This window comes from Lytechinus variegatus, chromosome 2 (genome assembly GCF_018143015.1).
Source record: "Lytechinus variegatus isolate NC3 chromosome 2, Lvar_3.0, whole genome shotgun sequence".
Taxonomy (NCBI): domain Eukaryota; kingdom Metazoa; phylum Echinodermata; class Echinoidea; order Temnopleuroida; family Toxopneustidae; genus Lytechinus; species Lytechinus variegatus.
In genome coordinates, this window is record NC_054741.1 from 50,892,897 (window position 1) to 51,141,699 (window position 248,803).

The 248,803-nt window shown below is 36.5% G+C and overlaps 2 protein-coding genes across 5 annotated transcripts; one reads left to right on the forward strand and one right to left on the reverse strand.

Moving 5' to 3' along the window:
* The first annotated feature begins 972 nt into the window (after window positions 1-972).
* On the forward strand, window positions 973-103,200 carry LOC121408299 (puratrophin-1-like). The gene is made up of 24 exons (XM_041599713.1): window positions 973-2,820; window positions 18,034-18,246; window positions 46,570-47,026; window positions 51,495-51,650; window positions 52,275-52,398; window positions 58,559-58,658; window positions 61,300-61,416; window positions 66,358-66,474; window positions 67,032-67,279; window positions 83,186-83,324; window positions 85,686-85,811; window positions 86,643-86,852; window positions 90,953-91,861; window positions 94,082-94,270; window positions 95,590-95,763; window positions 96,438-96,524; window positions 96,876-97,019; window positions 97,359-97,436; window positions 98,960-98,995; window positions 99,426-99,560; window positions 100,328-100,508; window positions 101,112-101,216; window positions 101,536-102,083; window positions 102,527-103,200. Exons 1-24 carry the CDS (start codon window positions 2,659-2,661, stop codon window positions 102,530-102,532), a joined length of 4,761 nt encoding a protein of 1,586 aa, XP_041455647.1. The 5' UTR covers window positions 973-2,658; the 3' UTR covers window positions 102,533-103,200.
* Window positions 103,201-109,094: 5,894 nt separating this feature from the next.
* LOC121408301 (zinc finger homeobox protein 3-like) lies at window positions 109,095-224,933 on the reverse strand. 4 transcript variants are annotated; one of them, XM_041599714.1, is made up of 8 exons: window positions 224,834-224,933; window positions 219,770-219,887; window positions 199,855-199,933; window positions 179,750-179,834; window positions 164,068-164,177; window positions 150,774-150,832; window positions 113,588-123,299; window positions 109,095-112,538 (listed from the first exon to the last, which is right to left on the reverse strand). In XM_041599714.1, the coding sequence occupies exons 7-8, from the start codon at window positions 123,224-123,226 to the stop codon at window positions 111,960-111,962; spliced, it is 10,218 nt and encodes a 3,405-aa protein (XP_041455648.1). In that variant the 5' UTR covers window positions 123,227-123,299; window positions 150,774-150,832; window positions 164,068-164,177; window positions 179,750-179,834; window positions 199,855-199,933; window positions 219,770-219,887; window positions 224,834-224,933; the 3' UTR covers window positions 109,095-111,959. The 4 variants fall into 4 exon arrangements, with proteins under 4 accessions (XP_041455648.1, XP_041455649.1, XP_041455650.1 ...); XM_041599717.1 differs by lacking the exon at window positions 224,834-224,933 and having other exon boundaries at window positions 112,423-112,510; window positions 219,770-219,999; XM_041599715.1 differs by lacking the exons at window positions 199,855-199,933; window positions 219,770-219,887; window positions 224,834-224,933 and adding an exon at window positions 190,760-191,774.
* Window positions 224,934-248,803: the final 23,870 nt, after the last annotated feature.

A 248,803-nucleotide genomic window follows, 5' to 3' on the forward strand; every position in this document is an offset into this window, starting at 1 on the left:
GTGATATTTTTTGACAAATTAGTGTTTAAATAACTTTTGATGTAATGTAAATCAATTGATGTTTTAATAGGGATCAGTAATTCTAATCGAAAGCCCCCCTCCCCCCAGTGTTCATTCTTTTATAAACCACTTTGCTATAGGAATTGGGTCATCATGTGTTCAGTGTTCAATTTGCCAATAATGATCATACAGAAAAATCTGTATATTTTTAGGGGTAATGGCATAGAACTCTATATGGAAATGGTAACAACATATCAGATGCTGTTCCATGAAAGCTTTTGTTTATAACCTGTTTGATGATTGCGTTACCAGAGTTACTAGTGAATATGAGAACATGAAGAATGTATCATTGTGGCTGCTGCTGTCTGGCGGTGAAAGCATCTGTTGTAACTCTCACCACACAGTTCCTCAACTCATAATACGCCCAACAAACCAGGACCCTATCCTTCCCATCCATAGTCTACTTTCTAAACCAATTGGCATGTCGATATTTGGAAAAAAAAACAAAACCGTGAAGCATATCATGGAGGTAATATTCAGTGTGCAAAGGGATCTTGCTTGCTCAGAGTACGTCGCACCCTTTTTCTTAGAGCTTGTAAACGAATGTCCCTTAACCCTTCCAAACTATCGGTGCTTTTGACATGTTAGTATGGAATTTGGCTGCCTCTGCTAACCTGCCACGCCCCCTTCATGTTAGTTAGTTGTTCCATTGGTTAGGTCCAGGGAATTGTTCTATCCTTGTTGATGTCATTCTTTACTGCCCATTGGGACAAACAAATTGTTGTATTCAGGTTTAGATTACTTTAATCAACAAGGCCACATCTGTAGTTGGAGTATGAGAGATTTGAAAACAATATCTCTGTGATGCTGCAAGAGAGCAATCCTTCTGTGTATTGTTGCTGAAAGGGATGTCTGATGGCTGAATAAGAGGTTATAACGGTCAAATATTGTCACAAAACAGTGGTCAGTTTGTTAGGTTAAAGATCAGTGACATCATTCAACCATGGAAGTGGATTCTGTTTCAATATGATTCGACCGGGCACCAAGCAGTTGGAGATTTCAGATCATGTGTAGATGAGTGTAGTGCAGTACTCAAGTCTGGAATTTGAGACTAACTTACTAGGGGTTGACAGCACATGTTGTTTATTGCACTGATGCCATTTCACTTCAGATGATCAGCTGGGCTGTTCACTGCACAAGCTAGCTGCTTCCCTCAGCATTCATCAACCAAGCACATGGATCATATTTGTTCAGTTTCATCATGAAGATTAGATAATTTGAGACCTTGTTCCGATGCTGCATCTCTAATCACCTCACTTCTCATCAATTACTTGTTCAGTATGGACCAATAACCAACCCGCAAGGATTTATCAGCATAATTTGATTCTTCAAGATGTTCATCAAGAGAGACAGTGTATTTGCATGGTCCCATACTAGTGATGATGGGTAGATGGAATACTGAATAATTGTGTAAATTATGAACTGGAGTATGACATGAGTTTGAAAATGGAATGAGGATGAGTACTTGTCTGGATGTAATGTTTTATGAGGATAATTTCTTTACAGGAGACTATACTTCTCCTTTTATTTTTTGAGAGCTGAACCAATTCTTTCTGGAGAATGCAGAAGCTGCATCCATCGATTCTTCCATGCTGCATCTTTGTTTAGAGTCTTCCTACCAAGAAGTTCACCACCCACATCCAGGTCTATTTACTCCTTGAATCTGCCAATGCCCACTTATAGATCACATCACTGTCACTCATTAGCTGTTTACACTTTGTTTTATTTATTCAGAGGCTGAAATTATCAACACTTGTTTTCCCTCATCTGAAAGGAAAGTAAAGTCTTCACACTTTGCCTCCAAATCTCACAGTTAGTTGCACACTGTTTACTAAACAGTATTTCCTGAAGTGTTTAGGGCAGGGTATAATAATTTGAAAGAAGAGAGGAATACCATTGAATGGGTCATTGACTCGCTACAATTATTAACTGTTGATCTAGAGCACCTGGCGACTCTCCCTGTCTCATCTTTTCTTCTTTTTTTTTTTTTTTAGAGAAAAGTGTCCATAAAAATTCCTGGTTACATAAGACCATGTAGACCTGTGCATCGATATACTTGCGCTTTTGCAAGATTTTTTTATATTGTGTCTATTTACAATTGAAGAAGTTTCATCAGTAAAAGTCTTGCGTCAAAACTCTGAATTCTCTCAAGGCAGCGCAGTGAGGTGGGACAGTCGACGACCCCATCGAAGGACTGGGAGGAGGAAGGATGCCTCATGTGTGTGTTCTGTGAAGGGTTATCTCATTTGTAGTTATCGTGGAAGCGGCGTGTTAATGAATGATAACCTGTCTGTAATGAAAACAAAGGGAGATTTCCCGTTGTCGCTGTCGACCGCATGGAATGAATCCGAGCTCTGGAATTACTTCACCATCTCTCTTACGAGTCGAATATTAGTATAGCAGGCCAGGAATAGATTCTCCAATTCGATCTTTCTGCCCTTCCTCTGAAACACGAGCATGCATTCAATAAGACATCTCCTGCATGCATGCATAGTGAGGGACCAGTAGCAGCAGTAGAACATGAACATGAAATTGAATTCAGTCGGTAGACGGATGAAACGATGGATTTAAGTTGGTAGTAGCAGGTGGATCGTTACTATGGATGGGTTTCAGGGATGGGTGGGGTTGCTGGTGTACCTATGCAGAGATGTAGCTTCGACCTTACTGGTAATATCCTGCCTTGGTGCGGTAATCCTCAAGATTGCGGATCCTTTGCTGTACCATCTTGAGGTCCTCTGGGATCTATTACAGCAGTTCCAGGTAAGGATCAAAGGTGTTATAACTTGGTTTCCATTAACCCATCCTTTGCAAGAACCAATAAAGGACAAGTCCACCCCAACAAAAGTTGATTTGAATAAATATAGAAAAATCCAACAATTATGACGCTGAAAATTTCATCTAAATTGGATGAAAAATAGGAAATTTATGAAAATTTAACATTTGCTTAATTTCACAGATCTAACACAGTTATATTCACATCCTGGTCGGTATGCTAATGAGGGGACTGATGGCATCACTCACTATTTCTTTTGTATTTTATTATATGAAATGTGAAATATTCTTATTTTCTACTTGTCCTATAAAATAAAAGTTTTATTACTCCTAAACATGTGGTTTAACCATTTGTTTAATATTTTATGGTTCAGTCAAGTTGGTACTTATTGTCAAATCTGTCAAAATTGAAATATTGTAGAATTCAAAAAAAAAAAAAAAGAAATAGTGAGTGAGTGACGTCATCGACTCTCATTTGCATGTCATTGAGTTGTGTATAAACTGTTTTGTGAAAAAAAAGCAAAACTTTAGTTTGTCATAACTTTCTTATTTTGCATCCAATTTTGATGAAATTTTCAGCATTCAGTCAATGGCTTGATAGAAATGGAACATGTCAACTTTATTGGTTAACTCCCATCCTTGAAGTTGAATAAATATGACAGATTTTATATGAAACGTGAGAATTTTTATTCAGAATTTGTGTGCAGATTTCAACATCTTGCAAATTCACATAACACTATACCATAAAACAAGTAAGATCTTTGTGTAAGTATGAATATTAACCTCCAGCATCTACACGAGACAGATTCATCAAATTAAATTTTGGTAATTGCACATTTATTGTAAAAAATAACAATAATATTCTCATCTTTGTCACTTTATATAGGCAATCACAATATGTCCAGAAAACGATATTGTTGAATAATTCTGTAATATGTGAAAACCCACTTCATTTTTTCAAATGATGCATATAGATGAAACATTTTATATTGAATGATGGATTATCTAAATGTGTTTGGCCAAATGATAATGATCATGTTTTTTTTAAATCATAGATCCTATAGACACATCCATAACCGTGGTATTTTCAGATTAGTTCCTGTCATTATTGAAATTTTTATGAGCAATTAGATGTGTGATGTTGTGAAAAAAAATGGTGAGAAAATGTAATGATTTTGCCACAAAATTCACAAGGTGTGTCCCTTTGTCCATTGTAAATAAGAGCCATTGACAATGGTTGTGTTGATGAGATGGTGGAAGTTTAAGAGCAAAACAACATAATTAATCCATTTGTATTGTACAAACAAATAAAAATAAGCATTTCCTGCAATGATCATTGATACATTTGATATGAGAGTCAATTTGTTTGTTAAACGGAACTATTTCCTTGCCCGTAAACATGGAACAATGATTCCATTTAAAAGGTTAATTTAATGACTTACAGATTATTCTAATGATATAAAGATATCTCTTATCATCGTTCGATATCTTATCAGTCCGATCAGAATGGAATTCTGCTAGTCTTGCATGTGAAGCGGAACACAGACAGGTTTTTTGTGCACTTGGAATGGAGCTATTTCTGGTATTTTGAAGCAGCGTGCTCCTGATAAGATATTAATTGAGTGGATTGCGGTATATGGGTGTAATGAAGAGAGATTGGTGAAATCCCTCATCCTCCCTGGTAGATTAAAAAATCATGTTGATTAATTTAGCAGGCTTAGTAAACGTGGAGGGTTGAAGCTAGCTAGCATGCAGGCTCTCCTCATGTCTTGAACTTGGTGTGCCATTCTAGTTTATTAGCTTTTTGAATTTCTGATATTTCTTTGTGAGAATCATTTTCCTTTGGTATATAAAGAATTTAGATTTTTTTTTCATTTTAAAAAAATCATATCGTAGTAGACCAGTATTTCATTCATTGATGTTGTATTCACTGAACATCAAATGAATGGAATTGTGTTTTGGCCAGCATGATTTTATCAAATCCATGCAAATTTTTGATGAGTATAAGTGCAATCAGCATGATTTGTAATTTGTGGGGGGAGAGAGAGAGAAAGAAAGAGAGAGAGCGTGCAAAAGGGGGTTTTCAAACTATTGCAGGTTTATGTAAAAGGAGGAGATGGACATGAACATATAGGCCTACTGTTACTGAACAAGTAAGAGAATTGTCATGTTCTCATCTGATAGGGCTAATGATTTGAAAGTGGTTGCAAATTCTTTTGAAATGGTTTCTATTAATCAATAATTGATGATTTATAGATGACAGTTGTTTAACATTAGTCATTTCATTACAAAGACCTATTCAATTAGTCTCCGTAATAGTCTGTCTTTCAAACCCTTAAAGGACAAGTCCACCCCAACAAAAACTTGATTTGAATAAAAAGAGAAAAATTAAACAAGCATAACACTGAAAATTTCATCAAAATCGGATGTAAAATAAGAAAGTTATGACATTTTAAAGTTTCACTTCAATCCACAAAATAGTTATATGCACATCTCGGTCGGTATGCAAATGAGGGAACTGATGACATCACTCACTATTTCTTTTGTATTTTATTACATGAAATATGAAACATTTTGATTTTCTTGTCTTTGTCATATGGAATGAAGTTTCAGTCCTCCCTGAACAAGTGGAATTCCATTATTTTAACATTTTGTGTTTCAGGCAAGTAGGTCCTAATCATCAAATTCGTAAAATTTGAAATATTCTATTATTCAAATAATAAAAAACAAAAGAAATAGTGAGTGAGTGACATCATCGACTCTCCCATTTGGATGTAGCTGGCTCGTTCATATAACTATTGTGTTAGAAATAAGCGAAACTTTGAAATGGCATAACTTTCTTATTTTACATCCGATTTGGATAAAATTTTCAGCATTATGCTTGTCTGATTTTTCTCTATTGATTCAAATCAACATTTTTCTGACGTGGACTTGACCTTTAAGACCGATGTCATATTATTTCATGTGACATTTGGCACATCACCTGCATGTGTCATAATGACGAGTCAGACACTCTTTTTGAACGCTCAAACTCTCATATTCTTCAACGACTTATCATGATTTCCTGAATATGAGTGTCATGTAATAAGCCAATTATCTGGACCAGTATGACCTCCCAAAAATCATTGATTAGATCATGTTTCATTCTTTTTCGAGTGAACATTTTCATGAGGGAGAGATTATCTTCTACTTCTGTCAGTTGGGTGTGAGACTGTGAGGATATTGTAATCGCTTATTAGTCTCTTAACTTTGCTATTTAAAGCAAGAAATGTTTCTGCTCATCTATAGAATGTGAAGGAAATGAAATTTTGGGTGTAACGCCAATCTGGCATTAGACATACTAATGTTTAATCCCTAATTCCTTATGATAGTATGTTGCTCGGGAAGCCAAGAACATTCATGATAATCATGTATGAGTTCATGTGTCAAATCAAGATTTGGTTCTGAAATTGATAGGCCTACAGGTCAAGATTTTTGACGGACCATAGATGTAGATAGATGAAAAATAATTGATGGAAATACATTGCAGTTGAGATGGCCGATGGAGAGCAAGGAAAAGACAAGGAATATTTCAACTCCATTAGTAACTAACTTGAAAAGGACTATCAGGGACCATGAAAACAGGAGGCCTACATGAAGGTTAATTATCGGTTACATTACAAGGGTGATTAGTTAGAATTCTATACTGAAATGTGAATTCAGCATTTTATTTGAAGTTTACTGCATTAACTATTTCAAAGACAAATTACAATTATGAAACTTGTGATATTTTGTTTGGTATCAAACCACAAATGATTATGACTTACATTTCATCATTTATGTTATGTAATGAAACTTTTTCCTTCATAAGGAACATCCTCCAACAGAAAACAGGAGAGTCATACCCTTTTCATAAACCTATCCTCCAATTAGCTGCCTAAGAGTAATGCGGATAATTCAATAAAAATTGTGTTCATAAACTCCGAAAATAAGCCGCATTATTTTTACGAGCGCCCGTCCTGAAAAAGGTGGATAATCGCCATGACAACTGGACACGCCCCCTCCGATGCGGTTGTGTTGGAAAAGGGTGACCTTGTGACCGCACCATGGCAATTATCCGCATTATTTGAAAATGCGTTCATAAACTCAAAATCTTATCCCGATGCCGCTATTATGCGGATAATAGCAGCATCAGAGTAATGCGGATAACTCTTGTCCTCCTCCAATTTTACGACCAAATTATGCTGCTATTAGCCGCCTAATTCATAGTAAATGGGTTTATGAAAGGGGTATTAGTTTGAAGCAAGAAGGATGTAAAACCCAAAATAACGATTTTACTGCCTTCTGAACATGAAGACAATAAACCCCAATCCAGGGTTCAGGAAAATGAATCATAAGAGATTATAGAATGGTGGCTGTTGATTATCTTTAAACTCATTCCGGAAGTAAGTCGATAAAACAAATAGGTTAATTAACCAAGACATTGTCCAGTGAGAGGCTATCTTCATTCCCAGAATTAGAGACTTATTTTGATTACCACAGTGTCCCATTCATAGGAAATGATGTTAGGTACAGTGTCGTCCAGGTATATGCCTTGACATGCACACATATCCTCCTGATAATCATGTTATTTCAGGCTATGGGAGAAGGGATGTAAGATAACCCCAATATCTGATCACATTGCTGAAAGGCAGGCAACGCAGAACCCTGGCAATAAAGTGCTTTCAGACCCAGTCAGGCACAGTAAATTCTTGGTAATGTGCTAGTGTGAAAGCAAATTTAAGTTCACCCTGACAAAAAAGTTTATTGTAAAAACAGGAGAGAAAATTATAGCGATTATTGGTTTGAGGAACATCCATCAAAGACTTGTGCTAGTGTGAAAGCAAATTTAAGTTCACCCTGACAAAAAAGTTTAAATAGGAGGGAAAATTATAACAATTATTGGTGAAGGTTTGAGGAAAATCCAGCAAAGATTAAAGGAGTCATTATGATTTTAATATTTTGATTAGTGGTGTCATATGCAAGCAGCTTTCTCAAGTATCCTAAGATAAAAAAAAGTATTTCTAGGCAGGAACAAGTCCCCTAAATCTATCGGTATTTAGTGATTAGGGGGGTATGAAAGCACATTCTATGAAGTACCCATAGATGCTCTGACAGGCAGGTCAGAAGAAATGTAATGTTTTACTTTATGAAATTACCTATCTCAGCATCTGCCATGAAAATTTTTATTTTTTATTTTTTATGTTTTATTTTTATTTTTATGATTATTCTAAAAGTGAAAGCTTTGAAGGTTTTGAAATGTGTGTGCAACTATACAGCTCCATTCTACTCTGCTGCTTTTCTACACTTAAATCTCTTTTGTTGTATGTAATATTTGTCATGGAATTAGTAGAAAGTAACTCAATTTGTTTTTATTTCTGTTGATCTTGAGGAGAAAGCAGCGGATATTTGTTTTTTACTTTCCTTTTAGATGTGTAAGTAGTCAATATAGGCAAGAGGGATATAGGGGCAATTTGAATTTCAAGTTTCAGTTTTGGCTCGATAATTGGTTTGAAGTTGGAGGAGTTTCTGTCAATTAAGAGGATTATTGAATTGAATTTAGGATTACCCCATGGAGAGTTTGTGATAGTTTTCTTTAGACCACCTTTTTCTCTCAAGTACACAATAGAGAGTCTTTCTTGATAGTCTTGATTTCGAAAAAAAGGCAACAGCTTTGGTTTATATCACCCTTTTATTCTGTTAAATCTACTGGTCAGGTATCTGCAATTATGATAAACAGATGGAGAGTTAACATTCAAACTTTCTTGGTCAAAAATAGCATCAGATATAGAGATAGCAGAATATGGCATGAGGTTATTAATGTCATTACAAAAAAATTTTCACACACATACACAAAGGCGGTACATGCAGTGTATCAGGGAAGATGTAATCTTAATTCTTCAACATCTATGGTAGATGAACATTTTTGTAACAATATTGCAATCTCTCTACTATCTTAAGGTAGTAAATCATTTAAAATATGGCTTCCTTGTCAACCATTTTAATCCTAGCATAAACAAAATAATAAAATCTTCACTCACAGTCACAACACTAAAGCCGGAATGGCATGGGGTACATGATAAATCTATCTGCTGTTCTTGTTAATGTGCTGTCATGACATTCAAGAGGCAGGAGTGAATAACATACAGTCTCAAGCAAAGAATGTAGCTTGCTGTTGTCAAATTTCCAACCATTTAAGGACCTTCACTCGGACATGCAATTATAAGCATGAAATGGGGATTCCATCCTTTCATGGGTTGGCCTGATTTTAGAAAGGAACCTTGTGCTGACAAGTTCTGCTTTATTAAGTGAAGTTGTCTTTAATTGAATAAGGCAGTTAGAATTTGTACAACTTAGCCTATGATATGTATACATACATTTTAACACTTAATAATATACTTCCATTTTAACATGCCCAAAGTACTTGACAATATAAGTAACAATATCATTTTACTCTCTCTAATATAAGAATGATATTATATTTTACCAATAGATCAGAGAGAAAATCAAAAGCAACTTATGAATATCATCTAATTTGAATATTTTCTTTTTCATATACATGTAGACCTGTGTGTAAAAAAAACAATTTCACAGACCCCACAAAATAATTCTAAGAGTGTTTGCACATCCAAGGGGGGGGGGCAATGCCTGCTCTATCCATGACTCTCTCCAACTCAATTAGTAGTTATTTTATGCTTGACAAAATATGTTGTAATAGGAAAAATGCTCTCTGTGAATGTTAGTGATACACCATTTTTGCTTGTCATTTTTTCATAAAGTGCCCCCCCCCCCCGATAAATCCTAAATCTATCCAGTGTATGGTATACTTGAAGTATCGATTAAGGCTACGCTTAGACTGCTTAATATCTTTCAGTCAATTTTAGATATTGATATGGATTCAAGATATTAATTGCATAGCCAGGGCACTGTATTTGCCAATTTGAGGAGCGTATGAGAACCTGATGTAGACATAACGAACGCTAATTACCTGTGTCACCCTATACAACACGCAGGGGTTCCGCTGGTACAACATCACTTAGAGTCATTTTCAATTACATACAAAGTTCACAACCTTTATTTCTAACCAGTCTAATAAAGGTAACCTTTAAAATCAGGATTATTAGTAAATTGTATTTTTAACTATTACAGTTTTTAAAAATATGTCTTTATCTACATGATACATGACTCTGTGCTTGTCTTGCTATTTTACCTACAAATTTTAAGAACCAGTTGCGGAAATCTTATCAAAATTGGATGTAAAATAAGAAAGGTTAAAATGACATTTTAGAGTTTTTCTATAAATTAAAACAATATACATGTACTGCAGTAACAGATCAATATGTAAATGATTGTCTCACACTCATTATCTAAAATTATAAATCAGATAGAATTTATGATGGGGGAAATCTAAAAAATTTTGCATGATATTGGAGGAAAATAGGTGATATATTTAAATTGTTTATTTATATTTATATTTCATGTAATAAATACAAAAGACCTAGGGAGAGTGCAATTTAGTAAGAGCCCTTTGCTGTATAGCACCCATGAAAATGGGATAATACCCTCATTTTACATTTAATTTTGCTGAAACTTTCTGTGACGTGTTTTAAAACATTTTTCTTCATTTATTTACAGTTGTTGGGATGAACTTTACCTTTAACCATCTTCTGGTTTTGAACTTACTATTACTTCATGTATATTCTGTAATGAGTAGGGACATCTATTGTGTTTGGAGATCAGACTAGCCTATTAATACATTGATTGATAGACAGAACCATACCTTGCATACCTTACTGCATGCCTGACATAGGTGTGTAGAGGATCGATGATTGATGGGGGAAGGATGCATCCAATGTAGGATCAATTAGAAATCTTTTTTTGTGTGTGTTTGTATTGGACAAGGAGGGTGAATAAACAAACCTAACAGACATGAATGATTGCAAGAATATTAAAGTTTCTTGTTTGTTTATATCAGGTTTATTTTAGGAGAGGTAATGAAGATTCATATAGATATGATGTAAGAAACAGACACCGTTCTCATTGCAATTTCTAAAACTGGTTTACTGGAAACTTGTCCAGGAAACCAGTTTGGAAGATAACTTTGCTAGCGTTCCCACTTGATCACACGAAAGTGGTTTTCAAAATCACTTCACATAAAGTGATCTTGTTGCTATGGCAACACTTTCACTGGGGTGACACATTTCGCGCTAAATTCGAAACCGCGGCATAGGCATTCTACACCTGTCTTGTCGCGCTCAAAGTGTGCGAAGATCGCTTCCTGAATAATGGTTGTGTCCTCACTCACTTATGCTAAAAGTTTGAAGAGGCAAAGTGATCTTGAAAACTACATAGCGAGTTGGTTTTCTGAACTGGTTTGGAAGATCGCTTCCAAGATCGTTTCGACCGTTCTCACTACTTTCCAATAATCTAGTTTTAGGAAGGTAGTGATAACGGTGTCTATAAGGCACAAAAGGCTCTGTATCACTGTTTCCAAATTACACCAGACTGTTTGATTTAGAAATTGTAATTTTGGTTCTTCAGTTCAGATGTGTGGGTACCCATTTTATAACTTCATCTGCCTTTTTGTGCCAGTAATTCAAGGGGGGAGGGAGGGAACTCATCCATATTGTTATACACACTCGTGACCAGATAAACGCCTAAAAAGTAGGTTTTCCGGTTAAGATGTGATATGCATAAAAACTAGGTTAAGAAACATGAAATAATACTACACAGATTTTGTGATGATGATTCACAAAACTAGCATTGAAAAATATGATTATATTATTTACACATGTTTGTTTGGAAACCTTGTGTGAGGAAATAAAATACTGCCTCAATTCAAGCTGTAGATAGATTGCGGCACAAATAAATATATATTCCCTACCGGTCTGACTTTGTTTATATGCTTTGTATGGAGTCAGTACAAGGTATATTGATATAAGAGCGAGGTCCATATCTGTGAATTATGTTTCGAGGCATGGCTTGCATTGATGCCATCTTACTCTTATTGTTGATAGATTTGGTTAGGGAGTTTCTTGTAAACAGAGCTCAATATAGAACTCCTCGTCTCAGAAGAGATGCGGGTTGGATCGATGGAGGATGTGTTCTCCAGGAAGAAGTTAAAGGGGAATGAAACCTTTGGAACAAATAGGCTTGTGTAGAAACAGAAAAATAAAAAAATAAGAATAAAGAAAGTTTGAGAAAAATCGGACAAATAATGAGAAAGTCATGAGCATTTGAATATTGCAATCAGTAATGCTATGGAGATCCTCCCATTGGCAATGCGACAAGGATGTGTGATGTCACTGATGATTAACTTTCCCTTTGGTGGACTATAAAATACCCACAAAATGTCTCTTATTGCTTTTTCTTATGATGATACAAACCCTTTATCCATGATGTATTCTGAAAAAAAAAAGATTACATGCCCTCATGTAGAAAGAACACATGATCTATGGATAGATGTGATAAAAGAGGCAATTCCAGTGAAATATATACTAAAGTAATGGGGAGAGTTGTTCACAAGTGACATCACACATCTTTGTTGCATTGCCAATTTGCTATCTCCATAGCATTAGTGATTGCAATATTCAGATGCTCATAACTTTCTCATTATTTGTCCGATTTTTCTCAAACTTTTGTTGATCTGTTTCTTTGATTTTTCTGTTTTCACACAAGCTATCTTGTTCCAATCCGTCTGGTTTATTCTCCTGAAAGAAGTTAATACAATGTTCTTTCATTTAGGGTCTGGGTGATATAGCCCTTTGAGCTGCTGAATTCTTACAAGCCAAGATAGAGATAATAGAAAATGGGGAAAAATACACAGGGCTCCAGGCGATTTCAGCCCCCCCGCCATGTTCAAAAGAGCCCCTTTCACAAACCCATCCTCCAATTATCCGCCTAAGAGTAATAAATGCGGATAATTCAATAAATATTGCATTCAGAAACTCCGAAAATAATCCGCACTATTTTTTACGAGCGCCCAACCAGAAAAAGACGGATAATTGTCATGGCAACTGCACACACCCCCTCCGATGGGGTTGTTGTTGGAAAAGGGTGACCTTGTGACAGCACCAATGCAATTATCCGCATTACTTTGGAAATGCGTTCATAAAGTTAATATCTGGTCTTGATGCTTCTATTATGCGGATAATTGCAGCATCGAAAATCGAAATAATGCGGATAACTCTGGTCCCGCTCCGATTTTACGACAAAATTGATATGCGCATAATTTGGTTTATGATAGAGGTATGAAATCCTCAGTCACTGCAATGTTATAGTTCATCCAATGTTGCAGATTCAGGCAACCAGTTGTGAAAAGTAGCACCTAAAAAGAAAATATAGGCCTATGTTTTTCCCCCGCTCCAATAAAATTGGTTTATTGATGGTTAACCTTTCAGATGTCAAAGGTCAAGATGCCCCCCCTACAAATAATTGATTTGAATGAATAGAGAATATCAACTAGCATGGCTCTGAAATTTCATTGATCAATATTAATGAATGAGAAAGTTTTGACATTTTCAAGTCTTGTTTATTTGCGTAAAGCAGGGGTGTGGACGTCAATGGTGATACTTTTTCCAATTGTCCACGGTGTGCAATCGATCATAAAAATCAATTGTACGATTAATCAATAAGCTTTGTGTTACAGGACCCTTGTAAAGCAACCACCTATACAGTATTACTCAAAATTTATTGAACTCCACCAGAAAATGAACATATTTGAAATTTTCAATTTCTGCCATGTTTTAGATATTTGATTATGAAGTCAGGTGATAAAATTTTATTTCAAATAAAGTTTGTTTATCTGGGCTCGCCAAGCATTGTAGTGTTGTTGTTGTCTATACATTCAAAACTCAGCCCAAAGAAATGCATCTTATGAAGGGGTTCACAACTTTACATACATGCAGTTTGACAATATATTTTATTTTGGCTTTTTACTAAAATTGGAATATTGATTCGATATTACTAAGAGTGTTTGTAATCATGGAGCAGTTGGAATATGTATGAATGGAACGGATGGTTTGCTTGTCTTTGACCTTAGACTTCTGGTTATCCTATTTAAAATAGTATGATGGAATATACATATGAATCATGTACAAGTATTTAATAACCAGTCAAACTTATTCAATGTGTGGTGATCTCTCAATTTCTTGCCTTTTTAATTTCTAACTTTTCCAATTTCCACCAACCCATTTTCAAGCAATTTATTCTGTTACATGTAAGTCTGCAATGTATTTAAAATGTATTCATGTGTACCTTTGGCATTGTGGCAAATGATCCTCATATAAATATCTCTGCCATGGCTCATTAGTTTTGTATAATGTGAGGCAATGGTAATGATATTTGCTTCAGGCCTCTATGGTGTTATAATGTGTGTATTATTTATTATTATCCCTCTACACCACATCACTATTGCATTTAAAGGGAATTTCTAGCCTGGCATCAATATGATAGAGCAACAAATAATGAAATTTTGATGATTTACAAAAAAAAGATAAGAAATCAATACCATTGCTGGGATTGGAACCTCAACCCTTTACTTTTAGGGTAACAGGAAAAGTCAGAACCAGGAAAGAAAAATTATGTGAGAGCTTGGGTTATTTTGTCCCTGAAATGCTCGAAAGAGCCCTAGGCCCCATCTTACATAGAGTTACGATTGATTGCATCAAACCTAACTCTATGGAAATCCATCAGTGTAATAATTTTTTATATAGGAGAATGGCACAATGTCCTTGTAAACAAAGAGAAGCACAGTGAATTTTCAAGAAAACAATGAATGCATGAATACATCATAGTTGGAATTAAAAAAGAAAATATTTTGAACAAACATGCATGATACATGTTGACGTTGCTGGCCATCCATAGTTGCGATTGATCGGATCAAATATAACTGTTTGTAAGACGGAGCCCAGGAAGCTAAAATAAATGGCACTACAATAGTCAATATCCTAATTCATTGCCATGTTAAAGTTTATCAAATGTTGCCGAATCAGGCAGTATGCTGTGAAAAGTAGCTCCAGAGTGTTTTTTTTTCTCGCCTTGTCTTAACCACAACGCCATCTTTGTTTCTGATGTATAAGACAATGTTGTTTTCCCATTGAAGAAATAAAAGACATATGTATCGTGAGTCTTGTCTGCATGTACTATATGTAGGCCCTATTACCTATAGGCCTCCTCCTAACATATTGATATATTCCGACTGAGATGAGATGGTCTTTGGAGAAATGAGATTAATGTTTAAGAAGCTATCCTTGGAAAATACAGGGAATTGATGAAGCTTGATTTCATAGAACATCCCAAGTGTGCAAATAGTGTGGTACAGAAATGCAAGCATATATCTTCAAGCATGGCTAGATGAGGGTTGGAGCTATTAAAATGGGTCATTTGCCTGGCCATCTCCCAAAGTTCACTACCAGGTCATCAAGGGTTCAGCATTTCTCTCTCCAATCAGTCCTTCAATATTTCCTCTCTTTGCCTTTGTGTCCATGTATCTATTGATAGCTGAAGACAATGTTGTATTGGAGTAAAATGCCAATTAACCTAGATGCAGCAGGATATTTACAGTGCAGGACATAGATGATTAGGAGTGGTTTGATAGTCCTAGATTTAAATTTGGCAGTTTTAGTTGTAGAATAAATAGGAGTAGTCTACTTATAGGCCTACTTTTACGACTGCTGTTGCTGCTGCTGCTGCTGCTACTACTACTACTACAACTGTTGTATGGTAAAAGATGGGTAGAGGAGATTGTGGGTGTGTGTGTGTGAGGGAGAGAAAGAATGAGAGAGAGAGAATGGAAGAGAGACAGAGAAATATAGACATCAGAAAAAGAGGAGGATATTATTCTATTAAAGCTGTGGATTCTGGATAAAGCCAGATAAAGGTGTAGATGTCATTTGTCAAACAGGCTTTGAATTTAACATGTAGGTCTCTTGAAGGTGATTTGAAACAGGTGCAAATAATAGATATCAACATCATAAAAAATTACCAAGATATACATCATTTTATGATGAAAACTGTAATGACTGTCACTGGTTATAGTGACAAACCAAGCAATTTTATGCCTCCATCTGCTGACCAGACAAGTAATTTTGACGCCTACTTCATGTCAACCTTGACACAGACAGATCAAATCTAAATCTTTAGGTCAAGAGATATTTCATGCTTCTTTTGGTAGGGATCCTTTGGAATGTTGACCTTGTTCTCACAATGGGTCAAAGTTAAGCCGACCACTGAGGAAAAACTGAATTAAGTTTCAGAAGGGATCTTGGTAGATTCCTATTCTAACTCTTTATTCCTACTGAGCATGCATCTTTAAAGAAGAGGATCGAAATATATATTTTTTCTGTGTTTGAAAGATAATCTATAATCATTTTCTATAGAGGTATATCAATTTCTATCACCTGATGATGTCTAAGAATGAAATTTTATGAAATAGTTGCAGTGATTTTTTTTCTGGAAGTAATGAGAAAGTGTCTCTTAGACTCCTACCATGGACCTGTATGTCCTTGCTCCTACTTGGCATCTATATCAAAGTCACACAAATTAAAAGTCATTGTCTCATGAAATTTTTTTTTCAAAAGGTATTGGTAAACAGGATTTGTCTGACTCTTATTCATATAAATAAATACCATAGAAACAGGTGTGCAAGCAAATAGGTTTATTTGTTTGTATGCTAAATGTAATCAATAAAATGTTCCTAATTGATGTTTGATGAAGCATTCGGGATACACAAGATCAAACAGCTACTATAAATTTTCTACAAGCTGAATATATGAAACTTCATTTCAAGCAGATAGCACTAGTACAGTGCCTTGGATGTTTAGTTAAACAGATGATTCAATTCATATTATAATGTAGTGCATACATGTAGGTTGCTATCTACTCTAGATAACATTCATGAACTGTAGGCATTCCTATGCCCCGTATCACAAAGTGTTGTGATTGATCCAATCAATTATAACTATGGAAAGCCAGCCACACCAACATCTAGAATGCGTGTTATTGCAATAGGAAGGCATCATTATCTTGCCAAATTTTGTTATCAGAGGGATGTTGTGTTCATTTTCTATATAGAAAATTATTACATTGATGGATTATCGTAGATGAGATTAATGGGATCAATCAATTCTCTTTGTGAGATAGGGGCCCTGCGCATCCTAGCTACGATGGTTTATTCAAAGAGATTTATCTAATGTTTACCAGGGTCTCAGAATCAGGAATGTTATCACATAGCAGAGAGACATGGAACTATTTAGATGGGTTTAGAGCAATAAGGGTGGAGTACAGTTTAAGATATAATTCTTGCTTTCACCAGAGTTTGTAGGCCTACAACCAATGGGTGATTTCAATTTCAAGTCTGATGTTGGCCTTGGTGTTGGTGTTGAAATTTGGATTGCTTCCCCTTGCTCCAAAACTTATTCAGAGTCTGTAAAACAGAACCAGATCACATTATTGACATCTCAACAACTTGCGCGTGACTTTTCGGGACCATATTCATTTCATGTTTGGTGTTATAATCGTGTAAAAATTGACCCAACATCAACACCAAAAGGTCAACACTGAACTTGAAATCACCCAATGTGGACCAACTACTCTTTGACTTTGACCTCTTTATCTCTTGTGCCATCTTTACTGGTGTACCACTGCTTTGAGTTGCATAGTGGTGTATGACTGGTCAGGTACAAATGAATGTGAAGAAACTTATTCAAAATGGTCAGTAGTGTACTGACTGTTCATGATCATTTTTGTCACCATTACCTTGTTTGACATTGTCTTTTCCATCTGAAGCTTGTGAAGAGTATAAAGATTTGTAAGTCAAAACTCCACTATTGAAAAGGCCTGGGATACTAATCTCGAAAAATCCTTCATTGTTCATTTCAAATAAAAGTTTATCTCATAAGTTTCCATTTATTAATTAATGAAGATCAGAAGTCAGGACTAGTGACAAGGTCTGAACAGACAAATCTGAGTTTTGAGAGGTAAGGCAGAAAGTCCTCCCGAGAATCGTCAACAAACTCAAATTCTTGAATCAAGGCCTTACAGATTTGAGATTGTTCTCAACTGACAATCCCATCTCTGGTTGACTTGAAATGGATGCAACTAATTGCATGCAACAAGTAGATACACTTCTTGAATTTGTTATCACTAATTTAAGAATCATTGCCTTCCCTCTGTTTTCTCCAGGAGTCCCCACCATCCTACGATGAGAGGAATATGCCATCCATTGAAGATGTCCTCACGGAGTTGTACTACCCGTTTGAAGACATAGCACCTTACATGACAGCGCAGATCTGTGACATCATCAATCGAAGGTTCAAAGGTGACGGGTCAAGGTTCATGCTGGACTTCCTGTTACCATGCAGAGAACTCTTGTTGCATCTCAAAGAAGAAAGTTGGGTAAGATTGCTGATTAATCTTGAACAAGATTTAATATCCCATGGTTTAAAGATAATAATGCTGGAAGCTACTCAATCAATAGAGTGGATTTGCATTTTTATTCATCATTTTTGTCTGACAAGTTGTCAGATCTGACATCTCTCAGATTTTGATTGGCTGAGAAGCACTGTTATTGTGGTAATTGTCTGATGAAACAAGACTTGTAAAATGTCCGATTAGTCCTTTCATGAATCACTCCCGTTGATTTGTTGTCTTAAATGTTTAGGCCAATAATTTGTAGACTATAGGTGGTTTCAAACCGCCTCGATCACAAGAATCCCTGTTAAACTACGAGAACTTTTTTAGGCTTAAAATACCCATTAATTATTAGTGCATTCACACCGCCCCGAAACATACTCTTCGGTAAAATTCCTGAAGTTACGGGCATGGGCAGTATGGTCTGATTAGCAGGCAAGGCGCGAGATTCAAAATCACTAGCCCAGCAGCCACCCACAGCGCCCGCGCCCAACGACGCTCAACGACACGCTGGGCCAGAAGTTCCCGTAAATTGCTTTCACATTGCCAAAATACCTGTGACCTTGGAAAAATCCCCGCGAAAGTTCTCGTAATTTCGCCAAGTACCTACTATTTAGCTGGTATTTTCTTTCGGGGAAATTATGCGTAGTTTGCTTGCACATAACCAAAATACCTAGTATTTTCTGATCGGGGTAAATTTCCCGATCGGAGAATACCTGGAACTGACAAACTTCGAGGCGGTCTAAACCACCTACTATTGCTATAGAAGACCTAGATGTTGTCACCAATTAATTTCCAAGTATAACTTCCTATAAGAGCATGTTTCATGTAAGGACCTTCTGAATGTTGGCAAAGCTTGATATAATCCTTGGATAATGGATTAACTAAAGTAAGGTTTAATGATGACATTCTACTTTGTTTGCAATGCAAGTTTTACGAACAAGGCAGCGCTTGACACTGGCCCTGGTCCAACGGTCCCAGACCAGTAAAAATTACTGTTGGGCCAGTAGCTTTTCAGAAATAGCCAGATTTACTGGTCTGACATAACAAGTAAAAAACATATCATACTAATATGATATTTTCTCTAATAGTATTTAAAAAAATGGCTTTCCAAAATTGAGGAATGGTTCTCATGAATTGTGTTTTATGTGTATCGGTGTACTGTTTGTTAGTAGTGTTTTTTCGGGGGGGGGGGGGTAGGCAATAAAAGCAATAGAAGACAGTGAAATAAACAGGTCTTTTTCATGTTTTTCTTTATTTTGGGGGACCAGTAAATTTTAGGTTCGGACTAGTAAAAAATTGAAAAAAAAACCTGGTTATCTATTGGTCTGACTTGAACAGGTTTGACCAGTAGAAAAAAAAGGGTTAGTGCGGAGCCCTGAACCAGGCCTCCAGAAATAGACAAATTTTCTGGTACCAACAAACCCCACCCAATGGTGGGCTGTGAAATTGCTTACTTTTCACTTGCGTCATCATTGCAGTAGGTATAAGAACTTAAAATCTCACAGATTGGTGACCTGTTAAATTGCACTTATTCGGTGTTTCCATGGAGAGTGATGGGTGAATGTATAAAGGATTTCTTTAAAAGTGCAGAAAATAATTACACCTTAGCTACTGTGACACATAACGAGGCGCTGGTTTACGCCTTTTTAAAAGAAGTTTCATTCTTAAATATTTAGAATATCTTTTTAGACGTCTCTCTCCTGATTAGTCTTGGTTCAATGCTTCAGATGGACCGTAATCAATAGATATACCCCATCTAATTATTAGGTTCTTGGGAATCGGCGAGTGACGTCCATTGAGTGTTCTCTATGGATTCTAGGATGGGCGATCTAAGGATACTTAAAATCAGCCATCCTTGACTTTAAAAGCTGACCGCTGGCCTTTTTTTTGTGGTTTTCATTTGAAAAGCAAAACAGACATCAGACCTATATTCTTTTCCAATTTAGTTCGAAAAAAGTATTTTCATTACGTGAGAAACTTAATGGTTGCACTTAAAACAAGTTTATATTATTAGGGACAGTGATTTTCCTTTTCAAAAAATGGCCTTTTCCGTTTCAGAAAATCTCAAATTCCGTTTCACCGTGTCAGAAAACGGAAATTCTGTTTCCCCATAGACTTTGTACACACGGAAAAGTGACAATTCCGTTTACACATTAAATAGCAAAATCACAGCGCGTACACTCGCATTGGCCAAAATTTGTATCTGCTTCTGTACCAACAACACAATAGAATCCGTTCTAATCGGATCTATGCGGGTGCATTTAATTATTTTTCAAAGGCATCTAGCATGCATACATCCTCACCTTTCACATTATTAGCATTATTTTACGGTGAAATCAAATTTCATCGATGATTTGGGGGTTTTTTGGACATCGTTATCATCAGTCAACGACTTTCGCCAATCCGCCATCTTGGATTTTAAGAACCCGATATCATGCTGTTACATCTTCAAACGTAGAGGGCAGCAACACACGACCGTGCAGTTGAGCGATATGAAGCTAAGTGAAGCTCAACCCGGCCGGCCGGGGTACTATCGAGAGTGTGCTGGTGTCGAGAGCAGTCACGATGTGTGAATTGTCATGATTTGTAGCGAAGTGAGATTGTGTTTTCTGGGGTTTTGTGGCCATTTAATATTCTCATTTTGTTGTTATTTTGGAGTAATTTCTGTTGCTATTCTGTGTATTTTGAGGGAAAATACGTTTTCCGTGATTTTCCGTTTGAAATGCCACTTTCCGTTTCAAAAGGCCTTTTCCGTGAATTCCGTCCGTTTTCCGCGATCACGGAAAACCACTGTCCCTATATTATAGCCCGGGAATTGGCATGGAATTGAGCGATATTTAGCTGAAAAATATTGCATTAATGAAGTTTTATTATTATTTTCAACCCTTTTAATGCATGAGAAGTGGTTTTATATGAAAGAGAAAAAACAAAACAAATGGATATTCTAATTTTAATTTACCACCTGTGTGACTCAAATGAAGTGTATTCACATAATTTGTTCAAAATCATAAGACACACTTCATTTCATATCCTCAATATTATATCTCTCCATGGACCTACTTCTCTAGGTCCATGTTCTCTCTGAGGGCATACACATTCATATAATCTTTTAATTAATTAAAATAGTGGCAGGCACTTCTGGGAGATTTACCAAAACTTAAAGTAGGGTTCAAAGTATGGAGTGCACCCCCAATTCTCTTTTAAAGGACAAGTCCACCCCAACAAAAACTTCATTTGAATAAAAAGAGAAAAATTCAACAAGCATAACACTGAAAATTTCATCAAAATCGGATGTAAAATAAGAAAGTTATGACATTTTAAAATTTCGCTTCATTTCACAAAACAGTTCTATGCACATCTCGGTCGGTATGCAAATGAGGGACCTGATGACATCACTCACTATTTTGTATTTTATTATATGATATATGAAATTTTTTTATTTTCTCCTCATTGTCATGTGAAATTAAGTTTCATTCCTCCCTGAACACGTGGAATTCCATTATTTTAACATTTTTGTGCTTCAGGCAAGGAGGTCCTAATCATCAAATTTTTAAAAATTGAAATATTGTATAATTCAAACAATAAAAAACAAACGAAATAGTGAGTGAGTGACATCATCGACTCTCTTATTTGGATGTAATTGGCTCGTTCATATAACTATTTTGTTAAAAATAAGCGAAATTCTGAAATGTCATAACTTTCTTATTCTACATCCGATTTTGATGAAATTTTCAGCATTGCGCTTGTCTGATTTTTCTCTATTGATTCAAATTAACATTTTTCTGAGGTGGACTTGACCTTTAATGATGGATACAGGAAATTTTTCTCAATTTCAAGGTCCAGTTGATCTTGTGATTAAAGATCATAAATAAATTTTCTCACTGATGATGATCATAAATTGTTATGCTTCTAAGCATCTACTTATTTTTTCAATCCTAAGTGACTTTATTTTGGAGCTCTATAAGAACTTGACAAGTCAGTCATCCTTCTCAATTGTTTGATGAGAACTGTCAATCTGACTTAAACGCAATCGTGCATTTAGTGGTTTTATTTCAACATTTTTAATAATAATTATTTTTCTAGGATGTATAGTATCCGGTCATTACCCCTTTTCCCTCCCTCTACAATCAAGCCCTCAACTCATTTCAGGATTTCTCATGTGTTTCCCAGGGTAGTTGTTATCCCGAGAAGTTCATGCATTGGTCAAGTGGAACAGCAGAGTCAAATGCTAGGAATATGAGTTTGTCAGAGAATAATTATTGTAAGAACAGTTTTCAGTACTTTATTGGTTTTTGGCAATATAGTCCTAAGGAATAGGCCCAGTATTTAATAATAATGATAATCTGTTTTTTTTAAATAGTGCTTAATACATCGGAATGACGAGATATATTATCACCTACTGCATCTTATTGAGGGTGATTTTAAAGAAATTTGGTTTTCTAAACAAGTGCTCTCTTTTATAGTGCATATCACTGTACATTATGTGCTCTTTGAAGGAACAGTAAAAGTTAAGAAAAAAAGGCATCAGAGTCTTTTTAATGTTTTGGAGTTACAGGGATAACAATCACTGGAGTATATATTGAGTGTCCAAATTTGGTTATATCTAGGTGTAGTAACTCTTTGATCCTATGATGTGCAGAAAGATAGTCCAAGAGGAGATATGGGGAGAAAAGAGTGCATTGTGGTATACTGCGCCATCGGCAAGGACGAGAGAAAATAGAATTCAAATGGCTTCTCTTGAACAATTGCAATTTATTCTCAGTTTTCTTTTGCCTTACAGATAAATTCAGTTTCTAGGTGGAATAAACCTTTTAAATGTTCACTGATTCTTACTTTTGAATAAGTTTTGTTTGATCTTGTTTTAGAAGGAGGGATGATAATGGGATGTATAAATACAGGTTTCTTTTTAACTTTACAATCAGTCAAGGATTGTGGAGTTTGTATACCATGTCCCCTTGGCAGTGTTGATCCATACTACTGATTGAAATCTAAAGGGTGTTAACTCCTGTAAAGTGCTATTATCAAACACCTTCCTGGTTCTTTACAAATGTCCCCTTACTATGTTTATTCTTATCACCTACTGCTTCCTATTAAGGGTGTTAACCTAGTGTTAGTTAAGTGTTCATTTGATAACATTTTGGCATGTTGTTGCCTTTATTGTTGGTTCTATATTTTATATTTTACCAGACTGAAATTAAATAATCCTGAGGCCCGTTGCAGAAAGAGTTGCAATCGATCGCAACTCTAAAAATCATGCGCAACTTGATTTTCAACCAATCAACAGCGCGTATTTGGGACTTGCGTTTGATTTTTTGACTTGCGTTTAAACGCAACTCTTTCTGCAACAGGCCCCTGATCAGACTAGCAGCAACTGGCACAAAGGACACAATTTCATATTTTTTTCTCCATAATCTATAATGTCAATGATTAAAATGTTCAGAAAGCTAGCCACAATTCTTTTAAAGGATACCATTTAGACTCTCATTGGGGTTGAAATAGAATATTAGCCAGCTCAGTGATGTAAATCCATCCTGCATGAATTATTAGGTGGTGCTTGCCAATCAATATCCAAAATATATGAAGAATTGAACTGATAAAGTGTTCTTTGGAGATGTTTTCTAACGATTCTCTCGATTTCTTTGTAATTTTGTGTTGAATGATTGTGTTATATTCTTAATAAATACTTGATTATAAAAAAAGTATTAAAGAAAGGTGAATAGTGCATCCCAATTTATTTGATGACCCAGTCTAAAGAAAGTTCACTCTGTCATGCTACAATCCCTAATATAAGAAGTTAATTCAGTGATAAACCATTTAGTTCCATACTGCAAATGGTGCATTACTAATGCTAAGTACTTAAGTCAACATCTAATTCAACTTATTCAAGTTCTTTCCCTCATTGATACCTTCCCCTTTTCCAGTTTGTAAAACAGATTGAATTGGAAGTTGGTATAAAAGAAGAATTTCCATTGCAGAGAGGCTATTAATGGTGAATTTTTTTTTACTGGTATCTAGCTGTCATTGCCAGATGCCCCTCCCCCACACCCACCCCTAATTTTTCCCTCTTAAAAATCTTGGATCAGATTGGCCCGGAAATCATGGGGCCCCACTCCGTCCCAGGTTAAAAACAAAATTACCCAGAATAATCTGACGTGACACAGCGAACGGCCAGATCTGACCCGGAATTGGTTACATCGGACGTCATTTCTGGCCATTTTTTATTAGAGAAAAAAAATGGAATGAGGCTGGAGCGGATATATTTTTGAACGAAGTACTGATGATTGTGAAACAAGACTGTTTTTATTTCAAATATCCAGTAAGAGTATATTACAGAAGGCCTCTCCATATAACTTAAATTAGAATAAATGTAATTCTGTCTTCTTAGTTTCATAGAAAATCAAATAATTAAGCAATGATATGGTCTTTCCCTGTTGAGTGTTTGAAGTGAAATAAACTATATTCGAAATACGATGGGCTTGCATTTGAATAGCACACATCGCCTTTATCTCTGATTATCCAGTTGAAACAGGGAAAACATCACGTCATTTCCATGGTCCTAATAGACATTTTCTTAGATTAATATGATCTAGCTTTACAATACAGCTGAAATGATAATTAATGACTAGAGCACAATCCATACAATATGCAGAATTAATGAAATCTACTATTGGGTTCCATTTTTGTGCTATATTTAGGAAAGTGAATTATTAAATGACTTTCAGGTCAGTGAATGTACTTTATTCCTTAGTTCATCTTTCATGCAAGAAAAATCTCTAGGTTCGTATAATTTCATCAGTGAGTGTATGTCATTAGAAGATGTATTGGGCATGGAATCTAATTAGTGCTGTCTATCTAATATTTCAAATTGATTTCTTTCCACATCGTGGTTCTTGTATATATTGGTCAAGGTCATGTAAACATCTGTTAAAAAGTCATGAAAAATGTGGAGATGAGGAAATTAGAAAGAATGGAGGAGGGGTTTATGGCCACAGAGTTGATTTTAAAACAAAGGAACATATACGATTCAGGAAGCTTTTTGAAAAATACAAGAATGAAAATATACACCTCATTAAAAAAACATGATGTTGCAGAAAAAAAAAAGATTTTGCAGAAAGCAATAACAGAATCATTCTGTTTATTCATGAAACAGGAATTTTTCTACAATTTAACAGAACAGGTCTGTTTAAAAAGGGGAAAATTGTGTTTTATTTAAGGAAATTTGTATGGTTTCGTACCGATTTCCCGTAATTTTACATGATAATAACGTAAGATTACAGGTGTTTGTGAGACTCTGCTGCAGGAACTTTTTTTTATTTTAAGGATAAATTTTCCAACAGTGTATATATTGTGTTTTTGTATAGAGTATTGATAAATTTCTTTTATATATGTGATATTGTCTGAATATTCATAAATAAATGTAAATTGTTATTTCAAGGAAACACAGTCTATCTACAGTGAGTCATCATGCTCATGGCCTTGTTAAGGGGATTGGAATCACATATCTCATCTTTTTTAAATTAATCCAGATCAGGCAATAAATTCTTACCTAAAGAAAGAACAAAATGAATTTTAAAAATTAGATATAAAATAGACAATAGTACATAAATAGATGATCTCCCATTCAAATGATGGAAGTGTACCTAAAACTGTGCAATTCATTGATAAATGATAAGGATATGTAAATGCACTTTTAGCCCTCAAATTAGCAGTAGACCTACCATGTATATAAAAAGAAACACTGTTCAACTATTATCAAAAGATGAATATTTAATAAAGAAGTTTAATATGCATGAATGATGAAACCACCACAGGCTATCTTGACATCATATGGTCAGTTGGTCATCGTTTTTGTTGATTTCGGTTACAAAGATGACCATGACAGAAATACCTTTGATTATCTGGCCTGCAGCCCTTATTGAAGTGGGATCAAAGAAATATTTATCGACATATAATTTCCCATCCCTGATGATAAACAAACTCATCTGATTCCTTTTATCTTTTTGATATCTGTGTACCAGTATCTGTTGCTCCTTAACTTTGTTTGTGTCCTCTTTAGCTGTTGTTTCGATCTCTGATTTAAAGTATCCCAATAATTATTGTGGTTTTACAATGTAATTTGTCATCAAATTTACTTTAGCAAAGCCAATGATAATTAACTTTACAATTTCAAAGACAGTGTGCACTTTCAGACCCACTCAATCACCAAAATAGCAGTAAATTTACAAGATCTTGTTTAGGAATCAGAATACCTGATAATTATTTTCTCTGTGAAAGTTCTTGTAATTTAATTAAGTATTTACCCATATACATAGATTAGAGTGTATTTTGAATTTATTTTTCTGAGGGGGGGGATGGTAACAAAGTGATTTGCTTCCACTCTGGTAGAAATACTTGATGTTTTCTGATTCGGGTAGATTGAATAGATCTATTTCTTTGATCAGAAAATAAGAGTTTTTTATTTATTCATTTTTTCTTGGGGGGGGGGGGGTTGGACTGAAAGCATGAACAGTGTCAAATCTGTCGGGTCTGAATCCTCATCGATGGTCATACCATTTTATGTTACCTTTTGGATACAACACCATGATTTTTTTTTTCAATACATGCATATTTCAATTGTTTTATTTTGAGCCTCTTTCGACGGCATTCCTTAACTTTATGAAGATGTCCTCTGACTCTGAAGATTTCATTCGCTGAATTGTCAATTAGCTTCAAGGAAGTGTCCACTATTTGAGGTCATCATTTACTTCATTTTAAAGCTACGTAGCATGAGATCAATGGCCCCCAGTTTGATACATGATTCATACTTTTCCTGCCAATTAACTTCTGCTGATTTATTTCAACATTGAAGTATTAAAAGAATACCGTTATTGTATATCCACTGGATGTATCGAATAGCCTTGCCTCTCTGCCATATATTATGATAGTGTGAACTTGTCAGTGTTTGTTTATGATATTGGCTTGTATTCCCAAGGCTCGAGACTAAAATAGATTAATGCTAAAGAACCAGGAAGGATGATCCAGAGCAAAAAACATAGTTTGCTGTTTACTCTCCAAATTGCTCGATGCTAATTTATTTGTGAGAGCCTACCTATCTTTTGTGAATGGAAAATAAATAATTGTGATTAGAACTTGACTTAAGTTTTGCTATTGGATCGTACCTGGTATTGTCTGCTGACATCAAAGTAAGTACTTTTTTCATATGATTTTTTTTGTGTAGTTTAACTGATATCGAACAAATGTTGCTATACTATTTGCATTTTGCAAGTGTGATAATTTTGTTATAATTTTACTATTCATGTGGTAGATTGATTGTAGTTTCATATAAAACCAAAAAGTTATTTCTCGTGCTTTGAATTCACCAAAAACCAAGACAGGCATTAACAAATCTTGTGGGGTGTTGAGTGGTTGGTGCCTCACTAGATACTTGAAAGTTTGGGGTTCAATACACAGCCACAGTAAGGCATGTATTGCCATGAGCAAGGCATTTAAACAGTGCTCTTTTGCCTTACAGTCAAATAAGAGGAAACGATTTCTGTAATTTAAACTGTTCGTGCACTTGGGAGTTTTTTTATTAAAAAGAAATAATTTACAGAATTGAAATATGAATTTCATCTCTTTGTATTTGGGAGTTGTGACATTTACAGTTTTCCATGTCAAAGACTTTTTAAAGCTCTTTGTCAGTTGGAGTTGGGTTAGTGATAAAAAAAGAGAAGAAAAAATAATCAATTTTTTATCTGTATTATAGGTCAAGTCCACCTCAGAAAAATGTAGATTTGAATCAATAAAGAAAAATCAGACAAGCACAATGCTGAAGATTTCATCAAAATCGGATGTAAAATAAGAAAGTTATGACATTTCAAAGTTTCGCTTTTTTTTAACAAAATAGTTATATGAACGAGCCAGTTACATCCAAATGAGAGAGTTGATGATGTCACTCACTCACTATTTCTTTTGTTTTTTATTGTTTGAATTATACAATATTTCAGTTTTTACGAATTTGACGATTAGGACCTCCTTGCCTGAAGCACAAAATGTTAAAATAATGGAATTCCACGTGTTCAGGGAGGAATGAAACTTCATTTCACATGACAATGACGAGAAAATCAAAATATTTCATATTTCAAACAATAAAAAACAAAAGAAATGGTGAGTGAATGACATCATCGACTCTCTCATTTGGATGTAGCTGGCTCGTTCATATAACTGTTTTTGTGAGATGAAGCGAAACTTTGAAATGTCATAACTTTCTTATTTTACATCCGATTTTGATGAAATTTTCAGTGTTATGCTTGTTGAATTTTTCTCTTTTTATTCAAATCAAGTTTTTGTTGGGGTGGACTTGTCCTTTAAGTTTGAAAATTGGAATTATGAATCATGATATGTGTTGATATTGAATAGTGCAGTGTACTCATTCAGAGTGACTAATTGCTGTTGTGCTGACTGTGTTTGAGCTGTCACTGGCGATCTGTTATAATGTAAGGTGATTTGAGCCTGGGTGAAAGAACGGTCTGCCAAACCAAAGATTTGTCATTCTTAAACTTTTGAATAAACCTTCGAATCATTAAAAAAAAGCAATTTCATTCGATTTAGAGGAAAAATGCAGAGTACCTTTAATCAGCATCATTTTCATAACACATTGAAAGAGATATTAATTGGACTATTGTTATAATAAAATGGGTTTTAGCTCGATTCAATTGCCTAGATGATTTATCTGAAGTAAAATTATTTTCAACATTATCATGAAAGCCAAAATCTTCTGGGTAAGTGCTTATGTCGGGTACTAGTCTGTTCTCATCCATCAAAATAAGAAAAGGCTTCAGGCACTGGGTGGAAACGGCTCCTCGGCCTGAGAGTTTTCAATAATAGAAATTATGTTCTACAATGTGATTTGATTCAAATTGTCTAGATTTACAACATCCATCACATTCATTTTAGCATGATGGGTGCTGTTATTACAAGACCAGTTTGTTTAATTAGATCACTTGTTAAAGTATGAAATAGATGCACTACTGGAAATAGGTGGTCTCTGTGTGTTGACTGTTGACCAACAGAAGTCTTGTTAGGAAAGAAATAAGAAGGATAAAAGTAGGAACTTTAAAACTGACTTGGTCACCAAAAATACTTGTAAGTTAATGAGAACTTGTTTAGGCGTCAAATTACCTGATGATTTTTTTTCAGCATTCATAGTTTCCTATCTGAACCAGACTCTTTTGGAGTATGTTCTCAAACATGTAAACTTGCGCAATATGAACTGAGAAGCAGATGGGATGTGTGATTAAAAATCCCAAGCTCCTGCAAAAAAGCTCAAGTTACGACTCCTCCGATCTTGCTCCTAGCGTACACGCTGGACACGCGTCACAACCTTGAAAAATCCAATTGAAAGTGCTTGTAATTTTGACAAATACCCACGATATAGCAGGAATTTTCTCTTGTGAAGATCACTAGTAATTTGCATTCACACTGGCAAAAAATACCTAGTATATTAGGATCACGGTAGATCCGAGTAAATTTTCCAATCAGAGAACATGTGCATTCTCAGTTCTTTAGTTAGTGTGGCGGCACCAAGTGTATACAATTTCTGTGGGTGGTTTTACCTTTTATCAGAGCGTTTGGACTCCCAACTCCCTGGTTATATTTTAGTGAGGCCTGGATTGAAGACTAGTAAGATTAAACATTGAGATGGAGAATAGGATGAGGAAGGTGAGATGAAGAAGGAATAATTGATGATGAGCATACACTCCTAGAGTCGCTCTCATGAATGCTAAATGAGAAAACACCTTACCTTAAAGCCATGTCACCTATAGATGATACCGAAGCTATCTCAAGGATCACACTTTCAGGTTATCTCAGTCATCAAGAAAGTGCATCTGAGTTCAAGAAGGGGATGATTATTCATTCTCAGTAAATACAATAAATGCATTTGGTAATTATCATATTTATGAAGATTTGATGAGTAACGATGACCTTGAAATTGATTAATGTTTGTCTTGCTTGCTCAGAACATCTGTAGTTTAAGTAACAATATTACCCTACTTCTCGGCCTATATTATGTGGTAGATACTAGTAATGCCGTACACTATTAAAGTGAATTTCACACCCGTCCAACTATGAAAAATACCTGGTATTTTCTGATTAGTAATTCTACCCAGATCAAAAAATACCAGGTATCTTGCAATGATAAAAACAAAGTGCTGGTAATATCCCTGAAAGTAAATACCTACACATTTGTAGAAAATTACCTAAATTTTCTTTGAGATTTTCCGAGGTGACAGGATCTTACAGACTGAAAACAAAGTAGGATTATTTTATGATGTGATCCAAGGAGAAATGCACATCCTTACAATATGACTTTGCATTGCTGGCTAAGAACTGCTAGAACTTTTGCTGCTCAGACAGGTGTGAATGCACACAATAAATCATTGGGTATGTTGAGGTCTGAACAGGTTCTCATAATTCATGGCTTTTTTATGACTGGATGGGGTGTGAAGGCTCAAATTGGTAAATGATGAAAAGAAAAGAAAACGAAAAACAGTGAAAAGGTGGATATTTTTATCAGCCAGGTAACTTTGGTTATTACCTGGTCAGCTGTAGTTGAGTCATGTCTGTGTTCATGCCAGTCATGTATGAGCGCTCAGTTGTTACCCTTAGCACACCATACATCCAATCCATAGCGCTGAACGTTCAGTCTGAGCATGGACCTACTAGAGAGCATGACTTTACAAAATACCCTATCGCTACTGTACATGCCTCATTGATTCACATGATATCGATCTCTCTTATAATGCATTCTCATTTTACCATGATGCATAAGATTCTTGACTCTGAAAACATGAATGTCTCCTTGTGGTAACAAGCTTCTTGAAAAAAATGGAATGGCTTACATGTTTTAATTCAATTCAATTTAATTAAATCACTCATCTTAATTCAGATCAGTATGCAGATCACACATAAAAAATATGTAAGGTTTATATGATAAGGAAGCTCCTAAAAGTAGATATGCCTACTTGATAATGATCCACCCAATTTATATGGCCTAATACATGTACATGAATTATATAGAATTAATAGCTTAGTCCTATATTTCTAGCATATAACAATAACAGGAGGCGTGATAGAGCTGGGGATTTGTATTCCGGTGATCCGGGTTCGGTTCCCACTTGGTGCGCTAGTCCCCTTTTGTAAGACATCAATCCTCAGTACCAGGTCCTTCGGAGAGGACCTTAACCCGTCAGTCTTCTGGTGGCTTGCTTACAAGCATTCATTCTTTCTTAGCAATCAGGTAAAAAATCACCACCAATCAATCAATAAAAAGAACAAAATTAGCTAAGTACATTTTCTAAGAACTTCAAGCTTTTTAGACTGTTGGATCATGTGAATGATTAAAAAAAATGTGATGATATAAGTTCAGCAACTTCACCCATCCATCTCAATTTCCTTGTTATCTTTACTCTTCATAATAATGTCTTAGGGGAAAAACCCTGGGGGGGGGCATCCGTAGGACGTCCCCCCCTGGGTCACTCGTCCCTTCCGTTACCTCCCAGCACCCATATCACTCCGCTGTCTATTCCATGACTCAACGTAAAATATCACTATGACGGACAGCGCCATCGGTTGGTGGCCGATGAAGTCACCACCTGTCACTAAAGGGCTGTCTTTGCCAAAATATCAACTGAAGAGTAATTTTGTTAATGATGGGGGTTTTGCTGGGGCGGGGGTAACCATTACAACCCCTTCACAGCTTTCACTTTCCAATGAGATTTTCATGCTATATTGACATTTGCAATCAGTAGATTTGAAGTAAATTATGAATTTAGGAACAACTACATGATCCAGATTATTTGTCTCAATATAAGTGAGGTATAATTAATCTCCAAAACATTTTTATTTTTCATAGATCATTAATACATCAGACTAATAACAATATCTTAAAATTGAAATCAATAATCAGGAAGCTTAATTGTGGATTTTAAGTTTCTCAGCAGATGAGCTTTGATGCCTCTTAGCTGTCAAAAGATGATACTTTGTTCCCTAACATGCAATACTGAAAGAATGGGGTATGTATATTTATTTTCATTCGGTTTCTTTTTCATTATAATATTGGATTCATAACACAATACAAGGATAAGAGATAATGATAACCTTAAATAGGTACATTGACCATGTGACCAATAAAATATGATTTATATTTATAAGGAAATATTTACAATAAAAAGTTAAAAATGTTCTTACAGCTGTTACTGTCAGTTGCAAATGAACGATGATATTCTTGGCATTAAATTACTTTTGTTAGATTATTATATAGGTGTCATATTAATAGGCCTTTATCAGCACCCAATAAAGTAGTGGTTGGGAGGGGGGTAGAAGAAACCTGAAGGGCTGAAAGAGTACAGTTGAGAATATTGTGTGTATTTTTCTTAAAGAGGAAGTTCACCCTGACAAAAAGTTTATTGTAAAAATAGCAGAAAAATGAAAAAATATTGACGAAGGTTTGAGAAAAATTCATCAAATAATTAAAAAGTTATTAGAATGTCAATTATTTGATTTGTGACGTCATATGCGAGCAGCATTCCTACATAGCGAATGGTAAAAAATCAATGAAATGTCATTTTCTCAGAAAATTGAAAATGGTTTTCACTGTACCTTTTTTATATCAATAGACAAATCATTTCACACCCGATCATGAATAGAAAACATAATTAAGACATCAGGAACCATAAAAAATTTGAAATTCATGCATTTTATATTACATAACACATGGGGCAGCTGCTCGTTTATGACGTCACAAATCCAAAACTTTGAACTCTAATAACTTTCTTATTCTTTAACGGATTTTCCTCAAACCTTCACCAATAATTTTTACTATTTTTTCTGCTATTTTTACAACAAAGTTTTCTTCAGGGTGAACTTCCCCTTTAAGAGAATGATGAGAAGCTCTCTGTTTAGAAGACAAGTATGATCTTTCAACGAGTAGGCCCCCCTTTATTGAGAAGAGACTACCCCTTCTCATTACTGGGTCGATATATTACCTGTCGAAGTTCTGCCAAAGCCACCAAGGTAGGCTTGAGACAATAGCGCCATCGACTTCAAACAATCATGGAAGTTATGATGAAACCTTTGATCAGTAGAACAAATCTTCATCAAAGTCAAGGTCGTCCATCTAACAGCTGCAGGATGTGAACGCTTAGAATCCTATCTGTACTCCTATCAGGAGAGCATTTCATGAAACACATAGTCAGTGATTTTCACTAATGATTGTTAAAAGCTACTGAAATCCTAGCATCTGATTGGCTCAGAGCGAATTTGTCATTGAAAATTCCCAACAAGACGTTTCATGAAAGACTTCCTTGATCAGTCTTCAGAACATGTATACAAACAATCGTTTCTAATTGAGAGTTCAATGTTAACTCAAGAGACAAATCATGACAACTGGCAAATGACAATCTGGTAAATCAGAATCAGATATGGTGATTAGTAACTGATTACCATGGTAACCAAAGTGTAATTTTCTTAGAAATGGGGTGAAACATTGACTTTTCTTTGAACAATTACAAATTAGAAGCATTTCATTTGATGAAATTTGTCATTTGTTTAGAAGGGGTGGCCTGTATAATGAGTAACGATGTCTGCTGCAGGGAAGGAGTGCCTGTACTCTCGAGTACTATCATGAACTCTTAATACAGTGACTAAGGGATACCAAATACTATTCATCATTTTTGCTGACAACATATGTGCGGCTATGGATTTCAGAATTTGTTGAGGTGTTGCTATGCAGCATTGGACCTTGGGAATGGCCGAGTGTTCGGTCTCTAACTTTCGGATATGCTGCCATTCTGGATATCATTACTTGGAATACCTGTTGCTTTTCAAAAATTCTATATGTTAGGCAAGCCTTATATTGTGTCTGAATGCTGGCTGAAAATAATTTTGTTGTGACAGAGGTTTGTTTTGAAACTGTGATTTTAGAAACTTTATTTGTTTGAAGTCATTGATTACTCTGCGTTTGAAGGACCCTTGTGAGAGACTGAAGACAAGATGACAACAATATACCCTGTATTTACTTTCAAGAAGCTTTCCACAAGGAAACGTTTATTCTCATGAGTGCTTGGAACAATTACAGGTTCGCAGGACAATGAATGGTTAGTATGACAATCGGCTTGACTCGACTACTGGTCAAGATGGATGCCTATTAGTAACAGTGAAAACATTCTGAAATAAGGTTTCCATTGTTTGTGAGTTTTCTTCTTATTTCACACATCAATGTAGGAGGATAATGGAAGCTTCTTTAAGGAGTATGTAGCATGCTGACGAAAGTTTACAATTGAATAATGTTTCAAAGCACTTGAGATGCTTTATTTACACAGCGGTTGAATGACAAAGTTAGTTTGTAGGTTACGTTTTCAAATTAAAAATATTGACACAAATCGTTTGTGTATGCTGGAAAAAAACATGGATGAAAAAACATTGTACAAGTGCATGTATTGAACAATGGTCAATTTCACCATTGTCCCCCCCCCCTTCACAGTGGACCTTGCACTTTTAAAGGACAAGTCCACCCCAACAAAAACTTGATTTGAATAAAAAGAGAAAAATTCAACAAGCATAACACTGAAAATTTCATCAAAATCGGATGTAAAATAAGAAAGTTATGACATTTTAAAGTTTCGCTTCATTTCATAAAACAGTTATATGCACATCTCGGTCGGTATGCAAATGAGGGAACTGATGACATCACTCACTCACTATTTCTTTTGTATTTTATTATATGAAATATTTTGATTTTCTCGTCATTGTCATGTGAAATGAAGTTTCATTCCTCCCTGAACACGTGGAATTCCATTATTTTAACATTTTGTGCTTCAGGCAAGGAGGTCCTAATCATCAAATTTGTAAAAATTGAAATATTGTATAATTCAAACAATAAAAAACAAAAGAAATAGTTAGTGAGTGACATCATCGACTCTCTCATTTGGATGTAACTGGCTCGTTCATATAACTATTTTGTTAAAAATAAGCGAAACTTTGACATGTCATAACTTTCTTATTTTACATCCGATTTTGATGAAATTTTCAGCATTGTGCTTGTCTGATTTTTCTCTATTGATTCAAATCAACATTTTTCTGAGGTGGACTTAACCGTTAACAAAATCAAAAATTAAAGGGCAACATATGAATGAAAAAAACATTGTACAAGTGTATGTATTGAACAATGGTCATTTTCACCATTGTTCCAACCCCCGTTCACGGTGGACCATGCACTTTTAATAAAAACGAAAATTAAAGGGCAAGATGTAAACAAACATGCTCATATTATGCTCATAAATCTCATGTTATAGTTCAGTCTGGAATCTGTCAAGCGATATATCAAGAGGCAATGCAAATAGGAAGTCCTTTTCAAAACAAGCCCAATTCCATTTATTCATGTCAATGCAGTTATCCAACTCGATTGTACATGGATTCGGTTCATCCATCTTGATTTAGAGATTGCCCGTAGCCATATTCACTCCCGACTTAGCTCGTCAATTCAACTCAAATCTCAAAATATTTTTCCAACCTCCTGACGTGGTAAGATGGATGCTAATTTGCACCTAACAGGAAAGTACAACTGGTTCGAAAGGTTATCGGCAAAGACAGATAGTCTTACATCCCCACTTTAACATTCACACTCAAAATGTTTATCAAATGTGGGTTAATTTGAATTTGGAATTGGACCCCACCTAGAAGGTAATCATTCATATTCAAAGACCTGAAAAAAATCTAAAATTGATTATTTGCAATGCTGTATCAAAATCCCTATGTTCATTGTGCTATATGCAGAATTACCCCTATTTTTTACTTGATGTTAAGGAGGTTTAACAGTGACAGTTTTATACATAAATGCTGTTTATAAACCAATGATAAAACTATCATGCAGACTCACCTCGTAATATCACTTTCTATTTCTTTATCATGCAAGAGCTTGTAACCTCGACCAGGGCACCTCAGACTTCGTCGATGACTTAGCCACCCTTTGGGTACTTTTCAGATTTTTTTTCAGAATGGAATATCGTGCCTGTTTTATACAGGTATCGGGTCCTCTGGAATCTGAATGCAGTGTCTACAATAGTAAGATTTTTAGGGAAAAACTGCCACGGTTTGAAGTGTAAGGCCTAGGAAAATGAAATTTCCCTGATGGCTCTATAAAATTTAGACATGTATTGGAATGGGTGAACTGAAGTCCATATTAAAGGGATGGTCCAGGCTGAAAATATTTATTTCTTAATACATAGAGTAGAATTCACTGAGCAAAATGCTGAAAGTTTCATCAAAATCGGATAACAAATAATAAAGTTATTGAAGTTTGAAATTTAGCAATATATTGTGAAAACAGTCGTCATGAACATTTATTTGGTGGGCTGATGATGTCACATCTCTACTTTCCATTTTCTTATGTTATTACATAAAAACATTTTTTTTTCATTATTTCATACTTGTGTGAATAATACCCCTTTCATAAACCCAATTATATGGCTGATAGCAGCATAATTTGGTCGTAAAATCGGAGGAGGACCAGAGTTATCCGCATTATTTCGATGCTGCAATTATCCGCATGATAGCAGTATCGGGACCAGATTTTGACTTTATGAACGAAAGTAATGCGGATAATTGCCATGGAGCGGTCACAAGGTCACCCTTTTCCAACGCAACTGCATAGGAGGGGGTGTGTGCGGTTGCCATGACGATTATCCTCCTTTTTCAGGACGGGCGCTCGTAAAAATAGTGCGGATTGTTTTCGGAGTTTATGATGGCAATTTTATTGAATTATCCGCATTACTATTAGGCGGCTAATTGGAGGATAGGTTTATGAAAGGGGTATAATATGTCTCCCTTATAATGAAATAAGTTGCAGCCATAAATATCTAATGCACTAAATCAGTTGTCAATTCAACTTTTCTAGTTCTTGAAGGAAAAAATTTGAATAAACTTATACCCTTTTTAGACAGGCTAAAATTTCCTTAACCCCGTACTATTGGTGGGGCTAAATGGCAATTTAGCCCCACCTATAGTACGGGGTTAAGCTTAGCCCACTTTCGTTTCACACAGCGTTTTTGCAAAGTGGGCTAACCCCACCTATAGTACGGGATTATTTGGCCCTGCAAAAAAGCAGGGTTATCCCACCAATTGCGGTGCTAAGAGCAATAGTACGGGGTTAAGATCGCATGTGTAAAGCAAAAGTGGGCTAAGCTTAAATAGTACGGGGTTAAGGAAATTGCGAGTGAAGCACTTGTACTACGAATGATCGACAAAAACCACTAGTCCGGGGTTAGCGAGTTTCGTGTGTAAAAAGCAAGCATTCCTTATCCGGGGTTAGCAATAACAATTTGGCATGTGTGAAAAGGAAAAAAAATAGTACGGGGTTAAGGATAGTACGGGGTTAGCGATAGTCCGGGGTTAAGAAAATCCTGTGTAAAAAGGGCACTACTTTCATATAATAAAATACAAAAGAACAAGTGGAGATGTGACATCATCAGCCCACCTAATGAATATTCATGACGACTGTTTTCACAAAATGTTGCTCAACTTTAAAATTCAATACATTTGTTATTTGTTATCCGATTTCGATCAAATTTTCAGCATTTTGCTCTGTGAATTTTACTCTATTTATTGAGATATAAATATTTTCAGCCTGGACTATCCCTTTAAGAATAAAAACAAAATAAGTTCTGTATTCTGTTTAAAGAGAGGTCCACTCAGAAAATTCCCAATACTGCCCTGTAATTATTATTTTTTTACATTTAGTTTTATTACCCGAGGGCTGAAGGAATTATTCAACCTTATTCTGTTACCTTAATCTTTCTGATATTTTGATATAATCCATTATCCTAATATTACAGAGGATTATAAATTTGGTTTTGTGTCTGACTCAGGATCCTAACCTTCCATGCAGACCAAGGATTAGGTTGTTAATCTATCCTCACTTCTTGGTCAAGTGCATTGTCAGAGGTGATTGGCCGTACACCCTATTGTCCACCAATCACCTCTCACCGCCTCGTCGTCGTCATGGTGAATGCGTGACAATGACGGAGTAGGCGCCATCTTAAATCAACCCAATTTTGTCCCAAAAGTCTCAAATTTTCCGCCATTCCTTCAGGCATGTTGGTTTTAATAATGCAGTTTTAGTTTGATTGAGCTAGTTTATAATCCAGACTCATTTGTTGATGTTATATGGTAAGCATTTCAACCAAAATATCATAATAATAACAATTTGCATTATACTTTTTTGAATTTGCAATATACTAACAGTAAGTAATTTATCTTTACCAAGTTATGTGAATACATCTATATATCCTGCTTTTGAGTAATGAAGGCTCTATTGTCTATTGTAGTGTGATATGCATGGTAAAGACTAATTTGTTTGCCTTAGGTTAGGTTTGTTCATGTCGGGTAATTATGTTTTCATGTTCTCCTTGTAGTCCTCTATGTGACATTCTGCCATGTTCACACTGAGGAAAACTAAAAATGTTTACCAATATGGGATAGTGTGTTGATATTAACAGGAGGCAGGGGTACTATCATGTTTCATTTACTTGATGATTTATATTCATGTGTCAAAAGTTATATCATATATTTTGAAATATAATATGCTGTTGATGAAAAGGCAAGAAAAATATTGAATAGTAAATCTTTGATTTAAAATCCCATGCAAGGATGTTATGGAAGAAGTAGACCAAAGTACCAAGAATCATAAAACAAAGTTAGTTTACTTTTATGTAAAAAAATATCAATAGTTTTATCATTGGGAAATTGATGGAAGGTTTCTTTTACTTTTACTTGGGGGGGGGGTGATTATGCTGAGGCAGTCCATGGTTCTGTTTTTACCCTTGGTCTTCTCTGAGATGGTGGATTAAGACATGCTATCATTTTACAATGCAGTCATGTCTCAAGAATGTTTGATTTCGACAGGGAATGTTCTTATTCCAAGTGAATGTTATCATGGAGTGAAGTTCTCCATCAGGGACCTAGTCTGCTTTCACAGAACCATTTCAAAATTCACGACATTTACCTATTCATAAAAGACATAGTTTGTTTTTAATTGATTTCAATTATGATCTATTATGATTTAGATTTGTATTGTCATCATAAGGTTTAAGAGATCAACTCAAATTAAGTTATTGTCATTGGAAAGTGGGAGGAAGATTCGGGTTATTTTTCAGTATTTCATGATCATTTTCTAAAAGCAAAGGAAATGAATTGAAATATATTTTTGTTGTTATATAAAAAAAAAAACATATTCCTTAAATGCTGATAATTTTCAGCCTGTTCATAATTTGTAGATAATTACTTACAGAGTATTGCCTTACAGTGACTGAAAAAATAGAAGAATTTTGATGCAGCCTTTCTCTCTTCCATGTTACTCCATTCAAATTGAGCACAATTTTGTTAATTGGTCATGTCTGGTTTCAATGTTCCATCTGTTAGCCACTCCCATTTACATAGTCACCATACATTATTACAACATGTTCAGATTGATGTGTGATGGTGTCATCTTTTTTCTTGCCTACTCCTTTCTTCACCCCTCAACCAAATGTAATCTTGAATAGTTGTTAAAATGATCTGATTCTGCATATAATGTTTAGACTCCTAGCATGAGTAGCATCACATCTCACCAACCCCCCCCCCTCCCCCCGGCCCCACATCACACCAGTGGAGGGTGTACAAATATTACCCCTCATAGCATTGCTCCCTCCATCCTTGATGACTGTGTATCCACAAACAGAGAAACTGTTTTCATTTCTCGTGCAAATTTACCTTGCACTTTCACTTGAAGCCACAATGTTGCCACAAATATAGTGTCAGGAATTAATGTACATTTTGATCCAAATTCATATTTTTATTCAGATTTTGATTACTTATGCCTATTTTTCGTAGGTGTGGGGAGCAATAGGCCTTTGCCCTGACCTGCAGTTTTTATCCACATACACAGTAAAAACGCTGTTTAAAATTTTTATACAACGCTGTTTACTATATGAACCTTACATTAATTGTTTAAACAGTTTAAACAAGTGTTTAAATCTTAAACAACAAAGTTTAATTTTCAATATCTAATCTTCAGTAAATTAAACATGATTGTTTAAACTGTTAAACAACTACAGTAAGGTTCATATAGTAAACAGCGTTGTATAAAATCTTAAACAGCGTTTTTACTGTGTAGGCCCTATAGCCCTATATTGAAAGATTTGACAGATGTCTTGCTTGATTCCTGAGAGAAACTTGACAGCATGGAGTGATGAAGCTCTTAACCTTTATCATGGAATACTTGTTTTCATTACATTGAAACCTATTAAGGGCAAGTTTTGATGAAATCATCATATCACACAAACTCATAGTAGATAAAGATATATAAACCACCTGCTCTATGATTGGATAGGCATTGAGTGCCTCTGTTCTCTCAACAGCTACTGATATACTGCCCTCTATTGGGGTAAGATTTATATTGTACCAAGGAATTGTTAGAGAGAGATACTTCCAAAGTTTGATTTGTGTACAAATATATCCTAGTGCATAGCTGATTGATGTGACTGTGCATTGGTGAAGTCTTTCCTTTAAAATGTTGTATGTTGTTTCTTGTAGCCATTCATTCAGAACATTGTATATTGATTGCATTTCAATTTCACAGAATGTTGAAATACGTGCTAACTGGTATATGGTGGAGGCCTTAAAGGACAAGTCCACCCCAACAAAAACTTGATTTAAATAAAAAGAGAAAAATATAGCGAGCATAACACTGAAAATTTCATCAAAATCGGATGTAAAATAAGAAAGTTACGGAGTTTTAAAGGTTCGCTTCATTTCACAAAACAGTTATATACACATCTCGGTCGGTATGCAAATGAGGAACTGATGTCATCACTCACTATTTCTTTTGTATTTTATTATATGAAATATGAAATATTTTGATTTTCTCGTCATTGTCATGTGAAATGAAGTTTCATTCCTCCCTGAACACGTGGAATTCCATTATTTTAACATTTTGTGCTTCAGGCAAGCAGGTCCTAATCGTCAAATTCGTAAAAATTGAAATATTGTCTAATCAAACAATAAAAAGCAAAAGAAATAGGAGTGAGTGACATCATGAACTCTCTCATTTGTATGTAACTGGCTCTTTCATATAACTATTTTGTTAAAAATAAGCGAAACTTTGCAATGTCATAACTTTCTTATTTTACATCCGATTTTGATGAAATTCACAGCATTGTGCTTGTCTGATTTTTCTATATATTGATTCAAATCAACATTTTTCTGAGGTGGACTTGACCTTTAAGTTAGTCTGCATTTTTCAGAATTCTGAGAACTTTTGCTGAGACTTTTTGATGTCACAGGAAGATTTACATGTTGAAAGCAATTAAACTTTTGCGGTGAGCCAAAAAAGAAAAGAAAAAGGCGTCACATCTATTTTTTTCTGTGCGATTGAGAAAGCTCTGTTGCAGGCTCATAATGAGTTCGGTTTTGATAGGTGTAAATGCGTGAATTGAATTGTTGGGTAGAAATGAGCACGTTGAGGTCTGAACAGGTATTATGATTTGGGGTATTTACTTTTTGTTCAGGTATATTTGAATACATCTATATTGAAGTAAAAGTAGTCGAAGGGTCATTGCATTCAAGAACACAGCTGTTATGATGCTAGAGAAACGTGAAAGAGAATCGTGAAAGGGAAACGTGGAAGAAATCCAGTATAAACAACGCAACTATCCAGGGAGGTATGTAATGCCCATCTGTGTGTATTTATTTGGTCTACATCTTTGGTATTAGGAAGTCCATTAGACAAGATCTCAGCCATTCAGGAAGATTACATCCAGTGACACTAGAACAATTCTCACTGAGGTGTGTAGCTATTGCCATTGCTACACGAGTCTCCCCCATACCTCTTATTATTTTTGAGAGCATCAACCAAAATTATCATTCTTCATATTTTTCTGTTATTTTATCTAATTACATTTTCAATTATTTCTACTTCAGCTACTTTTATTTCTATTTCTATTTTTTCCACTTCTAATTCCTCTTCTACTTCTTCCTTTAAGTTTACTTCTAACTTTACTTAGATAATTCTATCTTTACTTCAATGCCTGTTTTACTTTCCAGTATACTTCTTTTACTTCTTCTTTATTTTCCTCTTCTATTACTTCTACTGATTTTTCAACTAATTCTTCTTATTTTACTTCTACGCCTACTTCTAATATAGTTTCTCCTTCATTATCTACTATTAGTTTCCTGTACACTGTCTTATTCTACTTCCACTTCTATATACTTCTTTTACTTCTTCAATTCATATCCCACTCACACTGCCACTGTCACTCCCATTTCTACTCCCAATTTTAGTTCCACTCCGGATCCCGCTCCACACACACTCACACACCCACTTCCACTCTCACACCCACTCCCATACTCACATCCATTCCAATTCAACTCTCATTTTTGCTCCCATTCTCACCCTCTCTCCCATTTCTGCTCTAAAATTCAGTTTCACTCCTCCCACTCCCACTCACACTGTCACTCTCCCATTTCTACTGCCTCTTCTCTCATTTCTGGGATCCCACACCCAATCCCATTCTCACTTTCACTTTCACTCTCACTTCAAGTCTCATTCCTGCTCACAATCCCACTCCCATTCTCACTCTCTCTCTCTCCCATTCCTACTCTCAAATTCAGTTTCACTTCTCCCACACCCACTCAAACACCCACTCCCACTCTCACTTCTACTCTTTTTCCCTTTTACATTTTCTACAATCAATAAATCATACATTCTTCATATTCTTTTATTTCTTTACTCCCCTTTTTCTCTCCATGTACAGTATGTTTGACCACTTTTGAAAAAAAAATTATGTTCATATTTCTTTTTTTTTAATTTGTCAACTTTAATTTATTTCCTGATATTTTGCCTCTACTATTACTTTTATAACTTTTACTTCTGAATTTAGTGCTACTTTACTTGTTTCAGCTCAACTTACTACCCTTTATTTTATTTTAGGCCTTTAATACATCTATTCCTCCTTTCCCTTCTACCTCTATTTCTAAACCTTCAAATTTAACTACTCCTTCTTTTACTACCAATTCTTTCAAACATTCCCACTTGTACTGCATTCTTTACTCACATACTACTTCTATGTATGCCTCTTACTCCTCTATTTCTCCTCTCAAACAACTTATCTTTGTCTTATTTTCCAAGTTGTAATTTGTATCTGCTTTACTCATCCCTATACTGCTGCATTTGATCGTTACGTTTCATGAATGCTCATAAGTATGGCGTCTATTGTGCCCTTCATTGTGAATGACAATCCTGCCTGCTGATGTTTCTCTTCCTAATATTTGTTTTTGCTATTGAGCCATTCAATTTGTACTGTGAATAAAAGGCAGTCACTTTTAGTGTTTATCTTTAAAACATTCTTATGATTCTCTGATTGGGTTGAATGTATTTTGATTTATTTAGAATCACATACTGAGAGTCTAACTAGGCATGTTATTCGTCTCAGGTCTCAAGGACCTCTGGAGAATAGGTTTTTATTTCGGGGAGAATGGAATTGAATAGGAGATTTCTCAGGCGTGGAAATATAGGCTAAAGCTCAAACCAGAAGAATGGCACCATTACGCCATAATTTCCCACCATGTTTTGTTAAGGTTGTCAAACTGGGAAAGATAGTGCATATGCACGCCTGACTGTATCCCACTATCTCATAAATGTGCATACGCCACATTATATTTATATGTGGCTTTCAAAGTGTATGAAAACAGTTGTCAAAATATTGATGTTTCAATGTGAAAGGTGCCTTTTCCCCTGGATCTAATGTTTCATTTAGATACCTTATTTGCAGACAAAATATATGGACAGAAATACATTGATTGTCCAGTGACAGGTCCAAGGCATCGATGGGGGGGGGGGGGCTATTGCTCCTTTCCATATTCATTTATGAATCATCATCAAGGGCCCCCACCCCATGGTTTGCGACCAGTTAATTCTTTAAAATATATGAATTTTCAGAATAGCTGATTACAGGAGATTAAGTGATGATATACCAGCCATTGGCCTCACAGATACCATATGTTTCAGTATGGCAGAGGATGAAAGAAAGGCATTAATGTGGAAGAATTCACAGAAGAATGGAATGGTATAATTGTGCCCCCTTTCCAATCTTGCGACTCTGCCTCATTTATCTTACAGCTGGAGAGAGGCAAAATTCAAGCAGCTGCATGAAAGAATATATTTTTGTCTCACCTGCATTGCTTGCTTTTTGTTCAGGAATAGGACTCAGGAACATTGCCGATAATGGCAATTATTCAACCAAGTGTCAGGAGAAACAGGTCAAAAGAACTTTTTGTCCCATATCCTTCACTTGATGGGTAAAATAAAGACACCCCACAAGGTTTTGTTTTGATGAATATTGGCACTCTGGCTTTCTTCCAATGTCTCTGTAGGCAGCAGCATGACATGACAATAGTTACCCCATTCAAGAATAAACTATCTATTCCAATATTGTTTATAAATGCAGTATGAGCCAGAAGGATATTGTAATGATTCATTTAATAATATGATAACAATTCCAATATTATTGTTCAGTAACATGAGCCAAAAGGATAGATTTGACGTGGTTACACAAATTGAATGAGGTCATAATGTTTTAGAGGAATAAGACTTTATGTTGACTCTAATATGGGTGCTTATTTGTTTTGGGAGTGATGTATCATACATGTGATACAAGTGCTATGTCCTTTACCCTTGATCTTTTTTGTTACCTATATATTTTTTTCTCAAATTGAAGAAAAAATAGAAATTAGAAAATAAATAAGTGGTTTCTAAGATAAGCCTCCAAATTTAGTTTCAATGGAAAAAAATAGATCCTACCAGGGACTGCTCTTAGTCATGACAGTCTATACCTTCTCCCCATGATCATCACATGAAATTGTGTCATTTTCAAACACCTCTTCCCCTCCAAGGGGAACATTTTCCAAGGTCATGCATGCACTAGTCATCAAACTTTTAATTTAAGAGGGGCACTTTGAAAGAGCCCCTGTTTAGATGTGTTGCACCATACTACCCCCCCCCCTCCTTTGTTACTTTCTTGACCATGTTACTTACAGAGCTCACTTCCTTCTTGCAAAAAAAAGCATTTCTTTGGTGTCTATAACATTAATGACACTCTATCAGAAGTATTATGTTTTCAATTAAAACTCCCAAAGTAGAAATTGACTGCTAATTTAAGGATATGTGTTCCATGTTTCAATTTACAAAGTGCTTAATGAAATAATGTAGTAGTCCCTTGGAAATTTCAAAAGCTTAATGGAAGTGACATGCAAGGATGTATGTTCAGGTTTACATCTTATTTTTTTTCACTGTTACAGTTTAGCCTGTTCTTTTGGAAGTTGATTGTCATTTTAAGACTTCCCTCCATCATAGCAGCTGATACTACCAAGTGTGAAATTCTGAACAGGTTACGACAAAAGGGAGGACAAAGAATAGACACGTGAAACTAGTGATTCACCATGAATTAATGTTAAAGAAATGCATATTAATGTGTTCCTGCCTCCATACGATTAGAAAGTTGTTGAATCACATTAGAATGTGACGAAAGTGTTGTCTTGATCTTATTCTTCCAGGACCTAATTGAGGGATTCAGTCGCTTCCTGTCATCTTTATGTTAAGACTAGAGATTCCCTGGATCATGTATAGCCTCGTGGGTAATCTTCAGTATGTGCGATGCATCTCTGATTGGAGATGAAACTTCTTTCTTTTCTTCATCAAACCTAAGACTCTGAATGACCCTCAGTATAGATGCTAGATTTCTTTCAAAGGAAATCATTCTAGGATTTAGGAAGGAACTGAAGATTGTTGTTCAACGATTAGGAGTCATTCTCTCGCAATTCTGTGGAATCAATGTTTTCAATATTTTGCTGAAGATGTTGTGCATTGGAGTTTATGATCGCCATGTGAACTCATGAGCATACTTGTTTGTTTTGGGGATAGATTCATGTTTACTTTCTACTTTGGAAGTAAGTTTTCATTGGTTTCTTTGAATGGATTCATTGTATTGTAATAAATGATTTTTAATACAAGAGATCAAATTGAGCAACTTACTGCTTTTTTTGTTCAATAATTATTTTTGCACTTATGTATATGTATATTATACTTATCTTGTTTTTTTAATTGTACTTGGTCAAGAAAGCAAAGGATGCATTGCAATATTCCAAATTAAAAAGAATCTGCATGCTTTCATATGCATAAAAATGTATTTTCTCTAAAGCTGAAGTTTTTTTTTCTTTCTATTCATTATTTTCCAGCTGCAGCTGAAGCACAAACCAAGGGAACCAAGCTGGCCTATTACCCATTCTAATCAGATCCTAGTCCATCTATCACAGCTGAACTGGGACCAGTTCCACGTTGGGGACTTCTACATATATGTGCGCTACCATGGTCCTAAAAAAGTAACTCTAGTCCTAGTAGCATGCCCTGAGAAAGAAGGGACGCTGACCGAGGTTCCGATCCCAGCGGAGATGTTCAGGGAATTCTTCTCCTACCACGCTCCACAGAGGTTGCTTCTAGGAGAACTTAAGACCAAAGACACAGAGGATGCTACGGGATTAAAGACTATTGTTGTTGCCACGGATACAGGTATCATGAGGCATCTTTGGCCGGATGTTTTGAAGCCACAGTTTGAGCTGAAAAGACGGTCATCATGGAGGAAGAAGAAAAGGAAAGGAGAGGGCGGTGTGACATCAGGGGCAATAACAGCTACAGGTAAATGTTGCCATGGTTACAGATGATTTATGTATCTCAGTCAAGAAGGGATTACTATGTTAAGATGAGTAATGTTTGGATCACAGAAGCAAACGATTCAGGTCATGTCTTGAGACCTTAGGAAAGAGATTTTAGACACGTATTATGTATTTCATGAAATTTTGTCTTTTATTCATTTTGAAGTGTGGATTTGTGTAGGGCTCGTAATGCTGAGAGCCTTTGCTTTTGAGGTCAGTTTCTATATTACTTTTGACTGAATACGAAACATATTAGTGTGAAAAATCTCTTTTAGTGTGTGTTTGTTGACATACATTGTAGAAAAGTATTCTTCAGATATGATAAAATGCCAGGTGTAATTGAATAAAGTTCAAAATGAAATACTTCGAAGAATGTGCTTTCTCGGTTTCATGTGCTATTATTACATAATGAGAGTCTATATTATTCATTTACAAAAGAGAGCTCCCTGTAATTCCAACCAAAGGTATTTTGAGAATTGAGACCTTTATTTTTTTGTGAATACATTTACTTTTGATATTACCATGTATCTTGCATTTATCACGTAGTTTGTAACACCAAAGCTCTGTATTATAAATTATGCAAATGATATGATACTTGTAAGCAATTAGAATAATAACTCTATGGTTAGCCATGCATGCTTAGCCATGCTTGGGTGGTTGTAAAAATCATGTCTTATGTGAAGTCACATGACTATAATGTACATCTTTGTATATGTGACATAAAAAAATGGTAAATTCCATAACTGAAAAATGGGATATGAGTAAATATGATTAATTCCGTTTCCCCCTAAGAACAGTGGGACATGATGGTTAATCTAATTAGGAACATTGTAGATGACCAAATCTACATTTAGGAAATCATCCAGATTTGTTAATATTGACCTTTTCAGACCTATGTTAATCTTGAGTTCGCTGCTTGCAATCAATGTAAATGAAGAAGCTCATAGATTATGGGTCAATCTTATTCTCTTCACACCCAAACCTCAAACACGCATCCTGGACACGAGATGGAAACTTCAGAAGCGAGAAAGGAAAGAAGAAATCCTCCTGGCTTTAGATCGAGTCCGAATCCGTTCTCGTATTTCATTCGGGATTCACCAAGATGTCCCCCTTTGATCAGAACCCAGCGTGATACTTTCCTCGGTCAAGTTGACTTCTTGACTCCGATGGCTGCTCTTAGCCATGGGTAACCGACCAGGACGGCCGCTCGGTATAACCTTGTTGCTTTCTTTTTCAATTTCTCTCCCGATGTCTGCTTGGAGCCATCCTAATGAATAAAGACTACCTCCTAGTAAGAACAAATTTTGTGGAAGGAGGAGGGGAAAGAGTGAGGGTTTTCTGGTTCCCAGGGATCGAAGGTGACTTACGTGGCATTAAATCTCGTTGTATATACCCTCAGGCTCAGGGTTGCAATGACTCGGGTAAACTGGTATCGTATTCAACGCATTGTGGTGGATATTATGGATTTTAAACGAGGACGCAGGCATCGGAGCTGGGATGGCAGTAAGTTTAATCTAGCAGTGATGCTGTTATTGAATACATACATAAGTGGCTTGATCTGTAATGAATTTAAGATTTAATCATGTCATCGTGGTGTTTTGATTTTATTTCAAGAATGACTGTTGTATTGATCAAATTGTGGAGTAACTAAATTTTCAGATGTGAAATTCGAAAGTTGATTTAATACAGTAGCCATCATTACAGAGGTCATGCGTATTAGAGTGTAATAGTTTTATGCTGCACCTGAGGTTGAAGTGTCATAAAATAGGTCGGTAGGAATATTGAAAATGATACTAGTGAAATGAAAATTGTTGACAGCTTGCCGCATCATTTATAAGTGCCATTTATTTCATGCGGACTAGACCCACTATAGCAAGCACTCAGTCAACAGTAGGTGGTTTCAGACCGCCTCGAAGTTCGCCAGTTCCAGGTATTCTCTGATCAGGAAATTTACCCCGATCAGAAAATACCAGGTATTTTGGTAATGTGAAAGCAAACTACGCGTAATTTCCCCGAAAGAAAATACCCGCTAAATAGTGGGTACTTGGCGAAATTACGAGAACTTTTGTGGGGATTTTTCCAAGGTCGCAGGTATTTTGGCGATGTGAAAGCAAATTAAGGGAACTTTTAGCCCAGCGTGTCGTTGGGCGCGGCGGCGTGGGTGGCTGCTGGGCTAGTGATTTTGAATCTCGCGCCTTTCCTGCTTATCAGACCATACTGCGCATGCTCGTAACTTCGGGAACTTATCCCGAAGGATGTGTTTCGGGGCGGTGTGAATGCAGGAATAATTAACGGGTATTTTTTAGCCTTAAAAAGTTCTCGTAATTTAACGGGGATTCTTGTGATCGAGGCGGTTTGAAACCGCCTAGTGAGGTTCTTTTGTTTGATTCATGGGTGTGTGATTAAGAAAAATAAAAGACGTTATTCGTCTTGATCCAATGTCTTCACCATATAGGCCTCGACCTATGTGGATCAGGCAATCCGGGAGGCAGTCATTGACATGAATGTTAATCAAGTTTTTGGTTATAGAGATTATAAATAATCATTGTCTTGATATATGCTTTAACTATATTTTAATTGTGTCAATGTAAAAAATCATTTAATTGGAAATATTCTTCGATTTACAATTAAATGATTTTGCACTATTAGTGGAGAGAATAATGAAATGATTTCACATTTAAAATGATTGGCCACAAGCAGTGCATCCCCTAACCCGAAGTACAAGTACATATATCATCAAGCACCAACAACAATCTCTATGGTTACTACAGTAAACAACATCAATTTGCCTGTCATAGCTAATAGAAGGTTGGATGTAGGAACAAACCTATGAGTTTATGGTCTTGTTTTGCATCATTCTACTATTGTATAGAATTCACGTGAAACAAGATTTATTATTCCACCTCAGCATGTGGGCAGGAGTCATGAAAGTGACCCTGACTCACTCAACAAACTCTATTTCTACAAATGTATTCTGAAAGTTACCTAACCACGTGGATAAAGGTGATAAAATATTCATGATGAAAATAAGCCTACTGTAAAAATATAATGACCCCTGCAAGAAATTGTTGTAATGATATGCAGGATCACAAGCGTTGTTTTGGGGGAAGTTCTTTGTAGATTTTGAGCTACTTCCCATTCATAAACCAACAGTGTGACATAATGTTTGGACAATTTGAGATAAGATGAGATTCTTCAGTAAAGGGACTTAAAAGTTGCATTTGTTACTGTTATGTTGTAACAAAATAATGAGCTACATGTATGAAACATGATGTACTGATAGTTATTTTTTCTAAATTATTAAAATGAATGTGATTAAGAGGTCAATATTTTAAATATTCTATTTTCTTAATCTATGACAATTAGTATTAAGTAGCCTGTAATAAACATTTATCTATAAACATAAACATTTATTTTTAAATATTTTGGAAAATTATGCTTCTTGTACTGTCGAAATTACATGAAACTAATATATTTCATCAGGATAACTTATGTCGTGAGGGAGGTATTCTGAGGCTAAGTTGGCTAACACCATTTGACCTGTTTAGAGTGGCCATGTTATTCTACCTCCTTGGAGGATTAGTACCAACAAACCTAGTTACCATGGCGATATAGGGTCAAGACAGGTGCGAGAGAGGGAGCGTACGTGTGGGGCTTCACAGCATTCTAGTTTGAATAACATGACATGAGGTTAAAATGACGTCACCTTGGTATCCAGAAACTCCACATTCCTTGCCTAATATCCGATGGTGAATTATTTGGTAAAGATATAGTTAGAAAATAAGAGGATCATTCTGTGACATTGAACTTTTAAAGATGCCTCAAAGCTGTTTGTACTCTACTCCACCCAAGGCATACCCTCCAGGGGGGCAAATATAAATTGTGAACAATTTCATCCCTGTAGTCCTCCTGTGATGGGATTGGTGTTTCAGTGGTTGTAATATTTTTCTGATGGAGCAAATATCAGAGTGAAACTGTTTTGTTTTGGAAATCATTGATGAGAATTGCAAAGAGAACGTCGATCTTGGTCATCGTGATGGTTTAAAGGAATTGTGAATTACCTACAGGTACAAGTAAAACGTGAATATTGTTCACATTTTGTGTAGACCATCTTTACTCATTGGCAGAAACTTGGTGTGTTTTCTGCCAATTGGATTGAATTTCTTATTTTGTTTGAAACTGTTTAGATGTTGAGGGATTGGATGTTGCATAGCATAAAGGAATCAAGATGGCTTTCAGAATGGCATGCTACTCAAGAACCATCAGTGAATCTAAGAAGAACCCTCTCCATTCTTTATCTCCTCCTCCTTCCCCTTCTCCTATCCTCTTATCCTCATCCTCTCCTCCTTTTTCCTTCTCCTCTCTTCCTCCTCCTCTTCCATATTCCATGCTCATGAGAATATTTTGGTAGATTCATTAGAAATTCTACAATTCTTTTTTATCTTCATCAGGTACAGATCAAGAGACCAAGATGCCTACCAGGATGGCATCTTTCTCAAGAACCAGCAGTGAATCCAAGAAGAAACCTCCTCCACCATTCCGTGCCCCTCAGAGTACCTTAGAAGTCAATTTTGAAGTCCTCCATTCCGAAGCTATCATCCTCACAGGTAAGATGTACTTCAATCACCTTACTCTTGTTTGCTAACAATGTACATTGAATCTTGGAAAGCTTATCTGCCAGCTTGAACATCATAATGAAAATACGAGATTGGGAGACATTTCCTGGTGCTGTACAGTATAAGAAAATTATACCCAGTTGTTGTGCGTCCGGACAGTCAATTTTAGAAAGTCATTTGAAAAAATTTACAAGCGAGGTTTCATCAATTTTTAATACAAATTGTAAGGAAATATTATAGAGAACAAAATAGAAGATGATTTCAACTGCTGAATTCATATTTTTAGTGTAATCCAGGTGTCCGGACACCCGACCCCTCCCCACCATCCTTCAAGAAATGTTAGTCAGTATATAGAGAGAAATTGGAAATTGTAGGCCTACTTTCAAATTACTCACTTGCTTGATCGAAATTTGTTCTTTGAGTCATCTGGATCTAGATTTTTTGTAAATGTTTAAAATACAATGCATGTTTGAGTGCTCACGCTTCACTTGTAGATGAAATATGGAATCTTCAATTATTAAAATCTTGAAAAAGATTAGTCGGCATTAGAATGTTGGGAACACCTAGTGACTTTCTTGATAATATTTAATTGATAACCGTGATGTTTGTATATAGGTTCAAGAGACCAAGGTGGTAGGGCAGTCCTGGAGATGAAAGCCAACAATCATGTTTGGTGTAATCCTGATGTCACTCTAGATGATATTGTCAAACTCCTCGCCTATGTCTACTCAATACCAAGGTAAGTACCATGGTCTAACCAGAGACTCCCTGGTCTAACTCCATACCCCAGTTTAATTCAAGTCTAACTCTGGTCTAACTAACATATTCTGGTGTAAATCAGATCTAATTTCAATATTTGTCTGGATGATGATATTCCCTTAATCTGGTCAAGCCGGCTATTTATAAGGACTGCTAGTCATTATGTCCATGATTCTTAATACTGTAATATTTCATTGGAGTGGATTTTATCTAATAAAAGATGATCTTACTGATTATTGAAGGCAATGAAGTAGAGTCTTCAAGGTCTTGTTAGACCTTAATGAAGATTGGTGCATCTTGTGTTGTTTCAGAATCTCTGTGAGAATGTACTTCAAAATTACCATGAAGGTGTATTGATGATCGGTCTCTACCATATTGTCCTTTGATGTTGATAGTAGACCTTATGTCAAATCTTAGTTCATTCTATCCACTTGTTGACAGTGGTCCAAATTGTCCACACCACTGGTGCTGTTCTTGGATGATGAAGACTGCTTCGTTCGGTGTGATGTCTCCTCCTGTAATGTCCTTATTGATTGTTCTCCGGCCCTCACAGAAATTTTCAAATTCGCGGCATGCTAGTAACTAGCATGCGGCTAGCTTAATAAGCGTGTAATGTGCATGCAGAGTAATAGTGAAGCGATCTTTCTGTTAGAAGTGGTCTCCTTCCCTTCCTTTTTCTTAATTTCTTGGGTTTCGAAGTGAGGGGGGTCAATAGTTCCTAGAATTAGCAGTAGGCCTATTTATTTGTTGAAATTCTGATGGCATCATACTTGGATTTCTTCTATAAAATCCTGGTCAGAATTTTAGACAATCTCATTGTATGATTTTATTTTATTAATATGTTGCCAGCTTTGTAAAATGCATATGAAATTGATTTTTTTGTTATGTCCAACAAATTATTTGAAAAAACTTCAGATATATTGTATCCAAATTATTTGTACAGTCTTGACAAGAGAACAGAGGAGAAAAGAAAAGAAATATTTGTAAAAGATTATTTAAGAATAGAATAACAATATGAAGATTAAATCCCCTAAATTGAATTACAAAGTTTGGAGTACTTCCAGGTCAAAGGCTTCTTGTTCATGAATAAAAAAATTTAAATGACCAGCAGAAAACTGTTTTGAATTACTTTGGCATATTGTTTGTTGAATGGTCAAGATCTAGGCTGTAGCCGGACAATGGTTTTTGTCAAAATTGATACTACATGTACACGTATCCTGTCAATTATTAGGTTAATCATCATGATTAAGACAAGGGGGTCATGATGCAGTACTGCGAAACACAATAAACAACTGTGTATTGGTGTGTGTGGTTTAACTGACTAAGGATTCTTTGTAGCTCCCAATAGATAAGTGTAACGGATTATGAATGAAATGTGTTAGAATTGAAGTTTTAAGATGAATGAATAGAATTCCCCCTCCCACTCTAAAGAATAAACAGAATAGATTGTCATATCTCTACTGAGCCTGTGTAAAAGTAAATTAAAAGCTTTTGAAATAAAATTAAGATTTCAGACATGGTATGGACTTTTATTTCCATTGTGACATACTATCCTCTTTACCAATTCTATGTGATATAGCATTATTGGATCAGGGAGTATGTTTGTTGAGCATGAGCTCCCAATTCTTTTGGCCCCCTCTAAACCCCTAGAAAATGAGGACAAAATCAGAATAATCTAGAGCAAGATTGAGATGATCCTTCCTGTTTATTACATCCTTTCCCCTTAGATCGCCATCTTATGTCTCTCAGCTCTTGATCATCATTTACTGGGTGCTAGCCAAAACCTCTCTACAACCACAATCATATCTATTATGGTAATTTCCTTTACAATTTGGTAACGTTGATCCCCGAAATATGGGTAAAAATAATGGATTGTATTATAATGTGAATTCATCCATAACTTTCTTTAGATTGCAATTGCTAGTTTTAATTGTTGGTGATGACATAAAAACTTGTGTTACCTAAGAAGTAAAACGGGCATTTGCTTCATAGTGTAATTAGATTAAGTGTTATGCAATTTCACGTTTTCAACCATCTATGGGTTCTAATTAAGGATTCCTTATACAAGTATATTCATTCCATTCAGTCCAATATTTCTGTTTGATGAGTAATGAGAGCAGGAATACATAATACAAATTTCTTGAAGTTATTTTTTTTTCTATTTTGTGCGAAAGTATGCGGTTGTGCAAGATGATAGTTGCATTTCAATTTAAAAACAACTAGTATCATATAAAACATAAAATCTTAATCCATGTAATTCCAAATATTTTCATATTCATTCTGATGAATAGTAGGGGTGCTGCTATAGCAGGTCTGTGACCCTTTCTCATTATGATTATTAAATGATACACTATCTGATGTCACAGTGTGATTTATTAGATATGAGATCATATTTAAGATGTTGGTTTACATATGACCCCTAGAGACAGCAGGTGCAAAACTTGAGCTCTCTCCATTACAATGGAAATGAACGTCTGTACTGAGAAAAGTTTTGGTTTCTACTGGCCCTCTTGCTCCTATCTAGAAGGATGTTTTATCTGAAGATACCTAAGTTTAATCATGGTGTAGGTATAGTCACTAAACTGATTTCAGTTCGATCTATGGTATGTCATTAGGAATAAATTAATAGCTCAGATCAGTCAGTTGGTTTCATTTTAGGACTCCACAGCTTAAGAGTTAACAGAGTGGATCCTTCATTCCTTCGAAGCAAGAAGGATATAACTTAAATGAACAATGGCCACTAAGACATCATGGGCCATTATTCTGAGACATACTTTACCCTGGAGATTATAAGGTTATAGTTTATCTGTGTTACTTCACAGAAAAGAATTGCTGATCCTTTGAGGTTACTTTGAGAAATTCCTTTCCTTTTCATCAACGTTTCTGCTTCAACACTTTTTAAACATATTTATAAAGATTTGATTATGTTGGACGACTTTCTCCAAAATATAATTGATTTGATTCACCATTTCTCAGTATTTCATGCTTCAGTACCTCAGTAAGAGAAGATAAGTGCCCATGATCATTTTTATGTGGGTTTTAAAGGACCAGTCCACCCCAACTTAAAGTTGGTTTGAACAAAAAGAGAAAAATCCAACAAGCATAACACTGAAAATTTCATCAAAATCGGATGTGAAATAAGAAGAAAGTTATGGCATTTTAAAGTTATATTCACATCGTGCTCGGTATGCACTGATGACGTCATCTACTCTCTATTTCTTTTGTATTTTATTATATGAAATATTCTAATTTTCTCCTCATTGTCAAGTGAAACTGTTATTTCCTCCATGAACATGTGGAATTAGCATTGTTTAATACTATGTGGTTCAATCAAGTTGGTCCTTATTGTCAAATCTGTAAAAAAATGAAATATCATATAATTTAAACGATAGAAAACAAGAGAAATAGTGAGTGAGGGACATCATCAACCATCTCATTTACATGTCACCGAGTTGTGCATATCACTGTTTGTGAAAATATGCGATACTTTGAAATATCATAACTTTCTTATCTTACATCCGATTTTTATGAAATTTTCAGCGTTATGCTAGTTTGAGTTTTCTCTATTTATTCAAATGAACATTTTACTGGGGTGGACTTGACCTTTAAAGACATACTTTCATTTCCTGTCATGGACATTGATCTTTGTAACTATTTGAAGGCTTTGAAAACATTTGGCACATTTACTTTATGCTCTCATAGAAGTAGATGATGGAGAAAAAACGATGAGTTTGAAAAGCAAAAGGACAAGGGTTAATATTGTTCCAAGTCATGGTGATGCACTCATCTGCTCCTTCAAAGCGAATAAACAGACAATTAGATTATAGCTGTCCATTTTTCATATCCCGTACGGCATGGGGCCTCCCCTCCGCATTGAAACAAAGCATGACTGCATGATTACAAACTGTGTGTTGAACTAATCGGCTAATTGACCAGTGATTATTGCCAATTTGGTGGGCAAGGCGGTCTTCTGTCATACGATGTCGGCAACCTGTTAAAACTGATGAAGTAATCCTAGGGGGTTGGGACCGATTTAGGTTTGGATTAACACACCGAGGGGGTCTAACTTGGACGGTAGAACTACTTATAGGACCAAAAACCTTCTTGCTTGACTAGACTCCCATCACACCTTCACAGTTTAAAACTCACTAGACAGTTGATAATGGAATACAATTTGATATTGTTCATAGCCATTACTTTTCAGATCTCCCCCCCCCCTCTTTTTATGAATTTTATATTTCTCATTGTTTTCTCAACCCCCGATTATGTCTTGGACTGTTTTGTTGTTGTTGTTGCTGTTGTTTTGCACCCACTCTTCTAATTTCTTAGCATTTCCTTCCCATATTATCCCACCATTGCTAACCACTGACTCCATATCACCGCCTGTCGGTATTCCATCAAATAAGTGCGCCCTCACACTCTAGTTTCCCTGAAGTGCGAGTCATGTGACTTCTCCATCATTTAGAAATCTGTGCTAATTTGGGAGATAGCGGCGGTCTTTCTAGCTACGAGTCGAATTCAGACTGTCGGTGTGTCAGCAGGGAGCACTGAGGGTTCAATGTGAGGATGGTTGAAGTCATGGAAGAGAGGACGTTTGGTGACATCTCCATGAATTTGTATATTTACAAGATAACCATTTCTTTCTCATCAGACATCATAATTGAGTTACTTCATTCCAAAAATGAAGAGAACATCATTTTCTGCATAGGATCATAATTTGGATGTCCAGCCTGCTGAAATTGACCACCTGTTTTGAAAGACCTTCTTTGTTTCTGTCTATTTTCAACCTATGCTGTTGTATTTGACGCCTCGTCTGTAAGATTTCCACTCCGGGTTTCTTTGCCGAATTTTGTGGCAGACCGAATGTTGATAGGCCAGTCTCATCTGTGACTTCACGTAGGAGCTGTTCAGCGATTTCATCTTGGCTTTGTTTGGCTTGCAGAGGAAATGGTTAATTGAAGACTTACTCGTGATTAAGATAGGATTATACCATGTTGTCTTGTATTCCATATGTTCCAAGTTTTGTGGAGGTATTAGGATGGGAGAAGTATCTTCATCTAATTGGTGTCAGAATAGACAGAAACAGGTGAATGAGATTGCCATTTTATCTAAAGTTTTGCTCTGTTTACATTTTTTCCTTGTCAAGGATACTTGCAAAAAAAAATACAACCCCAAAAGATATTGTTTGTTTTTCAGGCATCATTTGTTGTTTCTTTAATGCATATGTTGATATGACAAAGCAATGAACATGATAGACCAGTGTTGTATTATGTTTTCTTTCTCGCATAATTTGGAAGCAAAGTATACTAATGACAACGTAAAAGCTTTTTGAGAGTTTTTTTTCATTTGAAGAATACCAACAAATAATTTTCCAAAGTATAGATGGTTATTCACTTATTATTACCTTTCCTTCAGCAGATCTGTCTCCTAATTTCATTTGCAAAGTCAAATGTGTTTTACAGTAATCAATAATGTTTCATCCATAATTAGTTTGTTTAGGGTTATATCTTTGCATGGTGATTTAATAAACATTACCTGGGTGTGTGTATGACTTGTCAAGAATCCACACAAATATAATCTTGGTATCCTCTGGAATGTCATCATCATAATTATATAACTGTTTATAGTTGGACAATACAATTCTTAAATTTGCATATATCCGGCAATATACCTCAAGAGCATCATTGTTGCATCTGATTTTCATTTAAGAGAAATACAAATCAAATTTAAAAAAGAAAAATACAATTACAAATGCCAGGCCAAGGATAGTAAATTCACAACCGGTACTGAATTGAATTTTCAAGTTGATCTTACATCAATGTGTTTACATTGAAGGAAAATTAGGAAATATTTTAGAAACTAATTTTCATATTCATAAATAAAATTAATCCATCTGCACTAAATAAACTTATTTGTTTGTGGTGAAGATACAAAGTTATAATTGATCCCATTCAACTTGAAACATGACGAGGAATCCTTGGTATCATTTCTTGTAGGAATTTCTCACAAAATAACATTGACTTACCTGGATTCCCCGAGGGACAATCAAACTGTTAACACATTTCCCATAGCTACTCCTCCCTTAGTCCCACCCCTAACATCCTGTGTTGTTTCTTCTCTCCTCTCTTGCCATACCCTAGGGAGGAAGTGCGTTGGAGAGGTTTGAGTATTGCAGTGGATGCCAGAACAGCTCCCAAATCCGACGTAGAGAGAGTCACAGAAGCGCTTCAGCTCCTTCATGTAAGTCTACCTGCCTTTCAATCACTTTTTCTGACTTTAATGAGTGATCTCATTTAATATTTTGCCAAAAATGTAATTTGCACAGGTGATTTAATCATAAGCTTGAGGATATGTGCAGTTTGTGTACTACTGTAAGATTATCATCATATTTTAATGTAATTTCTTAACTTTATAATTGATTATGTAATATATGTTTGCCCGGTAGAATAGGATATGATTCATACAATTATATTATCAGAGTAGTCGTTAGGGAAGCTATGAAAGAAGGAAACCCACATAACAAAGATTTTTTTTTCAGAAGCTCATTACTATTCCTCTCCTGTCCATATTCGGGTGCATTGCACCTCAGAAGCTTTTTTTGCTACTTGATTATATGTATTTGTATGTATGTGTAGGTTTACATACTATAAATAGCAGTCTCATTCACTTTCTGATGATTTCTTATGTTTAATAGAATGCAGCTATATCCACGATGATCATATGCAGATTAACATTAGTCTTCAAGAGTCCGTCAACACTAGGTCCTAAAGATGTGTCATACCGTCATGGTATACCCAGTAGTGATCTAGGCCGGTAGTTAACAGGTTGGGGTCTGATCCGCTTTAATACAGTATTCAGGAGGGTGATTAGATTGAGATTAGAAGGGGGTAGTAGTAGAAACGTTGTAGATCTAATCCAAAACCTTGTCCATCATTTTGTAGCTTTCAGGAGGGTGATTAGATTGAGATTTGAAGAGGGGTAGTAGTAGAAAAGTTGTAGATCTAATCCAAAACCTTGTCCATCATTTCATAGCTTAAGCTTCTGAATCTTGTTTGAGTGCTCCTTTTGATAAGGTTTGCTTGAAATGCAAATTGCATGAAATCTTTCATCTAGATGATAAATCATGCAAAGTATGGCCTACTTGATTATCATATATTTTGGGTAAGCAAGTTATAGAAAAAATAGATAACCTATTTCTTCTTCATAATCATGATGAGATAGTGTGGTCTAATCAGTTAGAAACTCTTTATCAATATCATATTGAGTATTATTTTGATGACTATTGAAATCATCTGTTGGAGTGATTTTACATTTGTCTTGGAAGAACTAAAGTTCTCTCTCTACAAATAAATGATTCACACGAATCTGTGGACTTTCTAGAAAAGAAAGAAATGTAGTACTAAATAGTACATTTCTCTATTTGAGCTGGTTATAGAAGAATGTAACTTGCAGAGCACTTTGTGGTATGGTTGACGGAACTGGGTGCTTAAAGAAGAGCAAAACTACTTTAAATGGATTATGCCATGAGAGAGGTGTGTTGCTATGCCAGTTCATAAATGATATTTTGTTAGGCATAGTTGGAGGCCCCATCCGACCGTGAAACCATACCCAAACCAAAGGCCTTGTGAACATTCATTCTATTTTCGGATTAAGACTTCAAGTGCCCATGTGACTTTTAATGTGCAGTTCAGGTTCAGTGACTGAGAACATGGCAATGATTGATAACTGACAGTATGACGTAAATTTAGTACTCTCTCAGTTGTGTTCTTATTCCTATTGGGAACATTGATCTACAGCATGTACCTGTGCTATTCTCACCTCTGGTCTCTCTAGAGAAGTGAGCACCTTTTGTGTATTTTAGATTGTCTTAAAGTGAATATCTCAGTCGTCAATAATATAAAGAATGTTGCTGCATCAAAAGATCAAGTTTATTTGCCATAGGGAGAACTCCCAAATCGTAGAATCAGATTGAACAATGAACCGCAGTGGTTGAAAAACATTAGGTTATTCCTTTTTGTTTTTAAAGGACACCATGCTGAATTCCTATGATATCAGTATGAGAGAGGTATGAAAAAGAGACCAACCTAAAGACATCTCAGCGTGAAGTCCTTTACAAATTATCCATTTCTCTTCTATCTTTATTGAAACTCACTGAAACTCTGGAGCCAGCACTGCAGTTACTTTCATTTTTGTCATTTAAGGGCATTGATGATCATTTTGACCTCTTTAGAAAATTCATACATTCTTTCCAAAGATATAATTTCTTTCTCTTTGTCATATCTTGTGGTTAAAAAATTTACCTATCATGTAAGAAGAATCAGCCCAAGTTAGAGTTTATTAGGGTTGTCAGAATCACAAGGGTCAATATTGTATATATTTATGAAATTGTTTAAGATGAGAACTATTGAAAATTATGTTCTGGGGTCCTGTTTTTTTCTCAGGAGCCAATCAAAATCAAGTTTTCCTAAATACTTACCATATCGGTAAGTTTTATGAAACTGGGTCCATGAATGAATTTTGTTATTGATATTTTGTGTGTGATATACGTTCCCCCTTCTCCATAAACTCTAAATTGCAAGGACTGAAAATAAACCCAGATGGACTATAGTTATTAGGGACCAATCAAAGTCTCGATTTAGTTTGAATCCTACAGATTCATTTTTAATCTGAAAGGATGTAAATGCAAAATCCCTTGAGATTTAAAACTAATTTTTTTTAGGATTCACTAGATTCAGAATATGAATGGTCCCTATTAAAAACTGCAGTCCATCCAGATTTATTTTCAGGCATTGCAATTTGAATTTAAACTCCTTTTCTAAATGAAGGTATTATCTTGACTTTATTTTCCAATGATGTCATTTTAAATAATTGATCTTTACAGGAGCATCATCCAGGAGCCATAGATCATGTTTATCTCTTGATTGGACACAACTCAGTCTTAGCCAGGGTCACCAGGGCAACTAATACTCAACTCCTCAAGACAAGACTAGATTATAAGGTTTGTATACATGGCTGACTAGTAATCTAAAAAACTAATATATTACTTCAGGATTTAGTTATATACAAAATGATTTCACTTTGTTGGTTGAAAACGAACATTATTTTCATAGATTTTTTAAAGATTTTCAAGATAGATTCATTTAAGGGTAATGTGTGTTGTGAAAGAAATCCACAACAAACTAGCCTGAAAACCAACTTCCAATGGCTATGTTCTAGGTGTTCTGCAGTATAACTACCTGGAATGATTGGCTTGCCACAAATTCAATATGATAGTTACTGCATCTTGCAGAAATGTAATAAAAGGCCATTTGCGCCTTTTTGTAAGTATCTTAAGTTGAAGTAACTTGCTGCCTAGTTTACACATTTGAAATGGGTAATTAGACATGTAGTGAGTGGTTGATGATTCATTATTAGCTATTTGGTGTGGCCTTTCAAGTCGTAATTTGAACTCGAATCTTCAATTCAGTTTGACTTCCGCAGTTAAAACTTTATGATTTTTATTGTGCAGCTGTTGGTCTCAGCTGTATATTATTAGTGTATTACTATTACATTAAGTTCCTAGATATGATTTTAGTTAATGCAAGTTTCTTTGCATAGGAAATAGTAAAGTATTTTTTGTACGTCTGACCCCTATTTTTCTCAACTTTGGCTTCACCACATAAACTGACCAAGTCATGGGCTTTTGAGAATTTTAGAGATTTTCAAAAGAACAAGAAAACAGAGACAACATTTCATGAAGGTCCAACATATAGGGGGTCGGACATACATAAGAATGGAATTGCCCATTTAGATAATATGATCATTTACAATATTGCATTACAATCATTGACATAGGCCAATACACATCATGCATTTTCAGCATAAGAAGTTTTAAGAAGTGCTCTTGTTAATTTAATGATTATTAGCTTCTTCATGCGGGTTTTATTGTATGAAAATTTTGTCTATGCATCTGTATTCAACTTATCAATTGCAAGATACAATAGAAATACAAAACATGACACTCCTAATAAGTGTAAAAAAAGCAGGACTTGTTCAGATGTGTACTTCTTTGGTAATCTTGAATAATGTGGTGGTGGCTTCAGACACAAAAAAATGTCATGGTTAAAGGACAAGTCCACCCCAACAAAAAGTTGATTTGAATAAAAAGAGAAAAATTCAACAAGCATAACACTGAAAATTTCATCAAAATCGGAAGTAAAATAAGAAAGTTATGATATTTTAAAGTTTCACTTCATTTCACAAAACACTTATATGCACATCTTGGTTGGTATGCAAATGAGGGAACTGATGAAATCACTCACTCACTATTTCTTTTGTATTTTATTATATGAGATTTTATTGTCATTGTCATGTGAAATGAAGTTTCATTCCTCCCTGAACACGTGGAATTCCATTTTAACATTTTGTGCTTCAAGCAAGGAGGTCCTAATCATCAAATTCGTAAAAATTGAATTATTGTATAATTCAAACAATAAAAAACAAAAGAAATAGTGAGTGAGTGACATCATCGACTCTTTCATTTGGATGTAACTAGCTCGTTCATATAACTATTTTGTTAAAAATAAGCGAAACTTTGAAATGTCATAACTTTGTTATTTTACATCCAGTTTTGTTGAAATTTTCAGCATTGTGCTTGTCTGATTTTTCTCTATTGATTCAAATCAACATTTTTTCTGAGGTGGACTTGACCTTTAAAAACTGTGTTGAGTAGAAGTGATAATTTGAAAAATTAGACTAAGGATCATGTAAACAGCTTTGACATGATGAGAGTTGAGAAGTCAGTAAAATATTGTCTTCATATGAAGCCTCTTTTTAGAAAGACCAGTTATTAGATGCATAACACAGAACATGGAATTAATATAAAAACTTGAGGAGTGGTACAATATTTCAAATTTTGTGAGAGATGACCATTTAGTGAGGTGAAGCCTAGTGGAATAGAACTTAAGTTAGTCTTTCATCTTATGGAATACCTTGTAATGTCACATTCATATTTTTCTATTTTATGCTTATATTTTCATTTTCATTCAGAATCAGGGCTTGAAAATGGAACACTTATGAACAATTTTATTGTAGTACAGTATCAAAGAATAAAACCTGTATAACAGAAAAGTATTAATGTCTACAAGAACAGTAATATAGAAAATTTGTTTTGTTTTCTCTTTTGTTTTTGCATTTTTGTTTATGAAAAAGCAGACTGTTTCGAAAAAAAACAGAGTACAAAAGAAAGTAAAATATGATTTTAGTAAAAGAATATTGATTCTTTATGTGGCCGGATTCTAAGCTAAATTCTTATGCAGCAAATTGAAAAGAATTATTTGTGACGCATCACAGCATGTTCTATCAAATTTATCTTTGTGGTTTCGGGTTCCTTTGATGTTTATTGAAAAAGATTTTTTTAAACTGAGAAAATGGATTTTAGATCTTATTGAATAAGATCTTGTGATCTTGGCAATTGATTTAATTCCCTGGCAGTGATAATGCATATTGATTTAGCTTCCACCTGTAGTATTTGTTTTTCATAATTTTGAGGCAACAAAGATACAATCTGTGAACAATGGAATCGGGCATAAATGTTTGGATTACATGTACCATTAACCATTAGGATAAGTTTGATATGAATCATCTTTTCAAAATATTAGATGAGCCTTGTAATTGAACTCAGTCAATTCATATTTTGATCCCTTAATTTCTTGTATAAAGCCTTTCATTTTAGGAGGTGTGTTTTACAACACATTCTCATCACATGACTGGGTTAGCCCCATAATCAACAAGGATCTGTATATTTTGCTTGCCTTAAAGAAAAAAATCTCAAAACACCCTGGAAATTTGGACATGGTGGAGAACATGTATTTCTGTTGTTCATGACTATTTAATGTTCATGAAATATCAAAAATGCTAGTGCTTGTCACAGCTATAATTAAATATTTTTCATCTCTATTTCATTTATATTTTTTTTAATGTGTTGGGCCAAAATGTTGAATTTTTACTGAAACCCCGGGTCTGTAATACAAAGCTTAGCAATCATCATAGAAATTTATTTTTAAGATTGATTGCATTGACCACAATGTACTATTATTCATGAAAATCAAGCGTATGATTTATCCCCAACCCTGGTATGAGAGAGCAGCAACAAGAGCAAGGAAGGTATTGATTAAGCCTCACATGAGGTGTGTTTTCAAAGAAATTAACACGTTGATCTTGACTTCAGCTCAACCTCAAAACTTGTTTTCCCCTCAAGGCCACCATGTTTTTATGAAAACTAAAAATACTCTGCCAGGATTGCATGTTTGTGGTAGGCAACAGGTGATGTCTTATAAGGTGTCTTGTCTGATGGGGTGCGTGAAGGTATCGACTAATAGTCTTCCTGTGTCTAAGTACTTTCATTTGGTGCTTTGTTCATGTGTAAACCTTGTATGAATGGAATCATCGTAGAAATGAGCGGCTTCCCAATGGGAGGGCATCATCCTTAATTCAATTGTCTAAATCAAACTAGCATGTATTATCACACAGTAGAGAATGTTGAAATTCACTTGTTGAAATGTTGGATGAAAAATTGGTTGAGGTCATTTTGTAAGGGTAAGTTTTATAAAACAGTGATTGCTATCTGCAACATTTTGATATTTCTATTGTATACATTTTTACATTTGAATTGAAAGTACTTGTAAAGGAAAGATATATTATGTTTGTAATTATGCTTTTAAGGGTTTTTGTTTTTGTTGTGTATTGTGTATTTCAAAAGATTGTATTTTTGTAAAGATTTGTTCTTGAAAATCAATGAAAATATGTACAGTCGAAACATACAAAACTAGACTTGAACCATATTTTCCTTGTCAATTTGCTAACAGAACATAAAGAGCTCAATCCCACTGCTGCCACCGTTTGTGTGATCCACTGCACATATTGTCCTAAGATTGTTTTAAACCATGTAAATCATCAATAAATATAATCAATGGACAGAGAGAGATGCAATCAAAGAAACATAGAGTACATTTGTTTTTGCTTCATAGGTATCATGTTATAAATACGTTTATATTTGACAATTAGAGTTTGGCTTTATAAATTTTATTTGGTGACATCACTGGCATCCTAAGGATTGTGTTTATTCTTCATGTTTTTATGTATCAAGAATTTCTCCTTGTTTACCCCCAGCCTCAAAAGACCTTTTTTTTTCTTTTTTTTTTACCTGGGAATCATAATTACATGTGAAGTATGACGAGCCTCGTTCCACTGAGTCACAATCTACCTGTCATATGTCAACAACTTATGGTTGTTTTGCAATGTAAGTTGAGGTGCCTATTTTCAGAAAATGCCTTCTATCTCTAAGATAAGGTTTCCAGTAGATGCTTTCCTGTGTTTTGTTTCTTCTGAGGCTCCAGTGAAACACTCCCAGAACCATTTGGCATTGTACTCTTTCTGCGCTCGTAGAGAGGATTCCACCCTGCCTAAAACATTAATAGTACGATATTTGTTTTTGAAGTTCCCTGTAATTATGATTGAATTGATCCTAGTTCTGGAAGAAATTATATTGTTTTCTTCCTGGATATTGATTTGTGCAAATCTCATGGGTTAGCAATGTCTAGAGGACTTGATAGAGTGCCAGATGACCTACTTTCCATACAGGATATTCAGATGACCAGTGATGACCATGGAAGTGATCAAGAGCCGGAACGGTCAAGAGCAATCGTACTATTCCAACATACTTTGCTGAATCCTGACAGACAGGCTGTTCATGCCCATGTGTCACAGTGACTTTTGAACTGGCCGGATTCCCCTCACACTCAGAGAAATCGCCAACTATATCAAATTGATGATAAAATGATCAGTTAGACTCTTCTGAATAATTACTCCTAGACAGATTTTTGAACATACCTGCAAAAGGGTTTGGAGATTGTAGAGACTGATATTAAAGCACACCTGCACATATTTTTTTTTGGTACAGATGGACTTGGTACGTTCTGTTGATAAGCTCTACCAACACATCCCCAAGGAACAACTGACCAGTACTTTCAGTGGGACCTTCAAGTACACCCATGAAGATTGGATCAGGTTTCGAATGGTAAGAGTTTCCTTTTTGAGAAAAGTATTTAGTTAGAGTAATCTTGTTTTGCTTGCCATCTTGATTGTCAGTACACAATCTTATTTTGTTGAATCCAATGCAAGAATTTAAAAAAGGGAAGAAGGAAAGCATCATTCATTGATACTGTTGAAGCTTTCTAACCTGACAACTCATCTGATCTTTCGTCTGACCTCCCAAGTGAAATGAAGGATAGGTCGACATTAAGATCTGTCATTCAGTGTTATTAAATTACATAAATTTATGCCGTGACACTAAAAATATTGTCAGCATTAGCAGTATTCGTATTCTTCCTGGACCTTTTCCCATGTAACAACATTGAACAACATGCTAATCTGATAATATTTTTAATGATATGTAAATGGTCAGCTGAAATATAAAGGAAATATATGGTTCTATTCTGAACATCTTTAGGATCCAGATTGTCTAGTGTATTGGTTGTGATAAGCAGGTGACCGTTGGGGTAGTATAAGGTTTAGCAAGGTTTAGTAATGCTTTTTACAAGCTTTGGCGATTTTACATGTACCATTGAATTGCAGAGGTTAGAGCCATTCATCTGTGGATGCAAGAGTGCTGCCAAGTTCCTCCTGACGTCAGTAGATGAGCTTAGTCGAGGATCTACCAAGGCACCGTCGGAAGAACTCAGAGACACCATCGATAGGTTAAAGGTCAAACACGAAGAGGTCTACAAGGATTCTAGGATGGCCAGTCTTCACAAGGAGGGGGATTTCATCTTGGAAACACTCAAGAAAGAAGAGGGTGCACTAAGACAGACTGAGGATTTCAGGTTAGTAGAGTTATCACTGTCATCTTCTTTCCAGCTCACTTTCTCCAAAACTGGAAGCTCTTTGGAATGATAAAGCTAAAGAGTTGGAAATCAGACGTGCGTGAACCGAAGTTGTCTGTACTTTATAGCCAGATATGTCGTTCAATGTTTTTCACCAATTTTTATTTTTGGATGGTTTAAAGAAAAATAACATTAAACCACTTTATAGATATAAATAACCTGATTGAATTGATAATGTATCATATTATTAATATGATACATTGTCCTTGGATACTGATATACATATATTGTGTATTTATGGCAAATATTAGTACAGACCACTTTAAGTTGTTTCCCGCAAATGCTGTTTAGGGGCCTTTATGAATTCTTTGATCTGCTCTCAGATGGATGCTTTTTTGTCCCTTTAAAGAAAAGTTCTTTCATTGGGATACTGAACTTGGGACCACTGAACTTGGAGAGGTGTGTATCGATGAAGCTTGGTACAATGTATCAGTTACATCAAGGAGAATGACATATAACTGTAGCATCACTTCCTCGAGTCCCCCGTGAGATGATAAATCGGATTGAATCAAATATTAAGTGTGAAGTAGATCTTATCACCGAGATTGCCCGTGGTATCGATGCCTTGCGGAATTACGGTACACGGTGTTAACATCTCCGTGATTAAAAGGAAAAGAGAGAAAAGGGGGATTTACACAAAAGTTTGGTTTGACCTGAAATGAATGGAGTTCAAACCATTATTAATCCTGACTTGAAGGCTTTTTAAGTGAAGAGCTCGTAGTCTACCACCACAATGAACTTGTAATTGGGTGATTTATGCACCCCTGTGGTCAATAGATAGGGGTCTTTTGTTACCCCTCCATATCTCTACCAACCTCTTCAATGTCGGGTGCTCCTGCAAAGGATCCGCACAAAAGAGGGAGTTATGGATTTGAATAAAAGGTAATACCCAATATGACCCGAGTGATATGTCATCTGATTTGATGTATTAAATCAATTCAACCATGTAGGTTTTTAGCCTCCTTCCCGTCGAGCTTGTATGTAAAACTCCATTTTTGGAATCTTCCCAGTGATGAATGCTTCAATTAAATTCCTTTAAGCTTAATGTCTTTATAAAGACCTAGTCTTCTTGGTTGAGTATAAATCATGATTTATCTCTGATGGTAGTATATACATTTCTGAATTCTTAATCTCATGTTTTAGAAACCTTTAATTAAGAGCTTAGTCATTCTATTTCTCTCCGTTGGAGTCAATGGTATGCCATTATGTCTCTCTTTTATGGTGCACTTTTACAAGTTTTATTACCATCCACCTTTAAGATGTGATTGAAATCAGTAAATGTAGGAATACCCAGGCACGATCATAATGGATTAGATTTATTTCTGCCAAAGAATGGTACTTTTTCAAGTTTTAATCTCCACCCCTTGCAATATGATACATGGTAGACTGCTGGTTTCTAGTACAATATATCTCATTTCTTTTTACCAGGTTCAGTTTGTTTAAGGACCCTGGATGCCTGATCTATTTTTCTTCCCTTTTTAACATTCAGTGTGGATCATTGGCTGTGTTTCCATCCTTAAGTTTGTAAATGCTGGATAATCTTGTCCAAAAAAATTGTGCTATTAATCTGTTGTTCCATGACTTTATAGAAGAGAAAGCGTGACTCTTTAGCTCACTTGACAGTGTTTTTATTTTTTGTTTTGTTTTGTTATGATCTTTGGAGAGGAAGTAATCTACAAACCCCCTGCAAGCTTGCAATCAATACTTCGTAAGGTTGGTCAATAGAGCCTTCACATTCCCTTAAATATCCAAAGAAGCAAAGGATGATGGGAACAAAAGAACAATGAAAAGAACAAAAAAATCACACACAATGACCAGAGAGCGACCAGATAATGCTTTATTGCTAATAATAACGATTCACTTTGTATTAAACATAGTCAGCTACACTGAATACTTGATTGCTTCATGTGTGTGTCACATAATCTTTAAGCTTACGGGGTGAAAATAAATGTCCCCCACCACCACCCTTTCAATTCCAGCCTTTCCTTCCATGTGTCTGGAAAGCAGACAAGGATGACCAAAGAAGCCCTTCTTAATTGACCATTGATTGGAGATTTCCTACATTACTTCTTTATCTAAATATAATCAAGCCTTCGATAAATGTAGGTTCAGACTTTGAACTAAAGTAAATGTGTAGTCTTCATTCCCACAGTAGGCCTATAGTTTAGTTGCCTTTGTTCCAGAATACAAGTGGAACTGAACAGTATATTACTTTTTGGAAATGATAGGATTTTGTGGTTAGCTGAATTGCTAGATGATTTCATGGCAATGAACTAAACTCAACGTGGGAAGTTCAAACTCGGACTCCTTCGCGTTCAATAACCTCATCTCAATCTGGACCCCTATTAACAAACCGCTTAAAAATATATGTCACTGCCGTTTTGGCTGCACAGCTGTATGGATAATAATAGCTCAGTAATTATCCTGAGACGGTTAGAATCAATAAGACACTTGTCTCTGTATTGTTAGGTGAGATTTATGTGGCTAGGTAGGTTGACGGGAGCCAAAGGGACTCGCTCTTCGTCCATAGATACCCCCCTCGGTTCATTGGTGACTGTGGAGAAGTTTGTGGTGGGATCGTATTCAGCAGACCTACTCAAGTGGAAGGTCTTGTGGACACAAAGACTCACACACTCACCGTGTAAAGGTATGTCCACTGGACTCTGCTAGCTTCTACTGGTATAGTTTTTATGCGTGTAAGACAACGTGGATGTTTTTATTCTTAACTGGTGACATTAAATCAGGTTTTAGACTTCTGCTGGCTGGATTGAATTACTTCAGAAGTTTGCAGAAAATTTGCGTTAAGATACTCTTTCTACCTGGAGCATCTACGTTGAACAGTATTGCCTGGGCTTTCCGTACTTCCATAACTCTGTAAGTAGTAGCAGTCTGTAGGACCTACATTTATTTGAGGTGTGTCTGAGGATATCAACGTTGATTAAAGACATCAAGCCCTGGAATACTTAAAATATATACTAGTGAATGGTGAGTATTCTGACAGTTCTCCCCAACTTATTCCAGACTAATTTCCTTGTATCAGTCATAGTCAGTCATAGGAGTTGATTTTCAGGTGCATTCATAAACTTGAAAAGGTATTGAGGTTATAATCTTTAAAAGTGTATCGTTTGTATATATTGATTCTTTATGAGCAACTGTTATAACAAATGGAAAATGTAAATTAATGCTCATCTGACTAATTAAAATCCCTCTTGATGCTCACAGACAGTGAATAATATCAAGAACATGATTAACATTCATTTGAAATGTGCTGTAGGTCACTGAAAGGATGGATGAGGATCCTAATAGAACAAAATAATTCTTTCAATATGAAATTCTTGATTGCATACAACCATTTCTCATGTCAGTCATACTGATCATCTGCTTAAGTTTATTTGTACTATTTTTTTTCTCTAAATCAGACCTAAAAAATTAATACTATGGAGAATAGATGAAAAGAGCGAGGAGCATGCTCTGGTTGATTGCCAAGTGTATGGAGATTGAGCACATAATGCTTTCTTTAATTGAATATTAATTTATGTGATAATGAACTATTGAACTCAGTTTCTAGTCCAGGAGCCTGTTTCATTAAGACTTAAAACTATTGTAACTTTGTCCTTATTGTAGCTACTATGGAAACCTTGATTTTGATTGGCTGCTGAATCCTGTTACCATGGTAGTTGCCATAATGGCAAACTTACCATAGTTGAACTATTTATGAGACAGGCTCCAGAGTATGGACTCCACTCCTTGTCTCTTTCACATGAATGTCAAGGTCATATTCCCAGGTCAACCTGACAGATCATTTAAATTAAATTGATGAATAACAATAAGATTGATTTATGACACAAGACAGCATGATCTCTCAATTCTATCTGTGTACAACCATTTCAGATTTCTAATGAAGATAAATGTTGTCGTATTCTATTATTCTTATTTCAAAAGCAGAATTAAAGCTTTAACCCCTGATTTCTCAATTTTGGGTGCATTCTGAGGAAAAATCTCAATTGGATCAAACATCAATTTTGAAATGGTCTTTTTAAAAAAGAGCTTCATGCTTTATCTGATATAATGTTTTGAATAAAAATTTTTTGATTCTTTGTCGTTGTGTTATTTGATGATGATTTTCTTAAATTTTTTTTTTCTTTAATGGCATTTCTTTTTTTCAGTTAGCTGAAGTTTGAATTTTAAGTTTGTGTCAATAGCATTCTAAACAGAAACTTTAAATGAGGATTAGTGTTACTTATATAGTTAATCATAATCCATTAGATTGTATTCCATCTGACAAAATTCTACAAATTCATATTTTTCAATTTTGTTCAAATTTCCATTCCCCATCTATTTGGTTAATAAAGCATTGTCTTGGGATATATTCTTAATCGATTCCATTGAGGAAACATAAGCCATGAACTTAGCCCATTTTTAGATCTATCTTGAACCTATAGATAGACGAGGCTTTCATTGTTTTGTTGTGATTTGTTTTCTTCTATTTCTACCATAGATACTTGATTTTGTATTGATATTGTTTGCTCTCCCTCTATGACTAAAGTTTGCTCTTCTTTGTTTGAAGAACCCACTTCTACCATAGACAAAGGTCAGCCTCGTTATACATACCACTTAAAATTAAACATCAATATTATGAAAGACATTTCAAGCAGGCTGTTTGAATGTCATGAACATATGCAATGCTTGGTTTGTTCCGTCATGGTAAGGTAAAAATCAATATGTGTATGACCTACATTCTTTGTGCCAATGAATTAGTGGGAAAGTCATGCTGAAAACCATGTGCAGCCCAAACGATATCTCGTTAAATCTACAGGTAGGTTTGAGGCATGAGAAGTGATCTAAAAGATGAAAGAGGATTTATAGATTATAAACAAGCCAGTGCCAGTGGACCAGCTAGATACAAAGAATCAGACAAGATAAGAATTGTTATCTTGAAGTTCAGAACCTTTCATTGATCCCTGTAGAGAACGTGTGAAAATTGTATACACTGAGGGGAAATGAACGTGTCCCTTCGCACGTTTTATTTCTATTTTTATCTTTGTAAATACCATGATTGATTACTATGGTTCCTATTTATGATTTAATGTTCAGTGAGATAAGTTTGCACAAGACCTGTTGGTTGCTAAAGAAAGCCATATGGAAGATCACCTTTGTAAATCTAAGACACCATTCTCATTACGCTTTCTAAAACTGGTTTACTGGAAACCAATTCAGGAAAACCGGAAAATCACCTTGCTAGCGTTCCCACGTGATCACACAAAAGTGGTTTTCCAAATCACTTCACATGAAGCGATCTTGTTCCTATGGAAACGCTCTCAGTGGGGTGACATGTTTCGCGTGAATTCGAAACCGCAGTGTAGCATTCTGCACCTGTCGTGTGGAATAGAGTGCTCAAAATGTGTGGAGATCGCTTCCCGAAGAACGGTTGTGTCCTCGCTTATGCTAAAACCAGTTTAACGAGGGAAAGCGATCTTGAAAACTACACTGCGAGGTGGTTTTCTGAATTGGTTTGGAAGATAGCTTCCAAGATCGCTTCGACTGATCTCACTACACGTTAAACTTGTTTCCACTAGTTTTAGGATGGTAGTGAGAACGGTGTCCAAGAGGAGTTGCATGAACAAGATAATCAATGGGAATTTAAGAAAAGTAGACAGGTATTCTGAATTAAGTAGCCATTGGTCGTGGAGCTGATTTTTTATTAATTGCAATTATTGTGTATGGTCAATTGTTCATCTTTGTATTAAAGTGACCAGGGGGGTGTTTCACAAAGATTTAAGTATGACTTAGAGTCGCACTTAAATGTCTAGTTGCGCGCAGTATAAAAGGCATGACATTATTGGTCAGATCATGCCAAGAGGACGCGCACTACTGCGTATTGATCAATAAGATTGCACGTTGCATATCATGTACGCATCGACATTTAAGTGCGACCTAAGTCATGCTTAAATCTTTGTGAAACACGCCCCAGATCATGTTAATCTAGAGGTCAGAATGTTGGACCTTAAAAAACTTAAGTTTCAGGATAACGGGGACTTTGTTGTGACGGTGCATTTTTTAAATTATTCAACAAATTTTATCTGGACTTTGTGATTGAAATAAGAAGAGGTCGGTCAATAACGATCAATCCATGCATCTGTCTGTCAGACATCAATTCAACATTTACCAAGTTCCACTGGTCCCGGAGGACACCCCGCACCCTCTGTACAACAGTCCTTCCACCTTACCAAGACAAATATTGTGAGTCCTACTTATTGTATTGAACCTTAAATAGATAAGCTCTTCTTGTGCTTGTATTGTGGGTGTCCATTCAGATATACTAAGATTTGGTGGAAGATAATCTTTTGTAGGATAATGGCTGAGTAGAGTGAGTTTGGCTAGGGCCAATATTACTTGTATACTCTATCTCATATTGACGTCATGTGTAACAGTTTGTGGTTGCTGCAAGAAAAGACTTGAAGGGAAATTGAGATATTTTGGGACGTTTCTTGGTAAAAACTGAAGTGTACTTCTGGAAGGGTTTATTTAGCCAACTGAAGGAAGTATCCAAGAGATGAGAATAGCATCAAAACATTTCCAGAACTTTTCAAGGTTGATATATGTAAAAAAGTATATCTGATATAATAAGAATCCATTTTACCATTGTACTTCAAAGCAAATTCTCAAAATGCTTTACAGATGATAGACTGTACTAGTATTACTCTGGTGATTGGATTCTGGTATGCATGCACACAATATGTGCACAATCTTCACTCCGTGAAGCTCAGTCTTTCCAAAGAGCTGCAAAGGACTCCAGTCATTAGCCAAGAACTTGGATGTTATCCTACCAGAGAGATTAACAATAACAGATGGACAAAATTTAAACAATGATTGATTTTTTGTCATGGGGCATTTTGCATTCAGAATTACAGGATTGGTACAGTAGTGCTAGCTCCATTTCCCTGGTGTTTCTGGAATGTCATTTCACGCAGGACCCTGTCTCACAAAATGTTGTTAATATGATCAATCACAACTATTGAAAGCCACCAATGCTCACACGTACAATACCTGTGTCAATTCAGATTGGTTTCTCAATATGATGTATGTATGCTCATACATGGCAAATCAGTATGCTTCCCTGTTTCCAAGGGGATAATGTTTTCATTTCCTGTATGAGAATTACGACATTGATGGATTTCCATGTAGTTGAGATTGATCTGATCAATCGCAACTCTTTGTCAGACAGAACCTAGGAATTGCCCTGGTCAGTCCCTCTGTCGTCTGTAAAAGACATTCACAGTATTCTTGGTTCTTCAGGAGACCTTACAGAATGAGGCAGAATAGAATGAATAGACAGAGAGCAAGCGAGAGATGGAGAAAGATGGAAAGAGAGAGAATAATACAGACCATTATGCAGACAGTAGGTGTATTACTGATGTACATGTATTTGCTCCAATCCAATGTTCTTGCTGTAGGCCTAAAGGTACTTCATCAGGCTGGAAATTAAAAGAAGAAGATTAAGTCTGGCAGTTTGAAAGTGATTGGCTGTGTTGCAGCTATTAAAAGTTGACTACCATCAAAATAGGACTTTTTGATACAGGGGCCCTGACCATTTCTACCAGCACTTTATGGAAACTATTAATAGATATAGGAAAAGTCTCTAGCGTAAGTTATTGTGTATGGCTTTATCCCTCTAGAGGCAACGAAAAGCATATGAAGCCAGGTTATGATGGCAATTACAGTCTTAAGGTGAATGATTCAGTTTATCTTTGAATCCTTACAATTTACAAGTTTGTTATTCATTCCTCCATAACCAACCAATGACACCTTTCATGAATTAAAAATGTGTCCTGGCCTGGGACCTAAAAGAGTACTTATGAAGAAAGCAATGAAATTAAGTGATTGTTTCTTCAGTTCCTTGAAACTAGCCATTGCTGAGCAAGATAGTGCTTTGAAGCTTCTACCTCTTCCCAAAAGTCAACAGATCTCCAACCTGGTAGAGTCCCCCTTTGTCTTCTAATGCACCTGATTTCATGAGTAAATAAATGAAGAAAGCCCTGCAATAGCTACTTGTCCTTTATTCAAGATCTATTCTTCCAATTGTTATTTCCTTTAATCCCATCCTATATGAGTTTCATGCAAAGACCACCTCTGTCCCCAGATAGCCTACTTTGGCTTCTTTTCAAACTTTGCTTGGTTGCACAACAGGGAAAATGTTGCTTCAATCATTTCTTGTTAATATGCATGATGTTGATATTTTGATGTTATAACAGGTTCTCTTGTCGAGCATTATCAGACTTAAGTGGCAACCCTGTGTAAAACTCTCCACAGTCTTTGATCACAATGATTTTTGGCAATATTGGAAAGCTTTTCCAGAAGTATCCTAGATCAAAATGAAAGCGGTGGAACATGGTCATAATATATTTGTAAAGCATTTTAAGCTGTCAATCCAATGTGTTAAAAAAAACCTCAGAATATTAATATGATTGTTTTCCAGTAAACGTTGCATGGAACTGACTAAGTGGCTTGGACTATGTACATAGACTAGTCCGAATCCAATCGTCCGATTCTTTCTATAGATACATCTCTTCTCTTATATTTGCTATGTCATTCTACTCTCTAATCCTTTCCTTAAATAATATACTGGTCTTTCTAGGTACCTTCTTTCTAAGCTACTCCTTTCAGCCATGTTTTGTCATGTGACCTTGCTGTTTCTCTATATCAAGAGGGATCACTAAAGATCTTTTAAAAAGTAACCAAGAGGAATGGGCTTAGGAGGGTTGAAATTTCAAAATAGTAGGAGTAGTCCCCGGGAACACTTCGTTTAAAATAGAGAAATAAGAACACATAGGAACTTATAAGGCCTCTCTCTATGCTCATTTTTCTTGGATGTTGTCTTTGAAGTCACCTATTTCTTAGGATTTTTTTTTCACCTTTTCCCCTTTTTTTCCAATTTTCCCTTGTTTATGAACATTCTCCCAATGCCCATTTTTAGATTGTGTAAAAAGCAATTCTTGGTAGGGAGGAGAAAAGTGAATTGGTGGCATTGTCATTTTAGCCCAGCCTTCATAGCTGATTTCCAAGTTCACTTCTATGAAGAGGTACTTTCTGCAATATTAATCCATTCATTCATTTCATTGATTTAGGCACTGATGTATCTTCAGTTAGTATTATGAGTACCATTCTTGGTTTTGTGTGTAGTGTCTCGCGATAGTAGTATGAACCGGTCTACAAATCCTAAGCTTTTCTTCTGATATCTGGGTTTCATTCTTCAAAGTCATTCTTCGAAGGTAGACTTGGCAAGGGGCACAAGCAACTGTTGTTTATCACCTGCCCAGGAAGGGGCAGTTGTTTTAGACAAATCTTGTCATTTTAGGGTCACAAGGAATCAGGATCTTGACCTACCTGTTCGTTGCCTGTCAGCTGTCATTGTCGACTGCTGCACATTTTGAAGTCTAGACCTGATTTCTTTGATATCATATCCAGGTAATAGTATTGGCACAGATTCACAGATGCAAGTCTTAAATTCTTGATCATAAATCTTTGAGGAAAAAACCCACCTGGAGACAGTGTTAGGTGAACAATTATTTTTCAATCTTTTAACATAACGGGAGATTGCATGTCAAAATCCTTTCCTGAAATATTTTAAAAGATATGTGGCCTGGTATTGCATTGGGATAAGCTCTTTTGGGGCATTCACATTTATAGGTATATCTACATCTCTCTCTGCATAGTCATTTTCCTAATCATAAACATTGATCTTCTCAAAGGCAGGTAATCATTAAGCGTAAAGTTTGATGAGATAAACCCAGCAGTGTGAACATGGATTGTGTTGCATTCCCATGGAGTACTTTGGTTGTATGAGGACAGTGTCTCGTCTCTCTCTCAGGTAGAAAGCGTCCTTCGTCATATTGACGTCATTTACGAGACATGAATAAATTGAATTGTTTCCTTGTATGGAGGAAGGTAAGATAATCTCCAATTAAATGAATCCGTTGGAAACCGACTGATTACACTAACATGCATTTCCCAACACCCCTGCCCCCTTACACTCCGGTTTCATCAATAATTTTTGTGATTTTTTTATTATCATATTGACTTTTTGTTGCATTTGATATTTTTATCTAAATTTTGACTACCAAGATTCATCAACTGGAATGTTGATCATCCTCAAGATCATCTGTCTTGGGATATGATATCCCATAGGTTTGTCCAGGGTGTGGTACTTGGATAAGAATCGAGCTGTTGTATACGTGGATGTTTGTGTAGGATCTATGGATTAAAAAAAAAAATAGATGTATACTGATGGAATTTTGTAGTTACTGTCAAGATTTTGAAACATTTTTAAGATCGGACTACTCTTTTCTTGGAAAGATTACCCTGGCAAGTTGAAATTCAATCAACAGTGAGTGGTGACTAATTTCAGCCGATGGCACCTTGTTCCAAGCTTTCATGAAGCGTTCAGGATGTCAGGATTGGTTCAAATCACATGACTAGTTATCACATGCCTATAAATTGAAGTTCAGAATCGAATCAGAATAGCTCGTCATTATCAAGTGATTTTGAGAAAGTATATAGGTTTCTATTTTGTTCTATTGTGTATATCCCAGACAGTTAATCCATTCTCATCAGGTGTATCGTTTGATCAACACTGACCTACTACAGGCAGGACAGAGACAGGGAAAACCTGTTGCACTTTTGCCCACATGACGAGCATGTGATGTACAAACAATAATCACTTCTTCATTTATCATGTCATCATCACTTTTGGAGGTGTTATATTGATTTGATGATGAGAGTATTATTTGGCTATTTCGTAACGCTTATCACATCAGAACGATGTCTCTGTCTGAACACTTTAAAGATATATTGTTATCCCATTCATTGGCTTGTTGATGACTGCATTATGGTTTATGCACAATCTCCACTTCCTGGGGAGTATTCCAGCTATGAGTAGACAATGCACTCAAATTGCTACCAATATAACATTTCTCAAGCATTGTCATTTGGGACTGTTTTGACAAGTATTAAACATACATGATGCAGTTCTTAATGTATTAAACTGTGGATTTGTTTTTCTTTTCTTTGTGGTAAAATATTGATTAAAGCAAATTTGTCCATTTGGAACTGGAGCTGATATCTGATTATGATTTGACCTTTTGAACTGAACTTGCCATCTTCTATCTGTATACATGTAGACTCTTATCTTCCTTACTAAAGTTGTTGCTGAGTGCTGATTTCAGTATTCATACAATTTTAGATAGATATGTACCCCCCACATGTTATAATTTCAAAGTACAATGGCTTTTTTCGCTACATTCAGCTTTTATATTTGTATGCTGATTACGCTCAATTAGAAATAATTCTATTCATGTTTTTATTGCTGCCTTTGTCATTTTGAAAACCAATTTAAGATAAGAACAGGGCTGCCATGCATATGTGGCCTTTGGGTATATTCGGTGCCACAACATGTACCCAAACATGTTTTGGTACAGACAGCATCAAACTATATCTTTTTAATCTTTTTTTTATTTCATGCTCAATTTGTTTTTGACAATGAGAGTTATTTCTGTATTCTGATGGTATCATGAAATAGATTATAAACAGTCTTTGATCAGTAGAGGGCTAAGTAAGAATAAAGCTGAGAAAATTCCCCGACCACAATGATTTCACGCCCCGTTTATCGATAACTTGTTATGAAACTTCATTCTCACGATATGTGTTGGGTGCGTAGTCGATTCCAGATTAGCTTTAATCTTTTAAAACATGGGAACATTTTTGTTCTTGTGATGATGAAAAGTACTTTTTTTTAAATTTCATTACTCACGACGGATGTGCAGGATTTTGAAGGAATGGTTTTCATCAAATCTCATTTGTTTGATATCCATTCAGAAACAGCTTAAACAGACCGTGATTTTGATCAGGAAAACATAGCTTTACTCATTAGATTCAAAATCAATCTTTAAGAGATGTTACCTCAGTAAATTGTGACTTTTAATTGAGCAAATAGAATGAGTGAATCATTCAAAGCTAATAGGAACATTTTAGGAATCATAATGCTTAATTATTTTACAGTCTGGTGTCTAATTGTGGTTGAAGTAAAAATAGGAAAACCAAACACATTTCCTGAGATACAGTTATATTCTTTGTCACGCACACAGTTCTGATTTAACTTCTGCTTTTGTGTGACATTCAGCCGAACAAAAGCCTATGATGATTTTGTTTTCTTTTCAATTCATCGCGTGTTAAAAAGTTTGTTTGTTCTTTGGATTGGACAATATTTCATTTTGGTGATTGACCTTGACGACAAGAAATCATAAATAAGACTTGTTCGTAATCACCAGGGAGAGAGAGAGAAAGAGCATTGGGCCTCTTCGTGACCAGCGACCCGAAAGTAAAACAGAAAGAAAATTTTTGACCGAAATCTGTTTGCCTTGGGGGAGTAACGTGTACTCTCTACAGTACGGAGCGAAAAACATATTTTTTAAGTTTCATGAAGATAATCGTTGATTCTGTTCGTTGATGAATCGCTATCTTTGTTGGATGGTTCCTGTCCCCCTTATTATTTGTAATAATACCCTCATATGTGGTTTAATACAGAGTTTAATGTTTTGCAATGATGCGTGACTTGTATGGTATTTGACTATTGTTTGTTTCCAAGGTGCCTCTCCTCACACATTATACCCAACCTGCTCACCGTGTTTGCCAACTTTTTTTTAGAAGAGGTAGTGAAAAGAGGCAGATTAGTATTTGCCGAGTTGGGGGATCCTTTCATTTTGTTCGTGCCTGCCTTTCAGATGTCACTCTGACCTTACTTTGAATTAAAGCCAAGCCGTGTGAAGAGTGTTTGCTGATATCGTCATAGGAATGTATATTATCACATTGATGTGCATGACTTTGAGGCAGTACGGGAGCTGTCTGTGAATCACGTTTGTTCTGTTTTATACCTCTCTCGCTCTCTGAGTGGCATTTTAATGGATCTATGTACAAATTTCCGCCAGTCTTTACTGGATTTATTTGCTAGTCCTCATGAGTATCGGTAAGTATGTTCAGAGTAAACCGTTTAGAAGAAATTCTTTTGATATGTTTAGTGACATGAAATTTATTTATTTTGCACATTGTGATCAGGTCATCAGGACAGAATTCAGTATTCACACTTCCTGATTAGTTTATGAATGCTTTCTTTATGACTGACACACAATTTTAGGAGGAAATATGATTTGATGAAAATGTCATCTATTTGTCTGTAGAGGTCCATGATTGCCAAAGTGTGAAAGTGCAGTGAACTTATTCCATTAATGCTCTCATTGTAGTTATCCCTATTTGTGCCAGTTATTCAGTTCGATCTTGGCAGTCATAAATCCCTCGATCTACACTTATGAGTTCTACTTGAAACCTACTTGCATAATTTACTCATCGTCTACTATTCAAAGAAGATTTCTATTTATAATTCAAAGCCTTTGAATCAAAGGCGAAGATTGAAGAAGTAACTATCCAGCATGGTGCTTAACTGCAGTAATGATTAAAGATCTATACCAATAGTTGTTATTTGTAAGATTGTATTGCAAATGCTGTACTTTCGCCCTTGTAAAGTTGTTTTCAAAGAAATTACACCAGCTTAAATACGACCTGTTGCCTTTTGTTATCACATTACCGATTTGCCTCTTGAATTGTAATCAATAATTTGACTGTGTTTCTTGAAAGGGATTACAAGACAAGCCTGGTTATTAGTTCTTTCAAGATACCCTGTTGCATTTTTACTCTTCCTGGGAGCTATATTCCACCAATAATCATCTCATCTGTTGAGAGATATCACAATAGGCCTTTAATAAACCAAGATAGATATAGAAACCCTTCTATTCACTTGATTTTGATGGACAGTGGTAATTTATCATGAAATATTCGGGGTCTGTCTTTCTGCAGGTGTGCAGCCAGAAGACCAAAAATATGAAAACTTTGTTGACATTGTCATATTCCTCAAGTTTACTTACTGGACCCATGATTGTGTGTTCATTGGTAGAGGAAGCTTGGGGATGCTCTGGGACCAGAAGAATCTGTTGAAAGTATAGATTTTGCTGTGATGTACATTCTTGGGTGTAAAAAATGCCCCCCCCACAAAAAAAAAAATAATAATGAAAATAAATGAATAAATAAATAAATGAATGAATGGATGGATGGATGGATGGATGGATAGATGAATAAATAGATAGATAAAAATAATTCAAAATAAATTAAAAAAGAAAAAAAATGAGATAAGAGTATTGAAAAAGCATAGAGTGTAGGTTTTTTTTTTATTTCAAGTTTAGTTTGGATTGTCAAGCGATCTGCAATTTCTTGATTTATCATGAATTTGAAAAGGCATATATATTTAAAAAGAAATGAAACAAAACTCTAGTATGAAGGGCATGCTTAATTTGCTTATTCTTCCACATTAAGGATGTCATTTCACCCCATGTTTTAGTCTAGATTTTCTAGTGATCTGCATTTCCTTCATTGAATGGATTTTTGACACATGAGTAGGGGTAACATTTACATGAAGGAAATGAAGAAAGTATTATTTTCAGGAATGGAACAGGAGTGGTTTTAAAAATCTGGTCATATGTGTGAAATATAAAGTGAAGTCAACCCCCCCCCTCCCAACCAAGAAAACCTTCTGAATATAGACATTTCTAGCTTTGATTTGAGAGCTTTGTGCCCTATTTGGTTATGAAATACCTTTCTGTATGTGTATCTTATTTATTTTAAATTTTGACAGCAATTGTATCATATTGAGACATATTGTATACTGTACCATATTGAGACAGCAATTGTATCATATTGAGACATATTGTATACTGTACCATTCAACGTCAGCTCTTACAGATTCCTGCAACTATTTGTTTCCTGTGTTTTTTACAGGATCAAGTCGACATTTGTTGTTCAGCCAGTCTGTTAAGTTTGTTAATTAGTGTTATTGACAGACAGACTGCGACATGTATATCGTTTGATTAAAGACATACATGGGTTAAAAAGGGCTCTGTTTGGAACCCAGTCAAGTAGATTGAAAATAAGAGCAAAGAAGAAAAGGAAATTATTTAAAAGAGAGGGTGCTATTTCCTCACTTCATCTTAGGTCCCCCCATCTTTGAATTTAAAAGTTTAGATTGTTTCTTTTCCATTTCTGGTGGGTGTTTCATAAAGCTGTTCATAAGATACGAATAACTTTAAGCACGACTGGTGACCCCTTCTTGTGCTAAATGATTCATCCCTATGTCATTCATTCATGACCTAAGAACATGTTCCAGTTGTTCGTAAAGTTGTGCGTAACTTTACAAGCAGCTTTATGAAACACCCACCTGGTTATTGTTATTGCAGTATTATTTCCTAATGAATTTTATGTTTTGTATTTGGTTTATTAAAAAAAAAAAGAAAGGAAAATTAAATCCCCATATACTTGCTGGTCTTATATGCAGGCCTATAAAGCTCCTTTTGTGTTAATTGATCCATTGTAGTTGAAGAGGGTGTGTATTTCTGTCCTAAAATTTGGTTGAGATGATGCGAAGATATCTTGGATGAGTAAAATGTTTACTTTAGATGTTATAGACTGGCAGAGTATTGGAGATAAGATCAGTGTGTCATTGAAAAACATTTAATCCTAAATCCCAGCCCATATTTATCCCCCTATATGATAGGAGCAAGGAGCTTCACTGCTAATATGTAGTCAGATCGATCCACACAGGCATGCGACTTTGTATGGAACCATTTTCAAGTGATTTAATCTGCTTTATAGCTGAAGAAGAACCTGTTGATCATCACAAATAATAAATAAAGAATGGAACATTCATGCTGATCGATGATCTTTATTTTCTTTTGATGTTTGTATATCCAGAGATGCCATAACCTGTGTAACAACACTCTTTGAGCAAGTGCGCCAGACATGCAGTCGACTCGATGAAATGACTGAAAGGAGACTAGCACACCTTCAGATGTCGCTGCATCAACAGATCTTAGAAGAGGAGTCTAGAAAGGTATGATGTCTTGGTATATCTCGTTTCATACTGTAATCTGAAAGTTTGATTGACTTCATACTGGGGTCATTTAGCGCAAGCCATTTCTAGAGCATTCTAGTTCTAGTCATTTTATACTGTATTGTGAAAGTCCCATCGATCTCTTTTAAGTGCTTGCTTATTATGGGTTAAAAGAACACTTTTATTGTCCAGAAGTCAAAAACTGTTGGACATTACAAGATTGAATCGGTTTCATTTCATTTGTATAGATCTAATAGAAGTCTGAAGTCAGTTTGTTAATTGTTCTTCTGTCATCATCTGGCAAGGAAAACCTTGTTGAAATTGATTGTTATAGAACTGTCAAAGTACAAGGACCAACATCTTTATTGGCCTATACATGATACACTCTCCACTGCTTTGACATTCTAAGACCCCTATTTATTAGGGACATTTTATCAATGTGTCAATTTCAGAGCTGTTGAAGTCAGACACCTATCGCTTTGAAATAGCCAGACTTTTCTCCTTTCACAACAGAGTTTTCTCATTAGGACTAGGGCCTCTGTTCATGATACATTCATCGAGTTCAGTCGAATGTGGGCTAGACCTGTTGTTATGGAAAACAAGGACAAAAAACAGTATACCCTGCCAATTTTCTATGGTTTTACCCTCTTTTTTGTGGAGAATGTGTAATGAATGGGTTGATAAGCAGGATATTGGTTGGAATTACTGTAATGAGGAGATGGAGAGAGGGAGAGAAAGGGGATATAGAGTGGCAGAGAAAAGGGGAGAGAAAAGGAGAGAGGGGTAAGTAGAGAGGAAAAAGGGGAGAGACCTAGGGGGGCCAGTCAAATACATTAATGTACACATGATTGACCAAATTAAAAACTTGTTTAAAGGAGGTGTTTTTTTCAGTTTGGACGGCAGCACGTGCACTTGTTAAGGGTATCAAAAACAAAAAGATTTTCAAAAAAGGGTGGTTTTGAAAGACTGGTCAGTGGTCAATTGCGGGTTAAAAAATGTACGGTGTATTTAGGGTATTTTTTTTCCAATTTAATATAAATGAAGCCCACAAAAATCTTGTTAAGGGGTGTTTGGAGACGGGGAAGATTAGAGAGAGAAGGGAACAAGAGGATAAGGGAGAGAGGGATAGAAACCAGAGGAGATGTGATTGCATCACAACTGTTTAATGTTGAAAAGTATATGTTTCATGGATAACATAATGATGATGCATTTCCTCCTTTTGTGCCAAGTTCTACCAAAATTGACGCACATTTGCAAGCCCCTAATAACCCACTGACATACATGTTTGGTTCATATGTTCTAAATGTATAATCTCTGGCTGATATAAAGTTACTTGAAATACTGTTTTATCAGAATGTTTCAGTTTTCTAAAGATTATTACTTTTTCCAAACTGTATTCAAAATATAGACGAATTATTATTTACCCTCAGTTGCTATTTTTTCCTATGTTAATATTAATTGTAGGTCAAACTCTCACAGAATGCTTTTCCCCCAACTCATCCATGCAGTACAGATTATCTGAACTACATACATAAAATGAGAAGGAAAAAAATTGCTGTGGGTTTTAATTAATTGCATTTTTATTTATTTCAGGATGTTGTTTTTTTTAATGTAAATTGAAAAAGGTAAAACAAAGCATTCTGTAGAAGTGTTGAAGAAAATTCTTCAGTCTGAAACTAAACTTGGATGAACAAAATAACATCACACATTCCTATTATTGTCTTAAAGAGCTTTGGATTTCATGCTTAACCATCCATTAACACTGCATTCTCCGTGATATTTTCGGAACAATCATTTTCTATTGCTGTATGAATGTATTCCTCCTTTGTATTGATATCTAATTTGAATGCGGGGGGGGGGGGAGTCAAATATATTGCTGTATGCATGCGTGACCAAAAAAACGTGTTTAAAGGGGTTTTTTCTTCATTTTTTGACGTGGGCCGTGCGTGCACTCATGAAGGGTATCAATAACACAGATTTTCAAAAGAAAGGGGTAGTTACGAAAGACTGGTCAGTGGTCAATCGCAGGGTCAAACGTATTTAGGGTATGTATTTTTCCCAAAGCTATTTTTTAAGATTAGCCAAATGTGTTTAGGGTATGTTATTTTCCCCCAAGCTTTTTCCCCCGTGTCATATTCTGGCGACAACTTGTTTAGGGGCAAAAGTGTGTAAATAAAGCCAGCGAAAAACTTGTGTAGGGGGTTATTTTGCACATAGAGAAAAACTCGTTTAGGGGGTGTTTGGAAATAATTTGGCCACACGTGTGTACAGCAATAAGTTTGACTGGGCCCTTGGGTTTGAATAAAATGTATCTTTGAATTGAATTGAGATTATTATTATTTTCTTCCATTTCCTTTGAAGGTGAGTGAATGGGTTAAGAATGATGGAAGCAGGAAACTCAAACAGCTTGATGAGATGTCGCCAGACTCGCTGAGTTCGGTCATCAGCATCCAAAAAGACTTTGAAAAGTTCTACTTCAATGCTGTGGTAAGTCTGTCTTATTGATTAAGAGTATTTTTCTTGCAAATGCCCCTCAAAGCGACTTGCTGAAATTCTCCCCAGGGAGTGGAGAATGGGGGGGGGGGTATATTGTATGTAGCGAAGACTGATTGAATTGAAAATTCACAAACGTTTGACGGATTTGAAATGTAACGTTGATATTGTTCTACAACATTGTTCTAAATACAATGAATGCTGTGATCAGTTCCTCTAGGTTCTATGTTTTGAATGAAATCATTGATTATATGACATATTTCTGGGATAAGTTATGAAATATATGATTGTATGAGAGAGGAAGTCTCTAAATAATAGCGGTTATGAAATTAAAGCAGTGTCATGGATCATAATGAATGCTTCTTGTCAAATATTAGTTGAGTAAGGAAATGAGTGGATTGTGGTAAACCAAGGGTAAAACCAAAACCGCAGTCTGAATGGATGTTAACATGTGTCTTGATGGATGGGAATATATCGCATGGGTACTGGGGTATTTTCCTTATGTCAGTTACAGAGTATTGGCTGTGTTAATGGGAACATTGTAGCTCCCTAAAGAGTTACATTTCTGTTTATTTTCATATTTCATTTGGTCAATAATACCAATGCTTAGTTTGAATGTCATACTGATCAAGCATTTAACCATCAATATGTAAGTGATGTAAATATGTCTTACACATGTGTACTATAATTCTTTTTCATTATTTTTGCCGTGAATAAGGAAACAATGCCTGTTTATTATTGGATTCATACAAATTTAAACCTTTGAATTCCAAATTTCAAAATTGATTTAATCTATCCACCAATTTATTTCTCTTCTTTTTTCAGAAACACATCGGTCGTGGTGAAGATGTCTTGGAAGAGATTCATACCCTATCAGAACAAACAGGTGGTGGTGAGGGGGGTAGCAACGCACCCCTCAAGACCCCCTCAGTCTCCTGCGCTCTTAAGGACCAGTTGCATACATTCAGTCAGAGTCTAGAGAATAAACGCAAGGAGATAGAAGAAGCTGTCTGGCTGTACACCATGCTAGATAAGGTTTGTAGTCCAAGAACCTATTACCCAATCAAATCATATTTGTTTGGGGATGGGGGGGGGGGCAACAATGCACCCTTTAAGCCCCCTTTCAGTCTTTAAGGATCAGTTGCATACATCCAGTCAGAGGCTAGAGAATAAAGCAAGGAGATAAAAGAAGCTGCCTGACTGTACACTGTGCCTGCATAAGGTTTGTAGTCTGAGAGCCGATTACCCAATCAGACTATTTTTATGATTCAGGGAGGGGGGGGGGGGGGGTAGCAACACACTCCTCCAGATCCCCCTTCATTTTCATGCAGTCTTAAAAAAATCAGTTACATGCATATAGTAAGACTCCAAAGAATAAAGCAGGGGGGCAGAAGAAGCTGTCTGGCTGTACACCATGCTTACATAAGGTTTGTAGTCTGGGAACCTATTACCCAATCAATCCTTTTTTATGGGGGGGGGGGGTGCAACAATGCACCCCTCAAGACCCCCCCTCATTGTCATGCAGTCTTAAAGATAGCTATCAGAGAGTAAAGCAAGGAGATCAAAGAAGCCAGTTTCTTTTTTTATCACTAGGTATGAAAGGTCATATAAATAGGAATTGTTGCATGTATAAGAATATATTTACACGGGTTGTTCACAAGAAAGTCAATACAAGTAATATACAGCATACACGCATTCGATTATCATGTGGGATGTGCCCAATATCACTGAAAAGATGTGAAAATAAAAGTTGTCTGGCATGGTCATGGTCCATTCATCTGGCTATTCTTTTAAACTCCTTTTTCTTTGTGAGGAAATCCAAGTGTAGCTGTTCTCTAAGATACCTAAACACTATTACCCAATATGAATGGTTCAGGTTTAGTCACAAAGGATCACTTACTATGGCTTTTCATTTCTGAGACTGTTTAGACCTGTTTAGTAAGGTTTAATAAAACTTCATTCAAAGGAAGAATGGCTTGATCAAGCGATTCCTGATTGTCATCCTGTACAGAATGACTTCAATCACATGCCTCCCCTCCCCCACATTCATTCTTTGTGTTGGATGACAAAAGATTGAACTTGACCATTGTCCAGTCCGGAGCCATTATATAGGTCTAATCCACAATTAATGGGTCATGATGGTGCCTCTATTGTTTGTCAAAGCCCTTTAGTAGGTTCCTTTGATGTGGTCGTGGGTATTAACTTGATATCTTCATTACTCAGAGTCAACAGACAGTTCACTGCTATAGCTCATAAAATCCTCTGATTCCTTTCATTGAAATGAAGAACTGGAAGTGACATCAGGGTCCAAGGAGTTACGATTGATTTGATCAATCACATCTGTGGACAGCCAGCAACGTCAACATCTAAAATGTTAATTTGTTCAAAATATTTTCTAGATATGATGTATAGTCATACATTCATCATTCTCTTGAAAATTCATTGTGATTCTCTTTGTTTACTGAGGAGAATTTGCATATTTCCTGTAGAAGAAAATTATGGTATGGATGGATTTCCATGCAGTTGAGATTGATTGGATCAATTGTAACTCTTTGTATGACAGGGCCAAGTTGTCCGTTACACATAGTTAAGCAATTGATCGAAGAACAAATTGTGATGATTATTGCACTGACCATATTGTACAACTGATCATAAAAATCAACCATACAATCAATCACTATACTTCATGTAACAGGACCCTCTGGGTTCACTGGTAGATAAGATGACTAAACATCTCATGTCTTTCTGAAAAGAGTGTAACATACAAAGAAATACAAAGGCAACATATCGGACCGAATGTTCATGTTTGAGAGCATGAAGAGAATCCCGTTATTCATTTTGAATTCAGATAATATACCATGATTGCCATCATCTACCAGTTTGAATGAAAACTATGTTTAGAAATTGCTTGATTCTTCTGTTGAACAGAAGAATGAATAGTGATTATTCTCATTTGTGTTGGATGTAAATTGTTAAAGATATGAATTCCAGTAGATATTGAGTTCATCACGTGATTCATTCAATGACCTGCAATTTCTACCAAAATTGAATGCCAAGAGATTATGATTTAAAATCCAACATGGATGCCAAGCAAGAGCGCTCACTGCTCTCAGTGTATTAAATGACTGGATAACTCTGTAGGCCAAGATAAAAGGCAAAATCGGTTCAATCGTGAAACAATGGATGTGCAATTATACGGTCATTGGATGAGAATAGATAGAAAAGATCCAATTTAACACAGGATGAATGTGATGAATGATAGGATTTGCAGATGGTCAGGTCAAAAACATTGAAACTTCAAACTTTTAAGTTGGATCTTTCATTGGATCCCCAAGGCTCATGGTATATAGCACTCCCTTACATCCATTTCCAGTACTTTATGCGTACACTGACATTGAATCAGATTCAGCTATATTTTGCTTAAGAGATTTTCCATGGACGATCTCCCATGCATGATGACTGTGAAGAGAACAATGCAGGGATTGTTCCAATGGATGCCTTCTTTTCATGGGCATGGGTGGGATGGTTAGGTGCCTCTAAAGAGAACCGATCAACCAAGATGGGTACACCAGCTAACTGTACATGTATCTACAGCCTCGAGTCTCCATCAATGGTCATAAACTCTGATTGATATTCATACGCATCCATGCAAAACATATGAAGCAAACAGGTATTAAAATTTAACTGTAAACAACGGGGGTTGGTAGCATATGATGTGAAAAAAAATACCTACATGTATTTGGATAGCAACCAGATTGGAGGTCATTAGTTGTTTATTATTATCTGATTTATTCTTTGGGAAAGCTCTCCTGTTTATCAGATTCCGAATTTCTGTATATCAACCTTTACCTTGTGAATTATTAAAATTCACTGTTTTATATCTGAACACCTGTTCAGATTTTGTTTGATAAACTTCTAAAGATCAGTCTCATAGAAACGCAACTTGAATGGAATCAAAGGAGGTGTAGATTTATGATGATATTCTCACCCCAAAGCTCTAGTAACCCATGACACACATCAAACAACGCTCTTTGATGACCAGTTTTAAAGATTGGTGTTAGAGATTAGGAGGGATTAGAGGGGTAATATAGCAAGGTTACTGATGGTATACCATGGTAGATTGGTCCTCATCAAACCATGTGAGCAAGACTTCCTTCTTTGAAGATCTTATGTTTACTTCTGATTCCAAGGGAATCAGTCTCAGATGTTTAGAATTGGAAATTATTTCACTGAAAAAAAAAGAAGATTAAAACAAATTTCCCCATTATTTCATGAATTACTCATTAATTTCCCATGACATATGAATTTCACTCTGGTTAATGCGAGATGAATTTCACTTTAGGTAATGTGAGATAACATGCAGACATTTATTGTAAACATTACAAGTAGAAGTTGCTTTTAGAAGAGACATAATTGAAAAGAGAAAATGGCATGTGGATCAAACCTATAGCACTTTAATTATTTGGTTTTGATCCAAATTGTCCTTTTATGTATTTGATATAATATTATAAACTGCTTGATTTACATTTTTATTGTATATGCCTCACAGTGTTCTGTACTGGTTGAGTCACTACTCACAAAACAAACAAAGTTAAGCAAACTTAGTCACGATTAAGGGTCTGTGCTTGGAGACTATAAGAGAAGATGAAAGCATGTTATGTAATAATAGGGTTATTAGGAGCCCATTGCTTTGTTGTGTAGAGGAAAGGGTTTTAGTTGAAAGTCTGGACTTGGTGGGGAAAGGAACAAAGATGGAATCACGAGTCAAGTTTTATCAGAACATGGAAGATATCTGGGATGACGTGAGTATAGTGCAAGAAATCGTAATGATTTCTTTTCACTGCTTGTTGAAGGGATCTGAATTATGTAAATGCGCCTTCTCTCTTCTGGAAAAGTGTACCTTACAAAGGTCCCATCAATTTTTTACTGTGCCTAGCTATCAGCAGAAATCTCACTCATCGTTCAGTCTCTTGTTATTCTTACATGTATATTTCAGCAGAGAGAAAAGCAATTGCTGATAAATATTTTGTGTGGAAAGATGTTGAGGCAATGGGCATGACTTTTGTAAGCTACTTTACACCTTTAGCATTTATTTATTCATATTTTTATTTTTGTCTATTTTTGTTTTGTTTCAGGCATACGAATGGTCATTAGGAGGAATGAAGTTTGTAGCCATGCTAGGGATCGAGGAGACAAGTAACCGTGAGAGATGTCGCGTCCATCTTTGTACCTTGGAGAAATACCTACGTGAGAACCCCGTTATCAGTGACGATGACTTCAAAAAGATGCTTGAGCTTGCCCGGACACTTGACAAGGGAAAGTGCGTTCAGCAGGGCGAGTTTGCCCAGCGACGGTGTAAAGAGACACATGGAATGATCCAAAAGAGAATGGAACAACTCCGCAACATTTTACGCAACCCACGCTTTGCTCAGCGCAATTCTTATACCAATGGAGATACTCAGGTTTGCATTCGAAGGACTCCCACTGATGTTATCAAGAGGAAATCAGCAACGGACTCGCCAAACACGATTCCTGAGGAAGTCATCAAACCTGTGACAGCGTCTAATGTTGCTCAGGAAATCCTACGTAAAGGACCTAAGACGACGCAAACCAAGCACCAACGGGACTCTATGCATAGCAATGGATCGGTGGATTCGGGAATATCAGTGAATGAGAAAGCAACGGAACGATTAGCAGCTGCGGCCGCGGCGGGTGCCTCGGCGGGTGCTACGACGGGGGCGCAACAGAACAGCACCACCGAAGATGGGGTTGTGACGCTACGCCATCCTAGGACATGTAAAACAATTGAACCTATCAGGGAACTAGAACCTATTCCGGCTGCTAAGAATGAGGTTAAAAGGACTACAAGTCTGGGACGGTTGGATGAGGGATTTGAGGAAAGGGAGGAGGAGTGTGAGAGGGGTGAAGAAACAACGAGTGGAGATACACCCACGAGCCAGGAAACGCAGAATACTGATGGTGCTCCTAAAGAAACAGAAACCAGAGAGAAAGAAGATTTCTTATCAGATGAAGATCCTGATCAGGTAAAGCTCTTCTCTTGCTCTACGTGTATATTATCCAAATTATTATATTCGAAAGACCGAGAACCGACCCAAAAGTGGAATTGTCATATCATATTCCAATCAAAGCTTATAAATCATTGCAAGGCAGCTTTATGCATTTTCACCACGTACCAGCTGAGTATTTTGCTTAAGATTACTTCTAATTATCGGGCTTCAATAATAGGCTTCCTTGTGCTTTTCTCTGGCCTCAAGACTGTGCTGTCATGGTATGTTAGAAGCGTTGTGATCCCATATTTGGTCTACACAGACAACGGGACAATTTTTCTACTTTTCAGATTATGTAGCTTATTCTTAGTTTCTATCATACAGAGATATCATAAATATATTTTCATGCAAGCTTTAAATGCAAGTTTTTGCTTTATTTTGTTTGCCACTTATTTGGCGCAGTTTACCAATTTTATCTGCTTTCAGATTATGTGTATAAACTTTTCTGGACATAGCAATGTAGGCCCAATAAGTGTCAAACAAAGAAATAACCTAGTGTAGAGTGGTAGGTTTCCACCCATTTGAGCATTGACTAATTATCAGTGCCATTTTTCTCTGCAAATTGAAAAAAATATTGAATTCATAATTTACAAATAAAACAATCCATCCTTTGTGACATCATGTAATTCAGGCCGATAAGAAGCTCGATAAAGCCTATTGTTGAAATTGTTTTCCTCAATCAAAATATTCATAAAAATTACATTCTTGTAAATGTACATGTAGCTTGTATATTTCTCATTTGTTAATTTCACTTTTAGTTCCAGTCTGACTCTTTTGAAAAAAAATCAAGTTTTTGGTCATATATTCTTGGCAAAGTAATATTTTATAATGTGCATTGATAGGGATAAAATGGTTGTGATCATAACCTATTAAGCCCATTAATACTTTCATTTGTTTTAAGATGGCATAATTACCACTCTAGTGCTAATGATTTACTTACAATGTTAAAATAGATTTGCTCAACTTTAAGTCCTGCTCACCAAATATAGCAGTAAGCACAGTGTGAGACACGGAGTGATGGGGGGGGGGGGCTTGATATCCTTTGTTCAATCCTGTTGTGTACAGCTAGGATTAAAACCTTAGAACCGTTTCTCTCCAGGGTCATTCTGTAATAGATCAGAGCCAATAATTGATCATTACCCTATTCATAGTGTCTCAATCAGAATAAAGGACTTTTATTAGAAAATGTACCCAATTAAGGAGTGGGTATGACTTAACTCATGGATGATGTGGAAGGCTAGAATTCAATTATGGTTAGGAACTCTATAATGAAGTATTGGCTTGTATTGAATGAAAAATGGAGTGGTAGTGAAGATCTATTGATAAAAAAAAAGAGATGGAGATTGAGCTTTTCATGTGTAGTTATCCTCTCCAACAGGACTGTTGTACTGAGATATTTATGATCATTAAAAATGACATGCAATAGAAGTTTGTAAGAAGCAGGGATTTCTTTCAATATTGCACAAGGTACAATGATAATATTCAGTTACCTTTGAAATATGTGAAGTTAAATATATTGCTCTTGTAATATTACTATTTATAGTCATTGACCAAAAGTTATCATCAGTTCTAAGCATATTTAGATCAAGCTTTCTTTCAAGTACATAGTTTTTAAAGACCCTGACAGGACCCAAAAGTGCAATTTACAAATCATTAAGCTTGTAAAAGTAGTCAGCATCATCACATTGTAGATGTGTACTTTATGTATTTTTTAGCTAGTCTCCTTTCTAAAGCCAATGTTATCATTCATAGCCATATGACCAAAATACATCTTAAGTTCTAAGTATATTTAGATCAAGCTTGCTTTCATGAACCTAATTGTTGAATTGTTATTCTTTATTTTGTGTATGAAACATTATATTTATGTTTCCCAGGCTTGAATTTGTTTGAGCTAGTTTTGCAGAGATACACTTTTTCAATGTATATATTTTTATATTATCAATTACTACAGACCAAGCAGGTCTTTGCGCTCATCCACTTCTGGGTCTCTTGTTATTCCAAAAGTTTCGAAAAAAATTGGGGGGAAAGATCATTTGCTTTTGCATGCCCCACTTTGTGGAATAGCCTTCCTGAAGACATAAAAAAAATGTACATCTGTCGAAACTTTCAAATATCATCTACAATGCGCCTTGAGCACTCTACAGAGTGGATTTGGCGCTTTCTAAGTCACATTATTATTATTTTCTTATTTTTCAGAGTCAATGGTCACCTTTAGATGCCAACCGTCACATCAGACGGTCCATCTGTCTGGCAGACAATCCTCTCAAACTAGAAGCCGAGACTCTCGCCAAGCAGCATCCTTGTTACCGTCGGTTACTCCTCATCATTGATGAAGTCATTCAAACCGAACAGGATTATGTTCTTGCTCTCAAATATATTCTAGAGGTAAGGCCTATATATAACTGGAGCTGCCGAAATGGTTGATTAAGTCTCACGTTTTGGGAAGCAACAATGATTGGGGAAATGGAACAAAGACCTTTGCATTATCTAAAAAATGTTCAGTACTTTCCAGAAATCAAAATTTTCCTTTCATATCTTCTTTATTTGGTTCATTTTTAGTGAAGAATTTTGTTTTGTTTGTTTGTTTTTGGGTAGGAGGTGGAAGGGGTGTTTATTTTTCCTTATGTTCCTTCTGGGGGGGGGGGTGAGCATTTCTTAAACTTGTAAAATCCTCTTAAAAGCTGTCATATCTAACAACTACCCTTGGTTTTGATTTGTCTGATGGCTACTATGTTACTTTTATGACAGGTAAATTGATGAGTGACTGTTACTATGGTAACTGTTAGATAATGACAACTTATCAGTGCTGACAAATTTCATGAAATTATGGTCCCTCGTTGTCGACACACCGAATATTAATGTAAGGAGAATGTCATTAAGCTTCGTGTCAGTTATTTTCACTGTCAAAGTCACTCTCAGCTAATTAAATACAAGGCTTTCAGTAGTTTCTACCAGTTTGTAAAAATTAACCTCTAAGAACCTTCATGTATTGCCATCCTGAGGCCTGTTTTCACAAAATGTTACTGTAACAAATTTGCAATAATAGTTTAAAGCTACTGAAACGATTCAATTTGATTGGCTGATGGTAAACTGGTTATAGAAATAGTGCTTTTGTTACTATAATAAGTCTTAAAGGGGAAGTTCACCCTGAAGAAAACTTTGTTGTAAAAATAGCAGAAAAAATAGTAAAAATTATTGGTGAAGGTTTGAGGAAAATCCGTTAAAGAGTAAGAAAGTTATTAGAGTTTAAATTTCTGGATTTGTGACGTCATAAACGAGCAGCTGCCCCATGTGTTATGTAATATAAAATGTATGAAATTCAAATTTTGTATGGCTCCTGATGATTTAATTTTAGTTTCTTTTCATGATCGGGTGTGAAAAGATTTGTCTATTGATATACAAAAGGTACAGTGAAAACCATTTTCAATTTTCTGAGAAAACGACATTTCATTGATTTTTTACCATTCGCTATGTAGGAATGCTGCTCGCATATGACGTCACAAATCAAATAATTGAAATTCTAATAACTTTTTAATTATTTGATGAATTTTTCTCAAACCTTCGGCAATATTTTTTATTATTTTTTCTGCTATTTTTACAATGAACTTTTTGTCAGGGTGAACTTCCCCTTTAATAAAACAGGACCTTTATCAATAATTGGATACTTATTCATATCATTTATGGTAAATCTTATCATTTCACAGAATTATGTTGTTGAGATGGACCGAGAGGACATCCCACAGGCCTTGAGGGGTAAGCGGAGTATTGTCTTTGGTAACCTGGAGAAGATCTATCACTTCCATTCAAGAGTGTTCCTCAGGGAGCTGAAGGGGTGCATGACCACACCCCTACAGGTTGGACAATGTTTCCTCAAACACGTGAGTTTACATCTTCCGCTCATTCCTTTTAGTACGGAAATCGTTTGTGGGGAAATGAAACGCTTGTCACTTATATTTGTGATCCTATTTCTTTTCTATATCTGAATTAGAAAGTCATTACTTTGTTAATATATATATTGTTTAGATTATGGATAATTGAATTCTATGTATTTGCTTTCATGGCAGGCAAGTGTGAAACCAGTTTTGTTTAATCAGTAAGCTGAGTGACTGTACATTTCACTCACTAATCACTAACTTTTCTTCCAAATAAGATCAGTTTCTGCAGATGTTCCGTTTCCACTTCAGTTATCTCTCAGATTTCACTTAGTGTCAGTTATTTCGAAACATGATTCTACCCACAACACCGACATTATCAACAGTTAGATGGTCATTGGAATGACTTTGCTGTTAGAACAATACGTGAACATCTGCACAGTTAGTCAGAACTAGTGATTTGTTGAAGTTTCAGATTGTCTCGTGTATTTGGAATGTCGCCCTCTCTTGTTGAAATCACTTATAGTCATGTCATGATATTATTGAGACTGAATGTAAACATGTATGGTGATCAGCGTTGCTTTGCTATACCATGTGGTCTTATTTTCTGAATCAGACTTGACTGAAAGCTCATCTTAATATCACATGTTGTATTTATCTTCATTTTCTTTTAAATACAGAAACAAGATTTCAGTATGTATGCTCTCTACAACATGAATAAACCCAAGTCAGATAGATTATTAGCCGAGTTCGGACATTTCTTTAGGGTAAGTGGATGTAGGTGTACTATACTTCCTATTCTGTCTGATTCACAATTTTATTGCCCATTTTTATTCACAGAGGGACAAGAGAACATTTACATGCAATATCAAAATATTTGAATTATACTCCAAATGTGACTTTATTTTGAAGATTTCATAATAAGCAATGTTTGTTTATATTTTCGCTTTTTATCATGCATGAATTGGAATTGCCATTTGCTTTGAATGAGTCTGTGGGGCATGATGTTGTAGAAGATGTCATGTAATTTTCTTTCAGTTGTAAACAAGTAAACTGAATTGATATGAGAATGCATATCTCACGATATAATCAATATGTTATTATTTTGATATCAACAGAGCAAGCAGCGTCGGCTGAGGGATAGCATGGATCTAGCAAGCTACCTACTGAAGCCAGTTCAGAGATTAGGGAAATATGCTCTTCTTCTGCGAGATCTTATCAGACAATGCCGACCGGAAGATCAGGAACAAAATCATCTCAGAGTGAGTGATATGCTCTTGAATCATTATGAATCTTGTAGAATAATGTTGATTGTGATGTTGATGATGGTGACGATGAGGATGATGATGATGATGAAGATGATGAATGATGATGATGATAATGATGATGATGATGATGAATGATGGTGATGATGATGATGATGATGATGATGATGAATGATGATGATGATGATGCTTTTACTTATGAAGAAGATACTGCTGCTGTAAAATATGTAAACACAATCGGGAATAACACTCTCTTTACTTCATATAATAGATGGATTAAACAATACTATATATTGAGTGATTAATGCAACAATGTTTTGTATTGTTTGATTTTAGGCTGCTGAAGTAATGATTGAGTTTCAGATGAGGCATGGAAATGATCTTCTTGCTATGGATTCTCTTCAAGACTGTGATGTAAGTTATCAATGTTCAAAATGCCTTTTTTTAAACAAATGACAAAACTACCTAAAAAAACCCCAGAAATGACAAGAAAATCGACATTATGAATTATCTGCCATTAACACTTAATTTTTCAGTTTGGTAATTTGTTTTAATTTCCCTTTTTATGTTAAATCATCTCTCTTCCCTCTTCCATGCCTCTCACTCAAATTTCAAGCAATTTTCAAAAAGTAACTAGTAATAGGTAATGATTGACTAAAATGAAATTATTTGAAAAACATAGGAGTATATGTATTCTTGGAGGAAAAGGGCATTATTTGTATGAGAAAATATTTCAAGTAAAATGTCTATCACTCAGATACTAGAGGGGATTTTGTAATCATAGTGCCATAAGGGTTCAGTATTAAAAATTTTATTCATTTTCTTTTGGATTTGATTTCTTCTTTTGAATCAATAGAAAAGTGAGATTTATAATAAATACCACCCTCAAAAGAAATCAATCTTTATATTTTATATTTCTATAGTTTGGATGTGGCGCATATTTCTATAAGTTTTGATTATAGGATTGAGATACCTTACCAAACATTAATTTTGTAATGTTCTTAGTTTGCCTTCAGGAGAGTATTACTTTATCTTTCTTGTTTCCATCTTGTCAAATGTTATTATTCTTGAAAGAGAACAATGATCATTCAACCTGTACGATAATACATCTCCATTATTTCACAGTAATGGGATATGAAATAGACTCAACATCCATTATAGGCAATAATTACCTTTTAAAGTTTATAAGGGAACGATATTACAAGATTGCTTCAGGGGGATCAAAGTCTTTTAGGAAACTCTAAAGATGAAATGAAAGGCTGAAATATGAAATTCATAAATTCATTTCATGCAGAGTTTTATGTAGCAGGGAAGTGCACTCAATGTAGAGAGCCAATCAATCAATCATGAGAATATGACCTTATTTGGACTAAAAACGTGATTGCAAGATGAAATATGATTGGAAGGTCAACTTTTGTCATTTGTTGATTCTGTAATATCACTAGTCATGTGATTGGTCATGTGATCAATCAAGTACATTACGAAACACTTTTCCTCTTTACATCGTGACAGACTTTTTCTTACAAATCACCCAAATTATCAATCACCGTCCCCCTGCCTTTATTGGCTAAATGTCAGCACTTACCTCCAGCGGCCACTTACCAATAAATCCAAGAATGTTCCAAGAGATTTCTTTTTTCTTCGTGCCTCCTCTCATGAAGATTCTAATGAATGTATGATAAGGTACATGCATGAATGTCGGGTCATGTAAAGCATTTGATCCATTATACTATACCTTAATGCATTGCTATTCAAGGTTATATCTAATACACTGTGTGTAATACATGTATGAGTATTGGGCATATAGTTGGTTTATTTTCTCTTCTTTGCATTGGGTCCAGGATGTGGCTATTTAACTGTAGAAGAGATAGGTTTGTCTTCTATAAGATATGTTTGTTTCTAGATATGTATATATTTCTATTTTTCAATCTGTCCAGGTCAATGTGAGAGAGCAAGGGGAACTACTTAGACAGGTGCGTTGTTTGTATTATTTTAAGCAGTTCCATTTATCTTCTTTTAATTTTTTCATGTGTTCATTATTTTATTGTTATATTTTTAATCAACTTTATGAACTGTATTTTGACATTATGAGATTGTCATTACTTATTGTGAAATACTAGGTATGATATGAAACAGATTTGTTATGAGAAAAACAAAGGAAAGTGCAAACTATTTCAATACATATATTTGGTAATTACCATATATAAGGAGAAATACCTTAGTCCTCTGTTCATGTTTGCGCCTCTGCTAAATGTAGGTTGGTTCTGAAGGCATTAGTACCACTTGATTGCAAATATGGAATACTCTTCTAAATATCAGCTTTTGTTTATTGATATAACACCTTTTTATCTTAATTTTCAATCATGTTCTAATGAAATGTATATCCCACCGATTGTTTTTCAGGCGGAGTTTTTGGTGTATCGAGGAATCAGGAAGTGTGTCCGTCATGTATTCCTGTTCGAAGATCTACTCCTGTTTAGTAAACCAAAGAAGACGAGTAAAGGACATGATGTATACCAGTACAAGTTTAGTCTCAAGGTAATCATCCACCAATTGCCTGGTGGAACCGGGTGGTAACTGTGCAAAGCATAGTACTTTAAGAGGCTTTTTTTATAGGAGGAAATTATAATTTGTTTAACAAATTTTCGGCATTACTCCTATTTGTTTAAGATCAGTATGCTCGATCTGTAATGAAAATCATAAGATCAGTATGCTCGATCTGTATGAAAATCATAAATCATAAGTCAGAAAAAATTGGAACCAGTGGGATTCGAACCTGCCATCTACTGCTTTCCGGGCAGCGACTCAACCACCAGGTTATTCTGGTTCACGGCTAAGCCACAATAAACTGGAATGAACTGCAAAGCATGTGGGAATAGCAGAATTCATTAGTAATTCGAGAGTAAAGTATTGATTGCTCTGATCAAGCGAGACTCATTGCTGGTTGCTTGGAACATTAGACTATATCGGACAGATAAGGACATTTTTCAAAAGCCTTTTGCGTTGAAATGATGATTAGTATGCCATTCACTTGCATTGTTTTATTAACATGATGACTAATCACATTTTCTAAAATAAGGATAAAGGATTTCGTTTCATGTAAGGTGACTGTCAGTGCTAACAAGATTTTTTTTCTTCTAATTTTCCAATTTTTTAAAGATTTATTTTGACTGTTTCATGTTACTGTTGTCATATTTTATGACTGAAATAAATAGATTGAACTTCTAACTTTGATTAGCTATTCAAACTTTGCTGCTCATGTGAATGGTTTCTTTTTAATTTGCTCTCTTTATTTCCTTGTCTAGATGTCTGACATTGGTCTGACGGAGAGCATCGGGGAGACTGGTACTAAGTTTGAGGTTTGGTTCCGAAGGCGTAAATCAACGGACAAGGCTTACACTCTCCAAGCGAGGTCTGCTCAAATCAAGAGGGTCTGGACAGCTGATATCAGCAGACTACTCTGGCATCAAGCACTAAGGAGTAAAGGTGAGGAGACATGAATATTATAATACACCATTTCATACCAAGAGGACTGAATGAGTAAGAATATGTTAATATAAAGAAGCTGCATTTTGTACATATCTGTTATTGGTAATAAAATGCCTATTTTATGAATATTTTTATAAAATTATACTCGTGTTTTATCCATGGACGTAGATATGTGACATCACACTTGTCATGTGATAAGGTGGCACAATAGACTATTCCCCCCATATAGGTTTGCTGCCTGTATATACCATACACTAGTTATATTTTCCTGATTTATTGGATGTAGTGTTAATGATCCCTTTTTCACTTTAGAATATTGTATTACCTTTATATATAATTTGAATAGGATTATGAAGTGTTATCTTTCATTCAGTAATTTGACTGTTTTTTTCTCCTTATTTTATGGAATCAACTTCTAATTGAATATATTGGGAGAAAATATATCAGCTGTCTTAGAATAAGAAAGAATCTTTGTGAATATGATGAAAACATTGAAACTACCATGAATATGCATTGAGCAACATTTTGCTCTTTTGATTTATTTTTCTTTTTTATTTGAATGATGCATTTTGCTTATCATATTTTTGTTTTCCTTTGCAGAAACTCATCAGCATGAGCTTTCATCACTTGGGTTCTCCAGTAGGCAGACGTTTGATATCAAACCAAGTCAAGATAGGATCCACGATAGGGCTGTCAATCTCAAAGGTACGTCGTCTCTTCATTCATCGCAAACTTGTTAACCCATTGATTTCTGTAACTCATATGATTTGTACAGGGGTCAACTGATCCAAACTGACATTTTGGAATTTTACTTAGTTAAGTGACAAAATGGCTGATACATACAAATATATTGAGTGATCTGTTGTGACATAAAAATATATATTTTTTATATAGGAAGTATTTATCAGAATGATCTGATTTATTCTGCAGAATTTTCATAGGCAATCTGAAATGAAGATTAAGACATCTTTACACTTGAAATAGAAGTTTCTTTAATTCATTTTTGTTTTTCTTTATCATTCAGCTCCAAGATCAAGAAACTCGATTGCCATCTCATCGTTCAGTACGACCAGCAAGCTCTTTGATGCATCGACCTTCTCATCTATGACTAACCTGATGACAACTCACACATCAACCTCATCATCCTTCCACTCATCACCATCTCGTCGCTTCTCTCTTGCTGGTTCCATGTCTCTAGCAAACTACAACATCCCGGAGCTGGGCGAGAGTGGTATCGACTTCCCGCCCCCTCAGAGACCTACCGCAGCCATAAGTCCCACCAACACGCTCCAAGGCACGGACAGCAGCGGTGACAGCAGTGCGTTCAGCGGGGACAACGTAGGACCGGTATCGCCTACCGGTGTCACCATGAGGCACGGTGATCCGAGGGGCAGGAATCCCTTCGTCAGGAGTGTCCCCTCCCCGAGGAGCTCTCAGATTTATCAAGAGACTATGTTTACATCTGAAGTAAGGACGATGAGCGTCAGTTCACTTCATTCCGAGGCTGCTACCGTGGAAACCGTCTCAAGTCAGAGGAGATCACAGAGGAGGAGTAATCAGTTTGTCACGGCTGTAAGTCCTCTTGGTTTTTTTTTATAATTCTCATTTTGGCAAATTTGTAATATTCAGCTTTACAGTATATCCATCAAAATTCAAGAAGAAAATTCAATTTGAAAATAACAAAAACCAAATAATGTGTTGGAAACATTCTGCAAGGAACCTTTGCTTTAGTGGAATTTTTAATTTATCTTAAATCTACATGAACAATGAATAATCTTCATCAGTAGAGTCTGATTGTATTATCTCCCCTTGTTTAAAGGCCAATCCAGATTGGATGGTATTGTTTTGTTAATTTTGATTTCTTGCTAGAGTCTACAAGAATTTGTGAGAATGATACTGACATACCATCCTATTGACTCATTGTTTGATATATTGTAATCTTCTCAATTTAGAAGCCTCTTAGTTATGGCTCATATGAATATTTTTTTTTTGGTCATTTCATTTTCCTATTTTAGGTATGAGAAAATGATGAGGAATCCCGAACTGCAATGCCGTTTCTGTTCTTCTGAAGCTGGTGGCGGTTCTATTCTGCATTACTGATAAAGAAGGAAAGCATGAGGCCCACAGGACGCCCTCTATGTTCAAGTTGGTTTCTCTCAGCAGCATGGATCTGACATTGGTCTTGTTATTCTCGTTGAACACTACATCTTGTATGGTTTGATGAAAGTGGATTTTTATTATCTAATGATGCAGCATCTCTTGAAGGTGATTTTAAACTTGTAAACTACTTTCATAAAAGATCTTGTCATTTCCTCAGAATATTTATTCAGATTTTTACCTGAGATATGGTTTCGGAATGGCTTTTCATAGCTTCTAATGCTGCTTTTGTAGCTTTCCATATATCATGTGCTGCTGTCTCTTTGCAAACTTTTGAATATTTTTTTATGTTGCTGGCTCCTAGTCTCCCGACTTCTTTGAGGAGGTCATGGGATTTTTATCTGATAATGTATCCATTCAACTCATTAATGCTTGATATGTTTTAATAACTCTGTACTAGAATGTAGTAGTTTATTTTATGTTTCCCAGTTGGCTGGTTGATATAGCCCATAGTCTAGGTGGAGGCTGTAGCTACATGTATTGTCTTTGCTGCTACACTTTATATAAGTGATCGGTCTGATGTGGCGAGACTACAAACAGTGGTTGCACTGCCACTGCTTTAACCCTCTTGTCTTGCTTTGTTTTCTTGGTATTAACTATGACTTGGTGGCATTTATTTGTTTGAAAAAATCTTTTCTATATTATAGTTTATATCAATACAATCCGACCTCTCTTATCCAGACACGTTGGGACCAGCACCAATCCGGATAAGGGATTTATCCGGATCTGGGAGACCCAATATCCACGCAGCTTACTCCCCAAACGGCGGTAGCTACACGTTATCTATTTTAGTGGGCGTATTGAAGCCGAGCGCTAGCTAGCGAGACATATGTTGTTTTTTTTCCCTGGGAAATAAAAAGAGAACATGATGAAATGTTTGCCCTGCGCCCTGATTTACTGGAAAATTATCCTAAGTTCTTTGGGAGATTTGGGTGAGATATTTTCATGAAAAATAATGTTGTTGTAGGTTGACTGTATTGGAAAATATCTGTAATCAAAGTGAGTTTGCACTGGATTGAGTTTAGATTGAAATCTCATTTTCCCCACTTACTAGATTGAATTGGAAAGAAAAAAAATCTCGGCAAGTGTGTGTCCGGATAAGGGGAGGCCGTATAAGAGAGGTCGGACTGTAATTAGCAATGACAATTGAAGCAAAACAAGAGGGGATAAATGATGGCTCTGTCGTCACTGGTTGTGGACTTGGAACAGCAAATGCAATATATGCGTCTTACGCCTAGATTATAAACTAACCTTGAACTGTATCTTGGCAGAGGATTCCCTGACATATCGCTGGTACACCATGGGGCATGGTGATATCGTCAGCGTTTAATGGTTGGTTATCTATGACATGATAAAGGAAAACCTATTTTTGTTTGATACACCTTATTCCAACATTGTAGTTTTACCTCTTATGGCTCTTAGAATTAAAGCTACCTCTTTTGTAAATTTATTTCAGTTTTAGTCAACCAATTACAGGTATTGATATTGAGATGGTGCTATTTCATTAACAGATTGTTGAAATCTAATCCTTTTAAGATTCACTGTGTTTTCATGAAGATATTTTTGTCATGTTAGTTGGAGTTTAATCAGTGAATGTTAGATATAACGGCGGAAGTCATGTATGTGTAAGTCGCCTCCGATGCCCACTTCAGTCCACTTTTGATGTATGCGTATCCCTACCCTTAGAAATGAAGACCGGATAATCAATTATATATGTAGTAGAAACAAAAGTATGACATGCCAACAGACATGCTGCTATTTAATCGAGATATGGTTGTATCATATATCCATGGAAAGGTAATGATATGGGAATTATCAGTGGGTCATTCAAAAATAACGAAAATAATACATAAGGTGGAAATCGCCAATCGAAAAGCGCTGAAATGCCACCCCGAAATATGTCTCGCATCGGTCTCTGAATTGACTCGAATTTGATGATGCGTATGTGTGTATGAGAGACTTGATGGGCTCTCCCACGTCAAACTCCACTTGCGTGCAAAACCTGTTGCGAGGGTATGTTTTCTCCACACTGTCACTGAATACTGCGATCACGAAATGAAAGAACAGGTTTTGCACGCAAGTGAAGCTTGACGTGGGAGAGTCAATAAGGTCTCTCCTACACACATACATGTCATCAAAAACACACACACGTCCTCAAAACCCCTTTTTCGCGGACGTAATTCTGCGTGTTTGAAGCATTCAGAGAGAGAACTCCAAAACTATCAAATAACTGACTTTCATCAGTCCCCATGATAAATGGTTCTTATTTCTTATTTTCTCCTTTAATTTGATATATAATTCTCAATTTTTTGGATTTGCAATATATTTCTACTTTAAGGATGTCTGTACAATTACAAGGGATAAGGCTTATGAGAATCGTGAGAACTGGTTAATGATGTGTGTATTGGCATCGAGATGTTATTGTATGTCTTCCTAATTAACTTGTGCCTTGATGATAATAACACATTCATACCATACAAGAAATACCTTTTTAGCACTCTTATCTACAATGTCATTGAGCAAGAAACCTTACAATGTGTTATGTAACAGTATTCCATCTGAGGTCATTCTATGCAGTATATGAAGCAATCTTATTGGTTTGTATCTTGTCTCGTATAATATGAAGCAGTCCTATTGGTTTGTACGAGATTTCATGTATGTGAAGCAATCTTATTGGTTCATGTGTGATCCGATGTATTCATGATTATTGTGTGTAGACTCCTATCAGATGTTTAGTAGAATGAGTATTTATTGGAGTATTATATGTAACCTGAAGACAAGTATAACACCAGACAGACAGGGTCTTCAAACGAAGACTATCCAAGCTGCTCGGAACCAGTATGCATGGATAAATATTGGACTGTCGACTGCAATGAAGAATATTGGTTATTCTGGAATCAATTTTAGTTTGTAAGATGACTTTATAATCAATCGGTCATTCTTTCTAGATGGCAAATGACTTGGAAATCAAATTTGATATCCATATATGTACTAACTATTAATCCTTCTAGAAATATGACCAATCTATTTAAGTAAATGATTACTTCTTTCCTGTAATATATGAAAAACAGAACCATGTAAACCTAACTATGTTTAACTTGTGCTAGACATTACAAAATGTTTGACTATGTGATGGAAACAACTATTGAATACCACTTTAACATTAAAGTAATTTATTGCTTGCATGTTCTTCCTGAAACTAACCTTTGAAAGATTTGAATATGACTGAAAATTTGCCAAAAATCACACAAATAGATAAAATATTACTTATTCCAGTTTTATCAAATATTCTTCCATTGTAGATTTCTGTTATGGTAATGTCTTATATAAAGAGGTGTGCTAAGGATAGTTATTTATTCCAAGGAAGTGGATAAAAGTTATTCAACATCATGTTTAAAACCTTTAAAGTAAGGCAGATGTAAGCCTTTTGACTTGTTTTTTAGAGCAGTACTTTGAAGTATTCTCTTAACTAAAAATCATTTCATTCTCGACTCTTGAGTAATATGACCTCGGCTTTGGTTTTTAGAATCTTGTCGGTGTATTTTTATGTTGCCTGTATAATACTGTCCAATGGATATACATGTATAAGTTATGAATTGGACTTGAGAAATTGAGAAATTCAGAATAAAAATAGGATCATGTAATGAGATGAGATATGTTCATTCTATTGTTATTCATGTTTATTGAATGATTGATGGTGAAATTGAAGGTTTTGGAATAAGATGAAAGAGAGAGGGAGGAAAGAGAGAGCTGGGAGAGGGGGAGGGAGGGGAGCTGGAGAGAGAGGGGAGGAGAGGGAGAGAGAGAGATATATATATATATATATATAGAAAGAGAAGACGAGTCTAATTCTAACATGCAATGCATCAACTAATACATATAAATTCAAATAACTTTTGGAAGTATGCATATCAGGATTCCACAGTAGTTACGCAAGTCGCTATCAATCACAACTATGGACGGCCAGCAAGGTCAACATCTAAAATGCAAATTTTGTGCAAAATATTTTCTAGATATGATGTATATTCATACATTCATCATTCTCTTGAAGGTTCAGTTTGATTCTCTTTGTTTACTAAGGACATTGTGCAATTTTCTTGAAGAAAAAAAATTATGACGACGGATTTCCATATACTTGAGGTTGATCGGATCAATGGTTACTCTGTAAGAAAGGGCCCAGATCTGGGGCCCGTAACACAAAGCTGAGCAATGATTGTAGAACATTTTTCTACAATTGATTCCATTTACTACAATGTACAATCAATCACTAACCTGTGTTATGGATCCTGATGTTTTGATAAGTGTATATAGATGTCCAACGTCAAGCGCTTATTAAAATTTCTTTTTTACTAAATGGATGACAATAAAACTTAATGGTGACAATATTAGATGAATTGAACAAGAAGAAGCAATAGATGTTTGAAATGTGACAGAGGTTTGGAAATACAACATCTCTAAATTGACCACCCATCCCCCCCCATTTATATATACTTTAATTTGCAGGGCTTTGCAGTTTTTACCTGGTAACCTTTTCCATGAAAACAGTAATCAAAATATAATTCCAATATGATATTGTCATATTTCACGCATCATCTGGAGTAAAACTTGAAAATAAATTCTATTTCAGTAATGCTTATGAATTGGAGAAAATAGAGTTGTCTTTGTCCTATATCACAATGGTATCGCTTATCTATGTGCTTCTCCAAAATCCAAATCAAATTCCTTTTAAAAGAACTTTTCATTTAGGTTCTATCTGCCTTTAATTGAGATGAATATGCTGTGTTTATTTCGACATTAAGCGAGACCTTGCTTCTTAGGATGCAGGGAATGAAGTCAAATACTAATTAGCAATGCATAGATTGGCACCTTAATCCTTCCCAAGAAATCAACCCACTATACATATTAATAGTTTAATTTCCATATATTCTAAGCTCCCTTCCTCTGTAACTTATTAAAAAATATTGATAATGGGGATTAGTTCAGGAAGGGTAAAACATCAACTACGCTAAAAATAAATTTCCTTTTATCATTATTATCATGATGAAAGTATAAGTTAAGATGGCTAGGCTTTAAATGTCCATTTCATGTCCAGACATACCCCATATGATTTATTAACAGCAACATCCTAGTAAATGATATCGATTTCCCCCATAAAGACCTCCATCTTGGTAATAACTTGTCACCATCATCATCACCACTCCACTGTAATTATCTGGGCAATTCTAAAAAGTATGTACATGTATTCCGACCTCCTGAAGAAATTTTGCAACATAATTCAGAATGATTATGCGAGAACTTCCTGAATTGATTTGTCCTTGTTTTTTTATAGTTTGTATGAAAATGTATAATGCTCTTGCATCATCATGGGTTGGCTAGTTCTGTTATGATGTACATGTATTTAAAGATTGATTTTATGGAGTCTTCATCATCGTCACCACCATCATCATCACCAGAACTATCATCATCATTCATACCACCACCATTATCGTCACTAGAACTATCATCAGCATCAATATCATCATCATCACCACCACCATCACCAGAACTATCATCATCACCATAACCATCATCATCATCGTCACCATTATCATCAATATCATCGTCATCATCAATATCATTGTCATCACCAATATCATCATCATCACCATCATCATCATCACCATCATCAATCATTAACAATCATCATCATCAATGATCTTCACAAAAATATAAAGAATGAATCTCATCACAACCAAACATCATTTTTTCATGTAAACACATGGCTGGCAGATTTTTTTTATTTAATTTTTTTCTTCGTTAGACATAATTCTTAGCAAGCGGTTATAATATCAATACAGAAACATGCAGTAAACCCCCATACAAAAAAAGATTTTGGGTACATGATGCAGCTTAATCAACATGGTCTTGATTTTTGTTCTAATATCACATGACAAATACAGTGCTAATAGGTACCTTTATATCCAGTCGTATTACATTTATTTACAAGCTTACTCATTTAAGCTTCTCTCTCTCGCTCGCTCTCACACACCCCTTTCATAATCACAGTAATAGTCTACCTCAAAATGATCCTACTAAACACACAACTATTACAATTCTCCGCTGTTACACCTTTTTAATTTTCAAACGACATGACATGAGCTTACAAGATAATTAACATGGAAGGAATGGGAAGGGTGGTGGGGGGGGGCTCTGCATTTTAAAAAAGTTTTGGCAATTAGCATGTTTCTTCGGATTCTTCCTATAATTCATATCTAATCTTGCAAAAATAAAGGCATTTAGTTGCCGATCCTCTGTGAGTAGCGACTGAATATTTAGAAAGCAGGTTGGGTGAGAGACAGAAGGTTTTAAGGTGGTTTGTCTGGGAGATCTGTCACCCCCAAATCTTCAATAAATCTCTTTTTCACTGCCTTTCTACAAATATCCTTCTGTTGTCCAATTAGTAAGAGTACTTTAGGAATATTATGAGGTATCATATCACTCTCCACAATGTAGTTTCCTTCTATAACATGAAAGCAAGAACATAATATTAGGAACCAAAAATGAGATAGAGAGGGGGAGAGAAAAAGCCTCATTACTTGCTATCTACAAAAAAAAGAAAGAAAACATATATGTACTATACAAAACTGCTTTGTAAGCATATGAGCTTGGGCATTAAATGCCTAGTGTTTCCTACAATACAAAAAAAATAGTCAGGAATACAAACATAATATCAGTTAGTAGTACGTATAAATGTGACAACAAAATATAATATCGCATTTTTTAAAAAGGTGCTGCGTGTAACACAGAGGTGATAGTCAAAACTTGTGCATGCCTTTTCTAACATGTCTATATCTTATTTACTTTTATTTCTAGTTTGGCCCATTTTTGCATTAAACAACATGATAAGCAAGTCAATTAAAAAACACATTTAAGCACCGTTATACAAGGTAAATTCAAATGATGTAAATATATATATAATATGTAAATACACGCAGCAACTAGGGAAAAAAGTCTCTTCATACGATGAATGATAAATACAATGACTAACATACATGTAGTACAAAAATCTACAATTTACACACAAAAATAATCTGTGTAATACTTCATTTCATCTCCTATGCATTATATACCATGCGTTTTACACGGATCGACTAACATCTAAATAATCCTTGCATCAATATCTCAATATAATATCAACAACTTTTGTGACACATTTTGTCCATTTCAGTTTTTAAATTGACTTATTTCTTCAGTCGGAACCCAACGCTTCATTTGAGTTCTATAAAAAGCTCAGTCTTCACAGATTCACTGAAAAAACATTAAGTTACATTTTGAAGAGAATTAAAATTTCTTTCCTATGTTCGTGAAGCAAACTTGAAGCTTTCAGGTCTTTAAAAAATTGCCAGCCTCTTTGGTGATTCACAAACCATTGTGATAGATGCTACAGTACCAACATCTTACGATCTCTTACCGATTCCGGCGACATAAATCAAATTCACATGTTAAAGGTGGCATTGTCCCTACGTCAAAGGTCAAATCTAACCATTGAAGCTTTTCTAATATGGGGGTCACATAACAAGACTGAAGACAAGGTCACTTGCTGACATCACACATAACACACACAGACTTTCTCATAGGCTAGTCTTTCTATCCACAATAGGTTGGGTATTTTATTAAATATTATTTCACGACTAGACCACGTTTAGAATATGCAGCAGCGGCACATGGACCTCCTAGAAGACTAGCATTAGCCTCAAACCAAGGTGAAAAAGCACACTACTATATAAAGTCATACATAAATGGTGCGTAGTAGATACTCCTGTATTTCATCTTGGTCTATCTGTATCTAAATGTTTACATTCAATATACTGCCTACGTAAGCAAGGTGTACAACGTATATTCATGGTGCATATCATTTCATTTTAGTCTTTATATTTACAGGTTTTGCCTAAAATTAGGCAGCATTTTATACATTTTTTTCTCAATATTCACAAGTATACAAGAGACAATCTTTCATCATGAGGTTTAATTTTTTTCCTTAAAACTTTGTTATAAATTTCTTTACACTAAACAGATTTTCCCACTCTAAGAGAAAATTTGGCAATGTTAATAAGACAATGTAGAAATTGAAATAAACAAATAATTAATAACAAAATGCCCACAGTGACATCGATCATTATTCCATTCATTCATTGTCCAAGATTAGAGCACTGAATACCATTATATATTATTCAATTTTGAATTAATTTATGCGGAACTTGCAACCCCCAAAACAAAACATGGACAAGCCCCCAAACAATTGTTAATTTTCCTCTTTTTTTTCCAAAGTAAGGATAATTGTTGCATAAGCTCCCAATGAGTTTGTTATAAAAGTAAATGAATGTTACATTATCTATAATACAATACTTGGTCACAGAGAGGTATTCAAATTAATAAGATCATAAACAGGTGTCCTTTAAGTAGAAGTATTTCAAACAGAGGAAAAATAAAACACTGACACATCAACTTAGGGACAGAACACATTTCTCTTGAAAATATATTTATCTCTCAGCCTCATGGAACAATGAAACAAACAAAAAAAGATTTCATGGTGAATAATTTGGTCATTTCATAATCTCAACAATGAAAAAAAGTTCATTTGGAATACTGATATATATATAATTTCATCATCACTTTAAAAACACAAACTCTATAACGACTACCCGCAGTACTATCCAAATAAATTGGCTGGTTCCTACAACAAATGCACATTCATTCAGCCATTGTTCTTCAAGCTTTTGGGAATACCTCTTGAAACATAAGCAGTGATAAATCTTGGCATATTCTTAAATTTCTTTCTCAAAAAGAGATAACAGTCATGAGATCTTCATTTGGCATTCTCTTTATCACAATCCGACATATAATTTTGGCATTTTTGAAAAAAACTCACTTTCCTAATGAGATACTAGAGGTAGATGCTCTACGTTACCAAGCCTTGGCAAGTCTCTTCTACTCATTATGCTATTCCTTGCCTGCCTTCTTAGAACCAACACACAATGCATACAATACTTTTATAAACCTCATTTCAATTTGGCACACATTGTTCGACTACTTCTCATCTGTCCAATGTCTTCACATGTAGCACATACAGTCTTCAGTGTTGAAGATAATATCGTTTCTAAAACAGCTAACCAAAGGCAAGCACCCTTCAACAATTGAAGAAAAAACACTTGCATCAACAAAAAGGAAGATTATTGGTCATATTATCATATAAATTTCTCATACTTTGTTGAATAAATCTTTTCCTGAATGAAAAAAAAAACTTTGACGAGTTTAACTCTTTGAATGCGAGTGGGAGTGAGCGTTTAGATGTTTTTGATGACGCTTTTCTTTCTTTTCTAACTTTCTAGCGAGCTTGTGTTGATGCGTGGGGGTCTTAATATGCATCTTAACGTCTTCAGGGGTGAATAGCGCCTCTCGGGGACACAATTGGCACAAGAATCGGTTGGACGGTAGCTTCTCGACAGTTTCCTCTACATTGACCACTTTACCCATAAAGCACTTGGTGACCTGGTGAGAGGTCACCAGGTCAACGTCTGTAAAAACACGTTCACATTTCTTACAAAGATAGCGATTTGTGGAGGAATTGGGCTGTAGAATGTAATCCTTTTCTTTATGTTTGTCACCGTGTTTTGACTTGTGGTGATGGTGATGGTGGTGGTGGTGGTGGTGTGACGATGACGAGGAGGACGATGACGACGACGTTGGTGTTTGCTTAGTTTGTTGCGGCTGTTTCTGAGGCTGCTGCTGTTGCTGCTCCTGATGTTGCTTTAGTAGTTGCTGTTGTTCTTCTGGAGTTTTTCCCATCAGGCCATGTAACTGTGCTGCAGCGAGGGGGTTGGAAGCATAGGCCTGTTACAGAAATAATAGACATGCAAACAAACAGTCCAAAAAGTGACACAACAAAACACAACAAACTAAAATAAGGAAAGAAAATGGGGCTACATATCAAAGGAAAGTACTGGAGAGGTCGTAAGAAAAGGCCATCAAACAATACAAATAAATGCTTTGAGACATACTAGATAACTATCAGATTTTTTTTTTTAGAATTGGTCAACACTTCACTGCAAAAGGGATACCAAAAAGAAATTGACCAAAAACAAATATCTTTAGGATTGGGTAGTACTAGTCTTAGAACACAACATAAAACAATAAGACTAAAAACTATTTTAGATGAACTTATGCGTGCATTTCTTTACAAAATCCATTTTTTTAGGATAAGACACGCCAAATGACAAAGAATTCTAATTACACATGCAAAGAAATAAAAAACACTCATGCATCATGCCAACAAGGACAGACAAAACTCAAATGAATAAGATATAAAGAGCATAATTTTGATATTTTTCTTGTTCCTTCACATCTTCAAATGATTGTATGTTTTCATATAAATTTTACTGCCATGCAGTAATCCAATTAAAATTAAATAGTGACATCCTAAGATTATATAAGAATGATTTTGGTATGACTGGCTTGTCATCGTATCTCATGACTTAACCTTAAGTACAATGATGCTTTAATTATCCTTATTTTTATTCTTAGGCCATCAAGGACATTGGTTAACATTAAAGAGGTGTAATCCAGACGAATCCTGAATTTTTATGTGTATTGCATTGGTAATGTTCACACAAGTCAATAAAAAACACACAGGAAGAAAAAATGTGCAGGCACTCATAGGGATAATTGTTAGAGATAATACTTGTAACAAAAAGAGTATATGAACTGAAATTGGGACAGTTTTCTGGTCATTTTTACATTTTCACTAATTAAGCACTAAATATTGATTCTTTTTAGGTGCAACTCACAAACACAGGTAACAATTGCAAGTTACATCTCAAATTAATGTTAACCAATGTCTTTAAATGACAATTGAGGCTGTGATTTGCCTGGTGTCAACTTACCTGTAATATGTGAGGAGGGATGGCTGTTGATGAGGCAGCAGCAGCTGCAGCATGTTCCTGAGCATAGAGCATCTCCAGACCAACCGGGTAGACGGGATACATCATAGGTACTTGGGCATAGTAAGGAGGCAATCCACCATAGAGATATGACATCAAGGCAGCATCATTGGGATTGACACCCATCTGAGCAGCTGCTGCAGCAGCAGCCGCAGAGGTAGGTACAGCAGCCTGACTGGTGGAAGGTTGGGATTCTCCTGCTTCAGACTTGATAGAGGACTTGACTGAAGAAGGCCTGGAGTCTTTGCCGTTCTTACTAGATGATCCAGGAGCAGCTGACTGTGAATGAGGTGGAGGTGGAGCACCGGCCGATGCTGCTACCTGCTGGAAATGAGATGCTGGTAGCTGGGGATTTAACATCTGAGCTTGCATGGCTTGGAGGGCTTGCATCTGAGCAGCTGCTACAGGATTCATGTTGAGAGAAGCAGCAACAGAAGCAGGGGAAGGACTACTCAATGGCTGGCTTGAAGAACTCGCTGCTGAATGACTACTCTTTCCCGGTTCAATTTTGGGCATGAAGAGATTGGATTCCTCAGTCTCATACTTCTCAAGTTCTTTACTTACATGAAGCTTTACATTTCTTACATGTGATTCAGTAAAGACGTGATCACGTACTGACATGGAGCTGGAATATTTCTTTTTGCAGATTTTACATTCGTGGCCATCTCCAGTTGCTCCTATCATTCCAAAATGCTTGGTGACAGTACCTTTACCCTTCTTGTCTTTTGCTCGAGCGTTCTGGAACCAAACTTGGACCACTCGCCTTGGAAGCCCTATTTCTTGTCCTAGGAGTTCACACTCGTGGATGGTGGGAGTGCGGTAGTCATTATAACAATGCTTCAGGATTTTCAACTGAAGAACAGACATCTGAGTTCTGTATCTTTTTCTGTCTAGATCATCAGCATTGCTAAATGAATCCTCGCTGCGATCCATTGAGCCAGCCTCTGAAATGGCATCTTCCCCTGTGATACTACTGGTGGGAGAGAGGAGATAGGAATCTTTCGGTAACTTGTCCAAGACTATGTCAGACTGCGCAAGAGTTCCATCACTCTCGCTACCTTTATGGCCAGATATCCGTGACTGCATCTCACTCTCATTCCGCTCCTCCCAATTCTTGTCATCAATTCTGTCATCATATTTCCTCTCCTCACTTCTGTCTCTTGAATCCCTTTGACCGTATTCGAAGGTACCCCTATCACCATCCTCTGAATAAGTAAGCTGTCGACTCTCCTCACTGTACAGGTATGGATCACTGGACCTGCTATCAATGTGTCTATCATCACTGCCGACACTACTTCTACCAGCCTCCATCTCCAGCGCATGAAGCGTCTCTGGACTACATGCCTGAGCGATGATGTGGTCTACCTGGGCACTGTTCTGGATCTTATCAAAATGACGCACCTTTATATGGGCCTCCAGAGCAGACTTTACCTTGAAGGCAGCTTTACAAAAGGGACATCTCATGGACGGTTGTAAGGCTGAGAGACGAAAGAGACCTTTACGTTCCCTAGCTCTGGTATTCTGGAACCAAACTTGAACGACTCGTTTCTTGAGACCAACTTCATCAGAGATCACATCCAGCATTTTACGAGTTGGATTGCTGTCTTCTTGGTATTTGGCATACAAGATGTCAAGCTGAGCTGGTGAGATGGTAGTCCGCAACCTTTTGTCTTTTTTGGGATCCGAGTCAGAACTACCCTGATCAGATGATTGTCCAGCCGCTTCATCACTTGTGTCTGAGTGCTTGGACTTTGTAGGTGAGCCTGCTCCACTGGTGGTATTTAAGTAGTTGATATATTGCTCCGTCGTGAGGCCATTGAAATCATAGGGCATGTACATCATGTTGTAAGGGACCTGCTGAGGCATGTAGCTATTCATAATCTGCATCCCCATCAGATGGACTTGCTGGTGTTCTCGATATTGCTCCAATTGAGGAAAAGCCACCTTGCATTGTTCACACTTGTAATGATGTCCAGATTTAGATGGCTTATCTCCATCTCCTTGACTTGTTTTTGATGAGGATGATGAAGAAGATGGGGACTTGTGTTCAGACTTACTCCTGGAAGGTGTTGGTGGGGTTGGCTCAGGGGTGTGCTTTGGGGTGGTTGGTTCTGGTGAAATCTTGGCAAATGGATCAGGACTCACAGAACTTAAATTAGGAGGAACTGTTGTTGGACTGTGCTGTGAGCTTCCACTGCTTGTTGTGCTTAGACTGCTGTATTTATAGCAATGCTGTTTCTGATGTTTTATCAGTTCATAGAATCTCTGAAATACTAACATGCATTTGTTACATTGGTAGTTTAACCCAGGGGTACGTTTATATCTTCCACTCAGGCCATCTGGCTCAGGATTCCCTTCTGGAGCAGCTTGATTTTCAAACATCTTCCTTGCTTTTTGTCTGGCATTCTGGAACCATACCACAATAACTCTTGGACTGAGGTTCAGCATTCTAGACAGGTGATCCAGGTCATCATCTTTTGGGTAAGCATTGCTTTCAAAAAACTCCTGAAGGACTTTAATCTGGTAGTCGGTAAACCTTGTCCTCCCAGAACGGCGCATTGATTTTGAATCACACGAGCCAGCAGAACTACCAGAATGATTGGTGGGGGAAATGACACAGCGTGGAGCCATTGGCGAGATTGGAGATGATAGAGGAGAAGTCATGTCCGATATACTAGAAGTTGGGGTATTAGGAGCCGAGGTGACAGTATGAGGTACAGCAGCATTTGGCATTGAGATTCTCAGGTGCTTATCAGAAAGAAAGTCCTCATTTTGCATCATCATCATATTCCTCTTAGAATCTTCAACCTCTTTGTTCATACTTTCCTCCTTTACATCTTTGATTTCTTCCATGACTGTGTCACGTTGGTATTCCTGATGCTCCTCTGGAGCTACATGTGGAATTTTACGTTCCTCTGCAGCAGTTTCCATCTCAGATGTTTCTTGTTTTGGCAGAGATGGTTCCGGCATGACTGAAATGATGGGGCTCATAGGCTTAGGTTCCTTCATAGCAGTGGCTGGAGGTAATGTGGCCAAAGCTTGTGCCGCGGCTGCGGCTGCAGCAGCTGCTGCAGCTGCACCAGGTGGCGGGGTCTGTGGAAGAGGAAGGGGAATTTCTTGTTTGTATGGTTTGACCATGGCCTGTTCAGCTAGAAATCTCATGCTAGGGCTAGTAGATGCTCTGAATGGATCTACCTCTATGTGTTCCTTTTCCATATCCCTAGCAGTTCTTTTCTCTGATGATCCACCAGCAAGAACTTCACTATTTTCCCGCTTCTTGGCTCTGTCAACATCCAACAGTGATGTCGTTGGAGGATTATTGAAGTTATATGGGGAGTCTTTATTCCTTTGCCTCTCTTTGAATAATGTGTTTCTGAACCAGTGCTTGATGACTTTGTGAGGCAGACCTGATTTTGCAGACATCTCAGCGATTGCTTCTTCTGATGGAGAATTATTAATGTCGAAGTAAGCTCTGAGGATTTTCAGCTGATCATCAGTGATTCTTGTACGTGCTCGTTTCGGAGACTTCTGCTGAAGGTAGTTAGGATCCAGGTATGGTGGTAGTTGCTGCATACCTGCTGGACTGATACTTGGCTGCTGAGGAAGGTTGTGCATGTGTTGAACACCAGGTACAGCAGAAACAGGAAATGGTGGAGTTGCTGTGGGTGGTGTCACTGAGGCACCAGTTGAACTAGGAGACTGCATAGCTTGCATCATGGCTAGTTGATATGGGCTAACAGGAAATACTTGAGGCGGCGGCGGTGGTGGTGGTGGGGGCATAACCTCAGAGGCTGACTGATCTTGATTTGTTGACATGTGTTCACCTGGGTTTGTAACATGTCCATTCACAAGAGCTTCTTTTATGTCTTCTTTTTCTGCTTTGATAGGTTGATCTAGTTTGACAGGATTTGATTTTTCTTCTGGTTGCAGACCAGTTTCCTCCTCTGTTCTTGATAAGTCATCATCATCTTCATCTTCTTCATCCTTTAGTTCATCTTTGAACAACTGTGTGTACTTCTCAATCACTTCATTCGGTAACAACTTCTTGTGAATCTCTTCCATATGAGCCTTGTACACCCAGATGCTAGAGAACTCCTTCCTGCATCCTTCACAGAAAAACTTATCCTCATAAGCTATACTAGATGGCAGACCCATTGCAGACTCATTGAATTGCTGAACAAGATCGAAACCATAGCTTTCCAGTAACTTGCGTTGAATAGCTGATGTCCTTATCCTCCTAGCATTGGGTGCTTCTAAAGGCTTTGAAACAACACTTGTTGTGACAGTGGTAGTAGCTGGGGTCACTGATGTACTCGCTAAGGAAAGTTTCTCTGATGTAGGTGTGGTTGCTGTACTGGTACTTGATGCTGGGGCTTTTGGACAGGTCTGCTGATGTTGAGCTAGTGCTTCGTGACTTGGTAGCACTGAGCCACATAAAGCACATGAATACATACTGGGTGAGAGTGGAATCTGGGCAGGATACATCATGGCAGCCGAAGGAGAGAAGCTCTGCATCAGCATCATCGATAAATCTTGAGAGAGCAATGCAGCAACATTTGGGTCAGTATTCTGACCAGCAACACCAGAAAGCTGGGCAGCAATCTGTTGTTGTAACTGTGCTTGATGAAGTTGTTGCAGTTGCAAGGCTTGTTGAAACTGAAACTGTTGGTAGTAGGCTTGTTGAGCCTGCAGATGGGCCTGTTGAGCTTGTAACAACTGCTGTTGATGTTGAGGAGGTACTTCAGTATTAGCTGCAGGAGACTTTGAAGGTTGTGGTTGGAGTGGTTTCTGCTGTTGATGTTTCTGTTTTTGTTGTTGTTGTTGCTGCTGGACAGGGTTTGGCGATGGTGTAGGGAGGATGGTTCCACCAACACCAAGAACTAATTGTTCTCCTTCTTCCTTGTCTGTAGTACTACTAGAAGTGTCCTGTTTGGCAGCTCTGCTCTGATGTAAGACAGATCTCATGTGAGTGTCAAGTGTTGATTGTTGACTGTAGGCAACCTTGCATAGACCACATTTGAAGGGTTTGTTATCTCCATGATCATTAGGAACCTCTGGTTCAATAGGCTCATTCAAACTCAGTTTCAGCTTATGGAGGTGAGATACAGAGTTGTAGTGAACAAGAAGAATGCTCTTTTGAGTAAATGATTCTCGACAGACATCACATTTGTATGGCCGATTAGGGTCCATGTACTTATCCATAGAAAACGTCTGTGCAGCTCGATCTCCTTTGCGATGGAAAACGGTTTTGTTATGGCTACTCAGCTCACTTTGCTTGGAGAATCCAACTCGGCATCTCTGACACTTGTACTTCTTAAAAGGATCCATGAAGCTACCTTCTTCTGGTTTAGGTCCATCCATCTCCATATCATCCATGTCTCCATCCCAGCTACCATCTGTGCCATTACAGCCAGAGAATGGATCTTCAAGCTTGAATAAATTTTGTTGGTCCATTTCCGGAGCTTGGTCATTTGGTCCATTGTGGAGCAGTCCAGCAATATCACCATTTGGCATAGAGGTTAGCATCTGCAAGACATCTGCCTGATTCAGGTCTGGGTGGGTTAGTTCCAAGTGACTCTGTAGGTTTGACATTGAACGGAAGACTTTCTGACATACCACACACTTGAGGTTGACTTGCCCAGGGTTTGCTTCTGGAATGGACGCCTCAGGCTTGTTGCCTGGAAGCTGATGTCGTTTGACATGGATTTCCTTAAAATGGACTTGCAAACCAGATGCAGTCTTAAAATACTGATTACAGCCTTTCTTCCAACACAAGAAACCAGGGCCATTGGGTGTATCCTGTTCTTTCAAAGGACAAAATTCACTTTGATGACTATAAAGTTGGTCAATGTTGGAGAAGTTCTTATGGCAATTTTGGCACCTGTAAAGGTCTACTCCATCAGCTTCACTGACTGTTGATGACGATTGCTGAGATAATGGACGAGGAGAGGCTCCAATTTCAGCTGCTTCGATCCCTTGAGTGGATGGTGGTCTTGATTCTGTTTTTGATGCAGCTTCACTTGGTTGAGTTGCAGTTGCAACAGCATTGGCAGGTGGAGCTCCATGGAATGTTGGCACGTTCTCTGATGTCTCCACTGACATGACCAAGCGTTGTATGCAGTCTCTTGATACACTGTGAGAGTCCATGAGATGAACTTCCAAGTTGATACGGTTGGTGCAGATCTCTTGGCAGAGTGGACAGCGAAGAACCGAAGCAGGTTTCAAACTATGCTGAGACATCACATGGGCAGTGATTCGTTGTTGGTCCACACAGCTGTATTTACAATATGGACAGGAGAATATTTGTGTAGTAGTGTGACCCCTGATATCAGCTTTCCCACTTGCACTAGAAGGAGTTCCTGGTTTACTCAAGTTCTCTGGTTGCTCATTGCTATTAAGAATACTTGAAATGTTACCATGGTCCTCAGGCATAGATTCTGCAGATGGCGGCCTTTCTTTCTTTGAGAGATCTAAAGCACCATCTCCTATTGGCTGTGACCCTTCAGCTTCTGTGCTCTGACCATCTTGTTTGACTTGTTTAGCTTCATTCTTCAGATGTTGTACTGATTGGATGTGCTGCATCAAGTTAAACTTGGTACGGGTATAAAAGCTGCATAGAGGACAGTGGAAGCGACGTGTCTCAACGTTCATGGTGATGTTGATGCTCTGCATGTGTCTGAAAAGCTTAAGACTGGTCTCATGTCGATAATTGTTGGGGTGGGAATGAGCACGTAATTTGTCTACACTGTGAGTGTAGAAGTCACAAGCATTGCATCTCACTTGGACTGGGTTACCAACATTCATGTACTTGAGCCGCCATTCATTCTGCTTGCCACCTTCCCTGATGTGGTTGAAGAGCTGAAGTTTTTGCTGATGTTTATCTGTCTTCAAATGGAGCTGGAAGTTTGCCTTGACTTGGGTGGAATAGTTACACAGCATACACTGCTGCATGTCACCAATGATAGCTCTCCATAGAGCCATGTTAGGTTCACTGCGATCTCTGTGCACGTGGATGTGGAGTTCCTCAATGTTCTCTGTGTTGAAATTGTTACAGATTGAGCACTGATAGAGTGTAAGAGGTTCATTCTTGGCTGGATCATCTGGAGTGTTTGGATGAGGAGCAGCAGCAGCAGCTTCCTGGACATTCATACCCATAGCCATGTTGTTCATCCATGAGCTGTAAGCTACAGGATCATACTGATACTGGGCCATCATTGCTTGCATATCCATCATGCTTGGGTCTTGACCATGCATTACAGGCATCATGGAATTCTGTCCAAGCATCATATACATGGATTCCTCGGGAGGCATTCCACCAATATTGTTATGCATCTCTCGTTGCATCTGCGATACATTCTGCTGGATGGCCATCATGTTGTGGATGTGCTTCTCACTGGTCATGTGGATACGGAGATTCCTTGCAACATTTGTCTCATAGTCGCATACGTCACACCTCCACGTCTGTTTGTGCTTGGGTTTGGCAGCCTGGGCTAGGTCATTCATCTTATGATGCATGAAGATGTGATCACTGCCATTCTGTAATTCCTGCATGTTGTTCAGATGCTTATCAGACTGCATGTGGATACTAAGGTTGCCCTTGGTTGTTGTGGAATAATTACATATTTCACAGCGATATGGTTTGTATCCACAGGTGTAAGATTCCCCTCTGGAAAGCCTTGGATGAGGTTGGTTAGACTCACAGTATATACACTTTGATTCAGTTTCTGGATGTTTCTCCTTCATGTGAGCCTCTAATGTCTGTTGGTATTTGTAGTGCCAATTACATTTGGGGCATTTCAGAGTCTTGCATGAATTTCTTGAGTGCATCATTGTCATGTGACCTCCAAGAGAACGTGATGAACCAAGTACCATATCACATTTAGGGCATTCCACACTACCAGTGACAGATGGATCATGATTGTGAGGGATATCATCTTCATCTTCCATGCTTGAAGAAGCCTGCTCACCTTCCATATACGCTTCCTTGTTGTTATTGTTGTTGGATAGAGATCTTGATGCATCGTCCATGGGGTCAGCCTCTTTATTTTGGACATGGTTTGGTGATTTATTCTCTAGACCTCCATCACTGGGAGCAGACATTCTTCGGTGAAGCACTTGTTGCAGGTTTGCCTTGGCAGTATCTATTTCAGTTGATTGATATCTTTCATCTTGAGTGTCTGTGGTGCATGGACGATGGGACACCTGAGAGTCCTCTGCACTTTTGGATGTTTCACTGGTGTCCTGCCTTTCTTCTTTCACAGCAGTACTGTTGTGGAGCAATCCTGCTGCTGCATATTGCATATCAGTGGGTAAACTGTTGGTGTCCAAGCGTGCGCAGGCATCCTCTGAGGTAGTTGAGATGGTAGTGGTGGTGGTGTTTGGTGTAGTACTGATGGCGACTGAGACAGGATACATGTAGCTTACATTGGAATTGGCACTTGAGTACACAGACTGCCCAAGACTTCCAGGGGGTTGTAATCTCAGGTTGGCTATACTGTGGGCTGCTTGTTGCTGTTGTTTGGCCTTGGGCTCCAAGAAGGATAAGAGTGGCTCTTTCTCTTTTCCCAAACCTTGAATGATGGCTGACTGATCTTTCTTTGCCATGATCTGTTTCTCTTTCTCATTCAATGTCATTTTGTGTTCATGAGTTGCATGCGTCATAAAAGATTTGGCAAAACCGAATGAGAGTTTACAAAGAAAACACATGAGAATTGGCTTTCCAACAGAAGCACCTCCAAAGCTTTGTTTTTCTTTCTCACAATCTACATTGTCTTCAATTTCAGCCTTATTTCTGACATCATAGACTTTGAAGCTGTGTACAATAGGTGTTCCATAAGGGCCCGACATCCCTGGCCCATAGCTGGATACACTGCCCATGGTCATATATCCTGGGATATGTAAAGCATTCACAATTCCTGGCAGTACACTCATATTACCATGCTCCTTTAACAGTTTAGTCATTTCATTCTCAGTACTCTCAACTGGAGCCAGGGAGTTCCCTTCCTTCTCTGATCGCTCATTGCCATCGATGAGATACGCTGAGCCATCGGGCTGGTAGACAATCTCCCCTTGAAAGTTTTCTGCATCACTGAGTTCACTTTCATTCCCACTCACAGACAAGAGTCTATCATCATCTTCAGCCAAACCCGTCTCACAGGTGGTCATGATGCAGCTATGTTCCATATATATTTGTAGATCAGTAAACTTATTCAAACACTTGCTACAGGTGACTTCACGGACAGTTCCTGATGACTCCTCAGTATCTCCTACTTCGCCATCCTCATTGCTAATATCATTATAACCAAGGGAATCCTCTGCTCCCATGTCCATCGTCATGTCCTCATCTTTGTTTTCATGAAGATTGTTTCCATGAAGATAGTTCTTCACCTCGCTTTCACTTGTGTTCTCAGCAATGCAGTTCTCTTGGACAATATCAGTCTGTGGTTCCTGGTCAAATCTAGAATCTGCTTCGTCATCATCCGGTCCGGGATCTGATATGAGTGGTCCAGGACCTGAAGTGAGTGGTCCATCTATACCAGAGGACATGGTCTCTGTAGATGGGGTGGATTCAACTTCAGCCATGATGATGGATGATTACTCATGGACAATGATATCATCAGTGCCTTGAACAAAGAGCCCCATCAGAAATCTCCATCTAATGCACAAAACAAAGAAGCAAAATAGAAACGATCATAAGCATGGTAATATCAAGGCTTTGAAGGTTAAAGATAGGAAACCGAGTAGATATGAAGATAGAAATAATCAATTAATTCTGTATTGCTTGTCCTTAGATACAGACATTCTCAAGATAAAACTAAAATGAAATCAATTAATTCGTGTTTAGAAATAGCAACCACTAGGCCGATATAACGTCTCATAATACTACTGCTAAAACAAATGTTTTTTTTTTACAGATTTTAAGTAAAAGTTAATTAGAACTCAAAGGCATTATTACAAAGCCAATAGGATAATGTTGGTACGGGTCATCAGCAAAGAGGATAATCTGTATCTTGTAACATCAACCTCACATTGTATATGTCAAAAATATAACCGTGATATAAAAAACAAATCCAGGATTACATAGAGAAGTTAATATGTCACAGTGATTAAAATTCCTTCCATCATGATGCCCATTCCCTCGCTCTCTCGCACAATCTCTCTCTTTTCATTTGATGCCATCTTTCTCACGGAAGGAGACTGTCATAAAACGCCCTGGTGGTGCTGAGCTATAAGCAAATTATGCACTTCACTCGATATGCCACATGTGGAATTCACGCTCATTAATGTAGCAGGCATTTGGAAAAGGCATTAAAATGCAAAGAGCAATTCAAGTGGTGAAGTTCAGTAGGTGCAAGATGATGATGATGGTGAAATGCAACGGAATGAAAAAACACAAAAGAAAAAAGAGTGGAAAGAGATCAAGAGAAATGGTAAATGCCTTGCCACTTCAAGCAAGACTTGTAATTTAGTCATTCAGCAGCAAATGGCCTTGACAATTCATAGAATATAGAAGAAAAGCCCAAGACACTCAACGTCCACGAGCGTTAATGGAGAATTTGCACTCTTGCCTATTTTCTGGCTGCTATTTGAAGAGGTAATTTGGTTGTATTTGATTAAAACAGTAGAGAACACAACCAGTTGAATATAAAGAGATGGGAAGGTGAGGGGAGCTTGGGAGATTCCTCATCAGGAAGGGACGAGAGAGAAGGGGGAAAGATGAAGAGAGGCAGAGGCAGAGAGAGAGATGGTAGTAAGAGCGAGAAAAGGAGAAACAAAGAGAGAAGTGTGACGTAGGGGATCAGAGACATTTAGGAGGGAGCAAAAGCTGGAGGGGTAAGGAGGGTTACCAAGAGAACTCTGAGGAAAGAGGGAGAGAGAGCAAGCGATAAGGATGCATCAAGGGAATGGGTTCGGTTACATCAAGAGGCTGATAGACTTAAGAGGGCAGGCATTGAATTAGGTCACTCTTACATTTCACAAAGTACAGTGGCACCCTTTACTTAAGAAATGATTAGGGCCTACCCAGCCTGCATGACGGAATCATGCCTAACGTGTACTTTCTCCGAAGCCCGTCTTCTTGCCCTTGTTCTGTGGCCAGCATTTCCCCTTCATGTTGTGGAGCATTATGAGTCAAGCACAGAGCACGGAGTACAACCCCCTGAGACTGACAACACTCTATAAACTCCCACATTCTTAAAATCAACACCGACAATCAAACTGAATAATACGACATCTTTCTTCCTTTTTACCTATCTTTTTACCAATACTCATCTTGTAACAGGGGGATGGGTGGAGTTCTTTACCATAGGAATAAAGAGAAAGAAGAACTTCCCACTGGTAATCTCCTAGCATCCCACAAATATATGGGTTCAACCCGTTAAGTTTTTACAGGCAAGTTGCAATATTAGTTTAAAAGATCTTTGCAGGTATCAAATACATAACAATTTAAAGGTCTCATAACTTTTATGTATGACATAAAATATTCAAGATTACACATTTAAAGACTTTTTATTGAAAGATAATGCAATAACTCTGCAGTTATTCTAGAATAAACTTCCTGGGGTTATGACTTTATCTGTCAAATAAAACCCTTTCTGAAACAATCTCCTGAGGAAGTATTGTTGGAATACATTGCAAGTCATGACACAGATGCTGCATTGACTATCAGACTTACAGGGCTTTCTCATTTCCCTACTCACAGAAACCCCGACATTTACCCGCAACTCTATCTACATATCCACTTTCAATTAACCCTCTCTCTCTCTCTACGGCACTAGATCCAAGTCAGTTCCCCAAATAGTCTCTGCCACTTTGACATGCACTTTGAGCTATATAAAGTTTGAAACAGTTGAACTCTCCATTCATCAGACAAACTTCGAAGAATGACTCCCATTCACAAATCCAAATCAAGGATTTGATGGCATGAAATGAAACTACCAGCTCAGATGACATGGCACAAAGTAGCCAATAGAGGGCAGTGCATGACTGACCTATGAAAGATAATTTAGTGACACACTTCTGCAAGAGAGACCAGGAAACCCAAAGTTGTTGGGATTGTTGATGAATAGGAAAGGAGAACTGGAGCAAGCCAAGGTCCTACACCTGTCAGAGAATACCGCTAAGCAATCTTTGTCGAATAAACATTGCTAATGTTTCTCACTTCTACAAAGTGTAATCAACCAAGTAATGCTTATTTGTTCTGTCGTTGAACTTGTGTATAGAAATATACTGATTGTACTCTGATCATCACAGATGATTGGTCCAAACTATATATGATAGGGAACTATACATTACAATGTAAAACACCACTAATTTCAATTATTTCAATTATGAGTATTTTACCCTCAATGAGAATATCAATAATTGTAAAATACACAGTAGCTTAACAGCTGCAACAAAAGCACAAAAACAACTAATTTTAAAATAAGCATCAATAAAAATAAGCAGTGATTGATAATTATAAATCTTTTCGGATAAATGTAAAAAAATGTTTTTTTAGTTCACAAGATAGAAATTCCAATTCAGTGACTTGAAATGAATCATACTATCTATATGTTTGGCTTTTGTAATTGTGTCGATAAAAAAGAAAACTTGTCCAAGGAGAGTTTAATGAAGGGAGCAGATTTGTATATACTCAATGCCTTAAAGCAATAGTGATAGGTTAACAGTATTGAAGTCCACCAGGACAGGACTCAAGCATACAAGATCATTAATAGTTTATTGCGATAACAAGAAGATAGAGCAGGATCGTCTGACGATCTCCATAGCATTACCAAGGTGGGGGAAGTGGGAATTATGGAACGGCCAAAGCCAAGAAAATAGCATCCTTGTCAGACAGAGTGAGAGTATTAATCATTCATTTTCCATGGGGAGTGAGTTTGATGGATGGAAGCGAAGGAGGTATACGTCTTCCAGGGCTTCTGAAAATTGCAAGGGTTTGTTCATGTATATTAAATATGCTTTTAATTGGGGAGCGGAGCTGTGAGAACAAGACTGACTCTCATTAGTGTACCTATGTGATTTGCCTTTTTAAGGTAGTCATCTGGGAGTCAAGGGAATTCAAAGGTGTTACAGTAATGGAGAATACAGACTGTCTTTGCGCGCATCCAAGGATTACTTTTCCTACCACAGTTCGGAAACCATTACTTAGTATTCCACTCTATAGAAAGAGACGCTGCATTCTGATTTGCATTGCCTGATGCACTTCACTGAATACACCATTAAGCAACACAACATAATTTTGTAGAGTTATCTCAAAACGAGACAATAAACACAAAGATTATTTTGTTTAAAGATGGATTATGTTTTTTTTACTAAACTGAGTAACAAATTTCAACCTTGGGATTTAACAAAAACAAAGCGAAAGAATTATAGTACCAGTATATCGACCTGAAAGATATAAATGTCAAAAGATGTTAAAGAGTATCAAAGATGAGTTTATTACTTTTATCTCTGGGCAACTGCACAGCATTCACAGGACAAATGCCTTCTCTAAGTACACCATCTAGTTAAGCAGTAACCGGACAATACACTTCAAGAATCTCACATTCATGACAAATGTGAGAATTTTTAATTGAACTTGGAAAAACAAGTTAAGATTGCACCTTTCAATAGAATCTGTATTACCTCATCATCTAAAGAGAAACAGGAAGTGAAAAAGTAGATTTGAAACTGACACTTAATGATCTAATACAAACCCTGTGTCGAAACAAAAAAAAGTGTAAAACACACACCAAAAAAAACGAGACAGACAAGCAAACCGGAGACAGGAAAAAAAGGCATTTGAACATTTCCACATGTTCAGTAATTTACATCAAGTATGATATGAATTGTGTAAAATAAAGGAAATTGGTGGGGAAAAAAAAATCGAAGAGATTGAAAATAGAAGGGAAGAATAGATTGCTTGGATTGATTAATTTTGACCCAACACTGAAGTTCTCAAGTTTCCTGGATCCTAGGTTGTGGGTACTTTCGACAGGAAGACTGAGCTATCCCACGAGACACTCCCCTGTGTTTGTTCGCTTTCTTTTCTCTCCCTTTTTATCATTTCTCAGACGCAAAAAAAAAATATGAGAAGATGACGGTATGGTGTACTGGCTTGGAGTAAGAGAATACTGCTTTGCACCAGTTTTTAATTACAGCATGGGAACAGAATAAAGGTATGTGAACTCGCAAGGGGACCAAATGCTATTTATTTACATTTTCTCATCTATCTCTCGCTTTACTCTCGCTCTCACAAATCTCTCACATCTTTTAGCGTTTTTTTTTCTTCCCCTCTACCGTCTTCTCTTTCTCTCTCTTTGCAGCCCTAAATCACCAAGCTCTCTTGCTTATCATTGCAAGCCATTGTATAAAACAACGAAGCCTTACATTCTTGGACTTGACCTATATGACCTGAAAATGAGTCAGTCGGGCTGGAATATTCATCAAGTCTGTGCACCGATTTTCTGCACTCCCAATCCCAAGCCTATCACCAGTCCACTAGTTTTGGCTACTAATGGATGTAATTCATGTCTCCTTTTGACTCTCTCTTCTATCTCTCCTCCTTGCTCTCTCTCTCTGTCTGTCTGTGTGTGTCTCTCTCTCTCCGGATTGTGTCAATCTGTTCCTGTTACTCCTAATCAGCCTCCCAATCACATCACAAAACTTTGTCGAGTGGCAGACAAAAAGGTGCAAACATATTCTATGTAAATATTTCTTCACAAATTTCAAGGATTCGCCGGGAATTCAAACACATTAATCGCCAGTAATACCGATACCGATCCCTACATTGCCTACCCCCCCCCCCTCCCACTCTAATTTACATCCAACTCCTTCCTTGGCAATCATACCATCAAGATCATTTTTATTCCATGAGTTCTGCAAATCTTGTCTCCTACTCTCTTCCACTCCTTCTTTCTTTCTCTGTCTCTCTCGGATCTCTGTCTAGCTACCGGTGTACTTTGTATTTGTCGCAATCAATAGTTCCGCGGCTTGTTTTGCTGACGTGAGAATATTTGGGGATGAGTTAGATGCGGAGGTATGCGGATGAGAGAAAGAGCGGGTAGATAGGACTAGGGGGGATGATGTGACGTTAATTAGCTGCAGCACCGGTGATGAGTGATAGAGGGAGGGGCGAGCTATATGGAATAAGTTAACTCTCAACAGCTGGTGAGCTTGGATGAAGGAGAATAAAAAAGAAAGACAGCAACACCTTGCTCAGATTTTTTTGAACAGTGACATGGTTTGCTAATCAATCTGAAAACCGATCATTCAAGACCAAAAAAAAAATACTTAAAGTGAACATAAAACAGATGACCAAAGAGAGTCTTCGATGATTAAAGAAATCTAACACACAAAATTGAGCTAAATTCAAGTGAATTCTCTTCATGTCTGAAAGAGTCAACACAGACCATCGTTCAGTAAAGCCATGAACAATCAGTCCTCATTATGATCACACACAACCCAATGATTTTTGAGACTTTTTTGAGAAAACGATTAAGTCTCGCGTTCATAACCACTCCCTCCCAGGCTAAGCTTTTTGTTTGTACCAAAAAATACTGTATAGAACAATACCATGACAAACAACAACATAAGGTGAAGAACCTTACACAAAAAAATTCTTCATAAACCTTATGTTGAGAACATCTTAATGATGATAATGCTAAATCAAAATTTAGGAACAAAAATGCTTGAAAGAAAGAATGACATAATGACTTATGATCCACTGATGCATGGTTGACTAATATACAGCAGTAGTAAAACCATTAAATTGATTAAAACTATGGTCTCTTATCGACAGAAATCTTATAAGATGGGATTAGTACGATCTTGAACAAGAAAAACACGGATGACTAACCTTATAATTAAGAGAAGACATATTCCAGTGTAATTCAGTGATTTGTTTGATAGATACAACACACACCTCTGCCTACAGAGAACAAGACCACATCTGCCCTATACATTATTAACACACATAGCACTGCCATACACCCAATCATAATAATTCCCCGATATAATTAATAAATCAACCCCCGCATGAACCTCTCCTATTCATACGTCTTAATCTTATTAAACTCTGCACACAAGCAAAATAGGGAGGAAAAAAAAGAGTGCTTTCTCTCCTTTCTTTTATTTCCTCTCTTTAAAGCATGACACAGTAGGATAGTTTTCATTCTCTCTCATTTTCTCTTCTCGTCTCTTTTATTGTGTATTATGATTTTAGCGATTGTCGGGTTGTGATTTGGCGACCCAACACCTTTTATCCCGTGCATACTTGGTTTTTTCGTCTGAGTGCCCGCGCACAATGTCGGATACAACCTGCTCATTTCGATTCCCATTTCACCACCGCCTCCACTGACCTTTGTTCTACGGTTTTCGGGCAGAGCAAATTAAGCCGTCCGCTGCCACGAGGTGGCGACCCATCAACTGCCCTTGTTCTCTTTGGTTCTGTTGAGATTGTGAGGGTTAAAGTGTGATGACTGAAAGAGTATCCCGCTGGGGTAGGTTTGCTATATATCACTCTAGTCATAGTTGCATTCATGTTAAATGATCAATATTAGAATGAACCACGGAACAGCAAGAAGTCATCCGTTCCAACTTTCTCACTTTTCATTTCATCTATTCATTTTGTGTCCTGATTCACTCTTTCTAGTGGCTTCGGTGATGCTTTCCCTTATGTTTGTTTCTCTTCGTACTAATCAAGTTTTCCATCAAAGATCACTGGCATATATTTCAATGTATGTCGCATGTCTTCCATGGATTGTTTAGAAACAACGCTAGCAAATTCCCCCTCCCCTTCTTTCTCTGTATCAGGAATCAGAGACTTACATTTGCACTATATCTATGCTGAAAAATAGAACCAGTTTCAAAGAACATGAACATTGAGAGTATCATTAATGAGACATGCACTTTGGCATGTACATTGGAAATAAAGACATACCGATGCATTGTCTGTCACCGTAATACAAAACTTTTTTTTAACGTCAGAATCTGGATGGCTTTCCTGTATTTAAGTCTGAAAGAAAGAGACGATTGTTAAGCTTTAGCTCCGTGATTAATGTCCGCCACTGTAATTGGTATAATCATTCTCTGACAACTTATTCTCTATTGACCTTGCCGAGCTGATTGGTGAGACAGCACGAGAGAAAGAGAGAGAGCAACAGACAGATAAACAATACAATAAGACAAAAAGAAACCAGAGAGAGAGAGGATGAGAGATAGGGAGATAGAAAGAGAGAGAGAATAAGAGAGAATGGGGGTGATGGAATGAGGGATTATCTCTAGCTTCTTTGTCAGAGCCTACATTCCAACAATCGTTGCTTTCAGAGTTTCAGTCCATTTGATTTCATTCCCTCAAAATAATCACTGGTAATTATGAGCTTTAGAGAACACAATACAGACAGAGCATCTCACTAACTTACAATATTCCATGAGCGCTATGTTGGAATTAATGTACAGATAACCACTATCGAAAGCATGAGATATAGGCCCAAATATGATACTGCAGATAGCTCAATCTCATCTTAAGTTATTTCTGATTTCTTAAATTTACAAAAGGTGAGCAAATATCTCTCACTACTTAGGATAAAAAACATACTAAGCTACACTTCCTCGTCTTTGTATTCACTCGTATGCTGAAGTGTGTCATCACAATTATAGTTCAAAGTCTATCTTGTACCGTTCTTAGCTTTCTCTCTCGAAAGAGACATTTTCGCCATCTAAGTTTTTTTGTTTGGACCAATATTTGCATTCTATAATTAAGTGCTAGATGGAGATGCTGATGACTATTGTTTGCTGTTTGGTCTACTAGATTTGATTCAGGGAAGGTTAAACCCAGTCGCTTCAAACACGTGTCAACCTAATTAAAACAATCATAATCCCCAACAGTTCCTTTTCCATTCAAGATGTCAATCACATGGAATCACAAATCAAAGAATACTGTAACAAATTTTCAGATAGTCATAGCAAATGGCCCCTTTTTTAAAAGGATATATCTCACAAAATTATAACTTTATGAAGTGCAAAGGAGGAATCATGGCGCTTCAATAAAAATAAATGTTTTAGCGACTCAATCTGCACGGCAAGCGATCTCACTGCATAGCAATCATTGTCTTATCAGCCGAGAATTATTGTTATATCCTCCGTCTGGGATGAAGGGCATTGACATTGGGTTTAAGCATTCTAACATACCTGGATCCATAATGGAAAGAAAATGAAGTGTTGTCTTCAATTTGATTCCTAGCTGTCTTCGACAGGATAGGCAGACCATGAATGGCCCTAATCAAAGCGTCATAATAACGGGTAACATCATACCCAGCATGGCAATCGCTTGGTTTTAATAATAAAACAAATGGCTTAATACAGAGGGAGAGGTTGTGGCGGTAAAGCTATCCCATGATGCCTTGGGTGATCACCATCTAGAGAAGATGAAATGTGTTTAAACATGGATGTTGCTATCTTTCATTGGTATTCCTGTCAATGCGATAATCTTTGGTTGTAACTAGGTGAGAGTTGACCTTGGCCTTGAGGTACTATACCTCTACGGAAGTGAACAATTAAAGATCAGATTTAATTTGCTTCCATTTTCGATTCCCTTTTCAACAATCAAAGCTGGAAAGCTCCGCTGAAATTCATTTTTTTAACAGCAAACACAAGCAGCGTGTATTAGCTTTTCATTTTTTTACATTATTTTTAACGGTTTTGAAAGATAATTCACACCTGACTCTTGTCTTGAAGAAAAAAGCAGTCACGTGATGGGTCATGTGACCGGTCAAACCAAGCAGGAGCATGAAAACAGAATTAAGAACACAATCAGAGTAATAATTGGCTTTGGTAATAAGAGGTCTGTCATGGGAAATTGCGCAGAACTCCAAATGCCAACTTAAGGAATAATTGAAAATGACTCATAATTCAGCTCTAGTTATTAACTGTAATCTCAATGATTGCGCACTGCTTTTATTCCACTAACTGGGAAGAAAAAGGGATTCATTTTTGGTATTCACTATCATATCTTTGCTTAATTACATTTCTGAATTGATGGATAATGAACGTACATAGGCCCCACAGAGTTTTGCCGTTATTCAACTGCACTTCTTCATGATACCATACGACAGAAGTTGATTATAAACCACGTTTCTTCAGACAACGGTTTTGTGTGGAAGAAGGAAATGAGGACACTAATCAGTGGCTGGGGCAATGTGCATTGGCCAATTAAAGCGATACCAATATGAATAGAAATCTGTCTTAATTTTCAGCCAAGATTGCCTTTCATATCCTCTGCTTCCCCGGCAACAAAAGAAGTTGAATTCATCTCAGAGGATAGCAGAAGAAAAGGGGAGTTTGGAAGTGAGATGGTGGTGGTCGTCGGTGGGGGTTAGCGCTAATTGCACTGTACCTTGAGTAGCAGACTCCCGCATAATTACTCCATTACCGAGACTATGGCCTCCTTCCTTTCCTCCTTCTCCTTGTTACTACTGCTCCTCAACCCAAGTCAAGATTGTATGCTCTGGACTAATGGATTTCTATTCAGACCATTCAAACGGCAGGCCGTTCCAGCCAACTCATTTTCATTAATGAGTTTTCTGACACAAGAAAAGAGGGCTAACAAAAGGAGGAGAGGTAACAAGATATCAACAACATGACCAGAACAAAGACTGGAGCACTCTCTATCCCCCCCATCACCAAACAACTCTCTCAGCCAACCCACATTCATACACAACTAAAAAAAGAAGATAATTACCATTTCTTTAGAATTATCTTTTCATCTACATTTTACTCTTTTTTATGACAGACTCCTCCTCCCCCTTCTCTACATTCTACTCTTTCTCTCTGTGCTCCCCTCGTCTCATCATATCACTCTTGTTTTCCTTCTTATTTTTTCCCCCTTCTATATCCAGGTCTTCATAACTCCTATTGTCCGACTCCATCCAAATTAACAAGAAAACCCAGCTGGGGTTTGGCCTCTCTCCAGTGCGTCAGTGAATATCTTTTAAAAAGAAAATATGAATGAAATCCAGACAGACCTTGCTATGCTATTACTACTACTACTGCCACCATGTCAAACACTAAACAAATCCTTTTATGAGAAATCAAACTAGCCATTCGCCCACGATGCCTGAGGGTAAATATAACACTATACAACATGATTTCAAGGCACACCAACTAATCCCATTTCTTCTACAGTCCCATATATAGCTTTTACTATCAGTCATTAGGATGAACAGTGGACGGTGATTAGCGCACTTCTCCAAATCAAAGTTTAATATGAAACAATAACAAGGCAGTCTAATTAAGCCATGCATCAATCACCTGTGTCTCATCATTAACCAACTAATCAAGGACTTCCCCAAGGAGAGACACAGAGCAGTTAACCAACCAACCTGAGACATACAGGTCTTTCATCAACCTCTGCGCTTCACTACCAGGGTGACCAGATTTCACAAAATGAAATACAGGAGAAAGCATGATTCACGAGTGGATCAACCAAGCCGGATCGATCGATCATATAAAAAAAATCAACAAAGAAGGCTACACAATGTTAGTATATTAGTATATATACATAACTATTTGTTTGCAATATTCACTTGCACAGACTGCTCAAAATATCATGGCAAATATCAAAATTACAAGTACAAAAGTTATCAATTTTTTTGTGTAAAAAATGTAAGGTAAGCAAATATTTAGCGACCACTTGTCAGAAAAACTGACTTTCCATTAACAATGATTGAATAATCCCAAATATTCTCGTCAAAACATATCATATATACATTAAATAAATGATTTCAAACTTAAGAAAGCAAAGAAATACATAATGAAAATAATTATGCAAGATGTACGGATGCTGTAGAAGACAATGGATAAAATTAAACATAATATTGAAATATATCATAACTTCAAATAAGTCACCAAAGAAGGAGATTAACATTCAGAGAAAGGATAACAACAAAATATTTGATGAGTCACCATAAAGATAGAATCACAGGTTTGCTAAATGAATCTCACCAATCTCTTTGTGAAGCTTCTGAGAGAAGGAATCTTTCTTGAAGATTTGAACACACAAAATATTGAAAGGATCATAGTCTGTTCTCTGTACAATCCTCCAAGGAACGGCTTTACAAGAAATGTTTACATACCAAGGAGAGCTCTGCAGACCCGATGGTCAGCCTCAAAACGAATTGAGCAAGATGCGAGTAAACAGAGAAATACCCTCTACGCATGCAAGAAATTAATTATTTCTAATTATGAAATCGAGTGTAGGAGAGGGAGAAAGAAAGCACCGCGTGGACTGAAATGCTACGGAACCTACTGAGCCTAGCGTTGTAAGAAAGTGAAGTCCCACAGGCAAATTGCAAAGCTTTTTTAATTATGTGATCTGCAGTTTTATACTGTTCTCTCGCTAATTGCAGAGAGTGAAGGAAAGAGATGGAGAGTCGGGAAGAGAGAAATAGAGCATATGTGTTTGTGCATATGGTGGTGAATATGTGAGTTTTGAAGTGTCGTGTGTAGAGAAGTAATTAAAATTTGCCTGTACACCGTTTGGAAAGTAATTGATTTAGGGCATGTGGCTTGGTTGGCAAGTAGATATATTTATACAACTATAATCAATCATTGTGAACGCCGAGTGCACAAAAACAGAAATGCATGTTAATTAAATATTCAAGGGAGAAGTAAAAGGTAGGCATTGATTGGGGATTTAGAAAAGCCAATAACACCCTACAAAGCCATATGAGCAAAGGCAACGTATCAGCCTATGTTTTAACTACGTGCAGAATGTAGGCTTTGTTTCCGGAAAGGCAGCCGTCATTAAGTAGGTTTTTTAATTACCTTGTGTAACTAATCAACGGAGTACAATACAGTAGCCCAGTAGTCACACACACACTGGTTAATACTGATATCATATATGAGCTTTCATCAGTGCTCTACCATCAAGTATGATCAATCAAGGATCGGTTTAGGTAAGGAGTTTAGGGTTTTTACATATGTCATTCCATCAGAAGACATCAATTGCCAGAATATATGTTTTATTTTTCATTTCATTTTATTTCACTACATGAACATACTTCAGCCAAGGGCTGTTCTGCATTCAAAATATTATCTATTCATATTATCTATTCAAGTTTAGATAAATTATATCAATTTTGTTTAAATTGGAACAAAATAACATCTGAGAGGGAATGGGGAATAGAAGAAGTAATCCCCCTGAAAATTATAAAGTAGACATAACAAGCAAAAGAAGAGAGCTTTTTTTCATTTTTACAGAGTTCTATTAGGATTGTGTAAGAAACACAAAAATTTAAGTAAGGCTACAACCAGTGTTGTAGTCAAGGCTCAAACCTCCAAGGCCAAGGCCAAGGCCAAGGCTTTAATACCCAAGGCCAAGGCTTTAATAACCAAGGCTGAGGCCAAGGCATGGAAACCCAAGGCCAAGGCCAAGGCCTGAAAACCTCAAGGCCAAGGCCAAGGCCAAGGCATTTCAATTGTACAATATATGGGAAAAAAATAGACAACAATGCTTAGGCGGCATACATGACACGCAGGACCAAATGTATAAAAGGTGTGAGCGAGCAAAATTTTTGAACCTTGTATATTTTAAAACGAAAATAATTTCATGATAGATCATGTAGATTTAGACATAAAAATTATTGTTCTATGCGATTCACATTGCAATAATTATTATTACCAAGGTGATCTGATCCTCGCATGCCCATTCTCAACATATGTCTTTCTCCTCTACCTGGTACCAGTGTTGTAGTCAAGGCTCAAACCTCCAAGGCCAAGGCCAAGGCCAAGGCTTTAATACCCAAGGCCAAGGCTTTAATAACCAAGGCTGAGGCCAAGGCATGGAAACCCAAGGCCAAGGCCAAGGCCTGAAAACCTCAAGGCCAAGGCCAAGGCCAAGGCATTTCAATTGTACAATATATGGGAAAAAAATAGACAACAATGCTTAGGCGGCATACATGACACGCAGGACCAAATGTATAAAAGGTGTGAGCGAGCAAAATTTTTGAACCTTGTATATTTTAAAACGAAAATAATTTCATGATAGATCATGTAGATTTAGACATAAAAATTATTGTTCTATGCGATTCACATTGCAATAATTATTATTACCAAGGTGATCTGATCCTCGCATGCCCATTCTCAACATATGTCTTTCTCCTCTACCTGGTACAGGGGAAGCAGAATGTATTTTTTTTTTTTGGGGGGGGGAGGTCAAAGCCAAAAATGCATTTACAAAGTCAAAATGAGAATTTTGGTGCAGTTCAGCAAAGCTTTTTAAGTGATTTCTAATTGATAAGACAGATATTTTGATTTAGGCTTTAATTTCCCGCTATAGAAAGCATAGCGAGAAAGTGGTTTTGAAAAAAAGATCAATTTTGAAGTTGTAAAACTCGATTTTGGGTCAATTATGGTGCTAATCACTGTTAAAAGGGCATCCTTGCGAGATGTTGTAATAAGATGTAATAAGAAATGAAATTTAAATATTTCGAGCTGTTTTTGTAATCATGAAAAAGGTGTGCATCTTACTAAACAAATTAACGCGAGCACAAACACGAGCTGAAATTTTTACTGACCACAAAAGGAAGCTGTTCTGGACTGCATTTAGTGACATTTAGATAGGATACATAACTCAACAATCAAATAATGCGAGCGCAAAGCGCGAGCTCAAAAATTTGTAATATTCCGACCTAATAACTACATGTAGACATTCTAAGCATTTTTTTGTGTAAATTGAATGCGAACCTTACTTAACAATAATTTATGCAAGCACAATAAAAAATTTGTTGATTTTGAAACCTAAAATTTTGCTCTGTATGCCATACTTGGTCCCTCAATTTTTTTTGGCTCATCATGCCATTGATGCCATAGCCCATTTGGAAATATGACGAAATTGAAGTTTGTGTTCAAGTTTACCGAATCTTTCCAGAATATCATTAAGACTTAAAACATTCTCGTTGGTCAAAGAAAATAATACAAGGAAAACTTAATGGAATAGAAATCAACCTTGTTATCATTATTTAGAGTAAGCTATTTTTAAAGTATGAAAATTGTTGTCAAAATTGCAGTCAGATCTGTCAGAATTATTCCTGTCATAAAATCACTATAATCAGTGGCGTAACGTGGGTCACGGCATTGGGGGGCACCAGCAAAAACTTGGAACTGCCTAGTGAGCTCGCGAAGCGCGCCCAGTTGCCAGGTATACTGGCCTAACATATTTTTATAAGGACAGTGCCAATAAACGGACATGTATCTCACTAGTCAAATAATGCGAGCGCGAAGCGCGAGCTTAAAATTTTTGATATTCAAACCTAAAAAGGGACATTACAATCAATCTTTTGTAATTATGATACGTACCTGTCTCGCTAAATAATGCGAGCGCGAAGCGCGAACTGAAATTTTTGTAAATATTGACCCCAAACAGGAAGATTTTAAGGACTATATTTTAGGAATCTTTTATCTATTAAGATTATACACATCCCACCGGTCATTTAATGGGAGTGCCAATAAGCGCTTGCTGATTTTGTTAGAATTACATTACTTGTAATCATGATTAACATACCCATCTCACTAATAAAATTATGCGAGCGCGAAGCGCGAGCTGAAAATTTAGGAAATTCAGACCTGAAGAGGGGCATTTTAAGGCTTGTTTGTAGGAATTCAAGAAGACCTTACGTAGTTCACTAACCAAATTATGCGAGCGCGAAGCGCGAGCTGAAAATTTTTGATATTCAGATCAGAAAACAGAAAAAGGGACATTTTAAGGACTCATTCTAGGAATTGATGGAGAGCAGACATCTTTCACCAATCCACTACTGCGAACGTAAGCACAGACAGGAAATGTTTTATATTAAGACCTTAAAATGGGACAATCACTTAAAGTATTCATGAAAAAGAAGCATACTATTGTACATGTAAAAGAATAACTCGAAGTGCGAGGAAATATATTTGGTAGTTTGGTGTATATTGACTTGAAAACGGGAGGTTTTAGTATAACAGGATTATATATCTCGGTAAACAGATAATGGGAGAACCAGGAACAATGAAGACATATATGCCCTGAGCCAATTATGTTTCATTTATATGAAAAAAATGTTTCTTATGTAATGTAAATTTAACATAACATAATTATAACATTATAATGAACATTAATGTCTTCTTTCCCACTACGTTTCTCTTCCTTTCTCCCTCTTTTCCTCCTTTTTTTAGTCAGCCGATTGGGGGGGGGCACGTGCCCCCATGCCCCCCCTGTAGTTACGCCACTGACTATAATCCTTATCATAATTATTATCATTATTATTGATATTGTCATTATCCTTATTAGTCATGATTACATCATATTACCAATAAATAATATTAATTTTCATCACTTCTCTTTGTTACATAATTATGTGATGATAATTGCAATTGATGGCACTGCTAAGTACACTTACTGCTTCTGCTGCTGCTGACTGGTAGTATTTAGTGTCATTAGATATACAGAACAATTGAAACATTTATAATTACTTTTATAAAACAAATGAAAGTACAAAATACAAAATGCCTTGAAAAAGCCTTGAAAATGCCTTGAAAATGCCTTGAAATTTCAAGGCTCAAAATCCTCAAGGCCAAGGCCAAGGCCCTCTCAAGGCCAAGGCTTGAATGTTCAAGGCCAAGGCTTTGAAAAAATAGGCCTTAAGGCGCCTTAAGGCCAAGGCCGAGCATCAAGGCACTACAACACTGGCTACAACTAGTCAGATCATAACAAAAATTACTTACTCATACCATGGTCTGAAAAGACAGACTATCAGCTGACTGGACACAGTAGGGTTGTCAAGAATGACCTCATTAAAAGCCATATCTTTGACCTACTTTTTTTACAATGCTCTGACTGCCTCTATCATTTCATTTTCCAGCAGAATAGGGAAACAAACCTATATTAAACTAAATCAAAATATTCTATTTCCATCTCACACAGCTAAATCTGATACAGAAATAAGAAAAAAAACTTTGTTGAAGACTTCTCTCTTAACTCTACCAAATTTGTTATTTTTAAATGCTTTATTAACAATGTCCAATTATATTTTGCCTAAAAATAGTACAATGATTCTCATTTCAATTGAAACTCAAGCAGACTTAAATAACCCTTATTTATGGTAACTATCACAAGATAAATTCCAATAGAATATTACAATATGACCACTGAGTGTTTTAATTCATCCACACACGTTTTATTCATCCATAAATTAGAATGTTCTTTAAGTCGAAATTCTTTCCAGTTTTCATGCTATTTGAACATTACTCAATTAATGCATGGGAGACCATACTTTGAACAATGCTACCAGAATTCTACATGATAGGAAGTGTCTGTGGTATCCAACATGCTCTTTGGTTGTATACTAAGGTGTATTACATGGGCGACTGCCCCAATTAATGGCCGTACATCTTGTAATTACATTAACATCAACCATTAACTCACCATCAAGGACAAGATAATGAGAAGATAGAAGAAACCTGCCCAGATCTCAATTGAGCATACTCCCAGCCTACCTGCACGTTTCTTGTTATTATATATACGGTCTATACGTTTCACTTCATTTTGGTGTAGTTAAAGATTACGTGCTTATACAGCGCGTCCCAAAAAAAACTATACACTTTTGAAATGGCCACCAAATAATAAACCTTGCACTTTGGAGAAAAAGACTCACATATATGGAAAGCCAATGAAGTCAACTTTCAAATGACACCAAAAAGTTGGAAAAATATTCATGCTTGAGCGAGCACTGCCCACTGAAACAAAGGGTATGAAAATTAGGGTGGGCTGGAATTAGCCTTCCAATTTATGTCAGTTGTTAAGAGGTAAATCCTTTCGAACTTGCAAAGTTAAGGGCGTTGTGATAAATTAAAGATCAACCGTGATCAGTCTTGATAGCTTAAGCAAATTTTATTAGTTATTAAATTGAACTTTAAAGCATGAGTGAACACAAATTACACTTTTGGGGCAGCATTTCAACTTCATCATTTGGATCTCTTTTGGGGCAGCATTTCAACTTTATCATGGGGATCTCAGCAATGTGTTCATGGGAGTCGGCCAGTTGGGAGAATAGGGGGTGAGATAGGGCTTCAGTGGGAGAAGCAGGTTGATGAAATAAGGGTCAACAGAACATTCAGCCCCGCCCCCTCCCTCTTTCCCGCCCACCCCTCCGATTGAGAGACTGATGGCTAATCTCATGTACGCGTGAAGTCCAGAGCAGAATGTTGGTTTAATGATTAATTATGAATTAGGGCATCAACTTTTTCCTATCAATCATTTAATCAACAATCTATCAGTAAATCAACTCATTCAATGTGCAATGTGATCAATCAAACATTCATTTTTTTCCAATAATCATCATAATCATTAATTTTTTGGTAATCATTCAAACTGACCATCAGCCAACGGTCATTTGCCAGTTAAGTTTTGAAAAGGCTACAATCCAGGAGGTGAGACAGAGAGAGGGGGGGGGGCTGGGAAATGGAGGTAAAGAGGGGAGGGTACATATGACTTTTAATTTGTAAAAGGACAAAAAGAAGAGGAATGCCCCTTTAACCAAATCTTAGCATATCTCGCCCTCTTGCTTGTAACAGGTACAAGTACCATCACATTACTCTGACTCTCACGAACACACTTCTGAGGTCCACAAGATGAATATGCTACACTAAAATTACAATTCCTGTTCACTCATGCATTACATTTCAATTTAGTAGTTCATGAAATTTGCCTATTAAAACCAAACTTATCTCACTCATGAATAGCATAACACCCTTAGCTTTGTAAGTTCCAAAGGACTAACCTCTCAAAAAACTGTATGACTGATTCCTGCCCAGCCTAGCCAAGCTTAGTCTCTCAGGAGGAGAGAAGTGGGGGAGGGGTAGAGATGGAGGGAGGGGTTGCTAAATGTTCTGTTGACTTTTATCCCATCAATTTACTTCACCTACCTAAGTCATATTACCGCCCTCTTCTCCTTACTGTCATGAACACATTGTTGAGATCCACATGATCCACATGATAAAGCTGCACTAAAAATTGCCTTTCATTATCACTCATGCATTAAATTTCAATTTAATAACGTATGAAATTTTCACAAACAACAAACTGATCACATCTTCTTTAATTCACCACATAACCTTCAACTTTGCAAGTACCAAACAAAAAATCTAAAAGAAATTGGAAGCCTAATTCCAGCCCACCCTATTTTGCATACCCTTTGTTTCAGTGGGCAGTGCTCGCTCAAGCATGAATAATTTTCCAACTTTTTGGTGTCATTTGAAAGTTGACTTTATTGGCTTTCCATATCTATAAGTCTTTTCCCCCAAAGTGCTACATTTTTTATGTGGCAGCCGTTTCAAAAGTGTATAGTTTTTTTTGGGACGCACTGTAGATGCAGAGGATGCTATACAGCTGGAAAATCATCGAGATAAAGAGGAAATCAATTACCCATGCAAATGTGTTTAGAAAATGTGTTATTACTGCAATTTATGTGTTATCATTTTCAAATTTTAATCATCATCACTTTAATCATAATCATAGTTATCATTTAAAAGAAAATAGCATTACTTTATCATTATTTTTAGAAGCATAATTACTATTATCAACGATCAGTGGTCAAATTAAATTCTATAAAAATATGAGTTTGAATATGTAGGACTAGCATACATACATTTTAAGTTAAATGGGGTGATTTTTTGAGCCTTGTAAAAAGAATCCAGAAAGGACCCAATAATATTGTAATGAAGTAAACTGACACAGAAACAATAATCAAATCCATAACAATCCCACAAAAGATGCTTTGAATATCTTTCAGAAATAATCAAAATTCAAAGTGGCTGTTTAAAATTTGGTTAGACCATAAAGTGAGCTGTCGATGATCTAACGTTGTGCTCTGAATAGGAGCGCCGATAATTCAGCTTTGTTAGCTACTTCCTTCGGCAAACTTCTTGCCTTATTTTTATTTGAACTCCACCATAGAGACCACGATGACCTCATCGGGACAAGAGAGAACCATTATAACCTGGGCAAAGAGACAGGTAGCAGCATACCGCATAAAAAGCAAATAAAAGACATCTGACATGCTAGTCACATACAGGAACTTGAGTAGGTGGGACTAACGCTATGCAAATACTGTCAAATTGACCATGGCACAAACACGTTGCAGAGCGTCAATCCAGTCACTTATACTGCTTCCATCGTTTAGCCTGTCAACACGCGCTGCACACTAATGGAAAACGATTCCTGAAACAAGAGGGCTGAGAAAACCCAAGTAAATTAGGATTCTAACTCGATGGGCATAAGCCAGGCAGCCAGCCACCTGAGTGATTTGAATAAATTTGCATTAGTTTCGTCCCACTTTCCCTCCAAATTCATTTTCTCCATCAAGAACAGTTTCATAATTTGACTGCCAGAGCACATCTGGGCATATATCTTCGAGACCCTATCATATATCACTGATTCTATAATAACACAATATCTAAGTTAATTGACACTTTTTCAGAGTCTGAAAGAAGAATACTATTTGCATACTTATTGTTGAGTTGAGCTTTTACCCTCTAACTTTTAGAAACCAAGAAACATGACATAGCAGTAATTATCAATCATTATCTTCCCCTAAATTGCATTTTGCCAGACAGTCTATATTTAAAATACACCAAACCATGGAGGGCAGGCACAGTGGAGTCTTTCCTGTATTACATGTATCAACAGTTTTCTTTTCAAATGTCAAAACCATTGTCATTTGCGTCTTCAACCTAAATAGGCAGATATCCTCTTTCTTGTGTGTGTTCATATCAGAATTCAATGCTGCTTCTAATCTTAATCACAATTAGGAAATACATACTATTTGGGAAAAGTTTTTGGAGGAAAGAGCACTAATAAATATGGTTTAGGAATTATCAAAATATTAATTAGTGAAATGGGTTGAATTACCCTGGGAAATGCCTACTCATGCTGATTTGATGTCATGTATGAACTTGATGAAGATGAGCATCTTGTTATCTTTCATGAGAAAGGGGTGCAAGGCCAGACCCGTCTGCCAAGATGCAACCTAAGGCCAGGAACAATGCAAGACAGGAAACAGCACCAGCTTTGAACTCCCTAGGTGGGTCTCAGCCCTCATCATCATTATCCTTCTCATCGTCACTGTCACCATCATCCTATGGCTGTCTGTCTGGTAATCTAGCCAAGATGGAATCATGTTACCCCCTTGTATCCCATCACAGGCCCCCTTCTAACTTCCCTTACCCCTGCAATGAGAATCAACCCCTATTTCCTGGCCTCAAGGATCCAACCCCCTTCGTCTTCTTCATCAGAGAGTAAACTCGACTCTGGAAACACAAAGCTAATCATAAGGAATTGTCTTCGGTTTAAACAAACATCGAATCATCCCAGACCCGTGAATTTCCGCCACCGCGAAATCTTGCTGATTCTCGTTTCATCGCGAGCCGTTTTGCCGACGTCATTTGTCCTTCTGTATCATCTAGAAATATGTCATCTCATAAAGGGAAAGAAGAGAGTGGCCCTAAAGAGGATTCGCTTCAGAGTTAGTCAATGTCTGTGATCTATTGATCAAGTTTGTTGTGAAATGAAGAGGAATGAGTGTACCATTTGGGCAGGAAAGAAGGCAACAAATCAAATAATGAAATCAAAAACTCATCTTAATGAAAAGAAATGTGAAGCAGGTGTGTACTTAATCCCCTTCCTCTTGTCTGTCAGGGCTACTTTACAATTATCATCTAACGAGAGACTCTAACCGTCTTTTCTCGGTCTGACCATAGAGGGAGTGTCCCAAGTATCACCTTTTTACTCTCTTCCTCAAAACCTCTTTTCTTTCATTCTGTTTTGATATGATTTGTATCACCAAAGTCTTTTTATCTGCTTACAAGGGGTTTCACCAACAAGTTAGTTCCCCTATCAAAAGTCAAAGAATATTGTACAATAACTCTGTATCCCCTTGTTTTCATGCAATTTATTACCAAGAAGTCCCAGTCTCCCTTTGACAGATTATGCCTTTGAAGACAATATTGATAACTTTGAAAAAGAAAAAGGTTAAGCTCCCTTTCATGAATTTCAGAACCATCAGCACATTAAAACTATAAATAAACATTAACAAAGTTAATGAAGTGATATACCACCTCAATGAAACTTGCTTGTGAAATTGAATTTATTGAATTCGGCGTAGGCTTTTCATTAGAAATGGTTCATTAGAAATACAGAGATACACTAAAAAAGGAATTCCCTGACAAGGTTTGTGAGCTTGCATGTTTGCAGTTTGTGAGGCAAAAAGATGGGTGAAAAAGTGTATAATCTTATTAGTACGAGACACCATGACACAAACGGAAGAAGCAAGACTTCACTTTGCTATGGAATAATCAAGAAAATTCACTTAGCATAATCATGAAATCATACGCATTTTTGCACCCAATGTTTTTTTCCCTTCTCATTGTTAAGCCATCTTTTTTTGTATTTCCCTTGCTATCTCGTCATCTTTTCCATCATCCAGAGTGTTCCGCTGATGAGATTTGAAACGAGAGGAAAGAGAGAGAAAGAGTGGAGGCTACTTCTCAACCTGAGCAATTATTCAATTAACAGAGGAGGGGCTGAGCGTATAAGACGAATACGAGTCGCAGCGATTCGTTACTTGCTTGATTAAATCGCCTATGGGTATGCATCGCACTCATCTTCATTTCCTAGCCCGGTTCCCCCTGGGCTTTGCGTCTAATTATAATGCATAACATACTTCATGTTGTTCTTCTAGACTTAAGTTTCCAAAAAAAAAAAGAAATTCAACTTCGTTAGTAGATAATTGGAAAACTCTACTTGGGATGGTTTTTTTCTCCTATCCCCTGCTTACGACAATCCTCCACAGAAAGTTATTATATGATGGGATAATGATTTTCATAATAACTTAGCTTTTATCTCCCTAAGTATCAGCATTGTCTCCATTCCGCGTATGATGAGATTTTAATCAAGACGAATAATGACAGGCTTAATGTTTTATTCCTTTACTAGAACTTGACCTTAAACTAAAGTTCCATTATCACTCATTACCATCCCGACCATAACAACAGGCTTGACAAATGACGAATGACATAAAGGAATAATCTACTATTAGCAGGAATAGCAATGCCCCAGTAAATCACCCAGGCGAGGATTAGCATTTCTGATGTATTTAATAATGCATGTTTTCAATAAATGTGCATCTTCATTACACCACCGCTGAACCGCTTTAATGTGTCGCGTACGTTGAACCCCGCCAAAGGTAGTTCAGCCATCTTCATAATTCAGATATATTTTCCAATTCTGAGCTTTTTTGGGGATTAAAGAAAATGCTTTCCGCCGTTATTTCCAGGACAATTATTCATGTTATGGAAGAGAAAGTCATGACAATTATTCATGTTATGGAAGAGAAAGTCATTACTGATCTGCTCGGGTGAAATCCAACACTTCATGGTGAAAAGAAGTTAAACATATGTTGTCGTTATTTTAGTTGAAAATCATAACTTTTCTAGGAAGCCTTATCCACATGAAATTTATCAAAACATCTGCACTGTAATATCTTTGTTTGTCAACATTTCAATCAGTAAAAAATGGCTCTTATATTCATCTAAAGGCACTGGATTCCTTTTCACACCAGAAGTTTACAAACTAATATTTTATTTTCATTTTGTTGATTAGACTGATACAGGAAACTGGCAATCAGAGATTCTCGGAGATCCCAGGACAAAATAATCTTAGAAATATGTAATTTGTATGTATTCCTTTGAGTTTTAAACTTGATACTTGGCATGACGTAGATGAGAAGAGGATGTGAACCCAATAACTAGGTGTTATATAGAAGTCATACGAGGACAGTGCATCTCCAATGGCTATTACTTTGCCCTAATCAATAATTCAACAATTTCATTACCTGTTCTATCCCCCATGCCCATCTTACTTCTAAACCTCTTGATTAGGCAACGCAAACAAATCCTTCAAATTACCTCATCACAAACTTAACGACAAGACGCCCCGTTCCCTCTGGGATTTCAAAACAATCATAGCACCAAATATCACCTATGGAAAAAATATTGCAGAAATTACAATTACAAGTCGTAGTAGATTGGTGCATCGCAACTAATTCTAATTAGATAACACCTTCTAAATGAGAGGAAGAGAGATGCCTTGATGTAATGCTAATACTTCAATGTTCAGACAAGAATCCCCCGATGTACAGGCACTGGGATTATTTATAAACGACAAACACAAAATTATTCAGCAAATTGGCAACACATCCATCTTCCAACTTGTATTAAGGATGACTTTTTTTTCATTTCTTCTTTTTGTTTGATTGAAATTAATGTAATATCCAGCATCGCATGTGCTATTCTGATGGTACTATTTTCCCTAGTAATTTTGATCAAGTTTAACAGATGAAGGGTTATTTCCTATAACAGCTGCTGATATACTTAACAACAAGTTCTTATAATTAATTGGGTGGACTGCAAGTTTTCATTAACAATGTGTTTATTACTACTACAGAATAGTAAAATCATTAATATCAATTTTCTTTTGATACATGAGGAACAATGGATTTGCTAGTACTGCTGGATTTGACCTGACACAACTTTTGTGTCAAACTCTGCCCCCTTCCAACTCCCTGCTTCTCTGTCCTGGTTTGTCTGGGTAACTGGGAAAGCCCTAAAAAAATTTAAAAGGTCCTCTGAAATTCCCTTAAAATCCACTATAAACTGTGATTATTAGGGCTTGTTAGGTAAAAGAGTAGTCCCAGAAAAAAAAACATACACAGCTGGCTGGTAAATCACAGCATGTAGTGGTCAGTGTCTTTGGTCTTTGACCTTACCCTCATTTTGACATCATACCCCTTCCCCCCAGCCTACCTTTTCCCCCTACCCTCAGACCTCTACAAAAACATGAGTGCATGCAGCGATTAATTTCACGCTTGTCACTTGCGCATCGTCCTAACACCACTTTAGTTGATTAACTGCCTCATATAAACACAGCGTCATCATCTGCATAATTAACTTACGAATTTGAACTAGGCGACGGGTGCTTCATCAGCAGTTCTTATGAGAAGGCAAAATAGTTCTCTGCATAGATTTGCATTCCGAGCTCAATTGTGTATGAATGCGTGTCAGTAGTGTCTGTGTGCAGTTAACAATATTAATCACCAATTCTCTATCAAATGCATTTTCGTAACAGCAATATGTTCAACTTTTTACATCATGTGAAACGGTGTGATAAATACATATACATATATATATATATATATATATATATATCTAAAATGATTGGTATAACAGGCTAACCAATTGGTAAACACAAAATATTACTTACATATTGATAATAACCAGATATCATAAATAAATCTTATAAAGAGAATCAATCTATATGAGAGTGTACTCCAATGTATGGCAATAAGATAAACTGAGTGTTTTTTTTTTTTCCAAACTTATTATCATGATTACATTAAAACATTATCTTGATGCTAACTATCCACATATTTGCTGAACCTAAGTGAAAAGATCTGAATACTTTCCATGTAATATTAATATTCCTGAACTGGTGAGAACGCGATCGAAACTTTTCCCAGGCGTTAAAGATTCCAATAAGATTAGAAAGTGTATCAAGCCATCCACCCTCAAATGGGAGTGAACATAATATCAATATGGCTACAACACGGAGCATTAATTCTAATCACATTAGACACTTTAATTCTTCCAACTTAACATACAATGTGTGTTCCATTCATCTCTGCATTAGGAATATAAACCAGGGGCTAAATAATTGTCTTGGAGATTAGCAGCTGCTACTGTCTGCTAACGAGTTCCGTCTAATTAACGCTGATGACGACTTGAATGTTGCCCTAATGTTTATTACATTTTGGTGAGAAGAAAGGGAGAGAGGTAATTGCTAAACATAATGAGGCACAAATGTTTCAATGATTGCCACGCATGCTGAATGTAATTGGAATTTTAATAATGAATGCTTCGTTATTTAGTGAACTACATTAGCAGGGAACCTGCTATGGGTAAAAAAGGAAAAAGGAATTAAAATTAGATTATATTCCCACAGATTACACCCTAATGACTTTACTCATTAAAACTAGCTCAGCCTGTACACATCATTCAAATCTTTTTATCGCATAAACCAATTAAAGTGCTCCATTTTGGCCCTACCTGAATCATATTCAAAGCTCTCTGTCCCATCCCAACCTCATAATTCTGGTTGAATTATTAAAACGTATTTATTGTTGTTGTCAAATTATCAATTATCATTATTATTATCATTATCACTACCATTAACATCATCATCATCATCATCATCTTCACAATTTTTATTATTATTGTAATTATCATTATTATTCACACAGGCCATGAAGACTATGAGTTTTCAAGAAAAAAAATTATGAACTACAATCCTGGTGGAAAGATCCGCTTTTAATTCCAAGACACATTCAAAAAAGCAGAATTTCAATGGCTACCCAATATCCCTTGCCAGTACTAAGATGATACAAAGGGGATGTTTTCAATCATACACATAAAACGGTTTCAGCTCTCAACGTGACTAAGATACATTGAACCTATGGATTTTCCCTCTGAATTATGAATAAAGGAGTGCGCAGAGATCAATAAATTAATCTGAGCGGGTCCTAAGTTCATGTTACAAGCAGCACACATTTTGCGGCAGGGCAGCTGCAAGACCAGATACAAAATCTTGGGGAGATTTTGATGGATAATAGAGAGCACAACAGATCCTTCACGAAACGATATACATGGGACTACAAATTTCATGTAGAATGCTCTTCTTATTGATTTTCCACCAAGAATGAAGCAAAAGCCTCGATCTCAGGTAAAGTATATTTCTAAGAAAAAGAGAGAAGGGTTGATTCTAAAGGCTACCCAGATAAGAATCAAATCAAAGATATCGCATTATATTCTCATTTTCTTTGTTGTCATATCTTTGAAGCTGCCTTCATTTGAAATGGATGATATGAGAGAAAGAGTAAGAGACAGAGAATTTAAGAAATTCATCTCTTTAATTTTTTGAACTCTCAAAAGGTTATCCACTCCTGTATTCCACTCTGTAATAAATTAGGTGTTTTTTTCAATCTAATCAAGCTCACTGATTTCATCTCAGGATTAATAAATGCTTATGAAATATTTCATTCAACCACAACCTTCGACCATCCCCCGAACGTAAATTCTCTACAAGCAGGTCGTGTTACTATATGCTTGGCACAACAACACAATTTGCGTTGGAATAAAAAGGAGGAAATCGTCCAAATCCTGTGACCAAGAACTCCACTAATCATGTCTCAGTCCAATATCCAATATTTTAGGTCAGGTTCACTGATGTATTAGCCTTCTATACATTCCCAGCATCAAGATAAGAAGAGTAAGTAATTAACAATCAGCAACACCAAGTCTTTGTCCACTTTAATTTCCAAACGTACAGGTAAAAGTATCATTTTGGGTGATATAAAGTAATTGAAGATTAACACATGGGTTTACTTTGTTTAATCTTCAAGGGGTACTCCAGGCTGAAAATAATATGATCTGGACAGATAAAGTAAAGCAGACAAACAATACACTTACAATTTCATCAAAATCGGACAAGGAATAACAAAGTTATAGCGTTTCGAAGTTTTGCAATATTTTGTTGAAACAGTACATGTCTTCACAAATATGCAATGTGTAAGCTGATATGTCATATCCCATTTTTTCTTTTGCATTTCATTAAACATGTATGAAATTATATTCTTTCAACTTTTGTCCTCCAAATATGAAAAAAATTGGGATGCCTTATGATTTCACATGTAAACATAATCACTGCTACAGCTGATATTATTATAATGGAGACATATATATATATCATACACATGTATGAAAGTATAAAATAATTATGACTTAATGTAAAAAAAAACCTAAGAAAAGGACATCATCAGCCCAGCTATCGCATATTCATGAGTGTGGATATAACTATTTTCACAAAATATTGCTGAATTTAAAGATTCGTTATCAGATTTTGATATAATTTACAGCATTTTGCTGTGTGCTTTACTTACTTTATTCAGATTTAATCATTTTCAACTGAGAGAACCCCTTTAGAAATGAAAAGTTGAGTTTTTATATTTACCTTGTACATCTTGTTCCCACTGGAGCTACAGAAGGAGAGTACAGATGTGACAGAAAGATCTGAATAAAAGAAAGAAAAAGGTAGAAGTACATAATTATCCATGCACAATGTGTGAGCATATGAATGATCTTTTACAGTAACATATGAAATGTCAATTTATTTAAGTGTACTTTTCATGCAAGATGTTTGAAAGAAGTAAACAACAAAACAGAATATTCCAAGATAAAAATATGAGAAAGAATAGGATTTTGTTTCAAGATATGTTTCAAGAAAGAAATGTCAATCTATTATTAGTCAAGATTCAATAGCGTTGTGTATAATGTATGTAGGACTGTGTAATTATGTTTTTCAATATGGTGATTCATTTTCTTTCGCTTTTCTCTCTGATTCTTTCATTACCACTAGGACTCTCATTCTTTCTTTCTCACGGTCAATAAAAAAAAACTTTTAGCACCAGTGATCTGTACGAATTATTCTGACATCTTATCTGAAAGAATGGCCCCCTTCACTACCTCCACCTCAGCCTACATTCTGACAAGTATAAAAGATGACATGAGGGACCAAAATGGATATTACGCGGACATTCCATATCTCAGATTTCACTCCCACGGGATGCTTATTAAGACCCGCTGATGCCATCACTAAGTTGGCAACACAGCTGGTATTAATTACCTAGAAGCATACTCCTGTCTTTAATGTCTTCCTTCTATCAAAAGCATTTTTTAAAAATCATCACGGAAATCACATAAAATATCAGAAGTTCCAATTACTAACAAAACTCAAACATGTTTTTTGAATTTTTCCAGCGACTTCAACTCGAAGGAGTAATACAATCAAATCAAATAATTTCCTTTTGATGATTGAGGACTAAAATACAAATGTGAAACTATCAAAAAAAAAATTGCTGGAAATTTTTATTCATAATTGTTTAAAACTTATGCAACCTGTAGTCCCATGTGAAGCCATGAATCTAGGCCCTAATGAATCTAAGAAGACACACAACTCAAATGCAAATGACTTACTTAAATAAATTAATATGCACAGCATTAATATGATTATGTTCATCACACAAAGAGCTTGTTTCATTACAACCACCACTTCATTGCATACCACGGAATACGTTAAACTGGACCAACCACAAACTTTACTATTATCATCAATATTTAGCACATTTTTAATATGCAAGTATAATGAAAATTTTCAAAAAATGAGAAAAGTTGAAATCTAAATCTACATAACAAATACATGTAGGCCTACTTCATTCTTTGGTTTTGAAGAAATACACAAGGAGGTTTGGTCTCTTCAAGGAAGATACGATGATACGATGAACAGACAATAAAGGAGAGAGAGAGAGAATTGAAATGTGAGAGATAATCACTTTTGTGGTTTCTTGCTAAAACGAAGATTCTTTGTCTAGCTGATTTCAAATCATTTTCTGCTGCACTGCAGGCAAAACTAAATAAACCCTGACCTTAGCCTGACCTTGGTAGAAGAAGCATGCCACAAGTTGGCTGATTTGCAACCCAAGCCAGCGCAATCAATTACAAAACTTTCTCATCTTTTGAATCTTCTCCACGGCCTGCCCGGCCCAGGAACCAGTTGGATGAGAGCCATCACAAGATGGCGCAGATGACAAGGAAAGGAAGGAGAGACAGTCACAGATTGGGAGACTTCTCAACAAAGTGAAGATGATGTGCATTACAACACCAGATAATTAATGTGAAAAATGCAATAATGTATACTTAATAAATCAGTACTTTAAAAACTAGAAAGGCACCTTGTGCAGGAATGGATTTTTCTTTTTGAGGGGGGGATAGGGTTCAGTCATGTTAGGTAGATAGAGATGAAGGTGAGGGATAGGCCTAGCTAAAATAAAATCTTAATAGTAGGTGTTTTCAAACCGCCTCGATCATAAGAATCCCCGTTAAATTACGAGAACTTTTTCAGGCTAAAAGCTACCCATTAATTATTCCTGCATTCACACCGCCCTGAAACATACCAAGTTCCTGAAGTTAAACGAGCATGTGCAGTATGGTCTGATCAGCAGGCAAGGCGCGAGATTCAAAATCACTAGCCCAGCAGCCACCCACGGCGCCCGCGCCCAACGACACGCTGGGCTAAAAGTTCTCGTAATTTCGCCAAGTACCTACTATTTAGCGGGTATTTTCTTTCGGGGAAATTACGCGTAGTTTGCTTTCACATTACCAAAATACCTGGTATTTTCTGATCGGGGTAAATTTCCCCATCAGAGAATACCTGGAACTGACGAATTTCGAGGCAGTCTGAAAACACCTAATTGTGTTTGTCCTGGCATCATTATCAGCCTACTCACCCCAACAAAATTGATGATCAAGAAATTAAATAATACTGGTCCTCTTTAGTATAGCAGACTAACAGCTCATTTAATTGGTAAGAAAAAAAAGTTTATCATAATCACAATCAGGGAATAAAAGAAGGGTTTAATGGGAATGGTTGTTAACGAGGAGGAATGGGCTGGCTCAGTGTGGAGACAATGCAATCCTTAAGCACTAGTGATTAAGTTTGAGCGAATCTTTCCAATGGTATCTTTTGATTTACATTATTATCTCTTGACGACTGCAAGTCATAATATAGGGCATTTATAGGGAGCCTACTGCACCCCTTTTGTAAGCTACCCATTTACCTATTCAGACACGGTTCTATACAAACAGGGTCCATGCATGATAAATTAAACCAGACAGAAATATGTGTAACTCTATGCTGACTATGAAAGGACCCGCAGATTATAGGGCCAGGGGCACCAAGTGATTAACTTTTTTTGTTTGTCTCAGAGTTCCGATAGGGGGAACAGAATGAGAAAGAGAGAGACCTGAAAGAAAAGCATAGTTATGAAAACAGGGAGGGAAAAAATGGGGAAACAAGAGAAGGAATTATAATGTATGGGAATATATGGTGGTGTGTATGGATTGTTTATGCGTTATCTGACAAACGAGAAATGTACCAGAATCCAATCAAGAGCCGCTACCTCGCTAAATTCCTCTCTGGATTGTATAAATAATGGAGGAGCGTGACCCCGCCTGACCTCAAGAAGCAGGGCCAAAGATGAGGTTGATTAGCTTACACTGGTTCCTTCTTCTCTGGCGTGCTCTCTCTCTTCTTTGGTTGTTTCTTGATGAAGTGTGCCCCATCTGGCGATGATTAGACCCCACAGTCTTGGCAGTGACAGAACCATTGGGGTCAGGGGCTAATTAGGCTAGGGGCCCATGGCAACCAATCCAGACCCCACTACCTCTGGTCTGGCAGTGGCATCTCCCTTGTCTTTGAAAACTTTCCCATGCTCTGGTCGTATCTATGGTCAGTCACATCATGGACCTACTCCATGGTCACATTGATTGAAACAGTTAATAATAGGCTTGCTTTGATATTTTCCCATCATTAAAAACTAGCCATATGGAAGGATTTTTAATCTAACAAGCTAAATTGCAAAGGTAAAAATCATATTATAAGCACAAACAAAGTAATCATATTATCATGGCCTCTTCTCTAATTGGCGATGCATTTGTGGGAAAATGACGCTAATGATAAAACCCATTTAAAAGCGCTCTTAATTAGTTAAAAGTTGTGAACGCAGTCCTCGGGAGCTCTTAAAGCACCCCTGATATCCCAACACGAAAGTAGGAATTGAGTAATCCCTGCTATCATTAGAATGTACAGAGCAAATAATGACGCTGAAGGCAGGCAGGCACATTTGCTTCATCAAGTTCATTACTATGAAATGCCAATTATTTCTCAAGCACAGAGATTGTTCCACTCTGGTATGTGGGCTTCTGATGAAGGCTTGATATTTATAGCTATATCACATTTAGACAGAAGGAGAAGAGACAAGAGAGAAAGGGGGAGAGAGTGAGAGAGAGAGGAGGATGTAAAGATAGGAAAAAATAGGAAGGAAGAGTACAAGGAGTACTCTGTTCAGCTGTCTAAAATCATCAGATTAACTGCTCCCATTCCGGGCATTTATATCTAATCCACACCCCACTCCAAACCCCTGATAATCCCACAACCCAAGATGGTGGTGAGCAAAAGGCAAAACTTTCTTTTTGCATACGTGTCTAATTTCATCTCTTGTCTTTTTTTCCATTGAAACATAAAAGCCCCGGCCAAGTGTTTTTGTGTTTGTCAACTTTATTACTTTGGAAAATGGCAGTAATTATGTTCGGCTGTGTCACTTCATAGCTGGCATACAAACCGAAAGTCACCAGGATCAGACGACAATCAGTGGGTCCAAATCAGAACCAGTCTGACATGCTGAATTTTAGCTGTAACTAGACAAGTTTTTGGTCACAAAGTGAAGCTATTATTTCTCATCTTTTGACTTACCTCTTCATATCTTCTCATGTCTGATGAGGAGGCCCAGGTAGAGGGGGGAATTAATACCTAGTCTTTGCTCAAAGACCAGTTCACACATTCAAATTTCACTGATATAACATGGAATATTTTGTCAAAAGCAGAATCTATGACTCATGTATAAATAAAAGATATCAAATTCCACCTTTTTTGAAAGTGTAAAGAGGTTGACATAATAAAAGAGATCAATTTAATCATCTCTGATTCAAACACATAGCCTCATACCCCATGAAAAAGTTGAAAAAATTATATATCAATTAAATATTGAACAAAATGGTTTGTAAATGTTGCAATATTATGACGAGCTTAACAAAATCTGGGGAGCTATGCAGAAAGGGAACACATAATGTGAGTGTGAATTTTGATCATACGCAATCAGAAAGGTATGCTTCCCAACTGTGGAAAAAAACATGCACACAATTCTTCCAATCGTCTCACTTTCGAGAAAGTATTCAGTTATGGTCAATCAGAGTTTCACAGAGATTACTTGGGTTCCTATATCACTACATCCAACAAGGAAAAGTTGTGGAGGAGGGGGGGGGGGGTATAAAAACTTTCTTTTTAAGCAAACATCTCTCTTTGCTTTCATTTTGCTAAAATCTGTATGATCTCCACTTACGAATAGCTGGTCATATCAAGGGTCTGGTGATATGAGATTAAGGAGTCTGGGTAAATTCTTGTTTGCTTCCACTTTCTTTGATCTCTTCTTACTGAAAACCTGGTCAGTTACTGTTGTTCTTGTTGACAGTGCTTTAATGGACTTGTGTCCTGTGCAACACTGGCTGCAGTGATCTTATCTAGCTGCTATAGAGTGAAAATCCTTTGGTCATATTAAAGGTCTTACGATAAGAGACTAAGGAGTCTGGGTAGATGGTGAGGGGCACAGCAGTGTTCCTCTGGCTGTAAACTGAATTCAATTAGACAAAGCAGGAATCACTGTCAGTGAGCAACTCATTACCTCACATAAGGACATTAAGGTCACTGATAGGCCACCAAAGATCAAGGTTTCGTTTCTCACAACACTTTCAGAGCTCGCACAGCCCATCTCTTTTGTCAGAAACCTCTTCATGGTAATGATTATGACAAATACTTGGGGAAGTTGAAGAAAGAATTGTCACAGACTCCGCTGCCTCGTTCTGACAGCTAGAGTCTAAAGAGAGACCGGGAACGCTACTGTGGGAAGCGCACATTTGTGGTTTGCGCTTAGATTCTAATTACAAGCAACGGGCCAAATCCACTTACTGTGCTTTCCACAGGCCCTTAACTTAAATGTCTTTGGTTTAACTAATAATAGGTCTCCACTTCCTTCTTTTGGCTTAGCTGAACATTACACTCAAATAAACAAATATAAAAACTAAATCATACTTACATACAAAAATATGAAAGTGTATGTTATGATATGCCTAATTGAAATGTTTGTTTTCTTTCCTTTCTAGAGTGACATAGACAAGGGAAATGGTATTGGTAGTGATCCAATTTTTTTCTACATCATGATCTGTAGGTCAAACTATAGGCCTAAAGATTGAATCAGCCATTCACAGTGATTATTACCTGGTATAACTATAAGAATTCAATTTCCATAGATAATTTTAGAAATCAAATGAGTGGAGAAAGGAGAGCATGGTAGCCCAATTACAAGATGGGAACCGTCATCCCACCTAGCAGGGTGGGAGAGTGAAAGGGGGGTCAATGTAAGAGGTCAAGGGTGAGGTGATCTGGCAGGCTAAGATGATTGGTTGCTTTTCTTTCAATCTTGCCGCTGAGAGGTGATTAGGAGAGATTGGAAGACATTGGACCCACACAGAGCAGGTCTGCGGAAAGAAGATCCATCATTCAAATCAAGGCAACGGTATTAACAAACTTCATCTTCATAAACTTCTCTCCTCCATTTTGAAACAGGGGATAATGGGATTGATGAATGACGATGATTACCGTGGTATTGGTAGTGGGGGTGGTAATAGTGACCATGGTGGTAATGTCCGATAATGATGTTGATGACGTTGACGACGATGATGGTGATGATAAAGGAGCTGGTGGTAATGGGAGGAGCAGGAAGATGATGAGGGTGTTAGTGATGACGATGCAAAGGTAGAGAATGAATAATGTCTGATAACAATATGGATATGGATTAAGGTGGGGGTGTTATTGGTGGTGGCGGTGGTGGGGTGGTGGTGGTGAAGGTGGTATTTGTGGTGAAGGTAGTGGTAATTACTAGTGCATTGATTCTGGTAGTTGTGACGAAGTATAGCCACTAATGGTAGATCGCAAAAATCCCTGTGACTTCATTTTGAGAGAAAATTAAGGCTATTTCTAACCCTGACCTATCTGCAACAATGCTTTGAGCTTTATTTTACCAGCTAATTTCAATCCAGTGAGCATCAACCCCCTCCCACCTCGCCTCATTCAGAGCACATGAGCTTGATCACATGACTTCAACAATGCTACTGATCATGTGACCTACCCCTGCTGTCCACGATGAGTAGTCTTCAAGTTCAGGCATTTCAATGCCAGCATGGGGCTTCATTGACCATGAGATAGCTGCGCTTCTGGACCAGTGCCCAAGACACCTTGGAAGCCTCTATCTACTACTACACTCTATCAAATAACAGGTTATGATGTCATAGCGGCTATGACATCCTTCTATCTGACAATGCTATCCATCAATGCAGAGCAATCAATAGGATGACAGCGCAGGAGATCATGAAGACATATACACTCAATACTGGTAAATAAAGTATAAGAAATAAAACACATAACTTATTTGCAAATGAAAACCTACTAGTGAAGCCTGTATAAATGTTTGGTAGGGGTTTCAATGTTTTTTTTTTATATCACTATCAGATTCTTTCAAAATAATTTACCTAAAAATGAACTCAAATTTGAAAATGAATAGGCCCTAATGTTTACCTAAACTTAACAGGCTTAAACCAAACATGAAAAAAAATATATATATAAAGAAAACTAAAAAAAAAGTAGGCCCCTACAATTTTATCATCTTTATGTGCTTTTACTAAATGAACAACAATCAGTGAAAATTTATATAGAGTGTGAATGAGACAAAGAGAGTAAGAGAGAGAAAGAGAGAGACAGAAAAAGATGAATAGAGAAAGCAAGTGACAGAAAGTGAGAGAGAGAGAGAGACCAAGGGGTTTGCTGAAATCAGGGTCACACTTTCGAAGTGAAATCGGGTCTGATCGCGCAGACTAGGCTAGTGCATTGAGGACAAGCTGAGGTCATAGTCAATGGCTAGAGTAAACACCATCAACTCAAGCCTTGGTTTCCTGCCACCTGTTTCAATTGCACTGAGCTGCTAATGGGCATCCGTCTGTAAACCTCATCTGAAACAAGTGCAGTCAGGTCCAAAGGGGGACTTTGGAACTTGGGACCAGGGTTCAATCATCTGTTAATGAGCACTCCTAGGTATCCTTCCATAACAAACAGATCCGGCAGAAAACCACTCCTAATGCTTCCATTCATACCATGCTTTCTCCAAGGTTTCAGTTTCTCGCTTCTTGAAGTCATTAATTAATTTTTTACACAAAAACACATAATATATATGATGATTCAATTGATTAGCTTTGTGGAGGAGCCATTAAATGCCAGAGATTTGACAAGGATGATCATGACTCTTCTTGTAGACAAGACGATGATATTTTTCATTTGAAATCCATCTCGGGAGGTTAAGTCAGTGATAGCAAGACCACAAGGAAATATTCCGGAGTGGGTAATATTTGTCCATCTGTAAATGTGCATAAAAATTCTATTCTTATTTGTTCACTTGAGTCTACCTGACTTTCACCAATTATATCCGAAGAAACAGATCGTACAGTAACCAATGATCTTCAGGGGGAAAAAAAGAACCCCCAAATCTCATCCAATTCATAAAAAAAACCACTGAGAAAGAACGGTGAAGATTATGGAATGAAGAATGGTCAACAAAGGTAACAGATGGAATGAATGAGCATATCTGACATGGAAAGGAATAAAGACGAACATTGGGCAGCGACTGATGAGATGAATATGAACAAATTGAAGCAACTATTGAAAACTGAACTCTAAATTTAAACTAAATAGGCACAACCTAACAAAAATGAGAAGTACTTAAATAAAAAGAAACCAAAATACACAAATTACCTTCCTTCACTCAATAGAATGACAGAAATAACATCTTTATACTTTAAACATGAACATTTCATTTCATGTTCTCAATTGTTCTGAAAAGTTTGATAACTTTTTACATGTCAATTCTTTCTCTTTATCCCCAGTCATCCATCTCTTTACCATTCACTCTCGCCCTTCTTCTTCTCTCTCTCCCTCCTTTTATTCTCATTCCAAATGACTGAGAAAATAAAGCATGAAAGTGAAAAACAAACCAATTAAATATTTTCTTATCCCTTTCAAACAGTCCTACAGAGAAAGGAAAATGTATTTGACAAACATTAGGCCAAAGATAATGAGACTTTGGTTGGCTGAATGTCAAGAATAATACCCCAACAATCCCAGCACAAACAGATTAGTCATCTAAAGGGGAATTGAGTCTCACAGTAGAACAACACATTATCTAGGTTTTTCCCACAACAGGTGCATTAATTACTGTCAGGCGCATCAATCAAACTAATAAATATTACATTTGACCATCTTATCCTCCCTGAGGATTCCTAATAAGAAGGTATAGAATTAAAAAAGAATCTGACCCTTGACTTTCTGGGATCTTATTCTGGTTGATTTTATATCTAATAACTTGATGAGCTGCCCTTTTGATAAGAAACAGTGCAAGATAGAGAAATGATAAGACAGAGTCACTTCCAATGTCAAATTCCTTAACTTTCTCACAACGATTCTGTGACAAGTAACAAAGTCTTGTATGAGAGTGGCCTGTCCATCACTGTTGGGTAAACCTCCATTACATGCCATTGAGAGATAACCATCCACACACACACTTTCTATATACACATCATACATACACACACAGCAGACCGGTCCTCTGTGCTCATAACCCAGTCTACTCAATACATTGGGTTCTTTCCCCAATCTCACCTTAGTCTTGTTCAGGCAGACCCCAACTTCTTTGCAAATCTTATAAAAGCACCTGAAACGGTAGGGAGAAGTGAAACTTTTCATGGAGAGACGATTTTCTCCCAAGAAATCAATGCTAGAAATATAAATATCAATATAAAAAATAAAAAGTCATACATGACAGATTTACATCAGACCTTTTTTTACTAGTTTTACGGTAAAAAAAAATATATCAAAATTTGTAAAAAAAAAAAAAAAAAAAAAAAAATATTCCAGTCTTTTTCTGATGCATTTTGATGTCTAATTACTGAGGAAAATCTACTATGAATCTAGTCCTGGTAATTAATGTTGTCCTTACTTTTTAAATCACATCTAGCAAATTTGGTTAACTACCTAATGAAAAGAGCACTGATGAAACTCAGCTAAATACCTTATCAAGTATTAAAAAGAAGACCTATGCTGCAATGGTTTGCAAGAAAATAAAATTGAATAGAAAAGTGAGCATACCTGAGTGGGTTTATTTTCCCTGTATCATATTATTTAGCCCAGAGAATCCACCTTTCATGAAATGTATTTTACTTATTTGCATTGGACATCATATAAAAAAAAATCAATACAAGGCAATTAGTCATTGCACCAAACTGTCTTCTAGCTCGCTTCAGCCTCCATGTAAGTACCTCCATTTATGCCAAAGTCTTCTCACAATAATTCTTTCAATTCAATAATTACACCCAACCTAGCTTGACTTTCAGCATTTTTTTTTCCATGATAGAATTCTTTTGGTTGATTTTTTTTCTTTTTATGAAGCAGGTGGCTTTGTACTGATGTGTGTACGTTAGCACTGTTTGGCTCATTGCGGGACAATGGAGCTTATTGTTATTTGCCTTCATACTACCATCACACCAACTCATCTATGACCTTGCCTCATCAATGCTTCGCAGTTCCCTTTCAAACCAATTTAACTTTGTTTCTTTCCACGTATTTGCTTCTTGGTATAAAAACTGTATTGATTTGATTTGCCACGGTGAAATTCTCTCTTCTTTCTTTGATCAGTTTGATGAGTGGTGGGAGGATATCGCATTTAGTAATTGCAATTTCTTTGATGGGTAGTTCTTTTAGTTTTAAATGTCAATGACATCATTAAAGAGATCGCTGTGCAAGTTATGAAACGCAGGTTAATTACACAACTGGATTTGGTTCTTTGAGATAAAATTCTGCAAACATGCCTTTTTTAATTCAACCCTACATCTGTGATATAGGCCTAATCAACACAGGGTCCATGATCAACACAACCAGATTTCTTTTGAATTTTAATCAGATTGTTGATGAGACATAAGAAGGCCTATTTCATCTAGCAACCGGATTAAGTTTTCATGCATAACCGATGCAATGATAATTGGATAACAACTACTTTAGGCCTATGTTTCCATTCTGATATCCTGTCTGGTATTAAAAGCAGTGCCTGGTAAAGTGAGTTAATTAGCTGACGTGATTCACTGCGGATAATAATAAGGTCAAAACACAGAAAGAAGATGAGGGATGTGAGCAGTTTATGTCTTTTGACATCTAAAGAGAGTGAGAGAGATAGAGAGGGGGAGAGACAGGGGGAGAGGACAGTGGGCTCAGGCGTAAAAATACCAATTAATTCCTAGGTTAATGAGAAAGACACATGATCCTACCTTTACAATATAGTACACTGCATGAGCTTTAGATCACAACATTATAAGGCCATATTCAACTCCATTAGGTATTACTATGCCCTTGCATGGACCATGTAGTATATTCCTTAGCTGTTGTTTATTCCTGTCTATCTATATGTTTATGCTTTGCTTTTATACTTCACTTTCTCCCCAGACTACACAGGCGACACTATTCTTTGCTCTTCATTATTATGACCCGCCAAAATACAAAAGATAAAAGGTTATCTTCTAGTGATTAAGACTTAAGATAATGTCATACAATTAGGCCTACCAACCGAATAGATTGATATTGAAGTAAGTTGTATGTCATAGAAGCAAGAGTGTGAACTGAAGCAAATATAGGCCTAGGCTTAGGCCTATATCTTTCATATTACCGATAAAATTCTATTACTCAGAAGTAGGTCAACACACAGTAATGTGTGCTATGATGATACTTTACGGTGCACAAAATTCAGAGTGGGACCAAAATTATTTCAACTGGTCATACGATGCCTCTTGGTCCTGTTGACATAAATGCAACTGACTCTCTGCTACACCTAAACCCAGTTGAAACCAAACCAGACAGATTAATAGTTCTGAATGAAAACAAACATTGCATAACTGTGCTGAATTCCCTCAGAATGCATTCCAATCAAAATGGTTAATTACTTGGCTAAGAAACAAGGACTAGAGTGAAATCCCATAACAAATAGACCTGTAAATTATGCACGGCTATGGCTCTGTAGCAAAAAGTTAAACCTTTCTGTCAACACGTTTCAATAAAAAGGCATATTGAAATGAGGGATTGGTCAAAGAAAGGTATCAGGAAAGAGTTTTTGTTTTCATGAAGCTAGGTGTACCATCCTCTCTAATACTTCAAATTCACAAGGGGATAAGAACTAACTTGTTGATACAGTCCCACCCAAGTCAAAAGGTGTAAGGTTATAAGACCTATAGCATAGGCCTATTCAGAGCATGTGAACAATTGGTAAATAAAATTACAGAAATGTAACCTAGATGCAAGAATGGAAGGATCTTACACTTATGACAAGCTATCTTTTGATATAGACCTCAATGTAAAGAAATTTTAATAAATATGACTTTAACGTGGGTGTATGTAATCACTTAAGCTACCTGGATTACTCTTAGCTAAACCATGGAATTTGCTATAGACAAAGGAAGACACTATGATAAAAATCTCTTGTATAAGGCATAAATATCAGTATCAAGAACTGGATATAAACTTCAAATGTGCGGAGGCAGCGTGAACTTCAAGCCCTACTTTACCTGCGATAGTCATATCAAATAATTACTTCTACGAATAAAAGTAGCCTAATAACATGCTTCTAGAGGTCTTACTTCCCAAAGGAGTGGAGCAGGTGCAAACATTGCATGTAGTTGAAATTGACTTAGCATTCTTGGAACTACCTCTTCAAGTAATGGAAAAGAGCGATACCAGTTAAAAATTGCATAATGATATGTATATCAATTGATCATAAAATAAAGCCCTGTCTGGTTGAAAACTAACACCTCACCAACCCAGTTTCATCAAGAGGTATTTCTAGTCTGATCATGCATCTTAAATGTTGCCATGGAAACAAGACATGAAGGTGGGTAATTCAAGAGTAAGTGATTAATACACAGCAGCATCCGGTTAAGAAGGAAATAGAGAGACAGGAATCAAGCCTTCAACAATGATAATTCTGACATTTGGGGCGATTTAATGTGGAACGGGCCGACTCATCACCAGGCAACTGGGGAGGGATTAGCAGCTCGAGAACCATAACACCCAATCAGGAACAGAGATGTGCCTTCGGGTTAAAAGCCTATCAACGAAACAAAAACACTCACAAAAAAAGGAGGGGGAAATGGAAGGAGTCTCTTTGGATTCCACCACTCAATATGAGAAATGAAGGAGAGGGGGGAGGGAGGGAAATAGCGGTATAGTGAAGTACTGCATAGTAACCCTTAGGGGTGGGATGTATTACCAATCATTGCATGTTAGTCCCATGTGTGTAGATGTGCGTTGTGAGTGACAAGAGGGGAAGAGTGGGAGCAGCTTGACGATGGGCAGGCTCGGCATGGACAATTAACAAATATTATTAACTATTATGACTGCATGCATCACAGATTAGAGTTAAGCTATGGAGGCCACTCTCAGGAGTAACTAATCACAGATAAACCAAATTCAAAATCAGTGCAAAATAAAAACTCACCTTCTATTGATAGAGTTGTCCGGTGATTATTCTCAGAGTAATGTGTCCTGGAAAGTGGCAATCCACCGTGTGCAGTCAATCCATCCAATAGCTCGGCCGTCCGAGAGAGGCTGAACAAAAGCAGTGAAAACGAGAGATTAAAGAAGGTGGCAAAGTATTGCTTGCATCGGCAGAGAGAAGCAGTGTATAGAACATGCATGGCTGCATTTTAATGACCAGCCATCAGAAGTAGGATGAAAGGCGCAAGGCACAAGGCCAGTCGCAGGAGAGTTCACCCCCGTCTACGTCCCCACACACACCGTCCAGCCATCCAGTCAGTCAGTCAGCTACCACACACCATGTCAATCCCTAACCTACCTACCTATACTCCCAACACCCATGCACACTCATCAACTCCGCTACACTGGACCTCGCCGATACTGGACCACCAAATGCAGAGCTCCTTAATTCTCACTGCATAATGAATCATTCCTTAAATGAGGGAGGGGAAAAAAATATGACATTCACACAAACATACAGAAAGAGAGGCTTTTCTTATACTTTCTCTCTCTCTTTCTCTCTGTGCCTAGTATCCATAACCTACTCTCAGTCCATCTGGCATGTTAATTAGATGCAAGGCATATAAGCGTTGACTTTGTGTGAGAAGCTAATTTGCATTAACAAGCCTGAGAGAGAAAGCTGTTGAGTGAAAGGCTATACAGTAAGATGTATCATGGCCACGTTAATGAATCAATGCTAACTCACACGTCTTCGCTCTCAATCTTACCGCCATCTTTTTTTCTTCTTCCTTTTATCCCTCCAATCTCATTAATCCCCTCTTATTGGCTTTTCTTGCCTTTGCACCCATTTTAATTCTCTTACACAGAACTTGAGTTTATCTCTATATGAGAAGTAGGTCACACTTTCTTTTACTTGGATCATAAAGAAAGAGTCATTTTACTTTATATGTTTGACTAGGCCAAAAAGAATGACCTATTTTCACTCCATGTGCACAGTAAAAGCATCATCACTGATTTCTACGAACAAGGCTCCCGTACAAAATGGTATTCATGCAGCTATTCTTTTTACCATTTCTCTGTAATTTTTTTCCACACATTTATCTCTCAACACTTCCCCATTTGCGGACATTGTTTGAAATTGCATCTGCTTTAACTACACTGTCATAATTTTTCAACTAACCTACATGTTGGACAATATATCAAGTTATACTGATGGTTGTTTAAAACAAGACAGTATGTACAACAAATTTTCAGATTTTTCATACTAACGATTGACAGGCCTATTTTATCAATCAATATTTTAACCAACCTTTGAGTTGCTTAACATGATTCTGAATGTAACATGTTTGCATGATGAAATGCGTCAAAGGGAAATAACTTTGGCTAATTGGAGTAAGCATAAATGAGCAAAAAAAAACAAGCCATGCATATCAACATCTTCATTGGATATATCAATAAAATGTTGGTTAAAAAGGAAATCAATACTTGCATATCAATCATTCTCTATCTTCATTTGGCAGAAGGATGGTTATACATCCTATTGTAAGAACACTTTGTTTCAAAGCTACTGGTACCAGCAATCACGTAGGGCCTTCACAGTCTATGTCTTTTACCACTCATAATTTTGACCCAGGTATCACACCATGATATGAGTATTTATCATCATTTGTTATTAATACTGTGTAGGATATTCATGACCATGAGATGAGAATTAATTTCTACAACAGTTCAACTGATCAAGTGATATTCACCTAAAAAATAAAGAAAAGTGAGTTCTCAGTTCTTGTCTACAAAATATGTCATTTTATCTCAAACCCACCAAGTTACACCACCACTTGGCTTTGATGGTGCTTCATTTGAGTAGTGTATAAGGAAACAAACAATGACAAATATGAGGAATTCTTTTTTACAAATCATGATAGACATTTTGACACAATCCAAGATGTATTTGACTATTGAAAATGAATTAATTTTGCTTAAAACCATTTCAGATGAATTACAAAATCATAATACCAAAATTTTCAATAAACAATATAAGATACAAGTATATCCAGGGTAGTCGCTTTACTTATGACACCCCTTAACTGCTTGCCCCGACAAAGATAGCTCCTTTTTTCAATTTGAATGCTGATCAGTGATCACCAAGCAAAAAGACATAAGGTCTCAATTTTATAAGTCTTGGTGCGACTTTGCTGGCAACTGAACCCTTGATCTCCTGCGCTCTACCACTAAGCCACCATGCTCGGTTTTAGCATGAGTCATCCATTCTTCTAGACATACTATCTAACCTGTATGTCAAACATGTATAGACGATTAGCAGTGTCACTGGTCATCATACTTCAAGCTACCAACCCTTCCCCTCTTTGATTTCATTCAAAACATGTACTGCTATTGGTCATTCCATTGAAGCAATCGGCAAGTTGTTAGACCTCTTCAATTATTCAATAGACAATTTACCTTTAAACCGTGCAAGCTGGTTGAATCACCTCTGAATAGTGTTTGGAAGGTGACCCCTTTCCTATTCTATTCCTCAATGACATCATATTCTTGAATTCTCTGCACCTATTTCATGAAATATAGTAAGTTTCTCTGAGTAGAACTAAATGAGAGTGGATTACATTTTACCTGGCCCTTTCAGTAATTTAAAAAAAATCATATCTTCAGCCTTTGTCTGACCATTGCATTTATTAACGTAATAATAACAAAAAATAAATGAAAAGACACTTAAACCCCTAATATTTCAAAGAATACATGCATGGGCTGACCAATCATCAGTGGCTAGCTGTAATCAACATTGAGGATATCTCGTAGCATAATGAAACTTATTTATATTGGAAAACAAAGAAGTCAAAAGCACTTGAACATCGCTGCATGATAGAGTAAAGACAGTCCCTTGTAAAAAATGGAAATTTGTTGTCATATTTCCATTTTGACAAAGCGCACGCCTGACACTGTTTGTTTTCTTGTTTCATTCTTGTCAAATCTTGACTTGGATTAGACCTTAGGGCTAAGGTCAACACATTGTGTGATCCCACTAGGTATCACCACTAATGGCTTTAGTTGCCATGGTAACAAACATCATTAAGATTAAACTACTCAGAACCCCAGCATTAATCATTTTAGTCAGCGGGCAAACACAGGTTTCCAAAGAAGTATAAAAGGTATTGTCTCTGTTAATGACTGCATCCGAAGGTGAAAATATACTGCTCTAATATATCACCATGGCAACAACGCAAGTCATTATGTGAATTCGTTTACATTGTTCATTATAATTATATCATTTGGTTGTAATTATTGCCTTGAGATCTGGGCTGGGTTGCTATCTGGATATCTTGTAAAAATGCAAAGACAAAGACGGTTGGTTAATTACCCAAGCATGGGCTTTGTCGCAGAGTCCTACAAACTACTACCGTGAAATTATTACTTCATACTTAAGTGTCAGACAGAGAAGATACTAAAATCCCACCTATTCATATCTTTCACATACTTATATCATCTTTCATAATCAAGCATAGAATTGGTAGTGTAAATTAGAAATTTACAAAGGAATGGAAATATATTATAGCATGCCTATGAGTGTTTGTCAAGTTATTGTAATAAATTGAACCCCAACTTTACGTAGAACTTGCTGACCACTTCTGGTTTTTTTTTATAGTCAATCTATGAGATGCTACCGGCTAGTCCAATGACAAGACTTGTGCATCTCGATGGTAATCCTATCGTCGAAAGGCGTAAATCTTTTCATACACCTATCCTCGGAGATGAAGCTAACAACGTAAGACAAGCTAGCACTGGTGCTCGTAAGTCAGCTGAAGAGGTGCAACATGGTGCTCACATAACCACTTCGGATTCCCCTCAAAGGTTCCCTTCTAAACCACTTCCCCAAGCCTGCCTCTATCCCATAGCAGAATTAGATTACCAACACTTGTGTAAATGTATCTCCATTTGAGCCCAAACATGCAACCATGCTCGGCCACTTTGTCACAGCCGTAAACTCCCAAACAAAGGGATGAAGAATGGATGTTGCACGGCAATAAGAAGTTGTTGCATGCAGACAGACAATGTACTTTGGTGGGGGGGGGCCTCTCCTTCAAACAGACGTGAATGTTTGGAGGGAATGTGTTTAGACAAGGGCCGCTGAAACAAGGCAGGGTAAAATCACACAAGATTTGGTTAAACATCTTTGCACCTGTCACCCACAGTTTACACAACGGTTCCTAAATTGGGCCTGCCAAGCCATTGAAACGGCTAACACCCCAATATGAGCTGCTCCATTTATCTGATTTTGTCTAATTTGCCTCATTAAATTCTCCTTCCTCTTAGTGCACCGTTTATTCCATCTTTGTCACCAGCGCCATCAGGATTTATTTGCCCGAGTACATGGCCCACATTCTAGGTAATTAAACGTTTCATATCTCATTGCAATATAGTACTTTGAGAGTTGGGATAGAGAGCACTGTACTACACTACAAAGCAGCCACCGGCTAGGTGGTGGCAGCTCAAGTATAGATGCCTCAAAATAATTGCTCTACTTATATCAATCTACCACCTATAATTCACTAACTGATCATGGTTAAAAAGAATGAATAGCCAGATTAATGATATTAATTTAAATTTGGTCCCCCAGAAATGAGACGATATACCCTGCCATCCATCATTTCACACAATGATCTCAAAACGTACAGTGCCCTTTACTAAATCCCATAAAATTCATTAATATTGGCGATCTGGGTGAAGCCCTCCCTCTCTTGTTTTAATTTCCCTGAAACTGTGCGAGTCCAGGGGAAGGTGTGAAAACCGGCATGGAGGGCTGTTAAATATGAACAAGTAATAATCCCTTGTGATTTGACGTCAGTTATCCCCCACCTACCAGTACCCATATATACACCACAGATCCCCAGCTCTCCCTCTCTCTCTCTCTTTCTATGTCTCTCTATCTGTCGATCCCTCTTTCTTGTTCTCTCTGTCACTGTCTCTCTCTATGGGATGCTCATGACTGGTGGATGTGGTGAGTGCAGAAAGCGTTAACGAGACAATTTGTGCAGCTCCTTGGTCTGGGGTTGGTGTAAATACATCACAGAGGGATAGACTGGGGAACGGAGGTGCAACGGGATCACGCGGGCCAGCAACCCGGCCACTCGTTTGATGAAAAGTTCAGCCCACCCCTGACCAGAGATGAATTGTGGGAATATTTGCATAGTGATTGGCTAATAAACGAACCCGCCACGGACAGACAAGCCCACCAGAGCAAAGGATGATGGGAAGCGCAGAAGCGAACGTCCTTGGTTCTCGCTATCTCGCGCTCCATCTTTGACTGAGTAGAGCAATGAGTGCGCGCTCATGTCTTCCCATATACTAGCTCTGATTTCATTCTATTTGTCTCTTAATCACCATCTATGTGTCTTGGCCTATTTTTCAATCAATCCTCAAGCTTTTCTCTGTTTCCTATCAACGAGATGCGGGGCAACAAACACTCCCTTTTCCTGTCTTCTTTCAACTATTTATAATCCCAAGTCTATAATCTAACCTACTTCTCACTTTCCCCCCAAGGTTTCCCTTAAATCTCCCTCCCCTCAAAAAATTGACAGAAACACAGTAAAATGGGTCATTATATCAGGCAAATGAGCTAGACAGACTTAGTAGCTATTAATCCAGGAACTTGGTTAGATCTAACTGTAACCCACATTTCTGCCAAACTGGTAGGATTAAGATTCTTAGTCTAAACCTTTAGGTTCCTGTTTAATTGCCCTTTCATATCCTATCATCATACATTGCTCAAATTAGCTACTTGGAAAGCTCTGCACCAGTTTTTCAGTTTTTAATGTCGTCGTCCAGACAAATGCAAGTCAACAAATTACTCTGGATTTGGCACAAGCTTTGTCAGCTTAAAATACAGAAATGACTTAGCTTGATATTCATATAAAATTACAACTAGGAAAAAAATACAGATATAATTCTCATTGTAATCTTATTGGCTTATTGCATTCTCGAAAAATTTTCACTGACCCAGAAACGGATTCATGGAAGGGTATTAAATGAGATTAGTATTCATTAAAATTGAGATAAAAGAATCGCTAACTTGATGGATCAAACGAGAAAAAAAATAATTAAACTTTAAAGATATTGAGTGGTGGGAGTTTTGTCACTGCTGATGCATTAAATTTCAAATACTTTGCTCCCTGCAATACATAATAAATGTTTGATCACTGCTTTGTTCCCTACAATCAAAATAAATACGTAATAAATGTTTGATCGATAATTTCAAGCACAGGTAAAAAAAAAAATGTCGGGCATGGCAAAAGATTTAAATAAATTACAGAGGGCGCTATTGTAATTGCCGTGGTTTTGTTCAACCTTGGTTAACTTAAAGGACAAGTCCACCCCGACAAAAACTTGATTTGAATAAAAAGAGAAAAAAATTAAACGAGCATAACACTGAAAATTTCATCAAAATCGGATGTAAAATAAGAAAGTTATGGCATTTTAACATTTCGCTTAATTTCACGAAACAGTTATAAGCACATCTCGGTCGGTATGCAAATGAGGAACTGATGACATCACTCACTATTTCTTTTATATTTTATTACATGAAATATGAAATAAAAAAGTATGTCATTTTTGAATTGGTACATAATAGTTGCCATGATTATATATGTAAGAGGTATTATGAAGCCAGCATTCCAAAGAAGTGAGGTTTAAAATTTTAGTGTAGACTAGGGTTAAACCTCAGTGTAATTATCAGACTACCACCCAGACAGTGTCTTGTGCATGGTACCAGACAATAAGCACTCGCATGTAGAACCAAAGGAATGGTTATGATTTGTTTAGACCTACACATTGCAGAAAATGACCTGAGTAGTGCATGGACTGTAACCATTGATAGTTGTTTCATTTTCCTTTCTTAAAAAGTCACCAGATAACTTGCGTTTATATCAAATGATTTCTTGCATGGAATTTTCATGGGATCTAGACAATATTATGAGACCATTTTCAATGAGCTTGGTACCAATTAATTACCTTTAAGCTCCTGCATGCTTCTCCCACAATCTATAACAGCAACTCTTGGAAAACAGAAAAAAAATCATATCATAAAGGCTTTATAGTTTAAGGAAATAATTACAGCACCTCCGAAGTGGATCAAACATCTGGAAATATGTTTGTTATAAGAGAGAAAACTAATAAATCCACCACATATCTGGTATTCTTAGAGGGCCCGCTGGGACACCCTCTCCAGTTAAATCATTCCCGCTACCATCAACCCTCTAAACTATGTACGCACAACTGCAATTATAAATACCAAGAAAGGAGAAGAGAAAATGGCTGCTTTATGAACATACTGACACTTATTTACAGACCTCGGATGGGGCCCGCCTATCAAAAGACAGGGGAAAACTTTCCCACAGCCCTCGTTCCCCCTCTGGAGTTGAGTGTATGTCTGAGTAATTTATTTTTTTCTATCCAAATGATTTTTCTTCCCCTTTCTCTTATGGAGAAATAAATATTGGAATGATGAGAAGTTATTAGAGACCCGCTGGAAAGAAGGCTCCATTTAATAGGCTGTGAATCATAGGCAAGTCTAGAAACTATAGTGATTTGATTAGGAGGGAGTTTATAGGCTTCAAGGGGACAAACTTGCTCCAAACAATCTGAGAACAGTTAGCAGCTCCAACGCCATGTCAAGCTACAGCTGAACCAGAAACGAAACAAGAAGGGTTTCGTGTTGAATAAATCAAATCAACCTCGATCTTGTTCAAAGATGATATTTCTTACATCGTGAAAACAACAGTGAAGGAAATTCTCTTTTTTTTTATTAATGTGAGTTTTGAAAATGTACATGAATGTGGTTGGCTACACTTAGGATTACACATATTGGTGCAGCAAACTAATAATTTTTTCAAAGCCTGGTACACAAGCTCAAGGATACAATGGTCAATATTATCATTAAGCCTGACATGACAATATAAATGTTTAGAATCTCTAAATAATAAAAACATTGTAGGAAAAGGGAATAATAACAATTATGGCATGGTGGCACAGCATTAGGAAATTACTTTTCATCACAAATATCTTGGGATGTACGAATTACCACCAAGCCTGTAAGGCACCTCACTTATGATGACAATAATAGCTAAAGATTAATCTGATTTTTAATCCTACTGCTATTGACAAAGTTAGCAGCAAAGACTAGACATCAATATGTAGAAAAGTGCTAAATCTAGGAATATTAATAAAGACGGCACAAGATTTTCTAAGGTGTCATTGCATTCATTCATTTTCAAAACAAAGGTTATTCTTGTGTTTTCCTACTGCCTGTTCACCAAAGTTTGAATTCCTTTACAAGATCTCAATTTCATGCTCAACTAACAATGTATGCCTCAGGCCAACTGACCAGAACTGACCAATACTAGTCTACTGTTACAGACTTTATCAAAACTCAGACCACTTTGCTTATTACAGAGAAAAGAATATGTCTACTTTGTAATGATATTTACTTCACAATTATAATATACTTTGACATATTTTAAGTTATCTGTGTGAAAAGAAGCTATCATTTAAGACCAATGAAATATTAAGATCTTGTTTCAGGTAAATACTACATGTGTACACCTCTTTTATTTTGACCCCCCTCCCAATAAAAAAAAACATACCAACATAAATAGACCAAACAACTCAAGCAGAAAAGGGATGATATTCACTTAAAATATTTTTCATCATCTAATCTGTTTATAAATGTATCATTCTCAATTCATATGATCTCCAAACACCACGCAACACTGAAAAAATATTTGTATGAAGCCTGGAATAACAGACTAACAGAAGTATCTCATCAAGATCTCGCAAAAACCACAAGACTTATCCTCAGGACATGTTCTGTGTCTATGGAAGATGACAGGTCACTTAAGGTCACCAGGGTCATGTCAGGTCAAGATGCCAATTGCTAGCATGACCTCCTGAGGACACTGCTAGGAGCCTCCAAATATAAAAAAATAAATGAAATACAAAAATATGCAGCATTCTTAATTTGTGTACTCACTTGAATATGATAATATGCCTTGAACTATATGGGAATATATGAACATTGATTTTAAGGAATTAACTTGTACACTTCCCCCTCCCCACTCTCTCCCTCTTTCTTATGACAGTCAAGAAAAGTTCAGCTTCAAGAATGTGTACATCTTTTCATAAAATCAATGACCTAAAGATATTTCAACCCATTTATTCAAATGCCAGAGACAGAGTCCATCTTGTAAACACAAACATGTTTTAATGACTATCCATGTAAAAGTTGCTGGTGTGTATTCTGCATCATATATTCTTAAAGAATGCCAACATCCGCATTCAGTGTGACCATCACTACATTTCTGAATTTCTAGATTCAATAGACCTACTTATATGTATGCTAGACGAAAACATTGGCCAAATGAAACGAAAATAATAAACGTGTAGATCTTGAATGTACAGTAAGTCCAGCTAAGTGAGTGAAAGCGACGATCCGCACCCAATATCAGGCCATGTGATTCGGAGGGTGTTGATCTAACTGACAGCAAACATGTAAAAAGAACTTGTTTAGGATCTCATTCTCCCATGAAACTACCTGTGTATGTTTCCCTCTTGATGATCGCTAGGAATGCTCAGCTGGGGATGCCAGCTTGTTTTCTTTCCCATATTCATTCCATTCTCTTTCCTCCATCAAGTCCACGAAGATAGCTTGTAATTTGAGGTGAGGGAGATCTTCTAATCCTATTCAACTGGTGTGAAAACATGATTGCTCCTGAATGATATATTCATTCCTACACTAAACTGCACTTCTTTAAAGGACAAGTCCACCCCAACAAAAACTTGATTTGAATAAAAAGAGAAAAATTCAACAAGCATAACACTGAAAATTTCATCAAAATCGGATGTAAAATAAGAAAGTTATGGCATTTTAACGTTTCGCTTATTTTCAACAAAATAGTTATATGAACGAGCCAGTTACATCCAAATGAGAGAGTTGATGACATCATTCACTCACTATTTCTTTTGTATTTTATTATATAAAATATTTTTATTTTCTCGTCATTGTCATGTGAAATGAAGTTTCATTCCTCCCTGAACACGTGGAATTCCATTATTTTTAACATTTTGTGCTTCAGGCAATGAGGTCCTAATCATCAAATTCGTAAAAATTGAAATACTGTATAATTCTCATTTGGATGTAACTGGCTCGTTCATATAGCTATTTTGTTGAAAATAAGTGAAACTTTGAAATGTCATAACTTTCTTATTTTACATCCGATTTTGATGAAATTTTCAGCATTGTGCTTGTCTGATTTTTCTCTATTGATTTAAATCAACATTTTTCTGAGGTGGACTTGACCTTTAACCTCCCTCAATACCCCATTGTGAATAGATTACTTTTTGGTCCTGTTTAAAGGTAAAAGAGAGTAGTTGCAGCAAACAATTATTTCATAAGAATGTCTTTTGAAAAAAAATCAAGTTTATTGTCAAAATATTATCATACATCTAGATCTGGTACATAAGTGTAAACTTATCTTTGTAAAATCATGAAATCTTAGCTCAATATTGATAATTCTGTGGATCACTATTGAACACAGGAAAGCATATGCGGGACAGTGTATTAATACTGCTTTGAAAAATACTAATTTTCTCATTTCTCAGCAATTACACATTGTCTACCAGAGCAAATTGGCACATATTTTTTATTTCTACATAAAAACACTTTGGTGGTAATTTCATTTGGTTCCGTTTGAATACATTTTGAGATCGTTAACCACAACTTGTATATGTTATCAGACAAAGCATGAAGAGGGATGAAGCTCTCTACAAGTCTAATTAAGAATTCCAGAATCAAACATGAAAACATGACTGAAAAATCATCACCCAGTAACATCAATCTCTCTTCTTAAACCAACTTGTCTCTGCATTGTCTATGATATTTCTATTCATTTGATCTGAGCCTTCTTGTTAAATTTTGAAATCAATCCCAAGGTCATCAAGGTTCGTTGTTTACTTTATATATTAATCCTTTAAATTCAATGAATCGTGAATTAAGATGACTTGCATTCTTATAAAGAAATAAGTCAATAGAACAGCCATAGATAAGCTCTGAAATGTCATGTGATCACTGAAGCATGTCTAGAGAAAGAAAGAAGTGCAAACAAATCCTAATTAAGAGTGTAGGCCCTATAGACTACATAGACGATGGGTTTGAATATGTTATTGCAGTGATATTTTAGTTATGTCATTACTCAACGTCATTCCGATAGCCAAGGTATTAAAGCTCTTACAAACTCCTTTCCCCACCACGCATATCACACCACTTGATGTTGAAATAAATCTATAAAGGAAGTAAACAAAAGAAATAATACTAATGTGTAGCTACCTACGCCACCGTAATTATAATACCGAGTCTGCAATCTTGCCTGAACTATCGCTACTGCTCTTGAGATATAAAACTGTATGGAATGAAAAAAAATATGTCAACTTTCCTCTTGAAAAGCTCGGCAAATATTTGCTAATGAACAATTATTTTCCAAAGCCTGATTCTGAAAGGAGAGAATAAAGGCGAAAAAGGAAAACAATAAAGAACTGTTGTTCAAGGCCCTATCCATCATTTTCTCATCTAGATCAAAGAACAAATATAAAGACTTTGTAATGCGTGAGTAATACAAGCCCAAATCTAAGCACTTAAACCATGCAAATCAATGCAAGGGAGAGATGTGGAGGGGGGGGAAATGATCAGAAAATGTCCAGCAGAAATGTAAACCGAGAAGGGTGATTTAATGGTGGTAGGAGCGAGAGAGAGAGGGAGAGGAGGGAACGAGAGAGAAGAAGAAAATAGGGAAAAAGACAAGAGGGTTTAGTGGAATTTCTTTAGCAATGCCTTGTAGGCATGCGAAGAGCTTGAAATGAGGTCAGCTAAGCCCCTCTGTGCACCATGTGTGATGGTTGAAAGGCGGGTCTAAACTCAAGACCGTGGTGATGAAAGATCACAAGCTACGCGCAGTCAAACATCCAATCAACAAATCATCCCAAAATTCAAACGGGCCAGTGAAAATTTGGATTCCAACAGATATTACAATTGTGTTGGTAGGACTGATTTAATGAGAAACGGGCTAAGGATCTAGGTATGGGTTCGTCAGGTAGGATGGTCATCGCAGGGTTAATCAGAAGAAAGAGATTTAATGACAAACTGATGGATTTAGAGAGGGTCCACTCGGCCATTGCCAACGCTGTTAGTTTAACCTTTCCAGAAGTACGCTAATTCTCACTCTGTCAGCAGGGGGGCATTCTACCGCCCCTCTCAAGGTCTTTTATGCGCATTAATTAAGACGGGATAGAATTACCAGCGCTTTCCTATCAACAAGAAGAAAAAGGGCGCCTTAATGCTGACATTTGGTCTTTGTTTTCACAGGAAAATGAAATTATGTGGACGAGGAGTGATCATCGAGTTGGTCTCTCTCTGTACCCCCATCATTCTAGGGAGAGTAATTTGTGAGCGAGATTAGATGAAGCTGTTTGTCATTAGTGGCATAATACCAGCCATAAATCTCAAAATACTGATACTGCCATTTGTTAACGATGGCCACTGATTTGAACATGACAGAGGGAACGACATGCCTGCAGAGATTAACAATGATCGCATCCTGGGCAAAGTCCACGGCTTCCAGTGTGTCACTATCCAAGCCGACAAATAAAATTAAAGAGGAGTAGGATCAAAGGGAAGAGATAATCCCATCCCAATAGGTGTAGAGATTATAATGTCCTCCTCCCATCAATCCCGTTTCTAACGATAACATGTTCTATAATGTAACATGGGTGGTAGGGACAGGACGCCTGAGGAAGCAGACTAGAGCAGTCATCGCTCAAAGTCTTCTCTCCTCCCCCCCCCCCATGACACCTAACCCTGCACTCACAGCATGTCATTTCCACAAGAGCAGAGTTCCCCGCTGTGCATCAGCACGATAGCTAGCTACCCCGTAATCTAAGCCGGAGAAGCGGAGCGAGCGCAGCCAGCCAGCCAACTAGTCAGCCTCACGAACAGGCTAGCTACGCAGAGAGCAGTGGAGGGACAGGCATCCGTAGCAACAGCAGACCTGGCAGAGACTCTAGCCAACAACCCTCTTGATTTCTCTCTACACAGTAAAAACTAAAAACTTTGTTTAAAAAATTTATACAACGCTGTTCACTGTATGAACATTAGCGGTCATTATTAAACAGTTCAAGCGACCATGCTTAATTATTGAAGATTTAATGTCAACCATTGAGCTTTAAGATGTCAAACACATGGGTTAAACCGTTAACTACTACTAGTAGTAGTAACAACTGTAAAGTTCATATAAATGTACATATACATGTACATACATGTAATATACAAGTAGTAATTAGCCTTGTGTACAAATTTTAAGCAACATTTTTAGTTACTGTGTAACCCTCCAATACTGCTTCACGCCAAACTGCGTGAATGAGTGAGAGGAGTTGAAACAGAAGGAAATACAATCCTAAAAGGCAATTTTACTTCAATTGGGGGTTCAAGTGCTGACGAAGTGGAATACAATATTTATATACGAGACTTAGTTTTTTGTAAGGTCCCCAAGATGCCTCTTTTCGGAAAGTTCCATATTTTCACATTAAATGAATATACTGACAAAAGATAGATATGTAACTACCCAACAACATAGGCAGGCCTTATTGATAAAAAATTAAACTAACATAGTCATTCATAAATAAACAACCTTTATTCCAGAATGTGATAAATGACATGAAAAATTATTTAAACAATTAACTGTACATGTATAGGCCGGTACCGACAGGCCTAAATGTCTTCTAAACCAGTGAAGAAAACTAGCCTACTTCCCTTGCTATATTGAGAGTGTGTTTTGACATTTCACTCCTACTAAAGGTTCCTATTACAGCGCAGCTCAGAACGCCACCTTTGTGCTTGGAGCGTATCTGGAGCCCGTAACACGATTCCCGCTTAGCTACGCCGCATACTAAAACCAGACGACCACAGTGAGGGGAATACCAACACTCAGCAGGCTAGGTTCGATTGAGGCTGATCCTGCGTGCTTGTTCAACGTGTGAGTCACATCTTATGGGTTTCCCTCCACAGTCCCAGTCCTTCATTTCCATGTCAGCAAGCCTGTCAAATCGTCATCGTCTTGGCTGATCAATCTGTCAACTTCACTTCGCAATGTCACTAAAAGCATACTCTTTTTTTTTTGCCTTTTTCGCCTTGCATCAACATTTACAATAAGACTACAAACTATAATACATGCCACTCATATTCATCCCACACGCATCGCAGCCAGCAAATTTTCATGTTTGTTTTCCTAATTACAAAAGCTTCATATTAAGTCAGACTATCAACTCGGGATTTCAAATATTAAATTCCGCCCTTTGTTATCACAATCTTTCATTAAAATCCCTCCCGATCTCTTACATGCAATCAATCAATCAATCTTTACCTTTATCAGAAAGAAAGAAAGCCCATTGAGTTTGGGTAGTTAGAAGCTTTGTAATAAATCTTGGGGTTTCCAAACCATTTAACAGACCAGATAATGGCCTTCATACTGGAAGATATATTTTACCAGAAGGTGATTAAATCTCGCTAGAAAATCTACTTAAAACATGGCAACTCTATCAACTGGTAAATTACTACATACAAAGCAATACATCATTACATGCACGAAAATTATGTGAGCATTATACTTGAGGTTTAGTGAGAAAATGTATATATTCTAATTTAGGCAGATAATTTTCCAAATCACAGCACAGTAGAAATCACCAAATCACAATATTGTATTGATTGCTTAAAATCAAAAGGCATCTATTTCTTACTCATTTTTACAACAATATTGTATACAAAGGCATTGATCTTTTCATTCCTTTTGTCACAGATGATAAAAGCAAGTATGTCTATATTGTCTGCATAAGAATGAGGAATAGCATTCACATCTCAACAATCCTAATATGGTTTTCATTTTGTATGTATCTTATTTTATGGAAAATTGGAAAGGGGGATTGGATTACATATATATTTTTTCAGCAAAGTAAAGCAATTTCCTTTTTTGTAAGATAAAACAGATCATAGAGTCAAAATGGCAATTGTTTTTACCTATAAGAATAAAATCGATCTTTTCTACAAATATTATTTTAATCATGTTTAAAGAGTTTGATGAAAGAGGCTTCAATAACATTTCAGGAATAAAATATTTAATTAGAAATGAAATATTAAATTGTAAATTGTGATGAACAAAAAAAAAATCCTGTTAGCTTTGTTAGAATAAGTGAATGCTAGGGTTCAATAACACAAAGCTTTGCAAATACTAGTAATCATAAAACTGCTTTTCATAACTGATTGTACGCTGAGGTTCATGCAATCAATCATTAAAAAAATTGTTCTATGATTAAATGCTCAGTTTTGTGTTACAAGCCTCAGATGTTTCAAGTAGACAAAACTATCTATCAAAATAAAAAAATAACATGACAGAAGAATATATTTAATACTGTTGGGGGTAAATCCAAATTTAAAAAATATATATATATCAAAATTTAACTTTTCAATCTAGATTGAAAATAGTGTTTATTCATCAGTAACTAACTTCACAATCCCTACTGATCTGTAAGATTTTCGATTCATGTTTCAAGTATAATACTAATTCAAGTGATCTATTTACCTGTAATGAAGATTCTCAGGAGCTAAAGGTGAAGTCAGGGTTCTTGTTTCTTGATCAGCCACAACCTGCTATTTATTGGTCCAATCTAAATGAAGAAATAAATAAAAGAAATGCAATGATAATACTCAAAGAATTATCAACTTCAAAGCTCATCTTAAATGCCCAATGATAACTACTTCTTAAATTTAAGACTTACATTCATCCAAATGTAATCCCCCCATTCAGTGGGTCACTAGTAAACAAGTGAAAGCATATATGGACTTGGATACAATGCTGAAACACTAGAAGGATATTTAACATGCAAAATGTATTAGGAAAGCATAAGCAGAAATATCAATATTTGATGTAAACCTTAATACGAGAGAAGAATGCTGGATGCCTCCTTCAGCACAGAGCCATAACTGATATCAATCATATCTTTTTTTCTGATGAGCATGCATTCTATAAAGAGAGCAAAAATGGCTGCTTAATATGAATGCTGCTAATCCTATTATGTGATGGCCAAAGTATAGAGAAATATTCATATTCTCTTGAGATATATCTCTCCAAGTTAACCACCGGCCTTGGACTGGATGATAAATAACAATTTTCCACCATACCAGTATAATCTAGAGACAGGAACCACATTCAATGTCAACACATTCATAGTTCTGTTCTTGGTTTGTTAAACTTGCTTTAAAATTCACAGCTCTGCAAGGTAATTAATAAACAAAATGTAATTTCTATTTTACTACATTCACGTAGAGAGCCATCTTCCAATTCTTTCTCTCTCTTTCCTTTCTCTCTATCTGTGTGTCTCCTCTCTCTGTCTCTCTCTCCCCTCCTCATTTTCTGTCTTAGTCTTTCCATTGCTTTTCCTGTTTTTATTCCCAAAATCACAACTCATACTAGGATCTTTTTCATAATTCAATATCTTCCCCTCCTTACTTCCCCATTCTCTCTCTCACACTTAACACATCCCTCTTTCTACCCCCTTATTGAGAGTGCCCACAAAATTATTCATCCCATATATTTGATATGTCTGACTGTTTGTCAAACAATCCATGATAAATACTAAATAATAATACAAATACCAATATTTCTATAGTGCCTTATTTCAAAAGATAAAGCGATATGCATCTGGAGTGCATATCAACCTTACACAGCAGGAGGATATGGTCACCTGTCTTGCTATCTACAATGAATTAATCTTTACAAGACGTGAGAGGTGTGAAGAGGGTTTACATCACTTCCGGCTCAACAAAGGTTAGTGGGACACCGTCAAGACATTCTCAGACACAGGGCTCATTAAAAAAGAGCATCACACTTTTTTTCGCTTTGGCTCAAGTTTACACGAATTCAAACGAATACGAACGGTGACTATTCCAATCACAAAATTGACCAAATCACGATTCCCTTTATATTCCGATTTCCGATCATGTTTCACGACATATTTCCATACTTTTGAATAAAATTTGCCTACCTCCACATCTGCCTAACTCTCACTCTGATTAAAAATTTAATCACATATTTTCATTGTTGTGCTGACTTGCAATACAAGCATTGTTTTATGACAGGGTAGCAGACAGACAGACAAATGGAACGGTGTAGAAAGAATTTATGAATTATGTAAGACATTAAGTGGACTTGTTTTATCAGAGATGAAAATCAGTGATTAGAGATTGGTGACCTCTCGTCTACACCCAATACAGAGACAAGTCTCGACTTCTAATACAGAGACTGCAACAGAGATCAATGATCATCCATAATGCAGACCTTTCCCCCTCCTCCTCCTTCCTAATCCCTGAATATACAAAATATTTTTTTTAAGTTACACTGCTTCTTACTTAAATGCCGATATTATGTCATATATTCATTGAGAATATGGAGTAGAATGCTCGCACAATACGTACAAGGGTTCAATATTGGAACATCATACTATCATTTTAAAACGCCATGTCCTGAAACGATTCTAAGAAAGTTCCTGTTCTCAAAAATCATACCAAAATAAGATCACGTTAATCTCCCCAACGAATCTGGTCCATTCTTTGGTCTCGGCCCTAGCTTGCATTTGATCAGGCCCATCCTTAATTTGGCCCAGGACCTGGACTGTAATCTCAAGTCCAAATCAGAGATGAATACTCACAAGAAAGCCAAGGCTACAAGTTCACGCCATCACAGGGGTACGGTGATGGGAGACCCTCAGCAGGCACACGAGACAATCAAATAAAGAAAAACTTGTTATCACAATCATTTGAACAAGCCTGGTCAACTATTGTGACAAGCGTCGTCGTGTTGCCGTTGACATTGTATTAATTGATGGCATTCCTTCTCAAAAGCTCATCTTTTTTCATGAGGCTTTCCTGTATAAAGTGTCGATGATAATCACAACTGATAATATAAACATTGGAATGGAACAACAAGCAGGCTATTACTAAGGAAAATGAATTTAGAGTGGAGATAAGCCAGGTCTGCCCATTACCGCACATCGCAACATGTACGGCCGGCCTGGAATTGTTTTCTCATTAATATTCATAATTTGTTTGATGAATTGCTTTTCACTCAAGCAAAAAACAAAGGAAGGAAATGAGAGGAAACAAGATAATACATAAAAGCACTTTACAGCACGCTAATGGAGATGAGAAAAATGCAAATTATCTAACTAATGGAGAATAAGATGAGAGAGCGTTATTCATTTGCAAGTATAATGAACTAGAACAACAAAACAGGAAAAAAAATTGGTTGTGAAAGATTAATGCAAGCTTCTTTCCTCTGTTCAAAGCTGAATAAAACATTTGTCTTTCTGGAATTAATTTACACTTGTCAATAAACCGCAACCCTGGGAAATTGATAAGATATGCAAATGTCAGAATTTGATAGGTTAGATGGATCAAATTTTCAACAGTGTTTTAGCGAAGCACAGGCATTTATATGGATTGCGCTTGCATATTCCGGGAAAGCCAGCAGAAACCCTGCCTGCCAAACGAACTGCTAAATTACGCTGTTTTTAAAAGTTATCATCTTACTAATTGTGTTTCTGCAAGCGAGCAATTTTGCATGATTTTTTTTTCCATCGGTGAAGAGCATAATGTAGGATGCCACAGGGTTGTTGCAGAGTTTCTCTTACATGGTGTATGCAATAACAATATATAAAGAAAAGAAAATAGTTTCTTCTCATAGTTGGAGCTTACTCTCTGACATAACAAACAAATGTATTCTACAGTGTCAACAACACAATGCTACAAGGCGAATCATAAAGTTTTAACATATTTTCTTCTGGTCTGTGAATAAAAATCAAGGCGCACTTCAACAAACACCCATTAATCTTAAATTCATTTTATATTCATGAAATCCGATCCAATCTGCACGTTGACAAAAAAAAATTGTGCGAAATCTTACGGTGACGTAAATACAACAGAGTGAGGGTAAAATGGGGAAAAGGGGATTAACAATATTGACCACAAATACTTACTATCTTCTCAACCCTCCACGGTTAATCAAAGGCAAATTCTCGATAAATAGAAAAAAGCGAGTCGTCAAATTAAGCAGGCAATTTCTGGAAAGGTATATACGAGGGATTTCTGCACAAACTACTGCTTGGATATTGACTTTTGATGAGCTCAAATCTCTCATTTTTTTTCCTTTCTTCTTAAATGCGGATTTGTTGAACTTCATTTGACCCATTCTCTAAAACCAATCCTAAAATAATATCATCTTCTCCAAGTTTTTTTTTCTTCTCAATATTACTACTTATGAACATGATATCAAAGGTGGTCTTGTTGCTATGTTATCTATTTGTGAAAGATATCAATCGGTTTCTTTTCATCTTATCTGATTTAGAAGACAGGATCTTATGAGATCAGATCATCTTTACTTTCACTTTACAAACCCTCCCTTATCCTTAACACAACAACCATTCTTAACTGTTCTCATAAAACTTACAAATTAGCACCAAAAAACAAGTGAGATAATTCATAAGAACTCGTGAAAAGACCAAACTAAGATCCAGAGCAGAGAAATCTTGATTACATTTTAAAAGGAGAGGCCACATCACTTCAAACTTATTCAACAAATTTTTATCTATTTATTCAACTATTTGATACAAAAAATTTATAGTCAGGGAACAATTGTGCTTATATTCCTTGATAGCAGGTGTTTTTATACCCACTAGATATCAGAAAAAACCAAATATTTCGCTGGTGTGAAAGCAATTTCCCCAAGATTAAAGTGATGGTCCGGGCTGAAAATATTTATATCTTAATACATAAAGTAGAATTCACTGAGCAAATGCCCAAAATTTCATCAAAATCAGATAACAAATAATAAAGTTATTGACGTGTAAGTTAAGCAATATTGAATATTCTTTAGGTAGGCTGATGATGTCACATCCCCACTTACTGTTTTCTTATGTTATTACATAAAATCGTAAGTTTTTCATTATTTCATACTTTGGTGAAAAATATGTCCCCCTTATTATGAAATAAGTTGCAGCAATAAATATCTAATGCACTAAATCAGTTGTCAATCCAATTTTTCTATTTCTTGGAGGAAAAATTTGAAAAAACCTAACTTCATATAATAAAATACAAAAGAACAAGTGGGGATGTGACATCATCAGCCCACCTAAAGAATATTCATGACGAAAGCTATAAATACTTTCAGCCCGGACCATCCCTTTCAATACCTTCAAACATACAAATATTTTTGAAGGAATTTCTCCAAGGCATCAGAGATATTTGCAGTTTGAAAGTAAAACACAAGAAATTGAAAAGAAGCCCTTTTTTTGTAGGAATGCAAGATTCTTGTCACTGGCTCGTAACTACATGAACTCTATCAGATCCAGGTCGGTGTGAACACACAAACTGAATCATCAGGTATTTTGGGGACTGAACACGAAGGCACCTATCGGGATACCAAAGAACAGACACATACAAAGTTTATAAGTCCCTTGATGAGAATTCAAATCAAATGGAAATTTTTCAAAGTGTACGCAAAGCCTGAAGGTATCCATAGGCTCTCTATCGCGATGATATTATGAATTTCAAGGGCATACAATGATGTCAGAGCGTTGATCCAGACATTCTCTGTCATCTCCCCCTTGTCAACTAGAAATAAAGCAGCTTTACTAAAGGCTTTACATCCGGACTGCCCTGGGCACAAACTATGCACCGCCAACCTATACAACAACAGAGAGATGTACACAAAATATTTCAAAATCTAGAGAATTTTAAGTTTTTTTATTTCTAATGTCAAATGACCTAACTCTCCTCTCCAGATACCATGTCAAGTTGAAAAATGCGTAGCCAGTGGTGTATGTAGGAAAAACAGCACCAAAGGCAAGCAGTAGAAATGCACCCTCTCAAACATCTAGAGCAGAGGGTTCCTGCTGAAATCATGTCTTTTTAAACTTTTGCTGTGATATCTTTAGGGGTTTTTTTCTCCTGGATTGGGGAAATGTTTTAGTGGGTATACAAAGTGCTGAAGTGTTCACAGGTTTGGAAAACCCGTTTGTTGCATATGCATAGGCCTATAGAATATATTTGAGCGCCCCCCCCCCCTTGGCAACTAATGGTTATTATTAACAATAAAATGCTAAAATCAATACACTAAACACCAATAATCAATATACTTGGGTGTCCCTACAACTCATTAATAATTAATACATTACTCATTAGTTTTTATAACATGTAGGCATGTGGAGAATAAGATTGATTAACCTAATTAATATTTCTAAAAGAAATCACGAGTTTAATAAAATTGAATGCCCCTCCCGATGGAAAATTAATTAAATAATAATAAAATACTGATTAATTAATAATAAATCGTGATTACCAGGTCCCTTGGAGTGTACTTCAATGTACTAATGTTTCACAAAGCATCTTCTCAGTGATTTTCACTCACAAACTTGCTCTGCGCCAATCAGATGCAAGAATTTCAGTAGCTTATAACAAATGTCAGTGAAAATCACAGGCTATTTGTTCCATGAAACGCTTCCTGGCTTTGGCATTTGGGACGGTATGGGAAGAGGGTACTGTAGGTATCATACAATGATTGAAACATCTTGAGTTGTTTGGTATGTTGTGGGGCATGTTGAGATGTATGTAATAAACTTGATTTGATGCGAGTGGTATGCGTGGTATTTAGCTCCGGTGGTGATTATCTCTCAACAAGATGACTCTCTTACCATACCCCGTTCATATATGATAATCAATCACCATAATTATGATGAAGATGTGAAGTGCTTCATCTAGAAACTCATCATCTATAAGCTCGTCAAGGTGCTACATACTCTAAAACTGCCCCTAGACCAATAAAAACCAAAACAAAGCAAAGAAATTTCTCTAGAATATTAATTTTTGATTATCAAATATATCAAGAAATGAAGATTATAATCAGATTAGTTTTTAAGGTGTGAACAGCCACCCTGCCATCCTATCTGCATGGAGATGACTGGTTCCATGATATAAATATTTTGTTGAATTCTGGACAGTTGAATGGCTTCATTGGAGTTCTATATAACATCAATCACAAAGCCTAATTGACAGACAGAGGGATATAATTTGGTAGACACCATCTCAAATGATTAGTCAATACCCTCATTAAAGACTCGATATTTCTTCTTGAAGAAATTCATTCGGAGTTAATTAAGAATTGGAAAGCCCATTTCAAACAGCTTTTTGTTTTAAAGTTCAGGTGATGTACTGACAATCAATATAACTTGGACAACATGAAAGTAACTAATAGCCAAGCGGACCAACTTTATTTCAATCATGATATTTCAAATGTTTTTTAATCTCATTTCATTTTTGTATTATTTTTTCAACATCCAAGAATGAACAAAGACCTACGTAAAACAAGCAAAGTACATGCATAAAGAGTAAAGGGACTTGAAATTAAAGAATAACGGCAACGGATTTGCTACTCATAAAATCATAAAAAATAATTTGAATATATAAATTAAGGTTTTTTTTATTTGGTGTAAAATTTAAAAAAATTACAGCTTTCATAAAAATTAAGTCATTTCTGCATCAACTTCAAATTACAAACATACATTAATTACAATTATCCAAATTTTAATTAAAGTAATTGACTTGGATCGTATATTATGACAGAACAAATATCTTCCACGTGCAAAAAAAACAACATTACAGAACCAGTTGAAGTTCATTTAATTAATGTTTTGTTTTCGAGGTTTCAAACACTCTGCTTACTTTGGCAATGATATTAAAAACATTGTTATGAAAGTGAATTTCAAGGAGTAATATAAATGATTACTAACATATGACGATCGGGTAGGATTCTTTCAACACAAACATAAATTGAGGTTAATACACTGTCGATAGGAAATGATGAATGTGGACTTAAAACAAAAGGAACTATTAAAGAAAAGAGCGCGCCTTCTTGGCTACATCATAGGTAAAAAACACCAGCAATAACAAGGCTAGGAAGAAAGTTGGCTTCCGTCATCCGTAGCGCTAATGGGGCGCTTATGATTACTTGCCTTGCCAGTAATTATCATTGTTTTCCTGGTCTTGAAAATGAATTCGGAGTGAGTCAGAACTAGAATTGTGATTGCTTATTTTACAGGAAGCCTAACATTTGCAAGACAAAGTCAAGATTCTCAAGGCTATCGTTGGATTGGAAACTGCAAGTTTCAATAACAGAACTAATAAGTACTTTATCAAACTTACGGAATATAACCTTTTACGCCCTTAGTTGCAAAATGGGTATTTACCATGAGATGAACATAACATGGATAAGAAAAAAAATCGTAAATAGAAATGATTATAGAACATGATATGCTGATAGAATTTACCACTAATTTTGCTTTACGTTAACTTTCACAATTGATAGCAGTATTGCAAAAAATAATAAGAAAGTTGTCACCCAGCTTGTAACCTTAGTCAAGCAAATCTGCAAAAGCGATACAGTACAGCAATGGTAAGAAGGAAATTGATTGAGGAAATCAATGTGGGGGAAAAAAGAAAATAGAAGATCTAGACTATATTTCTTCTAAAAATGGTCAAAATATTATTGCGGCTTATATATATTCAAAAAGAGAGAATGAATTAGAATATAATCAAAGAATGGGGAAAAACAAGGAAAACACTAATGGGAACATTACAAAATTACAGAAATGGGATTCGATTTAGGATTTTTTCATTACTCCCATTGACTAACATTCCTTCAAACATTTTTGTTTACACCATTTCATAAGATGATTTAATGAAGACTTCTTTGAAGTGGTTTGTAGAAATGTCTCAGAAAAAAAGGATCAGAATGAGTTTGTATTTAATCTCTTGTTTTCAAGTTATGCCATTAAAAGAACTTGCATGAGTGAAGAAATACACTTTCAATGAAATATTAAATATATCCATCATGACAATCCACCAAGTGCAATATCATTTTCTATTTCTCAGGGAGACATGGGTTATGTCCCCCTCGTATAACTTATTTCATACCCTAACAATGATAAAATCTTATTTTGCCCTAGAATCATCATTTTCAAAGACGTACATGTATGTACTTCAAACCTCCAGTGCCTTTAATCAACATGCAAAGACAAATGTTTATAGAAACGTGAACATAAAATTCTGAAAAATATGCATTTTGAAAGATGGTTCAGCAAAGAGTGATAAAAAGGTAAGATCGAGTGCAGTGGTGATTAAGTCTCGTGATTATACAATAGGCCATCTTCCAGTTTGGACATATATTGCGTACACTCAAGGTTGATTTTATTTCTGCAGTCAAACTCGCTGATTGTGCGATACATGGTGAGTAATCTTTAAAAGAGAAAACATAGCGATTTAACTGCATTCCCAAATTACGCACATTTTATGTATACATTTTGATTTGCGATTCTTGTTAGCAGTTACATCCCAAGTAATATTTTGATTCAAGGCACCCAAAGTTGACTCATTACAATAATATGTATTCATAGGTAAATTTGAAAGCAATCCCTAATCTAAACATCCTTCTGAAGATCAAAGTTTAACTATCAAAACCTCCCTTCCTTAATCACAGCTCCACACACCACTTTCAGTTTTCTGATTTCCAAGAATATATTTCTGTGGTTTTGACTTGTTCTTCTAATACAAAGAACTCAAACCCCAAATGATCCAATCAACAGTATTCTATCATCTGTAATTAATATTAAACCTCAAACTAGCATAGCCTAAATAAAGTCATCATCATGAAATCACTAATTATTATCTTCCAAGAATTTCATAGAAATCAGTCCTGTATAACAGAGTAATACATTATCCTCATTGACCACGCACACTCTATTTGGGTTAACAAAGAAGACATTGTCTGTTGATATTTCACACAATTTTCTTGACAACACAGATGCACATTTACCCTTCTGAACTGATAAAAAATGAGAAATAAAAAATATTTATTATTTTACGTAACAGAATCAGTTGATAGGCCCAGGCAACTTAGGTTAGGAACCTTGGTGCACTATTGTCCTATGGTAAGGCAATATTCTTATCACCATGTCCCTCGGAGAGGTCCTTAATCCACCAGTCCTCTGGTTGCTTATGCTTTTTCGGCAAACAAGTAAAATAGCCATAGCCACCACAAACAATTACATCCTACCCATACAAAAAAAAAACATTTAATATCGAATATTTATTTTAAAAATTCTTATATTGGCTTGCACAAAGAATTGATACAGTGATCATACCTTTTGTTTTTAAAATCTTACAGCAGGCTGAAAATCTTATCTTCATTGAGAAATTATTAGACTTTATAATGTAAAATGTATCAAGAAAAAATATATATTTTAAGAAAATGAAAGAGATGTTGTTTTTAAGTTGATTATGATTATAAGGATGGATTAAATAGGAAATGTTGAAAGCAAATGCCTTCGGAAAAGAATGAAACCTGAATGATTTGAAAGCAGAAATCTAAAAAAAAATGACATAGCTTAACCATAATATATGGCAATCTAAAATAAATCAGAAAGAAAATTGAATAGGTTGTAAAAAAAAAACAAACATAATCTGTATATGCACATCTCTCGATGTCTCTTGATTTATTGGCAGATTCTTAAAAAGGAAGATGAGAGAGTGAAGGTAAAGGAGCCATGTTCAAATGCAGATCGTTCTATCCTTCAGAATTAGAAGAAAGATTAATAGAAAGACAGGACATTGAGAGAGTGAAAGAGAAGTAGCAATGTTCAAATGCAGATCATTCTATCCTTCAGAATTAGAAGAAAGATTAATAGAAAGACAGGACATTGAGAGAAAGAAAGAGAAGGACCAATGTTCAAATGCAGATCATTCTATCCTTCAGAATTAGAAGATTTATAGAAAGACAGGGCATTTAGGGAGTGAAAGTGAAGGAGCAATGCTCAAAGGCAGATCATTCTATCCTCGAGAAGTAGAAGGAAGATTCACAAAAAGAAAAGACAATGAATGAGTGAAGATAAATGAGCAATGTTCAAAAGCAAGTCATTTTATCTTCCAGAAGTGAAGATTTTTAGAAAGAAAGGGAGAGGAGCGAGGGAAGAAGGAATAGTGTTCAAAGGCTGATCATTCTATCCTCTGAATGTAGGAGAAAGATTTAAGAGAGGACAACGAATGGGTAAAGGAGTATACATTCAAATGTAGAACAAGCTATCCTCTCTCAAAGTAGATGGAAGATTCTCAGAAAGAGAAGGAGATGAAGAAGTGAGAGAAGGTGAGGGAGCAACGTTCAAAGGCTAGGCACATGTCACCGAGCAGAGCAGCTCTGTTGACAAATCCAACAAGCACGGTGACAAACCAGTGGTATGTAACCTTACAGACCTGAATAAGACTATGCCTCTACGCACAGCACACCGATCGGATCACCCGAGACGGGGGAAGTCGGAGAGAGAGAGAACTACTCAAGGGGAGACAACCAAAGAGGGCAAAAAAAAGACGGGAGAGAGAGAGACCGAGGCTATAGAAATCTGCGGTTGGTCTATACACGGTGGATCTCACATTTCTTTTCAACCAGCAACTACCTTTCAGTATGGGGTTCAAGTCTAACTTTCTAACTCACCTGCATAAGGGTAAACCAATCATTATCCAACAACAGACTTGTACCGCCGACGAACCTCCGCTATTTCAAAACTTTTTTTCCAGGTAAATTTTCCTTGAACCGGTGTGATTAGTTTGGATACATCACCACAATGTAAAGGTAGGTATTCCAATGGTTTTGTTAAGTCCATTTGAGGATTGAAAGCGAAAAAGTCCAGAAAGTTGTTATCTCCACTGTATGTAATGTCGACTGCTATCAGATGGCTAGCAGCACGCAATCGCTTCACTCTCTGCCTACTCCTTAGGCAGGGCTTCGGCCATACACACGCTACAAACTTGAGCGGCTCTAAAAAAGTTGATGGGAAATACGAAGCGAGCCGAGAATTGACAAAGGAGAGCGGCAGAGAAAGAGAGGAAAAACAGTAGGACTTCTCCCGTACAGAGATAAAGAACCAATCCACACAGAAATTGAGTTCCCCAATTGGCTAGGTCATAATTGCACTGGCATGTATGTATGTATGTATATACACAGACACTCGGCAAGTCGGCCTATTCCCCCCTGCGGATTGTTGTGTCCTATAGCTCACCCAATCAGCGACAAAAACTGGCGAGCTTATAATTACAGAGACTCCTGGTATGTGCAGAAATGGTAGTGGCCAAGACTAAAGCAAAATGAAACGAGGTCAAGGGCGTCTAATTTATGCAGCCAGTCTCTCATATTTGCACTCATTCTAGACGTGATTGGACAGTTGCAGTATGACTTCAGCCTCAATCTTAGCTTTTTTTTCTCTCTCCCCCTTCTTAGTAGATAGGGACAGGTTGAGATAGCCACTTTCAGGGGAACCAATTAGCATTAGTTTAGGCAAGAAAACTTCTCTCCTCCAGTACTGGTTTCTCTCGTGATCTCTATGGAGCGCATGGATGGCATTGCACTTAGATTTGTTCTCTGGACACATGAGCCTTAACTTTACTTCAACTTTTCATCCATATCATTAATCAATCATTAATGAATGTTTTTCTTGTATGGATTTGGATGTTATATCAAAACTGAAACTGTACTATCTGCATCATTTTTTTTCCCTATTCACTTGTAGAAAATCAAATCTGATTGTGAATCATCCATCTTACAATGGACATTTCTTACTCTAAAAGATAATTCACTGACATTGTTTGTTTTTTTCAGTGCAACTTCTTTTCACATTTAAGGACTCTTTTTAGACATATTTTCCCATCTAACAGGAACTTCAGATATTTAAAGCTATATCTATGTCTAACTAAGTCTTTGCTTTTTCCTTTGTTTGTTTTGGTAAACATGCTGTTTTTGCATCTGCTTTGCTCTCTGTATCAACTGCATGCATGTCTGCATCATCCAGTGGGATAAATTGAGTGTCTTGTGCTACATAGAGTAGCATACTTCTTCCTTCGTTATTTACCAAAGAATATTAAGTAATCATAGTGGGAGTAGCAGCAGTAAATACAGTAGTACTAATTGCTGTAATGTTGCATAAAATTGTAAATGTTAATTGTCATACTTCATCCGAGTCCCCCCCCCCCCCCGACTCGCACTCAATTCTCATCTTATTACTTGCAAACCAATATGCTTTTGTAACCAATTTACATTACAATAACAAGAAAATACATGACTTTCCACTTTGGCATTTGGTATAGCCTTCTTTGAGTTCTTTCCCCAAGTGACAAACAGATTCCAGTCCTTCTGTTACTCAAGACATTGGCAAAGACAGTCTCTAGTTAGCATCAAAGGGACTCACTTGCATGTTAGTACCTCCATGCTTATTCTACACACGATCCATGATACAGGCTTTAAACTCCAATCTACCCTCCCAAACTATGTTCTTCTGATCAGCTGTACTTGATATCCATGGACTAACCATTTTGTGATCAAGTTTTAGGCCAAGTAAAATAAGAAAGTAGTTGATCGTCCTCGCGCGCATCACTTTTGGCCGCCGCATGAAAATTTTTGCTATTTACTATTTTCTAAAAAAAAAAAAAAAAAAAAAAAAAAATTGTGTTGTTTCTCGTCCTCGCCATCTTCCCTTTTAATTGCAGCATCAATTTTCTTGTTATTAACTATTTTTATGGCTGCTGAATAACGAAAGAATTAACAAGATTACTCTGGAATCTCTCTCGCAACTTCAAAAACAATTGCAAAGTCCGATATCGCCGTAATTGCAAGAAAGAAAAAAATTCTGATTTGTTTTTTTATTGGATTTTGAAGATACCATCATAAATTGGCGAGGAAATAAAGTTTGCAAACTCGGAAAAGATCGCGGATTTCTTCATTTTTAGTGCATTTTCGGGGACCCCGCTTACTGAATCTGAACTAATCCGTCGCATGCTCTTGAAATATGGCGCAGATAAATCAATTCTAATGACGTAATTTGTATTTCAGCGGGGTTTTTTTGGTGAGTGATAGCGCCTGTACTTAGATGTGTGTTACGGTGATTGTGTGCTTGTGACTCTGTTGGGAGAACTGCATGTGTGCTTGGATGATGTGATTGACTGTGCTGGCGTGACATGTGAATTTGTGAAATGCATTGAATTTTCTGGCGAGTTTTCTAATGTCAGGAGGCAATGCATCGAATATTCAATGAGGGATTTAATATTCAATATCAATTTTAAAAATAAATAAAAATTGAGCAGTAGTATTCAACATTATGTAAACGAACAAGCACCCGAAAACTGCGATGCGAAACCATACCCAGAGCTACAAATGAGATTGGCTCTGGAAAATTGAACAAGACTCCATGACAATAAAAAAGACCCCCATGCATTTTTTTTACCCTTACATAAATTAAAATGTGTAAATTATTCACTTGACATGAACATTCTGTTTGACAACAATACAGTACCAGTATACATCAGTAATAATTCATCAATAGATTTTATTTTCCATAGATTTCCAATCAATCGTAGATATTTATACATATATAATAATATGTATATATATATTTCTAATCATTTATGATTACTATTGAGCATACATCGATCACATAATTCGAGCTTGACATGGCCTGACAATCATTTGAATAAAAATAGCAAAAAAAATAGTAAATAGTAAGGACCTCCCTCATCACTGATGTAAAAAATCGGACCGAGAAAATGCCTCCGTATTCTTAAAAAAATAGTAAGATAGCAAATAGCAAGGACCTCCCTCATCACCGCTCTCAAAAAACCCGGACGATCAACTACTATCTTATTTTACCTGGCCTTACATTTATCTGCTCTATCCTACCAATCTGCTCAACTATCACATCTCTCCACGATACACCCCCTCAAAAAGGTCAACAATAGAAGTGGAAGGGGGAAAAAAGAGAAAATGAAAGAAAACAGCCTGTTTAAAATGTGTTTAATTAGACATGACCCTTACAAGATGAGGCAACGACTGAGCCTATGGCCTCCTCAATTACATGATCCCTAAATCTACCAGCTTCAACCCTACACCCCTCATACAACACCCCTGCTACCCTCATTAGCATTTTCGGTAATCCCCTCAAAAATATGGTAGCAGCTACGTGACTTCACGTTTTAATTCGGCCCTCTTCCTATACTCCCCCTTTGCTGGAGCTTGCTGTAGGCTGCAGGCCTTATGAAGAGGATAACTTGCTGTATAATATACTCTAGAAACTGGTATATAGGAAAGTATAAAATTTAGAATAAGTTCCATCAGATATAGTCTGAAAAATACTTTGTTTTCATTTGAAGACATTTTTTTTTCTCAAGGAAAAACACTGCACTTCTTAATGTGAAGTCACTTTTTAATACCTGCTTACCAATATGGTTTATAAAGCCCGGTGCATGCACACTGCACAATCTGTTGCAATCCTATTTTAGATAAAATTTGATATGAGCATTTCAACCTCAAATAAATTAATGATCAAATTCTGATTAGTAACCAGTATGAATACTTAAATCAAAATTTTGAGATTCCCTAGAGAAAAAAAAGAAATTTAAACTCCACATCAAATGATGTCATCGTCAGCAAAGTTTTGAAGCTGACTTTACTCCGATAACAAGGCTTACAGCATAGCAGATTTCTGATTTTTGTATTGCTCGCATTACGCCGAACTTCAGACAAAATTATTGAACTTCTTGAAAGTTTCATATTCAGTTCAAACTGCTTTGTTAAGAATTGCATCGCAGTGGGAGCGTGTATCAGGCTTTTGTGATGTTTGAAGCTGTATTGAGTCTTCTTCATATTCAAATTGTATCATAAAATGCACATTGTGCAAAAGATTAATTCTTAATCTTATATTCATGTGGGTAAGATTCATAATTCAAATGTCTCCAGTAAAAAAAAGTTCCAGTCCTTAAAGTATTTGCATATTTTTTGTGTGTTTTTGCATTAAAAAACTTCTCAAATATTGCTAATTGAAACACCTTTCTGATAAACGATACCTCAGTCATAATAAAATTATCTGAAGGGCCTTTTCAATTAAGTAATTATATTAACAGAGAGAGGGCATTCATGATGCTGGTCAATATATGGTACAGACAGTATCAGATAATCTCTGAAAACCTTGGCATCTTTAAACCATGGACCTAATAGTTGGTCCATGTTTAAACCATGGGATTAGGTACTGTGGTCCTCCTCACATTAATATTCCTTACACACAAAATTTTACTGGCATAATTTTTCTTTTCAAATGAATCTAGGAACTGTCTATCTTGGACCATCCTCAATTGTTTTTTTTTCTCCCACCTGCTGCAGTTGATACTTTCTTTGCTCCATTTATGGAAAATAAATTGCCTTGTAATTATCCAAGCACTAAAAAAAATCATGTGAGGGGGCTTGGCTTTATAAACTACTGATTGAATATCATGAATATTACACACTTCCACCTACAGAACTTACGTAGAATTCAAAAACAAACTTGTTGTTGTAATCTTGATAAAACTGCAATAATCACATAAAAGCGAACATTTTTATCAAGATTGAAAGATTGCCTTTAACCATGTTGAGATCAGCCCCGTTTTCCTTCATCAATTTCCATATATATTTGTAAGTGCTTTCCTTAATCCTATATCATCCATATCTTTAATGGGACATACATGTACCTTCATTAAGTAGTCGTTACCAACACCTTTTTTTTATTTCTACTGGGAGCTGCACTGTCTAATCCTTGTTCAATTAACGCTCCTCCAATTGGCAGCGCCTAATTTACATACAACTGTCCCTTTATCCAAACAAGAACTAGCCTGCTAGCCTCAGGCGGTGAGTGGTAGGCCAGGCTAATTACAAGGCAGCTACAATTTCATAATCTTGTTTGCTTTTTCTCCTTGGATCTGACCTCATGAGGTCAAATCAAAATGGCTCCCTTGATGAGGAAGACTAAAAGAATGCGAGAAGGGATTGAGTTCTAGTAAGAAAATGTCTGATAATTGGCATGTGGTTTCTTTCTTCCACAGTTTTAATTGCACAATATTTTTTCTCAGCAAGGAACATGTCAGCAAGTCTATGCAATATCACATCAGATTATAACTTTCAAAATTAAATATCCGAGGTTACGCTATCTTGAGAAATATATACAAATTTTCAACTTAAATCCTGAAGCTGTCCTAACTCGCATATTTTCCATATTAAACTTGTCAAAATTTCATTGTAGATGTCAGATGGGACTGTTAACTCCAGACCTTTCTAATCAATTCTTTTTATGACTCCTATTCCTCATAATTTCTGATCCAGAATCTGGTAACTTGTACATCACGGCTTCTGCAATTTCAGCAGAAAATCAATGTTTTTTGGTATGGAGTATTTAAGGGATAGTTTTACACAGCCACGCAATACATGAGGGAACCCAGCGTGGCAACACCAAGCTATAGTGCTCAGCACAAATCAAAAACAAGAAAGACAAAACCACCTCAACTATACGCCAAAGACAAAAATCGAAGATGTGTTTCTATCTAGGCCAATTATGCCCAGACTTTTTGACTTTTTCCAGAGCACAATTATTTCAAAGAGAAGATCTCCTCTTTTCTCTTCCCATAGCAGGGAGCCATCCCTCACAGTGTTTCCAACCATCAATTGAATAAAATGAATTTGAGCAATGACTGATGCGACTGTTAGCTTTGCTAAAGCAAGAAATGTATCAGGTACAACACTCCTTGGCTGCGCTCCTTTTCAACATTCCATATTTGGTCATCCCAAGATCCAATCACAGCTTGATTTTAAGTCTTGATTGCCATACACAGTGCCTTAAAAAAATGAACACACTACCAAAAATAAAACCATCTTTAACAAGAGAAACGTATCAATTATCATACCTTTCAGTCACAGTCTCTCTTGCAGATTTCTGAGGAGGCTTATAATGCAGGTCCTTTGCTTACACAGACCTCAATCGAACTGTTAAATCCATTAGATAATATTTTTCCCACCTTATAATAAACTCCCAACTAATTTTCTTAACATCCCTGATGTCTCATCCCTGTCTCTGCCTCCCAAACTGTATATATCCCTTGACCCCGAACCGCTCATTTCTCCTCATATTGGGGTCAGCGGGTCACTCTTTGCCTCTGAAATTGAATAAGAATTGATTCCGTCGCCCGAGTCTTCCTCCGATGGCAGAAACGCTGAATTTTGAATCAATTCCAAGGCAGTATTCCGTAATGAGACATAACTGTATGAATCATAGCAAACTGTTTGTCATTCGTTGTTCCAATGTGGTGAATCTTCAACACATATAAGACTTCTTTATTCTCATTTACATTCCTTAATGTGGCGTTATCTTCCATTATCAATCAATCTGCTTTTGGATGTTTTTTAACATTTTTCTTCTCTTAATTATTAATTATGATTCATGTTTTGTTTTGCTTTGTTTTGTTTTCATTTGTTTGTTGATTTAGGGGAGCTACTTATTTGACAAAAGTAATTGCCTTATGTCTCTCTTCAATGCATCTACACAAGCTTTTACTAAATGCTCAGGTAATTTCATGACATATGTCATTATTTCAAACTCACATCCCCTCTCTCTCTCTATCAAAATAAAGTTAGCTTGTAGGCCTACTACTTTTTTCTTCCTCCTTTCAAAAAAAACTTGTTAAATTCATGGGGTTCTTTTTAAATAGCTCCTGACATGGAGAATATATCAGTCTTGGGATTTATTTAGAAAGTAATTCTCATTTCATATGAAAATCAAATAATGACTAATTCATTCATGAATCAAATATCTCCTACTTAGTCTTAAAGGAGGTATCTCAAATTACATGACAAACTGATCATTATTCAATTTCGTTTTTGTTTACAAATTACTACTAATTATTTTGCGCATTGTGTATATGATTAAATAATCTTCCAAATACAAAATCAATTTTCAAATTTTTACAATAACGTACTTAATCCTTAAAGGGGAAGTTCCCTCTGACAAAAAGTTTTATTGTAAAAAAGCAGAAAAATTATTTTAAAATATTTGCGAAGGTTTGAGGAAAATCCATGAAATAAATAGTTATAGAATTTCAATTATTTGATTTGTGATGTCATATGTGAGCAGCTTTCCTGCAAATCATATGGTAAAAAAAATCAACTGCCATTTTCTCAGAAAATTGAAAATAGTTTTTATTGTACCTTCAGTATATCAATACATAAATCATTTCACAAGCACTTCTACAAAGGAAATAAAAACAAAGTCATCAAGAACCAATAAAAATGAAATTTATGCATTTTATATTACATAACATATGAGGCAGCTGCTCGTTATGATATCACGAATCGAGAACTTGAAATTCAAATAACTTTCTAATATTCAATGGATTTTTCTCAAACCTTCACCAATGTTTCTTATATTTTTTTTCTTTTTTAATTTTAATTCTTCATCACCATGATCAAAATGAACCAAAAATATGATAAATCAGACATATTTTTCATCTGGTAGAAATATCACTTCAAAGCATGATAAATTAATCTCAATGTATGTTTCAATAACATTTGCCTCAGCACCACCCATGTTCTACTGAGATGATATCACAATGTGAAAGCTACCATCACTATATATACAACCCTGAAGCTCTTGTGGTAACACAAGATGCCTAGTAGCTAGCAGGGTTCAGTGCTTCAGAGGAAAGACCGGTAGAGGCTGGTGGGTTACTTCCAAAGCTTCTTGACCCCTCTGGGTACTGTGCATCCATCATCACATCTCATACCACCGGAGAAATGAGAACATTCTTATACTTCAGTCTGTCATATTTCAAGTTCAGGGTGAGATATGGGACACAAAGGCATATCCCACTGGCCAACTACATGTACGTTCCACGTCAACAACATTATTTTTACAAACACAAGAGTGCACTGTCTCCTGTTATTTGGAATAAAGAGAAATTCTTGGCAGTGTAATCATGATATCATTTTAAGAGCAAGCACCATGATATTCTGGACCAGAATATAATCAATTCATTTTCTCTTATCTTTACAAGAGCTGGGATATATCTGAATTAAAAATCAATGATTAACATATAGGCCTACAATAATTCATTTTGAATAGTTCACCATCCCCATACAATAAGCTTCTACTTCTTCGTAGATCTTAATTTTTTCTTTCATTCTCAATTTTCCTCTTTTTTTTCCATTCTCATAGCTCACTATCCCCTAACCACATGAGCAGGCAGCGTCTATTATTCAATAGTCCAAGTGCTAATATCCTATACTATTTCACATCTTCCCTATCAAGATGGCAAGTTTGGAAGAAAAGAGTCGTAGCCAAGCTTTACTTAATTGTGCTGATTAACAAACCGACAACTGCCACCACACTATTTTCCCATGATGCACCACGCACTTGACGAGGGTGACATAGACAAATGTTGTTTTATCAAGCCAATACCTAGCCTCAAGGTTTAATTTACTTTCATGCCCTGGAATAAACCTACAGAATGACCACTATATAGAGAGTTAAAGAGAGAGAGAAAGGATGTGTGGGTGTGGGTGCCTGTGTGAGTGTGAAAGAGGGGACAAAAAGACATAGAAAGGGAGACGGAGTCAGAGAAAAGAACATGCAAGATTATCTGGTAAATATTCTGCAATGGTTTCTCTTCTTTTTTTTTTTACTAAAGAGGTATTTCTGTATTTTCAAAGAAAAAAAGAGAAAAGGCAAAAGAGAAACATTATCTTACCTTCTTAATCCGACTCTGAACAAGTGATGTAAAGTTTTACAAACTGTGTCATTCCTTCGAATGTACCAGTGCTCGATCCCTGTAGTAATACAAGAACAAGAGCACTGTTGTCAGAACATTAATATGAAGATTCAAGATTGTAGTCAACAGCAAGAATGGTGAAAGAAAATTAATTGAATTATGGTACTTTAAAAACATATTCACCCTTGGTTTAATAACAAGGTTTGAAAAGACTTCTTGAGTGGGGTGGAAAGAATTAGATTTGGCCTCATGTTCGAGGATGGAGAATGGAGAAGAGAGATTTGAGAGAAAAGTGCATAAAGCCCCTTCCTTCCACCATGGCGTAGTTCTTTCCTTTTTTTTTCTTGCCTGGTGCACGTTAATGAACGACATTTATGCAGCGATGCCGAGCGAGAAAGGTGATAGAGTAAACACGCCGATGGGCGATAACTCTCGGGCCAGATGCGTGTAGCCAAGTTACCGTCTTCATTAACTTGAAACATTACAAAAACCCAAATTGGCAAATCACATTAAAGAGGAGCCTCGCGTCAACTGACAACCAGGTCGGCCGAGCATGATTCGATGTGGGTTAGGTGGTAAAGCAAAGGGATTGGTATAGCATGGCTGTCATTTCAACTAGACCAAACCCAGGAAGAAAAACATCGCAAATTTTCTTCCAAAGTAAAATGCATTATTAAAAATTGCTCAAATGACTTTCATAAAGAATTGTGGTTGTGGAAGACCCCCGTCATTATTAACTAGTTCATAAGAGTAGGGGTACCTTTTATCCGGGATGGGAGGAGTATTAACCCCCATCAACCGATCCACCTGCTGGTCTGATCCCCCTTACCTATATACCAGTCTTACCCAGGGGGCTCCCTATACACCCCTCCAACTCTCATTCCTATACTCTTGATCACCATGAATGAACTTGTTGTTTCACCTGTCCTATTCATACCTTTACCATCTTGCCCTAAAATTCTCCTCCAGTATTACCCCTTAAATCATTTATCTAAGATCATGCAAAGAGGAAGTCGACACAAGCCATTCTTTTTAACCTCATGTTATCTATTCCTTCTCGTTCAGGGAATGTGTGTTGTGACCTCAAGATGCGATTATTAATTGAAAGTGGTGTGCGAGGTGGTTTGGATTCAAAGACTTTTCAATGTGGCTTAGATGGGATGTACCTGTAATGATGTCAGAATGTTAATTTGATCTAATGTCAGTCGAAATCAGATTGCCATTCAATCAGTTGATAATGATCAGATATGACTAGAAATCAAGCTAGGAGGTACAAACAAAGGAGATGCAGAGAAAAGAAAAACCTTTTTAACCCCGACCACATCAATCACTAGGCCCTTAATTCACACATCAAAACCCTTTCATTTTCCCCCGCGCTCCTGATATATTATGAAAAGATGGAAAGACAAGATTGTCCATGTATAAAGTTATTGCAACCCAAATGCATTGTGCAACTGCGCTAAAAAAGACAGAAAGAAGAGGGAAAATTGAGACGAGAACTTGCTTTACTCCTAGAGGCCATCTATATGGACAGATTCAAATAATCATGTTAACAGCAAGCCAAAGTACACCCGACTGTGTGACTGTGAATAATCCTATCAGGCATTCATCCGCAAATTTGATCAGGGAAGTTCGCCTCACTTAAACCCCTCATGCCTCCTATATTTCTGATATATAAAAAAAGCCTACTCCTCCTGCCCTTCTACGATTTTTCTTGTCATCTTTGCATCAACATTTCTTTAATGCTACTGGTCTCATTCATACATAGTGATAGGGGGTAAAATGCACCATGGTAGGCAGGGATCCAGGCGGGTCGTGGGCAGGCAGAGTTGGGGTAGAGAAAGAGAGAGAGAGAGGGGAGGGTAGAGGGCAGTGTTGCTTCTCTCTCAGCTGTGATGTCATCAGAAGTGATTGACATGTCATCATCTGGGAAGGTGAAAGAGAGAACGACCAAGGATGGAGAGATTAACCCAACTCTGGAGCTTTAGAAAGGGATAGAGGGGTTAAAGAAGATATGGAGGGAAAGAGAGAATGAACCAGAAATGGAAATCCAGTATAGGGGTATGGTGGGATGGAAGGATGTAGGAGGGTACATAAGGAGAGAAGAGCGAATGAGTTTTGGAGGATGGTTTAAACTACTACTGGGATTTGATGCGATGGAGAAATAGAGAGAGAAGAGAGGAACTCTGGAGAGTTTGAACATGTGATAGAGAGTTAGATATAGGGATAAACTAAGAGATGGAGGGTTTCATTTAGCACTGAAGGTAATGAGGGGGATGGGTAAATGGATAGTGGGGTGAATGGATGGATGGATGGATGGCTGGATGGGTGGATGGGTGGGTTGATGGATGGATGGAGGAGGGATGGAGGAAGAGAAGAGTGTATAACCTAGAACTTAGTCAGAATGGTGAAGGATATTGCAATAGAAAGGGAATCCAACTCTTGGGCAATGAGGAGGAGAAGAAGGAGGAGGAGAAGTGTGATAGTGAAGAAGTGTGATAGTGGAATCCAACTCTTGGGCAATGGGAAGAAGTGTGATAGTGAAATGGATGAATAAAAAGGAAGGATGGTTGGGGGACTGAGAAAATGGGTAAATAATGCAAGGAAAGGGTGACAGAGGAGATGATTAAGATTTACCTAATTTGGGTGGAGTTCAGTGGGTGTGGTCAAAGGGGATATGGTGGTAGGCTAAGGTGATGAGGGTAACGTATGAGAATAACCTAGATAATAAAATCCCGGTGGTCAAATGTGGCAGAAAGAGGAGTGCCTTTGAATCACAAAATGTTTATACAACATAATTATATAATTCATCATTTAAACAATTGTAACAATGAAGGTCACTTCACTGTCTAGACATGGTCTGAACATGTTCAGATAATCTGTCAGAAGTTGCTGTCTTACTTACGCTGTATCAGGTTAAAAGTAAAAATAATTATACCTATTCCAAACTACATAGACTTTGATTTCATTCTTGGAGAGCAGGATAACCTTGTGTTAAATAAAATACCAGAATATACATTGAGAAATATGAATTTATGAAGATTATATGAAGCAATTCTGCAATAGACCTAATACACTCTGCAACTAAGATCCACTTGAATGACACTCTTGATTACGTTATGAATCATACAATATCATAGGCAAGAAAGAAAGCTAGGGGTTTTTTAGAAGAGAAGCGGGTGAAACCTAGTAGTGTTTGAAATGACAGATGTAAGGGACTTCCGGAAGAAAACAAAACTAGAGAGGGCAAAGTCAAGGAAATGAGATGGTGGGGGTGAAGATCGGACATGAACTCAACCTGCTCTAGGGTAAAGAGAATGCATAAATGAATGAAGGGGGTGACATTTACAACTGTGATATGAAGATGGGTACAAGACCAAAAACTCCTTACTCCTCAACTGATTGATGTGAAAATCAATAGCTGCATCGCTAGCTGCAACGCATAATTGCTTGTCGCTCTAATTATTCAATCTGGCCGTTCCTCCGCCATTGGTTTTCCTTTGCCGTATCTACATGGTAAGAGACACCTCTGAATCGTACCAACCTTCTAACTGTATTAGTGCCTCAATGTAATTAGCGCAGCCTCTCTCTCTCTCTCCACACACACACACACACACACACACACACACCCTCTCTCACCTTCCACCGACACCATCAATCCCTATGACGTGATATCTAGCAGCCATCTTTATCAACCTTATTCTTCTTTTTGGCTAATAACTACGATCTTGCTCGGCTCATAACCTAATGAGCGGAGGGACTCGGAGGAAATCAAAACAATAGCAATGGCAGAATTTGTGTCTTCCTATTCTGCTGATGCTAGATGGCAGCGTTGACTAAGTCAATATGAGCCGACAGGAAAAGTGCAGGTTACGGCAGAAGAGGAAGGCAATAAGTCCACCCCAAGATTCCATTTTTTTTTTTCTCGTTCCTTTCTTGTATCAATGCTCCTACTGTGCAAATACTGACAAAAATTGGGGGGCTCACGCTCCATCGAGATAAACACATTGAATCGACAGTGACAAATGAAAAGGGAGGAAGGGCAGTAGACTTTTCTGACATCACCAACAGAAACTTCTTGTGGCCGCTTTGAAATGCAATACTCAATTAAAGCCCATCCAACTCTTTTGCATATCTACTCCTTAACCTATGCGGGCTCGCGCGGCCCCATTTTGGTTTCTTGTTTCTCTCCTTCCAAGCTAAGATAAGTCTTTAAAAAGAGAACAAGCAAAACACATGCACTGTCAGAATTTGATCAAAGGCGAGCCCTACAATACCAATCAATCCCAAGCTTTCTTTTGCCCCTTCTTTTTCCAAATTTTTCTTCCTTGTATATATTTTCATAATCACTTGGAAATCTCTTGGCTATTAACATATCTTCCTACACCTGCCTAACCCTATACAATGGAATGAATAGAAGGACAAAGAAGGATCATTATGGAACCGTTTCATCTACATGTTATCCTTTGTATCACACTGTCATAGCCAGGAGGTATCATACTCCATTAATATTTTACAGAGACTTATTCTCCCACTACATACTGACGGTTACAACGGGGGCCGTGCCACAAAAGACAAAAACCAGTCCTATGTCTTTGGCTTTTCACAGGCCGACTTCAATAATGCAGGAACGGGATAAAGGGTTCCTCCAAAACATGTGCAAAATAGAAGAATGAAATCCTTTTATCTTGAAAATATCCTTCCCTTATAGTTTGATGATGATGATTATTATTATTATAGCACAGAGTGCAGTACCCTGGTTACTTATTAAATAAATTTCTAGTGTTTCCAACAATTATTTGCTTATATTATACTCTGAATGGCACAAGTAATGAAGTTATATTGTGTGGCCTACTTTAAGCATGAGCCACACATTTTATTCAATAAAGCTAAATAATTGAAAAGATCAAACTTAGCGTATAAAAACTAGCCCCAGCATATTCATATTCCTTTTAAAAAATAATTCATGAATTAAATTTCAATTAATCAATTAATCAACAAGATTATAATCATAATCAACATGTTAAAATTTACTAAAACTTAGTTTGTCCATTAAGAAAGTTGGGCTATGACAGGGAAATGCTACCACAATAATGCTAAAATTTCAATTTTTATAAAAGTTATTACCCTACTTTTAAGCTATCCATTTTCTGGGATCTTTATTTCATTCTGAAGTATACTATTCTGGGTCAATGGACAGATTCCTGCATTCAAAATTAAAATAATAGCATCCATTCTAAACGGAATATTCTTAGTACGGAAGATGTTGATCATCGTGGTAGCTGAATCTGAGTAAAGAAATAAATAATCTGTTGTCTCACGATGCGGCAAACTGAAATTGCGACGTTTCGACTGCTCCTGCTAGTCTTCGTCAGGCAATGAAGTGGACACTCGCTGCGCGCGCCTTTTATACCGTAGGCTACGGGCCGTCGGTGCCGGAACCGCCGTGGTGTGATTGGTCGGCGCAACCGACCAATCAGAAGCCGCGGACGGTGCGATCGCCGTGGGGCTTGCGGACGTCGGGGAAAACCCGTCGGCTGCAGTCGGCGTAGAAAGCGGGCAATTTGCGGACGTCGAGGAGTGAACCGCGGTAGCTGTGCAAAAACTAATGGGGTTGGATGCGGACGTCGGAGGGCGGTCAACCGGTGAACTACGGGCGGTCGTAGGGGGCGCATGTCGGCGAATGGTCGGAAGCCATTCTTCAGGGATGTCAATGCCGTTATCCCTGTTCACATTATTGGGATGAAGACGAATTTGGATAGCCTCTTTAACACGCCGTGTGTACCAGTGCTTATCCCGCGCTATACAGCTTACCTCGTCCCAATTGGGAGGGTGATCTGCATTCCAAGCATGCTCTGCAACTGCCGAACTATCTATGCGTCGGTGCTTGACATCTCTGCGATGTTCTAGCATTCGCTCGTTAACGGGTCTGCCCGTTTCCCCGATGTAAACCTTGTCACAAGCCCCACATGGTATCTTGTAAACAACGCCATCGAGTCTGCCGGGCAGCGTGGGGTCTTTGGGGCGCACTAACTGTTTACGGATAGTAGTGTCGGACTTGAAAACCGCGCGTATGCTGTACTTCTCTAAGTGCCGGCGTAGTTGGCGGGAAATAGAATCGACAAACGGAAGTACGACGGTAGACTTGCAGCGCACAATGTCTTCTTCAGCGACGTTCTTTCTCTTAGTTACACGGTTGAGAAAGGAGCGCGGGTAACCATTGGAAACGAGTGCAGAAGCAATGCGTTGCTTCTCAGCGGCGGTGCATTGTGGTTTCGATACAATGCATGATGCTCGGTCATAAAGGCATTTGACTACCCCGCGTTTGACGGACTGGGGGTGATGCGAATCGTACGCTAAATATTGATCTGTATGCGTAGGCTTTCTGTACACTGTAGTGGTGAGGCGGCCCTCATCATCCCGGTGTACAAGAGTGTCAAGGAAGGCAATGCGGTTATTGTCTTCTCTCTCCATAGTGAAACGGATAGACGGTTGCTGCGCAGCCATTCTAAATTAAAATAATAGCATCCATTCTAAACGGAATATTCTTATTGTCGATGAAAGGCGATGCAAGAGATTACTGGAAGTACTGCTGGAGGGCAGCGCCCGAACAGTGCTCATTGCAAAACAAAACTGCCCCTTTGCTACCAACCAAAGCCCTCAAGCTATTCCAATTCTGGCTTTACACACAATTCTAGGTCAAATGAAGAACATTTTTGCTTTACTTTTTTTTCTCTTTCTCACCTCCTTACCTCTTCCTCTGCTATTCATCATGGTTTGTCTCAAGTGATTTTATTGGTGAGAGAAAAAGTGCTGAGATGGGTCACATTGCTATCAATTATCAACCCAATGTGTTCTGGGGGTGATTGGGAGATTAAGATACATATCTCTCCAATGGAACACCTTTTGTCTCTCTGCTTGTAATACGTAGTTCGAAGCACAGGACAGGGAATATAATACTTTCTTGAGAAAAAAGAGAAAATTAAAATGAATTTGGGTCACCTGGTCGGACCAGGGTATTGGTAATATAAGCTCCCACCTCATATCAGGCTGAAGAATGACAAGCTAACCAATTCTTAACTCTATCAGTCCCATATGATCATTATTCTGTAATGTACAACTAACCAGTTCTTAACTCTAGTCCGATATATTCATTATTCTGCAATGTATACACAAACAACCCAATTCTGAATCATTCTGTAGTGAAAGGCAAGCTAAAGATTATTCACATGTTAATCTAAGTAACTTCATGATGAAAAATTTGAAAATGTTTGGTTAATTGTGAACTATTAATCGTGAAACTACATGTCATCTACATCTGACCGGGAGCCAGTAACACAAAGCTTAGCCATGATGGTAGGACAAAATTTTTACGATTGATTGCATAGACTACAATGTACAATCAATCGTAAAAATCAAGTATACGATCAATCGTTATGTTTTGTGTTACAGAGCCCTGATTTCATTAAACCCAAAACTTTTCCAATGCACAAAAGCTTTATTTTTCTTCTATCATTGTTGTTGACCATGAATCCAATGAAGGTTAACTTGGCAATCTATACCTCTTTTTAGAAAATTCTTGTTCACGTCATTAGAATTTAATAAAACATAATCTCTATTTCTTGCAGCTCGAGAGAGATTTCAAGAGATATTAACATGACAGCCTCAAAGAATTATCCACTTTCTTCCCAACGACGAATCAAGGATCTAGTTAAGACTATTCCTTTTAACTTTTTCAGAAGTAAAGTCAAATCTTATAATCAGAACAAGGGATTTTATATTCTTAAACTCCAATAAGCTCAAGTTTGTGAATGTATATCAAATGAATTTAGAATTGTACCCTTAAAGAGAAATTCCAGTAGTTGCAGTAAACACTGATTTCATGAGAAAGTCTGTAAAACAAGGCTTAATTGTCAGTATATCATCGAGGATCTAGATCTGGTACAGTTACATTAACTGAACTTTGTGAAATCTTGAAATCTACGCTGAAAAATGTTCACACCGAAGATCCCCAACACAGATAAGCGCATGTGGGACAATGTATAATTATTGCTTAGGGCGTCACGTCCGACGCCCTACCCGATTCCTGTGCTTATTTGCTGATTTTTCAGCAATTACACAATTTCTTCCAGAATTCTTTGGCACATGCGTTTTATTTATACAAACAGACACTTTGGTGGTCATTTCATTGGATTCTGTACGAACTCATTTTGATATCGTTACCAAAACTAGCATTTACCTTTAAGCAGTTGAATCCAACCAAATATGATGTGGAAACTGGCCACAATCTACCATGCCATGGGATTAGCATTCTACATATTATACAAAACCTCCAAGTAATTACTTTTTCTGTTTTTCCTGTATTCACAAGAATTATTGCAGAAGAAGAGGAATGGCATTGATTCTTATCGTGAAGATTGCGGACAACGTCTTAGTTTGAGCTCTTTTCTGGAAATTTTTCAATTAAATAGCATGTTAGAGGAAAAGACATGAAATAAAAAGCTGTATAAGCCCACTGGATTCATCAGGATGCATCTAGATAATTAGATTCTTCATATCAACATGTCACTAAGTTATTCATTTTCACTTCTTTATATCTTTAACATCTAAATAGCAAGTGAGATTTACATTTACCTGAGAAGAAAATACTACCATTTATCGTATCTAATAAAAAAAAACCTGTTGAAATTAATGAGAAAGGAAAGGAGGATATGGTATTAGATGCTCCCCCTATCATAATTACTAATACTTCTCTATAAACCATTAGAAGGTTCAGAAATTCAATATATATTTTGTTTAATCTCCATGTCATATACTTGCTCACATTTGAACAATAATACCTTGTTTGTATTTATATTTCACTACAAACAGGAATTAAAGTGTTTTCAAAAGGAGTGATGGTTGATAATAATCAGTCAAAAAATTATGAATTAACTTTGATAGTTCATACAAACATGATGTGATCGAAAAAAAAAAAACTCTGTCAACTGTATTGACCATCTACAAGTTCTAGTTCTAACATTGTTCTTGTGAATATGACTATTCATTTAACATCATTTGTGAAAGTGGACTTTTATATCTTTACAACCCTCCTTCAGTCTCTTCTAATCTTCAAAAGAATTCTATGGGCTAAGGAAAATCAATATGTTTTTTTTCAAAGAAAGCTATTCTGGCCAGTAAAACAGCCATCATAGCCCATCTTTGATATTTTTGTACTCTGTATATGCTCCCTCATTTGTAGTTTTTTTTTAATGTTTTACCCACCCCCTTATATATATCTCTAGGCTCATCATACTCCCCAACTTTTCATCTTGCTATTTCTGATCCAGCAAATTATTTTGGCTTCAACAATGTCAAGATTATTAATTTTTGTAAAAAAAAAATAAGAAAAAAAAGATGCAGATAGCATGCTATTCTTGTAGGGTTCAATCTAAAAATCCCAACCTTTCTCCAGAATTTCACACCACCTAGTGAATTATCCAGATTATGTGCAAACGTTGAATAGATACTTTAGTTTTGACTCTAGATAATTTCTATTTATGACATAGATTTCCATACCGTTGCAGGTTACTCTAACAAGGAGCCCAACTCGCCATGCTCCATGGTCGAAATTAACAATTTATGCTAAAGGAGAATCCCCCCTCTAACTGATGGGGATAGATTTTAGGTTTTCTTTGCTTTTGGATTGATCCCAGAGAACCATAGTTCTAAGGCTGATCTGGCTAAAGAATATTGAGATTGAACAAACTCGGTCTGATGGAGAATCACCATTCTCTTCTCCCCCCTCTCCCCCTACCAGGTCAAGAAGGTGAATCATATATTTGATGTTGTGGAAAGATTGACAAAATCACACCAAGGAACCTTACACAATCTCAATTACAACTCGCTCGTACCAACATACCTCTAAACAAACTTCTCATCAATTAGGAGCCACAGAGCGAATTGGAAAAAAAATTGAAAAATTAATGTTTTGTAAAAAAAAATGATAACTTTCCTATTGCATGCTCAAAATATTATTTCCAGAATATTTATATAATAAATAAGTGATCTAAAAATAATTGTGTTTTTTTTTTAACTTTAACTGAAAACTACATTGTAATCTAATTTGTAAGCCATATGGCACTCAAATTCTTCAGTGAAACATGACACTAAATACTATCATTTTAAAAAGTTTGATTTATCATGAAATAGGCAAGATCAAATACACATGCTAATTTCATTACTTTTTTTAATAGATAGGTTTCTAGGTTTTTATTTTTACCTTTCCAATGTGTATTCATGACTGGTTTTACAGTGATTTATTTGGGTTGTTTTCAAAGACTTGTGTATTGAGGCCAAAATGTTTCTGGGAGAAAAATCTCATATAATACAGGGACTAAAATGGGGTATGGATTACCATAGAACTAGGTCCAATATTACAAAGATCGGCCATATTCATCAACAGGTTTTATGACACATGAACTTCTTCTTGGAGTCAAGTTTCCTTTCTTTCTCATCCTCTTGAATTTTCTTCATTTATTGTCTTTTCTCAATTTTCATCACCAATACAGGTTCAAAGTGAAGAGAGACAGTGACGTACCCCTCCCTTTTGCTGTAGTCAATCTTGTCAAAATTTCAGAGGGGGAAAATAGACGAGAGGTTCTCTCAAAATGAAGCCATGTTGCAGAGTGACGTGATCTACATAAGGATGAGGTCATGTGATATATTTCATTATGCTGTACATAACACTTCTTTATTCTACTCACGTGATATAGATGATTCAGTACATGGATCATAATTTTCTTAGTCTCTGAGCCAGTGGTTGGTGACACAAGTAACGTGGGAGCAGGAAGGTCTAGGGTTCATTGTCATGCTCGAAACTCTAAGATTAGGTATTGTTCATGAAACAAAACAAAGGCCAACCGGTTGACTGTGTGTGTGTATGTGAGAGAGAATGAGAGAGAGATGTACATATACAGACGGACAGACAGACAGACAGACAGACGGGCAGACAGACTGATGAGAGAAAGATTTAACGACCAAGAAAGTAATGTAGATATAAGAAAATAAACAATCAGAAGTAAATTGCTAGTATCAATCACAGCAAAATCACTCATCGACCATTCCACCAAACATCAATACCTTGCACAAACAAAAATCCTCATTTGTACTATCAAATCCTCAATCCAATTTAACCCAAGAAGTAATTTCCTTGATTCTATCAAACTCATATCACCAATTCTTTTCAAAATCACCCAGTATTTCAATCTCCAAAACATTATAATCTATGTATTCAGTAGAAATCAAGTTTTATTTGTACAATAAAAAAAAGTTTATCAAAACAGCTCTCCAAACTAATATTGCATGTCTATTCAACTTTGCAATCTTGGGAACAATAGCATGGTGCGTTTCTAAAAGTGCTTATTGGTGAACATATTTAATGGCTTACTACGACTCTATGTAAATGATTTTCAATCTATAGAATTGCAGGTGAAAGAGGCCAGGGGGGAAAAACTCAAATAAAATCGAGACAAAAGGTGGAATTTTGGTTGGAGACAGAATTTCACACAAGTATATCAACTCATTATCTATGTGATAAATGGAGAGACCATGAATCACACTCATTCCTTCTTTTATAAATTTATAAAGAGATAAATTGATAGATTAATTCCAGATGACATATTTTAATAAATGGAAGTAAAATTTAAAAGATATTAATGACATGTTCAGATCGTAATGCAGGACTCATTCATAAAACAAAATTTTGTTTCTGATTAATAAATAAATTACACGAAGAAATTTTATACCTATAGATGTGTTTAAAAATGATATTATTTTCCTCCTAATCACAATCAAACTATCATCTGTACTCCCCTTCGCTGATGTCATAACATTGTACCTAATACATAGTAGGCCTATAGTCACCAGCTTACGTTAAGTCTTTTGCACATAGGGAACCTTAACTGTTAATTACAACTTGAATCAAACTGAATTTCAATCAAGATAAAAGCGAGATTGCAAAAAAAAGACAGATTTGGTTTGTTACTTCTATTGCTTAACTAATGAGTTCAAGATTTAATTGAGCTTGAAATGGGATGGGTATACTGCTTCTATACCATACTACAAAGACTAACATAACTCACAGGCAACGGATTTTGATGAAGTAATTTCCAAAGCAATCAAACATCTCCTGGAGTAGGGTGTAGTTTAAGAATATTGGGTTCCATTTCATTAAAGACTATCAAATCAAATAGATTTGACCGCAATGAACAAAGAAACAATTTGTTACAAGCAGTTGGGTGTCGGGGAGTAAGAGCTATGAAAAGACACCTGTTTCTACAAATCAAAGACATGCCTACAGAGATAGCAAACACCTCAAACTGAATAGAAAATATGTAATTCGTTGCTCGTTTACACGACATTCTAATTTACCAATAAAAGATATGGAATTCATCTCAGATTAAAAGACACACAAGATTCTGGTTCCACAAAGTGTACCAATTTAACTACCCCCACCCTTTATCTCTTTCTTTTCCTCCCTCCATCTTGTGATTAAATCGTATTCCAAGCCCTATTTCGGCGACTGGCTATTTGTCCATTTGATAACAAACAATTTTGAATGAAACTTTTATGTTTGGAAAACAATAGATTGTTGATACAAAGAAAGCAAAATCATTCTTTGTTTATCACACCTACCGGTACTCATCTATCTCATTTTCATCAATGATAAGTAAAATTCCTGCACACTCATTCCAAAGAACTTTCCAGAGTCTAATTCAAAAGGTGAGTTTTAAATAATGGATGTACAAGTGACATGTACATAGACTAAGATGAAGAATTGAAAAGGAGGCACTCATGTAAAAACCCAATTCCATTAAGAACCAAGGCAGATGAAGGAGAGACTTGATTTCTCTTCTACACTAGTGTGAAAATGTCAAATTAGACAAATTAGACTGGAAAGGTAGAGAGAGAGAGAGCGAGAAGCGCATGCCAAAGATCAATTTAATCTTTCGACGAAAAGACAGGACAAACAAAGCAAAAAAAATGGAAGTCCTCTTCTTCATGAGCTGCCAGAGAAATAAATCAGCATATTTAATCTGATTTGTGATGCAAAAGAAACAAAATCTGCGAACATGACCTTTTAGAGTCAATTAAAACAGGAAGGCAGATTCATGCATGATGTGAGGGAAATGAGGAGAGTAGACATCAGTCATTTCTAGACTCATCATATCATACAATACTGTCTCTCCCCCCCCCTCTCGACTTTCATCCTCCCTTTTATTTTCATTGTCTTCATTAAGTTGTCTCACTTTCTCTATCAACCGGTCCAATAACGGGTGGGTTTTCATGAAACTGTGAGTTTCTAGCGACTTTACGAACGACTGGTAACCCTTTCTTAGGAACTACTAGTATATCAAAGCCAATGAAAATCTGGGATGTATTATGAATATTAAGCATAAGAAAAGATCACCAGTCGTCGTAAAGTAGCTCATAACATACAAACAGCTTCACGAAACACCCAACCGGTCTCTTTTTCTTTCTACTCCTTCACCTGTCTTTATCATGACCCCCCTTTCCAATACTCTTCACTAAAGGGGAAGTTCACCCTGAAGAAAACTTTGTTGTAAAAATAGCAGAAAAAATAATTAAAAATATTGGTGGAGGTTTGAGGAAAATCCGTTAAAGAGTAAGAAAGTTATTAGAGTCCAAAATTTTGGATTTGTGACGTCATAAACGAGCAGCTGCCCCATGTGTTATGTAATATAAAATGCATGAATTTCAAATTTTGTATGGTTCCTGATGACTCAATTTTGTTTTTTATTCATGATCGGGTGTGAAATGATTTGTCTACTGATATTTTTAATCATTTTTCTGCCTTTTTCACAATAAACTTTTTGTCAGGGTGAACTTGCCCTTTAAGCAAGCTCTCTCTCTCTCTATCAATATTTTACTTGTCACATGACATCACTTCTTGATATCTATTCTCATATGTTTGTATCCCTTGTAATCATCATCCACAAGAATGAAAACAAAATCTTTCCATGGTCATTTAGAAACCGGTTTCATAAAGAGTTATGATTATAGTAAAGTATAGTTACTACTATGGTAACAAAGCTCACCAGCCAATCACAATCAAGACTTTCATGGTAGATGTCATTATGGTATAGTGTTGAAACTAGCCCTAGATCTGTTTTTCCAAATTCAGAAGTATATAGAAACAAAACTTGATTTAGATACCTAGCGTTAGTTTAAAAAAATACAAATATTTTTACAGAATATTAAATTCCACATTTCCACTTTATTATACAAAAAAAAATCATCACCATCAAAAACTTCTCTGCATATGTGATTGGACAAACATTAAGTCACAAGAAATTGCAAAAGAGTGACATACATTCCCTGGCACAGAGACTCTCTACACCTGTTAAACGATCAAAGTCAAATTAAGACCCAAGACAGAATAAAGTACGCAAATCAAACAAAGTTTTAATAAAGCATGGGGGAGGAGAAGACAAGAGACGAGGGAGAGAAAAACTCATTTTAAAAGACACCATAAATGAGCAGCCAAAGACAGATGGTTCATGGGTGTCAGAGAAATTCCCAACTAAACATTTAAATTCATGGTGGAATAATCAAATCCAATGCCTGTTAATGGACTCGATGAGACAACTAAGTGTCAAGTCTAGCTTTTAGGGAATGAGAAGAGGAAACAAGTGATTCTTGCCTCTTTCACTGCAGCAGAGTCACTCTTCTTTCTTCTTGAAATAGATATAGAGCTTGCACTTTGTTATCATGCAAACTATCCTCACTCATGGTATGGTTGGGTGATTCTTTCAAGTTTAAATCAGAGAAATCACAATATTTAATGCCTTCTCTTCACACAACTTTGATTGGTTGAAAACATCCAAATCAAAGTTTGTTCCAAACGTTTTTTTTTTCTCTCTCGACCTGCTGTCAAACAGGTACAACCCCCCCCCAAAAAAAAAGAAATCATGTCATTCCCTGAAGAGAGAACTTTGAAAAAACAGAGAGTGAGAATCCAAGAAGAATGGGCTTGCCACAGGAAACATTAAGCATGCATACATCTACAGCCGCACCTGTGCAAATCTCGGCTAAACATTCTGACCAAGTTCAAACTACCCTAAGCTGATCTGACTTTTGACAGGCATGTTTCCTCTTGCTAATATCCACAAATAAAACTGCGAAGCCACACTCTAAAACAAAAGATACATATTAAATCACATGGGAATGCAGTAATACTAGTGAGCAAATAAACCAATGGCATCAAATGAAAAGGCGTGGAGCCGAGGCTGCAAAATGGGACATGGAATAAGAGTTTCAAATTAAAAGGCATTTAATGTTCCTACAATCATTCCTAGATGTCGTGAGATCAAGAAGTTTTATCACTACAGGTACAGGCTTGGGTAGAGACTCAAAATAAAATTTTTACCTCTTGGAAGCTGTTTGGAAATAATATATCAGGTGACCAGTCAGCTGACTAGTCATGTGCTTGAAACAACAGACCGGGCAACACAACTACATGTTGATTTCTCAATTTAGGTCTCTGGCATAATTAGTCTTTAACAAAAATATGATGAGGTTTAAAGTGATGGGAATAATGATAACGAGGACATTTAGAATAACAGAAGTAGTGAGTACAATGATGATGACCACTTCTAAAAGTAAGATGGTGAAATCATGGTGAAATCAATGTAGGGAAAAATAAGCTGTAAACAAGCATGAAAAAAATGAACAGAAGATGGTCTGCATCCTGCAAAGACAATTACAACTGAACTGCTCTGCTTCTTATTTTCTCCCAAATCTGATTTCGCATCGAGCCTTGCCTTTATAGTGTGTGCAATGGCAATTATCACCACTCACATTGGATTCGATATAACCGATGAAAGAATGCAGTATTTACATTTGCTAATGTGGGGTCACATGACCATCTCGGCCTCATCAACGAGAGGATCCCTCCAAGGGCCCCTAACCTTTCTTTCGTCTTAACTCCCTGATTATAATCCCACCAGATTTCACACTCTTTATATCTCCTTAATGATGACGACCACCTCACCATCTCTCATCTTGGATTAAGTGTTACACACACACAGTGCTACTTTGGTAATAACAGCCAGGAGCTAAATATGCATGAGGAGAGGAGGATTCCTCCCTAGCAACGCATACGAGATGATACCCCCATCCTCTCACACCTCTCCATTCCTCATCTCTGTCAATCAAGAAAACTAACAGGGATTCCAAGTGCTCATATGCAAATATGCACAACCAGGATGTGTCGAGTACGCAGCAATATAGTCTTTTTTTTTAGTGAGAGAAGAGAGGAAAAACAGAAGAAAATGCCTGAAAAAAAATGGCTGGTGCTTAAGAATTCTGGTGGAGGTGAGATGGGTTTAGGTTGAGATAGAGAGAGAAGAGGGTTAGGAAGATGTTGGCCTGGAACAACAAGAGTTTAATGTCAACAAGACACCAGGGAGTGCTACAGGATGTAGAGGGGGTATGGAACCCTGGTCGACAGGGGCAAATTAGACCAGGAGGGAAAACGAGGGGGGTAGAAAGTCAGCGGCGGACGTCAGAATGGAACATGGGAGAAATCCAAGATGGAGATGCAACAGTTTTGAGATGTCCGTGTATCATGTGGCAACAAGCGGCAGCATTTCAGGCGTCGCGTTTGGCCTAGAGACCCTGAAATGATACCACATGCTATTGATTCATGATCTCAAACAACTTCTCTTTCCGTTTTCCTCTCATGATATGTCTTTTCTGGAAATCTCTGTTGCTATAACGATTGTTACAGAATCAAACAAATTAAGTTATAGCATTAGAATACCAAGACAGATAACGCACCTCAGTCAAGGGAATTATTTGGGGGAAATCTGAATGTCATTCCTGACAACCACATCGCATAGTTTATAATATGAAATTTTCTTCCTTTTTCATAGTCATACCCACCATATTTGTTGAAATAATAAACAATAGGAAATACAACAAGTTAAACACTAAGCCTATATTCATAAAACAGCATTAACATGATGATGATGCACATCACTTCTACGGTGCCTCTGTATAAAGCATTAAAAAGGCACATAACCATATGAACACTTCAACAGACAAGACATAGCATGATGCCTATCTGCTTCAAAATATAAGGCATTTATAATTTGTTTTATTCATACAATTACTAGCCCCAAAGAATTTCCTGTCCATGATATATATTCAGCATTCATATATCTCCATCATTCCAGCACAATGTTACATAACAAAAAGGGAATACGGGTCACAATGAAACGGAATATTAATGTTTCTCATTAAAGCTCTCCGTACTCATTAATAGTGTCTACGAGTCCATTGAAAGATTCGCATTCACAAGGTCCTCAGACTAAAGGCTTCAAGAAAGACATCAAATCCAATCAAGTATGTCTAATATGAACCAACTATGCTTTGATCTAATCCAAGATGATAAATTAAATAGAAGAGTCTTTTTTCTTTAAGCTCTCATCAATAGCCCATCCACCATACGCTGCCTGATACTGCGCTTCTGAGATCAAAGGAAGCTAAAGCAAATTAATACCTTCAGAGACAGAGGGAACGAGGAAGAGGGAGAGAAAGGTAGGGGAGTATAAAAGAAAAAAAAGAGGCTTATGAGACATGAAAGGAAGAGGGAGTAAAAGTAGTACTAAGTCAAAGGTGGGGGTAAAGAATGAGAAAACCTTGGTGTCAAAACATCTTCCCAGAGGTTGAAGTGGTACGACAATAGCCCCCTCTCACACCTATTATACCCGGCTGGGCAGTAATCACCATAATTGATGCAATTTGCATATGTAAATGAAATTATCCTGACCAAGTGTCCTTGGGTAGGTATTAGTGACTTAATGCTTACTGGGTAAGAGAAAGAGAGAGAGAGGGAGGGTGGTTTCAAACCACCTAGATCATTAGAATCCCTGTTAAATTACAAGAACTTTTTTACGCTAAAAAATACTAATTAATTATTCCTGCATTCACACCAACCTGAAAAATACCCTTCGGTATATGTTCCTGAAGTTATGAGCATGCACAGTATGGTCTGATAAGCAAGCGAGGCACGAGATTCAAATTCACTAGCTCAGCAGCCACCCAAGGCACCCGCGTCCAACTACACGCTGGGCTAAAAGTTCCCGTAAATTGCTTCTATTTTGCCAAAATACCTGCGACCTTGGAAAAATCCCCGCGAAAGTTCTCGTAATTTTGACCAGCACCTACTATTCAGTGGGTATTTTCTTTCGGGGAGATTACGCGTAATTTGCTTTCACATGGCCAATATTACCTGGTATTTTCTGATCGGGGTAAATTTCCCGGTCAGAAATAACCTGGAACTGTCGTACTTCGAGGCGGTCTGAAACCACCTAGAGATGGAGAGAGAAACCTACATCTTGATGATTACATAAAAGAGCTGCCAGCCTACAATAGCATATAGGCTACACATCAGAGATTATCATCTCTCTCTCTCTTTCAATCTAACCAAACCCACTTCTTTTGGTTCAACTTTCCGCCTTTTCTTTTTGTTAATTCCCCTATGGTTGTGTGTAAGCCTTCTTTTCTTTGAGTCAGCCAAACACTGCACATTTTCCTAATCTTGGCTAGAGGATTAAAATTTTGAAAGAAGATTAACACAAGACAATACATGGCATCATAGCATAACTTTAAGCAAGCATTATAACAGGTTGCTATATCAGTGAAATACATACTTTTCTTCTTTGAGAATTATAAGCATTTACATTTTTTTATCCCTCTCCTGCTGAACGAATGCATTCATTCATTTTCTTTCATCATTCCACATTTCAGATTTCGTACTTGAGAAAAACTCTCTGTGCATATACATTGAATTAAATATTGATTCTTCACCCAAAGCAATGGACGCTGCGCAACTCTACTTCTTAATTAAGAGGGCATTTCTCAACAATTCCCTCACATACTGTCAGACAAAATCAAATGAACTCATGAAATGTCCATCTCCCCATAAAAAAACTCCCTAATTCAAACATTTCAGGAAGTGTAATGCCACAGTAAAATCACTGATATAATACTGAGGTGTCAAACTGTCAATTATAACCATCGCCTTGATTCACTTCTGGAAAATTAATTTTAATTCAGGTACAAATGATAAAGGGAAGAGTAAAAAAATGAAGGCACCATTTTTTGTCTTGAAATAATAAAGTTAGAGCATTGATCAATTGCTGTCAGATTTTGTTTTCTTTCTTTCCTATCTGGTGTGCATTATGAGTATATATAGTTTTCACAACAAAGCATACCTTCGATACACCATATGAGTCTTCTTTATAAAGAACAATTCAAAGAAGATGAGCAAATAAAGATTGTGATCATCTTGGAATATTTGATGAAGCGGATGAAATCAAAGGAACCATTCTGGTATCCATACCCAACACTGTTGTCACAATGTCAAAGTGAGTCAATAACGCTTCCTTCAAAATCTCTTTCTATCATCCCATACATCCAGGCACGGCTGGGCACACAATAATCACATTAGACCATGATTACCACAGGAAATGCCAAGTTGAACTATGTTTTTTGTCCAAATGTAGGAGGGCTACGATTCCACAACGTGAGGGGGTCAAAGGCCATCAAAAGGATATCCGCTGTGCAGGAGACTCATCGACTTGGTAATTAGTGATAGTGATTACTACATTTCTACTTTGGTATCTTTACATCTTAATGACCATGAACGCTAAAACAGAAAGCTACTGCACAAATAGATACAACCACAAATGAGAGTCAATCTATAATCTGGATTTTTCAGATAATTCTGTTTCCACATGGCAAACAAAATTCAAGATTTATGCTATTCATATCTTAAGTTAAAGATAACAATCGTAACAATTAGGGAATTCGATGGTGACATTACCTTCAATTAACGGGAGAATTCCAGAAGTCGGATTCCAAGATTCAGAGAGGTTAAAACAGGTGCTCCGCCCTTACTGCATGTATTCATTGGTGTAGAGAATCAGCTTGTTGTGTATATACTGCATGAGAAAAAACAGAGTTAAGACAACTTAAGCAGGCAAACCATTAAAGACTGAGCACCTATAGCCACGGCATTCAATGAAAACTCTACGTGTAGATGACGACTATTGTTCTTAACCATCCAATGGCCCTTTCTCTCTCCCAAACCAATGAAAAGCACTAGAGTTTGTAAAAGAATTCAATGAAAAGGCGGTGGGGCACAAACAGGGCTTCGCCAAATTAATGGGGTCAGAGTTATTGTAATCACAGGAGGAGAGAACAAAAGACAAGGAGAGTGAGAGAAAGAGAGAGGAGGGGAGAGAGAAATAATAAAAAGAAACTTTGCATGCTGGCAAAAAGCGCTCTTCTATTTTGACACAGGTGATATTGAAAAGGAATTAGCGAAGTAAAGGATGTAAGTTGAAAGGAATATTGAAGAATTGGAAGACAAGAGAGAAAGAGGAACGGGGGAGGGGTTTATTAGAGATGGTATTTATATTGATATATTACGAGAGAGTTTGTAATGAGGGATTACACACGCATATAATAGCTTAGAGGTAGAAACCGTACACTGAAACAACAAGTACAGATTGAGCCAAACAGAGCAATGGCTCTCAATTGAGTTAACTCGTTAAGCTCCACGCTTGTGATTTACATATGCAAATGTAATTAAGGAGAGGCCTGCCGTAAGTAGTGGCTTGGTTGACTGGGCTGCGAGTAGTGCATGAAATGACTGCACTTCTTTATGCGAATAGGCTATCTTACGATATTACCTGCTATTCTTTGCTTGTTTATCTTTGTCTGAAAATGCAAATATTGTCTCTAGACAGTCGGAGCTTTAAGCCTAATTAGATTTTGATAAAAGCCAGACAACTCGATAAATTAAACCAGGAGCTGCTAATAAGAACCAACCTGGTTTCATATGGTTTCATTAAAGTCATCTATAAACTCATTTTATGTGTTTTCAAGTGGAATGAAGAAGCAATACCAACACCTGACTGACAAACTTGTGGTTTGATATTCCTCAATTAGTGAGAACATTGGTTGGGTAATTTCTTGGCTGCTCTTTGGCGATAATGCAGAGTTTGATGAAATATAAGAAGTAAACTCTCCTAGAATTTAGCAAAGACATCCATGTTCTATACTTATCTTATCTACATCAACTAAAATGAAGAATGTGAACAGAAAAAGACAAACACAGGCTTGATTAATCTTTCTTCACAAGCAAAATGGCGATCTTATTCTCGAATATGCTTATTTCACTTAATTTCTTTAGCCCACTTAACCCCGGAGTATACCATTCATGTTTCTTTTAATGTCAAACTTTCTTATTAAGTACCTTCAACCAAGCTAAGCATGCAAATGACAATTATTGCATTTGTTTCATTTCAGTGGGTGTGTGTGTTTCATTTCATTTTTTTTTTTGCATCAGCTATATCATCAGGGTCTATGTAGTTGCAGTGCTAACCCATGAGAATCCAAGATAATGTTGTAGTCCAGTACCATCAATGGGACCAAAAACTCCCTTAAACCCACTTGGAGTTTGTATCATAAGCAAAATAAAAAAATCATTGTAAAAAGAAGGCCTATTCATTCATCCCAGTGCTATAACACTCCACTTTCACTTTCTCTGAATGTACAATCTCTCTTTCTCTCGCTTATTTTACACTACATTCCCTTTCTCTTCTTTCCTATTTACTTACCTGCATGTTTCCATATTAATCAGATGGTTTAAAACCATTTATTTACATTGCTCATTACATAACCTTGAGTTTATACAACCATAAGGAGATGAGGTTAAAATCTTATCAATCATTTCTACCACAAACTATTTGCAAAAAAAATGCATTAAAGCCTTTGTGCGCAATACATGATTCAGACAAATTAATTTTGTATGTATTTCATGGTGCAGAGCAAGGATATTAACTTATCTAGAAACGTTATGATCTATACATGTTAGGCATCAGCATCAGACTCTCAATATGACTAAAATGATGATCCTAAATCATCCAATAGCACAATTCTCCTATACTACTTCAAGGCCAAGTCCACCCCAACAAAAAGTTGGTTTGAATAGAGAGGGAAATCCAACAAGCATAACACTGAAAATTTCATCAAAAATCGGATGTAAAATTAAAAAGTTACGATTATTTTTAAGTTTCGCTCAATTTCACAAAACAGTTATATTCACATCCTGGACAGTATGCAAATGAGGGGAGTGATGACATCACTCACTCGCTGTTTCTTTTGTACTTTATTATATGATATGTGAAATATTCCAATTTTCTCCAGTCTCCACGTTGTCCTATCAAATAAAGTTTCATTCCTCCCTAACATGTGGTATTACCATTGTTTTAACATAAATGGTTCAGTCAAGTTGGTCCTTTTTGTCAAAACTGTACAAATTGAAATATCGTTCAAACAACAAAATAACAAAAGAAAAAGTGTGTGGGGGCATCATCGACTCTCTCATTTACATGCCACTGAGATGTGCATTAACTGTTTTGTGAAAAATAAGTGAAACTTTAAGTTGTCGTAACTTTATTTTACATCCAATTTTGATGATATTTCTAGTGTTATGCTTGTATAATTTTTCCATGTTGATTAAAATTTAAAAAAAATTCTGGGGTGGACTTGACGTTTAAAAGTAATAGTCAAAGGGGAAGTCAAACCTGAAGTGAAGTTGTTTTTTAATGAATACAATCGGGTTTGACACGTGAGGAGAAAGAGGGAGTGGAGAAGGGGTATCCATCAGTTGATCTGAAGAAAGACAGGAAAAGACAAGAAGACAGGGTGTGGAGACAGACAGACAGCAAAAGACAACAGATACAGACAAACACGCTGACAGCTAGAATAGAGGGAGGTGTGAAAATGTAGAATCAATCCAGAATATCCAAGAAAATACTCTGGTCAAAACATGGCAAGCTATTGGACATTTCAGATAGGGCCGGCTTGCAGACAAAACAGCTGGACACAAACCAAGACAGAGACAGCTACACAAAATTGTTCGCAATATTTGTTATCCCTGGCCTCCTAGCATACATAGAGGAATAACACCACTTCTACTGACTACTTTACTTTCACTTCTCACAAGATCATTCCATTATAACAATATACCAACACTGCACAGTGTTCTATTCTGGAATCATACCATGGTCAATTGGCGCAATGGTCTGAACTGACATTGATTTGGCCTGAGATGACCAGGCAGTGACCAGACTAGATGTAGGGTAGTGTCAAGGACAGTTAGGACTAGTCTACTGCTCAGAGACTCTGATACAACTCTTTATATGTCAAGTGATGAGTTTGAACTGGGCTTTGAAAAATACAGGAAAAAACTTTTAACACTTGCCATTGTAATTTCTTCTGGTGCCTGTTTCATGATATTTGTTGCAATTGCAAATTCGCAATAATAGTTAAAAGCTACTGAAACCCTTCAAACTCATTGGTTAATAGTTAATTTGGTATTATAAAAAGTAAATAAACAGTAACCTGGGGCCCATAACACAAAACTTAGCAATGATTGCAGAACATATTTCTATGATTGATTGCATTGACTACAATGTACAATCACTTGTGAAAATCAAGAGTACAATCAATCGCTAAGCTTTGTGTTACAGGACCCTGGTCTTATAAAATACTGGGCGTTCTATAAAATCTATCAACACTCTTGCTCAGTATACTTATCATCCAGGGCCCTATGATATAAACGATTACGATTGATCGTAGGGTTGATTTCTATGATCGATTGCATCGAGTATTGTGAACAATCAATTGTAAGGAATCATTCCCACAATCCATTGCTAAGCTTTATGTTACTGAACCCTGGATACCTTAACCTTCAAATCATTTTCAACCTCCAGGGGCCATTTTGAATATTCAGCGCAAAGACTTGTTTCTCAGAGGGAGGTATCAGGGGCAGCCCCTCTACAGTCCCACAGGGACACTTTCTGTCATTCCAAGGTACATGTCGTTCACTCATTCTATGAACTTGAAAACGGTGGACCTAATCATCACCTAAATGTTAAGATTGAGATCTACAGTAGGGTGCATTTAATCAAACGTCTTCAGTTTGAATCAAACTTAATGCAAACAAAAGACATCATCATGATTGTTTTGGGACAGTTTTAATTGCACTGTTTCCCCTCTTTTTTTCACGACCACTCACAACCCATCACGGATCAGTGGGTTTGACCCGGGAACTAAAGGTCATTCCTACGACGACATGTTTCAACTGAAAGGAGGCCTGTATCAGAATCATAAATGAGATCTGTTCAATTAAAACATTTTGTCCAAAGTTTTGCAGAATTACCTTTACCGGGTTTTAGTATTTCATGTTTGTGCCTTGAGATTAACTAGGCATAAATGTTAGAACGTTTAAAATTTAACGGTCATTAATTCAATCAACATCAATTAAACTGATTCTTCTAAACAAAATAATGAAACTGATATGAATTTATCTGTAATTGATAAGGGTGATTTTGGGTGATTTACTTTTTGACAGTTTTCAGACTTTTCACAACAAGAAAAGCTCTATGCAAGTCATGTAGAATTACAACGAGTAATGGTTGCATGACAAAGTTGTTTATGTCCTTCTCGTTCTGATGAGGACAGAAACCTCTTCTACTCTAGAAGTAGAAAATGGTAGAACAAGTATGCTTCTGAACAGCATATAAACCTCAACTATACTAGAAGTCAAGACTAGTGGAACTACACTGACCAGAGTTGCATATGTCACAACTTGTAACGCTGCTGGCTATAAATAGAGAACGTCAGACGGACCCTCACTGCCCATCCTGGTGCTCGGATCAGTGATGTCATCCTGAAAAACGGAAGGAACTCTGGCTTTCTATCTGTCTGTTCAGACAGGCTAGGAAGGTCATGTACAGCCTTGCGTTCAAACACACAGATAAACCCATAGTACAATCACAATCTAGGTTAATATCAATTAATGCACACGTCTCACCTTGCCACTCCTATTTCAGCTCTAGGTCCGAAGACATGGAATCTCTCCCCTTGCTGTTTAAAAGTCCTATTCATTTGTGTTAGCAGAACTGAATAGTTCTCACCACCCCAACTTTTTAAGTATTGTAAGGAGCTGATTAGCATGCCTGAATAGGTAACAATACACCCCTCCTTCTCTTATTCCCTCACCTTCATTAACCCTCTCTTTGTCTAATTCTTTACCCCTCCAGGTAAAGAATCTTTGATTGGGGGGCGCGATACCATAGTGGACTCCACTGGTGCCTCAAAAAAGGGAGGGGTCAGGGATAGTTCAATTACCGCTTAATTCTTACAGCAAACATGTCCCCGCTTATTTCACCAAAATTAATGATCTTTGGTAAGCTTGTTTATAGCTGAAGATTGAATTTCAAAATTAAATCTTGGATTCTATTCAAGAAGGTATGGAGGAATTTGATAATAAAAGTTGTTGAACTTCAAAGAACAAATTTGGAAATGAGCAAACTATGCAGTTACAATCATATATCTTTTGAGAAATTAACTGACCATAGAATTTAGAAAAGTAAAACTAGTACAAGGTATACGCCTAAATGGTAAGTTTTATTATTCACTCAGATATCAGTATAGTGCTTATATATAGTTCAGAAAATGATACCACCATAAATTATCACAGACCAATGAAAATGTACTTTAGATCACAAAATAAATAAGTGAAGTACTGTATCAAGCAGAATTCCTTTCACATTAAAAAAAAAAAAACCCTACCACTATTTCCTATTGTATTTTCCCTTCAATTTTTCCAGTATTGCGGCAGAGAGACAAAAATTTATTAAGAACCCATGTTCATTTGAACTACATATATGCTTTGGTAAATTTGAACAGTTTGCTCTTATACTAGTAATTGTATTCAGAAGGGTCTGAGGGAAGAGACTAGTATTTTGACCAGCGCTCTGATTGCCAGACAGTTCCTATGATAAGAACATATGGTCAGTCTGTATTCCAGTCATAACTAACAGAGGTGACATGAGGACAAAGTACTCCTTGACCATTGGCTCACCAATGGTCAAGTCAGGCCTTGTCTAGACCTCTACCAATTAGAATTGAATCTACTTCTGTTTTATTCTTCCGATATACAAAATGGATGTGATATAGTTTTGGTAGATGAGATAAACCACTTCCTTGAATTAAATGTACATAGGCCCTTTTTCTTTAGAATTGCCACGAAATGTGCCTTGTCTGTCGTTTCCTTTCTGACATTATCAAATTAGAAATCTACATCTTCTTTTAAAGTTCACCTGAATCATTAAAAAAGAAAATATGCAATTTCATTATTTATCATACTCTTTAAGACCCTTACACAACCATTTGTATGTATTTGTCTACTAGTCTTCAGTTTCCCAGTCCTTTCTCTAATTTCTCTTTCTATAATTTCCTTCAAATCATCCTCATTTAGATTCTAAATTTTCATTTTAAATTACATTTTGTACTATTCCCCCTTTTATTCTTTAGAGTAGTATGTCATCATATTTACTCTTACATAATTCAATTAAAAATAGTAATTAGTAACTTATTATTACTCCTATAGTCAACTCAATGAAGAGGTCTAAGAGGGGATTCACACGCTCGCATTTCGCGTCATTCATCGTTCAAAAGACGCAGTTTGAGCGTGTGAATGCAAAATAGCTTGATTTGAAATGCGTAATTCAAATGATCGGTGCAAAACGTAAAGCCGCAGAATTCACAAATCCTCCTGAGCTTTGTGAACGGAAGATGTTTCTAGTGTATTCGGCATTGCAATCAAGCATTCAAATGACCAAAAATGCGAGCGAGCATGTGAAACCCCTTTAAATAGCTTGCTTTCTACTTTGAACCTGGATTGTTTAGATCTCCAGGTAATCCCTTGTCATTCTTAGTCAAATCGATTCTGAAATGTGGATCACTTTGACTAAGAATGGAGTTGAATCCCAGATCATACCATTCAGAGTCAACTCTGATGCTGCAGACATGTTTATTTCTGATACAAAACCATATAGAACTATGGCACAGAGATACCATGGTATGCACGGTGATAATTACAATCTACATAAACTGTTGACAGTTACAAAACAGTTAGCTTGCAGGTAAATCTCTTTGGAATTAAAACCTTTAAATGAGACATGGAATGAATAGGCTTCTTTCATTCTTTCTTTTTCACTTTGCATAGACTTAAAGAGGGTCAAAAGAATAATAAAAGAGGGCAGAGATGATGATGAAGAGATGGAGGGATTATCTGAAAGATAAAAGAAAGAGAACCTTAGCTGTAGAGAGGTAACAAAAGAACACCCCTTTTATAGAGGCTCCCATTTACATTGTGTGATCACCCAGGGACCACTTCTATTTGAGCTGTTTAAAATGCAAAGTAGATTCTGCCTCGCTCAAGTGGACTGACACAATACCGAGCCTGGCACTCATAATCAACTCCCAATTTTACCAAATGGAAATTAGGCAACAAACATGATGAATCAAAAGAAATATTGCGACAAGGGGAGAACACAAAAAAATATATAAAGAACAAACAAAAAGCTGCAGGGCTGTGGAAAATTGTTGAATCTACAGGAAATTTTTCAGCAAACAATGTCATGAAGTAATCAAATATTTGAGATGCTTCAGTTAATAAATGAGATATGTTACGCTTTCTTTCTGAAAGCTAGTTTCAAGTAGACTTGGTAATCCCGTGTTTAAATTGGTAAATCAAAGTTTGGCTTCTTGCACGAAAGACAAGTGAGAAGTTAAACTTGTCATGAAGTGTATACCAGTTGAATAACTCCATCATATACCCACCCTATTCATTCAACTACATCACATTCCTATAAACCTAAATTTACATGAAAAGCAAACGTGTTTGTTTGTCATTTTCGTCTCTTTTTAACCAGACTTGAACAGGCAGCGCGATGGAAGCTATATGAAGCGAGGATAAGTCGGAAGCGCACATCATCCGAGCAGCTATCTTACCCCCATGATGACGATAGTCCAAGAAAGCCCCATCATCAAGTCATTTGATAGAGTCTTAGGAAAATCTTGCCATCTCATTATTCATGCTTCCTTTTAGCTGTGAGATCATGCCAAGTCTCTAAGGCACCACGGCCTTCCACACAAAACACATGATTATGTAAATTGTATGATTACGGCAACAGAAAAAAAAACACAAGGTGGAATAATGAGAGAGATAATAGAGAGGAGAGGGAAGGAAGATAGTGGAAGAGAAAGAGAGAGAGAGAGACCTGGGTAAGCTAAGCTAGAGCTGTGGAGGAATTGACGGCCAGCAATGACGAATGAACTGTGAAGAAGACTCTTGTTTGAACACGCATCCACGAGATGACCCGAGAAATTTTCCGCCCGAGCGGCTGGCCAATTCTAAGCAAACTTGCATTGCTTATTCAAGCTGCTGATATTATACGATTCAATTATGGCGGCCATCGTGACCTCGGTCGAAACAAAAACCCATCGTCTTAAAAATATGATTGAGAGGGGCAGAGCTAATCCCAAAGTGAAGTCATAAGACCCCTTTTATAAACAAAAAGCGGGATTTCGGGAGGGAAAAGAAGACGGGGGTATGGCTTACCAGTTGAAAGGTGTGAGAAGAAATCACAGAATTTGTCTTTATGGTACTGCGAGATATGTGGGTCAAGTTTGTATCGCTGCCACCTGTTCTACCCCACCCAATGGTGTGAAGACCCCCCTGAAAACAATAGCTTGGCTTAATTAAACCCCTTTCCTGTTGAACTCCCATTCACCGTAACACAACCTTCCTTGGACAGGGGGGGAGCTCAGATCCCTTCCCTACTACCGGGCTCTTCAGTATCTTCCCTCCAATCTTCTCTTACGCTGATTAATCTCTAGATAATGACCCTACCTACAATATGATGGAAGGGTGACGAAGGATAACACAGAGGGAACTGGTGTCTTAAGGATGGTTCATATTTCATAGCATCATATCTCACCGGTGTTCTGACACAAGATAAGGTTTCTTGGTCGCTACCCTGCCAAGAGGGGCCCCAACCATCTTCTTCACCCATCTGACTCATTTCAAAAGACTAGGATGGGATGGAATTATCCCTTTTTCCAATTCTCACACTTGCGCTTGTCCAACGAACCACGCATATTACTTCATAAATGGCTATATGACACCACGGAAGCTGTAACATACCAACACCGACTTCCCCCAAACCAACAAGTCAAATTCTTTCTGTTTTGCACATTTCTTTCTTATGCGAGTGATAATGCTCTTTTCATAATCTTGCCAATTACTTGTTTAGTTACAAAAGTCATAGAGGTTTAAGTGAAATCGACTATCTCATTTGCATATCTGTTTACTTTTTGAAAAATTAAGCAAAAATGAAAATGCCTTCAATTCATATTTTTACATGATAAAATTGATTTATGCTTTTGCAATAATTTTGATTTCTTCTGGCATCCACTTCTAAATCCTTAGCTGAATATTTCAGCTTTCCTCAGTGTTTGTTTGATTTTTTTTCATTATTCAAAACAATATCATGTTGGGGTGGATTCATCCTTTATGGACCCATATTGTAGTTAACAAGTCCACCCCAACAAAAACTTGATTCGAATAAAAAGAGAAAAATTCAACAAGCATAACACTGAAAATTTCATCAAAATTGGATGTAAAATAAGAAAGTTATGACATTTCAAAGTTTCGCGTCATCTCACAAAAACAGTTATATGAACGAGCCAGCTACATCCAAATGAGAGAGTCGATGATGTCATTCACTCACTATTTCTTTTTTTTTTTATTGTTTGAAATATGAAATATTTTGATTTTCTCGTCATTGTCATGTGAAATGAAGTTTCATTCCTCCCTGAACACGTGGAATTCCATTATTTTAACATTTTGTGCTTCAGGCAAGGAGGTCCTAATCATCAAATTCGTAAAAACTGAAATATTGTATAATTCAAACAATAAAAAACAAAAGAAATAGTGAGTGAGTGACATCATCAACTCTCTCATTTGGATGTAACTGGCTCGTTCATATAACTATTTTGTTAAAAATAAGCGAAACTTTAAAATGTCATAACTTTCTTATTTTACATCCGATTTTGATGAAATCTTCAGCATTGTGCTTGTCTGATTTTTCTCTATTGATTCAAATCAACATTTTTCTGAGGTGGACTTGACCTTTAAAACCCTTTTATCAACCAGTATCATTAAAAATGCAAAACACAATCTTGGCCACTCTTATTATTCATCATCTGTATTAATTATCAGGATACAATTCACAATGAAACCCAAGAATTAAACTCCTGATGGTAAAAGCTGATTTAGCACATCCAAGGAGGATCCATAAAATTGAAGGAAAACAAAAATGAAACATGAATGAATTGGCAAGTGTGTGACATCAACTCTCTCATTTGCATATCTGTTTACTTTTTGAAAAATTAAGCAAAAATTAAAAGACAATTCACAATGAAACAAGTTGTTGATTCTTTCTATTCTAAGCTTTCTCACACTTTAAAGCAAAGGAGATTAAAAGAGGTGAAAATGTCTCACCAAGGGTCATTGAAAGGGCTTTAATGAATCTTTTGCCATCCATGAAATTAATTTAACAGGAATACTTTTATAGAAAAGCAGATATCTCGAGATGAAAATTTATCAATTACATCACTCAGTGTTTGAGGAGATTTGGATGACAGCATACAAAACAAAAGAAATTCATTGAAACCATGTACGCGTATGTTGATTCCAAATTCCAAAATAGCTCATAGCCGAGATCTTCTTGTGATCAATAAAATGATAGCTTTTAATAACCTGAAGAGAACATGAGGGAAGAGTAAATTAAAATATAATTAAAATGAAATTCAGAAGAAAGGGATAAGTAAAGCTCAATCTCATCTTCAGAATACAGAATAAAGATTTCAAGAAGCAATGTTGTGATCTGATCTGATCTGTCCTTATGAGGTGAACTCGTTGTTTGACTTTCTTGTGAGATACACCACGAGCACGAAGGATGTGTCGCAATCAAGACGGCTTGCTTCGGCCGGGGACACTTCTCTTGCAACGTAATTACGAGCGAGCCTTTCCAGGGGATCGAATGGCCACAGATTAACGCAGCCATTAGTGGGACAGCTTGCATCGTGCAACAATGTACAAAAGGATGTGCCTAGTAACTCGAGCCATCACTCATTAATTTACGCAACCTGCCCCGGACTTAAGGGCCCAAAGGGGGAAAAGTTTAAGGACATCGTCATGGCGACAAATGACTGCCGGAGATTAGGCCGCCGCATCTTGCAATTAAATCCAAGCTTGGTTGCCACAGAAGAAGACAAAAATATGCAAAGCTTGGAGTTAAGAAGCTCTCATGATGATAATTACCACTTGGTTGTGATGAAGATTCTTGGACCTTTTCTTAATTTCTACTTTTGGTTGGAAGAGAAGCCGAGTCTTAACTACTCTCTCATTTCAGCCCATCGGCGAGAGAAAGAGACATCTGATTGGCTTGTGGCAGCCAATCATGAGCATTACAAACGAGCGAAAGATTCTTGCTTAATTACCCAGGGTTCATTATCTTGGAGAATGCCCCAGGACAATCTCTCTAGCTTTCATTAATTACCACAAGCAGCCCTCAGTCCTTGCTTGCAGTTCTTACACCTAACCATGGATCAATCTATATCTCTGTAATCTTTCCTCAGTCTTAAGTTATCTCTATATGCTCTCCATTTCTGTTTGCTTATACACATTTTTACTGATTCCATCAATCTCAGCCCCCCTCCCCCCCCCCCCCCCCCCCCGATCCTTAAATACCCTAAGTGAAACTTGACTAAAATTAGGTAAAAATACTTTCATCCACAAGAGAAAATAAACTTTTAAAGGAAGTAAAATCAATGTAGGTCTTGTCAGGATATTTCTTTGAAAATTGATTGTGGACTGGTAACTTAGACTAACAAGCATACACAACACTGCTCATTATTCTCAATTATACACTCTCCATAAAACTTTTAATTTGGTGTCTCGGGCAACGGGCAAAGGTCCATTTTTTTTCCTTCCTTTCAATCAGAAATAAAAGCCAACAGCATGGTGAAGGAAAAGCAGCGACAATGTCAGAGATTTGTTCTTCATTTTCTTTTGTTGTTTCACACACAGGTTGATCGCTGAAATTCACCTGACTCGCTTTCTTTGTGTCGGCCATTTTAATTGCAAAGAAAAAAAAAATCTATTGAATTTGTATAACCCAAATTTGATTATCATTGGGGGAAAAGGAACAAATGTTGATCTTTATTGAGCATTTCATAGGCAAACATCTATCTCTAGGGTTCTATTCAAGTGTGGAATGTATTAATAATGATCAAGAAAGCAGCTAGAACGAAATACAAATATGATCAGGAAATAGAGATTTATTCCATTGTCTCATTCCGAAAAACAAGTCCTCATCTGCCTTTGAGGAAGCCAAATTTGAGAGCGATGGAAGCGCAGTGAGCCGAGACTGGACTGACACCATCTGTGAGAGAGTGAGCACCGATCCTGAGGTTCGAGGCATCCCACCTACCCCCTCACTACGCTCACAGCACACGCATCACCACGGATTGACTGCATTGCATCACAGCTCACCACTCAACCAACACATAGCTGCATAACATTACGTAAAAACACGGGACACGCTTTCTCCCTCGCCAGCTCTCGACCATGTCAAGGTTCTTGATTTATGTGAAGGAAAGATGCCGTCTGGACCCCGATGTAGCAAAGAATAGACTTTTTCCTTTCTATTTTGATGCCATTGAGATGAAAACATGGGCTTCCCCCGTCACCATGGCAGCAAGGAGAAAATAGGACACGGCTGTGACCCCCTCCCCAACCCCCTCAGGAATAGGGTCAGTGAACTAAAAACCAACTAGTCTCGACTCCAGTCATATCTAGAATATCAGTATGGCATACCCTCTGTTTCAAAAATAGGAATGATATGAACAGAAAATTGGACAAGGCCTGTGCAGGAGACAACATAGGCCTACTCACTCATACATCCGCTTGTGCTATCTGGGCAAACAAATATACTGGGTGAAAATTCAAAATCCTGCATGAATTCAGATCTTTCACAACTGGCATGGTAAAGAAAAAGAAAGAGAAAAACTCAAATCAGCCATTGAAATGTTAAACAAGAAATTTGATACATTAGATAAATAGCACCTCTACCTTGACTTTTATTAGCGGTTATTGAAAAAGTATATGTCTGGTTTTACCAGACAAGAAGAACGTCATTAATTGCTTCATATGACCGTAGCTGTACGCTGCGCAATAACACGGCATACAGAGAAACAGAAACCTAAGAAAACATAGAGCCTCTTCAATTATGAATAATCAAAGAAAATATTCACAAAGGTCGGGTAAACATCGCTGTATTTTCTTTTGTCACGAATTAGATTCTAGATGTATAATCATGACAAAAGCAAGGCTTGTTCTTCCATGAACAAATTATTCTTTCCTTAATATCAGTCTCTCTTTTTGTCTATCTTTCTTTTTTTATCTCTCTCCCTCTCTCTCTCTCTAAGCAATTTCTATTATTTCCTTCCCTTTGATTACCTCTACATAAAATCTGTTTTGAGACTGTATTCATCTTTTATTGATGTAAAATAAATTTCAAACTTTTAACATACAACAATAATAATAATATTGTACTTATATAGCGCATAATATTGGTAATCTCTATGCGCTTAACAAGTGAATTATCTATTACATAAGAGATCAAATTATTAATCATATCACTGTATTTGGTTTCAAATAACAAAATATAATTTCACGTTACTTTGAAAGATCAAAGAGTTATCAATTTTGGGCGTAATTACCCACCAACCAATCAAAAATTATACTGCAAAATTTTGTTTGTAAAATATTTGTTACTTTTGGTTTATGACACCTTTTAAGACAATCAACTGCGATGTTAATGTATAGATAGGCCTATGACATTTGCACCAACCTTTTGAAATTACTATTTAGCCTAATTTGGGTGAAGTAAGAAGAGTATTCTGAATTTCTAATATAAACATTAGTTCTTGAAATCAAACAATCTATCCCATATTAACAAAAACTGCGCCTGTTCACAATTGCACTCTTTTCCGATTGTCATGAATAATTTCCGCTCTTGTTTCACTAGGAGTCTTCTATTTGCATGTCTACCATGCCTAAGTTGCAGACCACTTTGATAGCAAGGAAGATATGGACTGACAATAACTGAAAGACAGAGGGCTCTCTCTCCTCTCTTGTGATTTTACTTCAAGCCAAATAACTCCTTCTCTTTCTTTCTCTCTCTCACTTCTCATAAACACAGGTAGCAAACTCACCACACCACTCCAGAGTATGTACGCACTCCTAGTGGAAACTCGTGGTAACAAAAAGTTGTAACCTTATAAATTGCAAGCTATATCACCTGCCAGATATCTCTATTACAACTATTAACCAAACTTACAATTTTAAGGAAAGTTAAATACTTTGAACATTAAGAATTTTCCATTTATTGATTATAGGTCTATATAGAAAAATATTCAACTTTCGTGTATTGGGAAAAAATTAGGGTCATACTAGTCTTAATCTATTAACTATGTGAACTTGATGAGCTCTTTTAAATAATTATTGGTGTAGAATATACTGTAAATGTGTTTTTTACTTGGCTTTTGTTGGAAAAATGAAGATTAGAAAACAAGAGTGTCATTTTCCTTTGAACAACCCATTAATAATTCATTGAAAACAATCATCGCGATACAGAATGTTCTTCCGCTTGGCCTATAGATGCTCCACACTGGGTGACTTTGGAGGTGCAGTAATTTAAATCAAATGAACCAAATTCATGGATGATATGAAATGATGACACAAGATGGAACAAAAGAAGCCCCTCTCATATCCACTTTCCTTGGATCGATAGGAAGAGATCGAAAGATGGCATATATCAAGGAAGGTATTCCTGAGGGTACAGCTGATGAGGAATCGTCCAGAAATATGAGCTGAAACGAAGGACCGGTATGAGAATGAAGATCGTGGAGGGGGGGTGAAGGACTAGATACATGTTAAATGCAGGAACATGGAGCAAGAAATTAGGCCAATGAGATGAATCACTAACTAACCACAATGCTGCGTGGGAAGAATGCAAGACGAGTCAAGCACTGGATTCGTCCAGAGATAGAAAGGGGTAACAGGTTACATCATGGCATCCTAGCTACAGGTGGTGGTGGTGCATGGTATGTTCAGCAGTCACCCTGTCGTCTATCTGGCAGGATAGCTACCTGTTCACCAGGAAGTCATCACTCTATTCTACCATGTTAAGTTTACCATTAGACACCACATCGCAACTGTCTGCCTAACTCTGCTATTCTCATGATTCTGAACTAGTGCGGTAAACTCACTTTGAAAAAACGCATTGAGAAAAGAAAGTGGAACAACTTTCAGTGGGACTAACTGGCCATTTGGCTCACTTCTATAGTTCATGAATAAGTGAGAAAGGGGTAAAAAAAATCCTCAAACTTGTTGGTTGAAGACCACAAGCAGTCAAGTATAAAGTTACTGATGTACATGTATGGAGTCGAGCCTGATGACAGCAAATGGGTAGGCCCTAATCTGCTAATTCTTGGGATGCATGTAGTTGTAAGATTGTAGTAGACTGAAATGTAAAACTAAAATGACATCGCTCACCTCTACAAATTTCAAGGAATACAATCAATCTCAAGAGTCAAGTAGTTAAATGATCTCCACATTATTTCTATCCCGACAAAGCTTCACAGATCCCACACATTAGTAGGACGCTGTTTGACAAGTGACATTCATGGCATGCTCAGATGTAGGACTTTGAATATTTTCAAGTTGCTACATTTCAAATTCCCATTGTGTCAAGTATGACATCAGCTATAAAACTAGAATTTAATTCGTCATGCGGACGAATTAGGTGGTCTGTCATGATTTTTCATTCAGAGTCGGCTAATGTATAAAATGAATAATTTAGATATGATTGATAATCTTGATTCTAGACATCCTAAGAATAAATTTTGACCATTGCTCAATGTGATTATTAATGTTTCCCATAGACTTTACACGTAAGCAATTTTGAGAATTACAATTCCAATATTGCAAGTGAAAAACGGGCATGATCCCGGCATCTGATCAAAAAGTAGAGGGCACATTAACGAAAGCCCAGAATCTCAGCTATAACATATTAAAAGCTCCGGCAAAACTGACAAGAAGAAATGGAGATATGGCTCACGAAATAGAGGAATGTCGAATCTAGTTTTGAGAAAAAGTCATGTCCCATAGAGATTACACACAAAATACATGTGATATGAAAAAAACAATATAATCTGTTTTATCTTGCTAAATTTTAACTTTCATACCTTTTAATTATCATAAAGGATCATGTAAGAGGTGGCAAAAAGAAAAAAAAAATGAAAAAAAAATCATCTTTTCTACCCCAGGAATCGAACCTCCGCCCTCGAGAAAGCAAGTCAAATGCGTTATCCATTGAGCCACGATATTCCCCATAGAGATTACACGTAAGCAATTTTGAGAATTACAATTCCAATTTTGCAAGTGAAATACGGGCATGATCCCGGCATCTGATCAAAAATGAAGGGCACACTCCCGATAGCCCAGAATCTCAGCTACAACATGTTAAAAGCTCAAGGAAAGCTGACAAGAAAAAATGGAGATATGGCTCACGAAATAGAGGAATGTCGAATCTAGTTTTGGGAAAAAGTCATGTCCCATAGAGATTACACGCAAAATGAGGAAAAATGACATGCCTCTTTTCATCGCTGTTTTACGCAATGATGCGTTTCTCAAAACGAATATTCATGTAAACTGAGGAGAAAGAGTACATTATAAACTACAACATATTGAAATCTGGGCGAAAAATGATCTATATTCGAGAAGTTACAGCCAAATTTGCATAAATTTGATGACGTCATTTTTGAAAAAAATAAAATTTTTAGTTTGGGCGCCTATTTGATGACGTCACGATATAATTTAGGGACAATGGTGACATGAAATCAAATCTACAACTCATACTCTATCGATATATGAAAAAAAAAATGGGGGTCAATGGTTTTTTTAAAGAGCTACAGTGAATTTACAATAGGCGTGTTTTTGCCCATATATGGCCTATAGTGAGAGCTCGCGCGCACACGTGCTGCAAACTTTAATGGGTGTTAATTTCTATATTAATGGTTGTAGAAGGTTGATCAAGGTATCAAATTGCTCAGAATTTTATTAGCAATGCAATGATATTAAAAGAAACGGTTTTTCTGCGTTGTGTTAAGGTGTAACGCGCGGAAACGCGCGCGCATACGTGCGCGCGCGCAAATTTTTGAAATGCTTAAAATGACCTGAAACGTACCCAAAAAAATTATAGGTCATTTGGACGATTTTTTTACCTTTGACGCGCACGTACGCGCGCGTCATGACCTCTACATGACCTTTGATGACATTGACATTCGACCCTTGACATGAAGTTAATGTCATGTAAATATTGTTAATTTTTGATAATTGATAATGAAGATATGATCAAATGAAGAATTTTACAAAATGGCGCGTAGATGACGTCATCATGACCATATGACCTTGAAAAGCTTATTTTGCCGTCTCTATGATAGATTCTATATATGACGAAAAAATCAGCAAAATTGATTCAGCCAATTTCGAGAAAAGTCGGCGACAAAAAAATAGGTACCATGAATAAAGAAATAAAGAAATAAAGAAAATTCTGACGAAATCAATAGGTGATCTGTCGTAGACAGACCACCTAAAAAGAAACACTTTATATTTGACTTTAAACAACTATAACTTACCCTTACATATGATCATCCAGTAATTCAAAACAATCTTCATTTTCCATATCACATGTAGGCCTATCCTCAGTAAACTTACCAGGTTGAAACTTACCTTGTTTCAGGTTGTTCAGGTGAAAATGACCACACCATGCGTTACAAGCAAGACTGGTCAGCCAATCTGCATGGCTAGTTCAACTGCCAGACACACACTGGATGTACTCCATAGGGGGTATCTGATTAATTGACCATCCCAACAGCCTCTCTCTCTCCCTCTCCTCTATAATTTGCAATCATCTCATCTCAGAAAAATCAAAAGCCCCTGATGAAGAAGTAGTCTTAGTAGATGAAGTAATGCAGACTTTTATAAATAACTTCGTAACCATCGAACTTTTTTTTATAAGTTTCATAAATTTAAATCTTATTCATTCTATTAAAGGACAAGTCCACCCCAACAAAAAGTTGATTAGAATATAAAGAGAAAAATTTAACAAGCATACCGCTGAAAATTTCATCAAAATCGGAAATAAAATAAGAAAGTTTTGACATTTTAAAGTTTCGCTTAATTTAAACAAAACAGTTATATGCACAGCCTAGCTGGTATGCAAATGAGGAGACCATGACGTCATCCACTCACTATTTCTTTTGTATTTTATTATATGAAATATCCTAATTTTCTCTTCATTGCCAAAAGAAACAACGATTAATTCCTCCCTGAACATGCAGAATTAGCATTGTTTAATACTCTATGGTTCAGTCAAGTTGGTCCTTATTGTCAAATTTGTAAAAAAATGAAATATTGTATAATTCAACAATAACAAACAAAAGAAATAGTGAGTGATGGACATCGTCCACAGACTCACCTAGTTGTGCATATCACTGTTTTGTGAAAAATAAGCGAAACTTTAAAATGTCAGATCTTTCTTATTTTACATCCGATTTTGATGAAATTTTCAGCACTATGCTAGTTTAATTTCCCTCTATTTATTCAAGTCAGTATTTTCCTAGGGTGGACTTGACCTTTAAAACAAAGCAAAGATTCACCTACACATACACAAATTATACAAATCCTAAGAATCCATGTGGTAAAATCTCAAACAATCATTCGCCCTAATGAAATAATTTTTCTCATTTTGATCTGTTGACAAACCAAATTACTAATCAAATTACATTAACTTTGAAATTAACTTCTACCGGGCTGTAAACATAGTGGCACCTTTTGAAGAAAAAACAGTTTCAGAAACACTGAAGATTACAGCACGAAGGCCCTACTTGATAACTTCTGCACCCAAAAAATAAAATCAATCAAATACTTTCCCCAAAAAAGGTATGATTTTTTAGACTAGCTGTTTGCAAGTGGCCCTGACAGGGAGCTCTCTGATCATTGTTTTGTGGGCGGCCACTGACCATTACAGGGTCCAATGCCTCTTTAATCCTCTCATATTAATACCACACTGAAGAGCTGTTCCAAAGGAATGTTTCCCAACATTTCATGACTGGAGAACATTACCCCATACTAGTCTTACTACTTCAGACATCTTCTGAGGTTAAACCTCTCAAATGAAGTTATTTATATCTACACACATCGTGGTTCGTATGCAAATGCAGGAGCCAATGATATCACACGCTAACTAGGCCTATATCAGTTGTATGTTACTATAATATATGACATGTAAAATATGTATTCTTCTGCTTTAATATGTAGGAATTCATGGAAAATGTAAAATTATCATTATTCAAATTTATTGCAATCTGGTGGAGATCCTCTTCATAATTAAATATTTCAAATTTGATTATTTCAATCTTTAAATTTTACTCTCATCAAATATTAAAAAAAATAACTTTCATGATTATTTTAATATTTAATTCACAACATTTCCTCAAATTTTGTCAAATCCATATGAATATATACTCTGTTACTGTGCTTGCTTTTTTTTTTGGGGGGGGCCTTGGGTATCATGTGCACGTTCATTAATATCGTTACCAAAATGCATCATAAAAGGCTAGGAATCAAGACTATTGTTCTACTGACCACCCCTCTTGTACAAGTACCAATCCACTCTCACTGAAATGGGTGTAGGCTTATCCACAGGTGTTTAAATCATTTCCTATTAAACAATAACTTCTGGAGATGTCCCCAGAGAGCCCTGTGTATCATCAGCATTCAATAAATCTTGCTTATGAAAAGATGGAGAACATAGTTTTCATTCCTCTCATTATTATTCTCATTATTCAAGACATGAAATGCAATAAAAACAAACCATGGATGTTGCACATTCTTTGGATAAAGCCGTCCCTGGAAAGTAATTAACTAATTATCCCAGATTACTGCTCCAGACTCCTGTCTAGACATAAAAGTCATTATTTTTCTGGGATGAGATTTTTTTTTCCTGAATAAACAGTTATTTACACCATATCAGGGGCCTCCGTAACCCTCGCCGATTTAATTCAGTCATTAAGGATGAAATAACATTTAAAAACCCCTTTGGTTGGGAGCACTGATCCCATTGCCTATTGAATTACATGCCCTATGTCATAAACACAAACAAACTTCTCTGCTATCTAAATTGTATCAGTTTGGGGAAAATCAAGGAAATGCTCGCTTTGGGGTGTTTCAATTAAATTTAGCTGCTTGCATAGCTATATTTCAAACTTCTATTTTTTTTTATTTCATTACAATGGTTGCATCCACTTCAAGTCCCCTGTAGCATAAAAGATATCATGGTGACTTCGCTATCCAGTGCTAACTACCTTGGTAATGATGCTCACAGTCAATCAAAATCAACTTCATGGAAGTCATCATTAGATGACAAACTTGCAACAGAAGTAACTTTTAAGCAACAGGGTCAGATCGCATAAGGATTGTCCTACATTAACCTCTTTCCTACTGGAACAAGATTACAAGATTATAACAATAAATGTGTATGCCCTCAAACAGTTATGATGTAGAGGATGAAAACAAAAATTAATTGAATGATACTATTTTGCATGAATTTTATTTTTGGGTGGGTGCCTGATCAAATCAAAACATCCGGGTGTTTTGTTCTTTTTTTATATAATAGGGCCTACCACTTCACAGGACAGAGAAATACCTAAATTTACTGGAGATTGTGATTTTGTGTAATTGAAACCTGTTGCACCTCTTTTCAACCAAGTTCAAAACTTTGCATGTAATAGAGGCCAAGGTATGTAGAGTCGACATCTAAGCAAACAAACGCTTAAAATCGTGAGGTCTCGAAAGTGAAGAAGAAAATGTTTTAATTCTTGAGGCAAATTTGACTTTCCTGGGAATGGATCTCATTTGCAATTACAATCACTTTTCTTTTTTGCTCTAGCAGCATGGGGAAATCACAAAGACGTGGTGTTGATGCAACAGTTTCAACAGACAAGATAGGAAATGAATCACCTTATTTGAAATCCATGCGTCAGATCTGTGAAGTGATTTAACCAAGGGTTCTCTAAGACAAATATCAAACAAATATTCATACACAGTAAAAATCAATGTTTAGAGGTTTCATAAAAGTCTGTTTACTATAGTTATAGTGAATGTTACATTGGTTGTTCAAGCAGTTTTAAAATCTTCTAATATTGAATTCTCAATGAATTAAGCATTGTTGTAAGCCTTAAGGTTCATATGGTAAACAGCATTGTAGAAAATTTTAAACAGAGGATTTTTTACAGTGTATCTTGTGTTTATACAGAGAATCTGAATTCAAGCTCATTCTGGTGGAATCAAGAGAATGCAAGAGGACCTCTCAAATTTTGTTTCCGTATAGACACATCTTTTCCATCCACCTTCTCTGGAGGTAGAGTGCGATGTGCAGGAATCTTTTGAAGCAGCCAACATGAACTTGGAGTTAAAGATAAATTCCAGTTTTGGTAACGACCTCAAAATGACTTTTTACAGAATCTAATACAATGACCACTGAAGTGTCTGTTTGTATGAATAAAAAATATGTCCCAAAGGATTCTGGAAGAAATTGTGTAATTGCTGAGAAATAAGCAAAATAAGCGCGATTCGGTCACTTTTGTCGGGTCTTTATTCCAGCAATATTAATACACTGTCCCACGTGTGCCTATCCGTGTTCGTGATCTTCAGTGTGAACATTTTTCAGCGTAGATTTCAAGATTTCACAAAGTTCAGTTTATGTAACTGTACCAGATCTAGATCCTCGATGATATACTGACAATTTTACAGACTTTCTCATGAAATCAGTGTTTACTGCAACTACTGGAATTTCTCTTTAAAATCTCTGTATAAACACAAAGAAACATTCATGTTTAATTCAAGAGGTTCCTATACAAACATGCTCATTGGGACTCTCTTACCCTGTTCATACAAATATATTGCTGCAAAAAATAAATCTTTAAATATTGTTTACCTGTGATTAAGAAGGATGTGGGTGTATGGCATGAAATTAATGAATTAACAGCTCTAGAAGAAACAACATTTCATTAGCTAATTCTTATAGGGCTATAGCATATTTGGGTTTACAGAAATGTTTTCTAAAGGACCAATTATCTAATTAGCCTCAAATTCATAGCATATTGTGAGAATCAAAGCTATATGAGTGTTAAGTGCTGCTGAATTGCAACTTTGGCAAGTAAAGGATTAAATACAGTTGCAGTGAATTCAAACACCACTGCACTAGTTCTGAATAGAACTTCAACAAACAATACAGGGACCGGTAAAAGATTGTTTATATAATCAAGAATCAACTCATATTTATGGATATTGAGAATTAAAGAAGGAACTAATTGATAACAGTTAGTGATATAAACTATTACATTCATAACTTTGTTTGATGTACAAAATACTCTAAACTATAGTGTTTGTTTTGCCAAAACTTTTGAGAAAAAGCAACAAAAAATCAATTAAATGGATGAAAAATATTCCAATATCCTTATTACTTGTATAATATGATTACATTTCTTTTCTTCATAAAAAATATTGCTTAGTACAATTTGCTTATTGCAGTGTTGTACTACCAGTAATATTGTATATCCTGTTACTCTAATGCATGTATTCCTGCAGATGTTTTAAAAAAAGTATTTCATGAAAACCCACCGAAAGACCTTGACTACTACACAGATGATGTAAAAACTAATGAATAAAAAATAAATATCTTTAAAAATTGCCCGACATAAAAAACCTCAGACATACCAGTACCAGTCAGAAAGTTTAAAAGCTTTCATAAATCACAAAAAAATGTGATCAAAATTCCATCACCTTGATTCCAACCCACAAACCATAGGGGTAAAAATAATTTGGTTTTCCATCGACATGCATAAACTTTCTCATTATGTTGATACATGTTTCTACTTGTGTCCCTCCTTTCCCCTTCTAATTCCGTTCAACATTATGAATGCAATGTTTTATGAAGTTTTGAACCTTAAATGAATGCCGTATCCCCAACCTGTCAATGCAAATATTGCACTTGTTTTCCTTTCGTTGTCTAAATGGTCCATGGAATTTCAATCAACGAAGCTCATACATCATTCTCTAATGTACAAACAAGGAAAAAGGAGAGGCTTATTCTCCAGAGCTGTTCATATATGGCACCATTCTCAACTCTATCCAAATCATTTTAATCATTCAAATATTTCCATCATGATAACAATAAAAATGAAGCATTTTTGTATAGCGCAAAATACATAGGCAAAATTGCATGCCTCTAGTCTAAGTGCTTTTTACAATTGGAGATGGAGTGGAGAGCACTGGGTTCCTAATTGTTTACAAAATGCTAAATAAATGTGTTTTCAAGCTCTTTCTAAGCTTTTCATATGTTGGTATATTCCTAAGATGAGCATCCAAAATAGACAACTGAACAGATACAAATAAATGTCTAAAGTGGAAGCTTATGTTCCTACCAATATTATTTTTTTTACTTAGGCAAGGTTTTGTCCACTCATGCCTTGAGTCTTTCTCTTGCCTATCACTCACGTCAGACAAATGTTTTTTACTTAAATCTGTGAACAGACCAGAATGCACCTTAATACAATTACTATAATTATTAAACAATGAAATTAACCTCAAAAAGCGAAAAAGAACATCCAAACACAATATCTAATTCATCTGAGAAATCTTTTTCATCACAAGGAATAATGAATATAAAGGTACTAGTGTACGGTAAAGTTATTGGCAAGGTAGAGTCACAATTAAATTTTAAGAAAAATTGAGAGCCACACAAGTTGTAAGGGCAAATATTTAATGTTTGTTTAATAAGATAGTTTGACATAGGCCTGTCTTAAACTGTGACATTATCAGTAAAAGTCAATTAATATAGGGCCTACAGCTCCTGAGAATTGTTTTTTCACACAAAACTTTTGAATACATTTGGTCTGGTTTATGTCATCATTATAACGATTTACAGACAGGCAGTCTGTCGAAGGAACAATTTGGATTAGAGATGGTAGGACAAGATGTCTGGATAGGCAAGTTCCCACCCTTGATAGTAGTCTCTAAAAACCAAAAAAAGATTTTCTTCTAATCCGCCAGATTCTTCCAAACCCTCGCTGGATTAGAAGCCAGATTTGTTTTACAGAGGATACCGAATCCTCATCGATGCATTTCAAAACCAGACCACTTTCCCGATTGCATTAAGACCCGGCTCTGACGATACCGGGGATCCTTCAGAAGGGTGATCAAATTTGAAGAAGGAACCAATGCCACAGGTGCAAGTGTGAAAGTAGCCTTGCCAGGCTGGTGTGACCTCGGCTGACCTATATTATTAGACTCAGGAAGAAATACCTGAAAATTAGGAAGCTGATGAACAAACAGCCAAGTCTGCAGTTTCTCAATTTTGTAGATGGACACACCTAGTCTTCCTCTCCAGCCACCCTATAGAGACTAATTACATCCTCGGTACTCCGGACTAATCCATGCAACAGATACTAGTACTGACTTCTCGGTTTCCTTTTATCATAAGACTTAATGGTGAATATATTTTTTTTTGTATTTGATTGTCTATTTGCAAGTACCATATATTGCTTTCCTGGCTACCACAGAAGACACCTGTCATTCTGAAAGGAAGTATGGGAGTAGCCATTTTGATTCGTTGGAAGGGAGGGCTAATAGGCATGAACTTCTGTACAGTACTAATGAATTCTCGAACCGTTCAAGACATCAAAAATAAAATCATTGTTAATCATTTTTATCAACGAATAATATTTATTGATTTCATTTCTAAATCAGGGGTTTGACTGTTCACTATCCACAGATGATCTGGGGGTTAAATCCTTCATATTTTAAATGTACCAAGTCTTTCAGAGAGGACTGGAAGCCATCAGTTCTCTGGTTGACAGACAGGTCAACTAGACCCATGCACCCAAACAAACAAAATTAATCAAACGAGGTGGTCATCTGGATGCAACCTTAGTTTTACTTCCACTTTCTCAATTCAACCAAGAAGGCGCGATAGCTCAGTCGGTAGAGCGGGGGATTTGTATTCCGGTGACCCGGGTTCGATTCCCACTTGGTGCGCTAGTGCCCTTTGGTAAGGCATTAATCCTCAGTACCAGGTCCTTCGGAGGGGACCTTAAGCCGTCGGTCCTCTGGTTGCTTGCTTACAAGCATTCATGCTTTCTTAGCAATCAGGTAAAAAATCACCAATCACCATCACCAATCACCATCTTTATCCCATACTTCTGGTTATCATCATCATCATCATCATCTTCTTCTTTCTCCTCCTACTCATCAGTCTTTCCTCTCCTACTAACTTGTCCTCTTTCTTTCCATCATCCTTCCCTTATACCTCTTTGCTCACACTCCTCCCTCTCTCTACTCCTATACTCTCCTTCCTCCTCCTCCCCCTCTCCCCCTCCTCTCCATCCTCCTCTTATCATCACCACCTCTACCACCACCACAACCACATTACCATCGCCACCACCCCATACTCGCCCTCATCCTCCTCCAGCGGACATCAGTGCCCCGTCTTACTAAGAGATACGATCAATCCAATCAATCGTAACTCTATGGAAATCCACCAGTCTCATGATTTTTTCTACAGAAAATTTGCACAATGTCCTATGTAAACAAAGGAGAACACACCAAATTGTCAAGAAATCAATAAATTCATGGATATACATTCATATCTGGAAAATCTTTTGAACAAACATGTATTTTATATGCCATCCATAGTTGCGATTGATCGGATCATCACAAGTCTTTGACAGACGGGGCCCCAGTTCTCCCTGATGCCATCCTATTAGATTGTACAGATGTTAAATCTACACCAGAAGGAGGTCTAAGATGAACCTAAGGAAGATGAAGCTTGTTGGATACCCGACACTTTCTGGATGTGAAATGGAAATAAGAGTGGATTTGTCTTGGTTTTTATCTACCCTAAGTCCTCTTTTATAACATCAAATTCCTTAAATACCCCCACTTCCCAATACTTTAATTTCTATTTCTCTCTCATTACACCTTCTTCTAACGTTTCTCTTGAAAGTTGTTTGTCTCCTTAATGGTTAGTCAAATTAATTCATGTATCTTTAGCCCCTTTCAAATATTTTCTATCCCTAGTCAACCATTGTATATTAATTTCTCTGTATTTCAGTATTTTTACCTTTTCTCTTTCAGCCATTTCCTATGAATATGATGTCTATTATTTCATATTCAATATTTTCTTTGCACCATGTTACTTCATTGTGAATATTTCTTCAATTCCCTTTAAAAGATTTTCAATCCTTATACCACATTATTTCCATTAATTATTATCAAAGTAGTCTTATTGTGCTGTGCTTTATATTATAATAAAATACTATGAATAATACATATTATCAATCATACAATAGAAAAGAGACTTCAAAGAAGAAAATATATGCTTCCATCAGCGAAATTAAAGACATAAGCGAATCTGAGGAAATATGAGATTTAACAAGGTTTTCATTACAGTTTGAACAGGCCGTAGAGGTATACTCTAGGCATGTTTCTTATCAATAAATGCTGTGACAAAATACATAATCAAGAAGAAACGCTTTCACCGAAATTGAAGTTTCGCTCCTAAATTTGATTATGGATCTTGAAATGAAGATCATCATGCAGGCAGTCACCTGACTCTGGTTGGTCAGGAATAAAAAGAGACAAAAATCCAGCAATTGATGAGAAAAAGTTCATCATTTACAATGGATACTGGTTTCCAATCACCTTTTTTTGTCATAAAGTTGGATTTTATCCCTAAAAAGGTAATAAGTACTTTCATGGGGTTCTCTTTAGAGTAAATTATTTTTAATTCACACACATCAAGATGTGTTGACTTCTTAAGCTCTTTCAGCTTGGGTACTTGTCAACACAAGAATTAAACAAGGAAAAGATTTACCTGCTCCCTCCCTTCATATTTCATTTTCAGTTTGTCTAATTACAAATACATTATCAGAGTATAGTCACCGGTTAATGGCTGCAGATATTGAGTTCGAAAAGAAACAGTATCCCGGTGGCTTGTTCGAAAGATAAGTCAGAATGGTGGAAATTTGTGGGTTAATGACTGGATACAAAGTTCACAGACGAAGTGCAGAGCTCTAAGAAACAAAGACCAACTGAAAAATACAAAAGCAGATCAACCACACAAAATAATAAAAGAAATATGGAAAGTATTTGCTACAAGATCAGGGTCCAAGGATAATGCCTCTAGCGATAATTTATCTAAAATGCAAATGACTCTAGTTCCTTTTTTACCCCAACCTTTTTCCTTCCTCCATCCCTCCCTTTTATCCATTCTCTTGATCTCTTGCCCGTTCTCTTATCTCTCCATTCTCATCATCCATTTGTTCTTTGCTTCTCGATTTCAATTCATTTATTTTCTCTTTATCTCTCTCTCACGAATTCTTGTACCTTTTTCACTATTTGTGTTCTATAATGATCTTTCCGTCTTTTGTCTCTGTGCACAGGGCTAGATCTTTTCTTTGGGGAAAAATGAACTATTTGAATGAGATAGCTGGTGAGTATAATGGGGGGGGGGTGGCCTGTGTTGGCCAGCTCACAAGTAATTGAAACTATAAAGGAACTCTGAAGAAAGAAAAATATAGTGAACTTATCACCCTGCCCTTAATGACTTTTGGAGAGGGGTTGGTTTATGAAAATTGATGGTTTATGGTAACAAATAACTGGTATGTATTGTACAGAAACCCAATCATTGTAATATCTAAAGATTTTCATTTAGATTGATAATGAACCTACAATATTTGGGGGGAATGAGGTAAGCTGCAATACAGTCATTGGGGACTGGACCAATTAGATACAATATCTTCTGCTACATCTATTTCAATTTAAGATGAATTCTATCATAAATCAATTACCTTGACAGCTATGAAACAGACAACTAATGCTTGTGTATATTCAAATAAATTTGTTTTACAAACAGTATCCATTATCGTAATATTCAAAATGACATGCTGAATCAATATTAAACTAATTTTCACATGGATAAATGTATATCTCATTAAAAATAACACCTGCACCTACCGGCTAAGGATTCGATTATTAATTTCATATTATCTGGCTAAGCAAAGTGATACTGATTGGAAAGGAAATAATGTGGCCAGATTTCAATAGTTAACATGGAACCGCTCGAACACCAATGGTACTTAACAAACAGAAGTCATTTCAAAATTAAAATCTATAACATCTAATAATTTCAACAGTCACATTCTCCTATAAAGCAGCTTGCATTGTCACCCTAGGCTACCAGTCCACTATACCAAACACCCATCTAATTCTAATTAACTCGCGATGCACCTGTGTACTTTCTAAAGGCAATTAAAACTCACTTGAATCTATATTTGTCTGATGAATTCATCTGAAATATCACCATCATCTGTCATCACCGACTTATTGCTTCGGTTAATTACTATATCAGGGAATAAACTGGCAGAGAAATTATGCATTTCTTCTCTTTGCAACGGCAAGCTTAAAAAAGCTACATTGGATATTGGCTGAGCCATAGCAAACAGAGTCAAAAAGTACAGACAGGAACCTAGAGATAGAATACACAAATTCTGCAATATACATGTATATACCCTCTTTAATTCAAATGTTTTATTGATAAATATTTTGTTTCTTAGATTGACTCGACATTATAGTATCAATGTGAGAAACATCTAATCTGGCCTTTCTATGTAGTATTATGTCATTCTTACAGATCATATAATGCTTATCTGAACTTCAAAAGGACATTTCCTTTCTAAA

Coding starts and splice junctions, on each gene's coding strand:
- LOC121408299 (XM_041599713.1), top strand. CDS start 2,659: ATGGATGGGTTTCAGGGATGGGTGGGGTTGCTGGTGTACCTATGCAGA. Junction 66,475..67,031: donor ATTGGATCAGGTTTCGAATG/GTAAGAGTTTCC, acceptor ATTGAATTGCAG/AGGTTAGAGCCATTCATCTG. Junction 95,764..96,437: donor GACAATGTTTCCTCAAACAC/GTGAGTTTACAT, acceptor TTTTAAATACAG/AAACAAGATTTCAGTATGTA.
- LOC121408301 (XM_041599714.1), bottom strand. CDS start 123,226: ATGGCTGAAGTTGAATCCACCCCATCTACAGAGACCATGTCCTCTGGT. Junction 112,539..113,587: donor TCCCTCCTCACATATTACAG/GTAAGTTGACAC, acceptor TTTCTGTAACAG/GCCTATGCTTCCAACCCCCT.